This window comes from Nomascus leucogenys, chromosome 6, assembly GCF_006542625.1.
Source record: "Nomascus leucogenys isolate Asia chromosome 6, Asia_NLE_v1, whole genome shotgun sequence".
Lineage (NCBI taxonomy): Eukaryota > Metazoa > Chordata > Mammalia > Primates > Hylobatidae > Nomascus > Nomascus leucogenys.
The window spans coordinates 49,964,971-50,253,328 of NC_044386.1; the positions used below are offsets into that span (position 1 = coordinate 49,964,971).

The 288,358-nt window shown below is 43.8% G+C and overlaps 2 protein-coding genes across 8 annotated transcripts; one reads left to right on the plus strand and one right to left on the minus strand.

Moving 5' to 3' along the window:
• Window positions 1-24,595: 24,595 nt before the first annotated feature.
• GLDN (gliomedin) lies at window positions 24,596-88,411 on the minus strand. Its single transcript, XM_003266927.4, has 10 exons — window positions 87,983-88,411; window positions 52,701-52,752; window positions 46,728-46,745; window positions 46,287-46,394; window positions 35,020-35,166; window positions 32,403-32,531; window positions 29,778-29,861; window positions 29,554-29,679; window positions 28,308-28,458; window positions 24,596-25,767 (listed from the first exon to the last, which is right to left on the minus strand). Exons 1-10 carry the CDS (start codon window positions 88,343-88,345, stop codon window positions 25,236-25,238), a joined length of 1,710 nt encoding a protein of 569 aa, XP_003266975.1. The 5' UTR covers window positions 88,346-88,411; the 3' UTR covers window positions 24,596-25,235.
• A 3,019-nt stretch (window positions 88,412-91,430) lies between these two features.
• LOC100589061 (aromatase) lies at window positions 91,431-219,645 on the plus strand. Of its 7 annotated transcripts, XM_003266925.4 has the most exons (11): window positions 91,431-91,532; window positions 107,255-107,363; window positions 184,540-184,722; window positions 190,454-190,604; window positions 199,531-199,685; window positions 204,907-205,083; window positions 208,767-208,881; window positions 211,616-211,730; window positions 212,199-212,361; window positions 215,147-215,388; window positions 216,641-219,645. In XM_003266925.4, the coding sequence occupies exons 3-11, from the start codon at window positions 184,578-184,580 to the stop codon at window positions 216,887-216,889; spliced, it is 1,512 nt and encodes a 503-aa protein (XP_003266973.1). In that variant the 5' UTR covers window positions 91,431-91,532; window positions 107,255-107,363; window positions 184,540-184,577; the 3' UTR covers window positions 216,890-219,645. The 7 variants fall into 7 exon arrangements, with proteins under 7 accessions (XP_003266973.1, XP_030669953.1, XP_030669954.1 ...); XM_030814093.1 differs by lacking the exons at window positions 91,431-91,532; window positions 107,255-107,363 and adding an exon at window positions 112,675-112,737 and having other exon boundaries at window positions 216,641-218,227; XM_030814094.1 differs by lacking the exons at window positions 91,431-91,532; window positions 107,255-107,363 and adding an exon at window positions 144,870-144,970.
• The last annotated feature ends 68,713 nt before the right edge of the window (window positions 219,646-288,358 follow it).

The following is a 288,358-nucleotide window of genomic DNA, read 5'->3' on the forward strand; positions in this document are numbered from 1 at the left end:
GGGGTTTCACCACATCAACCAGGCTGGTCTCAAGCTCCTGACCTCCAGTGATCTGCCCACCTCAGCCTCCCAAAGTGCTGGGATTACAGGTGTGAGCCACTGCACCCAGCTGCATATATATTTTAAATTGTTATATCCTCTTGCTGAATTGACCCCTTTTTCATTTTGGGTTTTTTTTTGGATACAGTGTCTCACTCTGTCACCCAGGCTGGAGTGCAGTGGTATGATCACAGCTCACTATGGCCTCAACCTCCCAGGCTCAGGTGATTCTCCCATTTAGCCTCTCAAGTAGCTGGGACTACAGGTGTTTGTAGAGATAGGGTTTCACCATATGTCCCAGGCTGATCTCAAACTCCTGGACTCAAGTGATCCACCTCCCAAAGTGCTAGGATTACAGGAATGAGCCACTCCACCCAGCCAACCCCTTTATCATTATAGAATGAGCTTGTCTCTTTTTATAGTTTTTGTCTCAAAAACTATTTTGTCTAAGTGTAGCTACTCCTGCTCTTTTGTGGTTTCCATTGGCATGGAATGTCTTTTTCCATTCCTCAATTTTCAGCCTGTGTGTGTCCTTCTAGGTGAAGTGTTTTTCTTGTAGGCAACAGGTCATTGGGTCTTTTTTTTTAAAGAATCTATTCAGCCTACATCTTTTGATTGGAGAGTTTAGTCCATTTATATGCAATGTTATTATTGATAAGGATTTACTCCTGCCATTTTGTTATTTGGTTTCTGGTTATTTTCCTTCTTTCCTGTCATCCTTTTAGTGAAGGTGATTTTCTCTGATGGGATGTTTTAATTTCTTCCTTTTTGTCTATCTGTTGTATGTTTTTTGATTTGAGGTTATCATGAGGCTTGCAAATAATATTTTATATAACCCATTTTTTAAACTGGTAACAATCTAACCCTGATTGCATGATCAAACTCAATCAAAATCAAAAGAAGCAAAAAGAAAACTCTACACCTTAACTTTGTCCCCACTCTTTTTAACTTTTTTTTCTACTTATATCTTATTATACATCTACGTCTTGAAAAGTTGAAGTTATTTTTGATTGGTTCATCTTTTCATATTTCTATTCAGGATACAAATGCTTTATATACCATAATTATGGTATTGTAATAGCCTGCTTTTCTTGTACTTATTAACACTGAATTTTTTTTTACCTTTGGATGATTTCTTATTGCTCATTAACATCCTCTTCTAATTGAAGTACTCCCTTTAGCATTTCTTGCAGGACATACCTGGTTTTGAGGAAATCCTTTGGCTTTTGTCTGGGAAAGTCTATTTCTCTATGTTTGGAGGACAGTTTCACCAGATATACTAGAGTAAAAGATTTTCCTTTGGCACTTTAAATATGTCATGCCACTCTCTCCTTGGCCTGTAAGGTTTCCACTGAAAAGTCAGATGTAGTGGAGCTCCATTGTATGTTGTTTATTTTCTCTTGATGCTTTTGGGATCCTTTCTTTATCCTTGACCTTTGGGAGCTTGATTAAATGCCTTGAGGTAGTCTTCCTTGGGTTAAAACTTAATGTTCTATAATCTTCTATAAATCTGCTTGAATATTGATATATTTCTCTAGGTTTGAGAAGTCACTTATTATCCCTTTGAATAAGCTTTCTACCATAATCTCTCTACCTCCTCTTTAAGGCCAACAACTCAGATCTGGCCAGCTTGCAGCTGTTTTCTAGATTTTGTAGGCACGCTTCATTGTTTTTCACTCTTTGTCTCCTTTGTGTATTTTCAAATAGCTTGTCTTCAAGCTCACTAATTCTTCTGCTGGATCAATTCTGTTGAGAGACTCTGGGCCAGGCATGGTGGCTCACACCTGTAATCCCAGCACTTTGGGAGGCCAAGGCAGCTGGATCCCTTGAGCCCAAAAGTTTGAAGCCAGCCTCGGCAACACAGCAAAACCCTATCTCTACTGAAAACACAAAAACTAGCCTGGTGTGGTGGCTTATGCCTGTAACCCCAGCCAGGAGGCTGAGGCACGAGAATTACTTGAACCTGGGAGGCAGAGGTTGCAGTGAGCCGAGATCACGCCACTGCACTTCAGCCTGGGTGACAGAGTGAGATACAACGTCAAAAAACAAACAAACACTGATACATTCTTCAGTACGTCAATTACATTTTCAACTCCAGAATTTCTGCTTTTTAATTATTTCAATCTATTATATATGATAGAATTCTGAATTTCTTCTGTGTTATCTTAAATTCTGCCAAGTTTCCTCAACACAGCTATTCTGAATTATTCATTTGAAAGGTCACATATCGGTTTCTCCAGGATTGGTCTCTGGTGCCTTGGCTTATTTGGCGAGGTCATGTTTTCCTGGATAGTCTTGATGTTTGTGGATGTTTGTTGGTGTCTAGGCATTGAAGAGTTAGGTATTAATTTAGTTTGGCTGTTTCCCCACCCAAATGTCACTTTGAATTCTAGCTCCCATAATTCCCATGGGTCATGGGAGGGACCTGGTGGGAGGTAACTGCATCATGGAGCTTGGTCTTACCCATGCTGTTCTCATGATAGTGAATAAATCTGATGAGATCTTATGGTTTTATAAAGCGGAGTTCCCCTGCACATGCTCTCTTGCTTGCTGCCATGTAAGATGTGCATTTGGTCTGCCTCCACATTTCACCATGATTGTGAGGCCTCCCCAGCCATGCAGAACTTTGAGCCCATTCAGCCTTTTTTTCTTTATAAATTACCCAGTCTCAAATATGTCTACTAGCAGCATGAGAATGGACTAAGAGAGTAAGTTGGTACCAGTTTTGAACCCCAAAAATCAGATAGGTCTCAGTTAATTTAGAAAGTTTATTTTGCCCAAGTGGAGGACAGGCACCCATGACTACTTCCGGAGCTCTGGACGATACATGCCCAAGGTGGTCAGAGCACAGCTTGGCTTCATACGTTTTAGGAAGACATGAGACATCATGAGACATCAACCAACATTTGTAAGATAAACATTGGTTCAGTCCAGAAAGGCAGGACAACTTGAAGCAAAAGCAGGACCACTGGAAGCAAGGAGAGGGCTTCCAGGTCACAGGTAGATAAGAGACAAAGGGTTGCATTCTTTTGAGTTTCTGATTAGCCTCTCCAAAGGGGGCAAACAGATATGCATCTATCTCAGTGAGCAGAGAGGTGACTGAATAGAATGGAAGGCAAGTTTGCCCTAAGCAGTTCCAGCTTGACTTTTTTCTTTAAGCTTAGTGACTTGGGGGCCTGAAGATTTATTTTTCTTTCACATGATAGAGTGAGGTGCCGCTGTAAAGATACCTGGAAAGCTGGGCGAGGTGGCTCACGCCTGTAATCCCAGCACTTTGGGTGGCCGAGGCAGGCAGATCACAAGGTCGGGAGATTGAGACCATCCTGGCTAACATGGTGAAACCCCATCTCTACTAAAAAAAAATACAAAAAAATTAGCCGGGGGTGGTGGTGGGCACCTGTAATCCCAGCTACTCAGGAGGCTGAGGCAGGAGAATGGTGTGAGCCCAGGAAGCGGAGCTTGCAGTGAGCCAAGATCATGCCACTGCACTCCAGTCTGGGCGACAGAGCAAGACTCGTCTCAAAAAAAAAAAAAAAAAAAAAAAAAAAAAGACACCTGGAAATGTGGAAGTGACTTTGGAACTGGATAACAGGCAGAAGTTCTATTCAAAGTCACCCCTCTGCTCACTGAGATAAATGCTTATCTGATTGCTGCCTTTGGAGAGGCTAATCAGAAACTCAAAAGAATGTAACCATTTGTCTCTTGTCTACCTGTGACCCGGAAGCCCTCTCCTTGCTTCAAGTTATCCCGCTTTTGCTTTGAGTTGTCCTGCCTTTTTGGACCGAACCAATGTTCATTTTACATATACTGATTGATGTCTCATGTCTCCCTAAAATATATAAAACCAAGCTGTGCTCTGACCACCTTGGGCACATGTCATCAGGACCTCCTGAGGCTGTGTCATAGGGGTGCATCCTCGACGTTGGCAAAATAAACTTTCTAAATTGTCTAAGACCTGTCTCAGATTCTTGGGGTTTACATTTTGGTAACCACAGAGGGATTCTGAGTGAAGGTGTCTCTGACCTTTGACAAATCTATCGGTACCTGGTACCAGCATGAGCTAACTTTATGGCTCAAACCAATAGGATAATTTGCTGAGGTCTGGGAGCACCGCCTCCAGAGAATCCCTGATTTCCCCAAATCTGGTCGAGATCTAAGGTTTATTTTGCTGTACAACTCCTTTTTTTTTTTTTTTTAAACAAAAAAAGAATTTTACTTCCAACAAGGAAGGCAAGTTTTCCTGCTTCCATGATGATGGAAGGCAGGTAACTCCTTTATGGAGTTTGAGCTCAGTTCCAGCAGGGAAGATGAATTTTTTTTCCTGCTTCTAGGATGGTAGAGAGCAGTCTTCAGCCTGAGACCCATCCCTAGGCAAGTAGCTGAATTGGGGTTTTGTCTTGGCTAAAGTTCAATAGCTAAGGTTCTGTCTTTTTTCCAGCATGGTTGCTTGGATTTTGTTCCTAAATCAAACCCTTTTTGGTTTGATATTTGGTACTTCTGAAAGAGCAGCAATTTGTCCTAGCTGAAATATGGTAATGAGATTAAAAAGACTTTTTTTTTTTTTTAAAAGGATCTCAATGGTTAAAGTCAGCTTAATTAAAAGCTAACATATCCAGGATGTGTATATGTGTGAGTGTGTGTATTTAAAAGGCCTTCATGTTTTTTTATTCTCTCCTAGAGCCTTATCCTTGTTTTCAGCAAAAGTTTTTTTTCTTCTAGTTAACTGAATTCTGTTTTCTTCATATACTTCTGCTGTCTCTTCTTTCTCTTGCACCCTCTGCTGCATGAGGGAACTAAAATAATTTATAATAGCCTGGGGTTCCTTAAACAAAATGCAGAAGGTGCCAGACTCCCTTTGGGGGAGGAATCTGTTTTTCTTTATGGAACCCCAAGAGCGTAACAGACAAGTTCATCTCAGCTTTTAAGCTGCTTTGTGTTGTGTTACCTGATTAACTAAAGTAATTATTGCAACAGAGGCTATACTTGGGTTTTTAAATTAGAGTGTAATACAGACACTTAGAAATGTCTTTGTTTAAAAAATTTTAAGTGCATTGTAACATCATGTGATCTAGGCTTATAATGATTCTCACTTTTTAGAAACCCACGATTCGGTGTGGGTTCTGCCTAAAGTTTAGAGATATAGTTAAAAGATAGGTAGTCCCTGGCTGGGCGCGGTGGCTCATGCCTGTAATCCCAGCACTTTGGGAGGCCGAGGCGGGTGGATCACAAGAGGTCAGGAGAGCAAGACCATCCTGGCTAACATGGTGAAACCCTGTCTCTACTAAAAAATAGAAAAAATTAGCTGGGCATGGTGGCAGGCACCTGTAGTCCCAGCTACTCGGGAGGCTGAGGCAGGAGAATGGCATGAACCTGGGAGGCGGCACTTGCAGTGAGCCCAGATCATGCCACTGCACTCCATCCTGGGTGACTCAGCATGACTCCGTCTCAAAAGAAAAAAAAAAAAAAAAAGATAGGTAATCCCTGTCTAAATATAATTGGTCTCCTTTTACAATCATATGATAGATTTTTATAATTTTATGTTTGATTTGACATCTTTAATCGCCCTCTAGCACACCAGTTTTTCTCTCTGTACCTTATGATGTAAATTTTGCTATTTGATTTTCACCTTGTTTCCTTTAATATGTGAATTTAAGGCTATTTAGCTGACAACTGCCTAGGGTTGTGAAAGAAATTATGAAGAATCTGAAAGTCTAAGATAGAGGGAAAAGGGTTTTTATGAATCTATAAATTGTACTTTTATTGGCATTCCTAATACGTCTATGTATTTATGTGTTGTATACACAATGTTTCACTACTGAAAATATATAAAAGAGCTCTCATTGGCTTTAAAAAAATAAAAGTGCCTAAATCAAATACTTTATCATAAAAAAGAAAAAACTAGTCAAATCCTTTTTCAAGTTTACATGACTTAAGTAAAATCTTTAATAAGCTAGCTTTAAAATTATTGATCAATATTGGAAATGTCTTAAGAATTGCCAGCAGACATATTTGTTTACATTTATTAATCAAGCAATTTCATACTTATCCTTGCCAAATATTATAAGGTATCAACATTTGGCATAAGGGTTACAAAACTATAAACAGCCCCAAACAGAATGATCTTTGCTTGTGTAATTTTTAATAAGGCATTAATATTGGTTTAATGAAAATAGCTACACCTTGAATTTAGTAAAATTATCATAACTTCTAATCCTGTGGCCTTAGGCAGTTGAGTACACAGGCAGTAAAGACATTTGCCTTGGGAAAGGACTGTTATCTTTTTTGTATCAAGCTAAACTATAAACTAAGCCCTTTTCAAAGTTAGTTTGGCCTATGTCCAGGAATGAACAATGACAGCTTGGAGGTTAGAAGCAAGGCAGAGTCATTTAGGGCAGATCTTTTTCACTGTCTCAGTTGTAATTTTGCAATGACAGTCTCATAGCTTTATTTATAAAAACTGCATAGTCATTTAATCTAAGTAAATGATTGAAATAATTAGGTAAATGTAATGGGATAAATACTTGTAGATAAACTTGTTATAGTTTAGAATCTAAGGTTATATTAAATAATAGATATTTCATTATTTGAGTATTTTCCTATACAAATATATTGTAGAAAAACATTCTTACTAAAAAAAGTGTCCTTTCAAAAAGGCAAATAATTTTTGTCTAATTCAAAGCTGATTTAAAAGTTATATATGAAACAAGTTAAAAGGAACCAGGAAATATGAAAGATGTAAAGAAAATTACAAAAATAAAGAGTTTTGGTGGGTAAGAAAGCTTAAAGATCGATAATTTTATGTAAGAACAAAATATTGTATGGTAAATTTAGTCCTAGAATAAAATGACTGGTTAAGAAAGAAGATTGTTCAGGACAAACCAGAAAGTCTAAGCATGTCATGAATGGTCTATGTAAATCACAGTAAGAGGATTTATTTTAAAAAAAAAACAAAAACTCTTATAAGATCAAGTTGTTTTTCATTAAAAAGAAATTATAATGGTCATTCTAGAGATTGGGCTTGATGTAAAAAAAAGTTTAATTGAGGTTATTACATCCATGTATCTTTCTGTACATGCTTTTAAAGTCCTTGTTACAGTGAGTTACAGGGCTTTGACCCCTGGGTCTAAAAAGGACATCAAGTCCTGCCAAATCTTAAACACTGACAGCAATTAAATCCTTACCTTCAGGCCCCATAGAAGATGTCAATCAAAACAAACTGCATTCCTATGGTGATGTCAATCAAAACAAACAGCATTCCTAAGACACAGGGCCAGAAATTAAAGCTATTCAACACAAGGCCCAGGGGCTATCAAGGAAGAAGTGGGCACGGAAGATTGTAAGGGCCGATTTTGAAAGATAACTTCAGTTTCTCTATAAAGCAATCATTAATGTCAAAGGCACACTGATGCAAGACCAGCATATGGGCCCCTGTGTCAGATTAACAAGCTTTTCTTGAAGCATTAACCAACTACTTAATAAAAGATATAAAGGTTATAAAAGGCTTATGGAAGTTGTTTCTTACGGTCAAGATTAAAATTTTATAGGCAGTTTATAAAATTTTGAAAAACAAATTTAATTGGCTGCATGCTGTTTTTATTAGGGCTTATTGTTTGGAAAATTAAGTCTCCTCTGAAAAAATGAAAGTTTTTGCCTTTTAAAAAAAATCCTTGAGTTATTACTTTGGTTAAATGAATGATCCTATTTTGTGATAACAAGAGTTTTAAAACTTTGATAGTTGAAAACTTTCCAAGATCAAATTATAAATTATGTCTTTTTCTGGCCTAATTAATCCTTTAAGATATTTGGTTCCCTAAAGTCATAAAATGACATAGTTTGGCTTATTTGGTATAAAAATTATACAGGAAACATTGTCAAAAACGAAATGGTGTTTGGTTTTCTTTGAGCTGTATTTGTATAGTTATGTTATTGGTATGTGTTCCAAAATTATGGGAAACTCCTATAATTCTGATATAGTATACATTATCAGTAATAATTATGTTAAATTATTGTGTGCCATAGAGGTAACAAATTTTCTTGTCAATTGTATGTTTGACTATGGCTGCCCTAAAACTTTTTGTCATCCATGGACAACTGTCATCTTGTTTTAGTCCTCTTTGGGAGGTGGTTTTATAATCAGCTATAAAATTCTAACAGGTACTCTCAAATGCAGGTTTCTGATAACTGGAGATTGTGACATCAGAATAGAGACAAAAACTTTCAGGACTCATGGAGAGCTGAAATGTTCATGAATATCAAGCAGAACAGGAATTAACTTCATGAACTAAACTAATACCAGTCTAAAAGTAGTAATCTTTTTAACTTTTTGCTTTAAACATTGTTGATCCCTTGTTTTTCTGAGTCAAGAAAACTTTTCTTCTAAGCTATTTACAGCTTTTAATAATTAAAGTATACTCCTATAAACAAAATTTGGAGCATATTTGTCTCTCTCTACCTGATTTCTACAGAATTTGAAAACTATGTGTGAGTATTCTTAAGACAATACCATTATTCGCATAAGTGCAATAAGAATCGGTTTTCATTTGTAACAGGACACAGCTGGAGAAAGTGGTTATTTTACCAAGGCTATGACTGGAATGGTGTGCTTTCCTTTAAGGAATCAAACTTGACTTACAGGGCCAATGAAGGCCCCTTGGAAAAACTGGCCTCATACCTTTATCTACACAGTCCCTGTACAGGGTTCCTGACCCGTTGTAAGTAAAAAATGTCACTATTTGACAGGCCCAGGGGCTCCAAGTTTATCATGAAACTTCAAGAGGAGAGGAGTTCACCCAACTCATAAGTACTTCGTGGTACAAATCTATGGCTGCACTGGGCTTTAAAAAAAGGCTTATCTGAGATTCTTACCATGGAACAAGTTTCCATCAAAGCCAATTTAAAAGCCTATGTAAAAAATAATTATTCTTGCTGTACTGTATACAAATAATCAGGTCAAGTATAATAAAGCAAATAAATACTACCACCATTTGTCTTTAGTAAAACTGGGAAACTGAAGGGAGGAAAAATTATGTTTCAAAAACTATAGTACACCTGTTGTTAGAATCTGGTCTTGCCTAATTGTTTTTGATTTTTATTCTTTTCTACAGTTGGAACCAAATTCTATTTTTTGTGGGCTACAAGTCTTCAAAATAATATTTTCAATTATTTTTCCTTCTTTTTTCCCAATTTTTCCTAATTTAGAGTCACTGAAAATTAAGCTGTGCTTTCTTAAAGCCCTGTGAACTGAAGCCAGACAAACTTCAGAAGAAAATAACAGCAATCTATTTACATACATAAGCCACTTTCATATCTGCCTACTGATGTATGGACTTGAGAGTAATGTGGCCTATATTGATTTTTCAGGATTGTTCTTTTGTTGTTTTTCTCCCTTTCTCCCCCCATTTTCTCTTCACAGGACACGAGACTTCACAACCTGTTAAAAATGAGCTTTCCTAATAACTCGAGACTTACTCATCTAGGAATACACCATCCTAGCCATGAGAGATCAGATGAAATCTTAGACCAGAGAGAGACTCATTTTATTCTAAAATACTTTCTCCAAAAGATTTTAAAAAGAGGAAAAAAGAAGATGGCCAAACAGGAACAGCTCCGGTCTACAGCTCCCAGCATGAGTGACACAGAAGATGGGTGATTTCTGCATTTCTGCTTGAGGTACTGGGTGCATCTCACTAGGGAGTGCCAAACAGTGGGTGCAGGACAGTCGGTGTAGCGCACTGTGCGCGAGCTGAAGCAGGGCGAGGCATTGCCTCACTCCGGAAGAGCAAGGGGTCAGGGAGTTCCCTTTCCTAGTCAAAGAAAGGGGTAACAGACGGCACTGGAAAATCGGGTCAGTCCCACCCTAATACTGCGCTTTTCCAACGGGCCTGGAAAATGGCACACTAGGAGATTGTGTCCCGCACCTGGCTCGGAGGGTCCTATGCCCACGGAGTCTCGCTGATTGCTAGCACAGCAGTCTGAGATCAAGCTGCAAGGCGGCAGCGAGGCTGGGGGAGGGGCGCCCGCCATTGCCCAGGCTTGCTTAGGTAAACAAAGCGGCCAGGAAGCTCGAACTGGGGGGAGCCCACCACAGCTCAAGGAGGCCTGCCTGCCTCTGTAGGCTCCATCTCTGGGGGCAGGGCACAGACAAACAAAAATTCAGCAGGAACCTCTGTAGACTTAAATGTCCCTGTCTGACTGACAGCTTTGAGGAGAGTAGTAGTTCTCCCAGCACGCAGCTGGAGATCTGAGAACGGAGAGACTGCCTCCTAAAGTGGGTCCCTCACCCCTGAGCAGCCTAACTGGGAGGCACCCCCCAGTAGGGACAGACTGACACCTCACTGGGCCGGGTACTCCTCTGAGACAAAACTTCCAGAGAAACTATCAGACAGCTGAATTTGTGGTCTCACGAAAATCTGCTGTTCTGCAGCCACTGCTGCTGACACCCAGCCAAACAGGGTCTGGAGTGGACCTCTAGTAAACTCCAACAGACCTGCAGCTGAGGGTCCTGTCTGGTAGAAGGAAAACTAACAAACAGAAAGGACATCCACACTGAAAACCCATCTGTACATCACCATCATCAAAGACCAAAAGTAGATAAAACCACAAAGATGGGGAAAAAACAGAGCAGAGAAACTGGAAACTCTAAAAAGCAGAGCACCTCTCCTCCTCCAAAGGAACACAGTTCCTCACCAGCAACGGAACAAAGCTGGACGGAGGAGGACTTTGACGAGTTGAGAGAAGAAGGCTTCAGACTATCAAACTACTCTGAGCTATGGGAGGAAATTCAAAACAATAGCAAAGAAGTTAAAAACTTTGAACCACATAGTTGGAAGTAAAGCACTCCTCAGCAAATGTAAAAGAACAGAAGTTATAACAAACTGTCTCTCAGACCACAGTGCAATCAAACTAGAACTCAGGATTAAGAAACTCACTCAAAACCACTCAACTACATGGAAACTGAACAACCTGGTCCTGCATGACTACTGGGTACATAATGAAATGAAGGCAGAAATAAAGATGTTCTTTGAAACCAATGAGAACAAAGACACAACATACCAGAATCTCTGGGACACATTCAAAGCAGTGTGTAGAGGGAAATTTATAGCACTAAATGCCCACAAGAGAAAGCAGGAAAGATCCCAAATTGACACCCTAATATCACAATTAAAAGAACTAGAAAAGCAAGAGCAAACACATTCAAAAGCTAGCAGAAGGCTAGAAATAACTAACATCAGAGCAGAACTGAAGGAAATAGAGACACAAAAAACCCTTCAAAAAATTAATGAATCCAGGAGCTGGTTTTTGAAAAGATCAACAAAATTGATAGACCGCTAGCAAGACTAATAAAGAAGAAAAGAGAGAAGAATCAAATAGATGCAATAAAAAATGATACAGGGGATATCACCACCGATCCCACAGAAATACAATCTACCATCAGAGAATACTACAAACACCTCTACGCAAATAAACTAGAAAATCTAGAAGAAATAGATAAATTCCTCGACAAATACACCCTCCCAAGACTAAAGCAGGAAGAAGTTGAATCTCTGAATAGACCAATAACAGGCTCTGAAATTGTGGCAATAATCAATAGCTTACCAACCAAAAAGAGTCCAGGACCTGATGGATTCACAGCCGAATTCTACCAGAGGTACAAGGAGGAACTGGTACCATTCCTTCTGAAACTATTCCAATTGATAGAAAAAAAGGGAATCCTCCCTAACACATTTTATGAGGCCAGCATCATCCTGATACCAAAGCCTGGCAGAGACATAACCAAAAAAGAGAATTTCAGACCAATATCCTTGATGAACATTGATGCAAAAATCCTCAATAAAATACTGGAAAACCGAATCCAGCAGCACATCAAAAAGCTTATACACCATGATCAAGTGGGCTTCATCCCTGGGATGCAAGGCTGGTTCAACATACGCAAATCAATAAATGTAATCCAGCATATCAACAGAACCAAAGACAAAAACCACATGATTATCTCAATAGATGCAGAAAAGGCCTTTGACAAAATTCAACAACCCTTCATGCTAAAAGCTCTCAATAAACTAGGTATTGATGGGACGTATCTCAAAATAATAAGAGCTATCTATGACAAGCCCACAGCCAATATCATACTGAATGGGCAAAAACTGGAAGCACTGCCTTTGAAAACTGGCACAAGACAGGGATTCCCTCTCTCACCACTCCTATTCAACATAGTGTTGGAAGTTCTGGCCAGGGCAATTAGGCAGGAGAAGGAAATAAAGGGTATTCAAATAGGAAAAGAGGAAGTGAAATTGTCCCTGTTTGCAGATGACATGATTGTATATCTAGAAAACCCCATTGTCTCAGCCCAAAATCTCCTTAAGCTGATTAGCAACTTCAGCAAAGTCTCAGGATACAAAATCAATGTACAAAAATCACAAGCATTCTTGTACACCAATCACAGACAAACAGAGAGCCAAATCATGAGTGAACTCCCATTCACAATTGCTTCAAAGAGAAAAAAATGCCTAGGAATCCAACTTACAAGGGATGTGAAGGACCTCTTCAAGGAGAACTACAAACCACTGCTCAATGAAATAAAAGAGGATACAAACAAATGGAAGAACATTCCATGCTCATGGGTTGGAAGAATCAATATCGTGAAAATGGCCATACTGCCCAAGATAATTTATAGATTCAATGCCATCCCCATCAAGCTACCAATGACTTTCTTCACAGAATTGGAAATAACTACTTTAAAGTTAATATGGAACCAAAAAAGAGCCCGCATCGCCAAGTCAATCCTAAGCCAAAAGAACAAAGCTGGAGGCATCATGCTACCTGACTTCAAACTATACTACAAGGCTACAGTAACCAAAACAGCATGGTACTGGTACCACAACAGAGACACAGATCAATGGAACAGAACAGAGTCCTCAGAAATAATGCCTCATATCTACAACTATCTGATCTTTGACAAACCTGACAAAAACAAGCAATGGGGAAAGGATTCCCTATTTAATAAATGGTGCTGGGAAAACTGGCTAGCCATATGTAGAAAGCTGAAACTGGATCCCTTCCTTACAACTTATACAAAAATTAATTCAAGATGGATTAAAGACTTATATGTTAGACCTAAAACCATAAAAACCCTAGAAGAAAACCTAGGCAATACCATTCAGGACATAGGTGTGGGCAAGGACTTCATGTCTAAAACACCAAAAGCAATGGCAACAAAAGCCAAAATTGACAAATCGGATCTAATTAAACTAAAGAGCTTCTGCACAGCAAAAGAAACTACCATCAGAGTGAACAGGCAACCTACAGAATGGGAGAAAATTTTTGCAGCCTACTCATCTGACAAAGGGCTAATATCCAGAATCTACAATGAACTCAAACAAATTTACAAGAAAAAAACAAACAACCCCATCAAAAAGTGGGTGAAGGACATGAACAGACACTTCTCAAAAGAAGACATTTATGCAGCCAAAAAACACATGAAAAAATGCTCATCATCACTGGCCACCAGAGAAATGCAAAACAAAACCACAATGAGATACCATCTCACACCAGTTAGAATGGCCATCATTAAAAAGTCAGGAAACAACAGGTGCTGGAGAGGATGTGGAGAAATAGGAACACTTTTACACTGTTGGTGGGACTGTAAACTAGTTCAACCATTGTGGAAGTCAGTGTGGCGATTCCTCAGGGATCTAGAACTAGAAATACCATTTGACCCAGCCATCCCATTACTGGGTATATACCCAAAGGACTATAAATCATGCTGCTATAAAGACACATGCATGCATATGTTTATTGCGGCACTATTCACAATAGCAAAGACTTGGAACCAACCCAAATGTCCAACAACGATAGACTGGATTAAGAAAATGTGGCACATATACACCATGGAATACTATGCAGCCATAAAAAATGATGAGTTCATGTCCTTTGTAGGGACATGGATGAAGCTGGAAACCATCATTCTCAGTAAACTATCGCAAGGACAAAAAGCCAAACACCGCATGTTCTCACTGATAGGTGGGAATTGAACAATGAGAACTCATGGACACAGGAAGGGGAACATCACACTCTGGGGACTGTTGTGGGTTGGGGGTAGGGGGGGAGGGATAGCATCAGGAGATATACCTAATGCTAAATGACGAGTTAATGGGTGCAGCAAACCAACACGGCACATGGATACATATGTAACAAACCTGCACATTGTGCACACGTACCCTAAAACCTAAAGTATAATAATAAAATAAAATTAAATTAAATTAAAAAAAGAAATAAATTCTACTCAAAAAAAAAAAAAAAAAAAGAAAATGTGGCACATATACACCATGGAATACTATGCAGCCATAAAAAAGGATGAGTTCATGTCCTTTGTAGGGACATGGATGAAACTGGAAAACATCATTCTCAGTAAACTATCGCAAGGACAGAAAACCAAACACCGCATGTTCTCACTCATAGGTGGGAATTGAACAATGAGAACTCATGGACACAGGAAGGGGAACATCACACTCCAGGGACTGTTGTGGGGAGGGGGGAGGGACAGCATTAGGAGATATACCTAATGCTAAATGACGAGTTAATGGGTGCAGCAAACCAACATGGCACATGGATACATATGTAACAAACCTGCACATTGTGCACATGTACCCTAAAACCTAAAGTATAATAATAATAAAAAAAAAAAAAACTAGAAAACTAAAAAAAAAAAAAAATTTAAAAAAAGGGAGAAAATGTGAATAGAAAATACACTGGGCCCCCGAAATCACTAAGCTAAAAGGAAAAGTCAAGCTGGAACTGCTTAGGGCAAACCTGCCTTCCATTCTATTCAGTCACCCCTCTGCTCACTGAGACAGATGCATATCTGTTTGCCTCCTTTGGAGAGGCTAATCAGAAACAAAAGAATGCAACCTTTTGTCTTTTATCTACCTGTGACCTGGAAGCCCCCTCCTTGCTTGGAGTTGTCTTGCTTTTGCTTCGAGTTGTCCTTTCTGGACCAAACCAATGTTTATCTTACATATGTTGGTTGTGTCTCATGTCTTCCTAAAATGTGTAAAATCAAGCTATGCTCTGACCACCTTGGTCACATATCATCTGGAGCTCCTGAAACTGTCATGGGTGCATGTCCTCGACTTTGGCAAAATAAAATTTCTAAAATAACTGAGACCTATCTCAAATTTTGGGGGTTCACAAAAGCCACAGAGCTGGAGCTGCCTTAGGCCATGGGAGCACACCTCTTGCATCAGTGTGACCTGGATGTGAGACATGGAGTCAAAGGAGATCATTTTGGAGCTTTAAGATTTGACTGCCCTGCTGGATTTTAGACTTGCATGGGGCCTGTAGGCACTTTGCTTTGGCCAATTTCTCCCTTTTGGAATGGGTGTATTTACCCAATCCCTGTACCCCCATTGTATCTAGGAAGTAACTAACTTGCTTTTGATTTTATAGGCTCATAGGCAGAAGGGACTTGCCTTGTCTCAGATGAGACTTTGGACTGTGGACTTTTGAGTTAATGCTGAATTAAGACTTTGGGGGACTTGGAATGGTTTTGAAATGTAAGGACATGAGATTTGGGAGGGGCCAGGGGTGGAATGATATGGTTTGGCTGTGTCCTTACCCAAATCTCATCTTGAATTATAGCTCCCATGATTCCCACATGTCATGGGAGGACCTAGTAGGAGGTAATTGAATCATAGGGGTGGGTCTTTCCCATGCTGTTCTCATGACAGTGAATAAGTCTCATGAGATCTGATGGTTTTAAAGGGAGAGTTCCCCTGCACACCTCTTATGCTTGCCGCCATGTAAGATGTGCCTTTGCCATGTAAGATGTGCCATGTCTCCTTTGTCTTCTGCCATGATTGTGAGGCCTGTGCAGCCATGTGGAACTGTGAGTCCATTAAACCTCTTTCCTTTAAGAATTACCGAGTCTTTATTAGCAGTGTGAGAACAGACTAATACAGGTATTTATTATGGCTGTTGTTTCTTTGTACCTGTCCTTCTTGGGGAGGCTTTCCAGGTATTCAAAGGGACTTAGGTGTTGTGATTTATGTCTTTGGTCACTGCAGCTGTATCTGCATTAGGAGGTACTCCATGCCCAACAATACTGTGGCTTGTGCAGAATCAAAGATACTACCTTGGTGGACCTGGATGAGATCCAGAAGAATTATCTGTATTAGCAGGCAGAGAATCTTGTTCTCTTCCTTTACTTTCTTCCAAACAAATGGAGTCACTATCTCTATGCTGTGCTGCCTGGTGCTGGGGGAGGGAGTGACATAAGCACCCTTATGGCCACCACCACTGGGACTGCACTGGGTGAGCCCTGAAGCCAGCACAGCACTGAGTTTCATCCAAGGCCCACTGTAATGACTATGTGGTTACCACTTATGTTTGCTCAAAGCTCTACAATCAGCAGGTGGCAATGCCAGCCAGGCTTGTCTTCTTTGCTTTAGGGCAGTGAGTTCCCTCCATCCCTGGATGGGTCCAGAGGTGCTGTCTGGCAGCCAGGGCCTGAAGTCAGATACTTTAGGAATCTACCTGGTGCTCTATTCTACTGTGGCTGAGCTGGCACTCAAGCCAAAAGACAAGCCTTCTCACTCTTCTCTCCCTTTTCCACAAGAACAGTCTCTTCCCATGGCCACCACTGCCACAGGCCAATGGGGAGTACTGCCAGGCTACTGCCAACGTCCACTCAAGGCCCAAGGGCTCTTCAGTCAGCTTGTGGTAAATGCTGCCAGACCTGGGACTGAGCCTTCAGAGCAGTGGGCTCCCCTCTGGCCCAGGACAGGTCCAGAAATACCATCTGCAAGTGAAGGCCTGGAATCAGGGACCCCAAACCCACTTGGCACCCACTTGGTGCTCTACCCCACTATGACCCACCTGTTACCTAAGCTGCAAGATGAAGTCCTCTTTATTCTTCCCTCTGCTTTTTTTTAAACAAGAAGTCTTTCCCCACAGCCACCACAGCTGGGAATGTGCTGGGTCTCACCTGAAGCCAGTCTCAGAGTTTCACCCAAGGCCCACAACATGTACTACCTGGCGACCACTGCTGATTATTCAGGGCCCAAAGGCCCCTTTACTCAGCAAGTGATGAATTCTGCCAACACTGGGTCCTTCCCTTTAAGACAGTGGGTTCCTTTCTGACCCAGAGTATGTGCAGAAATGTTGCCTGGGAACTAGGCTCTAGACTGAGTGGCTTAGGACACTGCCCAGTGCCCTAGTCTACTGTGGCTGACCTGGTTTCCAATTTGCAAGATAAAGACCTCTCTACTCGTCCCTCTTCTCACCTCGACTGGAAGGAAAGTCTCTTTCTGAGCTGTGAGCTGTGTGGCCTGAGCCTGGGGGAGAGGTGGTCCAGGCACCCCCTTGGCTGCCCCGGCTGGTATCTCACCAGATTGTGTGCCCCCAAGTCCACAGGCTCCAAGTGCAGCACAGCACAGCACTAGAGCTCACCTAGGAGTTGTAGTCCTTGTGGCCTAGACTGCTTCTCAAGGTTAGTTGGAACCCAAGTCACCTTAGCCTGCAGCAGCGAGGCTCGCGGAGCTCAATTTCTGGCCACCGGAAGGCATGACTCCCCTCTGGCTAGGGCTCATCTAAATGTTCTCTCTATGGGGTCAGTTGATTTCTGCCTGGTGTTGCTTTCCACTGTGACAGGGCAGCACTGAGTTCAAATGCAAAGTCCCACAATTACTGTCCTCTCCCTCCCCCAAGGACAGATTCTCTCTGTGTCATGGGGTCACTGTGGCATTGGCAATGCAAGACTGTCTTTCAGACCTTCTCTAGTGCCTCTTTCAGTGGTAACTTAAAACCAGGTACTGTGATTGCTCACCTGATTTTTAGGCTTCCTAAGGTGCTTTTTTGTGTAGATAGTAGTTGGATTTGATGTTCCTGTGGGGAGGATGATTGCTGGAGGCTTCTTTCACCGTCTTGCTCCACCTCCTTCCAAAAAATTAGTTTTTAAAAAGGCTCTGAAAAAACATACACATTATAAACCCTAAAGTAAAACACAGAAATAACAATTACACAAATTATAACTAAAAAGCCAAGAAAGGAAATAAAGTGAAATTTTAGAACACATTCAGTCAATTCAAAAGTCACCAGAAAAAGAAAAAAGGGAACAAAGAACAGATAAAGCAATAACAAGGTGATAGATTTCTTAACGGAAAGTACAATTTGAGGTAGCATGATTATCCCAGGGGTTGGCAGATTATGACCTTCAGGTTAGATCTGGCCCACTACCTGTTTTTGTATGGTCTGCAAACTAAAAATAGTTTTTACTGTGTAAATCTTTTTTAAAAGTCAAAGATGCTTGTCAAAAGTTCGAGAACAAAAGAAAAAGTCAAATGAAAAGCATTTTGTGAGATGTAAAAATTATATAAAATTCAAATTTCAGTGTCCATAAAGTTTTAATAGAACCATGCTCATTTATTTACATGTTACAGTTTTCAACTACAATGGCAGAGGTGAGTAGTTCCAACAGTGACCGTGTGGCCCACAAAGCTTAAAACATTTGTTATCAGGTCTTCTACAGAAAAAGCTTGCCAACAAACTTGATTTAACCCGTCTTTGAATTTCCCTTTTACTTCCAAATGCCCACAAAGTCTACACGAACTGCAACTTGAAAGTCGCCAACACAGACATCTTATCCCATATGTCAGAGCCCCAGTCTGTCCCTGTTCATGTTCTAACCTTGGCATAGCAGGTCTTCTTTTGTTGGGAGTTTAACCTTCTTTGGAGGTTGGCAGCTCTGATCTTTAAGTCCAGGGTCTGATCCTAAGATTTTTCTCCCCTTCTGCAGTAGACAAGAGCCTCTTTGTAAGCTGGAGGTGTAAGGAGCGGGTTAGGAAGCCCTTAGCTTTCTCACTCAGCTTTCCGTTGGTGATTAGTCATGCTCAGCTTTTTATCTGTTTTCAGTGGGCCAATCAAGCTTAGCAGTATCCACCTGATTCTATCCTTTCAGTCCCTATTTCTCCCAAATCTCAAACATCTGACACATCACATCAGCTAATGCCTTCCTTTCTACCACTATACCATGCCAGTTGATCACCAATGAAAGTTTGAGCAATTAGACCAATTCCTTGTCCCAGTTGCTATTTGTGCTTTATCTATTACCAACCTGGGATCCTCACTGAAGGAAGGATGGTGAGTGATCCAGCACCAAAGCCCCATATCAGTGGCTTCTTTCTGGGATCCCACCTGGTTAGGATTGCCAGATTCAGTAAATATAAATGCAAGGCTCCCAGTTAAATTTGAATTTCAAATAAACAAATACATTTTTTAGTATATTTCATGCAATATCTGGGACATATTTTTACTGTAATTTTTCTTTCGATTTGAAATTAAAATGTAGCTTAGCATCCTGTATTTTATGTGGCAATTCTACAACAGGTTGGGTTCCCTGGGAAGCAAACTCTGAGATGGAGTTTAGTCAGCATGATGTTATTAAGAAGAGCCCTTAGGATCAACACCTGTGGAAAGTAGGTGCCGGAAGCAGGAAGGACAGAGAAAGTCAATCTGCAGTACAGGCACGGTGACAGACTTGGCTGAACCATGGGGTACTCTGGCACTAGAATTGCTCTTTAGAGTAATTCCAAGGTGGGCTGAGATATCTAGGCCTTTACACTCTCACACTGATCAGTCATTGGATGATGAGGCGCGTCCTTGGGCAAAGCGGCTCTCTGCAGCTCTGACCATTTCTGTAGGGGCTGACAGCTGAAGGCTATATGCTGACAGCACTTCCAGCACCAAAAGCAGAATGTCTTTTCTGAAGTAGAATCCAAGTTGTGAGTGCATTACAGTGTTCACTGCATTTGTAGAGAGGATTTAAACATCACGTAGAGGGAAGGGGTGATATCTAAGGACTTTTCCACTTGGGCATGATTGAGTGAAATCATGTGTGCAGATTGCCCAGAAGACACCATGGCATAGAGATGATGAGCACCACGTGGCAGCTACTTTGATGTTTCTAAAGCACTGGGCCAGGAAGGGCTGTCCAGTGGTGGTAATCTTGAGACTAACAAGTAGTGCTGGACTTGGGCGTGTGTATCTGCTCCAGAAGGTGAGGCTGGGCATTACCGAGTGATGGAACCTCTCTGCGAGATGAGGCTGGGTTTGGCATATTTCTCTAGACATAGCTTTTTAAAAAGGAGTGCCCTAAAAAGCATTCAAAGTTAATTTTTCCACTTTCCAGTTATAAGAACCAAATCCCATCTTTGGAAGCGGTGGGATGAGGTGGAAAGCATAAAGTCAGGAACAGTGTTTCCTCTTGACTCTGGCACTGAAGCTGCACGTGGGGTGAATTAGTCATGAATCTCTCTGGTCTCACTTTCCTGGACTTTAAAATGAGAGTGGGATTGAGTGTTCTGTAGGGGTCCCATCGGTGTTGACCTTTTATCATCCTGCAATTGTGGATGTGGCCTCTGAGCAAGCAGCTTGGGACATTGACAATGCCATGTTGCTAGACACAAGAATCTGATTTTAGAAGTAGTTTAAACCACTTCTTTATTAAAGCTTAACTCAGTTGTTGAGCTCCATCATAGCAGAGTGTTTGGAGGAAACAGCAGTGGGACTGAAAGACCAATTTCATCCTTATTTAAAATCTTTACAGTGAATAGATAGAAGATTAGAGATCTTAAAATCACATGCATGGTCTGAATGGTCCACTTAAAGGGGTGAGACTATCATTTTCTCCTTGGACTTTTCTTTTTCACTTTGTAACATTTCAATTACAAAAATCCAGTAACAGGCACTTCTAGGGAAGGTTAGAAAGAAGCTCTATAGGTCAAGGTAACAGGTACTTGAACCATTTTTTCATTATTTGGGGAGTTTTATGTAAATTTGTTGTATAACTAAGGGATCATATTTTGGCGTTGTGACAGTGTTACCTGATCTACCAGGTCCTTGGTCTCAGCCCATGGAAACTATTCACATGGTGTCCCTAACCATTTCTGCAGCCCTAGATAAGCCCATAAGAACAACAGGGTCTTCATAGCAGCCCCTGTTGTACTTATGGCCTTATCTAGGGCTGTAGAAATGGTTAGGGACACCATATGAATAAGCACACGTATGTTTATTGTGGCCACTATTCACAATAGCAAAGACTTGGAACCAACCTACATGTCCATCAGTGATAGACTGGATTAAGAAAATGTGGCACATATACACCATGGAATACTATGCAGCCATAAAAAAGGATGAGTTCATGTCCTTTGTAGGGACATGGATGAAGCTGGAAACCATCATTCTGAGCAAACTATCACAAGGACAGAAAATCAAATACTGCATGTTCTCACTCATAGGTGGGAATTGAACAATGAGAACACTTGGACACAGGGTGGGGAACACCACACACCAGGGCCTGTTGTGGAGTCGGGGTGAGGGGGAGGGATAGCATTAGGAGATATACCTAATGTAAATGACGAGTTGATGGGTGCAGCAAACCAACATGGCACATGGATACATATGTAACAAACCTGCACATTGTGCACATGTACCCTAGAACTTAAAGTATAAAAAAAGAAAAAAGAACAACAGGGTCACTCTGGTTCCCTACAGGGAGGAACAATAAAAGTAACAATTATAATTTGCCAAGAACTGTATAATTATCAGAGCATTTCACATAGAAAAACCAAGGGAAATAAATACTATTACTTTTTTTAGACATATTTTATAGATGAAAGAGGCTCTGAGGGATTAAGAGACTTGCCCAAATTCACATAAATCCAGTTTTAAATTTTTGTTCTTTCAATTTTTAGCCTCAAATATTATGTCCTCAATTGCCTTGCCCATGCTGATGAATTGGCAAATCTTGATTGCATTTATGTCTACGTATAACCCAGTTCTAGTACTAGATTTCCATTGCTCATGTTTTCTTATAGAGAAAAGACAGTCCATATCAACAATTTTTCAGTACTGTATTCAGAAGGAGCTAGCAAATTGAGTTTCCACAGACGAGCAACTAATATAATTCTACCACAATATTGTTTTGGATTTTTTCTTTTAAATGTTACATATAAATTAACAAGAGGTAAAAATAACGGCACACTTGTTTCAACATGTGATTGTGCTCAGCAATGATTATTTTATTTGACTTGTTAAATTACAACCAAAAAGACATTCATCATTATTCATTTGCTGTTCAGGATCTGTGCAGGTTGGAAATTATGGCTCTTAATGCTGTGAAACACAAGGCCACAGCATCTGGATGAAAACGAAAAGCCCTATCACTCATTTCTCCTTCACTTGCCATCAGATGATCATAGCCAAAATGTCCTCTGTGTGATTGGAAGATGACACCTCACTCATCAAGAATTGTACTGTTTCATTTGACTTTTCACCTTGTGACCGTTAAGATGCCTAAGATCAGAACTCCTCATCTTAAAACTTCCATCCCAGAACTTTTTCTGTCATAGCACCTGTGCCTAACGATACTTTGGGACCAGAACCACCTGCTTGGCTTCAGGAGGACACCTTATCAGCTGAAAGAAAATGCTTTGAAATAGAGTGTGGCCTAGCTTTGAGGTTGGGAGGGATGGCTTTGTTTACTTTCCAGTGGGCAGCTATCTACTTTAGATTAAAGAAGAATGAGAGAATTATCTGGTTTGATTCTGACATCAGAAGTGCAGATATTTGGAAAGTGCTTTAGAGCAACTTTGGCTATAAATGAGAGGGTAAACTCCTAAAACAGTATCTTGACTTAAAAACATTCGGTTGTACACTCTATTTTAGCAGTGAGCCCAAAACTTTTTAAAAAAAATCAAGTAATGTTTACAAGAAAGAATAAAATCTTAATGCTTTTCACTTTTAAAGACAATCAGATAAGATTACCCACTGCCATTAAACACTGATCAAACTCAGTTGTCCTCACATTAGCTTACTCTGTCATAGCAAAAAAAAAGAAAAAAGAAAAAAAGTCCCAGTGTAAGCTTCTCCAGTGGTGAGCATGATCCCTTACTCACAAGCAAGGGAGCCAAGAGAGCTCAGATATCAAGACTGAGGTTTCTAAAACATTTAAAGGAATATGTGCTAATTAACAACCTCTTTTGGTTGCTACCTTATATACAATTAGTATTGTATATACTATTATTATGAAACTATATTCCTACCCCGTCTCCTGTATTCAGCAACAGCAACATATATATTTAAATACTTCAAAAGGACACCAGCACTTATTAAGAGGTGTTGATCTTGAACATGAGACTCTTTGTTAGAGAACCTGAATCTGAAAAGAGTACTTTTAAAAGCTAAGGTGACATGGCACAACCAATCTAATGAAAAAGTAGATGAAGTTTCAAATAGCCATCATATTGAGAACACAACAAACAAGTCACTAACAGCTGCCTGGGGACTTTCAGGGGAGCAGGGAGATTTGAATATTTAAATCTGTACATCCCCTAAGTTTTATTTACTTATATTTTATTTTTTAGAGATGGGGTCTCTCTAGGCTGGTCCTGAGATCCTGGCCTCAAGTGATCCTCCCATCCCTGCCTCCAGAGTCGCTGGGATTACAGTTATGTGCCACCGTGCCCAGTTCATCCCCTAAGTTTTAAAATACTGCTGTTAATAATGTATTGAACTCAGAGCCACTGAGAATGAATTTAGTCCCAGAGAAAAAGTTTCAGAACACACACAAATTGGGACAAGTTGCTGAAAAATCTTTACATAAGATTTGCCCTGGTTCCCCTTCCTGGCTGCAGAGCCCCAGGAACTTTTCCAGCTTCCTCTCTATTCGCAGTGGCCCTTCCGGGGGCCGCAGAGCTGGGCTGAAAGATGTTTAAAGAAGTGAGTTGGCAGAAAATATGCATGTTTAAGAGCATTTAGGAGCAAGTTCAACTGGATTCTCTCCTGGCATCCAAGGGGACCAGATCACATCCTTTAAAACTATGTTAGAGAAAGAACAGTCCCCTAACCGGCCTTTGTGGAGGGCCACTTCATCTTACGCCGTTATCACCCTTCCCCTCTACTCAAAACGCAAGTCACATCCTATGCGGCTTCTAAGTTTAGAACAAAACAAAACAGGCTCTGGTTCTGATTTTTTCAAGAATCAGGCTCACTTTATATTCTTTTTCAGGAGTGAGCAACCTTTTTCCATAAAGGGGTAGCTAGTCAATATTTTAGGCCCTGTGGGGCCATACGCTCTTTGTTGCAATGACTCGACTCTGCTGTTGCAGAGCAAAAGCAGTCTCAGGCCGTACTGCATAAACAAATGAGTGTGGCTGTGCCCAGTAAAACCTTATTTAAAAAAACAGGCAATGGACTGGCTCTGGCCCAGTTCTACATAATAGCCACAAATGGCGCCTCTCTTCTGAACACTGCGAAGTGCTTCCCATGGTTCCAGCCAGGTTAATGTCTACTTACACAGCGTTTAGTACTTTGATAGTGGATCCACAGGAGAAGCGTAAGAAGCCAGAGTGATCTGAGGATTCAGTGTTCATGATCCACAGCTGCAAATCAACATGATCAGAAGTTGGGAGGAACCTGGAAGATCGTGATTCTGTTTTATTAAGAAACCTGGGCCAGGCACACATGCCTGTAATCCCAGCATTTTGGGAGGCCAAGGCAGGACCAGCCTGGGAAACATAGCAAGACTCTCTCTCTATTTAAAATAAGAAAAGAAAAAAAAAATAGCTTATTGAAAAAAAAAAAAAAGAAACCTGAACATGTAGCTGTCCCTGGCTTTTGCTAATCTCAGAACTGCCCATTCAGCAGCTGAGGGTAATGGTTACTCTGTGGTGGCAGGTGCAGATGCAAAGAAAAGCAATAAATTATGGCTAATGTGATACTTTAGATGTCTTAAAGAGTCAATGCATTTTTTCAAAGAACCAGATGTAAGTCAGCACTGAGGGATTCACTACTCAAGCCACTGGACTTATCAACTCAAAGGGAAATTTGGTCAGCATGTGGCTAAAAAAGCTAAACGACAGAAGCAGATACATAAAAGTTGTGAGAAGAGCAGCCGCCAAGAATCACCAAATTTCCTACTGGTAGAGAAAATCTCCCCAGTCATCTTAGCCAATTCAGATTACCAATGGGGAAACTAAGGCCCAAGGAGAAAGAGGTAACTTGCAGAGCCAGCTGTGGGGAGATCACCAAATCTCAGCCATTTCAACTTCCAATCTGTTGCTGTTTCACTAAGGGGAGCTCACTGACCATATAAACACTTATGAGGTTATTTTCTCAATATCTGGCTGCCGTTAAAAAAACAAGTTTCAACTGGTCCCAGAAAACCCCTGAAATTTGCTGAAGGGAGCAGAATGCAGCACATCCTGATTTAAGGTAGTTGACAAAAACCGCACAGGATAAAGCATTAAATGGCCATCTTCCCACGAATATAAATGCTGATCTCTCATGTTGTATGCTAACATGGCAAGAACAGACTGGGAAGTTCTTAAATCAAAGTTTGCATTGATCTGTTTCCCTCCTAACAAATCAAAGGCAAATGTGACCCTCATATCTTTGGTGTCTGTGACGTAGAGGATTCCTCGGGCAATGAAGGCGTTGCCGGCCTTGGATTTGGGGTACGTGGTATTGATGTGTTGCACCACTGAGAATGTCCTCTCATCCACTTGTGCTACAAGAATGCTTGAGCCGTCCACACTTGACGCATAGATAATCCAAAGGCCCTTTTCATCTACAGCTAGATTGAAGTAAGTTTTGGAATTTGCAAAAAGGTATTTTCGATCAAAATACAAGGCATTTTCAAGCTTCAGAGTTTGGGATGTTTCCTGGCCAAATTCAAATCTGAAATATGCAAACAAAGAAAAGTAGACATGAATCACCATTTCTGTGGACACAGGTGGTTTATTAGGCTCCTCTATTAAACTGAGTTAGTGGGTCTGGGGTGAGGGCTGGGATTTTGCATTTCTTACAAGCTCCCAGGTAACGCCTGCTCTGCTGGTCCTTGGGCAATGCTGTGAGCAGTGAGGATGTAAGAGAAAATGACTGGTTGTGCTAGCAGAGGCAACAGGGAGACAGTGGTGTGGTGTTAAAGAGAATAATCACTAAAGTCAGAATGAACTTGCATCTGAGTGACCACTTACTAGCCATGTGACCCCCACTTTACTAATGCCCAGATGTTTGTTGACCTCCTGAAATGCCCCCTCAAAGATTCTTAGAGCTGCAAGGGGGCTGTAAAAGAGGATCTAGTCCAATCTTCTAATTTTATAAGCAAAAAGTGAGAAGAAACTGGCCCATGAATACAAGTAAGAGGCAGAGCCAGAGGTCGAACTTAGGGTTTCTAACTCTAAGTGTGGGGGTTATTCCTTTACTCCCTGCTGAAATTAAAAAAAAAAGAGTTTCACAGCCTGCTAAGTTAAGAAGAAAGTCACCAGGTGAGAAGGGCTGTTGCAAAGTCATGACTGTGAAAACCATTTTCTTGTCAAGTAAGTGGCTGGATACATTAAACTATGGCATGGAATCTCATGCCCCTTAGCTCCTGGAGGCTGTATGATTTGACAGATTCCAACTCTAGGCTGTATCATAAAAGTGAATTATAATTCAAAAGGTATGTAACTCCAGGAATGAAAATTCAGGAACATTAGGCTAAAAGAAAACACCAGAGGGTGCCATTGAGCAGCAGAAGAAACATGAACTGTGTGCATCTGTGGATATGCATTTGAGCATAACAGACTTGAAGTCTATCAAGAAACTGTGAAGAAACTAGAGAAGAGTGAGGCTTGGGAAGGTCCCTGCACATCTCAGTACACAGGAGTTCTCCTTCCTCTGAATACCTGGGGTTTAGTGTGGCCATTTGGCTCTGTCTAGTCCTGGCACCTCACAGCTGCATTCCTTGGTGAGACCCATCTCTCCCAGCAATTACAGGGTCGAATTCAGCTCTGCTTCTCCGTCAGGTCCCAGCCCGTGGCCCGGCATAGAGCAGTACAGCCTCCTAACCACTGCATCCAAACTTAGCTTCCTTAGAAGATACACCTCCTTGAAGAGGCCAATTCTCACTGTGGGGGTTATCCACCGCAGAACTGCCCCCCACCCCACCTCCGTGTGGCAATAGCCCTATATAACACGGCAGCAGGGAACCACAAGATTCAGTGAGAAGCATCGGAGGGAGTGTGTCTTGACAGCGGGGACTGCTGAGCAGGTGGTAGGTCACTTGTCTTTTTCTACTAGCACAAGACTGCCCAAATGGGGCGGCCAGGGAGGTGTAGAGATGATGATGGGGGTGTCATGTAGACGGGAGTGAGAGGTAAAGGAGGGGATGCTTCCTGCCACGGCTGACGCCAGTGTCTGATGTGTCTGATCATATCGCATATTACATTAGGAAACTCGCCTCATTCTAACCTGAGCATTCAAATGCCAAAAGTTGTTAAAGCTGGACCTCACTAAGGGTAGGAGAAGGATGAGGGAGAGAGAAGGGACCCAGTCCTCCCTCAAAGTCACTGTCTCTTGTTTTGAATGAGTAGGACTGTGGCATTCATAATACTGGGTTTACTGTTTCAGATAGGGGAAGAGATAGAAGGACTCAGAGGTTGTAGTCCATCTTTTTGTTTTTAGTTGAGGACAGGGAGACACAGGAAGTGCTGTCTCTTGTCCAAGGCCATAGAGGAGGCAGAAGAGTTGGAGCCAGAAACCAGGTGTCCTGGCTTTCAATTCATTGCTCTCTTGATTTGCCCAAGACGACCTGCTTCTGCCTCCAAAGGCCAGAGCTTGATTTCCTCTTCTTGAACCCTAAAGACAGAACGTCAGCAACTCTTGTGGGGAAGGCTCAGCAGCTGCCTTGGGCAGTGTCCACCCAGGTGACCCTCCTCCCTTCCTCATGGGAGAGCAGAGGACAGCCTGGGAGGACTATCCATCAGGATGACAGATGGATCTGAAGGCAGAGACGTTTGACTAGGGGTTCATTCCCCAGTCTTCAATGATCTCAGCTGTGACATGAAATTCCCCACACCCAAAGTTTTCCAAAACAAAACTTTATCAGGGAGCAGCAGCACGTTCCACTAGGGGGAGCTATGAGTTCGGGCTGCTTCTCTCTCAGAGGATGGGGAAGCTATGGCCATCACCACTCCAGGTCTACTTCTCCCTGGCTCCGACCTTCCTCGGGCTGTCGAGACCAGCAACAAATGCAGACCCCAGGCAGGGGCTGGGCCATGGGGCTCACTAACATATCCTGTGATTCATTCAGTCGACAAACCCTGATTGACCTCAGTGTGTCAGCCCTAGGGACACAAAGATGATGAAAACACAGTCCTTACCCCTAATTGCTCACAAAAGCACCACAGCACAGGTGCTGCCTGAGAGGTGTGAGAAGGTGCCGTGGTGCGACTCACCTCACTATGGTGTTGGATCCCCCTTTGTGGTAGTAGAGAGAGTTGTTGTAAACAATGTGCCCACAGCCATGGAAATAATACGGAAGGTGGATGAACGTGTAACTGCCATTCAGAAGTGAGGGCTGGTCCTTGAATTCCTTCACCATGATGCCTGTAGGAGGGAAGCCAGGGAGAGGCTGTTACCTACCTCCAACAATCACAGCTTGGGAGGGAGTCCTTGGGAGGAATTTCAAAGGAGGGAAATTGAGAGCGAAATGTTCCCTAAGGTCCCTTGTCCAGTGTGAAGAGTCTAAGATTCCCAAGCTCAAAGTTCAATTCTCCATATGGATTTCTGAAATGTCTTTCAAATGTGGTAGGCATCGAACTGGCCTGGCTCCTCCTGGGAGAACTATGTATCACCCTCTCCCACCCCACTCTATACTGTTTATCAAACTCTCTATGAGACTGGCATAGGCCTTCACCAGGAATAGCAGATAGTTGGCGCTTGGGTGGTCACCTCTTGCCTCCTCCCACCTCTTCCTGCACTGTGCAGCAGCCACTACTAATGAACAATACTACTTTCTTTTTGAGTCCCCAAATCCTGGTAATCTGGGCAGTTACTAACAGCTTCCCAATTGAATAACTGGCCTTGATGACATAAAGAAGTGATTTCTTCTCAGCTATTGCTCCAACCAGTGAGTATGGCCAGACCCCTTCTTTAATGAGGCCACTGTTATTACCACCAGCAATTCCTGACCATGTCTCTTTGGGACAGTACAACTAGGGTCCTGCTCAGATACAGTGTAACTGCAAGGTGGAACTTCACCTTCTCCCCGGGTTCTCCGTCCAACAGGTGGCTGGGAAAGATGGCCAAAAGTACTCTTCTGGGAGGGGGACAACCTTAGAGAAAGATGGATGGTGTACAAGGATTTTGTCTCTGATATTTTTTTTCCCATTATGGTTTGGAGGTTTATGAGGCCTGCAGTCATAATGCTATTTGTTTACTTCTGGATACTTGTCCTAAAACAGGCGATATCTGGGTTACCCTCGTCATGCCCCTGTGACCTGAACTTCAAGGCTTTCTACCAGCATGTTCAAAGGAAGAAAGTTTTCTGCCCACTCATTGGTCTTTCTAAAATAAAGAGACATTTATTACGCCAGATACCGGGGATTTCAGACACACACAAGTGGAATACTCCCAAAGGTAGGCAACAGATGAAAAATACAGTTACCACACAGATATGGGTCATCGGCCGAATGCAAGTACCTGAAAAATGCTCCGTCACCCAAATCCGGTCATCACTCTTGTTAGCAGACTCTCTTATCCAAGTCCCAAATGTCTCTGTCACTTTCAGTATTTGCACTGGGTTTCCAATGGAAGTGATCATGGATTCTGCCAAAAGAAGAGAAAAAGAAAGTCACTTACCTGCCAATTATGCCTTGCAGGCATTCAATTTCTGAATTTCAAGACAGGATGCTTTGTTTTTATACCTGCTTGTGGGGAATGGTGTTCACTGGCTTTCTCATCAGCTTTTCCAACCAAGGTATCATCATTTGGTATGGCACAGGTCTCACCTAAAATGACAACAATAATCATCAGAGCAAATACAGTTGGCACAGTGAGATTTGTTGGACTTTATAGCTGCTGCTCTTCTCCACCTCATTCTAGACTATAGTCTCATTAGCATCCCTTGCACTAGATCACCAGATTCCTTGGTTGCCTGCTTTTAAGCAACTCCAAGCCATAGCCTTCCAAATTCTTCATCCTGCTTGTTGAGTTCCCAAGAAGCTTTTCAGGAGTACAGTTGCTAAGATAATACAATCCCAAAAGGATGTCAGTAAAATCGACAAAGTGGCCTGAACCAGCCTGTTCAAGGGCTCAGCAATTTGGGGAAAATGAGAGGCTTGCTGATGCCTTCCTGGCCTGTCTGGCAGGTGGCATCACTATCATGATTGCATTGTTCTGGAAGGATTTTCACTTTCAGGGAAGCTGCTGGAAGCTGTGAAGTGGCAGCCCCAGAGAATGGGGTGGTCCACTTTATGCAGCATCTTCCTGGAAGAAGTAATCTAGATTCCATCCAGCCCAGAGACATGGGAGTCCCCTCACGACCATTTCCCCATTGTCTCTGTCTAAGGGCCTAGAGAAACACAGGTCCTTGACAGGGGCCTGGTTCAAGTTGGCTTGAGGCTACAGCTGAGCTGTGATTCATCCTCCTCGGGTTATCAGTGTGCCCCTTAATGAATGGGCTGAATTTAGACCTTTGGTGAAGAGGTGCCTTAGGGCAGCAGAAGCAAACCTGAGGGAGAGGAGGGAGGAGGATGAATGTGGCCAGGGTGAAGAGGACAGGGCATGGACTGAAGCACAGGCCACTCAAATCCTGAGGGGTTCAAATCACCTTGTGGTTGCTCGATGGAAATCTTGAGGGTAATTTGAAGGGCTCCTTTATCAGTAAAATAAGGGGGCCCGAGCCTCCATGATCTCTAAGCTTCCTTCTAGCTGGATAAGCCTGTGTTTCCCTGAAATCCTTCTGTCACCTGATGAGAATGGTCTCGGGGATCTGTTACAACTTCCCATGGGCAGTCCTGCTGCCCCCGGAGTTTCAACTGGGGTTTTCACTTAGGGAACTACAGGGTATTAAAGATGTGGAGCTGGAGCAGGAGAGAGGGCCAAGTTCAGATGCAAATGCCTGGCAACCAAAGACTCATTTCTAGGAGGCAGAGTGGAAGATAATGCCTTTCATTTAAAGCCATTTTCCTTGCTCTGTATCCAGCCCCTGCCGATCCAGCCCCCTGGTAGATTAGGCTAAGCCCAGACAAGGGCTGTCACTGGCTGGCAGAGCCTGTGACAAATTAGAATTCTGCAAAAGCTCGGGTCAGAGCCCCCTTCTCTCAGGGGAGGTCTTGCTCAGTTCGTTCTTCAAGGGAAGCTGAGCAAAGGGCTGATGCTAATGGCTGGGGAGGCACTGCACGGCAGCCCAGCGGAGGAGCAGCTCTGCCATGGTCTCACATTGCAGAATTATAATCAGGCTCCACTGAGCTGGGGAGGGGGATGGTGCCATCTTCGAAAGCACAGATTCGCCCACTTTGACAGCTGACTGTGTGCCCCCAAACGTCTTCCAGAAAGAACAGTGCACCAAACAGAACTCAAGACTGTTTAGGAAAATGACAGCAATGGCCCAGCAAGGCTGAGAAATTCCAGTGAGGATCCTCCTTATGAGTGCCATTGAGGAGATGGCCGCAAGTGGCCCTCCTCATAGTTTCAGTTAGGTGACAGATCCTAGGTCACCCCTTTGGGAGAGAAGTCCTAGCATCACCCTAGAAGTATTTTCCATTAATATAATCCTTGATTTCCAGTTAGCTTTCAACCCTGTGGCTACTGTGCCACAAATTGGCTAAAGAACAAGTCCACCAGAGGTCAAGTATTCCTTGCTCTTGGTTGGCTTGACCTTGGGTCAGGTCTCAAAGTGTGAATTTCTATCTAAATGGAAGATGCCCTGAGAGCTGGGACTTTACAGTTAGGCAGAGCTGGGTTTGAATCCTAGCTCCGCCACTTACTCCTGGAGGGACCTTGGGCAAGTTCCTTAGCTCTTTGGGGTATCAGTTTTATTATTTGTAAGTTGGACACAATAATGATTTCAATATCATAGGATTGTTGTGAGAATTACATAAGCACATAGCCCTGTGCCTGGCTTAATGTAGCACTGTTGTTACTATTCGTGAGGACTTAACCAATCCAAACTTCCCCTTCATCTCCTGAGCATCGTTCAAGCTTCTCACTTCTCAAGAGTGCAAAAAGTTAGCAGCTTAGCTTTCCAGACTGTTTCAGAGGGGAGGGATGGTGGACAGAGCAAGGAGGAGGACTGGTCTGCTGGTAAATGAAGGAAGCAGGAGGAGGGAAGGGGAGTGGGAGGCCTAATTCTAAAACTGTCCCTGGTCCTCAGCCCTGGGGCAGACTACGAAGACCTCCTGTGAGAAGTTCGCAAGAAGGGAATTCTCATTTTGGACAAAACCCTCCTCCCTCTATTAAAACAAATCTGGTCACAGAGCCTGGGGTGCAGACCAAGAGTTTGGAATAATTGACAGAAGAGGCAGGCCCCGTAGGGCAGAGGTGGTGACCTGGGCACTGGCCGTTGAACATGTTTGGCTGCCGAGGGCCTTTGGCTCTTCTGCTTCCAGGGGGCCCTGGAGGACCTGGAGGGCCTGGGGGCCCAGGTGGACCTGGTGGGCCTTGGTCACCTTTGGCACCTGGAGAGAGAGAGAGAGAAAGGGAGAGAAGGAGGGAAGAGGGAGGAGGGGGAAGGGGAGAGAGGGACAGAGAAGGGGAGAGAAGAAGAGAGAAAGGAGAGAGGGAAGGAAAGGGGAGGGAGGAAGGGAGGGAGGGAGGAACAGAGAAAGGGAGGGAGGAAGAGAAGAAGGGAGGGTGGGAGGAAGGGAAAAGAGTGGTCAGCTAAGGTCTCTTTAGCTGCCTCCTCGCAGCCAGACCAAATAAGCCTTTTCAGTCTCTCTACCAGTGGACAAGTGGGGCCACAGGAGCTGGAGGCAGGTCTCTGTCCACCAGGAAGGGGCAGAGATCTGCAGGCGGGGCAGAGATCTGCAGGCAGAGCAGATGTGGCTCAACCTCCTATGTCCTCTCCACTCTCCTCCAGGGGACACCCTCTGCTCTGACCTGGTCTTTTCAATTGGGGTTCATAAGGGATGCTGCTTTTCTGAAGGGTTTGTCATCACCCCTCACTTGGTCAGCAGCATGGAGGAACATGGTACTCTGGATGTGTAGATTTCCTATGTAACGGAAGTGTAATATAATTTTATATTTTTCAAATACATTTATGTATATTACCCTGTCAAAACACGTCTTAAATTATACATGTTTTGCATAGCAACATCTGCTGTTCATGAAACAAAATGTACTAAACCCAGTTCGATCTTTCCTCGATGCTTTGGTCTAAGCACAGTGCCTGGTAAACAACAGGCACTCAATCAAGTCTGAATGGATGGATAGATGGTTGGATGGGCAACTGATTCAGGGTCATTATTCTGAACATTTAGCATCATCCTAGCTTCCTGAGGACAGACATGTCTTCCTCATTTCCAGGTACTAGCAAAGTCTCTGATTCAGAAATGGTGTTCTCCGGTATTTGATAAATCTTTACTGACTACATAGTTATATTTACATGTTATATTTTTATCATATAGGTGATCTCCAAAGTACTGTGCTTTTAAAATTCTTCTGCCTCCTGCTCCTCCATGACAGTCAGCTGTCACCTGCTCTTTCCTCTGTGCTATTGTCTTTGTGGATTTCTGCCCCTTACCCTCTTCTCCCACAAACACCAACTATCTGCTTTTCCCCTGGGCTGGAAAAGCAGCCACTGTATTTGTAGGGGAAATGCCCCTGATGGCAATCACTGAAGTGTATCCTTAGAATGATCCTGGATGGCAGATGCATCTGAATGTGTGCTCAGAGCTAGGGAATCTGGGAGTTGCCAACCCAGAGCATTGTTCCTTGTTTTGAGGAACAGGGGCCATGCAGGCAATTGGGGCCCTGAGTTTTGGGTTAAGTGAAGGTTGCCAGGTGGAGGTGGTTAAGGGGAGGGTGCTGATGTGGTGTGGATATCCCAAAATCTCATGTTGAATTGTAATCCCCAGTGTTGGAGGTGGGGTCTGTGGGAGGTGTTTGGATCATGGAGGCAGAGCCCTCATGAATGGCTTGGGTGATCTCCTTGGTAATAAGTGAGTTATTGCGAGATTTAGTCATTTAAAAGTGTGTGGCACTTCACACCCCGCTCTCGCTCTCTCTCTCTCAATCCTGCTCTCGCCATGTGATGTACCTGCTCCCCCTTCACCTTCTGCCATGATTACAAGTTTCCTGAGGCCTGTCCAGAAGCTGAGCAGATGCCAGCATCATGCCTCTTGTACAGCCTACAGAACTATCAGCCAATTAAACCTTTTTTTAAATATATAAATTACCCAGTCTCAGGGTAATGTGAGAACAGACTAGTACAGGTGTTAAGTGAAAATGCCAGGTAAATTGCATGCTGTTTGCAAGTGGCTGCTCAGTCCACTGCCCCTGGGCTGCAGGTAAGAGAGTTCGCTCATCCAGCCCAAGGCCCCTGGGCTGTTTTTGTCCTAAGGTGGTTCTCCTGTACAGCCTGCCACCACCGGACTCTCTGCTCTGTACGAAGCCCCCAGTAAAGCCCCATGTCACATTTGCTGGCCCTGGGTCTCTTCTTTGGCTTCTTGAATCTGTTGCCATCCCTGCTGAGGTTGGCCGGGGCTTGGCACAACAATATTTTGCCCCAATTCCATGTAAAAAGGCCGTTAGGATCAGGGTCTGAGGATGGCTCAACCTCATCAGTGAAGCAAATGCTTGTGCTTCCTGTCGGTTGTCCTCTGAGGTGTCGTAAGTTGCCTGCTTACTTGTCTTATTCTGGATTGTGCTGGATTTCAATATATCTTGGAAAAGAAAACTTCCTTCATTCCATTCAAGTCAACCATGGCTTTTAGACCCAATTACCTGAACCACTTACACTTAGATCCCAGATCTGGTCTTGCCACATGGAGTAACATGCTCACATTTCTCCTCTTTGAAAGCATAGAACTCCAAAACATGCTGCAAAACAGATGGCCACATAAGGCCATAAAGGAGAGAAGACACAGGAGCAGCCCTGGTGTTGGAAGCCAGGCAGTTCTCTGGGCGCACAAGCTCTCAAAGAGAGCCGCAGCACACCCTTCTTACCTGTCAGGAGCACATCGTTGGACACGTCTCCTTTGTCACCCTTTTCTCCCTTCTGCCCTGGTGGGCCCTCATTTCCCTGCAGGCCCAGTTCACCATGGTCTCCCTTTTCTCCCCTTTCCCCTGGATTTCCTGCAGCTCCAGGTATCCCTGACCAAAAAAACAAAAGACATATTAGCCTATGGTGCAAAAAGTTCTGGCATACCACTTTATATTATTGTACTTTCCAGGGAAACAGTTTTAAATACCAAACACACAGCTTTTCATAGCCATTTTAGAGCAGCAGTGTGACCATACATTCACTAAAGAACAGCATTTCCAGGTGGCTCTGCTGGATTATTTATTTATTTATTTATTTTTTGAGACGGACTCTGGCTCTGTCACCCAGGCTGGTGTGCAGTAGTGTGATCTTGGCTCACTGCAACCTCTGCCTCCCGAGTTCAAGCAATTCTCCTGCCTCAGCCTCCGGAGTAGCTGGGATTATAGGCGTGAGCCACCACACCCATCTAATTTTTGTATTTTAAATAGAGACAGGGTTTCACCATGTTGACCAGACTGGTCTTGAACTCCTGACCTCAGGTGATCCGCCTGCCTCGGCCTCCCAAAGTGCTGGGATTACAGGTGTCAGCCACTGCTCCTGGCCTGCTGGATTATTTTTAGAGAAATTTGGCTGAGCCAACAGGTTGGAGAGAGGAGTGAACCACAAGAGGGGGCGATGACAGCAACAGTGGAAAGAAGGCAAGGAAGGCCTAATGAGAAGTCTGCAGCCATGATGCTCAGAGGGGTGTGTCTGCTGCCATAATAGTGAGTGTTAAATACATTATTTAGTTTATTCCTCACAACATATTGGAGTGGTAGGCTGGGCAGTCATCCTTACTCTCATTTTACAGATATTGAAACTAAGGCCTACAGTGGTTATAACAGATGCTGCCAAGTCAGAGAGCAAAGCGCCTCTGATTCCATCTCCAATGCCCTTTTCTGTGACATTCCAATGCAAAATACTTTCAATCACAATAGCAAAACAGGTAAAGTTGCTTTAGGACAACCATTAATAGGGATGGTGAACAAAAGGTAGTGGGTGAAATTTCTGCCTCTGTTCACAGGGAGCTATGACTACAGAAATTTCTGTCCTCCGCACATTGCTAGAAACCAGTCAAGGTCTAAGTAACAGCTTGTGTCAGCCTTGGACCCTGAGCAGTGAAAGCACCCTTGGATTGTCCCAGTTCACTGCTGGGAGGTAGTTCCCAGTGGCACAGGAAGGAGGATCTCAAATAGCCTGTCAATCTCACTAAGTTGAGGGGCCAAAAATCAGAGTTTGGGGAGAAGGAGATGGCTAGAATTTGCAAGATAGGAGAGCAGAGAGGAGACAGCTGTGTGAAAGAGCCCTGCAGATCTGCAGAGGGCTCCCTTGAACCTGTGACTGAAGGATGACTTCTACACATGAGGGAATTCCAGAGGGCTGGGAAAGGAATTCACAGACTGTTCACTATAAAATTCTCAGGGCTCACACAGGAAAAAGTTCTCATTCCCATGGCCACCATGGGGAAATCTCATCAAATACTGAAATACTGGGTAGAGTCCTTGAAAAAGTCTAGTTTTAGTAGTGGGGCTAAATTAGCCCCAGGTTAAAGGCTGCAGTGGACCCATCATTACAAAGTTTCAACACAAGTTTCTAAAGGATGAAACCTATCTGCCAGTGATTTAACTGCCTGACTCTGTGCCTGCTGAGAGTCCAAAATTTGAATCATTCAGTTCATGTAACTCAGCATATTAGCAATTTAAGCAAGAAAAATTATACGATCATCTCAACGATATAGAAAAGGCATTTGATACAATTTAGTATCCATTCTTAATTTGTCAACAAACTAGTAATAGAAGAGAACTTAGTCTGGAAAAGGACATCTACAAAAAAACCCTACAGCTAACATCATCCTTAATGGTGAAAGACCAAATGTTTTCTCCCTAGTATCAGAAACAAGATAAGGGTATCTAATCCCATCACTTTTATTTAACATCCTACTGGAGGTCCTAGCCAGTGCAATAATGCAAGGAAAAATAACAAAAAGGCATACAGATTGGAAAGGATGAAGACAGTTTGCAGATGTCATGATTGTTTATGTAGAAAATCTCAAGGAATCTATAAAAAGGCTACTAGAACTCTTGAATATACAGTTATACAGGGTCCTTGAGAGGGGAAGTTATTATCTAATATTGTACAAAGCCATTGCCAGATATGGATCAATTAAAATGATACCCTATCTCAGAGAATATGTGCTCATTTTAACAACAGCCCCTTGGAGATATTGCTCAACAGAGGTATTGCCCAAGTGGCAGAGATTTCAGTGGTGGGGAAGATAGCATGTCACAATACCCCACAGTTCATACCCAAATGCCCTGCATTGCCATCAGATTAATTATTCCCTAAAACAGTGGTTCCCAACCTTTTTGGCACCAGGGACTAGTTTTACGGAGGACAATTTTTCCATAGACCGGGGTGTGGGGAGGGATGGTTTTGGGATGATTCAAATGCATTATATTTATTGTGAATTTTATTTCTATTATTACATTGTAATATATAACAAAATAATTATACAACTCACCATAATGTAGAATCACTGGGAGCCCTGAGCTTGTTTTCATGCAACTAGACAGTCCCATCTGGGGGTGATGGGAGATGGTGACAGATCATCAGGCATTAGATTCTCAATAGGGTTTGCACTCCTATTGAGAATCTAATGCTGCTGCTGATCTGAAGGGAGCTCAGGCGGTAATGTGAACACTGGAGAGTGGCTGTAAATACAGATGAAGATTTGCACAATCATTTGCTGCTCACCTCCTGCTGTACGGCCCAGTTCCTAACAGGTCATGGACCGATATGGGTCCGGGGGCTGGGGACCCCTACCCTAAAACATAAACCTGGAGCTCTTAGCACCTTTCATTTACCCCAGAGGAGTAATAAATATTCAAAATAGTTTCTGCTCTTCCATGTTCATATTCATATTCCATATTCAAGGAACTGTCTGCAGACTATTCTAAGGAAGACAGCAGTGCATGAAAAAGCCTCAAAGTGTTGATCACTGTTAGAAGAAAACTGTAGTGAACAAAAAAAATTTGCTAGATTTCAACCAACCAATAAAAAAAACCTTGGTGAAAACTATGAAATTCAGCTACAGTTGGGAGTCAGAAGCCCCAGGGTCCTCACCACTTCCAGTGGTAAGCTTGGGTGGCGGCTGCCCGTCCAGTGGAACTGGGGGAGCACAGTAGAAGAGGATGTGAAGAGGAGCAGGGTGCCCCTCCACTGTCAGCACTGGCTCTGCCATGGATTCAGTGATATAGGGGTCAAATCATGCCTCTTTGAGGGGTCATGGCTCGTAATATCTCCCTCACAATAGCACCAAAATCCCATTGCACTGACTCCTCCAGGCCCTCAGTCATCAGGCCATCTGGGTAGAAAGTGGTTCACTCACTTGAGAAGAGCCCTTCTGCCAGGCCCTCTTTGTGAGAAGACGTTCTTTTGTCAGTGTTTTAAATAGGCAACTTGGCACATTATCTGAAGGAGACAAAAGACGAGGGCATTGCCATAGAGTCCAGCCCTCACGGTGCACCAAGGGTAACTGACACCTTCGAAAGGTCTCACATGACCCAGATTTAGCAGTGCTCAGGGAAAGGGTATCTGCTGGTTACTGCAGGGATATCTTTTTCAGGCATTTATTGTAGTCGCAAACCGCCTTCTGCATCATCATCTTATTTCCCCTTCCTTTCTTTTCTTTCTTCCTCTTATGTCTTTTATTTTCTTTCTCGGAAAGGCCACATGTGAAATAGGAAAATGTTCCTGCTGCCGGGCAGCTGTTGTAATGCGGCCCCTACAGGGGCAGGTATTTAACACTATTCAAGGCCTTTGCTTGAGGCTGTATTTTTACTCTAGTTGGGAAATGCATGATTATTTTATAGCTTTCATTAAGAAAGGGTTGGGGGACATTTTGTCTGCATAGGGTCTGCCTTTGCCCTCTTGTCCACCATAGCGCTGACAAAGCATCCCCTCGTCTTTGTTGGTAAAATTGCCCTGGCTGTGCTTTCACCGTGATATGTCAGAAATTAAATACCACCTAATCGTGATTCATCATCAGGAACCTGTGTGTGGCATTTTCTACCCTGCCCTGTCCCAGGGAAGGTCAGGGATGCTAGCCGTGCACAGTGACACTATGCCATTATGTGATCTGGACCCCTGGCTGGCTTTGAGTCGGCGCATTCTGCCAGAGAAGAAAGGCCAGACTCTGCCTGTGTAACTTGTGCTAGGAGTGGCTCTCTACTGTTTTTCTCTGGTGTCACCCACTCAAAACAAACAGTTTCATCAGCATTTGAGTTTGGAGTTGTGTGATATCTCCGGGTTGAGGTCAACTCTCATCTTCACAACATGGGGTGAGGGAGGATGTTTTATTTTCAGCAGTATCATTTGTTGCTAAGGCGGGGGAAAGAGGCCAGAGAGTGTCACACAAAACCCAGTCCTGAGACACGAATATGGAGGAGGGCTTTCATTTCTGTTTTTATAAGAATTTGACTTTTAGAGAAGATACTGCAGCATTAACTCTTAAGTGAGAAAATGAGAGGCAGATGGAGGGAAAGAAACTGCTTGCTTTTGAGGCAATGGAACATCAGACTTCATAGAAGATGCTGGTTGCACAATTGACATTTAGGTCTCTTTCAGTTCTGACTCTTCTCTTCAGATCTAAGTTAGTGTTTCCAGATGAATACAGAACACTTCCACCTAGATTTCCTTCTGGTCTAAAATAAAGTTTCTCCTTCCCCACTTTTGAAAACAACCACAATACTAGCTAACCCCAGTATAGCACTTACAACGCGTCAGGCCCTCTTCTAAGCACTTTATATACTTTAATCCATTTAATCTTCCTAATAACATTATGAGGTTAATACTATTATTGTCCCTATTTTGCAAATAAGGAAATTGTGGCACGAAGTGATAACTTGCCCAGGAGCATACAGGTAGTAAGCGGAAGAGCCGGGACACAAACCATCTGGCTCCAGCTCTGGCTCTGAGCTATTGCACCATCATTCTTAGCTTTTCTAAGGTCAGAACCTGAGAAGCTTTGATGTGTCAGTCTCCTGGAAGCAACCGTTAGGCTACAGAGCTTAAACTCTGCTTCATCAGGGTAGTCTTATAATGACTCCTGGTTGCCTCCTGCATATGTGGAGCTGAACCCCCTGACCTTACTTTGAAGGCCATTACCCTCTAGTCCTACCCCAATCTAGCCAGGGTCCCCACTAGTACCCAGGGGTGGCCTCATAACCTGTGAGCCTAGGCCTTTCTGTTCTCTCCCTGCGGTTAATGCTGCTGCAGTTATCTTCTCTAAAAATCAAATTCTCATAAAAAACAGAAATGAAAGCCCTTCTTCTTATTCGTGTCTTGGGACTGGGCCCCGTTCCCCCGCCTTTCCCACAGCTCCTCTACTTATCTCCAAAGTGCTGATCACTCTTCTCTCTCTTGTGCTTTATGCTTAGTTCTACTGCACAATCCATCCTCTGCAAATAGGACCCTCTGCACAGGGTCCTATTTGCTCATCTTCTGCACAGGGAAGTTTGGCTTTTTCTTCTGGCAGTATTGCCTGCTATGAAGTATAAAGCAGTCTTCCAACCAGAATAGTTACTGAGTACCTGCTGTTGCACGATATATCTTCTCTTTCAACTGGATTGTAAGCCCTTATATACAGACACAATGTTCTAGTCTTCTCATTCATTCATTCATGCATGCATTCATTCATTCTTCGTTCATCAAGTATTTATTGGGCCTTAGCTGGGCCCTAGCTAAGAGATGTCATGAATAATAAAATCTGTAATACATAGTCCCTGCCTTCATTGACCAACACTATAGTGGAGTATTTAAAACCAGAAACCATATTAGAGTTGTCATAACTCAACCGCTTCTGGCTACAGATGAGGAGGTCAAGGCCTCATCTTGGAGTGACTTGCCCAGGGCTTCAGGGCCAGTAAGGGATAAGGGCAAGAGCTACTAGAACTCCTTCCACTGTTCCCCTCTGCCTTGAAGGCAGGGAACGAGAGGGACAAAATCAACTGTCTCTGACTGTCAGGTTATACTCATTGAACTGTATGTTCTCAACAATGTCCTTCAGGCCTCTCTGAAAGGCTGGAACCCTCCCAGCCCTCCCAGGAAGACTCAGCCTTGGAGCTCAGGTTGGAGGGTGTCTGAAGCCCTATATTCTCAATCGTTAACTGCACCAGTGCTCAGGGCCCACCCTTCTTTCCTGTTTGCTCTTGCTCTTCGGCACCTCCAATAACCCTGCTCTCACAACAGGGCCCAAGCCCCTTGAGCATGGAAATTGAGTGTCACTGTGGTTAAGGGCAGGGGTCCAGAAGTCAGAGAAACCTGAATCAAGTCCTGCCTCCTCCACTTACTAGCTTATGACATTAGACAAGTTATATCCAGTCATTCAACAATGAATTTATTGAGCTCCTTGGCTGTGTGTTCCAGGCACTGGAGGTAGGAACTAAGCAAGACAGACATGGCCAAGCTCTCACAGGCCTCACATTCTGCTTGGGGAGTCAGCCCATCAGCACAACAGCAAATAATCCCTATGGGGTGATTTCAGGGAGGGATGTTTCGATTGATTGTGCTTGGGGAGTCAGACCATTAGCACAACAGCGAATAATCAGCAGGGGGTGATTTCAGGGAGGGATCAATATTTTGATTGATTCCACTTGGTAGGTCACACCATCAGCACAATAGCAAATAATCACCATGGGTCGATTTCAGGGAAAGATCAATGTTTTGATTGATCCAACTTGGGAGGTCACACCATTAGCGCAATAGCAAATAATCACCATGGGTCGATTTCGGGGAAAGATCAGTATTTTGACTGATTCCACTTGGGGAGGCAGACCATCAGTACAACAACAAATAATCACCATGGGGTGATTTCAGCAAGGGGTCAATATTTCAAAAGAGCAGGGGATGTGACAGAGTAGGTGAGACAGGGGCTAGACACAGAGGCCAGGGATGATTTTGTATACGAGGTGACATCTGAGCTAAGACCTGCTCAGGAAGACAGGGGAAGTCAGGGAGAGGGCATTCTGGGCAGTGGGCACAGGCCACTATGCCCTAGTCCCACCCCAATCTACTCTGGGTCCCTAGCAGTACTCGTGCAAAGGTCCTGGGGCAAGGGTGAGCTTGGCCTGTTTGAGAAAGACAGAAGTATCTTCATCTGGAAAAAATATGGCTAACAAAAGTATTCATGCCCTTGGGTTGGTCTGAGGACTAGATGAGCTGAGTGTACGGATACCTTAGCGGAGTGTCCAGCAGTAAATGCTGGCTGTGTATTATGGTTCCAAAGGTTGTTGCTAGAGGGCACACCCCACCCTAACTGGGTCCCTAACTCTGTAGAACACAGGCTTTTTTTCCTTTTCTTGGAAACAACACTTGTTCCCTTTTTGTGGAATGCACTCCCACACCTCTCCTACCCCACCCCTGCCTGGCAAACCACGAATGATCCTTTAACTCTCAGTTTAAATGACAGGCCTTCCTTCTCCACAGTCACAGCAATGGCCTGGAAGGTTGCATACCCACGTGAGGACCTGCAGTATCATCCTGAGAGCTGGCTGCTCATCCAAAAGCTCTGGAAAGGCCTGGGGCCAGCCTCCAACCTCGCCTGGCTGTGTGACCCCACCCTCTGTGTGCGCCAGGCCCTCCCTTCACGTCTGGCCAAAGCTGTTACCTCCCTGCCCTCCCTCTCTATCACTGTACCTCGGAGCACCTCGTTCTTCCCTTCAAACACACATCTCATGTTGAGATGGTAGGTGGATATGACTGTTGACTGTGGATGTTGGCCTCTCCACCAAAGATGGAAAGTTCCAGAACAGTGTCTGTGTCTTTTGTGGTTCCCCAATGGCACTCGACGTCTGCTGAATAAGTATTTGTTGATGAATGTCCCCACCCTCTCCTGGTGCTTGTCTTGCTGCTCAGTCCCCTCCTCAGTCTCCTTTGCCGACTCGTCTCCTTCTACTTGGTCACTTGAGGTTGGAGCTTCTCAGGGCTGAAACCCAGCCCCTCCTCTCCTGCCAGGCTCTCTCCCTAAGTGACTTCACCCCTGCCCACATGCCCAGGTGCCTCGATGACTCCCTGATATATACCTCTCACTCCAGGCCTCTTTTGACTACAGACCTGTTTTCCAAGGCCACTGCCCCACCTCCTCCTGTATACTTCAGGGCATCTGAAACTCAGCACATCCCATGCGGAGTCCACGATTGTCCCTTTAGATCTGAGTTGAGTGCGGGGCTCCCCACCTCAGGCAGGAGCAGCTCACCCATCCATCCAGTCGAGCATGACAGCAACTTCAGGGTCAGTCCTGATGCCTCCCTGACCCCCTAACTCCCTGTATCCACTGTCCACTGGGAACTGCTGGCTTCGCCCCTAAATATCACTTATCCCTGTGGGTCTTTCCGCCCCTGCCCGCTGTCCCCTGCCTACGGAGGCTATCTCCCTGCCTCTACTCTGGCTCATTCACCTGCAGGTTCCAGTGCGCTCTCCACGCAGCAGCCACAGCGGCATTTAGAGAGGCAGATCTGATCCCATCACTCTCTCCCACTTGATGGCCCTCTGGGGCTTCTCATGGCCCTCAGAAGGAACCCTGTTCCCCTCGGTGGCCCTGCTGCCTCTGGTCCCTCCTCCCTATCCCTTTCCTGCAAGTGCTGGGTATGAAGGGAATCTGTCCCAGGGCTCAGGAGTGGGCGAGGAGGGAAAGTGCAGCCCCGGGGCCTCAGCAGGGTGAACAGGACAGTGTGACTCTTGCTCTGCAGCCTGAGCTGGCCCATGAAGTGAGCGATCCCATTGAGCTGGGCTCTTCAGATAGCCTTTGGTGGTTAGTCTCCCACTTCCCCTGGCCTGGGACAATGAACTCCTTGTGGGGGCCTCGGGGACTCAACTTCCACTCTCAGTATGAGTGGAGGCTTCGCGGTCTAATGCTGCCGACCTCCGCAAGCCTTACTCTCTGGGAGATTGCTGTAGAGAAGGGTGTCTTTGCTGCAGTTCCTATGAGATCTCCCAGAAACCAAGGATTGGGGTCACCCTCCAGTGACAAACAGAATCCAACACCTTCTCCCTTCTCTGCTGCTGTCCTCTGCTCCAGCCTCTTCCCTTCCCTCCTATAGCCTCTCAGAACAGCTGTAGGGCCATCCTCTCATCCATATGTCAGGCATAGCACTGTTACGCTTCACATCCTCCCCGTTTTGCTCTGAGTACAAATCACAGTTCTTAAAATGCCCAGGGCTGACCTGATTTGGCCTGGTTACCTCTCTGATCTCAACTAGACTAGGTTAGCCACTCATCCCTTCTGTCCAGCTGCCCTGGCTTCCTTTCTGATCCTTAAACTGTCCAGGTACCCTGGTGACTTACATGCTCTGCCCAGAGCCCTCTGCCCCAGAAACCCTGAGACCCTCTTTTACCTCTTCTTGGTATTTGCTCAACGGTCCCTTCTCAGGGAGGTCTTATGTGGCCTCCCAATCTACATGTACCACCTCTAACCCCACATAAATTTCCTGCCCCTTTCTATGATATTTTTTCTCCTTAGGATTTATCACCATGGAACAGACCATATATTCTATTTATTTATCTTATTTACTATCCGTCTCTCCCAACTAGAATGTAAACCTCGTGAAGGTGGAGGAGGGGGGCTTATTTCTGAAACTCCAGCATCTAGAACGGTACCTGCCACACAAATATGTGCTCCATAAATGAACGCACTTTTTCTTTTCTGCACTCCCTGGGTTGCAGGCTGCATGCGAAGCACATCCTCAAGGCCAGGGATCTGTCTCAAGCCTTTTTGAAAACCATCCCTTTCCTACGTGCCCCACACCCAGCTCTAGCAGGGTCCCCTCCTGCCCCTGAGCCTGCCCTCATCATGCCCATTGCTGAGGCCTCAGGACTGAATCACATTTTTGGAGTCTTCCCAGGATAAGCCAATAGGCATCATTATTCTACAGTGATGCTCATGTATAATTATAATTATTATCCTATATGAACGATCCATTGCTGCTCTGTAATTCCAATGGTAATTACTGGCCTTCTAAGGATTGAGCTGGCTTGGACGGTGTGTGCCCGTTTTCTCTGAAGCTGCCCTCTGGAACACAAGCAGGTAGGCACTGCCAAGTGTCAGAGGTGCTCGACAATTTTTCCCCCTCCACTGGCCCTTACTTCAATTGCTAATGAGAATAAGAGTGGAGGTGACCAAAGGAGTAATTGCTGTCTGGAAGAATTTTCTACCATTTCTTCTCATCCAGGGCCAGTCCAAGTGAGTTTGGGTAGCAGAGCCAAGAGGTTGAAAATAAGACAGTGCAGTGGAGTCTCTGGCTGAAAACAACCTCCCTCCACCCTCAGCAGTGGCTTTGATGGGTGGCTGAGAGCCAGGCCTTCGTAGGAGCCTCCTGAGTAGTTTCTTACCCTCTGTCTTTGAGCTCCCACCACAGCATGTGCCAGCTTTCTTCAGGTGGATCTGCCCTGGCCCCGGCTCCCCAGGACTGGTGCTCAGAGCCCTTCAGAATCTTCCCCTTTGTGCCCCAGCCTCCTGCCAGGCCCTGCACCAGCCCCTGCTTCTTACTGCTCCCTGGGCACATCTGATGCCTCGGTGCTTCTGGGCCCTTTCTCCAGTGGTGGAACGGCCTGCTCATAACAGGGCAAAGGAAGCTCCTCTGAGATGCCAGCCATATCTTCATAGTTATCCTGTAGCCCCTGAAGAGGAGACCCTTTGACCTGAGCGCCGGCCGCAGGGAGGGCAGGATGCTGCCTTTCCACTCAAGCAGTTTGAGCTATTCCTCTAGCCAAGAAACACCTTACCAGGGGCCAACATCAGTTCATTGATTTTCAACCAAACACAGATTCGCTGGACAGGAGGAGGCAATAGAGGGCAAGGCAGGAGCTGAGCCTCGAAAGAGCATGCGCCAGCACCAGCTGTCACACGGCCCACAGAGTACCCCTCCCAGGGCTGTGGGCTCCTGCTCCTTCCACTTCCCATCTGCAGCAGAAGGGTGGGAGTCAGTTCCCAGGAGGCGGCTTCTCCAGTTTGAAATAAACGTCTGTCAAGGTGAGACCAAAAGTACACCCTTGGTATCCCAGAACACAATGGCTTCTAGGTAAGAGTTAAACCGGCCTTAAACTGTGCAGAGATGAAACACCTTACCCCTGCTGCACACATGCAATCATGGAGATAAATAACAGGGAAATTAATTAGAAGAGTTGCCAAAAGTACCCATTTTTCCTCTTTTTCCATTTGCTCCTTTTTCTCCTTTTGGGCCCTGAGGACCAGGCTGTCCATCTGATCCATTGTGTCCTGGCATCCCGCCAGCTCCCGGAGGTCCTGCATCAAAACACAGAAACAGGGACATTAACCAAAAAAAAAAAAAAAAATTCTTCACTGAAGTTACTGTCATTTCCTTTACCAGTGAAACTGAGCAGGCATCAATTCCTTTTCCACATTCTTTCCCACTTCTTCCCTTCCTTCTCTGGCTGAAGCAGTGCCAAGTAGGGGGATGGTGATGGCAGAGCCTCAGGTGAGGGGCACAAAGAAGGAGACACACAGCCAGGACTGCCTCCAGGCTCTTGCCCTCCCCGCATCTGTCCCATCAGGGAGATCCTAGGGGTCTGGCCACCCACAGCCTCCCCTTGAACTAGAAAATCCATGGGCTCTTACCTGGTGGTCCAGGAGGTCCTACAACAGAAAAAAAATTTAGATGAGAAACCATGGGTGGAAGAAAGAGAAACCAGCACTGAACCCAGAAAACAAAGAGCACCCCCCCACCTTCGAATCTCCTAATTATCTACTGACCCTAAGCAATGGATTCGACACCTTGTATTTAGAACTCATTATATTTGGCCAAAAGACCCTTTAGAGCAATTCAACAAAGACCCATTTGCCAATCAAACCACTTTTGCTTGTTTCAATGAACCAAGATTAATTTCTGAGCTGTCCTCACTGTAGATTCATAAATTAGTCATCTCTCAAGCAGTCAACCTAATAAATGGAGGGCCAGTAACAATGCTGGTGGCCATGAGTGCAGCCCTAGCACAGGGGGTTAGCAAATGATGGTGCTGTCATTGTGGGGCTGAGATTTGGCTGTCCCAGGGGTTCTCCAAGTGCTCTAATCTAGCTAGCTTGTCTCATCTGAGCCACTGGGGGGAGTCGGGAGTTAAAGCTGGCTGGCTAGATTTCTCTTTTGTTACAGGAAATAGCCTGAGGAAAATTGAGAGCCCAGATCAGGTAACAAATACCTTCCTTAGCATGTAATTACCCAAGGATCTAAGGGGTTCAGATGAATTTTGCTCCCACAAATAGGGGTGTCCTATTGTCGACTATTCTATTGGAGTACTCAGATAAGCTAATGAGAGTATAACGTGAGCACTTGAGTTCCTTTTGTTTCTTTTCTTTTTTTTTTTTTGGAGACAGAGTCTCACTCTGTCGCCCAGGCTGGAGTGCAGTGGCACCATCTCGGCTCACTGCAAGCTCCGCCTCCTGGGTTCACGCCATTCTTCTGCCTCAGCCTCCCGAGTAGCTGGGACTACAGGCACCCACCACCATGCCCGGCTATTTTTTTTTTTTTTTTTGTATTTTTAGTAGAGACAGGGTTTCACTGTGTTAGCCAAGATGGCCTCGATCTCCTGACCTCATGATCTGCCTGCCTCTTTAGACCACATATAATGATTACCAATATTGGAATGGCGAGGTCTTTCCATAAATCTAAGCCTGTGACCATTCACAAAACAAGCACTGCTAAGCAGTTACTATGTGCATCAAACTCCACCAAGAAATCTTAGTCCCTGTATCTGTTGTGTTCACAGTCTACGTGGGAAAGATGGACTCTTTGAAACTGTAATGCAGTATGAGAGAGCTACAGTGACGTCTCCACTCCCATACCCCTGACAAGTGGTACTGGGGAAGTGTGGGCATGCAGTGCTCTGAGAAGGCATCTCAAGAAGATGATCCTGGAGCCACGACATTGAAGAAATGGGGCTTAAGATGGCAGCAGATGAGGTCTGGCATTCCATGAAGGGGCCACCAGGAGTAAAGGTACAGAGGTGGGGACTTGTAAGATTCAGGGTGGGAGGAAGTTAGAGGACTGGCCAAGTGTGTAGAGATGAGGCTGAAGAAGGACCTGAGTATGGTGGGTGGCAGAAGCACTTGAATGTCAAGCCAGGAGGTGTAGATGGTATCTGTGAGGCAGGAGGGAGCCATGGGAGGTTCTTAGGCAGGGGGATGATGCTGTGAAAGCAGTGTGGGTTTGATAGCCTCTTTGTAGTTGGAAGATGAATAGAACTAGGTGCAACAAGACGAGAGAGACAGTGACACAGAGACAGGAAGAGAGACATGGAGGATGGGCATTGCAGAAAAACAAACCCTAGGGGATCTTTGTAGCTGTCAACTCGGTGACAAGGTTGCGGATAAATGAGCTGACTGTAGAATTGTAGAGAAAGCTAGACATTCAAGAGGTATTTCAGCAGAATGAGCAAGAATCCACATCTGACTGGGTAGGAGGCAAAGGAGGAGGACTTTCAGATAACAGGGGGCCTGCAATACAGATGGATAGAGGCTATTTTGACAGGCGTGGGGACTTTTGGGAGAAAAAGGTGTTTGAGGATATGCTTTCGATACATAACAGTCCTACTCTGGGCAAAAATGGCTGGCTAAAATGGTACCACATTCTCTAGGGTCAGTACAGCCTGTGTCTCCATGACTTTACCACCAGATGGCGCACACGTACTGGGAAGGGGGTGATGTGGCCGGTTAACAGAGGTCAGAGGAAATCAATCAATCATCGTTGCCGACGACAGAGGGAGCCAAATTGGGATATAGAGACGGGAGGAAGGAGTAATTTGACTGTACGACACAAGACGTGCCTGTACACAGTAGGTTTCAAGAGTTCTCACGACAGTCTGATAACCATGTCCATGCATCAGTACTGTTGGTGAGAGCTCCCGGCTGAAACTGTATATTCAGGACACATTAACCGTGGCCAAGGCTCTCATTATGGTGATTAGATTGGGGTGTCCTGCAAGAGTTCCACAGACGCCCTATGGATAAAGTTCCTCTCATATGAATCCATAGACTCGCCTGCAATACCTAGTAAATGCAGATACCCAGGCCCCATCTGGGGTTCCTAATTCAGTTTGGATTTAGAGTGAGGCCCAAGAATCTGCATTTTTATCCAAGCATCATAGATGACTGGAATGCAGGTGGTCATGGGCCCTCTGATGTGGTGTGAAAATTTTCGGGGGAAAGAATCAGTCACCATCAGCAGATCCTTAGAGGGGTTCTTGACCCTAAAAAGGTCCAGAGCTGCTAGTCTTAAGACAAGAGTAAAAAGTCTAGGCTAGAATTGGGGATGGAAGAGTGGGAGGGCCACACCCCACCTGGGGAGAGGCAAGTGAGAGAAGAGGCACCAGGAAAGAGAGAGTTGGCAGAAGACACGTGGAGGAGGAAATCCAGCAGGTCTAACGCCCCGCAGCTAGATGAGGAGAGAATTTCAGAAGAGAAAGCCCCAGAGAGCTCAGCAGTCCGGGCAGACATAAAATGTGCTGAGGCATAGGGAGCTATGGTGATGGCGGGATGCCCTCCTGTCCTCTCAGAATGCCAGCCTGGCTCTCCAGGGGCCTGACATCTGGAAGAGCTCCCACATGTGTCAAATAATGTCAAATGTCATGATGTGTGCCAACTGGGTGTTTAGAAAACTGTTTCTCAGCTCCTGACCCTTCTCCCTTTCTTGAATAGCGCATCCTCAAGGAATATGTGCAGACATCCACGATCATGCTAATAGTGCATGCAGGGCTGGTGTCCTGGGCCTGCCACCCATGCAGGTGCATAGGGTTTCACCTCACAAGGGGGCTTCAGGTGTGGGCTTAATGCTCTGCGGTCGCCATCTAGAAATTCCCAGTGATCTTGTCTTTGAATTTGTGTTTTGTAAGTGAAGTCCAATGGGTCAATAAAGTATACACAGAGGGCTTGGTGGGGTCCCAACTCCCACCACCTTCCTAGGAACTGCCACCTGCTCCCTTGCCCCATGATGTGTCCTCTGTACTCCTTGCTCCCTCAGTAACTTCTGCCACCTTCCACTCTGGTAGGGGCTGGGGCACAAGTGCAGGAAAGGTGGGGCTGAGTGGTGCCCTGCATGCCCGAGTCACAGGGCAGGACCCCTGGTGCCTGTGAGGGTCTGTACTTGCCCCATAAGTATTCTATGCTTCACGGAGTATGACATTAGGTAGCAGATAAAAACTCACACCAAAACAGATCAAGACTGTGGAAGAAAGAAGAAAGCCTTTTTCCTGCTTCTTTTGGACAAGAAACCCTGCATTTTCAGTTTGCACTGGGCTCTGCAAATTATGTAGCTCATGCTAACTGTACCCATCCCACACTCCTAACCAGAATCGATTAAAATTGGGTGGATGCTTGAAAGAGCTGAGCCACTTAGATATTTTTTTTCCCTTGAAATCTAAAATTGGCTCACAATGCCCCTAGTTATGTAAACTTGAGGTCTGTGATGGCCATGAACACCAAAAACAAATCAGTCTGCAGAGAGAAGTGCCAGTTCCAGTCAATTAGTGCTGGCTTTCTGGAACAGCAGAAAAGAATGCTATGAGGCTGTGCTCAGCAGCATTGATCTGTGATTGATATTTGCCTAGGTATAGAATGAGAGACTAGTGACACGTATCATAACTGGGTTAGGGTCACTTGGCTGCAAGGAGAATGTGTAGTGCTTCTGCCCCAATACGCAGTTCAGTAACATGATGATTTAGATATTTTCTAACAGATACACATGAAGAGGATGCAGTGAGTGAAGAATAACCCAATAACATGGCTTCTTCGAGAACCTGCTCTCCCAGAAGATATGCTTCTGGGTTCCCAAGGAAATCTGGGCTCCAGAGTAAGATGCATTCAGAAAAGCATGTGTTGTTTGACAAACTCTGTACTAGCAAAATAACTAATTACTCTAGCTAGGGGATTACCCTCACAATCCACCTGAGATGTTAAAGGTTGCACAGAATCACATAGCATCTGTCCTGACTGCCATAGCAGCAACAGCTGGGCAAGGAAGAGGACTGGGAGCCGGGTTACCTGGTCACAGCTGGACTAGCCTCAAGTTATGAGTGCCTGCTTTTTCAAAGATGAATCCAGTGGAAAGCTAAATCTTGCTCCCAGTCCTCAAGCCCAGGTTCTGCTCTGGCACATCTTCCTGCCAGGCATCCTCTTAGGGCTCGAGACCACTGCTCTGTGTCCACCCTCTGAAGCTACCCAGTTCATTCCTGGGTCCTGTCGCTCACCCTCCTGCCCACTACCCTGCCCCCAATCCAGGCCTCGTGGTCTATCCCAAAGGATCCTCTCACTTTGCAACTTGTACTTTTCACATCTAATTTTAATTGAAGAACTTTCTGTGCAAAAGGAGGCCCAATTTCAAGCTGGCATGAAAGGAGAAGGTGCTGTCTTTTGAAAAGCACTTCGAAGTGCTAAAGAAAAACCTACTCAACCCACTTCCAGCGCGGACGTCATTCCCCACTCTCTGCCAATCTCTGCTAAGTGGTCTCAATAGCTCCGTCCCGTGCATTCACTGTACAGCCTGGCTCTCAGGTCTATCACTATTAAAAAAATCAAAAAGGAAGGGGCTTTTCCTGTGCCTCTCAACAGGCTTTTGTGCCTGTAATTCCATCCATCCATTTCTCTAGCACTCATTACTGTCGCATGTAACTCTGAAAAAGGACTTCAAGAGATGGAAGAAAGATGCTTAAGCTACAAGAGTTTCAGAATAAAGGACCAAGCTGTTCTGAAGATCTTTAATTTTCAGTGAGGGCCGGAATATGACTTGAGTTATTCAATTAGCATTTCCCAAGAAGCCACAGGATTATAGTTTTTCTCTCTGAGGCCAAAATAAGTGAAAGAGAGTCAGACTCGGATTTGGGATTCCTGAGGGGAGTTTCTTTCTTACCATCTCACCTCCATTCACATACTCATATACCCATAGGTTTATTCACTCAGCAAACTCACATTGCTCTCCTAATGCAAGGCAGGTAATGAGAGGGAGGTGGGGGAAATACCGTGGAAAAAGGCTAGGCTTCCTACAACCTGATGCAAACTGTGCAGGGTTTCTTAACCCTGAGAAGCTCCAGCCCGGCCTCCCCAGAGACTGGGACCATCAACTGAGAGATCCAGCAAAAGCTTCGGGTGGCTTCAAGGTCTCATGGTAATGTTTTAGAGTCAGAGCGGACTGCTCTAGCACTCCACAACATATAGTTTGGGCCACCACACCTGGCCAATCTGGCCAATAAGTACTTCTGATAAAAGAACTGTATCAATTAGCAAGGTCTTTGCCCTTCCTTTTTTTCCCCTTTTAAAAACTAATGGGAATAAGAAAAACATCTATGGCTCTGGTTCAAGGTACTACACATTTCTAATTACCCAAGCCCTAGTTATTTTCCATGGCTATATTTCTATGGCAATACTGAAAATATTATTTTTCATAATCATATTACAATGGGTTTTCAGCTCATTAAAAACATCTGGTAAAAGTAAACCAACATGTATTTTTATAACATAAAGTGTCCCTAGGTGTTCATTCCGCCACGGGCCTTCGGCGGCACAAGTCCTTGTCGTGTGAGCGGCTCTGCTCAGCGGCCGGCCTACCTGTGAGGCAGATGCCCTTGGTGCTGTTGCAGAGGTCCACCATCACTCGGATCTGCAGGGGAGAGAGGGTCATCAGAGCAGACAGTGGGCAGCAGGCCCTGGGCTCACCCTTTATTCAGACGAGCAGAAAGCAATTATAAAAAGTCACCAAGTAACTTTAGGAGAACTCGCAGAAGTTCAAGGAAAACGCAGTGACGTCCCACCTAGTGATGCCGCCGTCAACAACGAATCGCACACAATGGGGATTTCATGAGATTACAATGGAGCTGAAAACCTCATTTGTCCAGTCACGGGGTAATGTCTTGGTGCAATGCGTGACTTCGTGTTTGCGGTGATGCTGGTATAAACAAACCTATCGCACTGCAGATTGTAAAAAGCATAGCACGTACAATTATGTATGGTACATAATATTTGATCATAAATGACTATTACTGCTTTATGCATTTACTATGTTATACTTTTTAAAATCTTTTTAAAAAGTTTCCAGCTGACATCTTGACTTCACCATATTTTGTATTGTTATTATAGACTGTACTCCTTCTACTTAGAAGAAAAAAGTTAACTGTGAAACCGCCTTAGGCAGGTCTTCAGGAGGCATTCCAGAAGGAGGCACTGTTATCACAGCTCCATGCATGTTATTGGCCCTGGAAACCCTCCAGTAGGACAAGATGTGGAGATGGAACACAGTGATATTGATGATCCTGACCCTGTGTAGACCTAGGCTAATGTATGAGTTTGTGTCTTCATTTTTAACAAAAAAGCTTAAAAAGTAAACAAACAAACAAAAACCACCAAATTTTAAAAATAGAAAAAAGCTTACATAATAAGGATATAAAGTATTTTTGTAGATCTGTACGATGTGTTTGTGATGTAAGTGTTATTACGACTCAAAAAGTAAAAGAAATTAAAATTTTATCAAGTAAACATGTCACAGTAAGCTAAGGTTAATTTGTTGAAGAAAGAAAATATCTTAAAATAAATTTGGTGCAGCCTAAGTGTACAGTGTTTACAGAGTCTACAGGGGTGTACAGTCATGTCCTGGGCCTCCACATTCACTCACCACTCACTCACTGACTCACCCAAAGCTACCCCAGTTCTGTAGCTCCATTCATGGTAAGTGTCCTATACAGGTGAGCCATTTTAAATCTTTTATACTGTTGTTTTGTGGTACCTTTCCTATGTTTAGATACACAAATATTCACCACTGTGTTACTGAATGCCTACAGCATTCAGTACTGTAACGTGTTGTACAGGTTGGTAGCCTAGGAGCAATAGGCTTTTCCACATAGCTGAGGTGTGTTGTAGGCTGTGGCATCTAGTTTCGTGCGAGTACACACCATGATGTTTACACAACGAAATTGCCTAATGACATATTTCTTAGAATGTATCCCTGTGGTTACATGACATATGACTGTAGTTAACACAACACTTGAAAGAAACCCTTAAAAGATCTAAGAATATTTGCTATCAGCAGCTTATCTATCAACATCATCAACAGACTATCCTTGAATTTCTATAGAATTCTGACAGAGGATGACGAGGGAATTGCCAAATCCAACTTTCACCACCATAATGAGCCCGCCCCCACAGCATCTGAAGGGCTCAATTTTTGGGTCTGAATAAAAGAGATGGTGAGCCTAGTGGTTGGGAGGAAGCACCTACTAACTGGGTGAACACAGATGAAGTACTTAACCTCTTGGAACTCTGATCTCCTCCTCTGAATAATATAAGCACCTGGCCTTGAGGATTGCACCTGCTCGGCACCTGGCACGTGGAAACTGCCCCTGGGTGGCAGTGATTCTCATGCCATGTGGACACTCCCCACTGGATGACCACCTGTGGCAGGTGGTCACTGCAGCATGGCATTAGCCTGATGTTTTCAAAACCAATGGGAATAAGGAAAACATCTGACTGCCTCACACCCACTGTATACCCCTTCCCATTCTCCACACTGCTCCAACGAGCTTCAGAAAAAACAAATCTGACTGTGCTAAATTCATAGGCTGATACTGAAAGATCTCTAAGATAAATGAAAAAATGCAAATATAGAGCAGCACATATAACATACTTTTGTTCATGTAAAACAGTGCCGCACACAGAAATTCTTCTATATGTTTGTCTCTTGCTGCTTTTAAGATAATCTCTTTATCTTTCCAGAATATTTGTGTAGATTTAGAAAACCTCAAGTGAGGGGAAAATGGAGGGCCAGGGTGGAAGGGAGCTGTACTAAACATGATACAATCTTTGTCTTTTTCAAAAATTTCACTGATTACTCTTTCCATTAAACTACTTTTCAAAATGCCATGTTTTGATGTGTGGGGAAAATAATTTTTGTATTGTATCTAGATTTATTCTGTTTGTTAGGAGATCCAGAGGAAAACTTATATTGTATTTACTTTTTGTCAAGTATGTCAACAGCTATTTATTGCCTGCTTTAGAAACTTATTACGAAACATTCATACACATCACACATGTAGAAAATGTGGGCTTGGTGTGGTGGGTCATGTCTGTAATCCCGGTGCTTTTGTAGGCCGAGGTGGGAAGATTGATTTGAACCCAATCAGCCTGGGTAACATAGTAAGACCCTTTCTCCATAAGAATTTAAAAATTAGCTGGATGTACTGGCATGCACCTATAATCCCAGCTACTTAGGAGGCTGAGGTGAGAGGATTGTTTGAACCCTGGAGGCTGAGGCTGCAGTGAGCAATGATCCCACCACTGCACTCCAGCCTGGGAGACAAAGCAAGACGCTGTCTCAAAAAAAAAAAAGGAAAAGAAAGAAAGAAAAAAAATGTGTACAGAGAATTTAACGATGAATAATATGACAAACACATATATATGAAATGAAAGTTTACCAATGCCTTGGAAGACTTCTGGATGTCCCCTCACCCCCAATAGCTCTCTGAGTTGGAGTGCACTTATCCATCTTATTCAGATAAGAAAATAGAGGCTTAGAGAGATGCCATCATTTACTCAAAATCACACAGCTTGCTGGTAGAAGAATGGGACTCAACTCCAGGTTTCCTGATTCCAGATCCACTCTACTTTCTATTATGGCTCTGGTGATTATCTTAACATCACCAGACAGAAAAAAAAATTGATTCACTGCCTTTAGTCATTTTCATAAATGAATGTAATCAGCTGCACTAGGAACAAAATTTATTGTCTTAAAAAATGTGTAATTGCCCATTGGGAGGGCCAGAAAAGACTTCACAGTGGCTTCATCTGTTGCCTGGGGGATCACAGCAGAAGGGGTGGGTGGAAACAACAGCAGCATCAATAGGGAAAATTAGCCTTTCTGTTTGGTACTAATCACTGATCTGGGGAAGGTGCAGCTTCTGTAAAAACTATGAAGCAGTTTTCATTTCCTGACCTTTTGGTTTCATTTGTATACTAAATGTCAATTTAGATATTTACCAGTAAATTATGTTAATCTTTACTCAAGAATAGTCTTTTAACGAAATTGGGCTGTGTATATAAGATTGTATTGAGATGAAACATATGATATGAAAAGGTGTGGCCATAAAGTTAGAAACTTTTTTCTGGTCATAATGATTAAAAATTGGAATCAAAATAAGAAAACTCCCAATTAGAAGTCACAAAATCTAGATGGTCAAATTAAGGAGTCATATTTGGCATAAAGGTCCTCTTAAGTCTTGAGGTAGGTCTTGAGAAGGTTGAAGCTGGAAGAGTCCTTAGAGGTCATTGTCCTGGGGGTACTGGGCATGACCCATCCATGTTGTGGCCCTGCCCCCGCACCTTGTAGGGCATCTCCCAGTGCTCTCCCCTCCCTGCCCATCACTGTCACTCTGCTCCAGTCATACTGGCCTCGTCGCTGGTCTTGGCAGTGCCTAGTGTGCTGTGCCGCACATCTTTACATGGTGAGCTTCACTGATGCCTCAAGTCAGGCTTTCCTGGCTCTCAACTGAAGGGAGCCCAGACAGCCACTCCCCATCACCTCATCTGGCCTTTTGTCTTTGTAGCACTTATCATTATTCAGTATAGTTGACCTTGAATGATATAGGTTTGCACTGTGTGGGTCCACTTGTACACGAACTTTTATCGGTAAATATAGCCAGTTCTCCATATACACAGGTTCTGCATCCACAACCAAACATGGATCAAAAATACAGTATTTGAGGGATGCGAAACTCTCAGAAATGGGTGGCTGACGTTTCACATATGTGGGTTCCACAAGACCAGCGTCAGGAACTTGAGCGTGTGCGGATTTTGGTATTCACGGGTGTCCTGGACCCAATCCCCCACAGATACCGAGGAATGACTGTATTATCTTGCTTACATATTTATTACCTACTCCTGCTCCCCAGAGAAAGGAAGCATTTTGAGAGCAGAAACACTTCTTTGTTTTGTCTGCATCTCCTGTACTATGATTTGAATATGTCCTCCCAAATGCACGTGTTGGAAACATAATCCCCAACATAACAGTGTTGGGAGGTGGGGCCTAAAGGAAGACATTTAGGTCTGCAGAACTCCACCCTCATGAATGAATTAACGCTGATTATAAGAGGGCTTGAGTTCACTCTCTTACCCTTTTGCCTTCTGCTGTGGAATGATGCAGGAAGAAGGCCCTCACTAGATTCTGGTCCCTCAATCTTGGACTTCCAAGCCTCCAGAATTATGAGAAATAAATTTCTGTTCATTATAAATTACCCAATCTGTGGTTTTCCATTACAGCAGCACAAAAGAGACTAAGGTACCCTGTGTCTAGAATAGTGCCCGGTCCCAGGCCTGGAACTTCTCTGCTGAGAAGTGGTTCAAGTGGGAAAGCACATCAACCGTCTCTAAGGGAGAGTTTCCCTGAGAGAAGATGACAATAAATTGCTAATCAGTTCATGATATGAGGATCTGGTGGTGCTGGGGAGAGGGTGGGTGAGGCACAGGAAAAAGTCCAACCCAGCCACGCTAGCATGGAGGACAGACTTAGTGGGAACGATGGGCTGTCAACCTGAGTGCAAGACAATAAACAGTAGCCCCAAGAGCTCAGGATGAATGCACTGTTGGCTGTAAGCATCACTGAGGGGTGAGAATTTTCTCCCAGAAGAAACACTGGGGCCCATCAGGTTCATCTCCCGGGTGGGAAGATCAATGCAGCAACAGACAGGGACACATTACATTGCATGGGGACTTGTTTTCAGCATTGAATGTTTGGTAGCTGCTATGGTTTGAGTGTCCCTTCTAAAACTCATGTTGAAACAATCCTTACTGTGGCAGTATTGAGAAATGGGGCCTTTTAAGAGGTTATTGGATCATGAGGGCTCTGCCCTCAAGAATGGATTAATCCATTCGTGGATTAATGGGCTATCATGGTAGTGGAACTGGTGGCTTCATGTGAAGAGGAAGAGAGTCCTGAGTGAGCACACTTCAATCCCTTGCTATGTGATGCTCTGTCTCACTTGGGACTCTTCAGCGAATCCTCACCAACAAGAAGGCTGTCACCAGATGCAGCCCATCAACCCTAGACTTCTCAGTCTCTGTCACTGTAAAAGATAAATTCCTGGCCAGGTGCAGCGGCTCATGCCTGTAGTCCCAGCACTTTGGGAGGCCAGGGTGGGTGGATCACCGAGGTCAGGAGTTCGAGACCAGCCTGGCCAATATGGTGAAACCTTGTCTCTACTAAAAATACAAAAAAATTAGCTGGGTATGGTGCCACGCTCCTGTAATCCCAGCTACTTGGGAGGCTGAGGCAGGAGAATTGCTTGAACCCATGAGGCAGAGGTTGCAGTGAGCTGAGAGGTTGCAGTGAGCTGAGATCAAGCCACTGCACTCCAGCCTGGGCAACAGAGTGAGACTCCATCTTGAAAAAAACATCCTTTTCTTATAAATTATCCAGTTTCAGGTATTCTGTTATAATAAACAGAAAGTGGACTAATACAATAGCGTTAGGGGAAAAGATAGCACAAATGGGCCCTACTGGTAGCCTGACCAGCTTTTCCAGTTTTTTCTCTGAAAAGGGAACTATTCTCACTGGATTAGTGGAACTCTTGGAGATCTTGGCCAAGGAAGAGGCCCCAGGAGAAAAAGAACAGACTTCTTGCTAACCTGGCATCAGATGGCTTGAGCTTGTTTTAATTCAAACTAAATAGAGATGGGACATAATTTGGCAGTATCTGTTAAAAAGAAAATGCTATAAATTAGGAATCCCACTGGGAAGAGTATACAAGGATATCTGGACAAAAATGCTCAATGCAACATTGTGTGGCAGAACATGCAAAGGTTTGTCAATAAGGGTCTTGTTGAACAAATTTTAAAGGATGACGTAGATCTATATGTACTATTGGAAAGACAACCTTGGCATGGTGTTAAGTGACAAAAGCAAAGTGCAGCCCAAGCCACACAATGCAACACAACTTTTTGGTTGAAAAAGAATTCCTAGATGTTTCTGTATAAGTACACAAAAAAACCTGGGAGGCTCATGAACCCAACCAACTAATATTCTTCCCCCTAGAGACAGAGACTAGGGAATAAGAAAGGGATACTTTTTTTTTTAAATTTTTTATTTTTTGAGATGGAGTCTCACTCTGTTGCCCATGCTGGAATGCAGTGGCACCAACTTGATTCACTGCAACCTCCGTCTGCCAGGTTCAAGCAGTTCTCCTGCCTCAGCCTCCCAAGTAGCTAGGACTATAGGTGCACACCACCACACCCAGCTAATTTTTGTATTTTTAGTAGAGACGGGATTTCACCATGTTGGCCAGGCTGGTCTGGAACTCCTGACCTCAGGTGATCTGCCCACCTCAACCTCCCAAAGTGCTGGGATTACAGGCCTGAGCCACTGTACCTGGCAGATTTTTTTTCCCCACTCTTTAATTTAGATGGTTGTAAAGGTATGTTGGAATAATAAGTGATTTTTTTTACTTTGCTGTGTTTTTAGTAATCCAGAGAGAATGGAAAGCATGTTAGTGTTGTGTGAACCCAAACATCATATTCTCACAATTACACCCATCACTTGAAATTACTTGAATAGATCTCTGTTGTTTCTAGGCAAATGAACAGAATGAACTAGAACTCTTGTAAAGTCCAGTGATTTTCAAATTGTTCATCAGCCATGAGACTTTTCTTTTTCTTATACAAGTACCAAATCCCAAAATATAAAGCAAATAAAAATGGAGCTTCCCTGGGTAAACAGGTGGGGTTGACCTTAGTTACTTGTCTGTAAAATGAGAGGGTTGGACAGGACAGATGATTTTCAGACTCTGATCCCGTCAGAGGATGCTGGGTAGGAGGTGGTGAGAAACACTCAGAGGATGTGGGGAGGAGGGATGAGAAAGCTGATGCCCAGAGAAGCCAGGGAGTAGCTGGTTTAGGCTCACCTAGCTGGCTTCCAGAGCTGAAACTATTTCCCCTTCATCTACTTTTTCTTTTTTATTCTTTTTTGGAGACAGTGGCTCGCTCTGTCACTGAGGCTGGAGTGCAGTGACGTGAACGTGGCTCACTACAGCTTTAACCTCCCAGGATCAGGAGATCCTCCTGCTTCAGCCTCCCAAGTAGCTGGGACTACAGACATGTGGCACCATACCTGGCTAATTTATTTACTTTTTGTAGTGATAGAATCTTTCTATGTTATCTAGGCTGGTCTTGAACTCCTTGGTTCAAGTAATCCTCCTGTGTCGGCCTCCCAAAATGCTGGGATTATAGACATGAGCTACTGCTACTTTTTTGTACTGCTCAGCCTTTGCAAAAGGAATTGTCTGAATTCAACTTGAAACACAGACTTTTGCTTTAGTGTACTTTTCATATAAACAAGATATTAAATTTTTACTAATAGATGTGTAATTTAAAATGTGCCAATTTCTGTGTGTAGGTGAAAGGCTTAAATAAAAAGCATGTCTTTCTCATCAGAATGAATAGAGCTAAATGTGGTAAGCTGCTACTGCTGATTGGAACTGGAAACCTCAGTGTTTGGCTGGCTGCTCTCTTGAACTCCCTTTCTCTCACCTTTTACTCTCAGGATGAATTCACGCAAAAGTAAGAGAGCAAACCTGCTCATTATCATCAGCTACTCTGGTTTGTGTGTTACTAAAACAATGAGGCCCGTCATGGTTTCTCTGAAGTTCTCCAAGCACAGGTTACAGTTTGCTGGCTGGAACACTGTTTAAATGCTAAGTCATCTTCCAGGTCTGATCTATTTTGTAACTTAAATTCCATATCTCTTAGAAAACTGAATCCTTTGTATGATCTCCTTAATTATGCAAACTGCTGTTATTATATGCATGCAAATGATCGTGTTAGAAAGAGATCCAGGAGCTGATAATTCACCTTACCATTGGCTGAGATTACTTGGACTGGAGAGATGGGGCTATGAATGTGGTGGCCCACCTGCTTGTCACTGGAGGGTTAGATCACAGATGTTGGAAGAATCCTTCATGGGATCTGAAGCTGGGGTCAGACTCCCTGGACTCATTTCTGGGAAAGGCAGGAATTCACACAGGGGCCAAGACTTGGTGAGGGCACTCTGCAAACACCAACGGGAATGTGGGTCTTGCCTTTGTTAAATGTAAATAAATAAAACTGGAGGCCACAGTTTAGTACCCAAGGCCAATTACTCATAGCCACATAACCAAAACTTAGCTCTTACTTATTCCCTGACCCCAAAACATAAACCTTCAACATAAACAAAACACTCAGTAAGCTTTTCATCTTATCAGCATGACTCAATGAAATTAAACCAATCGGCTATAGGCAAATCAGCTTACATAGTCATATGCCTTAAGAAAGAATATATGACATCCAATCCTGAAACAGGCCAAAACACTTTCTCCTTTATGCTCTTGAAACTGAGCTGTAACTGCTGTAAATTTGAGACTTTCTGCCACTTTCCAGTTTGAGGTCTCTTAGTTCATGAACATTTCTTTGTAGGCACAATAAACTCTTAAAATCCTAACTTGACCTAATTTTGATATCTTGTATGCAGCTGCTTGGAAACACAACGGTGAAATTCTGGGGTGTGACTCCTAGGCCCCAGCTCGTGTTGGGCCACAGCCATTAAACAGCTCAAGTGAGCCTGTCCAGCCATATTCTGCCATCCCACATCAGCAGCCTGGGGGGCAAGTGTTCATCAGTTCATCCTGCCAGGGATCTGCAGAGTCCAGCGGAATCTTTCTCAGCCTTCCAAAGAGCCCAGTCCCTACTGACTGCCCACTTCTGAGCCCAGCAGCCGCTCACTTTTTCGCTGTTATGCTGACTTCTCAACTAGGCTCTGAATAGTAGAGGCTATTTTGTCCCTTTTCTGTTTGCCACATTCACTTATCCATTCCCTTTCTCAGCACCAGAATGGCATCAAGCACATAGTAGGTACTCAGAAAAGACTTCAGTATTGATTACTTGCTCAACTGGGAAGGGAATGTGCTCCTCAAGCAATGATAATATTCCTTTCAGACAGGCAGTCACTTTGTTTACAGAAACTGAAAATCTCTCATGGGATACCTGCTTCTCTTTGTGCCTGCTTGTTTAGGATAATTTTATTTTTGCAGCTACTCCAATAATCCCTAGAAAACAGGACCTTGGAGATGCTAGAGTTATCTAGTTAGGGTTCCTGAGACATGACTATTCCCTTCCTGTCTCTATCAACACCACAGCAAAACCAGAGACCATTGATGTGGCCTGGTCTGTAGGGCAATAATACACAAGCCTTTCACACTATCTTGAGTCAGGGCACTTGCGTGACTGCACCCAGGGCTGGTCCGGGCTGGGTCAGCCAGGCTGACACTGGGGTGCTGACGTGTAAAGGAGGCTAAGACATCACTGAAAATGCAATGCAATGGGGAAACCATAGTATTCACTAGATCTTCCTGCTTTGCTAAGTGGATTAGGATGGGGATGGAGGCCAGCCTACCTTTCAAGGGGTAGGGTTTATTCTCGAGTCATTTGTTTTGCTGAGTCGAGTCTGCAAAGCTGCGCTGAATTGGTGGAGACTGGGTGGAACCTCTAGCAGCGCTCCTTCCCACTCTGCCTCCATCATTGCCCTGATTCTCTAATAAAATCTTTTTTTTTCTCTCTAATAAAATCTTAAACAAATAATTACCAAGTGTTGGTTTGAAGTCCACCCACAAGCCCTGGCCAGCCCTCTTGCACGCAGGGCTATGGCAGTCACAGGAGCTGGGGCTCTGCTCAGGATTCCTCAGCAATCTCATTTGGAAGGGGCAGTTCCAGCAAATGCCTGCACGCCAATGTCTCTGGCAAAATTACTTTCAGTTGAAATCAGGGCTTTGGAGAAAAACTCCATGTGACAATGATTAACATTGGGAACATCTGAAAATGCATGGCTGAAGTCCCCGAAGGAGGATTTCCCCCACCAGGTGTTCTTCTTCAGGATCCAACCCCAGGTCAAGGGGAAGGCTGCATAAGCCAGCAGAGGCAGCAGATGGCCTGGGAGGTTCTTCTTACTAACCACAGCAAGATCCTGGACAGATTCCCAGCCTCTCTGATGAAATAGGAAATGCAATAGGAAAGGTGACAGTATTTACCCAGGGAGTGGCTATGAGGATTAAATTAAGAAGTCCTTATAAAAACAATCTTTGCATGTTTGTACTGTTATAGAAACACATTTGGTCATGATTTAAATGTCAATCAATTAATTCTGCTTTCTGAAAAATCCTCAATTCATACTTTTTTTTTCAGACAGGGTCTTACTCTGTTCTCCAGGCTGGAGTGCAGTGGCAGCCTCAACCTCCCAGGCTCAAGCAATCCTCCTGAGTGGCTGAGACCACAGTCACGTGCCACCATGCCTGGCTAGTTTTCAAATTTAATGTAGAGATAGGGTCTGCTTATGATGCCCAGACTGATCTCAAACACCTGGGCTCAAATAATCCTGCGTCAGCCTCCCACAGTCCTGGGATTACAGGTGTGAGCCACCTCGCTTATTTGAATTCAAGCTATTTTAATAAAGATATTCATGAAAGTCTAATCACCAGCTCAGTTTAACAACTGAATTCAAAATGTAATCTGAATAAATCTTACTGAGTAAGACTTATAGAAACCGCCAGGTGTAAACGGATAAGTGCCTTAATGCACTAACTGTAAGTTGTCATTGGTCATTATAACCACCTTCCTAAACCTTTCCCTTCTCCCACCTGGAGCCCTACAGGCTCCATCAAGCCCCAGGTTTTCAGCCTTGCCCAGTCTTCAGTTCAAGCAACCGCCACTCAGTAATGACAAGTCCTTGTGCTTTTCCCTCGGTTGCCTGGTTAGATGGCAGCTGCCAGCAGCAAGGCCTCCTTCTTGCATGAATTGGCTGACCCAGTTCCAGAACCAGAAATCCTGGGCCACTCCCAAAGGTGGCCTCCGACCGTGTTCTCCCAATATGGCTGTGTTTGGATTGTTCTTCCTCCTGGTCAGAAACAGGCACACACACAGTGACAACTTGACATTCTATCTGCTTAACTACTGCAGCTGACCCTGAGATAGTTCTTCCCGAGTCATAAAAAAGGAAGCATCTGTAAATCCATTTACTAATCTCACATCCTTGCCCTTACTTTATTTTTAAGAAGTCGTTTGGTAGTGAATTGCCTATTTGTAAGTCCTGCAACTTATTCTGGACAATTGTTTCTTAAAGGGGACAGGCTCTTTTTATCTCTGTTTTAAACACATACAAATGTAACAGGATAGCTTTCAACTGAAATTGTATGTATTTATGAGAAAATGCAGGTGAACATTTACCTGATCTTGAGATCTTGAGGTAGGAAAGAACATTCTATACATAAAAACAGAAGAAGAACCCACGAATAAAAGATTTTACAGATTTGACTACATGAAAATGAAAAATATCCAATCCTGTCCCAAAATGCCCATAAACAAAATGTAGATAACACCTTAGGCCAAAGGTGTAGTGTAAATATCATGGACTTTGGAGTCAGACATACTCTGAATTCCAGCTCCTTCACTCACTGGCTGTGTGACCTTGCACAGGATGTTCAACCTCTCCAAACCTCAATGACCTGTCTGTAAAATGGGAATAATGATGATGATAATAATAATAATAATAATAATGACTGCCTCACAGAGTTATCATCAGGATAAGATAAAGATCTTTTTGAAACACATACCTAATGCTGTTACCATAACACCTGGCATGTTGTACGTTCTCAATAAACATTATAATTGTTATTACAGGAAAAATATGGAAACGTGTATTATACACAAAAAACTAATAACTTTCCTATATAAAGAGCACTTGCAAATTAGTAAAAAAAGATTAAAAGCTCCAATTAAAAATAAATAAAATTAATGAAAAAATCTCATACAATGAAAAAAATTCAAATAACCAATGAATATATTTTTTAAAAATTACTGTCACCATAATGAAACACCTGCAGCCCCTTCTTGGTGTCAGTGATCCAATCCATCAGGAGTTGGGCTCTCCTCTTTGAAAAAAAAACTTTGAACTACCAAGACTCTAATACTTTTCCCAGCTAGTCTGGCTTAATTCCAGGCTGCTGATTCTCCAATTTTAGGGCCATTTGTTGAAGTACCAGCTTCACACTTGTATTTATCTTCTGTTGTTTTTGTGCTTTTATTTCTTATTTGACTGTTAAATAAGCAGTGGGACATTTTTGGCATGAGACTAGAATGTGTAGTTTCTGGGATGGTCAGCCATGTGGAACTTACTCTAGGCTATTTCTTCCCCTTGGTAATTAAAGGGGAATAATGAGGGAGAAAAATCAATTAATTGAAACCCACTCAGAAATAATACAAAAAAAATTAGTAGACAAAGACAATAAAATGGTTATTTTAATTAACCATTTTCCTATGTTCAAGAAGCTAGAGGAAAGATTGAACATGCTAGACAGAAATATAAATGATACAAAAACCACCCAACTCAAACTCTAAAAATGAAAACTACAATGTCTGATATGAAAAGTAAACTAGACCAGGTGCAGTGACTCACACCTGTAATCCCAGCACTTTGGGAGGCCAAAGCAGAAGGATCACTTGAGCCCAGGAGTTCAAGGCTGCAGTGAGCTATGTTGCACCATTACATTCCAGTCTGGGTGACAGAGCGAGATCCTGTCTCTAAAGAAAAAATAAGTACAGGACTTACTTTGGACAGGACTAAGGGCAAATTAGACATTGCAGATGAAAGGTTAGTGAACTGGAAGACATAGCAGTAGAAACTATCCAAAATGAAACACATGGAGAAGAAATGCTTTTTAAAAGTGAGCAGAGTATTAGTGAGCTATGGGACAACTTCGAGTAGCCCAATACCTGTGTAATTAGAGTCCAGTGCTGGCAGGGAGGACAGAAACATTTCTGAAGTACCAATGGCAAAAAAAATTCCAAAATTCAAGAAAAACTATAAACCCGTAGATTCAACAAGCTCAAGAAGCTCCAAAGATAAGAAACATGAAGAAACTGACATCAAGGCATATCATAATACAACTGTTTAAAACACATGATGAAGAGAAAATCTTAAAGGCAGCCAAAGGAAAAATGGCACATTCCACAGAGAGAAACACAGCTAAGGATAACAGCAGCCTTTTTCAATGGAAACAATGCAAGTGAGAAGATAGTAGAGTAACATTTTTAAGTGCTGAAAGAAAAACATTTTCTGTCTAGAATTCTATAGTCCAGATAATTTTCAAAAGCAAAGATAAAATAAAGAATCTTTGGACATTTTTGCATCTACCTGTATCGTGCTCAAGCTAAAAGGAACCACCTGCTCTTCAAGGGCATTCCCCTCTCTCATCCTTCAAGATTTGACTGGTATGCTGCCTCCTTCTCGAAACCCTTCCTGATCGCCCACTGGGCTTTATTCATATCCCTCTTGGGGTCCTATTATCTATTGCTTGTGTCGTAAGTGTTTGAGGATTTTTCTTTTCCCTCCCACTCGCCTGTGAATTCCTTGAGGGTTCCTTTCTTGTTCTTCCTCAGCACCCACAGTGTGCACCCACACGCCCATAACAGGCGCTGAGTGTTTGTTATATTGATTTACATTTTACTTGGTTGTGAAAGGCTTCTTTTAAGCTTCTTTCCAAGATATTTTTGACTGATTTAGAAGTACCGATGTTTTCATCAGCAAACACATGATAAGCCGGGCCCTATGCTTTTAAAAATAAGGCAAAATCTGTGGGCACAAAAGGCTCACAATACAGTTGATTGATTGAATTTTGTTGTTTATAAAGGACTTGAAAAAATAACAGTCTGGGTTTCATAAGGAATAGACAGACTCTTGATGAAGCCTCCCTAAGTCCAAGTAATGAATAATATCATGCTTAGCATCTCCATGATTTCCTGACTATGCCTCCAGCTGGGACCCCCTCCCAGACCCAAGAATGCAGCTACTTCTTGATGACATCTTCCCTTGGACATCTAATGAACATCTCAATGTAACAACATTCAAAACTGAACTCTTGATCTTCCCCCTAAACCTGTTCTATCTGCAATTTTGCCATCTCAGTTGATGGCAAATCTTTCCTTCCCATTGCTCAGCCACTAACCTTGAAGTCCTTCAATTCCTCTATTTTTTTTCCTCTCACATCACATTTAAACTGTCAGAAAATTTTATCAGCTCAACTATCAGACATATCTATACACCATCCACTTCTTATCATCTCCACTGCTTTCACTTGGTCTAAGCCACTATCATCTTTCACCCGGATTATTGCAATGGCTATATAAATAGCCCCCCTACTTCCACTACCTAACTTGCCCACCCACAAAGTCTGTTCTCATCATTGAGAAGCCAGATTCTCATCACTGAGAAGTCAGAGTGATTCAGTGAGAATTCAGGTGAGATCATGTCACTCTTCTGCTCCAAACCCTCCGAAGATTCCCCATAAAAGCCAATGTCCTTACAATAGCCTTCAAGGCTCTACATGAACTGGTCTCTTGTTCCTCCTTCCCCCACCCCACCCAATTATCTTTCTGACATCCTTTCTTTCTTTTTTTCTTTTTTTTTTTTTTGAGACAGAGTCTCGCTCTGTCACCCAGGCTGAAGTGCAGTGGTACAATCTCAGCTCACTGCAACGTCTGCCTCCCTGGTTCAAGCGATTCTCCTGCCTCAGCCTCCCAAGTAGCTGGGATTACAGGCATGCGCCACCATGCCCAGCTAATTTGTGTATTTTTGGTAGAGATGGATTTTCTCCAAGTTGGTCAGTCTGGTCTCGAACTCCTGACCTCAGGTGATCCGCCCGCCTTCTACTCCCAAAGTTCTGGGATTACAGGCATGAGCCACCATGCCCGGCCCTAACCTCCTTTGTTATTACTCTTCTTCCCACTCACTTTGCTCCAGTCTCCTTCCCTGAGCTCTCTCACCTCGGGGCCTTTGCACTTGCTATTCCCTCTGCCCAAATGGCCCTTTCCCTTCATATCCACCTGGCTCATTCCCTGATCTCCTTCAAGTCTCTGCTCAAATGTTGCTCCTCAGTCAGGCTTCCCCAGCCACACTACTTATAATTACAGCTTCCTATTACCCCTCCCTAATCCTCCTCTCTGCTTTATTGTTCTTTTTGTTTTTTAGATGGAGTCTTGCTCTGTTGCCCAGGCTGGAGTGCAGTGGCATGATCTTGGCTCACTGCAACCTCTGCCTCCTGGGGTTCAAGCGATTCTCCTATCTCAGCCTCCTGAGTAGCTGGAATTATAGGCATGTGCAACCATGCCCAACCACTGTATTGTTTTTCATAGCACTTATCAACCTTCTACCACTATAGATAAATTACTTATTTGCTTTGGTTTTTGTCTCCTTCCCCCCAGAACATAAACCTCAAGAGAACAGGGATATATATGTTTTGTTCACACTGTTTCTTGAGTACCTACAATAGTGCCTTGGATATAATAGGTGCTCAGTGACTACATACTGAGTGAATGAATGTTTGATCGGTAGAGCAGTTCTCTAAGTCAGCCTTACCGATACCTGATGTCGTCTCCTATTTGGTGAGTAGCACGAATTCCTAAGATGGGTTTTTTTTATGTTCTAGGACCCACCTCTAAAACTCTTAGTATGGCAAGAAACCAGGTTCAGAAACTGGCAGATACCCAAATTTATATATGCACTATTCAAGTCGTGGATCAGTCTATAGTCAAGAGGTATTCATCAAATACTTCAGTAGAGGCATAGCAAAAAACCGTGAGACATATCTAAAGAGATAAGGTGACTAAAGGTGACAAATTAGAGGCCAAAATTGTAGAAAACCAAAGTTTGAGTTGTATGACACAAGTAAGTGCAGAAGAAGTTAGGGTAGGAAGGGATGAGTGTTTTGAAGTGAGCTGAGAATCACTTGTCTTCCCCAGGCCTCTAATGGAGTTTCTAAGCAGGAGTACTGCTGGAATCATATTTCAGTAACCGCCAACAGCAATATTTTGTACTCACATTGTTCCCTTCAAAAACAACTTCAGATACTTTCTGATTTTTATCTAAGCATTCTTACATTCATCCGATAGTCAGAAATCATAGTTAACCAACTCGTCTGATGTTGGGAGGAATGGACAAAAGAATTAAGACCATTATCTCCAAATGCTGCCCTGTGGCATCCTTTGTACAGAGCAAAAACATCTGTAAGAGTGTTTTCTCAACCTACTTCGTGCTCAGCCCCCTCCTCCCTCCACACAGGGGATATCTACTTATGTCATGAACAATAAGTATATAATGGCCCCTGCTTTAGCTAGTATGTCCCTCCCTAGTAAAGGAGTAGGGCTCTCAGGCATGATAAGGAAGGCATGTGAGAAAAATAAGGTTCCCCAGTCACAACTTAGGGGGTGTGAGAAATACCTAGTATTGGCTGTCCTAGGACCCCTTTGATGGTGACAGACCTGGAGGATAGTTATCCAGGACAGAAGAGTAAAACTGAGAAGGCCGTGCTAGTGTCCAGGAGGAAGTTAGTTTCCTGGCCTTCAATGGTTAAGCTTACCTGGGGCTCTCTGTGATGGTGATGGCGTGGGTTGGTGCCTGCCCTGGGCACCCTCAGTCCTGTTGTGGTACCATCTGGTTAGTGGCCTCTGGCCCAGTGAACGTTTGCCCTCAGGGGCAGTGTGCCTTCCAGTGATCCCCCTGGCACAAGGGACATGGACGAGGGGCAGCTTATTGTTTGGGCAGTCCTTTCTGAAGGGCTCCTGTAAGCCACACTCACGAGCTCTGTCAGGCGGGTTGCCCGCCCAGCCTTTCTTTCTTTCAGAGCCACCGAAGTTTGAAGTTCGTCTGTCTGAGGGCCATGACTAAGGTGGAGGCCTTTTTCTTGTCTCATCTGTCTCGTTCAGGCTGCTCCTCCTGATCTCTATTATAAAACACTGAAGTTGCCAAATTCAGTAGAGTTTCCAAATTTTGCTCAGGGCCCAGGGCAGACTTTTGAAGTTTTTTCTAATGTCTGCAGCTGACTGAGTGATAAACTTATCCTTTAAAATTAGTTAGCCTTCAATAGAGTCAGGTGACAAAGAGATAAGCTTTCTTCTTTTTTTTTTTTTTTTTTTTTTTTTTTGAGACAGAATCTCACAATGTCGCCCAGGCTGGAGTGCAGTGGTGCAATCTAGGCTCACTGCAAGCTCTGCCTCCCGGGTTCACACCATTCTCCTGCCTCAGCCTCCCAAGCAGCTGGGACTACAGGTGCCTGCCACCATGCCTGGCTAATTTTTTTTTGCATTTTTAGTAGAGATAGGGTTTCACTAAACCAGGATGGTCTCGATCTCCTGACCTCATGATCCACCCGCCTCGGCCTCCCAAAGTGCTGGGATTACAGGCATGAGCCACTGAGCCTGGCTGAGGTATGCATTCTTAACGCCTCCCTTAGCCTCTCTAAAAATGCCATAGGGGTTTCTTCCTTTCCCTGCGTTATGGCGGACATCACTGAGTACTTCATTGGCTTTTTTCTGGTCTTTCTTAATCCCTCTAGTATACAAGTCAGTAAATGCCTGTGACTCCAGTCTCCAACCTCCAAATCGAGGTCCCAATGGGGATCCATGCTGGGAACCGCCTGTGGGGAATTGTTCCCTTTCTTCTGATGTCATTTTATCATTAACCTGGCTTAGGTAACAGAGATCCCCAAACTCCCAGGGATCCTGCAGCCTTAGCTGCGGCCTCTTTTTCGTTGGGAGTTAATGTTTGACCTAACGACAACATAATATCTCTCCATGCTAAATCAAAAGATTGTCCTAATCCCTGTAAGACGTCTACATATCCATCAGGATTATCTGAGAATTTTCCTAGGTCCAGTTTGATCTGTTTTAAGTCTGAGAGGGAAAAGGGGACATGCACTTGTGCTGGGCCAAAGTCTCCTCCTCCTCCCACGGCTTGGAGGGGGCACAATCGAGGGCCATTGGTGCCTTTTGGTTCCTTGACTATCTTTTTATCTGGTTCCTTTTGGGCCATTAGGGCCAAAGGAGAGTCCTTACTAGTGGGAGGGGGAGCTGTGGGGAGACCTGAGTATGGGGGTAGGCTTTGAGGACCCCTGGTAGGATGTAAATTACATTTTTTACATAATTGTGGGTTATCCCCTAGTGAGAAAAAAACCTGTATATATGGCACTTCATTCCATTTGCCCTCTTGTTTACAAAAGACATCTAGGTGTAGGATGGTATTATAGTTACTTCCCTCAGGTGGCCATGTCTCTCCTCCGGGAAGAGGCTATTGTGGCCAGGTGGTGCTGCAGAAAAATATAAGTCACTTCTTCTTCAGCGTTTGAGGGTCAAATTGGTCCCAGTTATCCAGAATACACCTCAGGGGTGGTTTGCTTTTGAGGGACGTCTCCCATCTGAAAGGAGAACATAGGAGTGCCCACACCCCTAGTCATCCCCTAGTGAGCACTAGCCCTAGGGCGTCCCCTATGGTTCTAGTGTCCTTTTCTTTCCAGGGTATGCAATCACCCATGGAACCCTGCTTAATGAATTTAATTGCGCTTACCAACGTAGCAGTTTTGCCCGCACTTGTTTCCTGTCTTTTTTTAGCTCCCCAAAAAAGGGGACCGGGGCTGCTGGATTTTAGTGGCTCCTTGCCAGCATGCCCACAATTACCTTTGCATCTGCGAGTGAGTCTTAGGTTCGGAGTGTATTTTGAGTTCAGAGACCAGGTACCAGTTAGCATATTTCTGGGCTTGGAGCTGTCCCAGCAAGATAAATTCCTTTAAAATGGCACTGAAGCACAACAGTTTTAGGGTAGGCAGTGGCAAATTGGAGGACCAAGGTTAGAACAGTGCTTTTCGTACCTGAATTTTCTGTCACCTATTTGCCCTCCTAAAAATATTCATTGACCTTTGGACTTGAATTGGGGGACCTATTATCTATTATATTGTTTTTGGCCCATACGTCTCACTGCTTTGAGTGGAGAAGTTCTACAGTTCTAATCGCTGATCCCAGATGGGAAAGGTGGTAATTAAAGTAGCCTCTATAATCTGGAGTAAGTTTAGGGCAACAAAAGGAAAAATGTCCTAGGCCTTCTATCAGCCACCGACATGCCTTTTGATGCCCCGGATAGTGCCTAGGGTACAGGGTATGAGGGACAGGTTCCCTATAAGTATATTGATACCCATTTGAATAAGGATAAGCCTGGGGGCACCATGGGCAAGGGTCTTTGGATTTTCACCTCCCTCAACTTAGGCTCCTAGCCCAAAGATTCTTAGATTCAGGGGTAGGAAAGATCGTAGATGATAGGGCCTCAAGAAAGTCTTCTCTGAGGACATTAGGACCAGGAGGCATGGAATGCATGCATGGGTGGCTGCAGAGTAGAGGCTTCTGGCTGTGCCATGATCTCAACCGGGTCAGTGCTGGGAGTTCGGGATGACAGTTTTCCGCCTCTAGTCAGCCCTTGTCTTTTCTCAGGAAAGGTAGAAAAAGGTGGAACTGGTTCCAGGCAAAACAATGCTCCCAGCCCAGAGGGCCGGGGGTTGTTAGAGAGCCCTTTCCCAGAAAGCCTCACACCTGTGTCTTAAGTCAGATGGCTGCACTTGTTGCTTTTAAATGGCCGACAGGTGCCTGGTGTTTTCCTCCAATTTCTAGCAAGAAGATAGAACAGAATAGCAAGTGAAAGGGGTCCAAGGTTACTCATCGCTTTGGAGAAATCCCAGACAGGCCCCCAGAAATGAGACGAGAAGTCTTCTCCTGATCAAAGGTTTTTCTTGATTGAAGGATTCATGGTCTCACAGGCTTCAAGGAATGAAGCCGTGGACCACAGCGGCAAGTGTTACAGCTCGATTAGAGAAATGCGTGGACCCAAAGAGTGTGCAGTGGCAAGATTTATTAAAGTGAAAGTGAAAGGAAAGTGAAAGCGAAAGTAAAGCTTCCATGTGGTGGAAGGGGACCTGGAAGGGTTGCCTGAGTACAGTCAAATATTTTCCTATTATGCTTAGTATAATTAATCTCCCTAAATCCAATATCCAAAATACATTTTTCCTTTTTAGTCCCCATTAACTATCAAAACACCTATCTGGAAAACAGTATTTTTTCCAGAGGTCTGTGTGTTGTCCCAGTCACCCAAGATTCCAAACTTTAGGGTCATTCTAGAATCTGCTGTTTCTCTGGCAAGTTCTTTTGCTTTATCTCCAAATTCTTTTTATTACAAGGCTTCCAAATTCCCTGAAGCACAGAATGGCAGCATTTGAAAAATGCTAAAATAATATTGATGAGTGAACACATATTGAGTTCTAGGCACTGTGTTAAGGATTTTACATAGATTATTGAACTGAGTTCTTATGATAACTTGTAGGTTAGATACTGCTATCACCACCTTTTTAAAGCTGGGGGAACTGAGATGCAGGGGGTTGAGTGACCTGCCGAAGGTCACACAGCTGATGAGGAGCCACAAGTGAACTCACAGTATGATTCCAATGCCCACGCTCTTTACCATTATAAAGGCTTAGATCATTTTGCGGTCCGCCTTTTACTTTTTAATTTGGAAAGTCCTCTTACATGGAGAAGGCAGAGTTCTCCTTGGAAGCAGGATGTTCTCCTTTCCCTGAATATTCTTTCTTATCTCAGTTTTCCTTCTCTCTTTTAATGTCATATTCAGTCCCAAAACAAACTCAGCATCCTCACTTCTAAAGTAGCCTGCTTCCATGTTTCCTCACTTCTGTCCGTAGCACCACCATCCTTGATGTTCAATGGATCTGGACCAAGTGGCTCCTTTTGTCAGAGGTATTCTAACCAGAGCGACTCCATCTTGAATAGGGACTGGGTAAAATAAGGCCGAGACACCTGCTGGGCTGCCTTCCCAGGAGGTTAGATATTCTTTTTTTTTTTTTTTTTTTGAGACGGAGTCTCGCTCTGTTCCCCGGCTATAGTGCAGTGGTGCAATTTCGGCTCACTGCAACCTCCACCTCCCGGGTTCAAGAGATTCCCCTGCCTCAGCCTCTGGAGTAGCTGGGACCACAGGCGTGCACCACCACACCCGGCTAATCTTTTGCATTTTTAGTAGAGATGGGGTTTCACCGTGTTAGCCAGGATGGTCTCGATCTTCTGACCTTGTGATCCACCTGCCTTGGCCTCCCAAAGTGTTGGGATTACAGGTGTGAGCCACCGCGCCTGGCTGTGGTTAGGTATTCTAAGTCACAGGATGAGACGGGAGGTCAGCACAAGATACAGGTGACAAAGACCTTGCTGATAAAACAGCATGCAGTAGGGCTGGGTGCGGTGGCTCACGCCTGTAATCCCAGCACTTTGGGAGGCCAAGGCAGGCGGATCACAAGGTCAGGAGATCAAGACCATCCTGGCTAACATGGTGAAACCCCGTCTCTACTAAAAATACAAAAGATTAGCCAGGTGTGCTGGTGCATGCCTGTGGTCCCAGCTACTTGGGAGGCTGAGGCAGGAGAATCACTTGATCCCAGGAGGCAGAGGTTGCAGTGAGCCGAGATCATGCCACTGGACTCCAGCCTGGGCAACAGAGTGAGACTCCATCTCAAAAAAAAAAAGAAAAAGAAAAAGAAAAAAGCATGCAGTAAAGAAGCCAGCCAAAACCAAGATGGCAATCAAAATGACATCTGGTCATCTTCACTGCTCATTATATGCCAATTACTAATGCATTCGTGTGCTAAAAGACACTCCCAGCAGCACCATGACAGTTTACAAATGCCATGGCAATGGCTGGAAGTTATTCTATATAGGCTAAAAGGAAGAGGAACCCTCAGTTCTGGGAAATCCCTGCCCCCTTTCCCAGAAAACTCTTGAATAATCTACCCCATATTTAACCTATAATAAAGAAATAATCATAAAAATAGCCAACCAGCAGCCCCAAGGGCTGGAGTAGTCATTCTTTTGTTTCTTTGCTTTTCTAATAAGCTTGCTTTCACTTTATTCTGTGGACTCACCCTGAATTCTTTCTTGTGCATGATCCAAGGACCCTCTCTTTGGGTCTGGATAAGGACCTCTTTCCAGTAACACTTTTCCTTATATCCAATTAGTTAGCAAAATTAATTCATGCTTCTCTTTTGATATTTCTAGGATATAACCCTTCTTCATTTCCAATGCCATTATCTTAGCCAGACATGAATTGTTTCTTGCCTGGATTAATGTAATAACTTTCTAACTTTCTTCTTGCCTCAGTCTTTCCCCATTTCCAGTCTTTCCTGCATTGCACCAACAGATCTGTCCTCCTATAAAACCACAGTCTTTATGACTCCTCCCTGGCAAAGGTTCTACAATGGATCCCAATTCCTCATTAGGTTCATTCTCAACTTCTCAAAAGTAGAAATTCAAGCCTCTCTCTAACCCAGCCAACCTTAGTTCCCTTCTCCCTACCCCAAACTGTCCAGTACAGGAAGGCCTGTCTGGCTTCTTGTTCTTCCTGACTTGCACCATTTTCATTTCAGTCCCTAGACCTTGGCTCAACTTATTGCCTGTCTCAACAACTCTCCATTGCCCATTTTGAGTTCAATTTCCTTAGTGAGGACTTATTTTCTCTCTTCTTCACTGCCCCCATGCTTTCCACACAGTCACTGTGAAGGATTTTCCTCTAAAGGTCTTCCTGTTTAGAGACTCATTCCAAGGTCCTCAAATGTGGCTTAGGTGGGGGTAGGCATTTTCCACCTTCCAGTAAAAAGGATACCAGACTCCAACACTCACCCACTGAGTAACAAAAAAACCGGGGAATTATTTTGCCATCACCACCTCAACATTTTAGTGTACACTTATTCATAACTCATTATAAAGTACTTCACAGTTTTTATATAGAGCCTAAGCAGGACCTCCAAATTTCCCAGCACTTTGGCAAGCAAAAACTTTTTCTGAGTGGCAGATGAAGGGGTTGCTCTATAGGATTCAGAACAAACTCCACAAATTGCATTTTGAATGATCTTTAGTTGGCCTTGTTGTTTTAAGGCTACCTTTCAGAAAGAAATGCGTGTCTTCAACTTTAGATAAACTAGAAGCAGATTATATCTATTTAAAGTATAGAGCTGTTAAAGATCTACATAAAAGCAACTGATGGGCTGCAAAATGCTCCCTTTGTAGCTTAATTACAACCTAAAAGCTTCAGCTTGTTTTAAACAACATGACCTTTAGTCTGTAGATAAAATGCATGTAAATTAATCTTGAATGTCAAGTAGATTTGGCCAAGAATTTCTTTTTTATGTGTGGTGGTGGTGGTGGTGGTGGTGAGTTTGAGGAATGTAGAGGGAATAAAAGAGTGTCTTTTTTTTTTTAATTGTGTTTTTTTGTTTTGTTTTTTTAAATCAAATCTGAGGACTGTTCTGATAGTTCCCACGTCGGCAACAATATCCTGGAGAACACAAGACCCCTAAGAAGTAAAATTGTTCTTTCTCGATCTGTTTTTGCTCTACCTTCCACTCACATTTTCTCAATTTTCCAAATGCCAGCATACAAATTTTTTTCAGGAATGCCACCAACAGGAATCAACAGAAGTTAACAATAGCTGAGCCAGTCAGAGAGTGGTAAAGATGACTGCCTTTCAGTGAGTGCCAAACCTCATCATCAGTGGGCACACAGAGGCATAACTACCCAACAGGTTCATCTTGCCTGCTGTGCAGATAGAGTCGATTTATCAAGACAGGGGAATTGCAACAAAGAGTTTCATACACATAGAGCTGGCTAAACAAGAGACCAGAGTTTTATTATTACTTGAATCAGCCTCCCCAAAAGTTCAGAGGCTAGGGTTTTAAAAAGATAGCAGGCAGCGGGGGCTAGGGAATGGGAAATGCTGATTGGTTGGGTCAGGGATGAAATCACAGGGAGTCGAAGCTCTCCTCTTATGCCAAGTCTGCTCCTAGATGGGGGCCACAAGACAGATGAACCAGTTTATTGGTCTTGGTGGTGCCAGCTGATCCATCAGAATGCAGAGTCTAAAAAATACCTTGAATACCAATGTTAGGTTTTACAATAGTCATGTTATCTATAGGAGCAATTGGGGAGGTTAGGAATCTTGTGGCCTCTGGCTGCATGACTCTTGAGCTGTAACTTCTAATCTTGTGGCTAATTTTTTTATTTTACAAAGGTGCTCTGCTTCCCAAGCCAGGAGAGAGTTCATTTTGGGGAGGGGCTGATATCATTGTTGTTAAAAAGTTAAACTATAAACTAAGTTCCTTCCAAAGTTAGTTCAGCCTACTTTGAGGAATGAATGAGGGCAGCTTGGAGGTTAAAAGCAAGATGGAGCCAGTTATGTCAGATTTCTTTCACTGTCATAATTTTCACACTATTATAATCTTTGCTAAGGCAGTTTCAGAGGGGTGGGAGCTGGGAAATCCTGAATCTCTGAAGAAGCCCTGTTGCCATATCAAGGGGAACTCTGTTTTGTTGTCAATGCCAAGATGATTTAGGTTGGTATGATTCCAATCCAGGCTTTAAGAGGCCAAATATTATCCCAAAGCAGCAGCTGATAAAAGCACAGATGAACAGACAAGTTGGCACCCTGAAGGAAATAGAAATAAAGAGTAAACCCAGAAACAAGACACTAGGAGCATAGGGCAAAAAGAGCTAATGGCAAAGCAATATTGAGTGCCATGGTCTGAATATTTATGTACCCCCAAATTCCTACGTTGAAACCTAATCATCAATGCGATGGTATTAGGAGGTGGGGCCATTGGAAGGTGACTAGGTCATGAAGGGAAAGCCTACATAAATAGGATTAATGACCTTATAAAAATGATTTTATAAAATCATAAAAATGATTAATAACCTTATAAAAATGAGGCCCCAGAGAGCTGCCTTACCCTTCCACCATGGTGGAAGGTGAGAAGGTGAGAAGGTGCCATGCATGAACCAGAAAACAGACCCTCACCAGACACCCAATCTTTCGGCACCTAGATGTTAGACTCCCCCAGCTGCCAGAACCGTAAGAAATAAATTTCAGTCGTTTATAAGCCACCTAGCCTATAGCAGTTATAGCAGCATGAATCAACTAAGAATATGATAAATCTTAATAAGAGCAACAATGAACAGTTACTGAGAACCTGACTATACCAGGCAGTGTACTTCACCTATATGATCTCCCTTAAACATCCCAACAACCTAATGAAGTAGATACTAATTTCTCAGTCATACAGATGAGGAAACTGAGGCTTGGTGAAGTTAAAACATTTGCCCAAGATCACCCAGCTACCAAGATGTGGGTCCAGAATACGAATCCATCTGACTTCCAAGTCCACACTGCTTATCACCACCACATACTTCAAAGAATTAGGGAGAGAGAATGGGGCTGGGAACTTAACAATGAAGAAAGATCCCAGGTTGCTTGAGCTAAGGACAGGTACATGAGGGCTGAAGGTGGCAGCAGTACCATGGGCAGGTGAGCCTGCGACTGCCATAGGGAGATCCTGGCATGAGAGCTTGGGAAGGATGAACCAGCCCTTGGCTTTGAAGGGCTTGTGATCTGAGAAATTATTCTGGAACTCACACAGGGAGGGACCTTTGCCAAAGGATCTCTCAGCCTGTGGTCTAGTGGGCAGTGCTACTAAATAATTGGCTGATCACAGGGTACTGCTCTCTCCCTAGAGTGGAGAGACAGTTTTCAGGTACTTTTAACGTGACTCTGAGTTCCAAGACAAAAATCAATTTTATCCCCGGCCTAGTGGCAGGGAAGATTGAGGGAAAGGCAGGGAAATAGTGTGGATAAAGACAAGAGCAGCTGGGCATGGTGACTCATGCCTGTAATCCCAGTACTTTGGGAGGCTGAGGCAGGAGGAACACTTGAGCCCAGGAGTTCCAGAACACCGTGGGCAACATAGTGAGACCCTGTCTCTAAACAGATCTAAGAGAAGGCTGGCCATCAAGAGATGCAAGCATTTTGAACTGGGAGGAGATAAGAAGAGAAAGGGCCAAGATATCTCGTTTTAAGTGTCATCTTTTGTTTTATTACGAAGACAATAAAATCTTGAGTTTATGTTCACTTAAAAAAAAAAAAAAAGACAAGAGCTGACAACTCACCAAGCCCCAGAAGGTTCTACCCTGCTCAGTCTGTAAAGCCTTGGGAGGCTCATTCCTACTGCCCTCACCTCTGCTGCTTTGCATAGAAAGAGACTGGAGACTTTTAATAATTCCGGGACATGGGATTAGGTCCTGATGGTTTCATGCCATTCATTTGGTCAACACAACTGCTCTATTCTCATGAGTCCAGATGATCAGCCTTGACCCACCTGTTTCTTCTATATGTCCCTAGAGAATCATGCCAATAATTTCTTACAAGGAATGCTTTATCTGTGTGTGTGCAATGGATCTCAGGGGCCAGCTCCCTCCTGTCTTCCTTGTGCACCATCATTGCCTGAGACATGAGTTAGGCTTATAGGTGTGTTCCCATCACCAACACCACTAGACACAATCTAAGCAGAGATATGGCCGCAAGCTCTCTCCCAAACCTTCCAAACCTTAATTGATACCTAGCGATGGCTTCTGACATGGGAACAAACATACCGTGTCAGGTGTGCTCAGAGGACACAGCCCTGACGTCCTAAGTGCACGTGTGCACATGCTGCAGTGAGAAGGGCCACAGAAACCCACTTCCCAGGCTCTGCATGGGGTTTATGACTTTGGCCACCCTGTCTTTTTTAATCCTCCTGTATCAGGCCTCTAATCTCTCATCAGCTCCCCAAACCCCTCACCCTGCAGGACCTAGTGTGGTATGCATCTCTCTCCTTCAATCAAGGAGAACAGATAGAGTTTGAAACAAGGCCTAGATTTGGGAATAATGAATGGCTAAAAGCTCCCCTAACATTGTTTGCTCTCAGTTTGGGAAGCCAGCAAGCAGCCTGGCTCAGCGCTACAGCTTCACTGTAGACGGAACAGCACTCTTAGGGTGCCTCTGTCTTGCATTCTGTCTCCTTGGGAGAGGTGTTAGACCCCAGAGTTAACCAAGGCTGGAGCATCCCTGATTTAGTAGCCCGAGCTACTAAGAATCAACCCTAGGCTGGGTGCGGTGGCTCACGCCTGTAATCCCAGCACTTGGGGAGGCCGAGGCGGGTGGATCACGAGGTCAGGAGATCAGGACCATCCTGGCTAACATGGTGAAACCCCGTCTGTACTAAAAATACACACACAAAAAATTAGCTGGGCGTGGTGGCAAGCGCCTGTAATCCCAGCTACTTGGGAGGCTGAGGCAGGAGAATCGCTTGAACTCAGGAGGCAGAGATTGCAGTGAGCCAAAATCATGCCACTGCACTCCAGCCTGGGTGACACAGAGAGACTCTGTCTAAAAAAAAAAAAAAAAAAAAAAAAAAGAGGATCAACCCTAGTGCTGTTTCAGGGAATTATGATGTAAGTGGAGGTCTAGCAAAGTTTTTCTAAGAAGAACAAGACAAAAACTATTTTAGGCTTTGTGGGTCACATGGTCTCTGCTGCAACTATTCATCCCAGCTGCTGTAGTGCCAAAGCAGCAATAGACAGTTTGTAAAGAAATGGGCATGATTGTATCCCAATAAGACTTTATTTATGGTTACTGAAATCTGAATATCATATCATGTTCACATGTCACGCAATATTATTATTCTTTTGTTTTTTCCCCACCCATTTATAAATGTAAAAACCATTCTTCATAGCCTGTACAAAAACAAGTAGAATAGCAGGCTGGACTTGGCCTACAGGCCATAGTTTGCTGACCCCAGTCTAAATCCTCAGCTTTTACAACATTTGGAAATAACTCAGTCCAAGGAAGTGGGAAAGGGAGATAAACTCGGGCACAGCCAGTTTAAGGAAATATAGCACCACAAGCAGGAGCTGTGACTGTAGGTAATGTGATTTTTTTCTCTATAAACAATAGAATTTCTAGATTCATATCAGTGTAGCTTACAGCAGTCATAATGCAAAGCTACCTGTTTGCTATGATAATGTGTTACTGCTTAATCCAGCTGGAATCTCCGGCTTGGGAACTACCCTAACAATCGGGAGCACATGCTTTTGAAAAGCCGTAGTGACAGGAAATCTCCATCCACTGAAGATGGAATTGATTTTTAGAAACAGCAAAAACAACAAAAAACTGAAACCAAACCCAATGCAAAAAACCACATCGACCTCAATCAGTAACAGCAACAATCACAATGACACAGTAACTACTACACTTTCAGAATCAGGCTGGTAAATAAGGGCATTGTGGTCAAGCTAAATAAAGCCCTTTGGGTCTAAAGCCACTCATGATTCTGAGATGAGACTCCTGCAAATGCATGATGGGAAGTCCTAACATGGCCCCTAACAATGTGAGTGTTGTTTGGCCAACATTCTGTCAGCCAACTAAAAAAAAAAAAAAGATCTTTTTTGAATTGCTGTCAATATTTAAAAGCCAGGAGATTTCACATAAGAAAAAAACCAGATTTTGTACTTCTCTTAAAAAAAAAAATCAGGCTAGACACAGTGGTTCATGCCTATAATTCCAGCACTTTGGGAGGCTGAGGCAGGAGGATTTCTAGAGCCCAGGAGCTCAAGACCAGCCTGGGCAACACAGTGAGATCTCTACTAAAGAAAAAAAATTTTTTTTAATTAGCCAGGTGTGGTGGCACACACTTGTCCCAGATACTGAGGAGACTGAGGCAGGAGGGTCATTTGAACCCAATTAGTCAAGGCTGCAGTGAGCTATGATCACTCCACTGCACTCCAGCTTGGGCAACACTGTGAGACCTTGTCTCTAAAATAAAACATAAAATAAAATAAAAAAATAAAAAAGAAAAGAACAGAAAAGAAAAGAAAAAAAAAATCAGGCACAAGAAGCAGGAGGCTCTGGTTCTTGTACAGTCACCATCAGCGGGAGCCTCCCCTTTAGACAAAGCAGATGAACCTCAGGTTGGTGCAGTCCCTACCATGCTCTATTGCTCCCCGGCCCAGGAGCAGCTGCCAAATGACCTTGGGTGCAAGGCCCCTTTTACTCCCATAAAGAAGAGAGCAACACAGTCACATGGTTCAAAAGTCAAAATGATACAGAAAGCTATACAGTGAGGGGTTCATTCCTCCCTTATACCCTCCAAAAGTAAGCACTTTTGTTAATTTCTTCGATTAGTTCTCCCTTTCTTGCTTACACAAGGTAATACAGTATATGTTTTTCTCTGCCTTGCTTTGTTCACTTAGAATATATCCTGGGGATTGTTCTAACTCTTATTATATCGAGAATTTCCTCATTCTTGTTCTACAGCTACTTAGTATTCCAGTGGGTGTATAGATTCATTTAACTAGTACTGGATTGGTAGATATGGGTTATTTATAGTCTTTTGCTTTTACAAATATTCTGCAATGAATATATACATATGTCATTCATAGGAGATAAAATCTATGGTGAGATTGCTGAGTCAAAGAGTATTTGTAATTTTTTCCAGATTTTGCCAAAGTGCCTTCTGTATGGGTTCCGTCATTCTACACTTCAAACAGCAATGCAAGAGCATGTCTGCTTCTCTTCAGCTTACCTAATATAGTGTGTTGTCAAACTTTTGTAGTTTTGTCTTTCTGTTAGGTTAGGGGTGTCCAATCTTTTGGCTTCCCTGGGCCACAGTGGAAGAAGAATTGTCTTGGGCCACACATAAAATACACTAATACTAGCAATAACTGATGAGATAAAAGGAAAAAAAAAATCGCAAAAAAATCTTACAACGTTTTAAGAAAGTTTATGAATTTGAGTTGGGCCACATTCAAAGCCATCCTGGGCCACAGATTGCACAAGCTTTTGTTAGGTGAAAATTATATTTTGGGGTAGTTGAAATCTACATTTTTAAATGAAGAGCTCTTTTCCCATGTGCTTATGAGACATTTGTATTTCTTTGCCTGAGAACTGTCTGTGTCATTTTCCTGTTGGATTCTCATCTCTGTTGCTGATTTTCCTATTAAATTTTTTTATCAACTGTTAGGAATGCTAAGTGTATTAGAAAGATTATGTGTCTATGATATGATATGAGTTTTCCAGTTTGTTTTGCTTGTTTTGTTTTTTTTGAGATGGAGTCCTGCTCTGCCGCCCAGCTGGAGTGCAGTGGTGCCATCTCGGCTCACTGCAACCTCCATCTCCTGGGTTCAAGCGGTTCTCCTGCCTCAGCCTCACCATCATGCCTCACCATCATACCTGGCTAATTTTTGTATTTTTAGTAGAGACAGGGTTTCACCATGTTGGCCAGGCTGGTCTTGAACTCCTGATCTAAGGTTATCCACCTGCCTTGGCCTTCCAAAGTGCTGGGATTACAGGCGTGAGCCACCACACCCGGCCTTCTAGTTTGTTATTTATCTTTTGCTTTTGTCTGTGGTGTTTTTATTTTTGTTGTTGTTTGCTATGCTGAAGTTTTGTTGCTGTTTCATGTGCTTTTAAAATATAGTCAAATTTATTTATTTATTATTTGCATCTGGCTTTTGAGTTATAACTTGAAAGAAAAGGCTTCCCAATTCCAAAATTAAAAATGATATCCTCATATTTTCTTTTAGTTTCATATTTTAAAAATGTAAATCTTTGAGCCATTTAGAGCTTGTTAAAGTACACATTGTGAGAATGAAACTATTCTTTCCACTCTCTCTTTTCCCAGAGGGCTTGCCCCTTGTCTCAAAATCATTTATTAAATTCATTCTTCCTCACTGGCGTGAGATACTGTCTTTATTATGCACTAAATTGCCATACGTATTTAAGATTATTTCTGGACCTTCCACTCTGTCCCGTTGGTTTATCTATTCATATCCCACTCTGTTTTAATTACTCAGGCTTTAATTATATTTTAATATCTTGTAGAACCTACTGTTCCTCCTTGTTCTTTTTCAGTGGTTTCCTTGCCAGGAATGCTTATTTTTCCATGTGAACTTTTGAATCAGTTTGTCTAATCCCAGAAAAAAAACCTATTGATAGTTTTATGTTGAGATGGCATCAGGTTTCTAAGTTAACTTTCAGTTAACTTATTATGATGCTAAGTTTTCTATCCAAAAACATGCTATTGTTGCCATTTGGTTTAAATATTTTCTGTTCTACAAGAGCGGTCCCCCAGCCCTTTCTTAACACAAAAGATAAGTATATAGATACACACACAGGTTTTGCACATCTTTTCTTCCATTATATCTTTCAACAGATGATTGTTTGGGTATAAGAAGTCTATTGATTTCTTAGTAATATTTTAATACCTTGTTTCCCACTGAATTCTGTTATTGTTAGTAGTAGGTTATCAACAGATTTTCCAGGTATATAATCGTATGATCTGAATATAGCCAGACTCTCACTTCTTAACATATTTAGACCATTTTCCCTTGCCTTGTTGCTCTGGCTGATCCTCCTAGGACAATTCGAGATACTATTGGTGATAGTGGGCAGCCCTGTCTTAATACTGATTTTAGTAGGACCATCTCCAGGATTTGACAGTTCAGTGGAAAGCTATAGTTTTGGGGGTGAGACACAATTACATTTTATAATGTTAAGAAAGGATCCAATGATTCCCATTTTATTGCATATTTTAAAAATCAAGCATTGATGTTAAATTTTATCAAATGAGTTTTCATCATTTGACAATTATGGAATCATATTTGCCTTCCTTAAAAAAATCATTTGAATTGTAACTCCTGCTTTAAAACAGCCAGGCTGATTTTCTTTTTAGAGAGGTGCCAAGGACATTTTGAACAATGTCCTGGTCATAGAAACGCATACGGTCCCTCAAGGACAACAATTATCATGGATACATAATCACCAGTCTCAGTGTCTTACATCTTCTCTATGTTTGTTTAATTTATGAAAATATTTATGAAACTCCCTCTGGGTGCTTGACCCTAGATTTTGGACAAGTAAAGACAGGATGATAAAGCTACCAGAACATCAGCAAATGTGAGATAGGAAGAGAGGAATGAGAGAGGGTAGCTGATGGGAAGAGAACAAAAAGAATATGAGAGGAGGTCAGAGAAAAAGAGAGTGAACAGAAGTAGCATCTCCCGCAGGAGTTAGTAGCAGATGGGTCAAATTTTCTCTCTCCCCGCTCACCAGATCCTATTCCCATTATTGGCCTAATTCTGTGGTTTCCAAGCCCCATCCAGGGCCCTTTTCATTACTTTCTCCCAAAAGTATGCACATGGTTTTAAAGATTTAATGTGCTTCTTGGCTGTGTCAAATTAACTGTACTTAATAATTATCTTGCCTTTTTAACAAAGTCATTTACAGCTGCCAACCAGGTTCTGGTAAGAGTGTGCTCAGCTAAACAGAATTCTCATGTTGAGTGGATGTATTTTCAGCCAACAGTACAGAAACTCAAAGTATCAGTTAAATTGAGGCTCATCTTGGATAAATGAACCATTCTGGAAGGCTTTTTGAAATGTTGACATTAGTCTGCAGAGAGTTTGTTTCTTTATTCCTAGACCTCTAAGGACAGAAGACCTCAGGGTGAGGACCTTGGATCTCACTCTCATTCAAGATCTGGTGGTGTATAAAAGGGCCAGGGAAGGTGTAGCCTTCACCTATAAGAGGTGTGTACACTTGCCTCCACAATATATACTAGACCATTCTCTTAACTTCTCTCCAAGAGCTACCAAATGATGTTTTCTTTAAAAATGGTTTTCTCATATGAATAATTGTTCTGAGAAAAGCAGAGAGTAAAGATGAGGGAAACTGTGAAGCTGAATGGAAAGAATATTGCTGTCATTAATTTAAAAGCTTTTCAGTAATAAAATTGGCTCCTCGGCCTGAAGCAAAGGCCTTGATGGGGATCTGGTGGGAGAGTGATGCCTAACACAGCTACTATCGATAGGAAATTATGCCAAGGTCCTTCCTGCTGGAGAGTAAGCACTCCACCCCCAGGCTGCGGCCTAATAAATTAATTCAGAATCTCTGGGGATGGGATTCAGGCATCAGTAAGTTTGAAAGCTCCCCAAATAGTTCCAGCAGGCAACCTTACTACTCAAAATGTGGTCTTCAGGCCAGTAGCATTGGTAGCAGTGGGAGCTTGGTAGAAATGCAGAATCTTAGGCCCCAGCTTAGACCATCTGAATCAGAATCTGCATCTTAACAAGATCCCCAAGATATTCCTGTGCACGATAGAGACTCAGTGTTAGAGACTGAGTAGTGTTTCTTAAAGTGTGGTGCCTGGACCATCTGCATCAAACTCACCAATGGCATAGGAGGTGGGGGGATGAGGGGACTTCTAATAAAGCAGATTCTGGAGAGGATTCTATAGGTCTGAGGGAGAGGCCCTGGAAGCTGCACTATAATATGCTTCCAGCTGATTCCTAAGCCTACTGTTTGAGAACTGCTCCCAAGAGGAAAGTCAGTAGTAAGATGACTGCCTTCTCCTAGCCTTAGGGATAGGCCCTCATGACTCTAAAAGGTCAAAACATACCCATTGCAGGTGGGGGATGAGTTGATGATAATCTACTAATAATTTCCAGTCTGACAAATGTGATAGTTCTGCTCTCTGACCTGTAACAGAGTTAGTGGTAGCACTGCTAGGTCACCTAGAGTTAATTTGACATAGAGATGAGTGTCTCCATTCAATTCGTTAGTGACAGAATAGGTTGCAATTTGGATACAAAAGCTCCTACCTTAAAAGCAGGATTAAAAATGTAAAATAATAATGCTCAGATGTATCCCTTTTTGAGGGTTTTTAAAAAGCCTTAAAATGTAGGGTAGAGAGCTGAGAGGGTGAGAATGAATTCCCCTAAGGAGGTTTTTTTCATCTTATAGCAGTCCTTTTTTGAAACTTCTGCTTAGGTCCAGATTTTTAAATGATAACATGAAGTTAAAAAACAAATGAAGTGAGGAATGGAAAACTTGATCTCTCTCAAAAGATGTATTTGAAGTATGTAGTACTTTTACGTAGTTTTAAAAGCATTTCAGCTCATGTAAGATATTTAAAAGCTTCTGTGAGAACGGAAGCTTTAAGTCAATTTATTTTCAAATGCCTAGGATTCTGAAGTATGGCTCACACTTGACTGGAGGTAATAGCCGAAATCTTTCTAATTATAAAGTGAAACGAGACTGTTGCAATTGTAGTAGATAATGAAATGGGATGGGGAACTGCAATGTGATCTAATAGTATTTGTTCAATACTTATTGAATTAAAAGCGGCAAAAGCAAAGAAACTTAACACTGGAAAACGAATCTTTGAGGCTTTGAAGACTTTCTTCAGAGCAGTGTTTCTTAAACCTTTTGGGGGAGGCATGCAATGGGGGACCCCTTGAAGATCTAGTGAAAAGCTGCAGACCCTCATCCACACGGGCAGGAGGGCACAGGCACACACACTTGGCCATTTCTGCAGTTCCATGTACTCCCTGGAGCCCAATGGGGAGACCAATCCGCAGGCCCCATGTTAAGAACCTCAGCTTTGACATTGCATTTTAAGAAAAAAAAAAATTGCACCATATTGACGTCCCTCATTTGGAATTGCTTGAGATCCAGGGGCAACTTTCCCAGCATCTAGGTCCCAGGTGGGCAGTAAAACTAGGGCTGTTTTCACTTAAACGGAAACAATTAGGCCGGCCGTCTAGCAGGAATGAGGCGATGCCAGGTGAAAAGCCAGACCACTAGTTGATGCCAGGGAAAGAATCCCTTTATTGAAAAAGCCTACGTTCTTTCAGAAACGCGCCTCCATCCTCTCAGAGGGCCCCACCCACAGGTCAGTGGCACAGGCGGAGCCCCAAGGCTGCTGTGGCTCCGTTCACATCAGGAGACGAAAACTTGTCTAAGCTGAGAAGAAAAATAGGCTCTTAGAAACACTGCCGTCGCCCTTCATTTACATGCGGACTCAAAGAATGTCAGAGGTAGAAGAGACTCCTTCCTTCACCCTGTCCCCAACCTCACAGATGAGAAAACAGACTCCAGTGGGTTGAGGTGCTTGCCGAGGTGACATCCCAACTACTCATGCCCACAGCCCTCTCCGCAGCACCTCGCAGCCTGGCCAGGGGAGAAGAGGGCGTCGGCGTCCTCGCCCCACACCCCCAGCCGCCCACCTGGCCGGGGCGCCACGGGGAACCGAGCCCCCGCCTACCGGCACCATGGAGTAGGTCATCATCAGCAGCATGTCCTGGCTCTCGGCGCGGATATGCGGCGCGGGCTCGCCGCTGTGGCTGCGCTTGTTGCGAGCTGAGCTGGCCGGGTCTTGGGGTGGTGCGGGCGCCCCGCGCGGCGCGCGGCTCAGCTCGGCCAGGAAGGAGCGCAGGGCACTGTCCTCGCGCTGCTCCCGGCCCCGCTGCGCCTCCAACGCCCGCAGCGCCACGCTCAGCCCTCGCCACTGGCACAGCGCGAACACCGTGCCCGCAGCGTTGAGCGCCGAGAGCAGCGCCACGGCCGCCAGGGCGCCACGCAGGCCCCAACCCGCATCTCCACGGCCTCGCTCAGCGCCTCGGGCCATGCTCTGTGCGCCTCGGGCCGGGCAGGGCTTGGCAGCTTTCAGCCCTGGCAGCCTTTATACGCCTCGGGCAAGCCGTGGGCTGGTGGCAGCGCCGTGAGTCAAGTCACCCTTTGGCCCAGCTGGCGGGGCGGGATGGGGACAGTAGTGGTGGCGCCCGAGCAGCCCAGAGGGACAGGCGGGCAGAAGCAGGAGAGGAGCCAGTGGAGACAGCCTGCGGAGGAGGGGCTGGCAGGGCTTGTGCTCCCAGAGTCCCGACAGCTGAGCAAACCCTTTCCTCCTCTTCCCACTGCTCTGCCTGTGGGCATTGCTGTGGCCCAGACAGGCAAAGCAAGGGTCAGACTGAGGGGGAGAGCAGGAATTCTTATGGGGAGAAGTCTCCGGATTCCACCCCCTTCTACCTCTACACTGCCCTCTTTGGAGAAAAAGATCAGCATGCCCAGATGCTAAGGCACGTGCCCACTGTCCATGCGAGGTCTGGTCCTGGCCCCAGCACCAGGCTGCCCATCACTCCCCACCATGGCCATGAGGCTCCACGAGGCCACTGAAGACCCCAGATGACCTATCCCAGGAAGGGGATGGATAGGGGCAGGGAGACACTTGGCACTGGAAGGCAAAAAAGGCCACCCATCAGAACCAAAAAAGCCCAGGACTGCCTGGCCAACAGGACTGGTCCTTGAAAGGAGAGTTCCAGGATTTAACAAGCCGGGAACTCTGCGATGAGATCCATATCCGGAAAATGGCAGGATGATGAGGAAAAAAACCCCAGGAATCAGGAGACCTGGTCCTAAAGCCACTCCGTTGCTACTCAGCTGGGAGGCTTTGAGCATGTCCCGAGACCATGAGGAGGTGCTTTCTGGCCTAAGGGTTGGAGAGCTGGGCCAGGGTTGGGTTGTTACCTAGCCCTAGGAAAACATGTTGTCCAATGCCTCTCATTTACTCCTTGCAACTTTTATGTTGCCCAATACCTGCTCTGCCTCGAGGGCCACTGTCAACCAAATGCAGAGTCACTTTTGAGTCTCCTCAGAGAACCTCTTCACTAAAGATCTTTCTCAGCTTCTCCTAGAATGGCTCTGCTTCCCTGGGGCCCCAGGACCTATGGGAAACTAACGTAGATAGCAATCTTCAAGCCTCATGTTAAGAACCTCGGGTTTGACATTGTTTAAGAAAAAAAAAATCACTCTGTATGGATGTCTCCCATTTGGGAGACCCAACCAGAAGGCAGGATTGCTGTTTCCATAGCCCAATAACTCAAGGAAGAGGTGGCTCCCCGCCAATGAGCCAGTTGGAGCAGTTATAGAAAAAGGACTTCCTCTAGCAGAGACCACACTGTTTCAGCACCTGAGAGAGACCAGTAAAATGATTGGAGAGCAAGCACTTTTGACTTAATGGTAGGAGCTCTGTAACCATCTACTCCCCCAACGATTCACATTCTGATGTGGTTTGGATCTGTGTCCCCACCCAAATCTCATGTTGAATTGCGATTCCCAGTGTTGGTGGTGGGGCCCAATGGGAGGTGATTGGATCATGGGAGTGGTCCTTCATGAATGGTTTAGTACCATCCCCTCAGTGCTGTTCTCATGATAGTCAGTTATCATGAGATCTGGTTGTTTAAAAGTGTGTAGCATCTTTCCTGGTCCCTCTTCCTCCCGCTCCCACCATGTGAGATGTTCCTGCTCCTGCTTTGCCTTCCTCCATGAGTAAAAGCTCCCCGAGGTCTCCCCAGATGCAGGTGCTGCCATGCTTCCTGTTCAGCCTGTGGAACCATGAGCCAATTAAACTTCTTTTCTTGTAAGTTACCCAGTCTCAGGCTTTTCTTTATAGCAAGGCAAGAATGGACAAATACACATTCTAATTCTTGCAGGTAGGATTTTTTGGCACAGGAGAGAAAGCTGAGTAGTATCAGACTTCTTGCCCCCTACTCTCCAGGGTGAGCCAGGGTAGAGCCTCTGAGAATGCACAAGGAAACTGAAGTGACATCTCAATCAGAAATTCTGGGTAAAAGTTTAGATTCCTGAGTTTTAATAGGAACGTTGACCAACTTCAGTATTCTTAGAAGAGCATACAGGATAAGGAGAAATTAGGAAAGCATGAAGGTCCAAGTGTTTCATAAAGTAATCCCACTGTGGGGATATGATGACTGGGAGAGGATGGCAGTGATGTAAAAAGCTTTGTCCATTTCCTCCCAACTCAAACGTTCTGTGACCTACTTGAAGAATTGTCATGTGTCCTTATCTCTTTTCATCCAGGTATCAGGTTTAGGGCCAATGGGAAGGAGCCACTGAGAGGGAGGGTTGACACTCAGCATCATTCAGATCTTCATTTAATTCAGTAAACACTTAACTGAGCACTTCCTGTGCCAGGTATGATAATGGGCATTGGAGATACAGGAGTAAACAAGACAAGCAGATTACCCTGTGAGCAGCTGGAACACCGTAGAGCCTTCTGGGCTTCTCTTTATCCTAACATTCATTACAGTTACTGTTGACTGATCATCTCTCAGCAATACCCACCATTAACCATGGAATAGAAGGCTCCTGAGGCTAGGGGCCATGTCACCCCCAACACATAGCACAGTTTCTGGTTTGGAATTCAATATTACCCATTGAATAAGTGAGTGAATGAACGAATGAATAATTGAAAAGCTGTATAGTGAAGGCACTTCTATGTAGAATAATGTGGTGTGTGGTGGGGGGGGTGATCTTATGATTACATGCATATAGATTTTTGTCCATGGTTCTGGTCCATAACTCCCACGACGCTTGTTACAGTCTTTTGCTATAATATAGAGGTGCTTTAGGCCTCAGGAAACAATATTTCTCTGGCCTTCTTTGCCCTCCTTTCATCCACCCAAGGCAGGACTCTATAATCTGATTGTGGGTCATAAGACCCTCATTCCAGAGGAGGTCATGCCCCATACCCTGGAGGAAGGAATGCTACACAAAGAGAGGAAGAAGAATCTGGACAGACAGACCTTGCCGAGATTAGATCATACCCTTTTTGTCCAATCACATTTTGTTCAATCACATGCTTCAGTCATGGACAACAAATGAAATCTCCATAAAAGGCCCAAAGCACAGGGTTCAGGGAGTTTCTGGAGGGCTGAACACCTGGAGGCAAACAGGAAGGTGAAGAAGAACTTACCCTATCAGGACAGAAGATCCTGCGCTCGGGATCTTCCAGACCTTGCGTATGTATCTCTTCATCTGACTGAGCCCTCAACCTGTGGGATCAGACACTCTTTCCAGGTAGACAGTGTTGGAACTGAGTTGGAGGACACCCAGCTGGTGCCCGCTGCTTGGTGTGTGGGGGAAAATCCCCACACATCTGGTCGTGGAAGTCTTCTGTGTTGATGACTGTTGTCGTGGTGTGAGAGCAGAGGGAAAACACGGCTTGAGTGTTTTTCTGAAATAGGAAGGCCTAAGAACTATACTGTTCTATGCCACAGAACTAGTCCCCCACTTTCCTTGAAAGACTGGCTATCCAATGGTGAGGAGAGGAAGTGGTAGCCTAAACCAGCCTCCCCATTTCACCACCTCCCACCCCAGTTCAGAGCCCAGATCCAGTAGACAGGGCGGAGATGAGGCTGGCTTAGAGCCAGGCAGGCTCTATTAGACAACTTCAAGCCAAGGAGCTGCCCCTCTTGGGATGCAGGACTCAAAAGGCTTGTAGCATGGCCACCCTGTGGGCTGGGTGGGTGGAAAGCCTGGGATATTGCTCTGGGGCAAGAGGGGCAGAAGGAAGGGCAAAGGAAAAGCCAGACTCCTTTCCTACCAGACTCCACTGTCAGATCCTCTCCAACTCTTCCTGTGTGGGATGATGGCATTTTTCACATAAGAAGGGGGATATGTTGATATGGCCTACAAGGTAGACATCTTCACTCATCCCTCACCCTGAAGTGGCTGTGCCCAAGCAGCTGCCATGCTCTGCCCTCTTTCCTCTTCTCCTCTATCTTCTCTCTCCAACCCTCTTTCCACCGCATTGCCACACAGTGACCTATCTCCATCACTGGCCTGTCAGTGTTGCCCACTTTAAGGCCTAGCTCAGAGCCCCCTTCCTCAGCCAGTCTTGCCTTCCTAGGCCAACCCCAAGCACTGTGAGCTCTACAAGCTGCAGGGGCTCTGTGGTTATGCACCTGGGCTTTGGAATCAGATCTGACCTTGAAACTGTTTTTTAACTGCATGATTTTAGATATGCTACTCATGTTCTTTAAAGAGACTGTAATTGTATCTATTTCATAGGGTTGTGAAGCTTTAATAAGAAAATACATGTAAAGCACTTGTTGTATAATGAATGTTCAACACGGGTTGGTATTGTTAGATATGGGCCATATGAACCGGCTGAGACTTACACTGCGTGTGCCTTGTGCTGTTAGTTGACATCTTAGTTCTTCTGTGCCTTGGGCTGTTAATTGACATCTTAGTTCTTCCACATCCTATTTCTTCAGTTGGGTTACAGTATTCTTAAGGCAGGGACCTATCTTAACTGTGTCCTCTCACAGCAGGGACTTGTGCCAAGTAGGAATATTTGATTAATCGATTGATTAGCTAATCACACTTTGTAGATGCTTTTTGAGGAACAGAACTTTTGAATGCATGATAAACTTGGGTTCTTGTCTGAATACCGTGGCTTTGAGGTTGGTTATATGGAGCCTTTCAGTGTGGATCCCTAAGCCTCCTGAGATTTCTTGAGAGGCAGATATGCCTGTATAGGCTGCCCTGCCTGATACTTCACAGAATGGCCTGCTACTTTTTACTTATTATAAAAAAAAAAAAAAAGTCAGCTATCAATCTGGCCTGTTTTGTTGACACAGGAGGCTCAAGATATAATGGGGACACAGGGAGATATCTCAATTCCCTTTTTTTGGAGACCAAAGCAGCCAAGAACATTGTGTGCTATCTTTACAATGAGAAGTAGTTTTTCCATTAAAAGGCAGATGCTTCATTTCCAAAAGTTAAATAGAATGGTCCTTAAAAATGATTCCAGCTGGTTAACTTTAGGGGTCTGGAGAATAAAATCAAATTCAAGAATATATCCCAACTTCAGTTCCACAGCATTTCTTCCTGATTGTGAAGTGAATAATTTTCCTGGCCTAGCACTTGGGTATTCTTGTCTTCAGTGATGAGATTGACAGCTACGCTGTGACTTTTGATGGCTTTGCTGCCCCACCACCCGTCCACCCCACTGGTGATTAGGGAAAGAGCCACCCTAAAAGTTGTCACCACATGCACTTTCCACTCAGCCTCTTCTGGTTTTAACTCCCCATTCCTACTGTTAAACCCCAAGAAACCTCGCACCACCCAACCAAAGTCAGCAATTCTCCCTTTTTCCTTTCTTTTGTTCTTTCATTCTTTCATGTATTCATTTACTCAGCAAATGGTAATTGGGTGCCTACTATCTGCCAGGAACTGTGCTGGGAGCCAGGAATAGCATGGAGAGCAAAGCCAGGCACCATTCCTGAAGCCTAGAGTGGGGAGACAGATTTACCAAGCAGTATTAGACATGAGGGTGCAATTCTAAATGCGGCCACAAGATAAATGCTCTGGAGGAAAGGAACGCAGTTCCTTGAGATCATGTCACTGAAGAGCCTGTCCTGGAGTTGGATATGTGGTTCAGGGAAGGCTTCCCTGAGAAAAGGATGCTTGTGTTGGCACCTGAACCTGAGTTGTAAACTAGGCGAAGATGGGGGTGAGGAGAATTGCAGAGAGGAGGAACAACATGTTCAAGGCCCTATGGCGGGGGATGGCATGGCTTATTTGAGGAACCATAAGAAGGCAATGCGGTGCCGCATAGAGTGTCAGGAGCAAGAAGGAGGGAGTGAAATGAGGCTGTAACCAAGGCAGGGGCCAGACTCTGTGGGTGGGACCTTCCTTGTAGGGTTGAGGCCTTTACTGTAAAAGCAATGGGAAACAAATGAGGAGTTTTACGTGTGTGTGGGATGGGGAGGAGTGGGTAGATGGATAACAGATTTTCATTTTAAAAGATTACCTTTTATTGCCAAGACTTGCAGTGGCTTCTGTCACTATGGAAACCATGTATGATCTCTGACCTCCACCAGGGCCAACTTCAGCCTTTAAACCCACCTGGAAATAAGGAAGTGCTGAGTTCTAGAAAATGTCACTTTCTCTTTCGTCTGTATGTAAAAAGGTAGTTGAAAAACAGAACTGTGACTAATATTTAGATCATTTAGCCAATCTTGATACTAGTAGGGGTTTTTGTATAATACACAGTGTGTTGTTAGCATTTTCTTGGAAGTTAGCCTGTGGTGCTTCCAGGTAAGAGCACCAAATCTGCTTATCTCTAGGGTTGGGAATAAGAATAGATGCTATTGCTTCCGTTGTGAGATTTTGGTCCAAGTCGGGCTGGTAACAACAGATTTCCACCTATCCTGGTAGCAGTGTCTTAGACCTTTGAGTTGCCCACTCATTGTTCGACGTGGAGCTGTCCGTGGTTGTGAAGGTGATGCCATTTCAAATCCCCGCTTCCCATTGTTTTCTCTCCTTCTTTGCAACAAACATGCCCTCCCACCCCACCCCACTCCACCTTTCTAGTGTAGTGTACCTGACTGTCACAGGTTAGATTCTCTGGAAACAAGTGCTGAGATGGAATTTGGAGTACAAGATGGTTATTAGGGATCAGCACCTATGAATGAAAGAAGGAGAAGCGGGATTGGGCAGAGGGAGAAATCCAGCACAGTCGAACCCTGCAAAACCTCAGCCCACCCACTGGGAAGCTCTGGATTGTGTATTGCTCATCACAGTGTCCCGTGTCAGGCCAGAGTGACTGGGCTTTTACCTACCTCACTCAGTCACAGGACAGATGTGGGCTGCCCTGGGAAGGTATGACCTGGGGCCAGGTGGCTCTCTGCAGCTGAAGCATGCTTTAATCTTAATCTCCGCAGCCAGGCAGTCAGTCCTTTCTTGAAGGGGGACCTGAGGCACATCTCCACATCTACCACATCAACCACCTGAATCTGCCATTCCAACATTAGTAGGCTTTAAATTGTAACCGTGTCAGGTTGTAGAAAGAAATCTTTTCCTTTTTCACCTGGAGTGATGACCTTTCAATAAATGAAAAAGTGATTGTTTTCAGAAACAATGAAAACGTAAAGGGAAGCTCTGAGAGTGGATTCTGTGAAATCATGAGAATGGCTCATGAATTTGAAACTGCTAAATCCACAGAAGTAAGTTAATACTGCAAAGCTCCACTTATGGAACTCAAGCCACTGTTTTTGAAAGGATAAAACAAAGCCTTACATGTGTAGAGCACTTCAGTTTTCAAAGTACTTCCTCATGTCATTTGAGTTCCATAATAAGCCTGTGAACGGGGCAGGGCAGGTTTTATAAGCATTTCACAGATGAGGAAGTCAGGGCTCAGGACGTTTAAGTGATCTGCCCAAGGTCACATCGTTGAAACCTCATCAGCGTTCACCCATGCACTGTTTATCAAAAGTAGGAAATTTTTGGCCCCCATCTTGGGCCACTGAGGAATGCTCAAAATGATGGACAGGAAGAGAAACAATAGAGCAGGGAAATGATTCAAAGTGATGGAGTGGAAAAGGGCTCAGACTGGCACTTGGCTCCAAGGTTTAAAAACAAACCTGGAGCAGACACTGAATGCTAGAATGTCTAAGCTAGTCAAGAGAGAAAGCCAAGCCTGGTCTAGCAGATTAAGGAGGGTTTTAAGAGAGCAATGATGTAAGAACATGATTTTCTAAAAACCATGTAGGGGAACTGTCATCTCTGCAGTGAATAGGTGCATATAGGCCCTTTAAAAAAAAGCAAATTTGGGGCCTGATAGCCTAAGACCTTTCCTTCCTGGGTTGAAAAGGCAGAGTAACAAGCTAGAATAGATATGCCTTACTTCTCCAGAAAGACTGGTTGGGAGTGACCAAAAGGGATTCCTGCCAATATCAAGCCTGGAGAAGATGACACCCCATCTGCTGAGCCTGGAGACTCAAGCCAGGGACCAAAGAAGTGGCTCCGGCTAAGGGAAGCTTACCTTTTATTGCCAAGACTTGCATTGGCTTCTGTCACTATGGAAACCACGTATGATCTCTGACCTCCACCAGGGCCAACTTCAGCCTTTAAACCCACCTGGAAATAAGGAAGTGCTGAGTTCTAGAAAATGTCACTTTCTCTTTCGTCTGTATGTAAAAAGGTAGTTGAAAAACAGAACTGTGACTAATATTTAGATCATTTAGCCAATCTTGATACTAGTAGGGGTTTTTGTATAATACACAGTGTGTTGTTAGCATTTTCTTGGAAGTTAGCCTGTGGTGCTTCCAGGTAAGAGCACCAAATCTGCTTATCTCTAGGGTTGGGAATAAGAATAGATGCTATTGCTTCCGTTGTGAGATTTTGGTCCAAGTCGGGCTGGTAACAACAGATTTCCACCTATCCTGGTAGCAGTGTCTTAGACCTTTGAGTTGCCCACTCATTGTTCGACGTGGAGCTGTCCGTGGTTGTGAAGGTGATGCCATTTCAAATCCCCGCTTCCCATTGTTTTCTCTCCTTCTTTGCAACAAACATGCCCTCCCACCCCACCCCACTCCACCTTTCTAGTGTAGTGTACCTGACTGTCACAGGTTAGATTCTCTGGAAACAAGTGCTGAGATGGAATTTGGAGTACAAGATGGTTATTAGGGATCAGCACCTATGAATGAAAGAAGGAGAAGCGGGATTGGGCAGAGGGAGAAATCCAGCACAGTCGAACCCTGCAAAACCTCAGCCAACCCACTGGGAAGCTCTGGATTGTGTATTGCTCATCACAGTGTCCCGTGTCAGGCCAGAGTGACTGGGCTTTTACCTACCTCACTCAGTCACAGGACAGATGTGGGCTGCCCTGGGAAGGTATGACCTGGGGCCAGGTGGCTCTCTGCAGCTGAAGCATGCTTTAATCTTAATCTCCGCAGCCAGGCAGTCAGTCCTTTCTTGAAGGGGGACCTGAGGCACATCTCCACATCTACCACATCAACCACCTGAATCTGCCATTCCAACATTAGTAGGCTTTAAATTGTAACCGTGTCAGGTTGTAGAAAGAAATCTTTTCCTTTTTCACCTGGAGTGATGACCTTTCAATAAATGAAAAAGTGATTGTTTTCAGAAACAATGAAAACGTAAAGGGAAGCTCTGAGAGTGGATTCTGTGAAATCATGAGAATGGCTCATGAATTTGAAACTGCTAAATCCACAGAAGTAAGTTAATACTGCAAAGCTCCACTTATGGAACTCAAGCCACTGTTTTTGAAAGGATAAAACAAAGCCTTACATGTGTAGAGCACTTCAGTTTTCAAAGTACTTCCTCATGTCATTTGAGTTCCATAATAAGCCTGTGAACGGGGCAGGGCAGGTTTTATAAGCATTTCACAGATGAGGAAGTCAGGGCTCAGGACGTTTAAGTGATCTGCCCAAGGTCACATCGTTGAAACCTCATCAGCGTTCACCCATGCACTGTTTATCAAAAGTAGGAAATTTTTGGCCCCCATCTTGGGCCACTGAGGAATGCTCAAAATGATGGACAGGAAGAGAAACAATAGAGCAGGGAAATGATTCAAAGTGATGGAGTGGAAAAGGGCTCAGACTGGCACTTGGCTCCAAGGTTTAAAAACAAACCTGGAGCAGACACTGAATGCTAGAATGTCTAAGCTAGTCAAGAGAGAAAGCCAAGCCTGGTCTAGCAGATTAAGGAGGGTTTTAAGAGAGCAATGATGTAAGAACATGATTTCCTAAAAACCATGTAGGGGAACTGTCATCTCTGCAGTGAATAGGTGCATATAGGCCCTTTAAAAAAAAGCAAATTTGGGGCCTGATAGCCTAAGACCTTTCCTTCCTGGGTTGAAAAGGCAGAGTAACAAGCTAGAATAGATATGCCTTACTTCTCCAGAAAGACTGGTTGGGAGTGACCAAAAGGGATTCCTGCCAATATCAAGCCTGGAGAAGATGACACCCCATCTGCTGAGCCTGGAGACTCAAGCCAGGGACCAAAGAAGTGGCTCCGGCTAAGGGAAGCTTACCTTTTATTGCCAAGACTTGCATTGGCTTCTGTCACTATGGAAACCACGTATGATCTCTGACCTCCACCAGGGCCAACTTCAGCCTTTAAAAGCACCTTTCCAAATGAAATAAGGAAGTGCTGAGTTCTAGAAAATGTCACTTTTTAGGTCAAATTGTGGACCCTAAACATGTGCTACTTTCTTAAAGCTGTGTGAGTAAACACATGGTCTCCAAACCACCCCCGATTCTGTAATCAAGAGGGCACCAGTATCTGGGCATCAGTGAGTATCCTGGCAGATGGACCTGGCTGGATGAGAAAAGGGAGTTGTACAGGTATGCTGAGTCTATCTCTACTCCTGAGCCTGGGAGGTGTGGGAAAACAGGAAAATGAGAGTCTCCCCGCAGTGACTTGATAGGGGATTGATAACCACCATTTGTGGATCTCTCCCTTCTTTTTTTTTTGAAACAGAGTCTCTCTCTGTCGCCCAGGCTGGAGTGCAGTGGCGCAATCTTGGCTCACTGCAAGCTCCGCCTCGCCGGTTCACGCCATTCTCCTGCCTCAGCCTCTCCGAGTAGCTGGGACTACAGGCGCCCGCCACCATGCCCGGCTAATTTTTTTGTATTTTTAGTAGAGACAGGGTTTCACCGTGGTCTCGATCTCCTGACCTCGTGATCCACCCGCCTTGGCCTCCCAAAGTGCTGGGATTACAAGCGTGAGCCACCGTGCCCGGCCTGGATCTCTCCCTTCTGAGAAGGCACCTCAGCTGCTGGCCCTGAGCCCAGAGAGCAGACAAAAGAAAACATTACCCTCATACTTAAGGGGCACAGCAATGTTCTTAGAAGAGGCTTACACAAAACCAAGCCACTAGGGAACAGTAATACATTTAAAAATATTAACATTAGGACATAAACATTCCAGTAGAGTACAAAAAGACTTTCCAGAACTAAATGACAAGATCTGCAGACAAATTCAGTAGCTGAAGGAAAGAAAGGTAGTAGTTAATAGGAAGTAAATTTCCCAAGTTAAGAAAGGGCCTGAGTCTGCCTATTGGAAGGTTTTGGCAAGTTATGGGCTGGACAACTGATTCATAGGTTGAGAAATTCCAGAAGACTAAGGATGAAAAGAAAATCTTACAGTCTTCCAGAAAGAAAGTACAAGTGACTTATAGGGGAAGAAGGATCATGGGGGCATCAACTTTCTCTTCTATGACACCTGAAGTAGGGATGATTGAGGCCAATCATGCGAAGATTACTGAGAGAAAAACACTGCACACCAAGAATCCTGTAGCAAGACCCCACTCCTCTGTCAGGGTCAAGGAAACGTAGTTGAGAATATGCAAGGAAAAGACCTGTCACCCATATCTTCCATCAGATAAAAAGGTGTTAAGATCTAACCAAACAATAGATGAATCAGCTTAAAGGCTACAGGATGGAAGGAGGAGGAAAAGGGAGAAAAAAATTAGTGGTGAGCAAGGAGCCTTACAACACATCGTCAGTTAAATTCAGACAGATAATAATACACAGTTCAGGAATGTGTAATATAATTGCTGAAAATAGAAGAGACATATTTCAAGGGAAATGTTAACAATAGCCTGGAACAAAAAGTTCTAAAGGAGAAAGAGGGGAAGTGAAGTTTCCACAGGTCTCACATTGGTGTGTGAGAGTGGGAAGTGAAAGCATCCTAAAGGCCTCATGCTGGGGGAGGAGGAACAGCAGGAGAGGAGAGAATCTGGGGAAATAGTTGGACTTTTATGTTGGTATAATGGAATAAAAGAATGAGTTTGACTACCAATGACAAAAAGGAGAAGGAGCTGGTGGAATGAAAAACTAGACTAGAGCTCCCAAATTAAGAAGAGAAAGAAAATAATTGAACAGCAACTTGATAACTAATTAATATAAAGAACATCAAGGGGGCTTAAATGAGTAATAAATATTAAGTAAAATAGAAGAAACAAAATTCAATGTATTATTAAATGTGAATAGAATTATTCTTAATAGAGACTATTAGATTTGGTAAAATAAAAAGCAGATAGTTGTATGCTTTCTTGTATATATATATGTATGTGTGTGTGTGTATGTGTATATATATGTATGTGTGTGTGTGTATGTGTATATATATGTATGTGTGTGTGTATGTGTATGTGTGTATATATATATATATATATACACACATACAAGAAATAAACACATTTAACAAATGTGATAAAGGTTGAGAATAAAAAGTCAAGAAAAAATACCAGGCAAATGCAAATAACAAAGCAGGAAAGAATTACCCTGTTAATACCCAACAAAATGAAATGTAAAGAGCACTGAATAAGATAGAGTTGCTATGTAATGATAGTAATTTGCAAAAAGTAACTAACCAGTATGTGTTAAAAATCAAATGTGAAAAATAGTAAAGCCATGTGTGATTCCAGTACCTTTTTTCTTTACAGACAGTAAGAAGTCACGCCCCCCTGAACTCGCCCTCATTCTATCCAGTCCTACCCCATAAATAACCATTCTGGGTCATACAAATACATATGCTCTTGCAAAGATGCAAACAAAAGATGCTAACTATACTTATCTCCTTCTGGGTCAGTATTTACAGGTTTGCCCCCATTCCTTATTTCCATCAGGAGAGATTTCCCTAAAATGCCCCTTGTCCTCTTTCCCCTTCACTCCCTTTTCTTCTCCCCAGAGAGGAGGAATGTCTTGGCTGACTCATCTTCTTCACCTCTCCTCTTTCCTTTTTGTAGCTGGCCTTATCAGCAAGCTCTCATTCTAGTCTACTCTCACGTGGTTCCAGCTCTCCAGGGGCAGCCTCTCTGCAGGAAGGCCTCGGGTGTTCAGTGCTGCCTGTGATTAGTGGGTCTGTCTTTCTCATTTGGAAAAATTGTTGCTGAACATTTAATGTCACCATTTCCAATGTCAGCTTTATCCCTAATAAAGTTGACGTTTTGATCTCCATCTGCCTTGCTCTCATCCTACCACCCGATTGGTTTAGAATTGTGGTGGAGAAAACAGGAACTCAATTCTGGGGGTCTCCTTACAACTCCAAAACCACCTTATTCTTCCCAAAGTCAACCAGCCATCTTTAATGTGGCTATACTCCTCATCTGCCCTTCCTCACCCCTCATTCATTCCCCGAGTCACGGCCATGTAGCTTCTTCTCCCACCAAACATTGAACCCATCCTGCCAAGGTCGCTGATGACTTATTTGCAAAATACAATGAAAACTTTTCAGTCTAAAGGCCAATCTTACTTGAAGTCTCTGCAACTTTCAAAGCTCTGCATCACTTCCTCCTCCTTGACATTCCTTCCTCTCTGAGCTTCCATGACATTACTTTCTCTTGGTTTTCCTCCTACTTCTCCGACTGTTCCTTCTCAGCCTCCTTGAACTGTTCTCCAACTTCTGTGCACCTCAACTGCTAGTGTTCTCCAGGGTTGTGCCCTACATCCTCACTCTGTTGACTCTTCCTTGGTGATTTTATCCACTGCCGAGGGTTCTGACCACCACAAACCCAAACCCTGCCTGCTGCCCAGAGCTCTCTTTGGAGCTCTAGACTCAAAGGGCCAAGTACCAGTGGTGTGACTCCATGTATGACGGAAGGTACCATATCATTTTATTTTTTATTGCTTTATTAATGATAGCAAGATTTTTTCATATTTTACTGATCAGTTGTGCATGTTTATAGGTGCATGTGTATAAATCCTTTCCTCACTTGACATTTCTTATGCCCCTTCCCTCCTCCTCTTCTTTTTTGTCTTGCACCTTAGTTTGGGTCCACAACACACCTCAACGATGTCGCTGTGCCACTTCTCCAAGTGCAACTTCTACTCCCAGTCTGCTAGTTTGTGAGCCCAGACTCGATTCTTCGGTCCATGTGATATGTTCATACACAGGGCCCTCCACAACCCCACCCCTGCCTACTCTGTCTCTGCCCTATTTCTCACCATTCCGCCCTTGTGCCTTATGTTCCTTCTTCCAGCTTCCAGCCAGTCAGGCAGCAGCAATTCTCTTACTTGTGGGATGGTAACTTTTTGCTCTACTCAGGCCTTCCACTGATTTTTTGAGGCCCAATTGCATTGGTGAGGGCAATCTGCTTTACTCCAACTCATTCCATTTAGATATGAATCACATCCAGAAACACCCTCCCCAACACACCCAGAAAAATGTTTGACCAAATATCTGGGCACCCTATGACCCAGTCAAGTTGACACATAAAATTAACCATCACAGGGAGCAATAGGGTGATCAGGTGACTCTCAACTCCAGCTGTTGGAAGGCACACTTAATGTACACACACACACACACACACACACACACACACCCCTGCCCTGTAACTCAGGATTCCCATTGAGGGTGGTTCCACCCATTAAGATGTATCTTTGGAAATTTGTAGAGGCATTTGTTACTATCACAGTTTGTTACGACAATGAATGTGGGATGCCGTTGACATTTAGTGGATGGGTGGGGGGGATGTCAGATGCTTTGCAGTGGTCAGGACCATCCGCATCACAAGTGACTGTCCCTCATGACTTTCAAATATCCCACTCCATGTTTATGTCCATGAAAACCTGTTTATACTTAGGTGGATCTAGCATCCAACCCCATTTTATATATAAACACACAGGATTTTTTTTTTGCAGTTTTAAAATACACTGAATTTTTCAGGAATGCAGCATAGAGTGAAGATGGTACATATTTTTTCAGGACTTTATGAAGATTGTTCACCATTTTGAAAATCATGTTACAAATGGCAATGGTAATCCCAGTGTTTGAGCCATACTAAAAACACATGTGAATCTGTGTGCATTTACATCTATTGCATTCTTGGTGACTCTACACATAGGTGCAGACATCTAACTACTTAGTAGGTTTCCCAGTGTAGTCATGTACAAGATTTTTTAGATACTGAAATACTTATTTTTCTATAAAATTGCTTTTCTTTCTTTCTTGATTATAACCCAGTGAGTGCATTACATTTTTTTATATTACGAATTCAGGGAGGAAATTTTGTGTGTAGGTAGATATATTATCTACGGGTTTCATTTGAGCATAACAAAAGGAGAGTTACAAGTTATGTGTTGTTGCTTTGTTTTCATTTGTTTGTTTTTTCTGAGACGGAGTCTTGGGTTATAAGAAGGGACACTGAGTCTGATGTGGCGGAGAGCCACTATTTCAACTGAACTAGTGCCTGTGAAGAACACGCATCTCTCTGTTGGGCTGAGCCTGGCCCCAAGGGGCCTGTGGATACTGGATCCTGAAGACACTGGATCCTTGAGAATCACTTGAACCCCGGAGGCAGAGGCTGCAGTGAGCTGAGATCATGCCACTGTATGACAGAGCAAGATTCTGTCTCAAAGAAAAAAAAAAAAGAAGAATGTCAAATGAATTAGTGGATGGATAAGTGAATGCATGCATGCATGATTTGGGGGGTGGGAACATTAGATGGCTCTACTCATTTAATCCCAGTGTCTGTGGGAATCAAACACAGGAGACTGCTTTGTGCTTTCTACCAGCCAGCTCACCAACTGAGCCCCTAATGGTGCCTTGGGCTTTACTCAGGAGTTTAATTAGCCCTGGCGCTTGATTCTGAAAGAAATGGAGGGCAGTGATGAACACAAACAGGAGAGATCTGGGCAGTAACCAGCCTGGCATATGGCACCGTGGATCACCCATTGGCCTTAGAGCTGGACTAAGTCCTAGGTAACTTTACTTCTAAATGTTACTCATGTTTATTCTTTCAAGATGCTAGATGATTAAGACCTGACTACCCGAAACCAAAAATACGAGCTGCTTTTGGATGATTAGTGGTGCATGCAGAGTCACTGGAGATGTAGTGGGAGTAGGGAAAACAGTTCTGGGTTTGGATTCAAAAGACTGAGCTTGACCCCAGACTTTCCCCACAGCTAGCTGTATGGCCATGGGCAAGCTAGTTCATATTTCCAGGTTTAAAAGCCTATGGTTCAACGAAATGCAGTAAACAACGATTCAACGGAATCACACAGCGATGTGTTTACAGTAGATACACCATGAAGTTAAAAACACTTGAACTTTCAGGCCTCTCATTGCCCTGGCCCCTTCCAAAGCCCTGTGTCTCATTTTGTTAGATGGTATCATTATCCAAAACCTGGGTCTCATATTAAGGTTTCTTCCAGGTTCAAAATTCTATGTTACTGGCCAATGAATTTAAAAAAGAACATTTTCTGTTATACAACTCCATTCTATTCCATAATTTGTAATTTTTTAGTTTCAAGGACACCACTATGTCATATACACATTGTTCTTTTCTTTAGGTACTTAGCAAGATTTTGGACAAATCTGATAAAGAAAACTGAAAGTCTAGATCCTTGGGATTTACTACTATAATGCTTAGAGTTGAGCCACATTCTCAACTTTATCGTAGCTGAAAATTCTACAGCAAGAAATCTTTAACTGTAAGATCTATGTTGGGTTACTATGAGTTTCATTTCAGTCTCATTTTCATTGTTCAGGAGTTCTGGACATCTGATGCAGCCCATGCAGTTTTCCTCCTTTCTTTCTCTAGAAGAGCTTTGCCTCTGGCCACTTGGAAGCTGGGCCTTGTGAGGTCCAGGAGTCAACTGTGCATTAAGCTGACAGTGCTCAGTAAGACAAATCTTTACTGTGTGGCAATCTGGTTTGGACACCTACCCTAATCAAACTGGGAACATTTGGGGGGGACTCAGGAATTATCTTAATTATAGACACCTCTGACTTATAATGATTCAACTTACGATTTTTCAGTTTTATAATGGTGCGAAGTTCACTTTCAGTAGAAACTGTACTTCAAGTACCCATACAACCATTCTGTTTCTCACTTTCAGTACAATATTCAATAAATTACAAGAGCTATTCAACACTTTATTATAAAATGGGCTTTGATTTTGCCTAATTGTACGCTAATGTAAGTGTTCTGAGCACATTTAAGGTAGGCTGGGCTAAGCTATGATGTTTGATAGGTTAGGTGGACTCAATGCCCTTTTTTCCTTTTTTTTTTTTTGAGACGGAGTCTCACTCTGTCACCAGGCTGGAGTGCAGTGGCGCCATCTTGGCTCACTGCAACCTCTGACTCCTGGGTTCAAGCGATTCTCCTGCCTCAGTCTCCCAAGTAGCTGGGATTACAGGCATGTGCCACCACGCCCAGCTAATTTTTGTATTTTTAGTAAAGACGGGGTTTCACCCTGTTGGCCAGGATGGTCTTGATCTCTGACCTAGTGATCTGCCCACCTCGGCCTCCCAAAGTGCTGGGATTACAGGCACGAGCCACGGCGCCCGGCCTGCACTTTCAACTTTTCAGCATTTCCAACGTACAATGGGCATACAGGGATGTAGCACCACGGTAAGTTGAGGAGCATCTGTACTTGTTGGATAAGTATGAGGCTCAATCCCCACGGTTAGTTTCATACTCTGCTAGCCCAAGAGGCTAGAGCAGAGAAAGTGGATGGCAGGGGAGGCGAATATCTATGGGCTGCAAGTCCTTACAATGGGATCTTTCTTCCCAGACTTCTTAGTCCTCACCACCCCTACACCCTGCCAGCGAAGAACACCCACAGGACATGTCTTCAGCTTGCCATTCAGATCCACTATAAGGGCTTCACCCTGTAGCAACTTGGCCTGGACACTGACCCTAGGCAAACAGGGAATGTTTTTTGAGATAGGGTCTCTTGCTTGTTGCCCAAGCTGGCCTCAGCCTCCTGGGCTCAAGCAATCTTCTGGCCTCCCAAGCAGCTGGGACTACAGGCAGATAACCGTGTGCCCTAAACTTGGAAATTTTATCTGGTTCAGGAAATCTCTTAATTATTTTGTTTTTCTTGTAACTGGTATTTTGTTCCCTTTGTGAGGAGGGGAAAGGAAGTATTTTCTTTATTTATCCTGATTTCTCATTTTCACCAAAAATGAGGTTACAGATCTACTTCTGACTTTAATTTGTAACAAACCCCCAGAATTTTGTTATTGTTTTGCCTCTGACTTTTGTTTTCCCAACATAAAATCACTTCCACCTCAGAATTATAACCCCTAGGGTCCCTAGAACTGATAGTAAAAATTCTAGATCAGTGGACAGCTTAAAGGATTTCCCATTAACATTCACTCTACCTGTCTGAAATTTGCATCTTCCATTGCTTTTTCTCAATTTTAATTTCTATGTGTTTGTTTGTTAGTTGGATTTAAGTAGACATTTTGTTTTCAACCAGTTTTAAAGTTGCCTTTTATTTTTGGCTAATAATTATGTTTTAGTTTGTATTATTTTATTGCCATTTCATTCTCAACCAGCCAGGAGCTGGCCCGGATTAGAAGAACTGGGTTCTAATCTACCCCTCATTAGTCTGTTACGTTGTCACACAGGGTACATTACTTAATTCATCAGAGTGGGGCTCAGTCAGTGTGATGGCCCCTCTCTTTACAATGTTTTAGTAGCCTATAAATTGGCTTTGTTTTATTCATTCCTATTTCTATGTTAGCATCTTTGGAAAAATTCCAAACTTATTTGGGAACAAATTGTTATTATATGAAGCTAATGGTAACTAGAAATAACCAGAATAATTCCCAAGAAGTTATGGCTTTATAAAATATTCATCTTTGGCAATGACCAGAAATGTCTACCTTTATATAAGTGTGTCCACTCTTTTGGGGGCTGGTGGGGTGTCTTCTGACTGGCCTTCGTGTGTGGGAATAGCCCCATTCCAAGGGCTGCTTGACTGTAAAATTGGACCAAGCCTGTCATCACGCTGCCCAGTCTTTGGGTGGGGGAAGCTGAGAGATTCTGTGAATATTGTCAGAAGGGACACGTTTTTGGATGGGGGGGGGAAAAGCAAGATCCCCAGGTCCCCTGATTTTAACCATGACGTAGAAAAGCTCCACACAGACCCTCCTCCCTTCCGCCCTGGCACAGAGTCCCGTTGTCCTTTCATAGGCGGTGTCAGAAACCCTGTGGTGAAATTCAGCCTGTGGATTCCAGAAATTTGGAGTGTTCTTGGGGGGAAAAATCCGCACACACAAAGCAACATTTGGAAATCCCTGTGGTGAGTTGGGAGGTGGGGAGGGGCTGCAGTGTGGGAAGGTTGGAAGGGAAAGCGCCGGTGTACATCCCTCCCTCTTCTCTCCAGGGCTCTGAGTGTCAGGGCTGAGATGAAGATGACACCCTGGCAGAGGAAGAGGCAGGGTGCTGGGGGCGGGGCATGGACATTGAGGTCTGTGCTGAGCTTTACAGTTTGCAAGCACTTTCATGTTATCTTGTGGGGGTAGATCAGTGACTCCATAGCCATTTTATAGGCATAGACACTGAATTTCACAGTGGTTAAATAAATTTCCCAAGACCACATGGTTGAAAAAAAAAAAAAAGTAGAGACACACCCAAATCCAAAAATTTTGTGCTGGAAGGTTTTCATGCCATAAAACATTTCCATCTCCGTTTATCATTGATCCCACAAGTTCTTCTATTTACTTTACTTTCTTTGGAAGCCTAATTGATTTTTTCCTTCTATAGGACATCTGCACTTAAATTCTTTAGGAAGTATTATGCCTGAGTGTGGCTACTCCCTACCTGAGAGCAGCTTCCTGTAAGAAGGAGCTTCTCAGCGGGCAAGGAGAGAGAGGGCTGGAGAAAGGCCAGGCATGGCGAGCAATTGTGGGCCACCCGAGGGCCTGGACTCTCAGGGTGGTGATAACATAGTGGTAGGGGTTTGGAGAGAGGCCCAGAGACAGTGGCCCTGGAGTCCACTGCAAGGGAAAACAGGAAGAAGGCAGTAGGTCAAGTTCCTTCTTCAAACCAAGCCAACTAAGGCTTGTCCAGGGCCCTTCCTTTAGCTCCAGCATTCATTTGGTGCAGAAGAAAACACTGAATTCCTTGGAGCCATTACTGAGGCTTGAAAGTTTGGAAGCTCTGTGTTAGCAGCATTTTAGGGACAGTTCAGCCAGAAGTGGATGTGTTCCCTACAGACATAAAATTTTAGCAACTGCATTGTTTCCTAATGGGATCACAGGTTATGGACTCATGGAGCTGAAAAAGTCTCCACAGTGGGAGAGAAACTGAGAGGTGCTGAATCCAGCTGGTGAGACCCAGCACAGTAGAGGCTGGCCCAACGCCACCCAGTGAGTTAGTGTCCCTCAAGATTGTTACAGTCAAATGCACTTGCAAAATCCTAGTGCGGAAGTGGGGGGTGGGGGTGATGCAAGGATGGAGAACATTTTGTCAAGCATCAGATTATGACAAGGGCTCTTCCTAAAAGTTAAGAATGTGATGACTGAAAGGGGCCTAGGATATATTTTATATATTTGGCGGTGGTACTGGCATTTGAGTATTTCTAGTTTGCTTTTATTATCTCGATGATGAACAGTAACAACAGCAGAAGCAGCAACAAACTCTTACATAAAATTTATCTCTAAATGCCAAAGCAGTTTGTTTCTCTAAATATAGCATACAAAAAGAGAGAGGTATTTACATAAAGTGACTCGCTATTAATTTATTAATTGTCACTTGCACTTCCCAGTCAGGTAAGGATTGCACAGTTCAGGCGAAAGCCTCCACTGGCTGCTTGTTCTCTGCTCAGCTCTTGGGTACAGACACCTGCCCTGCCTTGTGATGAGGAAGCCTTCCTCTGACAAGGGCAGAGATCTCCATACTCACCGACAGCTCCTTTCCATGCACAGGGAGGCAGCCAGGGGCTCGCAGGTTTCCACTCAGCTTATTTCAAGCCCAGCCTAAGCAGCCCCTTTGTCTGTGGAGCCAGGTCCGACCCGTGGCCCTTGGCGGGAAGGCCACACCAGATGCAGATGTGGGACGGGAGCTGTAGCTCCATCTTCTCACTCTCTTGCAGAAGGGGATAAGTTTGGTGCTCCCTGACTTAGCAGCTGCTCTCAGGAATTTTATTTATCATGTTTTGTTTTTTTTTTCCTAAACAGCATTTCTCTCCATTTAGTTAACAGGATGTTGATGGGTTTCTCTTCCTTTTGGGGTCCTTCCCTCTTGATGAGGGCCCAGGCCTTCCCCCTTCCCAGCATAGTCCAGCCTGCCTGGATACTCTTTCATGGCCTCTGGGGCCAGAGGACCAGTCCCTAGTGCTGTCCATCTGCTCTGTGCATGTCTGTTCAATTCAGTAGATGTTCACTGAAGAGCCACTCTGGGAGGATCCAGATTAGGCCTGGAGAATGTAGCAATGGAAATGTTTGATATCTGACTTCATGGAGCCTGTAGATGAGTGAGGGACACAAGTGGGACCTTAAAAAATCATCTACAAGACAGAGAGAGATATGATCAAGTTAGAAGGTCTTTTCTTAAAGAGCCCAGAGATAATCTACCCCTAGATGTGCAGATGAAATTAGGGCCAGAGGGGGTGGATGAACTGGTTGGAGGACTCCAAGGATGGCGCAAGTGATTTCGAATTGAAAGATGGGGAAGGAGCTCCTGGAGAAGGTAGCCACTGGGCAGGGCATCATGAGGGAAATTGGATTGTGGCAGAGGGAGCAGGGTGAGCACAGGCTGGGAAGGAAAATGTGGTGGGCCCCCCGCCCTACAGTAGGCAGTCATGGGGGATCTAGGGGCATGGTGGGTGGATGGGGAGAGGTGCTCACAGGGTCCATCAGTGATGATTGTGAAGGGCCTGAATTATGTGTGCAATGGAGAGGTACTGGTGGGTCACAGATTACTTCTATGGGGGGTTTAGCCAGCAGTGTGCAGGGTGGTTGGGAAGTTCAAAGGCTGTAGCTTGGGTGTGGGCAAGAGACAGCAAGGCCCTGGATGAAGTAAGCGGGCTGGAGTGGGGAGACAGGAATGGGTTGGAGGCACAGGGTGGAGAGAACCCACCCATTGGTTTCCAGCTGCACTGTCCAGTACAGGCCATGAGCCACAGGTGGCTGTGGAGCACTGGAGTGTGGCTGGTCTGAATTGAGATGTGCTCTAAGGATAAAACACACACCAGATTTTGAAGGCTTGATGTGAAGAATGTACAATTCTCAATCATTTTTAAAATATTGATTACATGATGAAATAATTTTATTTAGAATATACTGGGTTGAATTAAATATATTATTAAGATTAATTTCACCTGTTTCTCTTTTTAATATGTGTGTTACAAAATTTAAGATTACTTAATGGCTCACATTCTATCTTCATTGGACAGCACTGGGTTAGAGGGGAAGAGGATAAGGCAGAGCTTTGGGCTGAGAGGAGGACCTGAGAAGTGGGGTTAAGGAAAGAGGAGAGATGATACAGATTTGGTGTCTTCGCAGATTGAGGCAGCTTTTGGGCCTCTTGGGGCCACAAGGAGCTTCAGAAATTACCAGTGTCTTTACATGGAGCACCTGAAATGTCCATCTCGCCTCCTTACTCACCTGGAACCTAACCATGTGCTGTTTTGTACTTGACTGTTGCTTACCTGTGTCTCTAAGTCCTTGCCTTAGCCAGATGAAAAGCCTTCTCAGGGCAATGCCATTGTATCCTGTCTGTTCTCTCCAGTGCTTACTTCACCCAGGGCTGGGGGTAGCAGGTGCTCCCTGGAACTTGGCAAACATCCTTATATTGGGAGGAGCTTGGCTGGTTTTCCTTGATCTCCGTCTTCCCAGCGTGTGGCTCTTGACAACTGATTGGACCCCAGACTTAAGGTAAGACTATACGATGTGATGCTTACAGTATGCACATGATGCAGCTGTGAGCAGGGATGGGAGCCGAGGATGGTGCCTGAGCACAGAGGGGAAGAGCATTGGATGGGGAGATTTGAGTCGGAAGGTCAGATCCTCAAGGGTCTCCTCACTGGAGTCTCCACATCTGTGAAAGGAGGGGATGATATCTATCTCCTAGTGTTGTAGAAACTAAGAGTTAATATACGTGAACAAATGATGGCTGGCATTCAAATGTCTCTCTGTGACCCTCAAAAGGTGTTCACATCCATGAGCTCATCTGAACTTCACAGTAGGGCAGGCATTATTATAATTTCCATTGGCAGACAAGAAACCTGAGGTTCAGAGAATACAAATGATCTGATTGAGATCACCTGACTATTAAGGCAGAGCTGGGTCTGGAGCCCAGCCTGACTTCTGCCACTGTCTTTTGCTGTCCTCTTAAAAGAGCAGCTTGCACACGTACAGGGCTACATAGGGTTCAAAGGCCTTTCATGCCCATTAACTGCTTATTCTTCCTAGAAGGATGCATAAGCCCAAAGGTTTGCTATATATGAAGACATGATTTTCATGAGATTCCTGCAGCCAATGAAGAAGCAAGCCTACAGTAATCATGTGGATCCGTGGTTTAATTGTCCCTTATGGGTGACAGGTGATGGCTTATGAGGATTAGATAAGAGCTGTTTGTAAGAATGTCTACATGGTGCAGTGACAGGCTCTGGTCAGATATTTTGATCATGCTACAGTGAACATGAAAGTGTTCGTAAGAATTGTATGTGCATCTGTATCTAACAGGATCTGCTTATATCTTCAGAAAACTTTGTCATGAGTTTAACTTACTTAAAGTGTCTGATCTTCAGACACTTTAAGTAGTGCATTTGAGAATGGGAGTGTTGATTACAGTGTGTATAGGGAAATAGATGAATATTCCATTAATAACTATTAAAATCTGCTAAAGCTTAGGCTAAGCTGAGTATATTTAGTTATAATAAAATTGGGTGAACACATTCCAACTTCAGCCTGATTAAGGGAAAGGGTGTAGGGGTGAGACACTTAGGCGGAGCTTGAAAAGGAATGGTGAGAATTTGGCCAATGGGAAGGGAGGCTGTGCCAGACAGGAATAGTGTGGGCTGATGACAACTGAGGGCAAAGTGCTTGTCCCCTCATAGTTGCGCAATGAATGCAGAGGGGCTGAGGTTCGTCTGTCGCCTTCAGCTCTGCAGGCTACATCTCAGGGTGTCTCCTGTGAAAGTTCCAGAAGAAAGCTGTATGGTCAGCTTGGGGAAATATGTGGTTCATGCTGGAATGCTGGACATACCACATTATTGGAAAGATTCACATTGAATGACCGACAAAATGAAACTCAACTTTCCAAATGCTGGTAATGAGAGAAGATTCTGTTCTAATGACCAGTTGTTTCCTGAAAGAATGTCAGCTTGATTCATAATGAATGCATTCTAACCATGACAGCCACAGTCAGGACACAAAAAACAAAGTGTCCTTGATCCCAGGAAACAGCCCTCTGGAATCTGTGAACTCTAGAAACTAGATTGGGAAAACTCTGACACCCCTGCCCCATGACCAACCAAGACTAAGAGTCCCAGGAAGATTGAGGTCACAGAAGGCAGGGGCCTGCCCCCTCTCCAGGAGATCCCTGACCCATGTGGGGTCATGGGTGGGGCATGAGTGATGTGATGGGAAACTGGCTCCTGGCTCCAGGTAGAACGTGACCAACTGGAGCCTGACAGGAGGTCCCTGGCACTGGTCAGCCTATCAAACCAGGTAAGTCCTTGGAGTCTGAGTAGGGACAGGAGACTGTTCTATGCTTTGGCAGGGATCAGGAAGATGTTAGAATGTGGTTGTTGGAACTTGTCTTTGGAGCTGAACAAACATGGCTTTGCATCTCCACTTTGCTATCAACTGAGTGGCTTCGAGGAAGTGGCTTCATTTCTTAGATCCTCAGTTTCTTCATCTTCACCTGTAAATTTTTTTTTTTAATTTTTAGACTGTTGAGGGCAGTAAATTAGATCATGTACATAAAGCACCCAGCACTGTGCTACACACATTGGTACTTATTACACAGTGGGATAGCACCCTGGCTATGACAGCCTTGTGAGGGGAGCTACATGGGAGGCCCAGGGAGGGTGCTCTGAGTTAAGGATAGGTCCAGATCCTACACTTCTAGCAACACCCAAAGCCCCCTCTTGAACACGTTGGGGTGTGATGGGGGTGGGGAGATACAGTCCTGTTCCCTGGCTGTGTCAAAGTGTGAAATCTTTATACTCCATCTGCCCCAGATTCTCTCAAAGAGCACAGAATTGAAGGATAGCACTGGACCAAGTGTCAGGAGAATTGAGATGGGCTCTGCCACTCCCCGGCTGGGTGACCTTGGACAAGTCCTTCAACCTATGAGGTCTGGGCCTCTTCATTTGTACATTGGAACAAGATTATCTGCTCTGTCACAGGATGTACTCCAGCCTCATTAGCCTGGCATTCAAGAACCTTCCATCATATTCCCTCACCACATCTCCCATGAGTCCTCTTCATGCCCACATGGTTCTGCCATATCAAACTCTTCTGGGCACTTCTTTCACCCCTAGACAGAATGTTATTGCATTCTGTGTGGGGGTGAATGTTCTTGCCCAGGTCTCTGTGTATCTAAAGCCCATATACCTTTGCATCCCCTGCAGCATCTAGCACAGGGGCTTGCATAAAGCGGATCATTATTTTCTCAGTTAGGATTAGGTTTGGGGCAGGAAAACAAAAATAATAGTTATTTAGCAAATTAGAAGTGATTTTTCTCTTGCTGGGCACGGTGGCTCATGCTTGTAATCCCAGCACTTTGGGAGGCCAAGGCAGGCGGATCACGAGGTCAGGAGATCAAGACCATCCTGGCTAACATGGTGAAACCCTGTCTCTACTAAAAATACAAAAAAAAAAAAAAATTACCCGGGCGTGGTGGTGGAGGCCTGTAGTCCCAGCTACTCGGGAGGCTGAGACAGGAGAATGGCGTGAACCCAGAAAGCAGAGCTTGCAGTGAGCCGAGATCGCGCCATCGCACTCCTGCCTGGGTGATAGAGCGAGATTCTGTCAAAAAAAAAAAAAAAAACCAGAAGTGATTTTTCTCTTACGCCAAAAGAATCCTAAAAGGAGGGAAGCCCAGGACTGGGAAGGTGGCTCCTTGTGTTGGGGAGCCATGCTCCCTCGGTCTCACCACACCAGCACTCTTGGCACCTTACCTCATAGTCCCATATGGCTGCCTGGGTTTCAGACATCTTATTCTCATTCAGCCAGCAAAGGATGAAGAGGGCAAAGCATGCATTCTCTTCCTTGAGGGAGGCTTCCTAAATGCTGCACATGACACTTCTGCTTATAGCTTTTTGGCTAGAACTTAGTCACATGGTCATATCTAGCTGCAAGAGAGGCTGGGGAATATTGTTTTTAACTGTGCATATTGCCATTCCTTCTTTCTTTCTTTTCTTTTCTTTTTTTTTTTTTTAAGAGACAGAGGTCTCCCCATGTTGCCGAGGCTGCTCTCCAACTCCTGGGCTCAAGCAATGCACCCACTTTGGCCTTCCAAAGAGTTGGGATTACAGGGGTGAGCCACCATGCCTGGCCATATTGCCATTTCTAATAAAATTGGTAGGGGAGGCTGGGAGAACAGATATTGGCAACCCATACAGTGCCTCTGCCACAGCTACTGAAATAACCAAAAATATAAAAACTCACTGAGAAGTTTAAAGCCCTATCTAATATATGAGATTATTATTACAAAACACTTAACTCATTTTAGATAAGTTAATTGTCCTGACTTTTAGGTTGAAAACAGCCCAATTTTTCTTCACCTCTAGTGGAAATATGGTGACATGTTTTTTCTTTTTTATTTTTTGTAGAGACAGGGTCTTGCTATGTTGCCCAGGCTGGTCTTGAACTCCTGGCTCAAGCAATCCTCCTGTCTCAGACTCCCAAAGTGCTAGGATTACAGACATGAGCCACCATGCCCAGCCAACATATTTTTTTCATAGAATAATAACTCAGAATTGTAAGTGAAGTTAAAGTATTGGTCCTTCCCCTTACCGTACCACATTTTACTACTGAGGAAACTGAACTCCAGTGAGGCTGAGTGATGTGCCCATGATGGCACAGCTGAATGGTGAAGGAACCAGAACTGGGACTTGAGTTCCTGGACTCCATCAGGGCTTTTTCCTCGATGAGCAGCCTGTTCCGGTTCTGCTAACTGTCACCGTGCATCTCCTAACCCTGCGTGAGAGCCCTGCTCTGCCAGCACCCCGGAGGCAGATCCAGGTCACTGTGTTGTCAGCCACATTCCTGCCAGCACATAGTTAAAAAACTTTCCGTCTGAAGAGAGGGAAACATGAAGAAATAGAGGAGCATGCTATTAAAATAACGAGGCCTTTTTGCTAAGAGCAAACAATCACTTCCTTTCCTTGGCACCCAGAATCTGCAGGGCCCTGAATTAGGCACTGAAGGGAGATCCAGCGAAGCATGAGGAATGGTCACTGCCCTCCAGGGCCTGGATGTATAGGTTCATTCTACTTTTCATTCATTTATTCAAGAATTATTTCTTGAGCCTCTACTAGCAGCAGACACTGAGCCTGGCACTGGGTTTAGAGCAAGAACCATATAACTGGGTATACAACAGTAAACTGTGCAGATATGGTTCTTGCTCTAAAATTGCTTGTAGTCTAGTGAAGGACAGAGGCAAGTGAACAAGCAACTATAAAATGGAATGACGATTGCAGTGATGGGGAGGGGATGGGGGTACTCTGGGTGTAGACTGGGGTGGGGTGGGCAAGGCTGAGTGGGTGAGATACCATCACAGTGGAAACCCGAAGACTGAGTATGTGTGAGCTAAGCATGCACCATGAGGGGTGTGGCAGTTGGGACGGAAGAGCACTCCCCATGGAGAGGATGTGCAGGAGCACGCATAACCTTCTGACCAGACTGCGGCAGGCCTGGGTGACGGTGGTGGTGAAGGTGGGGAGTGTTGAGAAACACAACCAGCAAGGTAGGCAGGGGCCCGTAAGTGAAGGACTTTGAAAGGCCTGTTGGAGAGTTTCTGTGTTATCTCAAGGCCAGTGAGATAAAGGGCTTGAAGCGGCAGATTTGTATGTTAGAGTCCTCTGGCCTCAGGGTAGAGAGTGGATGAAAGCAAGCAGGATCAGATTCAGAGAGGTCAATTAGGAGCTGTTGCCAGAGATGGTGGCTTGAACCACGAAACAGCCCAGAGAGGTGCAGAGAGGTTGAGGAATTTGAGACATCTTTAAGAGGTACAACCAACAGGTTTGGTGACTGGGTCGGAAGTAGGAAATGAGGAAGATGGAGGAAACCAACATTTATGAAGAAACAAAGACAGAGGCTGACAAACAAAAGCAATAGCCATTCTCCAGGAAGCAAATGGTGGCATGACCATGTGTTTTGAGCAAGGAAAAATTGCAGTGGGCTAGAGAGATTTTGAAGGACTTTCTAGAAGAGTTAGAATTGGAGCTGGGTCTCCGATATGGGTAGGGTTTGGTGGGTAGAGAGGACGTTCCAGGCTAAACAATGACGCAGGTTAGAGTTTTAAGGCAGAGCAGCGTGTGATTTGTTTAGCATGATTTGGTCATGGTTTTCTTGGGAGAGTCCCAAAGAACTGACTCTCCAGGGGGTGTTACTAAAACTCTTATTGAAAGGAGGGACTACAGAGATGAATCTCATCACTCTCCCAGAATGGCACAGAGCTCTTCATGGACCCCCGGGCCACCTGTGTAGGAACCTCAGGGGGTCTGTGGACCACTAAACAGCCCAACATGCCTGAGACCCCACAGATACTGGCTTCCACCATGACAAAGGCAAAAAGTCCCTCTTTCCCAAAATCAATACTTTTATTCTCATAGGCCTCCTGCTGTGGTCCAGTCCCCATGTTGAGAGCTGCTGTCCCAGGGTGCTGCTTCACTACTTCTAGGCTCCTGCAGAGTCCTGCCTCATAGGCCACACTGGTGAGTGAGGCCAGCAAACCCATCAGGGAGACTACATGAATCCAAGGCCGTGGAAGACTTAGGTTTGGATAGTCCCTCTGCTCCTTCCTGGCTGTGTGACCCTAGAATAATTACTCACCCTCTCAAAACTGACACTCAGAGATGTTGGGTAATTATTCTAGGGTCACACAGTGAGGAAGGAGCAGAGGGAGTATCCAAACCTAAGTCTGTCTGACAGCAAAGCCTGTTCTCTCCAACTCTCCAGGTTCCTAAGCCAGGTGAGGGTTGAACCTCCTTTCTTGAATCAAGGTTCCAATTCCTAGGTAGGAAAGCACAGTGAGTCAGGGAAATATTTACACTGAGACCACGCACCCCAGCCCTTTCCCAACCTGCTCTTGTGTGATCTTTTTGAGGTTTTTTGTTTGTTGGTTTTGAGATAGAGTCTCACTCTGTTGCCCAGGCTGGACTGCAGTGGTATGATCTCAGCTCACTGCAACCTCCGCCTCCCGGGTTCAAGTGATTCTCCTGCCTCGGCCTCCTGAGTAGCTAGGATTATAGGTGCCCGCCACCATGCCCAGCTAATTTTTGTATTTTTAGCAGAGATGGGATCTCACCATGTTGGCCAGGCTGGTCTTGAACTCCTGACCTCAAGTGATCCCCCCGCCTCAGCCTCTCAAAGTGCTGGGATTACAGGCATGAGCCTGGCCTTGAGTTTTTTATAGATGAGAAAACCGAGGTCCAAACATGAGCAAGGGCTCCACATGCTACCTCTCTATTTTCTCAGACCCTTCTGCAGGCTCCATGCCATAAGAACATGGCTCCTAAGGTTCAGGCCTATAGTCCCAGTTTAGGTGGTGCCTCCACTCTGCTCCCTACCACCCCAGCCTCCTATCTGAAGGCCAAGACTACTCAGCTTTGATTCAGGTTGAATGAGTCATCAAGGGTAAAACAAAGAAGAGAAGGCCTATTCCCTTGCAGATTAAATCAATCCACCCACCTTTTGACATCTTTTTGTTCTAGAATGATGACAGCATGCAATGACTCAGAATCGTCACACTCACAGAGACTACTTTGTATTTTTTCTTGAAAGTGAAGAGGCAATATGCCAACAAAATGAGCTGAAAATGGCTCACGAAGGGAGGGAAGAATGAGCTCCAGCACACCAGGGCAGAGTGGGGGCCACATAAGGTGCAAGAGTGGGAGGGAACTACAACGCCTTGGCAGAGAGGAGAGCAAGTGGGGGCCAAGCCACAAAGCTCTTCAAGGCCAGTCAATGGTGAAACCTGAAGGAGTCCCATCCATCCCCAAGTCTGCTTGAGTTAAAGCCCTGCACCCTCACAAGCAGATGGAGGGAGGGGAGGAAAGATACTTTCAAAAGAGCCATCGTATATGGGGTGTGGGAAAGAAAAACTTGCTGTGTCTAACGCCAGAGAGCCTCTCCAAGCCCAGCCATCTGCCTCAGGGCAAAGGAGGGAATGGAAGCGGGAGAGAAGGGTCTTGGAGCCAGCTCTCAGCAACATGTTTCTATCTGGCGAAATGAGCTGAGAAGATCTGAATCTTCTCCAGCCTGTTCTACAAATGTGGGATAATCGGCCCCTGGCCCAAAGGCTGGCACTCACAATGTGGCTCTGGTTCTTGGTGATGGGAAAGAGGACAAATTTGGAAGCCAGAGAAGCTAGGGCTGGATGGTCTGGAGGAAAACCTCCACTTCTCTCAGACTGTTTCTTCTGAGGAAACAGATGATTGCAACCTCAGAGGTTGGGAGGATGAAATGATGTAATGCATGTGGAGCTGCTCTGTAAACTGTAAAATGCTATGCAAACGGTGCTTGTTAACGTGTTTACACATACGGGTGAGCTAACATAGTCTGACAGACTGGACGCCAAACTCAGAGTCCAAGGCAATGGGGCATTATATTCTGTGCCTTAGCATCTGGAAAACATGATGAAATTGGAAATGCATTTATTGAAAATGAAAAGTTTTCTACAGAGCTTCCTGTCCTTTCCAATGAATTCCAGGCTTCCCATGGTGCTTGCAGGGCTCCGCCGGAAGCTGCTGGGAAAGCTGACTTCCATTCTCGTTGCTATGAACTCCATTTTTGGTTCTGTTCTGTGACCATCTTCATTTCAGTCACTTGTACCATTATAAGGATTGAAAAGACTCTTGGCAGAAAAGCAGTTTTTTGTTTCGTAGCACTAGGGTTTGATATATAGTATTATTTTTGAACAGAAAAAGTTCACATAAGAGTTCATAAAGGGTGGTATTTTAGAGCTGAAGGGACTTAGAAGACTGTCTAGTTCAACCCTGAGATTTTTTTCAGGTGAGGAACTGAGGCCCAGGCAGAAAGACTGGTTTTGTTCAGCTCTCACAAATGTCAGTGAGCCAGGGTTAAAATCCCCAGAGGTCTGACTCCTATTCATGTGCTCCTTCCCTTACCCCAGGGTCAAAAGCTCAGATGCTTTCAGAGTCCAGATAAGTGAGGAGGAGGGCATTGGCGGGTAGGAAGGTAGGGAGTTGTGGGACATTCAGTTCTGTTTACATTTATCCTGTTAGAGGTTTAACGAGCTACTTGAATCTTAAATTTATGTCAGTCATCAAATCTGGGAAGTTTTCAGCCATTGTTTTTTCAAATATTTTTTTCTATAACAATCTCTTTCTCCTTGCCTTTAAGGATTCCAACGACATGAACATTAGACCATTTGGTATTGTCCCACAGATCCCCGAGGCTTTATTCATTATTTTCCAAACACCTTTTCTATCTTTCAGATTGGATAATTTCTGTTGATCTACCTTCTATTCTACTGACATTACCTCTGTCATTTGCATTCTGCTATTGGGCCCATCCAGTGAATTTATTTCAGATATTGTGTTTCTCAGTTCTAATATTGCCATTTGGTTTTTCTTTTATATAGTTTCTATTGCTTGACTGAGAATTTCTATTTTTCCATTCATTGTAAGAGCATTCACCTTTATGTCACACAGGATGATTACTGCGCCAGCCTCTAAGACTTTGGGGTCTGAATATGTACCTCTTCATACCACTAGAGCCCCAGCAGTCTTCTGAGTGACGTGTGAGCCATACTGGGGAGGAGTTTAGGGAAAGGAGACCTTACCACTGACAGCAGAGTCTGGGGGCTCACAAGAGAGGAAGATGCCCACTGGGAAGCCAGATCCCAGGTTCTTCAGACCTATACCTTCCTGGGGTATAATTCGATCAAGTGCTTATTCCCCTCTTTAAAAAAACTAAAATGATGCAGAAACTAATTATGAAACAAAGGAAGAAAAAACAAAGGAAGGCAAGGATTATTTCCCAGGACATTTTCCTCTGACCAGGAGGGTAAGTTGGGGACAGAGGACTGACTTGGTGGGGATCAGAGGTAGCCCAAGGGAGAAGAATCATTCCTTCTACTCTCCCACCTGTCCTCATTGCTGGCTCTGACCCAGAGAGAGCTGGGGGCATTGACATGGGAGGCTTCTCTCCTTCCTGAGTGGTCAGTAAGGGGCAGCTTCTCCTCCTACTCCAGGAGGGTTGGGGGAACCTGCATGTTGCATCCCAGAGCAGCCAGGGCTTCTTCTTGCCAGTATCCTACCTTCCCTTTCTGGCTCCTTTACTCCCACCTCCTCATGCCCTCTTTCTCATTTAATAGCAGGGAGAAAGGAAATGAAACTTGATGGAGCCTGACTGTGCCAGGCACTGTGCCAAGAACTTTGTGTTCATTTGTTTCTAGAAGAGGGCTTGGTATACTGTAGATGCTCAATAAATGTTAACTCTTACCTTTAGTGTCTCCAGTCCTTCATTTCATGATCTCCAGGCACAGTTGATGGCTCAGTTTCACAACTGCTGCAGGGAGGAGGCAAGAACAATGTCAAATGGTTGGGTGGGGGAAAATGAGACTGGCATTAGGGCTAATCACATACATTTCTCAGGGTGCTCCTCTTTTGAGGCCCTATTTCCATGAGAAGGAAATTGAGGCAAACCCAGAAGTTGACAACTTAGCCGGGAACCAAAGGTGATGGTATATGGCAGCCCATGGAATCTCACAGCTCGAGCAGCACTTTTGGCACCAACCTGCACCCGAAGAGCATCTTTAAAAGTTGTCTCATACTTGCTCCGGGCAGCTCTTTCACACCACTACCATGCTCTGTGCCAGACATGACTAATTTTTTAAATCTCTGACATTCTCAATTAGTCAGGAGCTAATTCTGTAAGAATGTTAGAGTAAGCACACTAAAATTATATTCTTCTGCAAAGAGAAGGAAGATTGCCTGAGACCACTTGTTCCCCCTCAAAGAAGCAAGGTCTCAGCCAAAACCTTTGAAGCCTTATGACTTCAATAGATTTTCTAGGGTGGCATCATGTCCTTTTGATTTTTCTGTATATTGTAGTTTGAATGCCACCTTCTCCTCTCCTTTCCACTGCCACTGCCCTGGCTAGGTCCTCATCAGTGCCATAAACTCTCACCAGGCTCCCTGCCACCAATCCAAACAAAACCAAACACTACTAAACATGGATCTTCATGGCACATTTGCTTTTGTTGGCTCCAAAAGCCTCCAGTGGCTTTCCATTGCACATTGGAAAGGTCTAGACTCAGTGATCAAAACTTCCACCATTGATTGCTTTTCCAAACATCTCCCCTACTTCCTGTTGTGAATACCACCTGGCTTACTTATTATCTCTGGTTTACTATTATCTGGTTTACTTATTATTGGTACATCAATATGTCTAGACCCTTCTGATCTTCCCAACTTTACCCATGCCTTTTCAGTTCTCTTCTTCTCATTCCTCACCACTGATGACAGTCATCCTTCCTTCCAAGAAGGGCTTAAGTCTGGTTGCCTGGACTCTAGATAATTTCCCTCCTCCTTAGCAATTCCACCTTTGATTGTCTGGACTCCTTGTGCCACGTACAATTATCCTGTACTGTTAATTGTCTTTCTATGTCTGTAACTTGCTTCTGTGTTACAGACATCATTGTGGCACAGTGCCATGCTTTTTCACAGAATAGGTACTTAATATTCTATTATTCAATTTACTAGAACTTTGCAATTTCATAAAGGTAACTTTGTCATTAAAAATGCTTCCAGTGGGGATTTAGGGCCCTTGAGATGGTGCAAGAAAAGGAGATAAAGGGTTTTTTTAAAGCTATTTGTTCTTCCTGTGCAAATTATATAACTTCCAATTATTTCCAACATTAAAGAAATAGTCCCTCTGAATCCTTTATGATTTAAACATTAAAATGATTCACCAGTTTTTCGAAAAAAAAAAAAAAAAAAAAAAAAAAAAACTGCTGTGACCCTTCCAAAAATGTTAAAAAGAAGAAAGAAAATCCAAATATTGGCTCTTTTGGAGGAAAAATAAACGGGCTGTGCTTTTATTTCTCCAATATTCTGAAAGAACTGGGAATGCACCACAAAATGGCAGTGCTTGTGTGTACCCAAGTGTGTACACCTCACCTCTGTCTTGATTCCACTCTCCCTACCAAGCTTTTCTTGGGTAGAAGTCACGGAGCCATAGCCGGCACCACTCACCTGAGCACTCCTCTTGTAAAGGAGACTTTGGGTTAAATCCCTGCCAGGGGGATTCAAGTACTGCTCTCCTAAGGAGGAGAGCAGGTTTTCTTTGCTTGACTGTATTTCAACACCTCTGGCAGAATGACTCCAGCCAGCCAGGGTGCTTTTTTGCTTCCCAGCTTCTCATAGTGCCCTAGATGTAGCATCCTTTCAGTCCTCAACATTTACTTCCCTCTTGACTCACTGTATTAGTTTTCTGTTGCTATGTAATTACCAAAGCTTATTAATTTAAAGCAATATAAGGTGGCACGCAGTGGCTCATGCTTGTAACCCCAGCACTTTGGGAGACCAAGGTGGGCGGACCACCTGAGGTCAGGAGTTCAAGACCAGCCTGGCCAACATAGTGAAACCCCGTCTCTACTAAAAATACAAAAATTAGCCCAGCGTCGTGATGCATGCCTGTAGTTCCAGCTACTCAGGAGGCTGAGGCAGGAGAATTGCTTGAACCCAGGAGGCAGAGGTTGCAGTAAGCCGAGATTGTACCATTGCACTCCATCCTGGACAACAGAATGAGACTCCGTCTCAAAACAAATAAACAAAAACACACACACAAATTTATTATCTCATGGTACCAGCTGGCTCCTCTGCTCAGGGTCTCACTAGGCCCAAAGCCCTTTTCATCCTGTGTCCCTGTCTATCACCACCATCATCCCACATCCCTGTCTCTGTGGCACCTTGTGCTCAAGGTCATATTATCTGCATTTGGTTTTGAGATAATCGTAACGTTATGACCACGTTCTCCATTCTTCTCTGCTAGCTGAGTTTCTCCAAGGCTTAAGACATAGGCCACACCCTCACAATTCTATACGCAGGCACTTTTCGAAATCAAACATTCCTTAATGCAGTGAAGAATTGATGCTCATGAGTGACATCCCACATTGAAAGAAAGAGACATGGCCGGGCGCGATGGAGCACGCCTGTGATCCCAGCACTTTGGGAGGCCGAGGTGGGCGGATCACTTGAGGTCAGGAGTTTGAGACTAGCCTGGCCAATATGGTGAAACCTTGTCTCTACTAAAAATACAAAAATTAGCTGGGCGTGGTGGCAGGCGCCTGTAATCCCAGCTGCTCGGGAGGCTGAGGCAGGAGAATCGCTTGAACCTGAAAGGCGGAGGTTCCAGTGAGCTGATTGTGCCACTGCACTCCAGCCTGGGTGACAAGAGTGAAACCCTGTCTCAAAAAAAAAAAAAAAGGGAAGAGACCCAATTACTCGGGGGATGGATGGCAAATGTTCTATTTGGAAACGCATTTTTAAAGCTCACCTTGTAGGGTTTCTTGTCATGCATCTTTTAAAAAAATAAATTAAAAACCTTGAATATTAGGCTGAGGATTTTCTCTTGAAAGAGACACAGAGACATGGTCAAGTCACTGGGAATTTCATGGCTTAGGAGGATTCTCTCAGAAGACTTTCTAAGAATAACTTCAATAATCTCCAATAATCTGCAACCTACGTTTCTTTCATTAAAACAGACAAAGTTAGCTATGGAATTAATATTTGGAAAATGAAGAAAGCTTAAAGGAAATAAACATTTCCCATAATCTTACCATCCACTTAAAACCATGGTTAACTTGACATGGGAGTGGGCTTGGGTTGGAAAAAAATAGGGAGAGAGTTTTATCTCTGGAAAGCATTGCTGGCTCCCTTCCAAACTTTACAGCCATATTAGCTTAGCGACACTGTAGGGAGAAGCATAAGCCATGTAAAGAGGACTTAATTTGTCAAGATTTACTGACTAGCTAGGGGCTAAAAAGAGATGAGTGGGGTGGAAGCAATGGTTTCCACAACACCCCCAAGATAAGGGGCATCACTTGTGCAAATTTAGCACCAGGGAGTGGGGCCAGCCCAGAACTTCAACTCAACATTTGTCAAGCCCTCAGTATACCCTCCAACCCAGAAAAACAATAAAAATGTTAATTTTTTAAATCACTAGCAAAATACTAAATACAATGTCAATATTTAAGTCAAATTGCCCTGAGAGCACAGTTGTTTCTAATGACTTCCTCCTCCCCGATCCTCTATTTTTCTCCCTGGTCTTACCTTTCTGAACTTTTTTGCTGCAATTGGTGAGCGTGGAAAGGCTGAAACCACTATTATCACCACTATTACCACCCTCCTCTCTGCATTTGAACACCCCGCTGCATCCTGCACCTTGCCTCTTCCTTTATACTTGCTGCTTTGGATGAGGTCCCATGTATCATCCTCAGCCTGGGATTTTCAGGCTCCTAGAAGACATTTCCTCTTACTGATGCGTGGACACATGCAATTGCAGCCAAAGGTGAGTTGGTCGTCAGGTGTCCCTTCAGGTTGGCTCCTCTCTGCCCTCTCACTGCCTCCTGCCATCTAATCAGCTCTACTTATCTGCCCCTTAGAGGGACCATCTCTTCAGTTATTAGCCATTCTTGTGTACACACAACCTGCTGGTTTTCACTTCCTTGTATTTGCTCAGACAGTTTTTTCCACCAAGAAGGCAGATGCCTCAAAACCCAGATGGACACTGCATTTCAGAAGCTCTGCCAAAAAAAAAACCCACCTACATCTCCTACTTGGCATCTCCAAGCACTTGTGTGTTTAGCCTGGGCTATGTGTATTTTCACATGTTTATGTTGTTTTCATTCTTGACTTTATAGTGATGACAATACTAATTACTACTTATTTAAGGACTAGCATGTGCCAGGACATAGATATATTTTTTTAAAGAGCATAGGCAGAGGGATAGGAAAAGCAGTTCAGAGTACTAAGGGGCTATGATTGGCAGGGTGTCAACAACTAGCTCTCTCACCCTCAAAAGGCCTCCCTGGCCCAGCCTGTCCTGCCTAAATTCTCTAATCAGAGTGCAGGTCACTGGGGAGTGAAGATTCTCACCCTCACCTCTTTAACCCCTCCACACCTGCCCACCCCATCTCCACTATTCAGTGCAAAGGCTCCTGGGAACAGCGACATTCTAAACTGTTAACAGCTGAAGCCTTCCAAAGGATTCTATCCCCCAGTGACAGTTAGCTGAAGACTGTGAGAGAGAGAGAGAGGTCCTTCAGGGTTGGGAGACCGAGAGGGAAGGGAAATTACCAGCCTTGGGAAGAAGCAGACTCCCAGCATGAGCTCCTCACAGCCTACTCCTCCCCAAGCCATGCCTGCAAGCCTCCTTGGGGGTTTACGGGGCATAGCCCTACAAGGGACCCAGAGATGAATCAGCCATGGATCCTGCCCTTGAGGAGCTTACTGTCTACTGGCAAAAAGTGCTGAGTACAATTTCAACCCAGGGAAATTTCATGGGTTGTGGGACTTCAGAAGAGAGAAAGATGTGGGCTGGACATCAAAGAAGGCCTGCCAGAGGAGGTCGCATTTGACCTGGACCTCGAAAGATGGCAGGGGACTTTCCACAGGCAGAGATTGGAGATGGTGCTAGTTATGGAGCCAGACACCTTCAGTCTGAGGCTGTGATCTGTGAGGGCGGTGGGGAGGGGGGAAAGCCAGAGAAGGGTAAAAGGCCGAGGAAACCCTGGCCACCTTCTCTAGTAAGAGGACACCAAGGATCACGCTTTGCCTGCTTTAACATCTTGCCTACCATTGCCCTGATGAAAATAGGCCGCTGTTTTGAATTAGCTAAAAGTTGGGAACTCAGACTTGGATTTGACAAGGGCCCTCTGAGGGCAGTTAAACCAACTCTCAGCCCCATGATTCTGTGAGTCTGTGATTCACAAGTGGAGCCAATGACACACCTTTGGGACTAGGCAAGGCTTCTTCGTCAGCGAATTCCCTCAGGGGAATAATGCTCCTTCACAGGAGAATGGCAGATGGAAACACCCCAAAAAGCGAATATGCCCAGGACTGCTCAATTGAATTTACAATAGTTCCAGATTATTGACTAGCTCATGCCTGTCAGCAGAGCCAGAATGGACACATAATTTGAAGAGTATGAGGGCAGGTAGAGGTGAAAAAAAAGACTGAAGGTAACATTAGATGGCAAGAACATGACAGTGAGGTACTTGATGAGAACCCCCCAGAAATGATCAAGAAGGGGTAACTGGGTGATAAAGGGGGAGATTAAGAAGCCTGCACTTTATTGCACCCAGTTTTTTTTTTCCCCACTGTTGCTATTTTAGAATTGCAGTTCTACATTTTGTGGAGGTTACAGAAGGAATCTTGTGAATATTTTTTCTCTGACAGGGAAATAATTACCAAAATCTTAACTTTTATAATATTTGTGCAAATTTCAAGAATAAGTTTTGTTTTATCTTTGGTGGCACGACATGCTTTGGACTTTTGTTTTTAAATCCCAGCATAACCAGTATTTTCCCAGGATTCTAATCATTCCCTATGGGCTGAAGTTAGCCAGCAGTAATCCTAGCCTTGCAAAGACAAAGCAACCAGTGATATTTGATAAAATAGAAGCTGACAGACAAATCAGGTCTAGTCAATCAAAGGATGAAGAGCAGAAGACTCAGGCCAGAGAGAGCACTAGCATGTCTTGGATGGCCAGAAAAAGTAGGGAAGGAAGGCATGCGGGGGGTCAGCACAAATAGGGGTTGGTATGCAGGGCTCTGGCCTCCAATCCTAAGACCCCTTGGGAAGGGAAGAGCATTCATTTTCTACTTCACTTTTTATGTACCTGCCTTGGCAGAAGGAGCCTTGGTCTTGGAGGTGTAGCCCCTGCATCCAAAATGAGATGAAGCCTGCCTCTGGTCAAGTTAGGACCAGAAAGGCTAAGTTGATCTAACTTGGAAAGGAAGCTTCGTGCTATCTCAGTTTTATGCTCAATGTCTGCCTTTGAAGGGCAAGAACAGCCATAGAGGAGAACAAAGAATCTCAGGGTATCAGAGAGAGGAGGCAATATAGCCAAGTCCAGTATGAGAAACCTGCCTTCTGGGGATTTCTTCATATAGCTGTTCTTTCAGCTGGTCTCTCCCGCTTCTGTCGGCCCCCAGTAGGTTGCCTCAAAAGCCCAGTTTTCCTATGATCATTCCAAGCCCCAGCAAAATACCTGTTTAATGCTCAATGTGGCAGTCACTTTTGGATCTGACTTCCCTTCTGATAGTTCACCACCCTGTGAACTGGTTCCATGGTCTTCCCTGGAAAGGTAGTTCCCTTTCTTAGCCTCCTATTCACTTCTGTTCACCTCTTTTTCCTTCCTGCTGTTTCTCCAAAAACACTTTGCTGGCCTTCAATAATATTGGTGTCCAAATTCAGTTTGGGGCCTACCACTGTTTTATGTCTCTGTGGGTTACAGTTTTCTTTGAGGAATGTCCTCATTACCATATATTTTTAAACTAAATAGCTTGCATGAATAGGGATCCCCAAGCATTTGATACAATAAGAAAGGCATAGAATGGGGGTGTAATTTGGGGGCAAGCGTGTTCGCTGTAGGAAGGAAAGGCAGCAGGAGCTGCTGGTTCCCAATATAGGGTTGGAGGAGGAGCTGCTGCTGGTACTGCTCACATGCTGCATTCAGGCTGCTGGCACAGGGTGTTCTGGAGCTCCAGGCCTGGCAGGCATGGTGGGCGGAGCAGGCCCTTTGTGGTCTTCTTTTTGAAACTCTCTGCCTTGACAACTGATTGGGGAACAAGGGGTCAGTTTCACTCAATTCTCCTATAGGTGACTCAAACCTCTATCACACCCAACCATCTGCCCCAGAGATGATCTCTCCTATGAAAGCAGCTGAAATGCACCAAAGTGATTTCTTGAGAGTCTTATCCCACAATGAGAAGCTAATAGGCTGCGTGCGGCCCTCTTGTTAGTTGTAGCTTAGGTCATGAGCATAGAACCCAGTAAATTGTGTAGAAAAATGTTGAAAGACTCCACAGAGCCTAGACAAGAAGTTGAGATCATGGATTTGCCTTCTCTTTTAAAGGCTCCTTAGGAGTCACTTCCTCCTCAAAACCCTTTTAATGGATTTCTATGAAGAAAATCACCTAAATAAGAGTTTTCCTCAAACTGGGGTCAGTTTGAGTACTGACCGCAGTACTTCCTGGTGGCTCAGGACTCCGAGGGGAGCTGACAGACACACTGTGAAAGCACACTGACAATGGTTTGGTCCTGCCTACCGGTTGCCGTTTCACTCTTCCTGTGGCTCAGATTGGCTGTGCATTCTCTTGCTTTCAAACAAATGTAACTGCATGAATGAAAGTGCTCCCATCCCCATTTCTGCCCAGTGAAATCCTACCTCTCCTCTTGGCTTAGCTCAAATGTCGCTTCCTCTGTAGAAACTTCAATGAGTGTCCAGTGGGAGGTCAATGTTCCCTCCTCTGGACTCAACAATCATTTGGTTGGGTGCTCCCCTACACTCTAAAAATGAGGGTGTTTAGCAAAGGTCTTATCTCCCCTGCTGGGCTGTGAACAAGTGAATAGAAGATTGCTGAGCATCGAAACTAGGATAAGCCAGAAAGGTGGCACTTATTTTTTCAGCTGCCATTAAATTCCTGTAAAGGAACTTCTCATTGAGGGTGCTCATTCTGTGTGTGGGGAACTGCATGAAAACACTCCTGATGGCCTTTTCTTTGCAAATGCACAGTTAAGTCTGCAAACACAGAATTTGAGCAGCTGTGGCAAAGCAGCCCTGATCACATGGCCCATCTTTTCCATTCTCCAGCTGTCCTGACCAAAGGCCACGTTGGGAACAGCTCTAAGAGCCACTAAGAGCTGTGGAGGCAGCAGTAGAGGAGGAAAGACAAATGACAAAATTCTTCGATGATCCTGGGTAGCAACTGGCCAATGGGGGATGAGAATGGGGGACAGAGCCTTTCACCTTTGGGGTCAGCAGCATGACTGGCTTCAGGGCCAGAAGGCCAAAACATCTGTCAGCTGAGCAGCAGCTCCTGTGAATGAATTGCCTTTGTCTTGTTGGAGGTGGGGATGAGTGTGAGTTTATTTGCTCAACAGAAAGCCATGTAAACCAGGGATCAGATGGAAGCTCTGGTGGTGGGAAGAAGCCCAGTAGCCCTTTAGATAGAAGATGCCCATCAACAATGGAAGGGAGTACACAGGACCTCAGAAGGAAGGGTCCTCTGTCTTGGCGGAAGGCCGCTCACCTCTTTATGAAGCCCTCTGGGGGCAGAAAAAGGCCTTGCCGGTTCCAGCAAAACTTCATGGAGCATGGGGGTGGCAGATGGGGTGCCTGGTCCCAGCCACTCCTCTCCCAACTTCCCACTAGCCATGTGGGCAAGCTCACATTAGCAATGAGCTCAGGCCTGCTTTGCTCATTTAAGGAAAAGCAGTGATCCTATTATCCCAGGGATGATTCTTTGCCCCAGACGCAGCTCCTTTTTTCTAACTTCCTTCAGCCTTGCTGGCTTCTCCTCAGCAGTAGCTAATGTGGGATGATGATCAGCAGCAGTTGAGCTATTTTTAAGTCAACAAACTACCAATGCTAAGAGTTCCCTCAGAAAGCCAGGGAATTCGGAGCCTCAGAAGCAAATGCTAAACATGATTGGTGGGCATGGAAGGGAATGTTTTGGACTGCTGTTCACAAAAGGAATCCCTTGAATTTAATCCTAAAAATGGCCAAGCTAGAAGAGTCCTTAGAAACCATCTAGTCTGCTGTTTCCCTCCCTAGAAAATGTCTACAGATGAGAAAATAAAGTGGATGATGGTTTAGGGCTGAGGCACTTAGCTGATGTTGAGCTGGAAGCCAACTCTTCCTGATTCCTATGTGAATGCTGTTTCCACAGAGACCAGTAGAATGTTTCTGGACTTCTTTGTTTCAATGAGCTTCGATTATCACACTTTATTTTTTGTAGCATGGGCTCCATAAAACTAAATTATTGTACAAAATCTAAATACGTTAATTAAACAAGCACCAGACACAGAGTAACTTAAATGACATCAGGGTACCAAATCTCAGTTTATAGTCAGTGGACAGATAACTCTGAAATATCAGCTGGTGGCATATCCAAATCAGTAAGGAAGGACCATTTGGTTTTTATACCACCTGAACAGTGGCGGCATTCCAGCTGGTGAGTCTTCCTGGCCTCTTGATGCAGTACTCCCCTTCAGCTGCTGCTTTGCTCTCTGGGGTTAATTCAATATCCGGGGCAGGGAGCCAGACTTGGAAGGTCCTCTCCCCACATCTAACTCCTGCTTCAACACCCAGCTCCAATGTCTTCTCTGTGAAGCCTTCCTGCATCTTCCCCCATTCCTCAGAGTAGCCTAAATCCTCTCCTAATGCCTCTCTTTATAATACCCCTGCAGTCACATTGTAAGGTTACTGTGTTAGGCCCCCACCAGGCCTAGGGTTTTTTTTGTTTTGTTTTGTTTTTTTGTCATTCCTACAGTGAATCTCTCCAGAAACACCAATGAACAGGTTTGACTACAAGGAGACTACAATGAGAATTTTATTGCCAACATAGGAAATTTGGGATCCACACCAGGTAGAGTTTACTAGAAACAAGATACCCCTACTGCGGTAGGCATTGAACAGGGAGGGGAGACAGGGGAGGGAGCAGAGCAGTGGGGGTGTCTGCAGGAAAGCCTTATTGAAATCATGGAAGCTGAGGTAGCTTATGGGAGCCTGGGTCTTAGAACTGACCCCTGGGACATTGAAAGAGAAGCCCCTCTTGGAGGGGAATGAGAGGCTGCAGCAAGCAGCTCTGAGTCACACAATCAGGAAGGCATTGGACGCTTGAGGCAAATAGCCATTATGACAAAGGAGAAAACGCGCTTTACTCCACAGGACTCTGTCTCCCCCAGTGGACCTAGCATGCTGGGCAAAGACAGCTGTCGTTTGGCTTGAGGCTTATCTGTTGAAGAGGAGGCTGGTGTAAACCTAAGCACGGGGGCATGTGGAGATGAGGGAGACGGCTGGCCGGGCTGTTTGGAGTCTGGGCCTGTCTCAGCTCTGACACTAGTTGGTTGCATGGCTTTGAGTAAATCTGATCCATCAGAATTATGTGGGCAAGATAAATTCTCAAGTTCTTCCAGGTCTAAAGGTCTGGGATCCTAGGACTGCACGAACCTGTTCCCACCTCAAACCTGTTCATTGGTGTCTCTGGAGAGAGATGGACACAAAAGTCATCACTTGGCCCTTTTGGAAACAGTTGAGTCAAAAAGTCTTGGCCTCCTGCTCATTTTTAACCAGGGCCTCAAGAAAACAGTTCGCAATCCAACTGGTACACTGGCACGAGGTTGTAAATCCTACCTGGGGGAGCAAACCAGAAACTTCTCCCCTTGGGTGTTCAAAAATACTTCATTTTTAAAAAAATTGTCTTTTTAAAACTGTAAAGGTGTGTAAACATTAGTTTTAGAACAATTGCTCCCCAATAATTTATTTTACAAACAGGAATATGAAAAATAAATTGTGGTGAGAGGAAGGACCCACTAAGAACACCATTTTTAAATTTTGCTAAGTAAGGACATTGAGGGAAAAAACTCAAACTCTGATCTACCATCATTGTTTAATGTTCAGCAAACATGAAGCATTTTAACACCAAAAAAAGTGAGGAGAATATAATCTCAGCATAAAGGAACAACCTTTTAAACTGAATTTAGCACTATGAAAAATGTACCTCACTGTCTGTAATTTGAGCAAGTTTTGCGCGGACGTACACTGGCCCCATGGATTGGCGCTGGGAATCACCAGTTTAGAGGTGCCAGTGCCTTTTGACAAAGGCCCATGGATCCACATGACTGCCTGTCTGTTCTTTTTAAAGACCGGCCCACACTGCAGAGAAGTGATTGTGAAGGTCTCCAACCCTGTCATGCCCCCACGTGCCACCTTGACTTGGGAGAGGGACACTCACAAAAGCATGTCAAATCGACATCCATTTCTTTCTCTTTCCCTCAGGTCTCAGGGGAAGAACACACTTTTCCTCTGCTCCTCGGATTCTTTCTCTCAAGGCCTCTTCTACGAAAACCCCTGCCCAGAGGGTTACTGCTAAAATAAAGCTCCTGTGTCTGTTCCCTTCCCTGGCCCCCAACTGACTTGCCTGCCTCTCCTTGCTGCTGTCCCCGCCTATTCCCCTTCATGCTGGCTCTAGAAAGATGCGATCTTTTTCCCAGGCCCCAGCCTCTCTGGTCTCCCTGCCATCCAGCTTCTAGCCTCCCCTCTCTGGAATCTATGGAAGAATCATCAAGCAGCTTCTGGAAATCCAGGAGTCTGTCCAGGAGTCTGTCCTTGGTCATGGTCGTCCTCAACCTGTCTGTGTTCTTAAGAACGCTCATGTGCTCCCAGAAACATTCTTTTGCCTGCCTTTCCTGGTCTGGCCACATTTGACTGTGTCACTTCTCTCTTTTCTCACTCTTCTCTGCCCTCCACAGACCTCTGTGCTGCCAGGACTTCCTAACAGAAGGGTTTGGCTAGCTCCCCGAAGCCATCCAGAACTGGACCCGAGGGACCCAGCTCAATTTGAATGTCCTTTTATCTGCCCAGGAGATGGGAAGATGCCGAGACCATGCTTCAGTGCTGTCCTGCATCTGTCTTTCTGAGTTTAGACTTGGTTTTTCCATTATATTCCATTCAATAGAATTTTCCATTATATTCCACAGTGTCTTACCTAACTCTAGCTTTCTACACTCAACAGCAATGCCTCCTGAGAGCCTCCTGGGTGTCAAGTACTCTGTTGTGTGCTTTTGAGGACTAGGGTGTTAGCAAGGCACAGTCTCTGACTTTGCAGGGTTCACAGATTCATGGGGAAAATAGATGTTCCAGTTACAGCGAGGCAAGGCAATCTGGCAGTAACTGCATAGAGAGGAATGATAGGCTGGGCCTAGGAATGGAGGGGAGCGGGTAATAGAGGATCCTAAGGAAACTGAGAGAAGAGGGGCTGGAGTGGGGCTCATCCGCGCTCCTGTGCATTGCCTTGGCTAACATTTTACTTGTCCTTCTGAATCACCCTGGCATTGTCAACAAAGAATAATATATGATCCTTCTTGGAGTAAAAAGCCTTCAGCAGTGCTTCACAAAAAATTCTATTGTAAATTTTGTGTCCTACCTCAAATTAATTAAAAAAAAAAACAAACACGTTGTTAATTCGCTCCAAGCCCACTCAGCTGCTGAAGAATTTTGAGTATTCAGCTAGAGATCTTTGTAATGAACAAGTAGCTCAATTATTCTGGTTTCATTATACAATGTATCAGGCATTCTTTGGCGTCAAGGAATTAAAGCACATTTTCTCTGGCAAATGGCAACAATATTTGATTTGAAGGCATACCCTGCACAAGTGGTTCTTGACTAAATGTAGTTCCATTTAAAAATAAGAGTTTTCACATGATTTAACCTCTTGTAGTCTGGTCTCAGCTGGCTCATTCCAGGGAGTGAGCTTTTTTTCATAGTGCTAAATTCAGTTTAAATTTGTTTATAATTGTGCAAATTCTACAGTTGGCAATATTGTTCACCAGGCATTGAACTCTTTTACTTATTAATATTTTAATAGGTTTTTGGGGAACAGGTGGTGTTTGGTTACATGAACAAGTTCTTTAGTGGTGATTTCTATTTTGGTGCACCTATCACCCAATCAGTGTGCACCGTACCCAATGTGTTTTATTTTGTCCCTCACCCCCTCCCACCCTTTCCCCAAATCCCCGAAGTCCATTATAAGGCACTGAACTCTTAAGCCTTGTTCCTTGTTCCCACAGCTCGGCCAATTGTGTTGGTCCTTTCCCCTGCTTTATTTAGTCACTTCCTCTGGAGGGTGGCCTTTTCTACCTAAGACACCATGGGCAGTGGAGCACTCAATCCATATTCTCCCAGACATGCCCCTCAATGCCAAGCAGAGAATCAGAGCACCTGGTCTTTGGGGACCAGGCCTGTGTCAACTAAATGTCCCCAGTCAAAGGAAATGGCATCTCTTGAAACAAAAAAAAAAGCTACTTTCTGCCCATGAAGAAGGACCCTGACCTTCCCCCAGTGTAAATGTATAGGCAGGACCCCCACTACCCTGTGCTCCTTTGTGCAGTTGAGGAAAAGGTGGCCCATCTGGATGGACACAAAGCTTGGCAGGAGAGCAGGGGCAGGATTTCAGCTCCCTTGGCCCCCGTGCAAGTGAAGGAAGCTTTCCCCTGAGGTTTATTTGACATTTTTCTCCCCAGACAGCTGCCTTCCCAATTCAAAGGCTCAAGACCGTTGAAAAGCATATGCCAAGGGACAGACTAAAACTGTGACAGAGATGATTGCCAGTTTGCGAAAATGCTGAAAGCTTTCCATAAATTTGGGATCCACAAGGCACCTTGTCGTCACATGCAGTGGGGAGTGGAGGGCTGGACTGGATGACGTCCAGGAGCCTAGCACTGTGTTGAAATAAATTATTCTGCAGGCTGGTGGTGGTTATAAACTCACTACCAGCAAGGAGTTGGGGCTGAAAGAAGAAACATTATAAAACGGTTGCCACTAAAGTGTAGTCTGTTCAGGGCCAATAATTAACCCTAGTTGGAGATGGTTTCTCTCTTTGACCATCACCAGGGTTGAGAGCCGAGTGACTCCGCCTGTCCAATTTGATTGCTAGGCTGGTCCAAAGGAGAGTTCCTTCACCTTCATCCACCTTTATCGGGTCTCTCCTCTTTCTTTTACTGCCAAATTTCTTGAAAGAAGAGTCCACACTTGCTGTCTCAATAGCTTCTCTGCCTTGCATCTGATGGACTGAGTGACTGACTGACGAGAGGTCCCAGTGTGTTGGACTGCTAAAGTAGCCAGCCTTTTCTTGTTTTCCCACCCTATTTGTCAGCGTAAAGTGTTCTAAGCTGATGGCTTCTCTTTCCTTTTTTTGTGCTTTCTTCCTTGGACTCCAGTTAAATGACCCTTTCCAAGTTACCTCTACCCTTGTGGCTGCTTTTCTGCTTCTTCATTAGTGCCTAAGCCGAGTGTATTGCTCATGGTTCTAGCCCGAGATTTTTCCCTGATTATCTTCTGTGTTGGAGATTTGACCCACTCGTGGAGTTTCCATGATAACGACTCTGCAACAGACTCCCAGAGTCATCTCAGCCAGTCTCATCTATGTCCAGTCCTCAATGCCCACATTTCAACATGTTCAAGGCTGTCGTCTTCCCTCTCTATGTTGGTCCCGCTGCGGCTTCTTTACAGAAATTATCAAGACTTCGGAGTCATACACCTAGGTTGGAATCCTAGTTGTACACTTTTCTGTGTGGCCTTTGAAATGAAGTCCTTTTTTCTCATGTTCTGTGAATGCTACCAATGCTGATTATACAATAAGCACTTGTCAAATGCTGGTCTCCTTCCTCATTTTTTATTAGCATGAACATTTCCCCTCTCTAGTGGGCTTGGAATCATCTAGTTTTTCATTGTAATAATGTACTTTCTCCTCCTCTACACCTCCGCAAGCCCATTTCTCTGGAAACACCTCTCACGTTGGTCCTCTCCTTTCGATATTAAGGGGCATCATCTGGGCCCACGCAACCAGTGTCTCTGCCTTTAGGCTCTGCCCACCCAATCCTCTCTGCCCACCGCTACTGCCTGAAGCATGTTTCAGATCATATTCCCACCCAAAAACTGCCAGTGCCCCCACTCTCAGTTCCACACCTTTACTTTCAAGGTTTTTAATGATCTGCCTCAAACCTAGTTTTCTGCCAAACTTAGGATGGCTCAATCACATGGCATGCTGGGACCTCAGTGACAGAATCCAAGGGGGTGGGGTAACCAGGGTAGCCAGTGTCTATCCCAAAGCCTCCAGTCTGGAGGTTGGGGCAATGCTTTAGGGCTATAATGATGCTCAATGTGAAATGGGGCTTCACCTGTACTTGGGCATTGGGCTCTGGTCTTCGTGGCAAAGATCCTAGGCAAGAGGATCAATGACTGGGCCCCAGCCAAGCTGCTTAAAAGCCAGGGCAGCACTAGAGGACCAGTTGGAAGTCCAGAGTCTTGGGAAAAGGAGGCAAAATCTCAACCCCCATGTACAGAGCAACATGACGCTCGGAGGGAAGGAAAAAGGCAATGCAGTTGTCCTGGGCTTCTAGGTTAATTCTGAGGGTGGCCCACAACTGTTCATCTTTCTCTTCCCTGGCTTTAGGCATGTATGTTGCAAATAGTGCTTGCTTAATTGGTTTGACACACCTCCCTACACTTACCCCTTTCCATACAAAGTGCCAGGTCCTCTGAAAGCTCCCTATATCACCTGGCCAATTGGAATTTTCACAGCCAAGGCAGAAAACAGGTGAGGTTTGGGTTGTCAATCTCCATCTTAGGCATTGAACAGGATGTGTAACCAATTCATGGAAGACATTTTTCATGCTTCTGAAGACTTAGGAATAAAAAAGGGCTCTTACTGTTATCATGTGGTCAGAAGGCATTCTTTTTCCACTTTAAAGAACCAAAACTTCCTCCAGTTCAGAAACAGTAAATGAATGGTCCACCATGTGCTGCGAACTTTGCTGTTCACCACCATGGCTGCTCCTAGCAGCATCTATGCAAGCACCCCATGGATGCTATCCAGGGTTTCTTCTTTTTATTATTAATAGCTAACATTTACTGAGTGCTTACTATATGCCAGGCACTGTGCAAAGGGAAACACAATGCCTCAGTCCTAGATAGTTCCTGGGAAACTGAACAGAACCTTAAATAGAAACTCTGAGGAGTTAGGGAAGTGAGGGCTCAATGGGCCTGTGACCCCAGGGGAGACCACACTCAAAAGATGGTTTTGCAACTCAACCTCAGTTTCAGGCCTGCTATATCACTTCCACTCACTCAGTAGTAGGCTTGGCATTTAGTGGGGGACAGAGGCATGGTGGAAAGTTGGGGATGCTCTTCAGGCTTGGCCCTCACCAGCCTCTGCTGGGACTGGTAGCATGAATGTTGTGTAGGATGTTGCGGAGCTGGAATAAGACTCTTCCATAGCCCCTCCCTCTCTATCCCATTCCCCTCTCATCTCCCCACCCTTCAAGGTTAAATATTAAAAATTCCCTTCATGGGGTGAGCTTTCAGTCCTTGATTCACTCCAAACAGGCTTTAAATGCAAATAGCTCTAGAGAAGGTTAACAAGGTTGCCTCAAATTATTTGGCAAGGGGTGGGGAGAGGATGCCCAGGAACCTGGCTGGCTGGAGAGTGGGGAGAAAAGGGGGCACAGTGGGAAGCTGTAGGCAAACACCTGCCATTGTAGCATTGCAGAAGGCCCCAAAAGACCCAGCCAATGTGAGACAGGTTGGTTTAAAAGCCTCCCATGGAAAGAAACCCAGAATGATGACAAGCAGAGCCAAGTTCACCTCCCTGTGGATGAGAGTGTGGCTCTGGGAATGTGAAGCCTGGAGCAGGAGTCAGGGGCAGGGGCTCTAGGAGAGCTGCTCCATGCCCAGAATTGTGCTGGGAATGGCAAAAGCAGTGGCCCGGTCAACTTGCTTATCCCAGGCCCCCTTTTCCCAAATTTATGATTTGAAAATGAATTATTTTAAAATGTCTCTGGAATCTTGAGTACAGTCTAACAAGGCATTTGAAATGCAAAGATTTGTGTATTTAGGAAAGCATGAGGTAAATTACCTTCATTGAAATATATGCATAGAGAGAGTACCACAGGGAGTAGGATTGTCTCAAACAATTCAGCATGTCTGCTTGTCAGGGACCTGTACCCACCACCCTGTCCTTCCACAAAGAATGTAACTAACCAAAAACCCTAGTTCTGTAGCAATGACCGCATTTGAGAATGACCCCACACCCCGCACTTAGTTCACCATCATTTCTCTTGGCACTGCAAGAAGGAGGTCAGAATGCAGTTATGTTGTGGGGAGGTCACTGCCACATTGCAGATCTTTTGCTCATAATGAAGCTTGGCAAGTTAGGCTGGGAGACAGCAGAGCTCTCTCATTGGTGTTGGTTTAGCCGCTATGGGTGGGGCTGGCTGGGAGGGCAAAGGACACAGCCGTCCCCCATGCAATTCTGTAATGGACAGTAGGATATGGGGGAAGGGTGTCTCACCAGAGGAGCAAGGCAGAGCCCAGATCACAGCTGTCATGCCTGAGAACAGTCTGCGTTTAACAAGGGGCAGGCTTGTGGGGCCAGAAGGTCAGATCTGGGCTCTGATTTTCAGGAAAAAGCAAGAATGGGAGAGTGAGTGGGGACAAGAACAAAGGAGAAGGCTAAGAGGACAGTTTCTCTGTACTGGGCCACAGGAGCACGCCAAAGGGTGAGAGGATGGAGCACTTACCAGACTGCTTATCTGAAACGAGGAAGCTCCCTTAGATAAAGGAGGAACGCAGTGGTGAACCCTGAGGTGCAAGACTCCAGGTTTCAGCAACCCCCAAAGGGTGTGGGATGGTGGAGAAGCTGTGACTCAAATAGCAGCTGTGGAACACTAGTGGCCAACCCAGGGGTGGACTATGGGGGTTGGGCGGTGAGTTGCTTTGGACAGTGGGCAGAGCGGTGGCAGCTTGAACAAGAATTCCTGTCTCCAGATTGGGCTGGGAGTATGGCAGGATTGAGCACACAGATAACTCAGCTGTCAGGACCTGAGGACGGTCAGGGATGGTAGGGGCTGGGGACAGGAGGCAAAGGGTAAGTGGTTTCGTTCATTCAAAAATCACTGCACAACTGCTGAGTGCTACCAACACCAGCAGGCTAGGGATAGGAAGATGAGTAAGACATGGTCCTTACTCTTGAGAGGTTTGTGATTGCTGTAGGAGATCTAGACTGGGGAAAATAGAGACTCCAGTGCCTTAAGAAACTTAGTCAAACTCATGGTGCTTTGAAAGTATTAGACAAAAGCAGCTCTCTATTCTCATATTTTACTCCAGTAATACTCTTTAGCTTATGCATGTCAAATTTATTTACCCATTGATTTTTCCACTGAAGCATTGAGCTTTTGAACATTCCACCTTCAACTCAGCTGTAAGATGCACATAGACTTTAGTTGCCAATAAAATTGGCTGGCAACCTGGGACTGCTTCAGGTCAGACACAAAAGAGGTGGTACTTCTGTTTCATTTTATAGTGTTAGCCCCAGACCATTGAAGAAAACCAGGACTAAGTTGAATAATTACTTTGGGGGTCTTAACTGAACACCTGGTTGGAGGGCATGAGGGAAGGTGAGGGCATTTGAGGGTAGGATGGAGACCTGGCCAGGGCAGAGTGAGGGGGAAAGGTGTTTGGGCCCAGGAGACAAAGCCTGCATGGGGGAGGCTGCCTTCTGCACAGCAGCGATACCAGTGTCTGAGCTGTGGCTGCCCAGGAGTGCCGACAAGGCCCACACAGCTTCGGAAGTGGCACTCGTAGCATGTGAGACAGCCTGGTGTGAAGAAGCCCCAAATTCAAGTGGGCTCTGTTTCCAGGCCAATTCCAAACAGACCTGCCTGATATGCCAGAGAACACAGGTATCAAGGTTCACATTGCGTTAGCAACGCCTGTGGGAGACAATAGGGTGAACCCCGCAGCGATGTTTAGCTTTCTTCTCCCTTGACTGAGGAGTCTCAGTTGTTTTTTCTTAAAGGATATATTTTCCACTATTTTGACTGGGTTTGACCAGGGGTGCTGGGAAGAACAAGATAGGCAAGAAGAGAAGGACTAATACATTTTCTTGCTCATTCCTAAAGTCCTATTTTTAGATTAGATTTTTAGATCTTGAGCTCATCGCTATGTGCACTAGTTGTCATTGGATAAGTCATGTCCAGGTAGGACACCTGGTGGCGGCTCCACTCTTGCCAACCCTGCCACCTTTGATGCCACCCACCTCACAGATGAATGTGCTGGGTAGGTTCAGTCAAAAGCTCTTTCTTATAGAATCAGCCTCAGCAAGACTAGAGTGACCTCCTGTCCCCTCTAGAGGCCATCTAGAGGTATATTCTGAATCTGCTGTGGCTCACTTCTCTCAAGATCTCCTGGGTCAGGGGTCAACTTCTCACTTGTACTTCAGCAAATGTATCCTCCTATGCTTGGGTCCCTGCCTTTTATTTCCTTCTGGGTGATTTTCATCTGATTGCCTTGCTGCACAGGTACAAAGCAACAGGTCTGCAGAATGAAAACCGCTGGGGAACCCTGAGTGGGGTGAGAGTAGAATGGAAGAGGTGGTGGTATCTTCTTAAGGGGGTACTCATGGTGGGAGGGTCTTCGTTTTTCTTGGGGAGGATTCCCTTTTTGCTGTCCAAGGAGACTTCCTCACGCCATGGGCTTTGGACATGCTTGGTAGTCAGGGCACACTTGGCTTTGAAATGCAACATGCTAAGTGGAATAAGCACTTTGTACCATACTGGCTGATGGTACCATACTGTGGGTCAGATAGGAATCAACCTTCCAGGGGAAAAGAACAAACAAACAAAACAGACAAACAAGTGCCTGAAGACAAAAATTTAATTGAGTGCTTCCTGGCCTTTATTTTAGCCCCCCTCATCTAAAGATGTGCATCTGTCCCAGATTTGAGCTATGATGTGTGGAGAGGTAGAAGAAAGAATATTTATATGCAAATAAGAGGTGTTGACCAGAACTCTGGGGATTTGGGTGAGGAAGGAAGCCAGGTTTTCTGTGGCAGGGGTAAAAAGGGAGAGCAAGGTAGAGAAGTGGCGATCCAGCAGGAGACAGGAGTAGAGTTGTTATAGATGACTTCTCCTGGAGAGTTGGATCAGGCCCATTGCGGGTGAGAGGGCAAATCTTTCCAAAGAACCCAAGTGATAGAATGGGTCTGGCCTTCCCTTTAGGTGGTTATTGGAGAACTGGTGGGTATGCATGTGGAGACGTGGATGCCTGACAAAGCTGGTGCCACCTGGATGGGGGGCAAGTAAGGTGGTTAAGAGTGAGACTGTGGTGACTGGTCCCAAAAAAAGAATGTTGGGGTGATCAGACCCAACACCAGGCCTTGGGGGCAACGAAGTCTGGCAGAGTCAAAGGAATGAGAAAAGACAGTTTGAGACAGAAAATGGTTCAGTGGGCTAACGCAAGTATGGAGGCTGTGAAGGCCCTGAGCTCTGGAAGCCCAGACTATTTATTGGTGATCAAAGAAACAGGTGGTGAGAATGTGGGGGTCAAAAGGGCAAGCACATGATCTACCGCTGTGACAGTTTAGCATTTCCTTTGCAGCATATGGAACATATTCTCCTACTTGAGATAATGGGGAGCATGTTCTTCCAGTTTAAGCTAGAAGCAAGGAGCCAGCAAGTCTAGACTCATTCCAGAGGCCACAAGGGGTTTTATGCACTGAGCCCTGGACATTATGTCGGACATGCAAGGCCTGCCTCAGCTTTTTTCCCAACACTCAGCTTTTTCCCAACATGTCCCCCTTCTCTTTTTTGTAAAACTGCCACAGCTATCATTATTACTAGCATAAGAGGTGGCTTCTTTTTGTTTTTAAATTAATTGAGCAAGGCAATTGCAGGCTGTGCAGCCCTTAATTGCCAGTTGGTGATCCAACTTCACTTTTCTTAGCCCTTATTCAAAATGGAGTCACTCTGTTTGAATGCTTCCCACGTATCTCCCCTTTCCCTTTTACAAGAGGACCCTTAATCCTAGGGGTTTCAGGATGAAGGTCCGTCTTCTGTAACTTCTTCATGCTGAATGGGGGCAATGATACTCCTGCCTAACTATTAGGGTCTCTTGTATTCAGGGTAGAGAGGCAGTCAGTCAGAAAGCATTGGTCCGTTAAGCATCTATAGGTAAAACCCTGGCGCTCCAGCAGTTTCTCAGCTTCCTGTGCGGTTTTCTTGATCTGTCCCCATGTTATGGGGATTGCACCCACACGGTTCATTCATCTCCATGAGGTAAAACTTTCCACTGATAATGAGAAACAGGCCCCTTCTAATAGAAGGCACAGAGAAAGCAAATGGAGGCTTCTCAAACCTTCAATTTGCACTGTACAGGTGGGTCCACTAGGTGCTGTGGCTCATGATAGATCTTCAGATGTTTGGTGGGCACCCACACAGGCACCTGATTGTCACCTGGAGAGACACAAGCAAATCTTCTTCCCCATATAATTATCTTTCCTTTTTCCCAGCTCTTTGTATGTGCATTCCTCCACCATATATCTTGTCCAGCCTTTTTATTTTCCTTTTGTCCTGTCAGGTGTCGTTCCACTGCAGTTATGGGTTGATCTTTTTGTAAATTTAAAAATTTTAATGTTAATAAAGCTAAATGCAATTGCATATGCAGTGTCTTATATTCCTGGTCCTTCTCCCAGGCGATATCCCATATTTCTCATCATTTGTCTACTATTATTACTATATTGATCCATAGGAATAGATATTTCAGCATCCCATTGTTGCAATAAGTCTCTACCCCATAAATTGACAGGAATAGGTGTAATGATAGACTGAATTGTCCCTTCCTGGCCATCCAGCCCTTGACATGGTAAAATCAAGGAACTTTGAAAAACCTCTGAGGCGGTTCCTACGCCAATGATACCCATGGAAGCCTTTTGTTTGGGCCAGTGTTGGGGTCAATGATTTAGAGCAATAATAGAGACATCAGCTCCAGTATCTACTAGTCCTTCAAAATCCTTTCCCTGAATAGTCACTGTGCAAATAGGTCTTTTGTCAGACACTTGATTAACCCAATATACAGCCTTTCCTGCAGGATTAGTACTACCAAAGCCTCCTGTTCTTTCACTGTGCTGCTTCCTAGTTTTGTTTAGGGTAGCAGCAGCAACTGAGCAATTCTTTCTCCTGGGGAGGCAGACCACAGAGTTGAGGAACTAATAACTAATTGAATTTCTCTGGTATAATCAGAGTCAATTATTCCTGTATGCACAGCAACACCTTTCAAATTTAGACTAGACCTTCCAAGTAATAGACCAACTGTTCCTGAGGGTAAGCGTCCTCTAACTCCCATAGGGACCTTTTTTGGCAGCTGTCCAGGAAATAGGGAGATGGGAATTGTGCTGCAAAGGTCTATGGCAACACTGCCTGCTGTGGCAGGGGACAATTGTTGTACGCTTGTAAGGTCACTGGCTGTGCTGGGTATGCCTCGGTTTGTTGAGGGGCCTGAGGTGGGCCACTCTTCCCATTTCCTGAAAGAGGTTGTCCATCTTTAGAATGACACTGATTTGCCCAGTGATTGCCTTTTTTACAACGGGGACATACACAAGGGCTTTTCTGTTGATTGACAGTAGTAGTTCTTGCCTTTTGATTTCCTTTTCTACATTCCTTTTTTGTGTCCAAATTGCCCACAATTGAAACAAGAGCCTGAGAAATGGGACATACTCTTTCCCACTCTTAATCTAGCCATAGCCTGAGCTGAAAGAGTAGCCTTATGTAAGTTACCTCCAATGCCACTGCAGGCCTTAACATATTCAGAGTAATGGCTTGCTTGAATTCCTTTCCTCCTTGCTGGATTATAGTAACGGGAAATTGCCATGCTTCAAGGTCTCCCTTGGCTCTAGCTTTTTGAATAGAATTTTGTATAGCAACACGAATTGCTCCAGGTTTTAATGTTGCAACTACAGGAGCAGTGTTTTTCAGCTAATTCATTTTCTCGCCCATTAATGGGAGAGAGAAGAGGTGGCCATTCACTTAATTCAACAGGTGGAGCCGACGGGCTAGTAAAACATACTTTTTTTAGTTTCCCTTTCTTTTCTTTTCATTTCCTCCGGTTTCTGTTCCTCACATTCAGAATCTGAAATTAGTTCTTTACACTCGTCCTCCTCTTCCTCATCTGAATCTGCCTCATCATCTGTTTGAAATGGCTCAAGAGCTGCCTTTATTACCACCCACATTGACCAAACAAAAACTGGAATTTTTGCTCCATCTTTATACGCCTTTTTAAAATCTCTGCCAATTCTCTCCCATTCATCCAACTCCATAGTCCCTTGTTCCAGGAACCATGGCCAAAACTCCTTTACTGTACTAAACAGTGATAACAAATTCTGAGTACTAATTTCACTCCCCCTCTTCATAATAAATGCCTTAAGAAATTTAAATAAGCAGAATGTTTGCTTTCACTTTGTCCTGTTGTTACCCTTGTTCTTCCAAGCTCTCAGCTTTCCCACCAAGCTTCCTTTAGTCATCCTTGGGTGTCCTTTGATGATGCATCCTCTGCTTTCACATGCTCTAGGATTCCTTCACCAAGGCCTTTGTTGCCCCATGTTGGGCAGCCAGGAATGTTGGGGTGATCAGATCCAACACCAGGCCTTGGGGACGACAAAGTCTGGCAGAGTCAAAGGAAAGAGAAAAGACAGTTAGAGAGAGAAAGTGGGTCCAGGGGGCCAACGCAAGTATGGAGGCTGTGAAAGCCCTGAGCTCTGGAAGCCCAGACTATTTATTGGTGATCAAACAAAGAAACAGGTGGCAAGAATGTGTGAGTCGAAAGGGCAAGCACATGATCTACAGCTGTGATGGTTTAGCATTTCCTTTGAAGCATATGGAACATATTCTGCTACTTGAGATAATGGGGAGCATGTTCTTCCAGTTTAAGCTAGAAGCAAGGAGCCAGCAAGTCTAGACTCATTCCAGAGGCCATGAGGGGTTTTATGCACTGAGCCCTGGACATTATGTCAGATATGCAAGGCCTGCCTCAGCTTTTTTCCCAACACTCAGCTTTTTCCCAACAAGAAGATGAAGTGTTGTGTCTTAGGGGCTCCATCTACAAGGATGAAGTGAGACCGGAGAAAGGGGTGAAATCAGCAAGGGTAGCTATCGTCATGTGTCTTGAGGTCTGCTGCTCCTTTACTCCAGCCTCTCTGTCTCAGTTCTTCTCATTCCAGAGGTCCCTGTGGACTGTGACAAAGATTTTTCTGAATTCAGAGAGGCAACCAACACAGGGGCAAGCTTGGCTTATTTCTCTTTATTTGGTTTATTCTCATTATTATTTCTCTTGCCTTTTCCACCTCTAATTCCTTCTTAGCCCTTCCTTTTCTGCTTCCATTTCTATCCCAAAATATAAGCCACAAAGAGAAATTTGGGGAATTAGAAGGAAGAGACTTAAGGGAAAATGTATATGTCATTGGTGTATGTGTCAGTTTTCAGTCATAACTTGGGTTGGGGGAAGTCAGTGTATCCTTTCCTCTTGCTGAGGAAATTTCTTCTGAGCCTTAGCCACATCCCACTTGCACAGGGCATCATTCTTTTCTTTTTTTTTCTGGCATATATCTCTACTTCAAATTCAAACTTGGCCAGTACCTCTGGCCAGCCAAGCAGCTGTCCCCTGGGAGGGAGGCCAACTCTCCTGCCCCTCACTGCCTGCCTCCCAAGGCTGCCCTAGGGCTCAGCTGAAGGAGGCGGTTGCGCTTTGCTGCCCCCTGTTGCTCAAGTCCTGCTTTTCCATAGGAGCTGCTGGGCTGTATGTCTGGATGTGACTTCTCCAGGCAGGTCCTCCTCTCCTGCACGCAGTGCTCTGGCTCCTCAGCGTAGGTTTCTGTCCAGCACATGGCCCCTGAAAGGGCTTGGAAAAAGCCCCCTTGCGTAATACTGGCTGAGCTTCTACTTGCTGCCCTAGGAACCTCCAGAGTGTGCCCCAAACATCTGGTATAGCCTCTATTCTTACCTAGTCAGTCATGTTTCTCTTCAGGCCTCTTCTAAGAACAATTTCCTCGAGAAATAGAATAGAGTTGTGGTCACTACACTGGAGTCTTCCTGGGATAGGAGTGGAACCTTTCTAAAGTAGAAGGGGCTGTGTAGCAAGGGGGCTGTGTGAGCATTTCTAGGAATGTTGTCTGCTGAATTTTCCACTGGGAAAGAGCAAGTCCTGGCGGAGTTAGCGGCAGCTGGGCAATAGGCAATAGATGGCACCAGGGTCTCTGGATGCTTAGTGGGGGTGGCATCAGGGAACACTGGTTTCCCCAGTAAGAGGCATCTGGGCCTGCAGCGGCAGTCAATTCCACAGAGGATGCCCCGGAGCTTGGCATCTCTCACTGTGCTGTCTTCTGGGTGTGGAGGCAGGCGCCCACTGTTCTGTCTTCCCATTCCTGAGACTGGAAGATGGAGCTCATGTGGGCTGGGCAGCTTCCCAGCAGTGGTGGGTCAGGATGTGAGAGTGCTGTGGTCCAGGTACCTGTGGACAAGTGACCTGCCACACTGCAAGACCCAAAATGACACTGGACTACATTCCTTGACACAGTTACAGCTGTACCAAAATTTTTTTTCTAAGGTTCAAGTTGGAACATTTGTAAGCCAAGCCCTCGTGGGTCCAAGCCTATTTTCTTCACCACGCCACACTGAGTGAGGGCAGTGGCTCATTACAGACCACAGCATCTCCCCACCTCCACCCATGTAGATGAGAACCTGGAGACTGCCAAGGACTAGTGTCCAGAATGGTGCCCAAGTCACCTCCTGATAGGTAGGAAGTGGCCAAAACAAGTTGTAGGACCTCGTGTCCTAGAGGTCAAAGCTAAGAGTCCAAGGCAAATGGCCACAAGGCAGAAAGAGCCAAACCAGAGCTCCCCTAAAATGGGGAGACCAGGATGGATAGATAAGAAGAAGGGCAGGCTTTGGCTGGGCGCAGTGGCTCACGCCTGTAATCCCAGCACTTTGGGAGGCCGAGGCGGGTGGATCACGAGGTCAGGAGATTGAGACCATCCTGGCTAAGACTGTGAAACCCCGTCTCTACTAAAAAATACAAAAAAAATTAGCCAAGCGTGGTGGCGGGCGCCTGTAGTCCCAGCTACTCTGGAGGCTGAGGCAGGAGAATGGTGTGAACCCGGGAGGCAGAGGTTGCAGTGAGCCGAGATCGTGCCACCGCACTCCAGCCTGGGCGACAGAGCGAGACTCCGTCTCAAAAAAAAAAAAAAAAAAAGAAGAAGAAGAAGGGCAGCCTTTTAGTTTTAGATCTAAGTCCAAAGTACAAATGTGAGCAGAGCGGGTTCTTATGGAGGGAGCCAGTCACATGGGGTCTAGGACAGAGTAACAGTTCAACCCCCTTAGACCCATCCCTTCTCTCTCTGTTTCTCCTTTGACTGCGAAGTTAACAAAAGAATTTAATCGCATTCTAAATGCAAAAGCCCTGTGAAAACACTTGGAATTAGGAAAAGAGGAGAATACGACAGTTTCTGCCCTCAAGGAACATAAAGTCGAGTTCACAGTCTCTTTCTCTTTCAGCCTCCTCTTCTCTCTCTCATTCCTTCACCTAGCAGGTGCTAAGCAGCAACTGTATACCCAGACATTATTATTTCTCTTGCCTTTTCCACCTTTAATTCCTTCTTAGCCCTTTCTGCTTCCATTTCTATCCCAAAATATAAGCCACAAAGAGAAATTTGGGGAATTAGAAGGAAGAGACTTTAAGGGAAAATGTATATGTCATTGGTGCATGTGTCAGTTTTCACTCATAGCTTGGTTTGGGGGAAGTCAGTGTTTTTTTCCTCTTGCTGAGGAAATTTCTTCTGAGCCTTAGCCACATCCCACTTGCCCAGGTCTTCATTCTTTTCTTTTTTTCTGGCATATATCTCTACTTCAAATTCAAGTTGGTTGTGGGTCTTCCACCTACTTTGTAGATGGAGGTGTGGGGGTTGATGCCAATCTGACAGTGATCAGCACTACAGAGTGGAATGGGAACCTTCTCATCCTCCCGCTAGGCTTCCATCCCAGCCCCCAGGCCTCACCTTACCCTCTCCTGCGCAGTGGGGTTCATTCCAGGATGCCCTCCCAATAAAGCTGAGGGCATGAGGGCTTCTAGAATGGCAAGCACTTTGGAGGCTAGGAAGGGAACAAATCTTTAAATCACTAGGTACTCTTTTTACTTCTCATCTTGCTTTTAATCCAAGTCTTTGGTCTCTTACTTGCTTGCTTTCTTCTCACCCAGGACAGAGTCACAGAGACCTTGAAGAATGGGGGAGGTAGAAAAAGGAGAAATGCAGGAAGGAGGTGTGTTATGGAGTTATCCAGTGGAGGCTCGCATCCAGCTTTATTTTGCCTCCAAATATCTTGCATCCTACCTGTTAAGAAGTTTGGAATGCCACTATTCCATAAATCTTAAAGGAACTTGAGTCTTTCATTTAAAAATGTGTCCCTAAAATGTAAATGTCCCTATGTGGAACAGTACTTAGCCAACAGTAAATTTGAGAGGAGGGTCTCAAGGGGCAGTGTCACCAGGAAAAGACAGAAAGGCTCCTCTTCCCAAGTCAAACCTTACCTTACTTAACCAATTGTATTTCCTCCCTCAGATGATGCCATATCTCAGTACAGGAGAGAAAATAAAAGGTAGAGAGACTTTTATCCAAGCATCCCCTGACCCCCAGGTGTACACAACTGAACCTGATGCAATGACAATCATGTTCACACATAAAACATCTGGCTAAAGGCTAAGATCACTTCAGATTTCCGACATACATTTTCCTAAGCAGAGCATTTTTCTTTAATTTTCCTTAGAAAAAGACTGTAAAGTAGCTCCACAATTCCCACATCTTCATACTCCACCCTGCACTCAAGTTTTCCTGGGACAGGTATCTCTGTGTGTGCATAAATCTATTTTTATAGCATATGTCTAGGAACCCCCACGAGGAGCCAAAGTTTCAGAGAGCCCAGCGACTATGTAACTCCATGGAAGGGAGGCATGATATTACTCTCTGTTCACGGGAGTGTACGCACAGATCTTTTCTCCTCCTCATGGTCAGTTTTCTATTTGTGATTAGTAATTAGCTTCTCTTGGTACGCTACGATCTATTACAAAAGCCAAACATTCAGGGGGCGAGCTGAAATGACAAAATTTGGCTATAATTTATGTTGGCCCCTGACATATATATTTTTTTAATGGTTTGGTCTCTAAGCAACTGATCTCTTAGCAACAAGAAGCACCTTTATAAAAGATGGCACACGAAGAGTGATTGCCACAAAAGCCACCCGGTTCTTAAACAGCCGCGTATCATTAGCAAAACTCACCATCTTCAAGAGTCCAAAAACTAGAAGTGACCAGCAGACCCAGGTAACCTTGATATTTGCACATTTTCCTGGAAAAAAAAAAACTCATGCAACTATTGAAGAGAACAAAATTCTTTGAAATATGTTCATTTTTGAGGTCTTATTAGTTGGTCTTGACTAACTTTTAATAATAGTATGTATTCTTTTAAATAACTGCTTTTTGATTTTTTTAAAAAAACAAACGTGATATTTGTGATCAGAAAACAGTTCACTTGAAATATTTCATTGGCATGAGAATGGAAGGAGGGGAACAATCTATCCGTTTCAGAGTTTGTTTCTGTAGGTTTTCATTTGATGGGAAAAAATCCACATCATGGCAAAAATAGGAGTATACAGAATGTCACCCAAGTGGTGTGCACTATTAGGGAAATACGTGTATTTATTTTCTAATTTATTTTCAAACTGCTTAAATATTTAAAGAGTAGCAAAATAATTAACTTTCAAACTTTAGCTTTTTAATCCAATGTCGATTCCAGTAGAAAGTGATAGTCTTTTGTTGCAAGTGTTCAAGGACTGGTTTTTTCATTTGCTTTCATTGCTGTAAGAAAAGATTCATTCCAAAACTAAAAATAGGAAAAATTACAGGCATCTGTACCTTGTTTGCTTTTTTCAGGTACCCAGGGATTGAAGACTTAAATGTCTTTCCAGAAAATTGGAATTAGAAATGAGAAACAATTGTTACTTCATCTGTACTCCTTCAATAAAGATTGTGTAATTATAAACCCACTTGGGGTACTCAAAGGGCATAAAAAAGGAGATACTTTATGGGGATGAAATAAAAATCCTCCTAACTGAGCTTGGAAATAGTGTTACACAGAGATACTGCAGATCTAAGAAAACAGACTAGAAAACTGCAGTTTCAATAAAGACAAGTTGAGATAGTGACACATCGTTTTATTTTTTATAAGAACTGCTTGTACCACTTTCTCTCTTTTTCTTTCTTTCTTTTTTCTTTCTCTTTCTCTCTCTCTCTCTCTTTTTCTTTGTGCCCTTTCGGAGGTGCAAATACCTCTTTAAATTGAACTGTATGCTGACATTCTCTTGGAACCAGAAAATGGGATGCTTTGTCTGAATACAAAGCTTGGTAATGGCTCAGGGCATTCAAAACCAACACAATCCCACAAATTTTGGGACTTACAGTTGCTCCTCTAAGCAAAGGCACCTCAATAGCACATTATGATTACATTTTACTTTAAAAGCTGCATATGCCTTGTATTTCTGTTACTGCTACCGACTTCAGGCAGGAAGAATTCATTTTTGTGGTGGCTTTGCTTGGAAGTTAGAAAGTTGGGTGTTTTAGATTGAATTGCAGAAATTTTTTAAAGCAATGTGCTATGAAATCACAGAGAAGCATATAGGTTTGTCCTTCAGAACTAAAATTACATGTACTTGCAGTGTGGTAATTATTGTAGAAATGGTTTGTGGCTTTAAAGTTAAGGAACTTGCATAAGTAATTATAAGATGTAACTTGTGTTGGCTATGTCTGGATATGTTTTCAGTTTTAACTTTACTGTAGTTTCCTAAAATACGAAGGGTAGTTAACATGAAAACAAAGGTATGGTAACATTTATATTGCAAGTGGCCGCTAAGTTTTTGCAGTGGTTCTTCGGGACTTTGCAAATCTAGTCACTGTGTCTTTTGAGTTCATGTGTTCTGAGTTTTATCTATACATGAGGAAACAAGGGGGTCAATGGGACTGTAGAGCTTGTCATTTTGGCTGGCATAATGAGCCGTCTGACGAAGATGGACAAACTGCTGCAAGACGTGAGATAGACTATGAAATACTCTGATTAGACTGGCTGCTGTAGACTAAGCCAAATCATTCTGCTGTGTTAGGATTAGTTATTTCTGAGACACACACATACATTCACACACATGCGTGCATATGAATGGTCTCAATATAAATCTGGAAATCAAAACAAGCCTCTCTATCAGTGAGAGCTTCCCAGGAAAAAGGATAGTTTTAATTTTGTGAAGGATAGTTTCCATCATAATCTTTATTTAGTGTCTAAAAGTCCTAGACAAACTTGATGGCTCTTTTCCTTCAAACCTCAGGCTGGAATCTGGTGTGGGGCGGGCCGGGGGGACACAGCAGCTGGCAGGCACACTGTCAAGTAGTCCTGCTGTAGGGACGATCTATGTTACGAATGAATCCATTTACTTTGGACACTTTACTACCTGAATGGGAACAATCAGGCAGGAACTTGTTCAATAACTACATGGTTGGCCTTTCAACAGAATTTTTAAACTCTTATAAATAAACTATACTTGGGATAATTTAGTCTTTCTCTGGTGAGAAGGAAACAAGAAAAAAAAATGTGAGCAGCCACTCTTGAGTTAGGTGCTTGAAGGGGACTGGGCAATTTACAATGTGCAGTTTTGCTCAACCTTTACAGCAACTGTGCAGAAGTCTCAGTGTCCCCATTTCACACATGCCTAAGCCAGACCCAGCAGTTTACCAGATGTTACCTAAACAGTAAATGGCAAAGCTGGGATTTCAACCCAGGACAGTCTGACGTCCAAGCCTGCGCATTTTCCTTGTGTCAGAATGGCACAAGTAGCAATTTAAAACTGACACTAAATAGTCCCTCTGGTCTTAGTAAAGCAAAAGCTCTGAGTAGGGCTGGAGGTGAAGATTCAGGCATCTTTTCACAGAAGAGACTCCTTAACCACTGGTTCTACTGGTTGGAGTGACTCAGGTCCTGTGTTTTCAAGGCTGCCATTGGCTATGAGCCAGAGGTGAGTGCTCAGTTAGGCTGTGGCTGTGGTGGCCACAGGCCATGGCACCATTTCTTGCCATGATGCACACCCCAAGTGAAGTGGGGTAGGACTCTTTGAGGTTCCCTTTCTGTGTGAACAGTTCTGAGAACAGGGCTTCCTGGATGTCCCCTCCCACCCTGACCCGGGCCACAACAGTTAGGGACTGCACAAGCAGAGCGGAAGCCAAACCACAAGCGGAGCAGAAGCCAAATCCAGAATGGGCCAAGTGACATGTCACCAAGTTAAGGTGAAGGAGGGAGAGCCCAGGTGTGGCTGGGGCAGGCCTGAGAGTGGGGGTGAGATGACGATAGAGAAGGCACAGCTTTCTCCCCAGCGTTGCAGGATTTCGGTGTGTCCCCTCTGGCTTATGGTGTTGCCCCTTCTTTCTTCTTCAAATACCCCTGACAAAGGGAGCAATCTTAGAGAGTTTATTAAAAAAAAAATCTTCTCTGAAATAGTATTTGGGCAGGAGATGATGTATACAGGAGCGAGGGCCAGGGAGGCTGTAGCCAGCCCTGGAATAAACACTCTGTGCATCTCTATTTCTTGTGATCCTTCCATCACTCAGACACCTGGAGCATCGTGCCTAAAGCCAGACAGTTCATGTAGGTGGGATTTGAACTCAAGTCTTTTGGCTAGAAACGCGTGGCTCTTTCCTACAACTGGGAAATATGATGGTATTTGTAGGCAGATGCAGATTCTGAGGTGGTCTGCCTTGAACTTGGCATGACCATCAAGTGAATAAGGAGAGAGCTCTTCACCTGTTACACTTCAGTCCATCCCCAGAGGAGGGAATAACGCTCCCAAGAGGCATTAGAGGCAACTTCCCATTTCTTTTTCCATTCCCTCCCCACTCAGGGATATCTATGGGTAATTCCTCTAGTCATGAGTCAAAGGGCTGATGGGCAGCTCAGGAAGTCTGAAAAGAATGCCCAGTAATAGTTTCAATTTTTGTACAAAAATCAGTAATAATCTTTGTGCAAGTAATCTTCATGCCTCTACTTCCCTAGGGTCCTTGTCTCCAAACAGACATGTTCACCCTGCTTGAGTTCCTGCCTGGTGTGTGGTGCTATTGATGCATATGGCTGGTACATTGACACCACACACCTGCCGTGGACAGCACGTCACGTGCCCAGTCCCACTCTCTACCTGGTGCAAAGGAAGTCTCCTTTTATCTGGCAACTCTGGGTAGAAGAAGAGGGCCACTTATGTCTTTTGTGTGTGTGTGTGTGTGACAAAGTTTCACTCTGTGGCCCAGGCTGGAGTGCAATGGCACGATCTTGGCTTACTGCAACCTCCGTCTCTCGGGTTCAAGCAATTCTCCTGCCTCAGCCTCCCAAGTAGCAGGGATTACAGGCGCCTGCCACCATGCCCAGCTAATTTTTTGTATTTTTAATAGAGATGGGGTTTCGCTATGTTGGCCAGGCTACTCTCAAATTCCTGACCTCAGGTGATCCACCCACCTTGGCCTCCCAAAGTGCTGGGATTACAGGCATGAGCCATTGCGGCCAGCTGTCATTTTTTAAAAAGCATAGCATTCTTACTCTGGGAACTGACTTAGAGGTTGCTTAGTTTGGACTTCTCGGAGGTGAGGGGCCTGAGTTGAAGTGATTTTCCCAAGGGCTGTGCAACTAGGCAAAGGTGGGATAGAGCTCAGTTCTCTTGACTCCCATTCCAGTGCTCTTTCCTCTGTACCATAATAGTTGCTATTCCTAAGAAGAGGGTGACAGTAGACTATTACCCTTATTTTACAGATAGAAAAACTAAGGGCATAGTTAGATTAGGGATAACTGCCACTCCAAAACTATGAAAGTTATTAAATCTATGAGAGTGATTTAACTAATTGCTTCCCTGGATTAAAAATTTTAATTCTGCCTGCTGAATATAAATATGTAAGGTTCAGCATTAAAATGAACACATCAGAGTGTCCAAACACTATTCTGTCTGTTGATCATATAGTTTCTCTCCTGTATAAAAAGTGAGGAAGGGGGTCGGGTGTGGTGGCTCATGCTTGTAATCCCAGAATTTTGGGAGGCCAAGGTGGGTGGATCATGAGGTCCGGAGTTCGAGACCAGCCTGGCCAACATGGTGAAACCCTGTCTCTACAAAAATTAGCTGGGTGTGGTGACGTTCACCTGTAGTCCCAGCTACTCAGGAGGCTGAGGCGGGAGAACTGCTTGAAACCAGAAGGGCGGAGGTTGCAGTGAGCCGAGATCACGCCACTGCACTCTAGCCTGGGCGAAAGTTTTTTGAAACTCCATCTCAAAAAAAAAAAGTGAGGAAGGGAATGGAAAAATGGTCCCTCCCATTATGAAGCCTGAGGTCCTAGCCGAGTATGCATTTATGGAATCCCTGAAAAAGACAAATCATTGTATATCTGCATATCTGTCTATCTCAACTGTCACAGCCAAACTCCACACCAAAAATCATAACCAGGGGCATTGTAAGCAGTTGGCCTTGTGGATTTTTCTCCTGTTGGACCAGTTTTTTCCCCTATAATAATTACAAACTTCATACATGAGTTTGGTACTACTCTAGAGGAGGCTCTAGCAAAACTACCCTGCTGTAGAGGAGTAATTACAGGAACTCTGCAATTCTGATGACAGTTCTAAAATCATAATGTGAATGTATGAACTCATAAATATACAGTTCTCTGTGCCAGGTTCTGTGCTAAGACCTTCACATAACTTTTCTTATTTAGTGTTCACTACCTATGATGTCGATATTCTGAGCACCATTTTCCAGATGAGGAAGCTCAAACTCTTCTGCCAATGAGGCCAACACCATAGAGTGGTGTTTGTTTATAAAATGTATATTTTATTGCACTCAAATGATGTACCTGGCACTGGTCTAGATGCTGGTGCTAAAAAGTTAAATAAGACATGATCCTTGTCTTGAAGAAGCTCATAGCCTAATGAAGCTCATTTCCAGTCACATTTGGGAACTTCTGCTCTTTGGGGCTAGTCTAATAGCACATAAGAGATTTACTCAGGAACACATATCTTGAAGGTTGGGAAGGGTTGGAGAAGAAATACTAGGATAGGAAAAGATACAGCTGAGGTTAAAACTGAAGGGAAAAATTGAAGATGGACAGAAAGTTGGCATTCACAGTGTGTAGAATACAATGGGCACAAGCATGGATGAGAGAGTGCCGGGTTGTGCGAAAGGGTCAGCCAGCCTGGTGTTTCTCTCTTGGCTGAAGGAGTTCCACATTGAAGCACAATATAAACAATGAACTTGGTGATATAGGACAATGGTAGAAAATCCTAAAGACCAAGCAAAGGAGTTTGGATGTAGTGAACAAATAATGAAGAGCTGGTACAAAATCTTCTGCTGATGCAAACACTGCTGGCTTTTTAATATCACCAGATTGTGAACACCTATTATGTAAAAAGTACCAGAGGAAAAGATTTTTGTCAAAGTAACATTGACCCTGATGGGGGGATAATATGAACTAGAAGATCAGCCTTTGGAAATACTTGGACTAATCAATCAAAGAGTGGCAGTAGCCACAGAGGATACAGCTTAACCCAAGACTAATTCAGAGAAAACAATGGGCTTGGCTCAGTGAGTAGATATGGGAGAAGAGAAGAAGGAAAGAAAACCAAAAGGATGGTGGGATCCCTAGAACTAAAGAGAAGTCTAAGGCTTAGCTACCTGGTTGGGTAGAACTGTGGTTGAGCTAGTTTGTCAACAAGGTTTAGATCTTGTAAGTTGTCCACCCAAGTGAGAACATTCCTTAGAGATGTTAAATATGTCACCCAAACTATAAATCAAGACACATTGGGTCTCAGAAAAGATGTACTCTTCTGAGAGTACAGGAAGACAGGGGAATGATCTGGAAAACATCATTTAGATGATAAACTATTAGAAATTTCAAGGTATTATAATTTTTTATGGATATGTTAGGGTTAACTGGGTAGTCAGAACTTTAGGCGACTCGCAGGCCTGGTTAGAGGGGTCTTGCTCCTACAGGTGCTTGAAAGAGCATCTCTAAGAATGACAGAGGTACAGAACAGAAGATGTGGAGACCACAGACTGCATGACCTGGGTGATTAAGAAGAGGGTGATAAAAAAGAATCAGGACAGAGTATGAATAAGAAGTGACCAGAGACTTGAGAAGAGAACCAGAAACAAACTGAGCCACATGGTTCCAAGGAGACGTTCTCTGCGAAGGCAGCAGAGAAGTGAAAAAAAAAAAATGCTTAGACTTGCACATAGTTCATCAGACAGGGTGAGAGGGAGGCCACTGATACCCTCAGAAAGCAATTTGGGAGGAACAGGAACCTAGGAAACCAGACTGGGTGGCCGGTGTTGTGGGGGTGGAATCCCAGAGCCTAGTCAGGCCTCCAGACCCACAGGGCCACGTGCTGAATGAACACAAGACAGTCAGTCTAAAGACTTGGGCCTCAGCAGAGACCCATTTTGGAATCTGTCTGCCTGTGTAGCCTGGGGATAGTCAGCTTGCAGTGGGAGGAAAGAGCATGAACTCTAGAGTCAGACGGATGGATTTTAGTCTTTCCTCAGAAAGAAACCAACTGTTGAGACCCTGTCAGGGAGATTTAATCTCTACTTCTTCATCTTTAAAATGGAGCTACTTCTACTTATCTCACACAATGGTTTCCTTTTTTAATTTTAAAGACTCAAATGAGATAAGATGCCTATACAATATGGGGGAGGTGTTCAGTAAATACCAATTTCCCTAGAACAGTGGCTGGTTATACTGTGTTACTTGGAGTATGAGATTTCTTCAGCAACTTCTAGAAGCTGTTTTTAAGGTGAAGGGGTTCCAGGTAGGGATAGGGATACTGATTGGAGGAGCTCCAGCTACCCACACCCCAGTCTTACCAGAGAACTGGGATCCCCCAAAAGCTTTTGCTTAAGGTGGTGGGGGAGGAAGCAGAGACCAAACTACTGGGACTAGTAATGAATTCAGCAAGGTTTCAGTTCAGGATACAAGGTTAGCATCCAAATTCCAATTGTATTCTTATATACTATCAGCAATCAATTGGAACATAAAAAATTTAAAACAATTTCAATACAGTAGTACCAAAAAAAAAAAAAAAACAAACCAAAGAATACTTAGGAATAAAGCTCACAAAAGATGCCTAAGACCTCTACACCAGAAATTACAAAACATTACTGAGAGAAATTGAAAAGGACCTAAATATATGGTGAGATATATCACGTTCGTGGATAATTGGCTGTATTGATCTATAGAGCCAGTAAACTGCCACTTAAAATTTCAGCAGGCTTTTTGGGGTAGAATTTCAGAAGCTGATTTCTAAAATGTATAGGGAAATGCAAAAGACCTAGAATAACCAGCCGGGCTCGGTGGCTCACGCTTGTAATCCCAGCACTTTGGGAGGCCAAGGCGGGTGGATCACGAGGTCAGGAGATCGAGACCACGGTGAAACCCCATCTCTACTAAAAATACAAAAATTAGCCAGGCGTGGTGGCGGGCGCCTGTAGTCCCAGCTACTCGGAGAGGCTGAGGCAGGAGAATGGCAGCAACCCGGGAGGCGGAGCTTGCAGTGAGCCGAGATTGCGCCCCTGCACTCCACCTGGGCGACAGAGCGAGACTCCGTCTCAAAAAAAAAAAAAAAAGAAAAAAAAAAAGAGACCTAGAATAACCAATGTGTGTGTTTGTTAGGAACCTTTAAGAAGCAGGTGGCAAGACTGCATTAAACATACAAGAGGTTTACAGGGGCAAATGATTGGGAAAGATAAAAAGGGAGGGAGCAGGAGTAAGCCAAAAAGCTTTCAGTCCCCAGTGTAGTCTGAAATCTGTGAAAGAAGAGAGGGAAGGGTGAGTTGTGTGGAAACGGCTTCAGACCACAGTATAGCTCTGAGACAGTTTCAGCCAGCAGTAGGGAACCCCCAAGCAAAGGTTGCCTGTTGGAAGAGTCCTGCCTTGGCTGGAATGGGCTACCACTAGTACCCTTACCATGCTTGTCATTGTTTAGGAGCTACCCAGAGAAATATGGCCTTTCTGTGAACATGGTGGTGAATCCATAGGGTGGAACTGTCAACTATGCTCCAAATAGTAGTAGTAGTGGTAGTTGTTGTTGTTTTAAAGAGATTTGAGCAGTGCACCTCCATGGCAACCCCATAAAGTAATTAAAAAAAAAAAAAACCAAGTTGGAGAGCTCATCCTCCAATTTACTAATCTTGCTTTTATATTTCAAGACTTACTATAGCTATAGTAATCAAAACAGGTTTGTGTTGGCAAAAAATAAACATATAGATTAATGGAACAGAACAGAAGATCCAGAAATAGACCCATGCATATATTACCAATTTTTAGTAAAAGTACTAAGACAATTCAATTTGAGGGGAAAAAAGGGCCTTTTCAGCAAATGGTGCTGGATATATCCATAAGAAAGAAAAAATAATAACCCTATTAACCCTTACCTCATACCATATACAAAATTTAACTCAAAATGGATCATAGCCTTACATATAAAACCTAAAACTATTACACTTATAGAAGAAAACAGGAGGTGACCTTGGAGTAGACAAAGGTCTCTCAGAACACAAAAAAAGTAGGAGCCATAAAGACACTTGACAAACTTGATCAAAAATTTAAAACCTGATCCTCAATAGACACAAAGAAAATAAAGCAGAGCACAGACTAGGATAAAGTATTCAAAATACACGTATCAGACAACTCGAATCCAGAATATACACATAAAAAAAAGTCAATAAGACAGCCCCATTTTTTTAATGGGAAAAAAGATTTGGCCAGATGCTTCATAGAATATATATGAATGGCCAGTAAGTTCATTGGAAAAAGCTCAAAATTATTAATAATCAGGAAAATGAAAATTAAGATCACAATCAGATACCTCTAGAATGGCTAAAATTCAAAGACTGAGAATGTGAAGCAACTGGAACTCTCATATACTGCTGGTGGGAATGCATTGGAACCTCAGAAGATAATTTGGCAGTTTCTTAAAAAGTTAAACATACACCTGCTATACAGCCACTGTTAGATTTTTACTCAAGAGAAGTGAAATGCATGTCCACACAAAGACTTGCACACTGACATCCATCATAGCCTTGCTTGAAACAGCCAAAAAAAGGGGGGGGAAAGAAACAATGGAAATGTTCCTTAAGAAGTGAATGGGTAAACTGTGGCATAGCTATGCAATTGAGTACTGCTCAGCAATATTAAGGAACAAACTATTGATATGAACAATAAGAATGAAACTCAAAATCAAAATGCTAAGTAAAAGAAGCCAGACGAAAAAGAGTACAGACTGTTTGATTATAATGACAATAGAATTCCAGAAAGCACGAACTGATCAATAATGACAGGGAGCAAATCAGTGGTTATCAGGGGATGGGTGTGGAGGAAGGATGGGTGACAAGTGGGTGATGGAAATTAAATGCCACCTTGATTTTGGTAATGGTTTCACAAGTGCGTGTGTATATGTTAGAGCTCATAAAATAGTACACTTTAAACATTTGAGGTTTATTGCATGTTACTTATGCTTTGGCGAAGACCTTTAAATGGGATGGGGGAGGGTGGGTCTGACGGAAGGAAAGTAACCCTACCTCTACAGTAAAAAGATTTGACACGTGCTCTGGAGGAAACCTAGGGGAAAGCGATATGGTACTTTGCTTTCATATTTATCTACTTAGTATCTGCTTCTTCCCCAGGGTGGGGAGGGGCGAAGGCGGGAGCAATGCCTAGTGCCAACCAGTTGTTGCGTTCAGGCTCCTTCCAGTGCTCTCGCCTGCTAAGCTGGGGTGGGCACAGGGAAGACCCTTCCCCGGGGCATGGGGAGCAGGCAGGGCTGGTTTCATTGGCAATCCGCCATAGGGTCCCGCGTTCAGAAGGGGTCCCGCTTGGAGTTTAATGCTCTGCAGTCACCATATGAAATTCTTAATCACTTTTTCTTCGAATTCGTGTATTTTAAGTGAAGTGCAATGACACAGTGGATGCTTGAGAGCTTGGACTCTTGTCTCACCCCGGTCGCGTCTCCTGCGTCTTCCTGGGACAGGTTCTGGGCCCCCACCCGGCGAACACCGCTGCCCTCCGCCCTGGGCAGTGGCCGGCCACGGACGTGGGGGCGGCGCAGGCCTGGGCGCACAGCCAAGGGACCTCGCCGCCACGCTGGGTCGCCTGTGAGGTTCGGCCTTTGGCCCGCCAGCGTCCCTGTGCTCAAGCCAGCGCAACATTAACTAGCAAATAAACCCTGCCGAGACAGGTGGACAGAAAGACCACGGGAGAAAGGGAAAGGCTTTTTCCTGCTTTTTGAACACGGGGCCCCGCGTTTTTATTTTGCATTGGGCCGCGCAGATTCTGTGGGCGGCACCGACTGCAGGCAGCCGGCTGGAGACCGCTCGCCGCACCCCCTGCCTCACCCCCTGCCTCGCCTAGTGCCCGAGCTGCTCCAGCTGTGAATGGGACACAATCCGAGGAGCTGGTTTTGCTCCTGAAAGCGTCCAACAAAAATCTGGCTCCATTCGCCCTGCTTGGGAGTGACAAAGACCCAAGCTTTGTCATGAAAAGCCGGAAACGGGAGGGCAGCTTTGCTCTCCAGAACAGGGAATGTGTCTGGGTAGAAGCAGGGAAAGTTCCTGCCCGCCTCAGATTTTCTTCTGGATGCAGACTGCCCTGTTCTTTGACTTCCTCTCCAGTGTGGAATAAGGCTGAGGGTCTCAATTTGGTGAAAAAAGTAACCATGACAACAGTCACATCGTGGAGAGCATAGTAAAATGTGTAAAGCTCACTGGCAATGCCTTCCCTTCCAGATTGCAAGCTCCTAGTCAGACAACGACTCAACGGCACCAAAAGAGCGGAAGGGAACACCAGACCAGGGAAAGCTTCCCGTGCCCTGCCCTGGGGCCTTCCGCAGATTAGGGGACCTCCGTGATTTGTCAGCTCTTTGCCTCCAGCTTTCTCACACGGTCCGGGGCTGCTTTCGAGACCTTATACTAAAAGGGCAAGAGCAGAGATGAGCTGTTTTTAGGAAACATGTGCTACAAATGAAGTAAACACATGGAATTCCAAAATAAAAATAAACTTAGAAAGTTCTACTAAAAGGCTTAGGGCCTGATAGAAATTGTGCAGGAATCCTTGACTCCAAGGTTTGAAGAAGGACTGTCAGAAGCTTGTCCACCTTCGTCTAGATGAGGAGGGAGGTGCTTCTCTTCCGGCCACAGGGGAGGCTTCCCACTCAGTCCTCCTTCCATAGGCAGGACGAAGCAATTGCATCTTTAGGGGGCACTGGTTGGAATGAGAGACAGGTGGCCTGGGCTCCAAACTCTGTCACTAATTAGCTATGAGACCTTGGGTACATAGTTTAACCTCTTAGGATGCTCCAGTGCTTGCCCTGCTCTGTCCGTGGAGATGCAAGTGCCTTGCAGGGAGAGGAATGTGTCATGTACATAATGTGATTTGTAGGCACACATCCTCATGTGTTCATTTCTCTTTGCTCTTCTCCCAGCCTGGCAGAGAAGGGTTGATTGGATCTGGAAGCTTTTTGTGAGGTGAGAGCAAAATCTTTCCTCAGCTGGCTCTGGGCTGCACAGCTGGGGAGACTTAGGCAGAGAACAGAAGCTTCTTTTACCTTTGCGCAAAGGAAGCCAGCCATTTCCCTCAAGGTTGGCGGAAGCTAGATTTGCTATGTTTCTGGAGCTATCACTAGATTTATCCAGACCAGGCATATGCTCTAGCCTGTAGCCTGACTGGCTCAGCGGGCATCCAGGGATCCGAATGAAGCTCAAAGAGCTAAAAAGGGCAGGCAGATAACGACCAGAGTATAATAAACTGTGGGGGAATGGTTGGCACTGAGGAGAGCAGAGAGTCCTTGCCCTGTGGAAAGAGGGCAGTCCTTGCTTGGGGACAGCTGGTTGTTGCTACAAGGTAATGTGATTCCTCTGGAGCCAGATCTGATTTTTTTCTTAAAAGAGACCTGTAATCTGGACTTTAAAATTTAAGATATCCAAAATTTTAAATAAAGACAACGAAAGCAAATGTAAAACTCAGTGTAAGCCAAAAGAAGACAGGTGAGCAGGTCGAGTGGGTGAATGATAGGAACTGCAGTCACGACTGGGAAATCTGAGAGCAATGCACTTTTGCCTGGGTTCCCACAGAGAGCCCTGACAGGAGCACCCTGCTTCCCTCAGCCTCTCTTCCTCCCTCTGGGCTGAGGAGACTTTCTATCTGTCCCCATCCCTTTTGTTCAAGCCAATATTATGGCCAATCCTTGCCTAACTTTTATAGGATCTGGATTTTGAAACTCAAAATATTTATTTTTTCCATCTGCTTTCTGCTTCCCTTAGGCAATGAAAAATGCTCAGCTGACTTAATGTGGGGAGGGAATAAAGGGCAAACAGGTCAACATCTCAGAGGGAAGGGAGGATATGGAACACTGTCCGACCTGCCCGCAGCCCAGGGGAGGTGGGATCCAGGATGGGAGGCTATACTGGGTGGAGGAATGCCACACACATAGCCTTGGAGGCCCAAATGGGGCAGTGTGCTTGGGAAGTTAGGCCCAGTTTGATAGAGCTGGGCGGAGCGCAGGGCAAGTGGCAGGGGATGAGACTGGAAAGGTAGATGCAATAGGATTTACATAACATAAGAAAGTGTAATTGGCTCAAATGTCTGATTACTTATGTGTTATTTTTGTAAAGCTGGTGACCCAACCCTACATTGGTTTTGTATAATTTAACATCTGCGCACTTTGAAGTGACATACATTGAAGAACCTTCAGAGTCTCCGAAACCATGACCTGGAAACCACATCTATCCTAATTTGGGGGTGGTCTTGATCTCTATGAAGTATCCAAACTGATACTGATTGGACTCATTTGAGGATATCAAGTAACATCAGACTTCACTGAGAGGTGTGCCACAGCTGTAACCAAGGGACTGTTACTACTTTCTGCCTGCACCCCACCCCAGTTCCTGTTCCCCGTTTCCCCAGCTCCATCCAACTCTTCTTGTTCCCCGGAGATCCTTCCAACTCTGTCTCTTCATTATATTGGGGCTGGCCCCTGAAGACTCCATTTTTTTCCTGCTGCCCTGCGTTTTCAATAATAAATTCTATAATTTCAGTGCTGGGAGCTGGTGTTAGTGTCTTCCAGGCAACTCACTGCTGTCCCTTGACTGTTACTCTTTCTTTCTAAAAGACTGAAATCTCCTGTAAGGTTCACATTACCCACCAATTCACCCTGTCTCCCCTACTAACCCAAGGCTTTGGTATCTTTCTCGGGGTCTTACCCTGCCCCCCAACTCCTGCCATCATTCTAAGTAACTGAATGTCCTTGTGGCTGATCCAACCAATGCCCTGACTGCCCAGTTCCGTGATGACTGCACCTTCAGTGATATTATTTGCCCTTTCACCTCAGCACACTCACATGGCCACAGTGGCAACCCTGTCATCATCAGAAACTGTGCCTCCTGTGAAATCTCATTCTCTTGCCACCACCCTCCAGCTCCCTTGCTCAAGTCCCTTCTCTACAGCAGTTCTCCAGCCTCAATGAGATTTCCAAGCCAATGGTCCCTCCACTTTGCCTATGTCCATAAATCTTCTCCTGTCTTCATTTTCTTTTGTATCTAGCTCAGAGGCCATGGTTCTTCCTACAGTGTCCTAAAAATACCACTAAATCCTTTGTTGACCTCTCAGTTGTTCCCAAATTTACTCATGCCTGTTGCCTGAACAGATCAGAATTACTGGAGAATGTGACACAACTGGGCATTTTGGCATAGCTCCAACTTCATGCTCTCCAAACTCAGCTGGGACCTCCACACTGCCTAGCAGGTTTACTGTGCTTTTCTAGAAGCTCCCTCCATGTTCACAATCACAACTTCATTTCTTCCTCTAAGAGCTGGAATGCTTGCAACCCCTTTATTCCCAGAGAAGCAGCCTGGGAGGATTGGATGGGTCCATTGGATTTGCTCCTGTCCTCTCCTTTCATCACCGCCTCCAGCAAAGTACAGTCCCTCCACAGGTGCCTGGATCCCATGCCTTCCTCCCTGGTCAGGGTTCTTGTTCCATCAGCTATACCCTCTCTTTTCCAAATCTTTAACCTCTTCCTCACTACTAGATATGCGAGAATCCACCCTCACAAACAAAGCCAAGCAAGTGAAAACTTCCCTAACTCCACACCTCCATCAAGCTATCACCCATTCTGTCTATTCTCCTTTTACAGCCACGCTTTTTGACCATTATGCATAGGCACTGCCTCTACTTTATCTCCTCCTCTCCTTTCCATTCTGGCTTCCTGCTTCACCACATTGCAGAAACTGCTCTTGTTGTGGTCACCAGTTTATCCAATGTCAATGTTCTGCCTGCATCTGACTTAACGACCCAGCAGCACTTTATACAGTTAACCATATCTTCCTTCTTGAAACACTCTCTCTTCAGCTTCAGTGATAAAATAGGGGTTTTTTTGTTTGTTTTATTTACACCTTATGACAGTTCTTTCTGAGGATTTTTTTTTTTTGTCTGTTCCTTTTCCTACCAAATTCTAAATTCTTGAGTTCTTTGGGAGTTCACATCACAACATATTCTCCCTTGCAATTTCAGCTTCTCTCAAGACCTTAAATACCATCTCTACAGTGGCCAAAGTTAGGTCCCTGGTTTAATCTTTCTTGAAATCTTAACTTTTCCATCACAGAACTGAAATTAAGTACTTATTTGGGTGATTATCTGTATTTTGCTTGTCTCCCCTCCTAGACTATAAGCTCCAGGAGTGCAAGCAATGTCTTTTTTTTATTCACCACTTCCATAATCCATTGAGTCAGCTTCAATGTCAACTTCTACCCAATGGGTTCATGCTCTGTCTGCCAAAGGCCAAAGCAAGTATCATGAAATTTTCTAAGAGCTAGGACATGTCACTGCAGCCTTTTCTCCAAATTTAAGTGTGCAACTATATTTTCTTTATTGCAGAACAGGAAGTCAAGTAGTTTCTTTTGCCAGAAATGGGGAAATCTTATATTAATAACCCTAGCACTGGGGGAGTGAGGAGTCTTCAAGTCTGTGAGTCCAGGCATGACATGGCAAACTCTATAGATTTTGGAAGACTAACTGTCAGCAGTAAGGAAGAAAAATTGGTAGGAGGAGAGAATAGGGGCAGGGTTATTTGTTGTGATTCTGTTTTAGGAGAGGGCTGATGAAAGCCTTTGCTCATGGGTGGCCTTGAGAATAGATAGGTGCTGAGATCACCTCAGTTGGGGAGACCCTAACCCAGTGCGCTAGAGGAATTAAAGACACATACACAGAAATATAGCATGTGGAGTGGGAAATCAGGGGTCTTACAGCCTTGAAAGCTGAGAGCGCTGAACAGAGATTTACCCACATATTTATTGACAGCAAGCCAGTGATAAGTATTGTTTCTATAGAATACAGATTTACTAAAAGTATTCCTTAGAGAAACAAAGGGATGGGCTCTGGCTAGTTATCTGCAGCAGGAACATGTCCTTAAGGCACAGATCACTCATGCTATTGTTTGTGGCTTAGGAACGCCTTTAAGTGGTTTTCTGCCCTGGATGGGCCAGGTGTTCCTTGCCCTCATTCCAGTAAACCCACAACCTTCAGCATGGGCATTATGGCCATGACCAACATGACACAATGCTGCAGAGATTTTGTTTATGGCCAGTTTTGGGGCCAGTTTATGGCCAGATTTGGGGGCCTGTTCCCAACAGAGAGGAAAGGGGAAATGAGAGACTTTCAGAGATGAAATAACAATTGATTGGGGGAGAGATGGTGGGCCGTGAGAGGTGGCCCAGAACCTGAAGACTCTACTGCTTCACCCATCGTCCTCTCCAATGGGCCCTCACTTGCATGCTGTTCTTACTCCCTGGGAGGACCTGCTCCACACTTCTCTCCTTGGAATTCTATTCCTCCACCATGACCTCTATGAAACTCTCCTTGGCTACCCTGGGAAAGTAACTCTTTCTCTCCTCTTTACCCCCACGGCACTTGTCAAATGGTCAATTTTATTTGCAGTTGTATGCAACACGAGTGCTCGTGCAGTTAGCTACATCAAGGCATTGTGCCATCTGTAATGAAATGGCTAAAAAACCCATACATTTGAAGAAACACACTTGCTTTCTTTATTTCCTTGACTTGCAATTAGTATTAACTGACCAAAAGCATTATCTTCCTCTTTTTGCTTTTTTATGAAGTTTTGGTAGGTCGTGTTAATAATACCCATTACTCATTTCTCTGATAAGATTATAGAACTCCAAGGTCTTGGATGACATTGGCCTGCTCCTTCTGTTACGGGTGGGTCTTTGTTCTTAGAGCTCCCAAGATGGTGGTGGGCCGCTCCCAAGATGGCAGCAAGCCTTTTGTTCTCTGACCTGGAGTTCTTGGCCTCACGGATTCCAAGGAATGGAACCTTGGGCCATGTGGTGAGTGTTATAGCTCTATTAGAACCTGTGGGTCATAGAAGAGAACCGTGGAACCCAGCAACTAGTGTTCAGCTCGATTAGGATGAACCTGAGCACTTAGCCATGCAGGAACAATGGCGAGCCTCTAGCCCAATCAGGAGTGGCGATGGGTGCCTTGCTGGATCAGAAGGACAGTGGACACCCTGCTGGATCCGGAGGGGTGGGAGTCAATGGCGGGTCTGTGATGGTGGCATTCAGCAGTGGTGGACTGCGAATGAAAGCTCAGTTCGAGCTGGAACAAACACGGACCAGAAGAGTGTGCAGTTGCAAGATTTAATAGAGTGAAAACAGGGCTCCCATACAAGGAGAGAGGACCCAAACGGGGTTGCCCACACCTGGCTCGAATGCCTGGGGTTTATAGCCTGATCATTGTCCCTCCCTCTGTGCTCTCAGGCAATATATGATTTGACTATTTCTTTACCTTCTGCTTTTAGCCCAATTTGTATTTTAGCGAGCCCTCTTTACTACCTGATTGGCCGTGTGTGAGCTGAGTTACAAGCCCTGTGTTTAAAGGTAGGTGCAGTCACCTTCCCCAGCTAGGCTTAGGAATTCTTAGTCGATCTAGGAAATCCATCTAGTCCTGTCTCTCACTTCCTTTGATTTTGAAGTAAACAATCTCTTAACTTTGGGATAGCCTGAGACACCACCTCTGACTTCTAAATGACTCAATATCCCGAAAACCCGTGGTAATCTCACTCCATCTCAGCTGGTTCCAATTAACCTCTTTCCAAGCTATCTGTGTGGGCCTGCTTTAGCCTTTTAAAAGGAACCAGACGTTTTTAGTCACAATGGATGCATATGATAGCATGGTTTACCTCAGATATGCTGTGGGTTAGCTTCTATAGGCTTCCTTATATTTAATGCTATCCCTGACTTTATATTTAATGCTTTTCCAAAAATTTCCCAACATCACTAAGGCTTTAGCAGCCCTTTAGGACCAGTATTTCTGGGAAAACACTCAAAATACATCTGAATCTGTGTCATGTATCATCACCTAGAGCATGCCACCATCTAGTTTCAGCAAAATCCTAGTGATTCCACCAGACAAGAAAGATTGCCTCACTGGGAGACAGTTGCTGATTCCTGTTGCCCTTCACTGTTCTACTTTGATAATTTGCATATGCCTTTCCTGTGGCGTTTTATCACATAAAGCTTTGCTGTTTTTATCTGTGTTCGTGTCTTTCTCTCTAGATGTATCATTAAAGGCAAAAACAATATTCATTTAGTGTTCTTCTTACCTGTCCTTCTCTCCCCAATACTGGAATCCTAACACTATGCATTGCACTTTTTTGGTGTTCAGGGTTCTAGGAAAGCTGGTAAATGGATGAATCATAAATGTAATTTGGGGCAATTTTTTCACAAAATGTGTCACCCATCTTTATCTTTTCTCTGCCCACTCGTACTGGCTTTCTGTGGCTTCTCCCCATCTGTCTAGCATTTCTCTCTACCTCTGAAGAATATCAGTCTGGTGCAGCCCTAGCACCTTCTTTGGACTCATTGTTAAAGATGTTGAGGAAGGCCGGGCGCAGTGGCTCACGCTTGTAATCCCAGCACTTTGGGAGGCCGAGGCGGGCAGATCATGAGGTCAGGAGATCGAGACCACGGTGAAACCCCGTCTCTACTAAAAATACAAAAAAATTAGCCGGTCGTGGTGGCGGGTGCCTGTAGTCCCAGCTACTCGGAGAGGCTGAGGCAGGAGAATGGCGTGAACCCGGGAGGCGGAGCTTGCAGTGAGCCGAGATTGCGCCACTGCACTCCAGCCTGGGCGACAGAGCAAGACTCCGTCTCAAAAAAAAAAAAAAAAAAAAAAAAAAAGGATGTTGAGGAAGGCTAGTTCCAAGGTTTACTGTTTGCATTTGGAGAACTGTCTTACCATGCCTGGTTTCTTCAGCCCTGTTAAGACTATGCCATCTTCACCATTCCTTCCCCTGACCCTTCCTTAGCCACCTCATCCAACCTATGGCAACTCAACAAGAAAAGCTTACAAAGTCTTCCTTGGCAAAAGAGCTGGTTGACTTGGAGCCAAAGGAAGCTAGGTGCAGTGTCCGATTCACTTCCCCAAATCCCCCTTGAAACTGGAGAATTGAAAACAATGTGGTCTTTCTCTGGGTTCTTTCATTATACCATGTTTTCTTGCACATAGACAGAATAATGTGGTTGTTACAATTATTTATAAATGTAGTGTATGCCAGGAACTGATCACTGTGTGTAACAGATACACCATTATTTTTCAAGGAAAAAAATATTTTGGGCTTTGGTGATTACTAGACAGATGTCCTTGGTGATAATAATCACAGTAAGTCCCAACTCTACCCAGTACTTCACAATTCTCTCAGTGCTTTCACTACTTGTTTTCTCCTGTAATGACGTATCATATCGTGAATGGCGGGAGGGCAAGGATCATTAGTCTCATTTTACAGATGCACAATCTGGGATTGGGAGAGAGATTTCCTGATTTGCCTAAACTGCCACAGTTTGTCAATGATTGTGGAGGGATGGGGCAACACTGAACCTCCAGCTTCCTAAGACTTCTCCCACTTTCTCAAGCTTTTGTCGAATATGTCATGAGTGGCATTCACTTTGGTCAACTTTGGTTCCTTGGATATTTAGTCATCCACTTATGCTGGCTCCCCATTTTTTTGGATTTAAACTCTTCTAATTAAATAAATCAGATTTACATTTTAAAAAGAAAAGTCTTCTCTAAAAGACTTCTTCGTTTTTGTAAATCGTTGTAATAATTTCAACAGACCTTACCTTAGAATTTCAGGCAATAGGTACATATTGTACACCTCTGTTAGTTCTTCCAGAGACTGGCGCAGGGGTTGGAGATGGGAGGGAATAGATAGGGGAAGGAATGTGGAGCAGGGGGCCTGGACTCCAGTCCAAGCTCTGCTGAAGGAGGGCCTTTTCCAAAGTGGATCCCCCTGAAGGCAGAGGCTCTTCTAGAACACATAAATGTGAAGCATTGGCTAGTAGGAGTCCTGCTGGAATGAGGCTGAGGCACATACAGGATAGTTTATAAGAGAGTCAAGTCACATGCATTAAAATTAAACAAGCACTTGGGCTTTGTTGGAATAAAGATATGCTAGAAATGTCACCAAGGGTATATACCAAATGCCGAATGTAGTCATATACAATGAAGGAGAGCAATGGTAGGAGAGGTGTCGGCAGGCTGGAGAGAACGACAAGCGCTGTGGGCTAGGAACTGTGATTTCGAAGTGTGCAACCCAGACTAAAAGGAAAGAAAATGGTTCCAGCCTCTGGCAGCATCCCAGAGTCCTACCTACTGCCTCCGGTCCTTTGCAAGTAGGTAGGATATAAATATAATGTTATCTACCCAGCACAAAGGAGAGGGGAGAAAAGAAAGCAAGAGGCAGTCAAAGGGACAGAGCCTAGTTCTGAGTCCTGTATTACCACTCAATCCCTGGATGACCTTGAGCAGGTTGCTTCTATTCTGGATTTCATTGGTGACAGCTACCTCACAGAGTCAATATGAGGATTAAATAAGACTATTGGCTAAAAGGTGCTTAGAATAGTACCTAGCAAAGAGTAAGCGCTTAATAAGTGTTAGCTATTATTGTGAGAATACATGCATAGAAATATATGCTTGCGTATACTTTACCAGTATGTACACATTTGCACACACAAAATGCCCGTTGTGATCTGCAAGTAGTACTAGGATCCAAAAATTGAAAGTTATTATATTCCACAGGCCACCTTGAAAAGTCAGGGGAAAAAAAACTTGACCTTCATGTGTTGTTGCTGTTTTTAAGTGGCTCAGCACTTTGAAATAACATTTGGAGGAAAGCATTGCAATAGAAGTAGTGCTGTATGGGATTGATCCTGGAGACCTGGGCTCAGGCGCTGGAGCACAATGTCCAGGAAGCCAAGGCCTGTTTGGATTCCTTACGCCATGACATGGAGGCAAAGCTCCCCTTGGCTGCCAACCCAAGAGCCCACAGTCCTGTGAGCTTCACCCTTCCTAGGGCTGTTTGTGGTCTGGGCCCTCGAGGCTGTGGGAGACCAGTTTGATTGCTAAGGGAAAATCCCAGAATGGTTCTTCTTGTCCTTACTGAATCACTACCCTTCACCTTCCTGTGTCCTGCCCCGGTCTGGAGGGCCTACCTAGGCCTGCTATTACTTCCAGCCCAGAAGCGTAGCGAATTGGGGCCATGACCACAAGGTTTACACTTGGTTACTTGGTGAAATATAAACTCTTGGGCAAGTTACTTAATATTGCCAAGCCACATCTGTAAAGTGGATATGAGAACAGAATCTAGTTTATGGGTCTGATTGTGAGGTTTAGATGTAATAAGGTAAAGTTTGTCATTCAATAAAAGGTAGCTGTGCTCATTCTTACTGGCAGCAACGAGGGCAGTATTGATGCTGCAGGCAGAGAGAAAGGGGGTGGCTGCTGCCTAAAGCACCCTTGCCACTCACATGTAATTAGGTGACTATACAATTTATTATACAAAAGGAAACACTTAAGATTGGAGGGGATGCAATTAATAATGGTGCCAGGACAACAGGCATAAATTGGGACAGTCTTAGGCAGACTTGCCCATGATTCCTTACCCACTGCCCACCCATCATCTGATTACACCTCTTTCTTCAAAGCATAGATCTCAGTGGGATATTTTTCTTCTTCCTGATCACTTTGTTTTTTGAAGGGTATGATTCTGCCATTAATGTTAGCTATCACTTACTGAAGAGCAAACATGTGTTTGCCATTGTGTTAGGTGTTTTATGGAAATGAGCTCTAAAATCCTTGCAGCAACCTTGGGAGGCAGGTGCTACCTCCATTACCCGGTTATAGAATGTGAGGCTCAGGGAGGTTAAGTCACTTGCCCAGCCAAGGTTACAGGTCTATTAAATGGTATATTTGGTATTTACCACTTGCCATTTTAACAGCATTTTATTGGCCTTTGTGGATCAGAATGTTTAGCGGTGACCCCAGAATGACTTATGCAGGACCCCTGCTCCCACCTCTCCCCTGCTGCACTCATGGGGTAGATGTCAGGGTGTATATCTTCCTGTCATACATCCACCAATTCCCCAATTCTCAGGTCATAGCAGTGGGCTGAATAACCATTGGCTGCCCTCGGATTTCTGAAGAAATGGAAGCTTCTTAAATATAGGCTGTTAAACCTGGTTTGAGTTTCTTTGTAAAAGGAATCTTGTATAGTTTCCATAAGACCTAAAGATTGTATAGCTAAGCCTGCTGAAGAATTTATCCTTATTTTTTCCATTTCAGATATTCCCAAGGTTAGGTAGAGGGGGTTGTGTTAAAGAGCAGGATCTCTAGAGCCAATGCTGTTTATTAATAAGCTGTACAGACACGCTTCTTCCAGGAATGTGCACTTCTGATTCTGCTGTGGTGATAAAGATACACTGCCTTGCCCATTAAGCATTTGTTGGTGGAAAACATTACCTCTTAAATAAATGTCTGGTTCTATGTGAGCAAAGCTAGGGCTCCCATAAAATTGGGCAATGATACTCTGAATTCAGCTGAACTGTTTGGGCAACTTTGTCACTTCTGGGGCCATCATTTTCAGGATAGTTCCCACAGTGTGAGAAAATGACTACTTCCTATAGTACTGTCACGAGTGTGAAAAGAGAAGCTCTTTAGCAAACACGTTATTTATCCATCCTTAAAAAGCTTGTCACCTCCAGGGTGCTTGTTCAGAAGTAATCTCATTACTTAAATCATATCCTAGCATGTGGAAAAGCTCCCTGAGTTTCCCACCTGCCCCACCTACTGATTTCTCAGGACCACTGATAACAGCTTTCATGTGGAACTTGGGATTAATATCAAGCAAGCCGTGGATTTTGTCTCCACTGAACTTGGGCATCATGGACAGTTTCCATTCCAGGGGTTAAGGGCTTCCTGACTTTCAACAGTGGTGCTGATCCCAGTTCTGAAGAACGGAGCATCAGAGAGCCTCCCCTCCTCAGCCACTTGTAAGCATAACAAACTGAAAATGTAATCTGCTTTCAAATATTCTGTTGAGTAAAGATTCCTTTGAATTACTTTAACTGGGTTTTTGTAGAGACAAGGGACGTTCTTTGTTTCCCGTGTCATAAATGACTTTAATGAGAAATGGTGAAAACATCAATTAGGGCAAGCCCACCTGCACTGGGGCTACCCTCCCTTCAACTCCCCATACCCTGCTGGGTAGAGATCAGGTGGGAATTTACTGCTCAGCTGTTCCAGAGACCCTTAGAACAAATAGCGTTTGCCCCCAATTACTGAATAATGCCTACATAATTTGGAAAGAGGGAGATTTCCTACTTTGGGTAAGAACATTGCCTCCCTCACCATCAGGGCCTTTGAACACACTGTTCTCTCTCCCTGGAATAAGTCACCCCTTGGCCATTTCTTCTCCTGGCAAACACTCACTCACCCTTAAGACTCAGCTTAAAGGAGACCATGACCCTGTTTGGGGTTCTGGAGGGTTTTCTGTTACATCCTCCCAAAGGACCCCACAGCTCCCTTCGATCCATCTCATCTCATTTTTCCCATTAGCCAACTGACTAACAGGAAATTTCAGCCACAAATGAGCACATATTAAGTAATCACTGTGCATTTGAGGAATGCCAACACCTTGAAAGGAAGCCGCAAGTTGTAAACAGAGTTTATACCTGAGGAGACTTACTGACCATTCAAAACATTCAATATATTCAAGTATATATTGAATTGTTAGCATCAGAGACACAAACAGATATTGCATCCATAAAAACATAAACAGATAGTGGACATTAATATTTTGGTCTTTGAAATAAAAATGTGAATGGACGACCTGAAGGGACAAACAGATGACAAACTGGATTGAGAGAGTCAATCAAGGAATTACCCCAGAATGTAGCACAAAGAGAAAAGAGATGAAAAATATGAGAAACCAGGCAAGAAACATGAAGGATGGATCCATGAGACTGAATGTTTGTCTAATTGGTATTCTAAGAAGCAAAAATGGGAAAAATGGAGGGGGGTGGGGCCACAGTCAAATATTAAGGAAGAAATGAAGATTGCTTGAAGTCTCAGAAGTAAAAAGTCACATACAGATATCTCACTGGGGCCAATCCTTCAATCAATCACTGAAGATAGACTTAATTTGGAAAGCAGTCAAAGGTCATTTGCAACCAAGTGTGGTAGAAAAGATGGATAATCAAACCTAGTTATTGTCGACTATGAGATGTAAGTTAAATTAAATGAAAAATTTTAAAATTATTTGCAAGGCTCATAATAGACTTCTGAAGATGCCTGCCTCTGCTATCAGCACCCACAGGCAGTTTAGCTAGTCGAGTTTGCTCTGTTTTTCTCAAAACCTCCTCTAGTTTCCTTGTATCACTGAATGGGGGGTAATGAACAAATTAGAAACCAGGGGTCAACTAAGACAGCACTGCCTCTCCTGTATTCTCCCTCATCAACTGCCTTTCTACTTATAGTTCCACAATAGAGATTATTGCTTCCTAACACAAATCTAGCCTCTTCATTTTTGTTATCCCCCAACTGTTTCATGCACTCCTACCTCCAGCATTGCAAATACCTCTCCTCTACTTGCCATCAAAATCTCAATCACATTTCAAGGCCCAGAACAAGTCCCATCATTCACGTGAAGCCTCCTTTGGTCTGTATGCTAATAATCTCTTTGTACTTGTCAACAGTACCAAGCTTCTTAGTTTTTCTTTCCCAGTAGACTGCAGGCTTCCCTAGAGCTGAGAGTGTGCCAAACATTTTCTTAATGATAATTAGGAACTGCTCCAGGTACATGTTAACATGAAAATATCCCAGGAGGGAGAACAAGTTGAAGGATTAGCCCCTGGATATTAATTATTTTGATGAGGTAATATCCTCTGACTGGGCAGAGGATAGTAGGTGGATAGAAAATGTGGGGAAATGACACAGAAAAGGAAGTGTGGGTGGGAAGGGGCACTGGAGGCAAATGTCGAGAATCCCACAAGTGTGTTCAGTGACCTCGTGGCTCTCACATAATCCCCTAATATAGCTGTGATAAGAGGGATGTATTGGGAGCTACACGACTACCCCACTCCCCAACCTGCTCCATGTTCTCAAGACAGATATAGTAAGCTTTTCAAAGGCCTACAGCTCTTTAGGGACCCCTGAGGGCACAACTCCAGTCCAAACTGTTCCTTCCAGCTATGCCAGGGACTGTCCATTATTACTTCTGCTTTTGCTGGAGACTGAATCATAATAAGTTTATCGAGGTTTTGCCATATGCTAGACACCTGATAAGGCCCTAACAGGCTTTATCTCATTTCTTCCTCCCAGTAACCACATCAAGAAATACCACTATTTCCCCCATTTTTTTCTAATGAAGAAACTAAGGTAGAGATCTAGCAGTGGACATAGTGATAGAGGGTCCCCTTGGACACAGGAAAGTGAATGGTGTGGGGAGGAATGCAGAAGCAGCTTTGAGTTTCCCCTATTCATTCTCTCTACCTGCAATGCCCTTCCTCAGCTTGGTATCTTGCAGAGTAATTCTTTTCCTTCAAGACCTGCTCATAAAGCCATACGTGACCTTCCTAGGGTAGTCACTTTCTCCTCTCTTTTCATAGCTGTTTATGCCTCTGGTTGAACACTTGTGCAATCTGACTTATATTATGACGATATGGGTGGCTCTGTCTTCCCCAGATTAACTCCGAAAGAGCAACAACCTCATTTCCCCATATTCCTACAGCCTAGAGCCTAAAACAGTGGCTAGGATATTGTAGATTTACTCAGTGTTGGAGGTGAAGACAATGGCCTCCACAGGCGCACACTCCGTGTGCCCTCCATGCACTGGAACCCTCCTTGGCAGAACCCTGGAGATCCCATGAGCCTTGATGCCCTCTTCAGGGCCACAGTGTGGCCATGGACAGTGTCAGTCTGAGGGCCCACAGATAGGATATCAGGGTACCACTTGTGCCCCTCACTTTCCCCTTAAACCTTTCTCACTGATTCTGTAGACTGAAGAATGTAACACCCCATTATCAACTGTAATTTGGGGTCTAGTTAAAATGAAAAATCTTCAAGAGAAACTGTATTCACTTATAACCTGGAAACAACTTTCTATCAGTCAGTGAAGGTGATTTTAATCAGGGAAGAGACTCTGGGACATTGGACACCTGAGGCAGAAGGTTGAGAAAGGAACTGGGCCCAGGAGCTGTTCATTTGAGGTCTTTGGATTGGGCTTTAGGGGGTCCGGGATCCCAGAATTGTACTGAAAGCTTTGCATGTTGATTCCCGAGTGTGTTTCTCCAGAGCAAGATTCCACCACGTTCACTGGATCCTCAGAATGGGTCTGGGACTCTAAAAGAAATGAGAAGAGCTAGAGAAGTTGGCCAAAGTGGGCCACGTGCACCCCAGCCTCCCTGACGTCTCAGTGTATCTCTGCGTACCTGGGCCTACAGGCACCACTGGCTGGCCTAAGACAACGTGGAAGAAAAGAACCAAGGAAGGTGGCAGGGCAAAGGCACAGGGAAGGGCTGGGGAGGGGCAGCTAAGACAAAGGGTAAGAGTGCTGGGCAGCAGACACAGAGATACAGAGATAAGAGGGGCCCTGTGGCTCAACCCTCTCATTTTATAGATAAGGAAACGGACGTCCAGAGAGGCTAGGTGGCCCCAGCACTCTGGGGTCAGCTAGGGGCTTCCTTGCCAGAGAGTGTCCCTGCTCTAGGACATCTCTATGGCCTCACAGTCTGTTCATTAAACAACAGATAAGCTCTCAAGGAAAGGCCAGCAGTGCTGCTGCTATCTGACTGTTTGGGTGGTAGCTGTGGGCCACTGAGTTGCTGGGAGTTGGCATTTGGAATCACTGCTAAGATGTGCAGAAGGCAAACATCCCTCTGAGGATATGTGAATGTATCATTCTTTGACGACCCCAGGCCTAAAAGGCTTAAGATGCTAACCACTAGTTCACTTCATTTCACAAACATTTACTGAGCACTTACTGGGTGTGAGGCACTTTTGGTAGCCCCCGGGAGCTAGATAGAAAAGCGAGGTGTAAGTCCTTGCTCTGGAGGAACTTATGTTGTGGGAATATTGATAGACATTCCCTGTTTCTGCTGTTACAAGAACTTAGCAGATCCAGGTAGATGCGTGGAAGGAAGCAAGGCCACTTGGGACCGCAGTGCGATAAATCTTGGATGCCAAGACTCAGGCATGGCTCTGGATCTCACCACAGAAAGAGGTTCAGGGGGCCTCTCTGGCTGGCGGCACCTGGGCTGCCCTAAGGATTGTGTATCCACTTGGGGACCTTCCGTCTTTGCTACCAGAGACAAGGAATCCCACAACTCCACGTGCCACAGAGACCTTAAAGCCGGAGGAATGACAAACACCACCACTGGCACTTGGCTCTGGAGGCTTCCCTTTCGCCCTCACCTCAGTGTCCTGAGGCAGTTTCAGTGCACCCCCTCAGCCCGGGCGTGGCAGGCCTGGGAAGTGAACAGTTCTCTGAGACTCGTACTCAGCTCATGTGGCCCCAAAGCCTGTTCTTGTGATGTGGTCTCTGGGTCTTGTACTCAGCTCATCTGACCCTAAAGCCTGCCCTTGTGCTGTTGTCACTTCTGCCTTTTCCCTCCTCAGGTTAAAAGCCCAGTTTTGGCTGGAAAATTCCACTACCTTATCTACTCTGGGGCCAGGTAACCTGTTAGGTCTTACAAAATTGAATTGAAAAGTGAAGTCATGGGAAACCTCTTAGAAAAATGACTGCTGTTGCTGGAACAATCCCCAACTGGCCCTTTCTGCCTTCTCCATAAGGCGAGGTCAGACTCCTCGTGAGAAAAACTATGGTTTGGGTGTCAGGCAACCCCAATGCAATAGGATCTGGGGGATCAACCCCAATTCAATAGGCTCCCCAAATACTGCCCGCACTTTGTCTCGTGGCCTGAAATGCCTTAGATAATCAAGAAGTCTTAAATTTTAAGACAGTCATTTCTCCCTGTGTTTCAAAAAAACTTCTCTGGGAGACTCTATCAGATGCAGCCCACTGGGAAGACAATAGATTAGGTATCTGAGGAACCAGAAGCACCATCAGACAGGCAAATAGGCTAGCTGAGATAAGGGCACTTTTGGACTACTCTTGTTTTTGACTGCCAATGTTCCCAAGTCCCAGGCTTGCTGGTAGTCAGTCAATAAGTCGTTGTGAAGAAAAGAGTGATTCCACGAACCCACATGGACCACCTTCTTGGGAGGTGTTGTGCTAGAAGTCACGGAACCTCAGAGGTGAGTGAGAAAGCCACGGTCCTGCCTGATGGATGCCCAAGAGCCTTGGGTCTGCACACACATGTGAAATGTGGGTTTTAGCAGGTACCTTTCATACACCATCAATAGTCTTCCCTATGTGGGTAAAACCCTAGGGGCTGAGGTCTCCCATTGGTGCCTTCAGGGCTTTTTGCTCATTCCACACAAATGGTCAGTCAGAGACCACAGCAGGGATGGGAACTATAGGGTGGACAAGGCATTTGCCCTGAAGGTAGTCCACACCATGTGTATCTATCTGCATTTTTCCTGTTGGTTCCTATTGTCTTGCTCCTGCTCCAAAACAAGAATTTCCCAGGGAATCACTGGAAGCTTGCTAGGAAGAACAACTGGAACCTCAAGTGTCATGACCCCAGTGCCAGGGGATGGAAATCATATCACTGAATGTGCATATGGGTGAAACTTCCCTGCTTTTAAGTAACTGTTGACAAGTGACCTTCCCTGGATCTCATGTAAGTGGTTCATTTTTAAAGGGAGAGAACTGTACTATTAGCAGATCACAGCATTTCTTTCCAGTCCTGATACCCTGTGTCTCCTTGATGTAGAAGTTCATGGGCAGCTCTACATGTCTTTCTAGAGAACTGTGATTCTCATAAGATGTCCTAGCTAGTGGCACCTTCAGTTTGCTTGTCTTACTGCCTCCCGTGTCTAGAAAGAAAACTGAATGTCTGAATGCAGTACCCTGCTCAGACAAGGTTCCTAATAAATGTTTATTTAATGAAACCCTCCAAGGCTCTGATTTATATAGTGCCTTGGCAGTCAAAAGCAGTAGTAGTCCAAGACCCATGTCAGAGAGAAAAAGAGGAGGAGTATTTATACTAGGTAAGAGATGGCTCAGGCAAGGAGAAAAAGAAGAAGACTTGTCTTGGGAAACCAGTGGGGCAGAACTGGATGAGCAGGGAAACATGGAGGAGGAAGAACTCAGCAGGTAAGATGGTGTGGTAAAGCAGGAGTCAGACTTTGGGTGGAGAGAACCAAGAAATAAGGCTGGGTCAAGATGAATTTGGGGTCGGACATGGTGGCTCACACCTGTAATCCCAGCTCTTTGGGAGGCCAAGGCAGGTGAATCACCTGAGGTCGGGAGTTCGAGACCAGCTTGGCCAACATGATGATAACCCTGTCTCTACTAAAAATACAAAAATTAGCCGGGCGTGGTAGCGGGTGCCTGTAATCCCAGCTACTCGGGAGGCTGAGGCAGGAGAATCACTTGAACCCGAGAGGCGGAGGTTGCAGTGAGTCAAGATCACATCACTGCACTCCAGCCTGGGTGACAGAGCAAGTCTCTGTCTAAAAAAAAAAAAAAAAAAAAAAAGATTAATTTGAAAGCCTTGCAGACAACTGGAAGCAAAGAAGGGTTTGTAGCAGAGGATTGACGTGATGTAAGCTGAGTCAAAAAGCAAATCTGGCAGCAATGTGCAGAACAGAGTGAAAGAGAAGGTCCGAGAGTCTTGGAGAGTTTACAATGGGGAATAAAAGCTGGACAAAGCTGGAGACAGTGCAAACTCAGGCAACAGGTTTGTAACAAGCACGTATGAAGGCCTGGACACTGTTCTAGAAGTGGAATACAGTTCTGAAAGAGAGAGACACAGATCCCTGTCCTTTGGGAATTCACCTTCTAGAAGGAGAGGAAACAGATGGAAGAATTTGACTTTTCGTGAATTAATGCCTCATTTTACTCTGTAAGAGGTGTGAGGAAATTTACAAACATACATCCACTCAGAATAATAAAAATAAATGATTTTACCTATTGCCTTTGACAACATCCTTTCATTAGATAAAATGGTGAGTTCCCTATGGCTGACCTTACAAAGTCACTCAGAGGTAGCTTATGGCCTGGCACCAAAGCATGGCTAGACAAAGGTAGTTGCAAAAAGAACACAAGTGACTAGTTCCCAGTGTGTAGCTCCGTGAAGGTTGTGACAGTTGATTCAGATACTGAGTAATGGCGGCAAATGGGCTGGAGTCTCCACTGGGCTCATGGAGAGATGGTTTGTTTGGCATCATGCCTGGTCCTTTGAGAGGAGGGCTGTGCTCTAGAATGTGCTGCAGTCCATCCCCCACCCTCCACATTCATGTCACCTGTGTTGCCCTTGAAGACACTAGAGTTTGGGTCTGCCAAGAGAGGATTGAGGGTCCACCAGGAATTCTCAGTAGATTTTTCACAACAGAGGCTTTTGAGAGCAATTAATCTTAGAGAGTTTGAGGTGGGGTAATTTTTGGCAAACAAGGAAGCCAGGAATTTGCCTTCAACTGACCACTGAGATATGCTTTGATCATGAATAGAGCAGAGGGTAGGGTTAAGGCCCATTATAAAAATTAACATATAAGCCAGAAGATTAAAAAAATACAGGGACGTATCTTGAGATACAGGGACACGACATTATTAGGGACTATGCCTAGAACTTTGTGACTGGATATAGTTAGGCTGGGATGGGAAGGGATATGGTAGGAAAGTAAAGGGAAAAGGGAAGTACAAAACACCAAGATTTTGAAGCTGGATGATGGGGTAATGATGTATAAGAAGGTTAGGGCTCAGATCACTTGCGGTCAGGAGTTCCAGACTAGCCTGACCAACATGGTGAAACCCCATCTTCCCTACTAAAACTACAAAAATTAACTGGGCATGGTGGTGCGTACCTATAATCCTAGTTACTTGGGAACTGAGGCAAGAGAATCGCTGGAACCTGGCAGGAAGAAGTTGCAGTGAGCTGAGATTGTGTCACCACTGCACTCCAGCCTGGGCAACAGAGCAAGCAAGACTGTCATAAATAAATAAATAAATAAATAAATATAAAAATAAAAAAGGACAGGGGGAGAAGGTCAGGAGGAGGTTGACAGATCGGGTTTTAGACGTAACTATTGAGTAATGGTGAAATATCTGCATAGTGGAGTTCACTAGGCAGTCAGTGCTTCAGACACGGAGAGGACAGAGGCAAGAAGGGAATAGGTGGAGGTGCCTTCACAGAGGTAAGAGCTTAAGAGAGGAAAATAATGAGTTCTCAAAAGGAGAATAAAGCAGAGAGGGCAGATGCTTTAGGCTGGAGAGATGCTCATGATTTGGGGGCTGACGGAGGAATAAGAACAGCTGTAGAGGAATACAAACAATGAGAGAAGCCTGCCACAACCATCATTGGAGAACAGATACAAGAAGGAGGAATGGCCAAATGGCTCCAACGCCACAGAATGAGATCAAGAACAAACACAGACAGGGAAGAGGTACAGATCAGGCAGTAGTAAGGTCATGTGTCAGCTCTCAGAGACAGGTTTTGGTGCGATCAGGCAGAAGTCGGGAGATAAGGAAAGGGGGAAAAAATGCATTTCTCCAGGAGCTGGGGTGTGAAAGAGGGATGGGCCAGGTTTGCTGGAGAGAATAAGAGGGAGTGCAAGCTTGGCACCCAGCCCTCAGATCCAGGGTGGCTGGGTCTGTTTCCCTGCTGGGCCAGTAGCCCGCATGCTAAAAGGTAGGGTTTAGCAGGATCTGGACATGCTAGTGAGAACTTCTGCAAGGCCAGGGCCTGCCTCCCCTCCCTGTGGCAGCCTAGGGTTAGGGCTATAGCTGTACTAGGGGATCTGGGAGTCCTTCGTGACACTGTGGAACCCTGAATGTGTTCAGACCCCCAGGTTGCCAGGACACCTGGGCTCTGCTGTGTCCCCAGAGGTTTTTGCCCTGACTCAGGCTGAGGACTTTGGGTGTGGGACTCGCGTTTTCTTATGCAGAGGTTGGTGGGGCGTTGAATGAAGTTGTTAGTAGGCTCCATGTAGCACAGGCACATAGGCCTAGTGCAACAAATGGCCAGAGCCCCTGCTTGGTGCCAGGCCAGCGTGGGATGCTGAGCAGGCAGAGATCGCTCTGCAAATAACAATGGCGCGACCCAAGAAAATGACCCTCAGAGGGCAGTGGAGACCCAGGCATTTGAGACGGCCTGACAAATGCATAGACCCTGAGGGCCATGTGCATGTATGTGTATGTTTGGGGGTGAGGGGAGGGTATTACTGGCCGAGGGGACATGTAAACAACCTCTGTGCAAGTTCTAGGACCTTCCTATATTCCTCTACCACTATTTGAAGGCTTCTGTTCAACCTACCCACGTGGCCCATTAGAATGTTCCACTGAACAGGAAAACCAATGTGCATTCAGGAGAGAATCTCAAAGGACCTTTCCAGTTGTGGCATTCAGAGGTCCATAAAGCTTAATCCTTTAAAAGGAATCATTCTAAATAGCCCAGGAGTGAACATAAATGAATGAAAAGTCCATGAATGTGGGGACGAAATCCCGTAATAGGTAGCAAAATGGCATGATAAAGAACATGGGCTCTGGAGACAGACCACCTAGGCCCCGATTCCAGCTCTCTCACATATGAGCTGGGTGCCCTAGGGCAGGCTGCTTAACCGCCCCAGGCCTCAGTTTCTCCATCTGTAAAATGGGGATAATTAGACTTAGCTCTCAGGCTTGTCGTGAAGATGAATGGCTTAATATTTGTAAAGTGCTTAGAACAATATCTGACACATAGCACATGTTTTCTAGGTGTTAAAAAATATTCTTACCCTGCTGGGTTTTTAAGTGATGCTCTTGTCGGGGATCTTTATGACATACTTTTGAGGAAGATGAGAAACCAGGCTTCTTAACTCTGTTAAACATTTTAGACACACAAACAGTCCTCACTTTGCGTGGCAGTATGGGACTGTAAAAATGACCATGCAAGCTAAAAGTGTGCAAAACAATCCTAAAAATCAAGAGAAAAATTACAACTGTTCCATGTCCTTTAAAATTTGTTGTCAAAGCATTAGAAACTCTTACCATAGGTTATAAGTGTGTAGAGAAACAAACAAACAAAAATAGTAAAACAAATATTTTAGGACACAGTAATTTGAAACATTAGAAACAATGCAACATTTTAAGAGTTTTCTTTCTTTGTGAAAATAAACTTACTAAGAGGTTTTTAAAAAGTGCTTGCCTTCTTCTCTTTGCATAACTTACGATACTGACGGAACATCTTTTCTATGCCAGTGAATTGCCATAGTCCTTTATAAATTTGCAGCAGCTTGCAACGTCTTATCTCTTTGCTTTCAGTGTTGTGAAATACCTCTGAAAGTTCCTATAATGTGAAGTTTTTTGCTGGGATCACTTCCTGTGGGACATCTTCATCCTTTTTGTCACAACCACTTTCCTCATTTATGCTTTGAACAATGGTTTCAGGTTTCATCAATATAAATCGAAACTTCAAGGGTCGCGACTGTCAGAAAGTCACATAGAGCTTACTCAGAATGATGTCAAATTCCACTCTAGAAATTTAAAACCTCAGCCTGTTAAAAATAGCTTGTCATCAACAAAGGAACCAGCTGATAACAGACACAAGGCTGACTTTTTAGTTTCAACTTATGTATATTAAAAAAACAACCACAAAACTGCTCAACGTAAGCAGACTGTGCTTTCAGGAGAGAATCTCAAAGGACCTTTCCAATGCATTTTCAGTGCCCTGCACCCAAGCATTAATGATTCTTTAAATGGTAGAATAACATAAAATGATGAAGCAACTAGATAAATTCAACTATGTTGTAAAAATTTTGTGGTTGACGGAAATCAGTCTTTGGACTTTAAGATCTCATATAGATCAGAGGAGAAATATAATGACATACTCCTTAAGAATCTGATGAAAGTCATGGCCTTTCTCCACTAGAATGTGCACATGAGCCGATACAATATTTTATGCAGTGTTTCAGTGAATACACAGAGCCCTCGATATCCAATTAGAAGCCCTGGCTATGAATCTAGAATTTTATTACAGGTGAAACCCAGCCCAAGTCTGATTGAGAGCCATTGCAAGTCTCAGAAACTATAGGCCCTATCTAGGTAAAGGCAAATCTTGGAGTATGTCATCTGCCACTGAAAATGCATTTAATGATGACTCACTCTTTCCTCACTATACAACTTTCTTCAACCTACACCTCTTCAGCTACAGACTACCTACCATCCCTGAAACTCTGTTCTGAGAGTAAAGGGATTACAAAACCTGGCTGAAAAGACAGATTCAATGGCATGTTGAAAAACACAGCAGAACCAGCACATCAGACTGTAAATGGATTGTGTTGCACAGGATGTTAGCTGCTCTTCGAAAGAGGTTCCTGAGTGGCACCTGAGCCTATTGCTGGTGGCATCCTATTCTGCCTGTTCTCTCTTTCTTCCTCCTTCCCCATTCCTTTCTTTCTCTTCTCCCTTATTCTTCCTCTGCAATTCTTTTTTTCCACACTACCACTGGCCGGTCCCTAGGGACACTGTTTAATCTGGCCCATGGTACAAGAGATTTTAAATCTTCATTGAAGTCGCTAGAGATGGCCTGAGTGAGTCACTTTGAATTCAGTAGACAAACTGATGGAAGGCTCTGAGAAGACCTCAACGATGCCCAAGAAATGTGTTCTTACTGTAGAAACTTACTATTTTGATCAAAAAAGTCATTTTGGTCAAGAAGGAGAGTTAGGGGATTGCTTTTTTTGTTTTTAAATTGATTTGGCTTCAAGGGAAGAAGATTGCCTAAACAAAACCTGCTGATGAAGTCACAAAATGACTCCACCTCTGGAATGAGCTTTATTTTCCTATAATTTGGCAAGAAATTTGGCTTTCAATTGGGAATGCACGTCACTCTACCCACTCAAGGGCAAGATGATAAGGTTCTATCAGACCAAGTGTCTAAAGGAAACTGAGACTCTACCAAGGTCAGAAATGCTGCAATTCAAGCCAAAAGATCTTTCTTGGGCTTCCTTGTTTTGACTTGTAACCATAAATTAGTCTTGCCTAAATGTCTGATCACCTTATAAAACAGTAAGTGAATCTGTACTGTACAGCACCCTCTGAAGCAACAGGAGCTATAGATGAACCTTTTAGGGGATTCTGTAATTTTTCTGTCCCTTTGATTTCCACAGCACTCTAAATTGCCCCCTCTGAGGTCAAGGAACACAAGATGGTTTTGGAAATGCTAAACCCGATGCATTATAACATCACCAGCATCGTGCCTGAAGCCATGCCTGCTGCCACCATGCCAATCCTGCTCCTCACTGGCCTTTTTCTCTTGGTGTGGAATTATGAGGGCACATCCTCAATACCAGGTAAGTCAGTCATTTATTTCTGTATCTAAGGAGATTATTTACTTGGGATTTTGGTCCATGATGGTAAAGAAAATTTTGCAAAAGGACAAAAAGCAAACCTGGAAAGATCTCTGAAGACTATGGCTGTGTTAGCAAATGAGGACTTGGGAGAAAATTTTCAGACCAATTATCTGCACATTTTAAATGAAAGCACTTAAAAAATATCTTAGATAAACCCTTGCACTCTGCACTGTGCTTTTGTAAAGTAGACTTGGCACAAGTACCCTTTAAAACAAGCTCAAGATGGGGTGGAGTAAAGTAAAATTCCAGGGTTTTCTGGTTAACTTTTAAAAAATAGATTGCAATTTTGCTCTGAAGGTGAAAATGTCTCTGGAACACCTTCTTCACTGCTTTTCTTCTCCCTTTCACTTTGCTTCCTCCATGCCCCCTCTTTGTCTTGTGTTTATTCCTTCTCTTTATTCCACTCATTATTTTCTCTTTTTCTTGGGAATGTGGTGATAGTGGTCCCCGTTTTTCTCCCACTGTCTGGATCCTATTCGACCCTTATGGGGGCCTGGTAGTCGGAGAAAAATGGGGACCACTCCAGTGCTCTCGGAACATCACACCCCAAGAGAATCTTCAACAAGATCTGTGGGTCAATCAAAAGTGGAGAATAATATAATTATCCAGATAATCCCAATAGAAAACCCCACCCTTCCACCCTTAAAGCTGCAATGATCAGATATCAGATTAATTCAGAATGACCTGAAATTTCAGACTACTTCTTTAGTTTTCAGTGAAAATGCTTCATTGCAGACACATCTGTTCCCAATTCCATAGGATATCCAATGAGACTTTAAGAGCATAGTTACACACTGGTAAGTGTGGTGGGCCTTGTCTCAGTGAGATCAGAAGTGGGAGCATGGGGCTGGCACAAAATGCTCTGTGTCTGGATTCTTTTTAACATTCCAGATAATTGCCTATCTCTCTGCCTGATTCAGCCTGATATTTTAGATTACTTTAATGCCCAGTTTAAAGGAACATTTAGTTAATTTTGTTCTCTGCTCCCTGACAGGGTCAACTCTAGAGAAGGGAGGCTCAGAGCTAAGGGACAACTGTTTCATGGTCTTTAACTTGAACTCTCTTCCCCAGTGTGGCCCTTCCTCACTGGATTTCTCCTCTCCCAAGGGGGCTTCTATGTCAGGGTCAGTGAATGGTTGGGGTGGGGTGAGTAAATGTTGGGGGTGGAAAGCCTTTTTTTCCTCTTCTTCCCTTCATAAGCCCAGGTGCTAAATTCCAATTTGTCTGTATTAGCAGACAATCAGGCCAGGAGAGTCCAGCACTGCCCAAGCTTTTAAGTCTATGTAAGAACACCCAGCAAGTAGGAGCTTGTTAACATTTCTGTTCCTGGACCCTGCTCCTGACTTTTTGACTCAGACTCTTCAGGCCTAGAAACATGCATTTTTAAAAAGTCCCCCCAGATGCTTATGTTAATCAGCACTGGTGGAATTTCCTTGGACCCTTGACCAAGGAGGTCAGCCTGTTAGGACAAGCCTGAGAACCAGCAGCCCTGAAGCTCTGGATCAGTGAGAGAGTAGGCAGCACCTCACTCTGTCCACCATTTCTGGGCCAGGGCCATCATGCTGCATCCACTGACAGTCAGATCGAGTAGCACAGTGATTCTCAGCACTGTCTGAGGTAGGAGCTCAGCTACTTTGGGGTTGCTATTTTTAAAAAAATCTCCCTTCCTGATTTTTTATGATCAGCCAAGGTTGAGAGCCACAAATGTGAGCCTAACTCCTTCATTTGACAGAAGGGGAAACTGAGACCCAGGGAGTTGATCTGCCTTGCCCAGGCAAAACGCTATGACAAGCATGAGAAACCAAGGAGTTCAAACTCGTCACTTTACAAGTGAAGGGTTAAAGCCCAGAGAAGGGAAATGGCTTGTCAGCTCCCCAGCTGGACAGAAAGTGGGAATGTAGGGGGACCACCAGGAAGTCCTAAAGCCCAGGTTGATGATCATTTTGCTAGACAGGTAGTTTCTAGTTTCACACTTTCCCTTTGAAAGCAGAAGGTCTAGTTAGAATCCACTAGTAGCACAGACTGTGAGATCCTATGGTTTCTGGCTGGGGGAGGGAAGATAAGAAAATTGGCCTTGTTTGGGGTGGTTTTTGCTGATCAATACTCCTGAGCTCCTGCCAGCTCCCTTTAATCAGTGGCTCTCTAGGTTCTTGGTTTTAGAGGTTTAGGGGAAGCACAGAGTCGGGAAAGCTCAGGACCAGTGAAAGCTGGAGGGACTTATAATGATTTAAAGCCCTTAAGTGAGTTATAATTTACAAAGCAGTTTCATGCCCATTTTCTCTGGTGAAGTTGGTGTGTTTGTGTCTGTTTTGTAGATGGCAAAACTGAGACTCAAAGAGTCACACAACTAGTAAGTGATGAAACTGGGGCTCATATCTAAGCTTCTAGCCGTATTTACTGCTAAATAAACAGGCTGCCCTGTTTTCCTGCTTAGGGGCAGGAGGATGTGTGAAAAGATTAAAGAGATGTGGTTTCTGCCCCGAGGGGATTATATAAAAGTAGTAAAGACAGTCAGGGGCACACACATAGGTGGTTGACTTAGTGCCAGGTAGGGGCTATGAAAGTCCTGAGGAAAGGGTCATTCCTGCGGAGGAGGGGGAGTGGCCGGGGGGAGGCAGGGGTGGGGTTGGAAGCTTCAGTTCTGAAAAATTGCTCCCAGACCACTGATCTGGGTCAGGACTCACAGTCACCTGGCACTGGCTGCTCTCCCTTCCCCCAGGACATATAACCATCCCCAGCTCTAAACAAGGGTCCTCTCCCTCCAGATGCCATGCTCTGCCCTGGGTACCACATCCCAGAGCAGAGAACTAGGGGGAAAAAAAAGCATGGCAACTGACATTCCTCTTTTTCTTGTTAAGATACTATTTCACAGAAAACTGCACAGTGCAGTGATAAATTTGCCATCACAATGCAGCCTGACAAAGCAGATGTTACCCTTGTTCCAGAAGCTCCTCGTGTGCCTTTGCAATCACTCTCTCTCCCTCACTCCGGAGCAAAACACTGTCTTTGATTTTGTGACAGTCACTCCCTTGCTTTTTTTTTTTTTTTTATCATTTTACCACATAATTTCACATCCCAGAGAATACAGGTTAATTTTGCCTTGTTTTGAACATTTTAGCAGTCAATTCATACATTATGTATTCTTCTATCTTGCTTCTTTTACTCAATAGCATGTTTCTAAGATCCATCCACATCGTGGCATGCAGGTGTAGTTCATTTTCATTGCCATAGGGTATTGAGTTATATAAATACCTCATAGTTTAATTGCCAGTTCCACTGTTTAGGGACACTTGAGGTGTCTTTAGTTTGGGGCTATTGTGAACAGGGCTGTTCTGAATGTATATGTGCACACAGGTTTCTCTATGGTGTACATCTGTAAGGCGTGGAAAGCAACAGCTTGTTGATTAGGACAGCTGGGGAGAGGTCCCAGCTGTGGGCTCCAAGGAGGCTGTCCCTGTACAAAAATACAGCAAAGTATTCACTGCTCCTTTTAGGGTGTGAAAGAGGCTCCCACAATCACTGCATGCCTAGATAAGCATTCCCAAATCTGAGAAGCAACGATCAGCTTAATGTGGATACAACCAGAATATTTCCCTAATATTTTGCCAAAGTTTCTACCTTCCTCCAGCATTCTTCTCTCCAGCTGGAGGGTGGGTGGAAGGCCTAAGATATACACGTAAATGAGAAGGTCACACTGTGTTAACATTCTTTTATTTTGTAATTATTTTTCACATACTCTCCTCTCTTGCCCCTAGACTCTGATGGGGACCATTATACTTATAACATCTCCAGTCCCTAATTTGGAGCTAGTGTCTATACCAGTAGTATCTATACCAGTAATTGTTTGTTGGATGAATTAAGCTGATATACAATTGATCGCTAAGGACTCAAAACTCTGGTTCTCTTCTGGTTAGAACACTCAGGTTCTTAATCTAAGCACAAGGTTCAATCTCCCTTTTTCAGTAGATACGTCTCTCCTACATTTGAATGGCAGGTCCCAAATATTAAGATTTTTACATGGCGGGCTGGGTGTGGTGGCACAAACCTGTAATCCCAGCTTCTCGGTAGGCTGAGGCAGAAGAATCGCTTGAACCTGGGAGGCGGAGGCTGCAGTGAGCCGAGATCATGCCCCTGCACTCCAGCCTGGGCAACAGAGCAAGACTCTGTCTCAAAAAAAAGGATGGCATTTAAAACTTCATCCTTTATATTAGATACACATGCCTAATTAATTTTTAAAATTTATTCAGGAAACATTTGTTGAGCATCTACAATGTGCCAAGCTATAAATATCCAGTGAGGTATTATATTATGCATATATTAGTTGATCAAAGGTTAATATATCTAATGACAGTTTAAGGAAATACATATTCAATCAAATCTGCTGTGGAAATCTTTTAAAGAGCTTAATGAAATTATTTTAATACAAAGTCAGTCATCTACTGTATAATATAGTGTTACTAAAATAATCACAAGATTAATAACCTTAGACCATATTTTGGTTCTATAGGTATTAGCAAAGTTCTTTTATTTAAAGGGAAAAAAGAGCTGACAGTATTGCTCATATTAACTCAGCTATTGCAAAGTAAAAGACTAAACACTGTTTGCTGTGTTTGGGACTAAACATCCAATTCAGATGATTCAAGCAAAAGCTTACACTATGTATATTATTACACAACTTTTGCCCATAAGGTGAGAATGCTGTCTCACGAAGTTAGGCATGTTTTGGCTTCAGAATGATTTCACTGACAGAATGGAATTAAAGGAGAAAGATTTAGAAAAACTGCTACTTGTCAACTCCTGAAAACATTCTAAAACTTTTTAATCTAACTTTTTACTACCACCAGTAAAATCAAGCTACCAAGGTTGTTCTCTGATATAAGCGGCATCAAATTCCCCAGTTGTTCCCTGGATGCATGCTCTTTACAATTCTGCCATCCTCTGCATAAGCAAGGTTGTAAGCAGCCACTACTCTCAGCTAAAACCAGATCATGGGACTCAAACTCCAGTCTAGAGGCTCAAAGACCCATTGCTGGACTCCTCAACTCTTAGCTTTATTTTGCCTAATGAGATTTAGCTTAAGAGCCTTTTCTTAAACGGAGTCTTTTTTGAGGGGAATAAAAGAAATAAATGTTCTTGGACTGGACATTCTCCTTGTAGATCTTATTTCTTTCAGTTGATCTGAAAGAAAGATTTCCTACAAAACTACAGACCAGTTTTAACCCACCCATTCTGTCAACTGGGGCACTCAAACCAAAAGTTTCCAGAAAAAACTAGGCGCCAAACAGATTTGCCGGCTTGTCACTCATCAGCATTCCCATGTTTGCTACCAAATGCACCAATTGACTTGTATTAGAAACTCACTGATACCAGTTAACCTGGGAAGAAATTAGCACACACACCCCAGTTCATTCAGACTGAAATGATTGAGACCAAATAAAACTAGTGTGGCATGGATACCGAACTCCTTTTTACTCATGGAGGGATGAAGAGCCTCATGTTAGGCGTGAGGCTTTTGTTTTGTTTTGTTTCAAATCACTTTATTTGTGATTCACAGATATACATCACATGTAAAGCACACTTAGCTATAAAAGAACACAAACAAGAGTAACACAAAGCAGTTGCAATTTTTGGTGTGGCTAAGATGTTGCTTATGCTCTGACGCCTGTCCTAGGTCCTGGCTACTGCATGGGAATTGGACCCCTCATCTCCCACGGCAGATTCCTGTGGATGGGGATCGGCAGTGCCTGCAACTACTACAACCGGGCATATGGAGAATTCATGCGAGTCTGGATCTCTGGAGAGGAAACACTCATTATCAGCAAGTGAGTCTGTTCATAATCGAAGACATACTTTTTAAATCGAGGCTGGAGTTTTTTCCACTTAAGACAACTTTATTTTGAATCTTGACATCTTTGTTTCTAACGCTATATTTTTCACTGAAATGAAGTGAGCAATCCCCAGAAATCTAACATTGCAAACAGAATAATTGGGTTTTGCTTGAATTAATCCAGCAGTACATAAATAAATAACTCTGGAAAGTTGGGAAATTATTTATAATCTCTGTGAGCAGTGAATGTGGAAACTTAGAAGCCAGATAATTTGATTTTGACAAAACATACTTTTAGGGAGAGGTGTTCTTTTCTGCTTTCCCAAGTTTTTTGGTCTTAACCACAAATAAACATTAAAAAGAACCAACCCAAACAAACAAAGGAAAAACCCATGAAAAACAAAAATAAAACCCGAGACACCACTGCACTATAGTCTGGGTGACAGAGCAAGACCCTGTCTTTTAAAAAATAAAACAAACCTGAGGCAGAGGTATCTGATTAGCAATTTGCTAATTTATTCTCCTGCCAAGCAACTGAGCACCTCTAAAAGAGCAGATGGTAAGCCGACCTTGGCTGAATCCGATTAAAGTAAAGAAAAAAGAAAATAAAAGAACAAGACAGTAGAAAAAGAAGTAATTCACATGCTGCTCTCCCATTTATGACTTTATGCCAGTATCCCGGTGGAGTGATCTTACATAAATCAGGAACAATATTACCCATTTAAAAAAATAGTATCCTCCTTCTCTGCATTATTATATTTTGTGGATAACTAGCAGATTGAATTAGCTGTATGGTTAACTAAATAGGAATTGACTATAAAGAACTAGTTTGGTGAAATACTTGTTTTCTTGTTTAGTGATCTTAGAAAATGGAGAATTTCAAAGACAGTGTATTTCCCTAGACTTTCAGCCAGCTTTAGTAGACTTTTAGCAAAGCTATCTGCAAACATTGTCTCATTAACGCATTTTTATATTCGTAATCCCTGATAGAGCTTTACCCACAAACTAAAGCTGACCAGGGTGTTTTACCAATTTGTTAGAATTATTCACTCAGATACAAAGACTATAGCTCAAAAGTAAGTGAAGCTTTTCTAGAAACTACATAATTTTTTCAGGTCAAGATTACATACATCATCTCATAAAATACCACGGTATCCTCAAAGCCCAAATATTTGAAGCAGATATTGAAAGAAGGCAGCAGGGGAGAAATCGGTGTTATTTTAATACTTCCAAATATTTCAAACTATCCAAAAAGAATTTTTCTGGCCTGGGATTTTTGTTTGTTTGTTCCATTCAGTTTTGTGTTGTATAGCACTTTTAAGAGTAGCTGAGGCAGACCTCACACAACTAAACAGAAATGGCTTCAGGTGGAAACATCATTTCACTGGGTTCATTGTGAAGTACTCTAATGCAGTAGTTTTCAAAGTGTGGTCCTTCAACCAGCAGCATCAACAAGCCTGGGAACTTGTTAGCAATGCACGTTCTTGGGCCCCACCCTGATCTACTAAATGAGACAGTCTGGGGTAGGACCTGCAATCCGTGTTTTTAACAAAGTCTGCAGGTAATTCTGCTGCACACTTGAGTTTGAGAACCACTGCTCTAAGAACTAGATCAGAATTACTTTTTTATTTTTATTCTACTGGCCTATTAGGCTCTAGTCAGCCAAATTTAAGTGACTATGATACATTCTTGATGTGTTTTCATTTTAAAAATCAGTACTTGGGTCACTTTTACAACTGGCTATGGTCTCACAAATATCTTGGAAGCACTGGTGTTTGGGTTTGGGGGTAGGGACATTTGCTGCTGCTCTTTCATTTCCCCGCACAGCCACCTGCCTTCCAGCTCTCCCCAGCCCAGGGTCTGCCTTCCCCATCACCTCTTGCCCTCAGCAGACAAGTGAAGTGACCCCCAGGATATTTATCTAGAAGGATATCTACCTGCTGCCCAGGATCTAGCACAGTACCGTGCCTCTCACTCTAGCTGTACCTTAGAGTCACCCAGGGAGATTTTCAAAGCCCATCACTGCCCAGGCCACACCCCTACTTTTAGATCAGAACCTCTGGGGGTAGGACCCAGGCATCAGTGGTGTTTAATACTCCCCTGGGATTTTGAGAACATTCCATCTAGAGAGGGGGTGGAGGAGGAAGCTCCTAGGGCAGGAGGGCCTCTCCCCGGGGTTACCGGAAACAGAGATGCAGGATTGGTTTTGTCTTATGCTAAGGTGGTGGAGGTATAAGACTAGAACTGGAGTAAAGAATGATAGACTTGAGAAAGGACCACAGTACCAGGACAGAAATCATTCTGAGATACTAGATATTTCGATGCTAGATTCTTAAATCTCCAGAAAAACTCCGTGAATTCCCAAAGACAATTCCTGAAGTGCTTGCTCGTTACAGTGGGCGTGGCATCTGACCACTCTGCTAGTCATTATTAGGAAACTGACTCCAACAACCCCGACCGACTCAGGCGCTAGTGCACGCTGAGACGAAGCCACAACCCACCCACACTACCCCCAGCTCTCCCAGTTCTTTCCTTTTCCTGTCCTCTCAGGCTTTTCACTTGTTGGAGTCTTCGTGTTCTCTTTAATTGCCTCAGAGCAGCTCAATTTTGTTGTTAAAGGCTGAGCTCCCCGCGGGAATAGGACATGTTTGTCCCCATCTCCTTTCCTTGCCTGCTCTTCAAGTCCCTTCCAGCACTCCCCGTACCTCTTGAAAAGACCCCACTGGACCTCAGAAAGATTTTTATTTTTATTTGAATAGTTTGCCAGATTTTTTTTTTCTTTTGAAAAGTTTGAGGTCTGTAGTCATTACAACTGTGTAGAAATTATGGTCCAACTTTTCCAACCAACTTCGTCCCAAAGTAGTGGGGGCTGCAGAACTTCAGGGGAGAAGTCAGGCATATGCGCTGCTGAGATGCCGCCTGTGCCACTGGGGGCGTGGAGGCGCGGTCCATATGGTGAGCTGTAGATGATGTGTGCACCGTTCCCCCAGGCAGCTACCCAGGCAGCTGTACTCTAAATTAATGAGGGTCTGTAGGTGCTGCGTATGACACTATATGTCCGCTATATGTCCCTAGATTAGTTTTTGTCATGAATACAAAAAAAAAATTTATGTAGCACTCATAAAGGGAAATTGGCAATTAGCATGCTAATTTGGGTTATATTTGCATATCTGTTAGCAATTAACATACTAATTAGGGTTATATTTTTACATCTGTCTTGATGTGCAAATTTACACATCATTTACAGGGGCTTCCTTCATTTGTTCTGTGAATATACATTTACTGAGAATTTATTATATATTAAACATTGTATGATTCTAAGTTGTAATAGTCATTATTGGCTCTTCATCCATTAAGTATTTATTGAAAACTTACTATGTATAGCAGCAGGTATTGTTCTAAACTCTGGGAATACAGCAGTGGACAAACCAGCCAAAATTCCTTTACCTCATGAAGCAATATGTCGTCACTAGGTCAACAATAAACAAGTAAAATATATAGTGTATCAGTAGAGTGACTAGTTGTTTCAGTTTGCCTGGGACCAGGGCCATTCCCAGGATGTGGGACTTTCAGTGCTGAAACTGGCATAGTCCTGAGCAAACCAGGATAGTTGGTCACACTATTATCAGGCAGATAGGTGTTACATACAAAAAGAATAGGGAAGGAGGGTGGGGGAGGACCAGTTGTAGAGACACAGGTGTGATTGTAAACAGGTGGTTCAGGCAGCTCTCACTGAGAAGACAGCATTTAAATAAAGACCTAAAGGAAATGAGCAAGTAGCCCATGCAGAGACCTGGTGGAAAAGCATTCTAGACAGAAGGAACAGCAAGTGCCAATATTCTAAGGCGAGTGCCTGAGTGGAAGAATACAGGAGATGAGAGAGGCAATAGGGTACCAAACCACGTCAGGCCTTGCAGGCCATTGTAACAATTCTGGCTTTTACCCCCTGCAGGAAAGGAAGCCACTGAAGAATTTGAGCAGAGGACTGACACATATGACTCATTTATGTTTCAGCAGAATCATTCTGGCTGCTCTGTTGAGAATAGGTGCAAGAGGACAAGGGATAGGGACAGAGAGACCAGTTAGGCAAGAGGTGACGGTGGCTGGTCCAGGTGGTAGCAGTAGAGGTGATAAGAGATGAGGGAAAATTCTGGACATATTTTGAAGGCAAAGCCAACAGACTTGCTGACAGATTGGATGTAGGGTGTGAGAGAAAAAAAAAGAGTCAAAGTGCTGTCCAGTTTTGCATTGAATGGGGACATCGTGTCCTGAGATAGGTGGAGCAAGTCTGGGAAGGGGAGAGATTAGGGTTCCATTCCAGACATGTTAGATTTGACATGCCCAGTTGACATCTGAGTGGGATGATTGAGTAGAGAGGACTGAACCTTGAGACCCTCTAGTGTAAATAGGTCAGAAACTAGCAACAGAGACTGAGAAGGAGCAGCTAGACTGAGAAGAGAAAACCAGGAAAGTGTAATGTCTGAAAACCAGGTGAAGAATCCATATCAGGGAGTAGGAAATTGTGAACCATGTCAAATACCACTGATGGGGCAAGGGAATGCATGGAGATTTCAGTACTGCATTTAGCAACAGGGAGGTCACAGGTGACCTTGACAAGAGCAGTTTCAATGGACTAGTGGGGGCAAAAGTCTGATCAGAGAAGAGAATCGGGGGAGAAGAATCAGAGGCAGCAAGTGTAGACAAGTCTTCCAAGGAGTTTGCCATAAAGAAGGCAGGAAATGGGACAGTAGATGAGTGAGATGTGCAGGCAAAGGAATTTTGATTTTTAAAATAGGAGAAATTACAGCATGTGAGTTGTAGGGGGACTGGTCAGTTATGGAGGAAAATCAAATGATTGTTGATGGAAGAGAAAGAAAGAGTGTGCTAGGTGAGATGTGAAGAGGTCCCTGGGGACAAGTGGATGGGTTGGCCTTGAATAGGGACATGGAATTTCCATAGTAATAGGAGGGAATGTGGAATATATGGGCACAGGTCCGGGTCGTTGGGGCTTGTGGAGATTCTCTTGTAGTTTCTTCCACTTTCTTGGGAAAAGTGGAAATAAAGTCTTCAGCTGGGGATGAGTAGGGAGAATATAATAGTCATCTAGAAGAGTGACAGAGTGAATGGGCTGGGGACATGCAGTAGCATTGCCAGCGACACTAAGGGCCCACTTGAATTTAACCGAGACCTGACAGCAGGCACGTGTGTGCTAACACACACACATGCACACACGTGTGCACATATGTGGTTTTTCTTTTTTTCCCAGCCCACTTCAACTGCCAGGTGCAAGCACAGAATAAGCTAAGAGTTGGATTTAGCTAGAATGTGGTCTTACCAGACAACCATGACAAAGTAAGAAGAGGATCAAGGGAGTTGAGGATTCAGGGAAGGGTATTTTAATTTTAATGATTGACAGTAATTTTTTCCCAACTTTCTATTAAGAAAATTATCAAATGAGTAGGAAAATTGAAAGAGCCATCCCCCCATCACAATTTTCCCCCATGACATTGACCTTTTGAAGAGACCAGGTCAGCTATAAGATATCCCACATTCTGAATTTCTCTCACTATTTCATCAGGGTGCCATTTACTATATTCATCTATTCTCTGTATTTCTTATAAACTGAAAATTGGGTCTAAAGGCTCAGTTAGATTAAGGTTGCACATTTTTGCAATAACACTTCAGTAGTACTAGGAACTTCATATCACATCGCATCAGAAGATGAGTAACAAGTTGTCCCACTAGCACTGATGTTAAATTTGATCACTTGGTTAGGTGGTTACAGTAAGATACCTCTGTTATAAAGGTTGTTTATCTCTTGTAGTCACCTAGAATTTAAGCTGGGTAAGTGAGGATATTAGAGAAGTGAAGGACAGTGAAAAGGTTATAGGATTGATGGAACAGATCTACATGAGGCAAGTGTTTTTAAATGTTTGTCACCAGCCGGGTGCAGTGGCTCACACCTGTAATGCCAGCACTTTGGGAGGTGAAGGTGGGTGTATTACTTGAAGTCAGGAGTTTGAGACCAGCCTGGCCAACATGGTGAAACCCTGTCTTTACTAAAAATGCACAAAAAATTAGCCGGGTGTGGTGGCAGGTGCCTGTAATCCCAGCTACTCAGGGGGCTGTGGCACGAGAATTGCTTGAACCTGGGAGGTGGAGTTTGCAATTAGCTGAGATTGCACCGCTGCACTCCAGCCTGGGCGATAGAGTGAGACTCTGTCTCAAAAAAAAAAAAAAAAAAAAAAAAGGGCACCAATTATTCCATTAATTGCCTCCTCATCACTGTTGAATCTGCCCACAAGTGTGTGAATTGTTTAATCCCAGAACTCAGGTGGCTTTCTTCTCATCACCTAAGAGCTTACTCCCTGACTACTTTTCATTTTGAACAGACAATAGGTTTGCCATCTTTGGAGATGTCTGTTATCTTCAGTCATGCTTAATGAGGGGTAATAACCCTAGTGACCAGACACCCAACACTGTGCACTGTCCCTGCTGAGGTTGGGGACTCAGCTGGACTCTCCTCAGTGCTAAGAAATCCTCACTCTCCCAAATAATCAGTATAACACTTGCCTCTGGCAGTATTGCAGGCTGGCCCACAAGCCAGAGCCAGGCCTGTCTTGACTGCCAGGAGGAGCTCTGGGCTGGGATCCTTAGTTCATCACTGACTTTCTCTTCACTTTTCTGATTTACTCTGGTTAGATAAATCCAGCCTACTTTTAGTAAGTGACCTTGTTTTAAATTGCTCATCTGTGGCCAGTCACACATCCCTTGCTTTATCACATCTGCCTGATTAGCTTTGTCCCTGACAAGCCTGAGCTTTGGATTCAAAATAGCTGAGATGTTGGTGCCCCCTAAAGGACACAAGAATTTTAAAGGTTAGCTCTTTATTACAAATAACTAGCAAATATTTCGTTGGGTTTGTTTTATGTTTGGAGTTTCTTACTCTCTTTTTAAAACTGATTAGCAAGCTCTTAAATGAAATGTACAGGCCAATATGATTAATGCAGTATGCAAAAGCCCCAGGGTCAGAGCAGAAAAGTAGTGTTTGTCCTTTTAAGTGCTTAAAATTTTTAAATATGAGTTTGTGAATAAAGAATAGATAAATTACTTAATTTCTGCTTTAATTATAGGATGATGGAGGGGAAGGTAAGTAAAGCTAGACTTTTCAAATATTTTAATTAGTAAGACTTTCATTCCTTCCTATAGCATAATTTTTCTATATATGACAAAATTGGAAACGTCAGACAAAGTAATTCCCCAGAATACAAACAGAAGCATCTGGATTTTTATTTATTTATTTATTTATTTTTGCTAGGGAGAGGCAAACATGTCCAAAACTTAGGATTATTTGATGAATATTTAATAGTGTTTTTATTTGAAAATAGGTGGTTTTTCCTGAAATAAATATCAAGTAAATAAGTTATTTATATAATAACTCTGCTTTTTTTTTTTTTTTTTTGAGATAGGATCTTGCTCTGTCACCCAGGTTGGAGTGCAGTGGCATGATCATGGCTCACTGCAGCCTCAACCTCCAGGGCTGGAGCCATCCTACTGCCTCAGCCCCCCAAGTAGTTGGGACTACAGGCACACACTACCACGCCTTATATATTATATATGATTATATAATAATAATCCTGTTCTAATTTCTTGACACTACCATTATCTCAGGGGCTTACTTTTAAAGCTTAAATAGGACTATGGAACACATCGCAGACATGAGAGCTGGATTAATACTTAGCCCACAACCTAATACATTGAACCAGAGCAGCACTTTTTTGGTCTAGAGTCCTCTGGGAATGTATTTCAACAGGCATTAACTGAACAACCTCACTAAGGCACAGGTATCCTTTTAGGAGCCAAGTGTCAACTAGGAGATGGAGGAGCAAGAGTCTCTCCAACCCATCTGAGAACCAGTTGCACATATTATAGTAACCACTTCCAATCTTTGAGGGTTATGTGTTCTGAAAACTTCCATAGTAGGAGAATTTGCAGTTGTGAAACAAAATTTTGGGAGACCAGAGGAGAGAGAGGACCAAAGTTGCAATTAATACATGAAATTTTGTACAAATATTAAGTTCACCAAGAAAGTAACAACATCTAAAATCAAGATAATACCAATGACATCTAATGCATCTTGAATTTGCATAATTGAGCATCATGCAAATTGCCCTATCTCATGACTCATCACATCCTGTGTCGTGGGAGAACTCTGTGACCCTGGAGACTTTGATGAGTCATGATGGAATGCAGAGCCCCAAAATAGCTTCCTTTACTACCACAGTGAACTTTGCATGCCAGCCCAGCCAGGGGCTGGCCAAGCTCAGGGCTAGAAGAAGTGCCCAAGGAGATGTTTTTCAAGCCCTGACTGATACTCCACTGGAGGCAGCAGGCCTGATTACAGACTGGAGTTGGGTGGTACTAGGCAAAACTGCTGGTTCCAAAATAGGAAAACAAGACTTTAGTAATTCCACAAACTTCCGATTCTGTGGCTCACTCTTGTAGTGGATGGCACTTTGTGGAGTGAGGCTGGATGATACCTGGGAGGCTGGAGGTTCTTCTGGCTCTGGTGGTATGGAGGGTTCAGCTTCTTAACAGCCTTGCAGCTCTGACTCCAGTAGTGGGTACTATTTTGGTGAGGTTAGAGAAGAAAGAGAAATAAGGAATGGTATGTGGGTATGTGTGTGTGTTTTCTATCTTTGGTGATGTTGAAACAGGGAGTCCGTAGGTAGAAATGATTCAACTGGAGAAGGATGTCCTCATGCTAACAGAAGTGCTTACTCAACCTGAATACTAGAAATCATGCACATTGCATTTGGAGCAACATGCATTTGCTAACAGAGCTACCTCCTAGTCAAAATGTACCACCAGGAGTTCTCCTGACCCTTAAAAATTGACACCAAGGTTTCCTTTCTTTTCAGGTCCTCAAGTATGTTCCACATAATGAAGCACAATCATTACAGCTCTCGATTCGGCAGCAAACTTGGGCTGCAGTGCATCGGTATGCATGAGAAAGGCATCATATTTAACAACAATCCGGATCTCTGGAAAACAACTCGACCCTTCTTTATGAAAGGTAAGCAAGTACTTAGTTACAATCTTCTTTTTTGTCTATGAGTGTGCCTTTTTTGAAATCATATTTTTAAAATTTTTTTTACTTATTTATTTATTTATTTATTGAGACAGGGTCTGACTCTATCACCCAGGCGGGAGTGAAGTGGCACGAATTTGGCTCAATGTAACCTCCGCCTCCCAGACTGAGGTGATTCTCCCACCTCAGCCTCGCGAGTAGCTGGGACTACAGGTGTGCACCACCATGCCTGGCTAATTTTTGTATTTTTTGTAGCGATGGGGGTTTCACCACATTTGAGACCAGGCTGGGCTCAAACTCATGGAGTCAAATGATTGATCCGCCTCGGCCTCCCAAAGTGCTGAGATTACAGGCATGAGCTATCATGCCCAGTCTGAAACCATATTTTGAATTCTACTGCAATAAAGGAGGAAGAGCTAACATTCATTATACCTTTACTCTGTAGTAGCCATTGTTCTAAACACCCGAATGGCAGCCCCATGTGGTAAATGTTATCACCTACAATTCACAGAAAATGAGGTTAAGTAACTTGCCCAAGGTCCAAACATTAGTAAATGAGAGCCCGGAATATAGCCCTGAAGCCTATATTTCTTAATCACCACAAATTATTTTCTTCTTATTGATGTGCAAAGCAATTTTATAGGCAAAAGAAGAGATGAAGCTATATATTTAGAGTCATTTCAGTTAAGAATTTAGTGTGTCACCCATATGTTTGATTTAAACATGGCCAAACAATGTGTTTGCTGAGTGCTTGACTGACAGCCCAGATGATTTAGCAGGAAGCAATTTGTGAATGAAATTAGGTAATTTTAGAACTGAGAGGGACCATATCTGTCATCTAGCCTCTGATTTTAACAGTTGAGGAAATAAAGTTCCAAAGAAGTTATGATTTCCACCCAGGCAAAATAGGGAGTAATGAATGAGCTGAGACCCAGTTGCAAGCCTCCTTATCCAGTGATTTTCCCCCTTAACCTCATAATGCTGGAAATGAAACTGTCGGGGAATACACACGACTAACCCTTGACATTACTATCAAGCATCAAGAAAGATAATCATACCCTGGAAACCTTGTCAGTGGTGGAATCTGGGGCCAGATGATTTTAGGTCTGGCCCTGTCTATTCACAGCCTTCCCTCCAGCAGCCCGTGCTGTGAACCTAGGTAGCTGCCTTCCGTGTGCCTGCTAAGATGGGGGGAGCTATGCCAGTATCTGTGCCCACTGGGTGTTGAGCCCAGCCTTCAGAGCTGCCCTCCCTCACCAGGACTCAGCACAACTCTTGCTGTAGACCCCAGTGTATCAGTTTCCTATTGCTGCTGTAACAAATTGCTACAAACTAAGTGGCTTAAAAGAACACATTTATCTCACAGTTCTGTAGGTCAGAAGTCTGACGTGGACCTCAATGAGCTGAAAATCAAGGCATAGGCAAGGCTATGTGCCTTTCTGGGGGCTCTAGGAGAGACTCTCTTTCTTTGTCTTTTCCAGCTCTAGAGGCCAGCCACAGTCCTTGGCTTGTGGCCCTTTCTTCCAGCTTCAAAGCCATCAACAGTGGGTTGAGTCCTTTGCACATTACATCTCTCTGACCCACCTTCTGTCATCCCATCTCTCTCTAGCTTTGACCTCGGCTTGGAAAGTTTCTTTGCTTTTTTTTTCTTTTTTTTTCTGAGACATTGTCTTGCTCTGTCACCCAGGCTAGAGTGCAGTGGACCCATCTTGGCTCACTGCAAGCTCCACCTCCCGGGTTCACACCATTCTTCTGTCTCAGCCTCCTGAGTAGCTGGGACTATAGGCGCCCACCACCACGCCCGGCTAATTTTTTGTATTTTTAGTAGAGACGGGGTTTCACTGTGTTAGCCAGGATGGTCTCGATCTCCTGACTTCATGATTTGCCCACCTCAGCCTCCCAAAGTGCTGGGATCACAGGCATGAGCCTATAATCTTTGCCTTTAAGAACTCATGATTAGGTTTGGCCCACCCCATCTCAAGGTCCTTAACCTTAGTCATATCTGCTAAGTCCCCCTTTTCATGTAAAGTAACATGTTAGTAGGTTCTGGGGATTATGACCCAGATGAATTTAGGGTGCTATTATTCTGCCTATCACTCATGTTGGGGGAGATAAATCTCCTTATACCTTATAAAACTATGGAATGAATTAATGGAAAAAGTATAGGACTTAGTATTACAGGTTGTGGGTTTGAGTCCCAGCACTGCCACTTGCTACCTATCTGACCTTAGGCAAGTCACTTCACCTTTCTGAGCTTCAGTTCCAGTATCCACAAAAGGTGAAATATGTTATAAAACTTACACTCTAGGGCTATTGTGAAGAACAAATGAAATAATGCTATAAGATCCCATAGAAATGTACATTCGACTTTTTCATTTGGCTCAGGTGTATTAGGAATATGTGAACTAGTATTTAGTAGTAGTTAACTTTCACATACCAATATCCTCTACCCTGACATGCAAGAGCTAATTAAAAGAATCTCTAAGTTCATCCATTGGTTTAACACCCCGCCGTTCTCATCATTGAACTAGGTACCAAGATACAATGACAAACAAGATGTGGTTCCTGCCTTTCAGGAACTTATAATGGGGGAGGGAGGTTTGAATTAGGAAGGGGCAGCCCAGCACATCACCAAATACTACCCTAGGTGATGGTAATGCTGGCAGTTTGCACAGAGTGATGCCAAGTACAGATGAACAGGCCACCTAAAGCACACTGAGGGGCAGGGGAGACTTTTCATAGGAATGGATGCTTATAATGAGTTTTAAATGAAGGTAGAAGCTAATAAAGAAAACAAAAGACAAACATTCTAGGAGTAAAAAACAGGATAACCAAAGGCACAGATGAATAGATAGACATGAGGCATCCAGGGCCCTGTCGGTAAGTCCTTGTGCCTGGTGCAGATACATTCAGGGACGTGACCAAGGGGAGGGCAGGGCCAGATCACCAAAGACCTCTCAGTTAAGGAAAGGAATTGAGCTTATCTCAAAAACTATGGAGAATCACTAAAGATTTTAAGCAGAATAACATGAACATATTTGTATTTTATAAAAATCCCTCTGGTAGCAGAGAGAATGACTAATTGGAAGGAAGCAGGACTGTGAGCAGTGAGAACATTTAGGAGCTACTGCAGTGATGCAGGAAGGGTGGAGGGGAGGCTGTTCTCAAGAGATATCAAAAGGGTAGACCCTACAGTAGTAGACCCTATAGTACTTGGAAATTAAGCAAAACATCTTTGTGATTTTTTTTTTAGATAGCCTTCTATAAGGAAGATCAAGGTTTCTATAGAAAGTGCTACATAACTGGACCCAAATTCATAATCTCAAGAAATAGGTGGATAATTGCTTATTGGAAAGTTCACTGTGGTGTCTGACATTTCTATAATCAATGCGGTTCCTAAGCATTTTTCAATGAATCTCCTTTTAGAGTTAGACGCCCTGTTGGTTTTCCTGATACAGTAGAAAGTTTGGCACAAGTTTTAGTATCTAAATCAGTAACATTAATGAAAGTATTGACTTACTGGGTGAGTCTGTAGAGAAATAGTTAAGTGCAACTTAGGCAATGACCCATCTTGGGAGGTAGGGAAGGGTGGGGGCGAGGGGTGAAGAAATAGCATGTGTTTCCCAAAATTTCCAAGAATTGTGTCCATATGGGTGGTATTTGCTGATTGCTTGCCCAATTTTCTTTTGACTAGATAGATTCAATACTTTTTAGCACATTTTAAAAATTAAATCATATCTACATCATACCACTGCCTATAAGCAATGTTATCACATTTTTGCCCATAAGTTTGGCATGTGGCTTCAAGCTCTTTAAACACAGAGACAAATCATGCATCGGCCTGGGAGAAAACCACAAGTGACATTCTAAGCCAACCCTTTCACAAAAAGGGTTTAGTCATTTGTCCTGCTTGCTGAAGTGGCAGTCACCCAGAGAACAACATCCTGGCCTTTCACATCTGCCAAGTCCTTCCTATGGTCAGAAAGCCTGCTCCTTCCTCAACCTTCCTTCCAAGATGTATGGAAATCTCAAAAGTCTAGGACCAGTCCTCAGGCCTCCTTTCTTATTTGCAAAGTATACCTTTAGGCAGGGGGATTCCGCAGCTTAACCGTGTGTGTGTGTGTGTGTGTGTGTGTGTGTGTGTGTGTGTGTGTGTAAGAGAGAGAGCAAGAGAGAGAGGATAGTCTTCTTCTGGAGTTACGTCTACAAAGTTTCCCAATATTTTTCATCTCATTTCAAAGACTCTGATGTTAACAGCAAACCTGAATAATAAAAGACTTAAAAAGAGATTACTCCTAAAAGAAGCTTAAAGAAATGTAACACAAAGAGAGAAAGGGGCACTTTAAGGGTTAAACCCTCCTGTGCAGGCCACCTACCATCAGGACCCACCAGCCACTGCTCAGATAGTCAGGAACAGGGCAAGAGTGAGATCAGAGCCAGTTTACTCTATTTTCATTGATTCATTCATTCCTCTATTGAAAAAATATGTATGAAGGCCCCCATGGACCATCAGCTTGAAGTGCAATGCTAATGAGCGGCTGTCACTGTCCTTAAAGAGCTCTCAGTTCAGTGAGGGAAGACTGGTGAGCAAGCAAGGAATTGCTTAGCTGTCATGCCATTGGTTGAGTAAAATAAACCTGGAAGTAGTCTGAAGAGAAACCAAATTTAAGAGAAGGGCACTTTGGGGGATTTTTACAACTAGCTTTTTACACTTAAATAGGAAGCACCTTAGATCAAATAGTTAGGATCCAATTTGACCAGTTTTCCAGTAATATCCTGCCACCTGTTGAAATGCAAAATAAATATGACCCAGGCAAATCCAAATCATCTTTGGAGGGAAATGTATACAATAAATATGAAAAAATCACTGATTTGTGATTTATCACCGCAAGTACTAAATGTTTCATTTGCAATCTCATAAATGGCTGGCTAGAGCATGAAAAAAAGGTTTATTTTTAATTGTTTGTTTAAAATAATATTTGTCCCTATCTCCTTCCATTCATTCATTCTTAACCATAGGATAGTACATGCTTATGGAAAATTAGGAGACCACAGAAAAGCATAAGAGAAGATTATGAAAACTTCCACCCAATTATTAAATTAAAAATTGTGGACAATTAAGCTCCAACATAAAAAGCCAAAATGGCCTGATTGTGTGTGTGCCCTGGAGTTCGTGACGGCTGATTCTCTGATGTGTACCCTGCAGCTCTGTCGGGCCCCGGCCTTGTTCGCATGGTCACAGTCTGTGCTGAATCCCTCAAAACACATCTGGACAGGTTGGAGGAGGTGACCAATGAATCAGGCTACGTGGACGTGTTGACCCTTCTGCGTCGTGTCATGCTGGACACCGCTAACAGGCTCTTCTTGAGGATCCCTTTGGACGGTACTGAAATTTTCACTCTCTCATCTTGACCATCTGTCCTTTATTGAACAAGGAGCTAGGAGGGATAGCAGACCAAAGGAATCACATGCCGTTTTCTACATTGCTCTTGTTTAAACATTTCTAAGTACTCCTCGTTTTTTTCTCTAGTGTTTCTGCTTTGTTCACTTATAAAATATAAATTTCCATAAAGTAGGGGCCGGCATCTACTAGCCTTTTGTATCTTTCCTCATTACTCTAGGAAATAGAATTCTACCCACAGTTGAAACTTAACAAATGTGATTAGTTCATTTGGTTATTAACATATCCTACCACCAATCAACTTCGTATATTTAACCATTTCCAATTGTTCTTTTGGGCATGATATATACATACATATATACATATATACACACACTCCTCCCTCAAAGCTACTAAATATGAAAACATTGTGCCTATATGATAAAAATGTCAATATTGCTGGTGATACTGATGCTGATGGAAATGACGATATTAGCTGCCATTAATGTAGTATCTAATGTGTGCCAAACAGTATTAAAAATTGCTGTATATACATGTTTGCCATTTATTATTTATAACCTTAACAAGATGTCTCACTCATAAGGCTACTTTCCTCACTATGATACAGAAATGAATATTAAAACATGTGCATGCTCACGCCAAACTCATAGAACTTGATTTTATTTTGGCAGGATTAAACCAATTTGCAACTTGAGTACAACTGCCAATATTTCAGCTAGTTCTTGAAAAGTTGTGCCATTGTGCAAAAGTCCTTGAATTCTTTGATAACTTTTTAACCTAATGATCAAACACCTGACAGGAATGGAATTCACTGGACTTGTACCTAACTGTTTTACACTGTTTTCTATGGGTTACATTTTTTTATTGCCACTGTGACCTTTATCCACACACTAACCTAGAAAGTATAGGAATTAAAGAATTGGCATTCTTTCTGATACAACTTTTTTGTTTTCTTCTTAAAGTCATTTATATTATGCATTACTCTTAAAGAATGTTTTAGTCTCCATTTTAGCAGTCTGTGCATAAGGTACTAATACATGTACACAAAGAAAAATTCACGAGCCCATTCAGATGTCTTTTAGAACATTATTTACCACTAAATATTTATACAGTTGACATAATGCTTATTATGCCCTTGAATAATAGAATTTGTTTTGTTTTTACTTCTTATCCATAAGCATTGGCCTTATATTGCCTCAAGAGGAACAGAATTTATTATTAAACAAGATTCTTTAAATCCATAACTTGTATTGTGACTTCATACATTTTGTAACCCTAGTAGTGAGTATACCCTAAAAACCTATAAATCCCCCCAAATCACTCTACTGATTAAAAAAAAAAAACATGTGCATGCAACTCTACCACCACCAAAAAACAAACATTAATCATTTGAGTAGTTTGGTGGTTACCAGAGGATGGGAAGGGTAGTGGGGACAGAAGAGATGAAGAGAAGTTGATTAATGGGTAGAAAAATACAGGTAGATAGAAGAAACAAGACCTAGTGTTCGATAAATCAGTGTAGTGAAGAAAATAAATAATAATCTATGTACAACCAAGTAGCTAGTAGAGAAAATTTGAATGTACTCAGCATAAAGAAAAGATAAATGTTTAAGGTGATGAATATCCTCATTACCCTGATTTGGTTATTACACATTATACAAGTCTATCAAAATATTACAGGTACCCCTAAATATGTATATCTATTATGTATCAATAGAAAATTAATCATTTGGATTAATTCCATTCTACTGTTGGCATTAAGTATGTACAACTCGATGTGACTTTTCCTGAATTAACTTACACCAGTGTTCATTGATGCATACATTCATTCATCAAACATTTATTGATTGCCTATTTTATGCCAGGCACTGTTCTAGGTTCTGGGGACATAACAGTGAGCAAGACAGATAAAATTCTTGCCTTCAAGGGGCTTATATTCCAGTGAGTGATATGGACAGGAAAAGAAATAAATATCTAATAAAATATTAGGCAATAATAAGTGCCTTGAAGGAAAAATGAAGCAGGGCAAGAGGACAGGAAGTGAAGGAGGGCAACAGTGGGTGTGGGCACAGATGTCATGGAGAGGGTGGTTAGAAAAGGCCTCTGCAGAGAAGACATTTGACCATAGCTCGAATTTAGTGAGGCCACAAGCCACGGGCAGATATGAGGGAAGAACACTCCAGGTGGAGGAACAATGCGTACTTTTAACACTTGCCCCAACCAGCTGAACTGGAACACATGCTACCTGGTATACCACACTTGGGCACATAGACAAGCTATAAGCCCTCCATATTGCTGCATCTCCCCTACTCCAACTGCTCCGTACAAGAGCTGGAGACACTTCATCTGATGGCCATTTGGATGGGAGCCTGCAATAACTTGAAGAAATTTTAGTCACACTTTCTTACCTGATCTCTTTTCAGGCAGGGATGCCACTCCCAGGGTGCTGTTCTACAGACATCACTTCTAAAGTGAAACAGGCATGTATTTTAAAAGCCTAGGCTTCCAGGTCCCCCTCTAGCCTTGCCTCATCAGGAAGGATCATATAAAAGGAATTGTAAATCTCTCCATTCATTTTTGGATGCAGACTGTGATGCTGGCAAATTTGTGCAACCCACAGAGTTACATAATCCCTTTTCACAGGAGTCCTTGTTAAACTCTCAATTTGCCTAAGGGACCCAGTGCAAGAAAGAGAAAAGGACATGGTCCTGAGGTCAGACAGAAGCAGCTCCAGCCTCAGGGCCTGCCTGTCAGCCACACTGGCTGTATGGTTTTGGGCAAGCTTCTGAATTTCTATGAATTGCAATTTCTTCAACTGCAAAAGGATGACACCGCAACGCCCATGGCAAGAATATGAAGATGAAATTAAAAATCTCTTTCACAAAGCGCCTAGCATGGTGACTGGTATTTAGCAGTTGGAAATAAATGTCTGTTCTCTTCCCTTTTGTATATTATCTGGTATAATTTGAAAAAGTAAGGGTTTATTTCCTCTAGTATTCAATTTAATTAAAGAGCATTTATTAAGAGCCGATTGTATGTGAGGCTTAGGGCAAGGCATTAAAGAACACAAGATGAATTCTACACTCTGGACTGAATATAAATAACTATGAAAGCTACTTGATGAGTGTTATGGGGGGAAAATGAATAAAGCACCATGAGAACATGATTAGAAGCTATTAAGTGTATAATCCAGATAAACTGTCTACTTCATGGCTCTGCTTACCCAACACCAAATGAAGTTAAAATGTGGTTGTTAGCCACCTAACAGGCTCTGCTTTTCACACTCCCAGGTACCAGAGTGAAGGCCATAACAGCCATAATTACTAGTTCCATTTGTCCAGAGAAACAGGAGTGAGTTGGAAGCTCAGCCCAAAGAGAATATGTGAAATTCTAGGCTGAAAACTTGAAAACGCAAACTTGAAAACTGGCAACTCACTGGTTAAGTAGGCCAATATGGATGGCAAGGAGAACAAATCAGTGCTTGATTTGTCTAGTGGTATTCACGTGGCTAAAACTCCTACTGAAGATGAAATCTTGCTTAGCTTAGAACCCCAGACTGTTAGGAGAATCTGTAGGGAATGTTTTCTGCACAGAGCAACCTTCTTAGGCTCACATTTTGCTCAACTGCTCTTTCTTGTGTGTATGTGTGTGTTTTTTTCCTACAGAAAGTGCTATCGTGGTTAAAATCCAAGGTTATTTTGATGCATGGCAAGCTCTCCTCATCAAACCGGACATCTTCTTTAAGATTTCTTGGCTATACAAAAAGTATGAGAAGTCTGTGTAAGTAATACAACTTTGGAAGATTTATGAGTACAATTGGATTGGGTTTTTTCCCTTGTGTCTTTGCTGTTTTTGTTGGCCTCTCAGGTAACTTTTCTGCTCTCTAGAGCCCACGAGGGAGCTGTTGATTAAGTTGCTGATAAACACTTTTTACAGCAATTTGGCTGCATTTGGCCAGACCAGAGAGTAAATGAAGCCTCTGGCTGGGCAGCTTCTCGGCGAGGGGGCTGAGTGTGTGGTCTGGGAGCTTCAATTTGGGAACTAGGACACTAGTGTATTTTGAGTTGAAGAGAAGGGTTGACTGATCCTGTCAGTAATATCTGTCAAAATTATCTTTGCACAACTACAAAACTGGAACCATAGAATCAATTTATAGTTGTGTTGTTTTTGAATGAATTTAACATAATTCAACTTGTAAGAACTGACAATAGTCTCAATAGAATTTTTTCTTAATGAGTACAATTAACTTCAATAAAATGTTTGTGGGTTTTTGAAATTATGTATCTTGTGTTTTGGGGGTCCTGAAATTGTCATTAAATGGCTTTGTTTTGGTCTTAGAATCATCCAGCAGAAAACTGGACAAATACCCAGTGGCCTACAGGCTAATCAATGGGTTTGTAGAGTACAGGTAGCCAGTCACTAAACACTGCTACCTCTAACCACCAGTGGAAAGCCTGTGGAATCTAGAAGCAGGAACTCCTGTTTTGTGTCCTGTTTCTAATGGCCTTGGGAAGTTATTTAAAATAAGATATAACCTATCTTCTAGAGTAGAGGCATAGGTTAATGAGATCATGTAAGTAAGGCCATTAGCATACAGCATGGCACATAGAGGGTACTAAATATGTTAGTTTCTCCCTTTCCTGTGTTCATATCTTCCTCAGATGTTCGTAACCATCTCAAGTTCTCCATCTCTAAATGTCTCCAAGCTTGTCTGAAGACCTGACTTTATTCTACTTGTGGATTTTGAAATTCAATAATATTAGTTTCTAGAGAAGAAGCCAACTTGATGTTGTTTTGTTTATTCTCTCATGGTTGAAAAGTACTAGGTGAATGTTTTAGAATGTTTTAGACACTTGGTTCTTTATACATTTCATTTCCACCAGAGCTTATTGTGACTTGAAAACAAATAGATAAAAGATTCATCTTTTCCCTGTGATCAGAGTTGGTGGCAGTGGTAGTGGTCTGAAGAGTTCATTACATAGTTCTCAGTCATTAGTTTAGTCTTGGTCTTGGCCATTGGACCCATAGAAATTTATTGTGCGAGTCTGTATAAGGGTTTCTCTCAGGTTTCTGCAGTTCCCTCAAGGAGCTCTCTATGAATTTAGAGGCTAGGGGCATTCCAACACCTCCCAGACCATTCAGGGCCAGTACTCAGATGGGAATGCTATGAGCATTCTCAGCCTACTAGGAAGAGGGCACCACAGCCCAGCTGAGTGAATATCTGTTCTTTGTATATAGGAGATGCTCAGCAAACATTTGATGAATGCATGGATCAGTAGGGTATTTAAGTGTATAGGTGAACATGTCAATTAGAATTTGGAAGATGGATTTATTGTACATTTAATGTAATACAGAACATTGTTCTCTGGGATAAGGGAACAATACACTTACAAAGAACACATACACTTAAGGACACAGATAAGAAAAATTGAATTTAGATTCAAGGTGACTTTATTTTTCATCCAGTCTGATCCCTTCACTTTAAAAGGATGTAGGGCCCAGAAACTTAAAGTATCTTACATAGAAAGAGAACAACCTGAACTAGGACCTGACCCCACCCCGTCCAAGTGTTCTTTCAACCACTCTGCCAAAATGCCTATACGTATTTATGCAGCTGGTTATTCATTCAACACATATTAGTGTTTACAATGTGGCAGAAACTAACAAGGCATGAGAATAAATATCAAGAATGATACCTAGTCACTGGAGTTTACTGTTTAGAACAGGAATCTCAAACTCAACAGTCTTCAGGACTAGGCAAATAAAAGCAGGCTATGGGGGCCGGGTGCAGTGGCTCATGCCTGCAATCCCAGCACTTTGGGAGGCCGAGGCGGGCGGATCACCTGAGGTCAGGAGTTTGAGACCAACCTGACCAACATGGTGAAACCCTGTCTTTACTAAAAATACAAAAAATTAGCTGGGCGTAGTGGCAGGTGCCTGTAATCCCAACTACTGGGGAGGCTGAGGCAGGAGAATGGCTTGAACCCAGGAGGCGGAGGCTGCAGTGGGCTGAGATCATGCCACTGCACTCCAGCCTGGGTGACAGATTGAGACTTTGTCTCAATTAAAAGAAAAAAAAAAAAAGCAGGCTATGGGAATGTAAGACAAGGGAATGGAGGTGCCTGTGGCAAACTGAAGAGCACCTGACAGCACTCACAGGTTTTTTTGTTTTTGTTTTTTTAATTTAAACATTGTGCCTGCCAAATCAGAAATTGGAAAACATTGCTAGATTTAGCCTTTTGATATCAATTTTTAACCCTTAATTAGAAGTCACAGGCTTGATTTTGCTACCAGTATCCAGAAATCTTAGCTAACTCCGGCAGCTTAACATGAAGTATAGGGTCTATGTAATTTAAGGGTATTTATGAAGAAATAAAATAGTAATTCACTTACTCATAAGCACCAGTGGTTTCAATTAAAGCAGATCATTTGACCTAAATACATGGCAAATAAATCTGTTTCGCTAGATGTCTAAACTGAGTACAAACAGACAATATTTTGACTTTTTTTCCAGCAAGGATTTGAAAGATGCCATAGAAGTTCTGACAGCAGAAAAAAGACGCAGGATTTCCACAGAAGAGAAACTGGAAGAATGTATGGACTTTGCCACTGAGTTGATTTTAGCGGAGGTACTGACCTGAACTAACCATAATTCCCATGCCACATATGTTATGACTGTGTAGAGGTGTGTAAAGATCCCCTTTTGCAACTGTTGCATATTTCTACTTTTAAATACTTTCTCTAGCAGTTCTGTAATCCCAATCCAAATAGCCCACACATTAGATATTTCAGTAAGGCCTTTAAGGTTGGAACATTCTAGTAAGACTGACTGCTAAGATTGTGACTCTTCGGTGTAACAATATAAAATATGAAAACAAGTTGGGGGAGGCCAAAGACACTACATACATAGACAGTCGGCCTAATCATTCATCTTTCAGCTAAAGATTGTCATGTAAAATGTCCACAGTCAATCACAGATACATGTGGTTTCTATGATTTCATTTTGTTGAGGTTGTTGATCCTTGAGTGTCACCTCCCCTCATTTTTTGAAACTTTGATTCACTTTTCCAAATTTTTCCCATCTTCCAATTGTTCAGAAACGTGGTGACCTGACAAGAGAGAATGTGAACCAGTGCATATTGGAAATGCTGATCGCAGCTCCTGACACCATGTCTGTCTCTTTGTTCTTCATGCTGTTACTCATTGCAAAGCACCCTAATGTTGAAGAGGCAATAATGAAGGAAATCCAGACTGTTATTGGTAAGAATTTATCAAATAAATAATACATCTTAAAAACAATTTCTTCTGAATGTCCATTTCTTATGTCCTAAGAATCTGATATCAAACATAAAATTTTTTATAATTCGCTCCAAACAATAAAGCAAGACATTCTGTCACATTTGATTATACCAGATAGACTGAAAAGATAGCTTTTTCTGTGTTCTTAATCATAAAAATGATGCGTGCTCATTGGGAGGAATTTAAATCACAGAATGATGTGTAAAGCAGTAAGTGACATCCCCCAATCCTTTCTGCCCTCCTCTCCAGCCTCATCCCCACTTTCCCGTGGCAACCATTGTTAATAGTTTGCTGTGTATTTGCTAAAATCTTTTTCTAGCCGGGCACGGTGGCTCACGCTTGTAATCCCAGCACTTTGGGAGGCCGAGGCGGGTGGATCACGAGGTCAGAAGATCGAGACCAGGGTGAAACCCCGTCTCTACTAAAAATACAAAAAAAATTAGCCGGGTGTGGTGGCGGGCGCCTGTAGTCCCAGCTACTGGGAGAGGCTGAGGCAGGAGAATGGCGTGAACCCGGGAGGCGGGGCTTGCAGTGAGCTGAGATTGCGCCACTGCACTCCAGCCTGGGCGACAGAGTGAGACTCCGTCTCAAAAAAAAAAAAAAAAAAAAAATCTTTTTCTATTTGCCCACAAACACATATTTATGGTTGGATTTGTCCATTTTACAAAAACATGGGATCATATACGATGTTCTGCCTACCTTGTCAGTTACAAAAGACTTTTGTGGAATCTCCCAGGGAGATTATCGTCCCAGGGAAATGATCGTCTATCATTTATAGCACTGTTTCTGGGCTTCAAGCAGCCTCTTCACAAATGAACTTCCAGTTTGTGGCAGAAGGAAGAGGAGAGGATGACAGCAAAGACAGGGGAGTGATACATTTCCCTCTCCACTCCAATCCAGTGATGCTAGCCCCTTCCTCTCCCCTGCCCTCTGCAGGGGAGCTTCCAGGTCCACACTCAGGTCTTCTCCAACTCTACCGCCTTACTGCTCTGTCTCTGCTTCAGTTTCATCCTGCTCCACTCTTCTACAGAAACAAGGCCACCTTTGAAAGAAATCAAACTTGCTTTCTGGGAGAAAGCAGAATTCCTCATTTGACACTTCCTTCACATGAGTAATCTTTTAGGAACACATTTCTTACAGATGTGAAGAGATATCACAGAATGTGGACTTCTCTCTCTTACAGACCCTGCAAAACAAGTTATTTGGTTGTAGAAGGGCATTGTCTTTTTCAAACCATTGGAGTGCTGCTTGAAATAGTTAAACATAAGGGAAAATTTCATCGAAGGGTTAAATATGGGAGAGAAGGGATATGCAGATGCCTCACACAGGTGGGAAGTTTCCCGGCAAGGTAGATAGCAAGGATAAAGAATAACACCTGGACTCCAAATTCCAGGATGTTTTCTTGAATGCCTCCTATCAGGTTCTGTGCCAGGTGCAGGGCTACAGCCTTGAACAAGCCAACACCACCCCTGCACTCACGGGGCTCATGGTCTGGTGGGAAAAAGAAAACAAGCTCAATACAGTAAAGAGAGACCGAAGGAGGGTGTTCAGGGAAACCATAAGCCTTTAATACATATTGAATACAATTTATTTGAGAAGTGAAATGTACATGTACATGTTAATGTTCCCCTGACACTTCAAAAGGCCTCTGCAAAGATGGAAAAGCAGCAGAGCCATTTGCAAGCATCCATGCTCCCTCCTGTGTGCCACACACAGACTCGGTAACTAGTGAGCACCTTTGGTCACCTTCTCCATCATCTTCTTTTCTACCTCCCAACCCCAGCTATACAGGCCCCATTAGACCCTTGAGTGTGCCAAGGGCAGTATGTAAGAGGAAGGGCCATGAGAAGACTGACCAAACTAGACCTTTCCTCAGTGGCTTCGTTGTATATGAGACAGGGCTGCATCAGAACCCTGGGCCATTTTTTATCCTGCAAAAGTGGCATCTCTGAAGCTTTACCATGTCTGGGAATAATCTAAGCCTCTTTGACCAGTGTCAGGTTAATCTGAGACAGTGAGGGTGTCCATCTATCCCCAGCTCACCCGGGGCTGATCTGAGGCACCTATTTTGTCGTGGTGGGGAGAACGTCCTTGTCACTCTACTGCAGGTCTTTCTTGACGAGATGCAGAGACACTATCAGTGACATGCATGGGCAGATGACTGCACAGGTAACCAGAAGAGAAAATTTCATTGAAATAGATCAAATCTGCCCTCTCACTTTGACTCTGCAGCAGCCTGTGCATCGTCTCTGGGATGGTTGTGGTGCCTGTTTGCTCATAAGTGAAGAGAGGAAATGAATGTCCCCTACAATTTAGAGTAGGGAACAAAAACTCAAAGATTTCAGAAAGCAGGCAGATAAGACGAATGTTTGAAGCAGATTGGGTGTGGTCTAGATGGAACTGTACAACGTATGCCCCCTCTAAACAGGTAATTGGCCACTCAGCGTCAGCCCATTATTGCTATGTGGGAATGTAAGTTCAGTGTCACCAAGTTTTCTGGATATTCAGGCATTTCTATAAACTCCTCCAGTTTTTAAGGTAATTGGCTTCATACCTGAATTTTTATAAAACACTCTGTGGACCAAGCATAACATATTTGACCCTGGTTGCTGGTGTGCATTAGAATTAGAGCCACAATTTTTTTCAACCAAGAGCAAACTGTTTTGTGGAAAAAATAGAAGCTTTAATACCAATCACAGATGGAAACTAACATTACCTTCTTTGTCCCTTTTATCTGTTTCCACAGGTGAGAGAGACATAAAGATTGATGATATACAAAAATTAAAAGTGATGGAAAACTTCATTTATGAGAGCATGCGGTACCAGCCTGTCGTGGACTTGGTCATGCGCAAAGCCTTAGAAGACGATGTAATCGATGGCTACCCAGTGAAAAAGGGGACGAACATTATCCTGAATATTGGAAGGATGCACAGACTCGAGTTTTTCCCCAAACCCAATGAATTTACTCTTGAAAATTTTGCAAAGAATGTAAGAGCCCTTCCTTAAAACTGAGTGTGCCACTCTTGAAAATGTCAACTGTTAAATCCTCTCTGGTTCTTCGTGTTTGCACCATAAATGTTTCATTTTTCTTACTCATTCCCTCTGCCACCTCACCAGGAGCACACATGTCTCCTAGCTTGGAGCAGGGCTACCGTATTTATCCTCAAGCCTTCAAGGATGCTGGGTCTCCAGCTCTAAGAAATATCTACATGGTGGCCACAAAATAGGTCAAAATGTGAAAAAGCTGGGCCCTTCATTTGGCTAAAATGAAGTGATTTTTGTTTAACTCAACCAACCTATTTTTCCATTTAAACTTTGTCATCATGTCATCACATTCAGCTATAGCACCATCTGAGCAAAGGAAAGTCCACTACCGCTTCAGATGAAAATCAAATGAGACCAAAAGATTTGGTTTTTGCAAAGTGACTTTGGCTCATCAAATGGCCCAATGAGCAGTAGGTCCCATTCTAAATAGGACTTAATAATTAGAAGAGAGACAGTTTTTCTTTTTTTATAATTGACGTGTACACTTCATTATGTCAAATTTTAGGCAATATGTTTTTCAATCTGAATTACGTACACAGTTCCCTAAGTGCCCTTTTTTCAATTTGCTTATGGTGTAGAAACTTGATGCTAAATAGTTCAGTACTCTAATTCATTTTGTTTCTATGCGGGCAATCCAGATAATGCTATGTAAATCAGTCAATTGATCAACAAAAATTTATTGAACATCTACTATATGCCAGGCACTAAGTCCAGATGTGGACAAGACAGATGTGGTCCTCATTAATTTTCTGCATAACTAAAAATAGTTAGATGCTTGGCACTGAATAGGCCAGGAATCTACATCTTTGCTTGCCTTTGTCTCTTATATGGTGTCACACAAAAATAATCTTTGCCTTAGTGACTTATAAAACAATAGTAAATCTGTGGCTATTCCACAGAGCTACCTGATTATACTAACACTTGCTGTAATAAGATTTGGTTTGCATTGCTTTACCCCAGCACATGAAAGGCAAAACTGGGGACTCTCTGAGGTTGGGTCAGATCACAAGGGTTGAATGAAACAGGACAGAGAAAGGGCTTGAGTTCCAGTTGTTCATCTGAGGGGGTGGAGGGCATTGTGGCTGATAACCCCAAAACAGTGTTCTGACTGACCCATGTTTTCAGAATGAATCAAACAGATACTGAGGGACTCTAGCCTTTAATATTCTGGCTAACTGTCTGATCATTTTCATAGGTTCCTTATAGGTACTTTCAGCCATTTGGCTTTGGGCCCCGTGGCTGTGCAGGAAAGTACATCGCCATGGTGATGATGAAAGCCATCCTCGTTACGCTTCTGAGACGATTCCACGTGAAGACATTGCAAGGACAGTGTGTTGAGAGCATACAGAAGATACACAACTTGTCCTTGCACCCAGATGAGACTAAAAACATGCTGGAAATGATCTTTACCCCAAGAAACTCAGACAGGTGTCTGGAACACTAGAGAAGGCTGGTCAGTACCCACTCTGGAGCATTTCTCATCACTAGTTCACATACAAATCATCCATCCTTGCCAATAGTGTCATCCTCACAGTGAACACTCAGTGGCCCATGGCATTTTATAGGCATACCTCCTGTGGGTTGTCACCAAGCTAGGTGCTATTGGTCATCTGCTCCTGTTCACACCAGAGAACCAGGCTACAAGAGAAAAAGCAGAGGCCAAGAGTTTGAGGGAGAAATAGTCGGTGAAGAAACTGTATCCATGAAGGCCTGATTCCACCAAATGTGCTTTGAGAAGGATACGCCTTCATTAACAAAATGTATGTCTGGTTCCCCAGTAGAGCTCTACTGCCTCAACCCAAGGGGATTTTTATGTCTGGGGCAGAAACACTCAAGTTGATTAGAAAGACCAGGCCAGTGTCAGGGTACCTGGGGCCAAACCCACCTGCTAGTGTGAATTAAGGTACTTTAATTGTGTTTTCTGTGGAGGTGGAACAGCAACATTCATAGTCTTTGGAGAAATGCTTAGAAATTCAGCATTTGACCCTTCCTGTGAATTAAGCCCAATTAATTCCTGTTTGTCCACATATGATCTGTCTGTGGCAAAAGTTAAATCAGAGGAAATTCTTTCCCAGTCTGTCGATTTGTGCCTCAGCCACTTGCCTGTGCTACAATTCATTGTATTACCTGTAGATTCAGGTAATACAAACTATATGTAATCATCAGGCAATACAAACTAATTTAGTAATAGCCTGGGTTAAGTATTATTAGGGCCTTGTGTCTGCTGTAGAAAAAAAAAAATTCACGTGATGCACTTCAAATTCAAATAAAAATCCTTTTGGCATGTTCCCATTTTTGCTTAGCTCAATTAGTGTAGCTAACCAAGAGATAACTGTAAATGTGACATTGATTTGCTCTTACTACAGCTTCAGTGATTGGGGGAGGAAAAGTCCCAACCCAATGGGCTTAAACTTCTAAGGGGTACTCCTCTCATCCCCTTATCCTTCTCCCTCGACATTTTCTCCCTCTTTCTTCCCATGACCCCAAAGCCAAGGGCAACAGATCAGTAAAGAACATGGTCAGAGTAGAACCCCTGAAGTATTTTTTAATCCTACCTCAAAATTTAACAGTTACCTGAGAGATTTAACATTATCTAGTTCATTAAATCATTGTATGTGGTCATGGATAAAATGCACACCTTGGAATTCGCTTTCTAAAGGAAATCAAATGAATGGAGGAACTTTCCAAACACCACTTTACTTGTGTTATACAGCCAATATAACTATCTCTATTGAATGTCAGTGAAAAACTAAAAAATTAAACTTATTTACAAATAGGTAAATATTTGTCATTGAATCCATTGCCATCCCATTTGACTATTCTTTTCATCCTACTGTCTAGTAATAAGCTGAGTATAAGATGACAGTGTAATCTCCCTGAAAGCAGGAGCTATTTTCTTTCTTTTGTGATCTATCTCCATCCCCATTTCCCCATCCTGCTTCCCTGTATTCACTCCCAAGCTCAGTTCTGAATAGACATTCCTGCTCAGAGATACTCCCAACTGATGCAGAAACCAAATAAAGAGGTAGGTATTCCAAGAATTCAAGAATGGACATTAGTAAATAATAAAACATTTATTTGAGCTTGGAATTATTTGGATCATCTATATGGCCTAAAAATATACTGACTAGGCCTGTGTACCTGAATACGTATGTAGTCAGGTCAAGACAATCATCCAAATAATTTGGACCCCTGAAAGCAAGGCCAGGATTTGCGATTTAATGTGTCCCAATTAATTCACTTGAAAATTAGTAACACTCTGTTTACGTCGCCTCTGGCTGGAGCTGCATGGTGGAAGAAGCCCAATTTTGGATCCATGTACTTCACCCATCCAATACTCTTGGGACATTTCTGTGTATTTTATCTGTATATACGAAGCCAAGGTCTATGTCTACACAGTCAAAGTGAAATGAATGTTTGATATAGCTGTACATGGATAACTATTTTGCAGGTACAAAAATATCCTGGGGGAAAACTGGGAGTGGAGGGGTGGGGGGTGGGTGTGAGGGACATGGGGGAGGGACAGGAAGAGGGGAAGTATTGGTTTGAATGATCCAAGCAAACTCTCCCAGAATCAAATTACCTGGATAGTTGTTCAACTTTTCACTCTGCTTAGCCCGTATAGACAAACCCCATATGTTTGTAGAGGCTTGGCCTTGGAATTCTGGAGTACCATTGGCTTTTCAGTAGGCTGATGAACACATATTTGAAAATTCTATTATCTCTTCAGAATTTTACCTCATTGTTAAGTGCTTAACTGTCACTCTTGAATGTGCAATGTACTGTGGATTCCATTTTCATCAGTTCTGAAAGAACTGGAATGTGTAAATTATCAGTGAAATGCATGCATATAAGGGCTCTATCATTATCAAATTGTAAGGACAATTGTAACCTTCTATGTCCTTGGGCATACTAGACACCCCCATGCCTTCATTGAGATCCCATTTTCCCCCTCTCAAGTGGAAAATAATCACATCCAGCAAGCTCTCTCATTATTGAGAAATACCACTTGGAAATTGCCATTTTTTTTCCTAAGCAGCACCTTTCACTGTTCATGGTGCTAATATTCCACAAAAGCATGTGCCATTGGCCCACTGAAGGATAGAGGGACCCTTTTCAATCTGTATCAGCTGGGCTCTGGGACTGAATCTCTCACCTATTCTTGCAGAAAGACATACTAATTAAACCTTGTCAAAGTAATAAGTCAAATGGAGCGTATGATGCTTTCACGTGCTCTTAGCTCAAAGAACAAAGTCAAGGGATTAACCCTTCAGGGCTCGATCCTGTCAGGGCTTACCTGTTTCAACTTCCTCATTTCCTTTCTGCAGCTTTTAGCAGGTATTGGCCTATTCTAGGAAGTCAATGGCCATAACCCTGTTTCTACCAGGTCAACAAGACAATGGAATGTATTTAGACAGGGCAACCCCCATTCATCAAGTCCAGCCCATTAAGTATACCCCGCTCTCTCCCACCAAGAAAACATTTCAAAGTGCAAAACAAATGAGAGTCATAAGAAAACGATAATAATCATAAGAATAACCTCGAATCCACTGTGATTTATAACCAAAAGCAAATGTTTCACAAACCTCAGTATTTTAATTTGTTAGCAAAACATTTCTTGCAAAGAAGGTCTTAATTACAAGGCATGGCAGCTGAGTGCCTGTGGTCCAGGTAATTTTTAAAGTTTGTTTCAGCTCTGCAACTCCATGAATAGGGAGGCAGTGGAGCCCTGAATCTGGGCTCTGGCTTTTCGTAAGAATATGCTTTGGACAAGCTGTTTTAGCTCTCCATATCACAGTTTTCTCATCAATCCAATGGGGATAATAATTATCTCATAAGCATTACTGTGAAGATTGCAAGAAATAATTTCTGTGAAGCCCTTTAGCACAGTGCTGGTACACAGGAGCCTCTCACTGAGCATAGGGCATGATAATGCCGAGTTCAGTAATTAGGCTGAATCATGATCTCCTCAAACCTCTCCTTGTGCAGTAGAGGGCGGCAGGAGATGATGTGCCAGATGCTTCTATTATCTCATATTAGGTTTCATGACAACTTTCCCATCAGTATGAATGCCTCAGTAATCCCTGCAGCCTATTGATAAGACAGAGTCCCAGGAAGTTTGGGGACTTGCACCCACTCAGCTAGTAAAGGAGCAACCTGGATTTGAGTCCACCTCTCATTCCAAAGCCCTTGTCCCCTCTCTCGTGCCATCTTTTTGCAGCAGGACTAACCTTCTGAGAGACTGGGGAGTCTCATTCCACTTCCCCAGCTCTCTTGCCATGTGATGCTGGGTAAACTCCTTTTAAGGGCTGCTCATTCCCCATCTCATTGCCCAAGGAATTTGAAGCAACGAGTATCTCAGTTTCTTCATCTATGAAATATGGATGATTTTACCTGCCTTCCCTACTTCCCAAATGTGTTTCAAGGTGCTTTCTCAAAAGAGATAGGGGAAAGTGCTGTAAACGTTTAGTTAGTATGAAGTGGTAGTAGTACTAATGAGTGTATTCCAACAGCTGCCTCAATAGGAAATTATCAGATTCCATTTGGCCGTTACCTGACCATCAGGAACATTTCTAGCTTCGCACAATTTCAGTTCATTTCAGATTTGTCACTGCATTAAAAAATAAGGAGTGGATTTAAAAAATAGTCATTTTCTATAAACACACAGTGTGCAAGGCAGACTGCATCATGGCCATAAAATTGCCTACATTTTGGCCAAATTGGCAAATGCTAATAAGTCTATTATGATTGACAGCTATTATGCAATTTCTTCTTCTGGCAAGGTTTCCATAAATTAATGAAATACTCAGTCCCTCACATAGTTATCTCCAATAGGGATAAGCTAGGGGTTTGGTGTGGAGGAGGCAAAGCCAGACACATGGGCACAAAGTCTTCCTCTTCTAGCATAGTTAAGCCTGGATAGATGAAGAACTAAGGGTTGTGAAAGTGCATTCATTCTTTCAGGCCAGGAAAACAGTAACTGTAGGCACTTTCTTACTACGTTAAGCCCTTTTAACAATCATATCATTTACTTCTCTCAACAATACTGTGAGGTGGTTATTACTCCCCCCAATCCATCCATTTTTGTTCTTTTTTTATTTTACCTGCTTGGTAGAGTTTCCCTCCCCTACCCACACACACCCTAACACATATGGCCAGTGTCTCAGGTTCTATGACCAAAAACTACTCCCAAAACATTTTTTAAAAACTCCTTGAGAGGCTGAGGTGGGAGGATTGGTTGAGCTCAGAAGTTCGAGATCAAAGTGAGCTATGATAATACCACTGCACTCCAGCCTGGGTGACAAAGCGAGACGTTATCCCCAAAAAATAAATAAATAAATAAATAAATAAATAAATAAATAAATAAATGTGTCTACCTAAGTTATAAAGCATAGCTAAGTTTCAAAATGTCATCCTCCCTTACAGTAGAAGTTTTTGGTTTTCTAGGGAATTGCACAAAAGCTTGATAGGCATCTGCAAGCTGGGCTTATTGGAGGAGAGGAGGAGGGAAAGGAGATGGTACTTTCCAGATAGCCCTAAAATGATACCACCTACTTCACCCAGACATGAAGCTGGTCCACTATAATGTGGTGTTTAGGTTGCAAGGGTTCCCAAATCAGAATGCCTATAGGAGCCAGGCAGGCAACATAAACTGGACAATCAGACCAGCTATAAGTAGAGCCTGTGGGAAACAAGGAAAATGCCTCACTTAAAGTCATTCAGGTTCCGTGTTCCTGAATGCCAGTCCCAGCCAAACCAAACACAGTGCCAGCCAAACCAAACTCATCTGTGAGCTGGATTGGGCCCATGGTTTAAGGTCTTTAACATCATTCCTGTTCATATCCAACATTTCGTTTGCACCCTGTCTTCACCTAGTGGGAAAGGCAGAGAAGTCCCATTTCACTGATGTGAAAACTAAAGCCCAGAGAGCCTGAGTGGTTTGTCCAAAGCCACCCACTAAGCCCCAGATCCAGGACTCCTCTGGGGATCCCAGCTCCAAGTCCAGGGCTGTTTGATTTCATCTGGCTGACTTCCCTTCATAGCTGTGCATATTCTTATGATGATTTCAATGCCCTTTCACCAATCTGAATATCAGTAGCCACCTCTGTAAATACGGATTACACCAGAGGAGCTCTACAGTCGTTTCCAATGCCTTCATTATGTTAAGTTACTATTTTGCTTCATAAGTTTCTGATGCCTTCATTATGTTAAGTTACTATTTTGCTTCATAAACATAATAGCATCTTTTCCCCTTTGTATCTAAGCCCTAATAGCAAATTGAGTGTATACGGCACTCTCAGGTCAAGCATACAATTTGGTCATTGAAAGGATGATTTGGGCATCCAGTGTGCACCAACTGGCTGACTTGCAAGCCCCCGAACACTAGTATGTCTGCATGTATCCCTAACTTGCTGCTGCAGGGGGGTGGAGATGTTGATAGAACACATTTCATTCACAAATAATTACTTTATTCCTGTTGTAACTTTTGAGCAAGCCAACAGGTTTGCTGAAGCAAATAATTTTTTTCTAAGTGGTGTTGGTTTTATACTCAAACCAACTGAAGCACTCAGATCTCAATAATACCTCCCTTCCCTGCTGAAATGACCACTTTCTCTGGGCACCAATGCCTCTGGCATGCTTACACCTTCTCATAATGCAGCAGCTGCTTTTACTACTCATGTGGCTCTAAAAACAACCAAAAAACAGGCAAGGAGAAATGAACTCTCGCTTCAGAGAAATACCTGCCCATGATGATGCAGGAATGGTTGACACATCTTTGCGTGTGATCCTGGGGCAAGTGTGAAGGGGAAAGAATTATTACAAATCAGTCAGACCATAGACCAGGTTATCTTATTTAAACCGCACAACAGTTATGCAAAGTATAGATTATTTCCCATTTTGCAGCTGATAAAACTGATTCCCAGAGTAACTTGCCTACATTCACTCAGCTAGGAATTTTAACTTCTTGGCTTATTCCAAAGTCTATGATGATTTTTCCTGTATGCCTCACTAAAAGTGTGCTTTGGTCCTTTTGGAAATCAAATATAGTATAACAATAAATGTGTGTAGGGTTTAATTGGTCAACAATTTAGGTATTAATATTGGAGGAATAGAGGTATTGAGGAAACTAGGGAATTCTGGCTCCTATCATAACTCACACCAGCCACTCCACCATGGGAATAAGTCCAAGAACAGTGACTTGAGACTTTGCCCTGTCTCTCCAACAAACAGCTAGGGGTGAGTCAAACCAATTCTATTGATTCAGCTATATTAAGCAACCAAAGTAAAGTGATCCATATGTGTTCTCTAGTCATCCACGTTTCACTCATCTCCATGTCTGGCACACAGCATGCTCTCAGTACATTTCTGTTAAATGAATGAGAGAGTGAATCTTTAAACCAGTAAAAGAAGTTAGTACTATTAAATTCCTAAGAATAGGCGCCACATGTACACATTCTAAAATGCGGCCTTTGCAGTCTACTAAGTGCCACTGAAAGACAGTGAATGATCAATCTACACACTTAAGCAAGAAAAACATGGCCAGGTGGGGGAAGCCAGATACATCTTGGTCAGGGATACTAGCAGTTGGGGGTAGATATTCCTGCTCATTGGGAAATTGGAGGAGATGAACTTTAGGACTCCTGCAAGTGAAGATTCCACAAGTCCATGGGTTTGTGCCCCTCTCTACAACCAACTGGTGAGGATTTACACATTTTCTAAGTTAAGCCAAAAAGCTGGCTTTGGGGAACACACAGCCTCAAAGGGGCCATCTTTCAGAAGAATCTCTCTTAGCTTAATAATCAGCCGATACTCATAAGGATCACAAATATATGGTATTTTGTGTTTAATAATCACATTTGATGCCCATTGGTTGCCAGGATAGGTAACACTATGCCTATTTACAAGACTAACTCATTTCCAAGTGAATCAAAAAAGCACATTTCATCCTATTGTAATGCAATTGATCCTGGTTCTCCTTCTTGGGTCTCATTCTAACCTCTCTCAACAGCCTGTATTTCTACTTCTCACAGGTCTTTTGTGGCTCCTTGCATAATGAATCCTCTCGGTAGTTCTTTCCTTCTGCAGTTCCCCTCGGCCTGTCTCAGGACCAGCTCTGAGGACTGTGCTCTGGAGAAACCCCAGCCTGTCTCCCAACCCCAGGCTTGCCATCTTGCCCCTATTGTTGAATGCCACCCCAGCAAACCTGGGATGTTTGCTTTTCATCCTTCTCTTTCTTCTACCTCTGCAGATCCATCTTCCATAGTTCCCTCATTCCCTCCTGAGCCTCCTGTTATCTACTTCCCCTTTCTCTTACCATCTGCACTCACCATCCTGAATTGCTCTGGCTGAGGTCACCCTTTTATTCTGAGCTGGTGAAGCGGAGGCAGCCACTCCCCTTTCATCACGACAAACTCTTGTGTAGATGAAATATAGCCCTTCCTCCTTATATTTGTTTCCTAAAACTGCTGCAACAAATTACCACAAACTAGGTGGCTTCAAAGAGCAGAAATGTATTCTCTTATAATTCTGAAAGCCAGAAGCCTGAAATCAAGGTGTTGGCAGGGCCGCGCTCCCTTGGAGAGGAATTCTGCGGGATAATCCTTCCTTGCCTCTTTGAGCTTCTGGTGGCTGTAGGCCATCCCTGGCTTCCTTGGCTTGTGGCTGCATCACTCTAATCTCTGCCTCTGTGGTCACATTGCCTCTTCCTCTTCTGTCTGTATCTTTCCCTCTTTTGTCTCAAATTTCCCTCCACCTTCTCCCCTAAGGACACAGTATTTGATATAGGGCCCACCCAAGTATTCCAAGATGATTTTATCTCAAGGCTTTTAATCTACATCTGCAAAGATCCTTTTGTCCAAATCAGGTCAGATTCACGGGTTCAAGGACTTGGATGTGAACTTATCTTTTGGGGGCCCCCATTCGACCCACTGCACCCCCAGAATAGACTGGCACTTCTCAATTTTTAGAGCAGTAATGCCTAAGCTTTAATGTGTGAATCACCTAGTGATTTTGATATAATTCAAGTTCTGACTCAGTGGGTGTGACTAGGGCCTGAGGTTCTGCATTTCTAACAAGCTCCCAGGTCACACTGATGCTGAGGTAGGTGGCCCACATTTTGAGTAGCAAGGTGAGCCAAAATGTGTAGCTGTGTGATCCCCAGAGCAGTCGCAGCAGCACCACCTGGGAGTTTGTTTTAATAGGAATGCCCAGGCCCCACCTGGACCTGCTGAGTCCAAATCTGCACTGCAACAAGATCCTCACATGCTCTGGTTGCATGTTAAAGGCTGAGAAGCACTGATCTAGTCTAGAAGGTTTTTTTTATCCTCATGCTTTATACCCAAGATCCCTCTTGATCACACTCTGCACCCTATCTTCATGGAGTCTTCAGCCTCACTGGGGCGGGTCTTCTGCAGCTCTGCACAGGTTATAACTCCTCTGTGCCCCTAAGTGGAAGCCCTTGGGAGGCAATTAGCATCTTCCCTTGCACACTCTTCTATTGCATAAATGTCCCCAACCTACACCCCAACCCAGGTAGCCATGTGTCTCAAGACTGTTAAGTCCATGAAGCCACAATAGCTGTGACACATATGGAAGCTACCAAACAGGATTTTATCCTGCTCAAATAAATCACTAGAAAATTATCCCTGTAATCCTGTTTTTTTTGTTTTTGTTGTTGTTGTTGTTGTTGTTACAGTGATCAACTAAAAGTGCTTTTTCCAGCCAGGCATGGTGGCTCACGCCTATAATCTCAGCACTTTGGGAGGCCGAAGCAGGCAGATCACCTGAGGTCAGGAGTTCAAGACCAGCCTGGCCAACACGGTGAAACCCCATCTCTACTAAAAATACAAAAATCAGCCAGCTGTGGTGGCAGGTGCCTATAATCCCAGCTACTTGGGAGGCTGAGGCAGGAGAATTGCTTGAACCTGGGAGGCGGAGGTTGCAGTGAGCTGCGATCGCACCACTGCACTGCAGCCTGGGTGAGAATCCGTCTCAAAAAAAAAAAAAAAAAAAAAAGTGCTTTTTCCACTCTTCTGAAGTTCCCATCAAACTCTTTACTCATAAGGATTCAAACTATGAAAATGTGTCTCTTCTTTCATCCCAGTGAATTAAGAATAGATGTTCCCATAATTCAAATCTTCTGTTAGGTATCTGCCATCATTACTTATGTGGTTTCTTTGTTCATAGAATTTCTTCTGGAGGAGACCCTCCTGCCACCCTATCTCCTATTATGTAGGAGATACATAATCAGGAAAAGTTTGAACTTGGTCAGCTTAGAATTAAATTCTACTATTTACCAGCTGTGTGTCCTGGGGCAAGTTGCTTAACCTCCTACAGCCTAGTTTTACTCATCTGTGAAACACATGCCCCACAGGATTCTTCCATTAGGTAGATCTTGAGTATTAGAACCCAGCATATAAGGGGCAGCAACGATGTTCAGAGAATGTCTGTTTCCTTTCTTTACTCTTCCTTTGGTCCCCTTCTCTTCACATGGCTCTTAGGAAAATGAATACGCCAATTACATATTTTTGTTTTCTTCCTCCTCCTCCTTCCCCCTGGCCTAGAGGTCTTTCAAATCATTCATTTTGAAGAGAAGACCGTCCCTGATCTTGTCTTTAAAAGTGCATGTATACTTTTCTCCACCTCAAAAGAAAACTATGTCAACTGAAAAAAAAAAAACTTTGAAACCAGTTTTATAAATTGTCAGAATGAATTTGGGAATTTTCTACTGCTTAAATAACTCCATCTTGTAACAGAAATAATTTATTTTTGATCTATTAATCATTTATTTCTTCAACAAACATTTATTGCCACATACTATGTGCTGGACCTTGTTCTTAGTGCCTATAGCTTTGCACCCTGTATGTCAAAACAGAACTAACAAATAAAGTAACAAATAATGAAGCAGATCATTTCAGATAGCGACAAGCGCTATGAAGCAAATAAACTGGGTAATGAGATAGTAATGGGGGAGGGGGCTCTATTTTGGAATTAGATGCTCAGGTAAGGCCTCCCTGACATACTGAAGTTAAGATCAAATTGACAAAGAGTAACCAGTCAAGATCTAGAGAAGAAAGTTCCAGGTGGAGGGAACAGCAAGTGAGAAGGCTCTCATGTGAGATCAAGCTTGGAATATTTGAGGGTGTACATTTGAGATGGAATATTTGACACAGGCAGAGTGGCTGCAGTGTCATGATCAGAGGGAACACGAAACGAGGTGAAGCTGGCAAGATGGACAAACCACACTAGGTCGTGAGAGGCCCCGGAAAGAAGCTGGATTTTAAATAGAAAGAGTCGCTGGATCCGGCTCATTCTAGCTCATGAGAGCCACTTGTTAAGTTTTCAGGGTTTTAAGAGCTGATTAATGTCAAACTGATAGCTTGAAATTGGCCATAGTGGGAGTATTTACACCATGATAATTGGCAAATACAACAAACTCAGGTTCTTCTCCCAGATCTCTCCTCCAAGAGAGCCAGTTGTTAAACACCTACCAGAACACCACTGGTGTATGTGCCATTTAAGTGCAGTTGGAACTCACTAGAGGGTTTAAGCCAAAGGATGTTATGACCTAATATGTTTTAAAATAATCCCTCTGGCTGCTGTGTGGAGAATGGCTCCTGGGGGATGAGAGGACAGCTGGGGTGGGTGTGGGAGGGGCAGTAAGAGAGACTTGAACCCAGCTTTTCTGACTTGAAGTCCTGTGTTCATTTTACTATCACACAAGACAGACATAACTGATGCCTGCACTTAGTATTCTTTTCCTCTTTAAACTTTTGCTCTATAACCAGCTTTCTTCCTCACTTAAAATTACCATCAGACCAGACTTCACATATGAATGTCTCAAATGAGTCAGAGCCTCAAAGACCTTCATATAGATTCTGGAAATAAAAATGACTAAGGTTCATTAGGATAAAACAATGGCACCTTTTCTTGTTAGAAATTAATCATATCTCAGGGTTTCAGGGAAATTCTTTATATGATTTTACTACATTCATAGCTTAATGGAACTTTCTGGCTAGAGTGGGCACAATCCACCATCTACAAACCCTGAGGTATTAGAAGTGAAGAACGTTTTGCATATGGCCACACGGCTATTTGGGGCAATATGAGGACTGGAAGCTCGGCCTCCCTATTCTCAGTCCAGGCTGTGCTCAATAAAGTCTAGCTTTCCCTGCCAGGAAGCTCAGGCTACTGGCTGCCAGCTGTAGGGCTGTTTGCTGCCTCTGCAGTGGTGCCACCACCCCAGGGATGGGGTTTAAATCTCAGTTCAGCCCCGGAGGCCGCCTCCCAGCAGAGGGCCCTGCCAGCCTGGTTCTGGCCCTCTCTCCTGAACCGTAAAGCAAGACCGCATCTCAGCCTGCCTGTGCAAGGCAAGGCAGAAATGGCAAAAGATGCCTTGCCCATTGATGAATGAAGCTGATTTTTTCAGCACTTCCCTCCTCCGAGGTCTGGACGTGGGCCAGCCTTGGTCTAGTTGGCCTATATTCAAGTTACTTTTCTTTTCCTGATGAACTATGGTTCTATTCATTACGGGGGAAATTGGAGGAAATGAATTGGTACATAAGTTTTCAAGTCATCCTTGTGTTTCTAAGGGACTGGCATCAAGCTCTCAGTAATAACACAGTCGTGAGATGCACAGATGGGAAGATGTAACCCTTTTTTTCCCTTTCTAAAAATTTTTAATTGTGATAAAATATACATAACATAAAATGTACCATCTTAACCATTTTTAATACAGCTCAGTGGTACTTGTACATTCACCTTGTTGTATACCACTCACAGCAGAACTATTTCATCTTGCAAAACTAAAATTCTGTACCCACCAAACATTTCCATTTCTCCTTCCTCCCAAACCCCTGACAACCACCATTCTATTTTCTGTCTCTATGAATTTCATGACTCTAGATACCTCACGTAAGTATAATCACATAGGATTTGTCCTTATTGGCTTATTTCACTTAGCACAATGTCCTCAAGTTTCATCCATGTTGTGACATGTGTCCAAATAGCCTTTCTTTTTAAGGCTGAATAATGTTTCATTGTATACATATACTACATTTTATTATCCATTGATCTGTCTATAGGCACTTGGGCTATTGCGAATAATGCTGCTAAAAACATTCATGTACAAACATCTGTTCAAGTCCCTGCTTTCAATTATTTTAGATATATAGCCAGAAGTGGAATTGCTAGATCATACGCTAATTCTCTTTTTCGTTTTTTTGAGGAACTACCATACTCTTTTCCATAATGGCTATACCAATTTATATTCCCACCAACAGTGCAATTTTCTGTTTGTTTTTGTTTTCTTAAATAGTAGCCAGCCTGATGGGTGTGAGGTGGTTGAAAATTGACTTTTTTCTTTTTTGAAGAGACGAGGTCTCGCTCTGACACCCAGTCTGGACTGCAGTGGTGCAGTCGTAGTTCACTGCAGCCACAAACTCCTGGGCTCAAGCTATTCCCCCACCTCAGCCTCCCAAGTAGCTAGAAATACAGGTACGAGTCACCATGTCCAGCTAATTTAAAAAAAAAATTGTATAGACAGTGTCTCCTGTTGCCCAGGCTGATCTAGATAGAGGTAGCTATGCCCAACAGCCAGACTAGGCAGGAAGCTGGTGAGATGTCCCTGTTATAGCCAAACCCTTGCCTTCCTTAGCTGGACTCCTCAGACCTGGCTACACAGCCCGGCTTCTGTCTCTCTTGTCCAAACAACTGATCCTGTAGCCTCAACTTGGGCTTGAAAAGCTACTTCCCACAGCCACTGTCAGGACTCCATCTTTTACCCCACATCCTTTAAATGCTGGGGATTAACCACAGCTCTAAATAATTTGTATTTATGTCCCAGAAGCCAAGTTCATTTACATTTATTTTGAGTAAGAAATTCTTTATGAGTGATGTACATATATTGTGTGGTTTCTTGGAAAATGAAATATGTCTGCAAAGTAATTTTGTTATCATCTGGCTAAAAACCTTTATTTGTTAACCCATGGTCTTAAATAACCTGTTTCAGTTCATATTACTGAGGTACCATTTATAGAGACAAAGTGGAGCCAACAGTTGAGGGTGTTTTGCTGTGATTGAGGGATGGTTTAGGAAAGATGCCCTGAACCTGGCCACAAATGCAGGTGCAGGTGCAAATGCATAGACCCTGGGAAGCACAGGGAAGATTATAAAGTGAGAGGAAGCCCTATTCCAAGTGCCCAGCTCACACTCTTGCCCATTCCTGTCTCTGGCCCCTCTGCCACTGGCTCTCCCCTCTCTACCCCCAGTTCCCAGATCTGTGATCTGTGCCTCCATCATCCCTTACCTCTCCTCCAGATTTGTCTCTTCCCATGATTTAGACAGGGCAGCAGATGTGGAATGACCATGGTGGGGAAAATGCCTGGATGAAGCTGGAGGATATGGGCTGAAGAACCTGGAGGGCATGTCACATAGGGAAAGCAGGCGGGAGGAAGAAAGTGGGTTACATAATGGGACAGAGGAGGGACAAGAAACTAAAGTAGATTCACACCAGGACCCTCTGAAGCATGTGTGCCAGAGACTTGGCATGTTGGCTGGAACTTCTAGACCACTGGATCGTCTGCACGACACAGACAAACCCATGGAAGCCAGATCCTACACCACAGGGCTGTCCCAACATCAAGAGGTAAAATGGCATTATTTAGGAGCCCAGTTATCCTTGGAGGTCTCAGCTGGATTTTGAAACATATATAAAGTTTTCCAATTATTTGCTTCACATAATTTTTCACTGGCTGTCTTACCTACACCTGAATTCACATAAGATAATCCTAAAATTATGTTGTTAGTTTACACATATCTAAAAGATTCCATTACAATTCTTTCCATAAGTCTCAAATGATTAAATGTAATCATTTAATGTAATCATTTAATGTAATATAATCATTACATATCACTGTAATGATAAAGTTTATTAAGGTATATCAAAGGTTCCCGCCAGCTACCAGGCCTCACATTCTTTCAGGAGGGTTGATTATTGTCTTCCCAGGGTGCTGGACATGGTACCCGGATTATATCTCTGTTGTAGTTAATCCTCTAACGCTTGGCTGGTATCTATAATTTTGGTGCTTTACAATAAAGAAACGTCTGTCCCTATTCACTATGCTGAGGAAGGCTCCTATCTAAGGCTGTGCCTCCAGCTACCTGGGACTAGTGCTGCTCAGTTCCTATGCTGCAGCTACTGGTACTGCAAATCCCTCGCCGTGGTGCAATCACACTTGATCCACGTTACCCATGTGTGAAAGGAATTTTATTACATAGGAGTTCAGAGTTGAGCTAAGTGCGAGGTGTGATGTGGTGTAGCGTTTAGGGGTTGTGACTCCTAAGAGGAAGGGGCAGGAACACAAGGCAGCTATGCCAAGGACACCCAGGAGACATGCAGCAACTTCGTCTTTGATTTAAAAAAAAAAAAAAAAAAAAGCGAGCCTGATCAGGACAGCAAGGACTCTTTTCAAATTGTGACACAGGTGACTAAATGAATAGAGCCACAACTATGTGTGCCTTTAGAAACCCTCTGAGACAACCTCATCATGTAGTTGTAACTACACTGTGACTACACTTTAATTTCATCATAACTTTCACTGTCTTGAGCCGTGTTTGGGGTCCTTGATTACTTTAATAAAGGCATTAGTAACATAAAGTGCTCTGTGAACACAGGAAGTTAGGAAATCATTGGCTCACATGGAGACTTTCAGGCCAGTGATCTCTGCCATGCACAGCCCAACACTATTTCTTATTCATCTCTCTTCAAAATTGTCCACTGAAAGCAATTCCAAAAAAAAAAAAAAGCCATTCCAAAATTGTTCCAAGCAGTGGCAGCATCATTAGAATAACAGTATGATCCCTAAATTTAATGTAGAAGTTCTGGTATGTCTACTGAAAACCAATATTATTCCATTAAAATCACACTTCATTCAGGGGGTTAGGACTGTCTTTTCCTTCATATTTTCAGGGTGTTTCCAAACAAGAGGATCATTTTGAAGCCAGATTGCTAATGTACCTAAAACATTAAATATAATGTGAAATCCTTATTTTCTAATTTAAAAAATGTAACTCACTTTGTATCTGAAATCAAAACAGAAACGGATGAAATGCAGTTATTAAAATTCAAAGCTGAAAATAAGTGGAAAATAGGAAAGATATGTGATGAGTTGACTACTGTCCCATAAGAGCCAGCCCCTGTTTGTGGCCATTTCTGGACATGTTTTTCTCAATAAAGTAACATGGATCTGGGCTTTTAGGGTGAGTAAAGTAGAGTTTTATAAAAATTTTGTAATGTGCTATTGTTCCTGTACTTTTTACTGTCTGGTATCCTAAGCATGTTCAAGTTTAAAGTAGGAAAACAATAGTCCTAGTGATGCCGAGAAACTCAATTATTCCTCAGAGTGCCATGGTCATCTGCACACAAAATGTATCTTTAATGTGACTGTGTAATTTGTAAAGTTGACAAATAAAGTGCTATGAATACTCCTCTCCTCTTTGTGGAAACTATTTGTTAAAAATTATTATCTCCACTGATGTCCTTCATCTACAGAGAATACAGAAGTCAGAGTGGCTTAGACCAGGTCTTCTCAAAGTGTACCCATAGGCTGGGGCTAGTCTGCAAACTGTTTGAGGGTTCCTGGTGAGATAAACATAGATACGGAGTCAGTGTCTAGAAAATTTACAGCAATTTGACAACAGCCACATCATTAAGCACATCACCAGAGGACTTGTCTCATGAAAAAGAGTAGAGGCTGGGCATGGTGGCTCACACCTCTAATCCCAGCACTTTGGGAGGCCAAGCCAGGGGTGGATCACTTGAGGTCAGGAGTTTGAGACCATCCTAGCCAACATGGTGAAGCCCCATCCCTACAAAAAGTACAAAAATTAGCTGGGCTTGTGGCGTATGCCTGTAATCCCAGCTACTTGGGAGGCTGAGGCAGGAGAATCGCTTGCACCTGGGAGGTGAAGGTCGTAGTGAGCTGAGATCACACCACTGCACTCTAGCCGGGGTGACAGAACAAGACTCTGTTGAAAAGAAAGAAAAAAGAAAAGAAAAGAGAGAGAGAGAAAGAAAGAAAGAGAGAGAGAGACAGAAAGAAAGAAAGAGAGAGAAAGAAAGAAAGAGAAAGAGAGAAAGAAGAAAGAAAGAAAGAAGAAGGAAAGAAGAAAGAAAGGAAGAAAGAAAGAAAGAAAGAAAGAAAGAAAGAAAGAAAGAAAGAAAGAAAGAAAAGAAAGAAAGAAAGAAAGAAAGAAAGAAAGGAAAGAAAAGAAGGAAGGAAGGAAGGGAGAGAAGGGAAGGGAAGGGAAGGAAGAGTAGAGACTAGTTTCGGTGGTCTTCATTTCATTTTCTAATAATTTATTTTTATTGCATTTTTTAAAGTGTCAGTCCCTATGGGTTGAAAACTAAGAAAAATAATTTTCCCTATGGGTTGAAAACTAAGAAAAATAATTTTCCTTCACCCCAGGAACCCTGCCTTAGGCTCTGCTGAGGCTGAATATATGTGTATATATGGGTGCTCCAAAATAAATACAAAAATTCTCTGGAAAGTCTTGTTTGTTTAGAAAACACCAGGGTTGAACATGAGGTCACATTAATAGCAATAGCCACGTACGGCTGGCTCTACCTCCCACCCCTGCTGGCACAGGAACTCCGACCCCCACAACATTTCCCTTGGGAATTTCTGGGCTCCTCAGGCATCCACTCCTGGACCACAACAACTTTATGTGCCTCCCCAGAGTTTCTCCGCTCCAGCTTTTCTGGGAACTTCAGCCATTTGCTCAATGGAAAGTGCTGGCAGCTCCCTTCCCCTCCTTTCTTGATAGCTCTCGCTGTTTCCGCTGTCCTGGGTTTGGACTTGTCAGGAAGTGAGAGGCAAGCTGGCTTCAAGACCAAGAAGCACAGCCTAGTTTCTTTCTGAACCATAAGATTCCCATTCTCAGTGAACAGGGCCTGGGGACCTCATTCAAAGGGGGCTCAGGTTGGGGGTCAGGGTGGGCAGCTGGAGTTAGCAAGTCGTCTGGCCACAGGGGGATGCAGGTGAGCAGGGCTGGAGATGTGGTATGGGGACTGGGGAAGATCTTTGGGGAGAGAATGTGAGATCCAGCGAGGAGACCTGCTTAGAGGAATCTTTAAAGAGCTTACAGGTAGAGATTTCAGATCGAAGGACCATTAGACGTCACATAGTCTAATGCCTCCTTTTACAAATTAGGACACAGGTTCAGACAGGATACCTGCCGCTGGAGTAGGTGACCCTTGGACAAGAACCCAGAGCCCCCTGAATGGTGTTCCAATGCTTTTAAAGATGATCTTTAATTCTCCACCGTCCTCCCCCAAGCCCCACTGTTTCCACCCCACATCCAGTGACTACATAAACTAGCTTTGCCAGGGTAGCAACCAATTTTAACCAGCTCATCCTAAGACATTCCTATATGTCAGAGCCCAGGTCCCAGTTTGGGGTTATGGCAATTCGCCACTCCCCTACAATTACGGAAGCCCAAGCAGCAGCCAGGGCTTCACTCAGCCTCACTCTCTTCTCCAGGGTGCTCTTGCAAGGAGTCGGGAGAGAGCCCTGCTATGCTCACATCCGCCAGCAGGGGGCAGACAGGGAAAAGGTTTACCGGCTTTGAAGCCGGGCAGCTCCTGGTAGAGGGGAGCGTGCCTGCCTTGGTTTCTAGCAGGGCTGCTCACTGAACTGGGCTGCCTGCCAGGGGCCAGAAGTAAAAAGCCAGTCAGGTTGGTATTACTGTCTGGTAAAATGAAAATACCCCCAAATGCTCATTTGCTCCATCATTTCAGATTCCCTAGTGGCTGGCTCCAATCAGGGCACTTGAGTATACATCATAACCTGGTCGCTGAAGAGCTGTGACCTTGGGGAAGTTACTCTGTGGTTTCCACATTTGAAAAAGGGGAGAACCATAGTGCCCAACTACTGGGGCTGTTGGGTGAAACAAATTAGAAATTTCCTGCTATGTAGTAAGTACTCAATACATATTAGCCAGCAATAATACATGATTTTACTTTATTAACTCATCCTTTAAGTATTTATTGAGCATCTACTATGCTTAAGGCCCTGACCCAAACAAGTGTTTAGGAGACAGAAAAATTAAGATGCTCCTTCAAAAACGTTGCAATTATTTTCTATCATTTATCTATTATCAACACTGTAATCTCTTATTTCTTTGATTGCCCTTGTTATGAAGAAGCTCAGCATCAAAGCTGAAGGCCTATCTTTACTGCTGTTTTGATCCTCAGGACCAGCGGCTCTGCATGCTTCTTTTCTGTTGGTTCTCGTATTCCATTCTATTTATTAAGTCACTGCATACATCTCTTGCCTGACCTGCTCCATGCCAGGGTCTGGGCTTGCTGCCTTACTGATGGGAAGTCAGAGCAGAGCACTTTGGGGAAAGGAAGGCCACTAACCCCCCTCCCCCACCTCCCCACCACCACCCGCAAAAAAAAAAAAAAAAAAAAAAAATTTACAGGTAAGGAAGTGACTAATGAGACCTGAGGGGACGAGAGATGGAGGAGAAACATCAGTAATGAAAACACCTCTGAGAAAGACAGGATCAGAGACTCTGGGGAAAGAAAGAAAACACAGTGAAAGTAAAGACCTTGCCAAGGGCCAGCCCATCATGCAGGCAGAGAAGAAAAGAAAGGGACAAAAGAAAGGGACGATGTGGAAGTGTGAGCTGAAAAGCACAGGTTCAGAAATAAGTTGCTTTTAGTATCCATTTCAGGAGCAGAGCAAGGGACAGCAAGGCCAACTAGCGATAGGTTTCCCATCAAGAGACAGAGAAGGGCAGGGGGCAAAAATCACTGTTTCCGGAGTGGAAAAACACAACTGAGTGTCTGAAGGGAGAAAGTCACAACATCAGCTGGCTGGACAGCTGAGAGTCCAGGTTCACCGGCCAGCTCGGGCAGCTGATGCTTTCGTCCCCTCACCCATGAGCCAGTCTGGAGCCAGGATGTAAATAAGTCACCTGCATATGTTAAAAATATAACCGGACAGCCACTGGCCTTGCTCAGCAATGTTGAAGAGTCCTGCAGATGGAATGGTGCACTTCAAGGAAGAGAAAGTACAAAAGAAAAATTGCTGATTATGGCAAAGGAGAAAACAGGCTGATTCATCTGTTAAGCCTGGGTCAAGAAAACGTCTTGGCCAAACAACTCGCCACTTTTCTTTTAAAGACTAAGCAGATCCCACAAAAATGTGCACCTCTGTGGGCCAAAAGGTATGTGCTGGAACCACACATTGGAAAGTGCCCCCAGTGTCTGCCAATTGCAGAATGGGTGAATACATTGTATTTTGAGACAGCGATGAGAATGAACAAACTTCAACTACATAGGAAAATGTGGCTGAATCTCACAGCAGAACGTTTTGGTTTCTGTGCCCCCTCCCAATAATAAAGCAAGTTTCAAGTATATACCTAAAGTTGTTTCAACATTTCTTTACGCCATATAAACCTGCAGTTGTTTTGACTTCTTTGAATCAGTTGTAACATCTTACCAGTTCCCTCATTCAACTAGGGAGTTAAATAAAATCTTTGATATGCGTTCATTGCACATTTCCATGAGAACCATGATTTTACTTATTTAAAAAGACTATCCTCTATCACACGGGAAGACGTCAGGTTCAGATGCGTGGCCCCTGGGTTTCCTGAGGAAGGCCCCCTCTTTGCTGTACCATGATCTGCAGGCAGGAGGCCCAGTGGACCTCATAGGGCAGGCGTGAGGCCAGGGCCCAGGTTGGCCTTGTCCTCCGCTTCCTGGCCAGGGTTGGCATGGACAGCGGAAGGCAGAGTGGATTTTGGAAGGAACTCTGCCTGGCCCAAAGGCAATAAACAGCGAGCAGGGAAGGATTGTGGCAAGGCCAGAGCTGCGGGCCCCATCATGGGCTGCCTAGGGGCTGAGGGACCAAACTGGATCACTGGAATTTGGTGGTGCAAAAAAAGAAAATAATGTGGCTAACTGGGGAGGCATAAACACAGGATCCTGAAGGACTGAGGTTTAGGTTCTTCTTTCCCTGTCCCACCACGCCTACACAGGAATTTCTTTTAAGAGAAGAAGTAGCTAGTGATGGCAGTCGTAATGGCTGGCATTTATTAAGCATTTGTTCTCTTCCAGGCAGGATGCCCAGGGAGCAGCATGTCCTGTCGTTTCATTCCTCATTTATCACATGCTAAAGGCAACCTCATGAGGGGGTGCATGTTACTGCCTCTTTCTAGTTGGGAAGTCACAAGGAGCTGGGATTTAAACCCAGGCTAAGCCAATCAGCCCCACTGTATGTGGAGGAGGCTGAGAGGCCTGATCCTAGATGCTAGGGTGTGAGCGTGGATCTGACATGCTGGCAGGACCTCCAGGCAGCACTGTCCAGCCAGAAGTTGAAATGTAGGACTGATGCTAAGGAGAGGTCAGATATGTTATTCATTTAGCATATACTAATGGAAGTTCTCCTAGGAAAGGGAACTAGGTCCCTTTCCTAGTTCTGTGGTCTGGGCAAATTAACAAACTCCCCAAGTTTCATTTCTTCCTCTTTAAAATGTCAATGATACCACAGTACCTATTTCCTGGGTTGGGGAAGGGCAGTGTGAAAATTAAGTAAGGTGATATACGTGAGGCTCTTGGTATGATAAATGGCAGCTATTTTCATTGTTATTGTCCACGAGAGACTGCAGCTTCTGGTGGAGGATGCATTGAGCAAGTGCTTGTGGCTCTTGGGTTTTTTGATCTACAGAGCACTATTCATCATTATTATTTTCCCATGACCTAAAAAAAACATTGTAACCCTCCCAAGGTGAAGTATAGAACGAATCTAAAAAGAAGTCAAGTTATCATTAATTTATCAAAGCAAAAAGTAAGTACAATTCTTAACCACAGGAACAAAGATGCATAAGGAATTTCTTTCTTTCTTTCTTTCTTTTTTTTTGAGACAGGGTCTCTCTCTGTCACCCAGGCTGGAATACAGTGGCATGATCTTGGCTCACTGCAACCTCCACCTCCTGGGCTCAAGCAATTCTCCCACCTCAGCCTTCTCAGTAGCTGGAACCAACAGGCCCAGCTAATTTTTGTATTTTTTGTAGAGGCAGGGTTTCTCTATGTTGACCAGGCTGGTCGTGAACTCCTGGGCTAAAGTAATCCGCCCACCTTGGCCTCCCAAAGTGCTGAGATTACAGGTGTGAGCCACCATGCCTGCACAGGAATTTCTTTTAAGAGAAGAAGTAGCTAGTGATGGCAGTCGTAATGGCTGGCATTTATTAAGCATTTGTTCTCTGCCAGGCAGGATGCCCAGGGAGCAGCATGTCCTGTCGTTTCATTCCTCATTTATCACATGCTAAAGGCAACCTCATGAGGGGGTGCATGTTACTGCCTCTTTCTAGTTGGGAAGTGACAAGGAGCTGGGATTTAAACCCAGGCTAAGCCAATCAGCCCCACTGTGTGTGGAGGAGGCTGAGAGGCCTGATCCTAGATGTTAGGGTGTGAGGGTGGATCTGATGTGCTGGCAGGACCTCCAGGCAGCACTGTCTAGCCAGAAGTTGAAATGTAGGACTGATGCTAAGGAGAGGTCAGATACATTATTTATTTAGCATATATTAATGGAGGGCCTATTATGTGTCACGCACTGTTCTAGGCTGAATAAGACAGGCAAAAATCCCTGCTTCCATAGGGCTATAATTCCAGTGGAGCATTTAGATACTAAACATAATAAATAAGTAAAACATATAGTATGTTAGCTAGGGATAAGATCTGTAGAGAAAATTAAAGAAAGAAAGGATACAGAGAGCCAGGGGTGTGGGTGGAGCGTGAAAGTGTACTTAGGGTGGTCAGGGAAGGCCTCATTTAGGGGCATTTGTGTAAAACCTGAAGGAGGTGAGGGAATAAGCCATGCAGCTCTTTGGGAGAAGAACATTCTGGACGGCAGGAACAGCAGTGCAAAGGCCCTAAGGTGAGAGGACACTTGGCATGTTTGAGGAGCAACAGGAAGCCATTGTGGCTGGACCAAAGTGGACGAGGGCACTCATGTCAGAGACGTGTCGGAGAGAGGCAGGAGGTGCAGACCCAGAGGGGCCTTCTATGCTGAGTGACTCGATGGTGGTCCTGAGCAGACCAAATACATGGGCTGGCTTAGGTAAAAGAACTATTCTGGCCACTTCATGGACAACGAAGTCTAGTGGGGCCAGGGTGATGCAGAAAAGCACTCAGCAGCCACTTACAGTAGCTCAGACAGGAGACGGTGGTAGCTGGAACAGCATGGCAAGTGGCTTCAGGGAGAAGTAATGAGATTCTGGGATTTGGGAGTCTTCAGAAACCTTTGAAACTGTCCTTTGAGGGGTATTCCAACATGTGGCCTGATCCCAATAACTTTTCTTGGAAAGCCCTCTCCTGGTGTCTCCAGGATAATGGAACACATCACCCATGAAAAAGAAGGCTTTCTGGTCCCTGCCAAGTGTCCGGGCACCGGGCCAGCTTTTTCTCTATCCCCCACTGATTCTGGGCCCCTCTCTAAGACATGAACAGTGGCAGGTAATGAACATCGAAAGCCCCTTAACTTCCCCTCAGATTTTCCTCAGAAACAAAGCAAATGCCACCGGGAGCAATGTTCCAGTTTCTATTGTTGTGTTAAAAACACCCTAAAACTTTAAGACATAAAGCACTATGTTCTTAAGCTCTCAGATTCTGTGGGTCAGTAACTCTGAGAGGGTACCATGGGCGTGGCTTGTCTCTGCCCCATTATGTCTGGACCCTCCAGTGGGAAAGCTCAATGGCTGGGGGTGATGGATGACAGGGGCTGGCATCACCTGGAGGTGTCCTCGCTCACGTTCTGGCTGTCGGCTGGGATCTCAGCTGGCTACTGGGCAGAACATCTACACTTGACCTCTCCCTATGGTCTCCTTGTGTAGGGTGGCGTGGGCTTCCTCCACACCACAGTGGCTGGGTCTGGAAGGCCTGTGTTATGTGCATGAGACCTGACCTTGCAGCAGCCACCTGGCAAGCAATGGAGATACCAGAAAACAAAGTTGCCACGCTGCAGATAGCAAGATGAGGAGGTGGAAAGTACTGGGGGCCCTGAATTAACCTGGGGCACTCTGCCTCAAATTTCCTGTTTGGTGAAATCAAATACATTTTCTGTATTGCTTAAACCAGTTCAAGTTGGGGTTTTCTGTTATTGCCACTAAAGGCAGCATAACTGATACAGCGCTCTTGATCTGCCACGTCTCTGGTGGGCTGCATACTCCGGGGAAGGAAGTAGGGTTGGAGCATCACCACCCACGACAACTGATGTCCTCTTGCCAGCAGACAGCTGCGGCCTCCTGGGGCAGCTGGGACCAGGGGTCCCTATGGTGGTTCATGCATGAGCTGTCAAGGCGTGATTCTCAGCATCTTCCCCCATAAAGGCAAGGAATCGATTCTTTGCAGTTCTCAAGAATTCACACCCAGGGGATGGAGGTGGGGGTGTGTGGGGAGTAGTTCTGATGCGTGGTAACTTAATGGTGGTGAAACAAAAAAAATGGAAAATACTAGGAGGAGAAAACCCTTCAGATATGGCCCCATCACTCTAACTCCCAGGGAGTTGCTCGCCTGAAGCCGTGCGTATGGTGAAAAAAGAGGCTGTTAGTGTCCCAGACACATCCCTCAGACCCTTCAGTGGACTTTAGCCAACTGCAAACTGTGTGTCTCTAAGCCTGTGCCTGTGACTTTTTCCAAAACTGTGGAAAACCCCTCAACTCACATGCAAGGAAAGCCAGAAGTGGGGGAGAATTAACACCGCTAGGGAGCAGACTTCTACCAATGCACCTGGAAGCTGCTGTATAAACACCCCCGTCCTCTCCCTTGGGTGGTAATATTCTGAGGCGTGTGTTTGATACTGGTTTCCAGAGCTTCCCCACAGGACTAAGCTCCATCTGCCTGCTATGAGAGCTGGTGGAACCGCATCCTTTGTTGGCTGCCTTCCTTCCTGAATCACTTCCCCATTTCCCCCTCCCCTACTGACATTCTCTGCCCCTCCCAGATAAATTGCCTATGCTCAAATCTGTCTCAGCATCTACTTCTAGGGGGGCCCAAGCTAAGGCAGTGATCAAAAGGAGGTGGTTGGTTGAAGAACATGGGAAAAGAAATTGACAGGAAAATCTCTGCAGGATGAAGTGACAATCGAGCCACAGGTTTCTTTTACTAGGAAGCTCCAGAAGTCATGAAACAAGGGCTTTTCTGACTTCCTAACTGGGAGATGAGCCTCCTAATTTTTCAAGGCCCACTGGTAGCTCACGGGTACCCAGTTGTTGAGCCTTCTGTATGTACAGGGGCCAGGGCACCATTAATGCCATTCTGATTGGATCCAATAGCAACAGCACCCATGAGCAGCATTTCACACTGATGATCTGCTCATCCGCTCATCTCCTATCTCCCTGCAGCTGAGAAACCTCTCAGCAGTGATCAGCATCGAGAATGGATCTTCTTTTGTTCTTGTCCATTCAGTGTGTTTATTTTCAAGATTGCATTTGTGGAAAGCATTTAAACAGCACCGTTTATAAGAAAACAAAAGTCACCAGATGGAAAAATAGAATAAGAAACACACACACACACACAAACTCCCCAAGCAATATAGCCAGGGCAGCAGGAGTTATTGTTGTCTTGCTGTTGTGGATAATGCAGCTGTGTTGGAAAAGCTGTCTGCTTTTGACAGCCTAGAATTTTCAAGAGGGAACTGAACACAGGTCAACAGAATTCTGTGCTGCAATTCACTTCTTCCTCCTAGGACAGAACAACAGCTACTAGAATTACCATATATATTGAATTATAAAGCACAAGCAAGTTTCTCTTGCAATAACGCCTTACAGTTGGCCCATATCTTATTTGGACAGATAACGTTCTTTCTTAGGTTCTCAAGAGTCTTAGCAACACCCTTAGCCACTGGCTGGCTGCAAAGCCAGGCTGATATGAAAACAAGAAAGATAGCGGCTGTTTCTGAGGCTGAGACAAACGTCACCTCCTGCCCTTGAGGAAATCAAGAAAACCAAACTGCTTTCCCCTCTCCCCGACTCCACCATCAAACACACCATGATTTTGCCTATACCAGGGGTTGAAAACCTTCAGCAATATGCCAACTTTCAGTCACAAGTAACTCCTGGCCACGACTTCCTCCCTGCCATTCCTTCTCCTAATAGCCAACATGGGAGAAAAAAAGATGGCAGTGTGAAAAGATGCTCAAGTCAGGACTGGTGTTCTGGGTCCTGTGAGGAGGAATCTTAATATCAATTTTTCCTGGACTGATCTTAGCTGGACCCCCACCCTCCACCCACAGCCATTCTGGGTGTGGCGTGCTCAGAAGACGGCAACAGGTCACAGCTGCAGCAGGGGGACATTACGCAGCATGGCTGCCCTGGCAGCGGTCAGGGAGTATTGAGCCCCACACTCAGACAGACACTTAACTGTGTGACACTCAGGAGTATACTTAACCTCCCTGAACTTCAGTCTCTCCAACTGTAAATAGTAGCTCCTACTTCACAGGGTTATCTTGAAGTTTAAAAGCATATAAAATGCTAGTGCCGGACACATCATCAGCTCTCTATAAATGGCAGCTCTTGTTACCACTGTGGGCATTCGGCTGTGGTTTATAACACTATAAGCAAGTATGGACTAATAACAGCTGTTCCCACAGTTGTAAGTTTTAGGAGCTGTTAACATGATTCCAACTGTGGGTCTGAGAACCCAGGATGACTGTTAGAGAACTCAGCTGAGATTTCACATTAGAGAACTAATGATATTCAGGGAAAGAGTCGTGTGCAGGCCATGGAGTGAATGGTGAGGACAGCCAGAGAGCATGGGGAAAGTTACCAGAAGGCCCGGCTGCCATCAGGAGGACTTCCCAGGGGAGTAGCCCACTCAGCATGACACGGATGCAGGAGCCAGAGGAAAAACTCTGTGAGCCTTGGAGCAGAGCTGGCACATGCAGGTTTATTGACCGCAAAGTCATGAGAAAGAGATTTTACATAGGTCAAGGCTATCTGAGGAGAAAGGAGGTTAAGACCACAGCAAAGCCATCTCTGTTTCCTACCGAGTGTCCTCACCGGGCTGGGCCTTCCCAACTTAGGTAGGAGGAGGTGCAGGAGCTGGGCAGTGAGGTGTGCACACACCTGGATGTGCCAACGTCGGGGCCGAAACTCATAGGCTAAGGAAGCTTCTGAAAGAGCAATGTAAGTGCCCCTGGGGACGGGTCCTAGAGCGTCCTCTGTTGGAATTCATGTTTCTAAACATCAATCTGAATGTTATTCAATAATACCATGGCCTTTCCCCTCCACACTTTTCAGACAACAGGATGACCATGCACAGCTGGGAAGCAACACTTTGTAAGCAAACTCCAGAGTGGGTGGCTTCTTTGAGGAAAGAGTGAAAATAGACAAAGATGTTGCGGGGGAAGAGTATGGAAGAGCTCCCCTCCAAGGATATGCTGATGTACACCTCCCTGGAGCTGAGAAGCACCCAGAGAGGAGCCTGGACCACCAGTGAGCACCCAGGGGGTGGAAGAGATGCCACCATGAGCTCCTTGAGGCCAGGAACCATTTCCAATCCACATATCAACTAATTTATGTTGGTTAAATTAAAAAAACCCATTAATTTTCATGTATTTATTCCAGAAATACAACTTCTCTTCTTTTGCTCTGTCCTCCATGCACACAACACACAGAGCAAACCCCACATCTTGATGGATGACTGACTGATAAATAATATAGTACTGCCTTCTGCCTTGAAGCCCCAACAACAACAAGGCTACCTCTGGAATCCACTCGCCACACTGATCATGACTGTGCCATCAGGGTTTGATCTCGGTCTATCACGTGAATCTACCTTGTTCTATGGGCCTGCGACACAATCAGAGCAAACCAATGGATTTCCCTTAAAGAAGGAGCAAGGGAAATCTGTGCAACAGCCTAGTATAAATATATTACATCCTGGAAAAATAGACTATCGTAAAAGTCTACTTAACTGATGTAGTCCACTCTGAATAAGCAAACCACACCCTTTATCAACAGCTTGTTATGGTCCTTTTATTACTGCCATTACCCCACCTGAAATAGCCCTCCCAGTCCATGGGAAGTACTGTCGTGGAAACAGCACTTATTCTGGAGCCAGACAGGACCGAGTTCAAGCCCTGGTTCACACTTACTAGTTGTGGATCTCTTTCCTAATTTGGAGAATGAGGATAATACTACCTACATTATGGAGATGTCATGAGGATTAAATGATGTAACTTCTAACCCCCAGGTTTTACAGCTTAGAAGCCGAACCATAGATGATTCTAGAAGACAACCTCTTTGCCAGGTCACAACCAAACCATAGCCAGCTGAATGAATGTAAGGAGCTGAGTGAGCATTTTTGGGCTCCAAGTCTGTAGCAGGGACCCTAAGGGTGGGAGGGATGTCAGCAGGAGGGGACTCATGATGTCTTAAGACCTAGATAAGGGACGGGAGCAGAATGGGAGCCTTCCCCAAATCCATTTTCCCTTTCTTCCTCATCAACAAAAGCCTGATACTCAGGGTTTCAATGTGCCCAGAAGAAAAACTATATTCTGCAGCCTACCCTGTAGGTAAGGATGGCCACAGAACTAAATTCTGGCCAACAATATATAGGCGTAAGCTATTGAATGAGGCATTTGGGAAAGCTCCTTAAAGAAACAGCAGATTCATCTGGGAAGCCCCTTTGCATTTCCTCCTTCCTTTGCTAATTGGAACTCAGACATGAGGACAGGAGCTGCCGAGGCCATCTTGGAAGCATGAGGCAACCCTAAGGATAAGGGCACAGAGAGATAAAAGGTGCCTGTGGTGGCGATCTCCACCTCCAGACTTATTTTATGTAGGAGAAAAATAAAGCCCTATCACTTGTTTCAGGCCTGTTATTACGGGAGTTTGGTAGCCAGCCTCCAGGGTGGCTCCCAGTGGTCCTCACTGGGACCACTGGGAGGATTTGTGCTCTTGTATAGCCCTTCCACACGTTGAATAGAACTGACCTGTGTAACCAATAGGATATTAAGAAAATTACAATTTGTGATTTCTAGGTCATAAAAGACATGGTGGGTTCTGCCTTGCTTTCTCCTGGATCACTCACTCTAGGGGAAGCCAACTGCCAGGTCATGAGGACATCAAGCAGCCCTACAGAAAAGTCCACATGGCCAAGAATCAAGGCCTTCTGCCAGTAGCCAGCATCAACTTGCCAGCCCTGTGAATGAACACTTGGAAGCAGATCCCCTGGCTCATGAAGCTCTCAGACAACTGAAACCCCAGTAACATCTTGACCGCAATCCCACTGGAGACCTCGAGTCAGAACCACCAAGTAAGCTGCTCCCAAACTTTTGATTCATAATACCTGTGTGAGATAATAAATGTTTATTGTTGTTTTAAGGCACTAAATTTATTATACAGCCATAAATAACTAATACATAGACATACTCAATTCACAACTGATAAGGAACCTAAAGAGGCAACTTGGAATGACCACACATGACACCCAGAAGACCTGCACTCTCCAACCTGCTGAAATCCCATCCAGAGAGGCACAGCTTCCCTCCTCGTCTCACTGCCTCCCTCTGGACATGTGGGAGACACGCAGCACCCTTTCTGTAGACTGCAGACACTGGTGCTAGCTGTAATCAAAGAAGTCAGTCCATCCCATTCCACTTGAGGAGCGATCTCAGCCGGCTCTTTCTCCTCCCAACTTGCCCAGGTGCAGGAGTTCTCAGCCCCACACCACCTCACTCCTCACCACCCCAGCCCCACCATCTGTTATATAGTGGGCCTCCAGAGTTCTGGGCCATTGAAAGTGGGTTGTCCATGGGCGTCAGCTGGATGCTGAGCCAAGTTTGGGGGAACGGAGCCAACTGCCTCTTGGCGGCAGTCTTCATTGGCCTCCTCAGCAGACAACTAGACATGTTCATTGAAACTGGTTCCCTGTGATTTCTGGAACTAGAGAATTGAGCTGGAAACTCAAGTTATTTTCCCCAAAATCATGAAAATTATTTCCAATCTGAGGGGCTGGGAAATGTGCTCATGTAATCCTTGAAAACTCTTCTCCTTCTCCTGTGTAAGAGAACTTTGAAGGTGAAACCAGAAATATGCTGCTACTTGTTTTCTGATTCTTTCCCCTCAAAGAAGATGCTAACTCTTCCCTAATTGCCATTAGAAAAGAGAAGAATTGTTCTCATTCTCTCCCTTCCATTGGCAGAGAGGAATGTTCACAAGATAGAAGGAAAAAAAAAAGAGCACATAGTAGAGGTAGAGAAGAACATCAATTAAGAATACAAGTTGTATTAGTTGCAGTTCTCCAAAGAAACAGAACCAATAGGAGGGAGGATAGATAGATAGATTCTCAAATGAGATTTTTTATAAGGAATTGGTTCACATGATGATAAAGACTAAGAAGTTCCATGGTCTGCCATCTGCAAGCTTTCCTCCTTACCCAGGAAAGCCAAGGGTGTAAACTTTAGTCAAAGACCTGAGAACCAGCCATTCTGATGGTGTAAGTCCCAGCCTAAGTGTAGGAGAAGACCAATGTGTCAGCTCAGCAGTTAGGCAATGAGAAAGAATGCGACCTTCCTCTGCCATTCTGTTCTACTTAGGCCCTCAAGGAGTTGGAGGAGGCCCACCCACCTTGGGAAGTATGATCTGCTTTATTCAGCCCACCAATTCAGATGTTACTCTCATCTGAAAACACTCTCACAACACACCCAGAAATAATGTTTAACTGGCTATCTGGGCATTCCAGGCCCTGTCAAGTTGACACCTAAAATTAACCATAAATAAAAGCTTATTTATGGAGCATATGCCACTCCTTGATCACATCTGATGCTCTGGGGACAAGGACCTCTGTACACATCCACACATCCAAAGATGTTTTCTCTTCCATCCTTTCTTCAATGCTTTTCTGCCCAGAATGGCCTTTTCTCAGTTTCATATGTGGCTAAGTCCTACTCCTACATTAAGACTCAGTTGGAGCCAACTCTCAGGATGTGTCAGGAGCCAGTGCTGCAGGCTCCCATGATCCCCATGCTCTCACCCACACCACGTTGTTCTCATAACCCTCTATGCACTGACCACCATGCTTACATCACTGACCTCTTAGGCCTCTACCCACCACATTACTCTGGGGATTTCTGGAGAACAGGAGTTTCACTTCTGTCTTCCCAAAACCATCGTTTAGATTCTAGAACAGTGCCTAGCAAATAGTAGATGCTCAATAAATGTGTGATGGGTGAGTAAATTGATTGGATAAATGAATAAATATGTAATACGCACTGCACAGTGGAACACCATCCCATCCACTCCATTTTATTTTCTTAAGCTTTAAACATTGCCCTTGAGAGATATTTAGGGGCTGCTTCCTGGCCCTGTAATTTCCCACTCTTAAAACTGGTCCTTAAACCACCACACCCAGGAGCAAGAATTCCAGACTACTTCATTTTTCTAACTCAAAATAATCCAGCTTTGACGACTCTCCGGAGTGGTGAGAAATTCAATCTCAGTCACATTTGGGGGTGTCAAAGTATAATTTCAAAATGCTAAAAATGTAACTTTCATATAAATATATAAGGAGCATGTGTCAAAAGATTTACATAATTCATTAATGAGAGAAGGCAGGATGAAAAAAACTGGCTCAAAGGATGACACAAGGAAATGATATATAGAGAGAGTCAGTGATAAAAAGAGAACAGGAGACTGAGATTGCTAAATTAGATACGAAACTAGTTAATGCCCTACATAGCAATAAAACCATCACTCTTGGGGTTCCCTCCTCTACCAAACAGAAACATTTTCACTTCAACCAGGCAAAAATCACTCACCTCCCTTCCATTTTTCTGCAAGCTAGCATCTAATGCTATGAATTTTGAACCTTAATGACTATACATAGGAAGCTCAAAAAAGTTACCTTCCCCTAGAGAAGACAAGTGAACCCTATACTGGAAACAATTCTACCAATAAAGAGGTTAAATGAGAAAGAGTTAAGTTGGGGATTTCGGCATTTAAGACAGATGTGAAAACGAGACTAAATGAGATTTAGTCACAATGTGTATATGCAGCAGGGGAGCACATGCAGGGCAGTGTGACCTAGTGAAGAAAGGACAATAAAGAGAGATTATAACAGTGACGCTAGAGCCAACGGGTACATAAACAAGAGAAGGCGCAAGAAAGCTGGTGTTTTCAGGCAGTGATCTGATGAAAAGACCAACAACTTATATTGGGCAAATATCCAACATGTGCCTTGATAAACTATTAACTCAAAGGTCTGTTGAGAGTTTAGGATGGATGCCCAGATTCTCCCCTCTGGAGTTTGCCGCTAAGAGAGCTGTTTGCACAGAGAAAATGCTAAATGTGAAATAAAATGGTTTTCTACTTCCCCATCACATGGCTCCCCTAAACCTGAAAGGCAGGTCTGCACAACAGAGCCACAGTCCCTGGCTCATCTGCTTGCTAGCAGAGGAGCCTCTGGGGTGCTCAGTGGCCACCAGCCCCTTGAAGATAGCCTTGCCTTGGGGCACTCTCTACACAGAAGTGGGAAATGTGAGAGCTCTGAAGATGGAAAATTTGGTGACAAAACTTGAGCTGAACTGATGGAAAATGTTCATACCTTTCATTTATTCCACTTAGTGTAAATATCCTGTATTTTAAGGCAGAACTATTAATGAGTTTGATAACAGGGCACTTCTAGCCCCAGTGGTCTATGTTAACCTTTCTGAACTCCAAAAGATTCTGGATTCTAACACCATCTGACCAAAAAGTCTTTTATTTTTATGTATTTATTTTTTTTGATGGAGTCTCGTTCTGTCGCCCAGGCTCCAGGCTGGAGTGCAGTGGCGCGATCTCGGCTCACTGCAAGCTCTGCCTCCTGGGTTCAGGCCATTCTCCTGCCTCAGCCTCCCGAATAGTTGGGACTGCAGGCACCCGCCACCGTGCCCGGCTAATTTTTTTGTATTTTTGGTAGAGACGGGGTTTCACCATGTTAACCAGGATGCCCAAAAAGTCTTAAGTTAGAGGTTGTGGTCCTGCACCACATGCAAAGATGACCAACATTCACATTTTGGTATCTGATGTGATTTTTCATTTCCCTATTGTTGGATATTTCCAAAGTGGTTTTCAATTTTTTCTATTTAGAAAAATTCTGCAAGGATGATTTCCTTATGATAAATTCCTAAAAGTAAAACCAGAGTAAAGGGATATGTATGTTTTAAGGCTTTTGAAACATGTTGCCAAATTACTTTCTAGCATTGTTTGCCAATATTTAAGAAAGGCTATCTCAGCCCAACTCAGTCATACTGAATGTTACTGTTACAGCGTTACTTTTTATTTATAGAAAACCAGCACTCTGGCATGATAAAGAATTCAAGTAGTACAAAAATATATACACCCTGCTGCCAACTTTCAATTCCTTTCCCCAAAGGGAGGGAGGGAGAGAGGAACTCAACCACATTCCACGTATTTTCCTTAACTCTCTCTTAGCCTTTGCCAGTGCCTCCACTAACACTCTCTGATCTTGTGTCTTCAGAGGCCAGGTGAGGAGAATAGCTCACTGTATTCCACTTCCCCAAACTTGGCCTTCTCTCAGCTGTTTAATTTCTGGACTTGATTAAATTTTACTATTCTAATGGCAGCTAAAATTTCCCTTTCTACTCTCCACGTTCTTATTCTAGCAGGATTTGACATCCTGTAGGTATTAGTAGTCCCTTAGCCCTGGCTGAGGTAAGATCAAAATGTGCAAACACCATTATCTCTCTGACTACTGATGTGACCTGCTAGATCTTACCCAAACCAATAGCACAGGGGCATATTTGAGAAGATCCTGCTGCACATAGTCTCCTCTGGCTCTAAGAAAGTCTTTCCCTTTAAAGTCCTGGCCCCAGGAAAGATTCTCTATCTCAGTTCTAGACCAGATCTCTTGGGGCTGGGGAACAGCAGGGAGATAGGCTCTATGTGGTACCCCACGAGTACTGCATGGTTGGGGCAAGGGTGAGCAAATCCCCAGTGGAAGCCATGGGTGGGGTGGGGGTGCTCTGAATAGGCCAGGATGACAGTGGTCCACCATGACAGCCACTGGCTCTGCCCACCTGGGTCCTCAACCCCTGGCAAATGCCTCCTTCTGATGCTCTGAGGCTTGTCTCAGACAGGAAAGGAGAGCAAACTGCCCTGTGTGTATTGATTGTAATCCCGCTAGGTAGGTCACCGCTATTCATTTTGAATAGCATGTTTCCCAACACCCACGCTGGGGTCACAGAGACGACACTGCCCAGGAGAGAACAAACCCTCTTACAGGGTTCCTTTTAAAGCTCTTTCCCTTTTAATCATAGTCACCAGTGTACTAAGTCCCATTCTGTGACAAGCAACAGGCTCAACATCATGGAGCTGTTTCTGTCTGTACTAAGTCTGTAAGCTGGAAACCTTGTAGGGAGAACCCACCAGGCTGTACAAATTTACCTGTGATGTTTAAACAACTGGCTCCAGAGGAGGAAGGAAAGGAGGAGCGGGAGAGAGGTGAGACAGGCCTCCCTGTCCCAGCTCCTGCTTCCTGGCTTCCTTCTCTAGCCCCCAAGCTCCAGAGCTCCCATGCTGTGTTAGGGTCCCCACACTGCTATTTGTACCCGGGCCTGTCTGCCCAGAATGCTGACTTCCACAATAGCTCTGCTCCCTCTCTCTCCCTATCGAAGCCCCAGGCCTGAGGCTGCCCTACCCTGTCCCTCCAGACTTCTTAGGTCCAAACCTCATCCCGGCCATTATTTCTATCTGGTCTCTAAGACCAGTAACTCCCACTGCCTGAGACGCCCTTTTGCATCTACTAACGAAGGTGTTAGTATCACTGTTGGCTTCACTACACTACTCAGACTTCCAACACATGAAAGACAAGCATCAACTCACACTTCCATTTCCCAACTTCCTATAGACTTTATGTGTCTAGGAAAATGCTTTCAAATATTATGTTTTTCAGAGTTATATTTGTCACATAACTGAGATTTTACTGTACAAAGTAAGATTTCATTTCTAACATAATAATTTATAAGTGTTTTCATTTTTATTCTCAGTTTGTAGCCAAATTCTCTTATGTACCTTAGCATAACTGCTCTTATACTTCATGCCTATAAGTACAGACTAATTTACATCATCAAATCATACTGTATTTTAATGATATCCATGCAGCTATCCTTAGATTTATATTTTACAAAAGTCTATACTGACAAATGATATAGTCACATCTCTTTGCAATACTTTCTAGAGTTTTTCCTCACAAATTATTTTATATCTCTGTGCTATAATTCCAGTCAAAGTTGTTCCATGGTCTGAGAAACATCTATACTGGACAAGTATATTATTAGACATACCAATATCAATTTCCTTTGGGCAAATAATTTGCAAATTGTAGCTGGAGGGTGTTCCCTGAGCTGTCCCTTTTAATTGGAAACAAGGAGTGAAAAAGCTGAATTAAGAGTGTTACTACCAGGATGTGGACCCAGGTGAAGGGCCTAGAACTATGGACTGAAATTGCCTTGAAATGAACTGAAATTATCTGACCAGAGAACCAGGTAGGAGATGGTCAATACGTTGTTAATGCTGCATCCAGAAGCAGAGGATCAATTCAGCCCATTGGGACATTGCAACCCAGACCTTAGCCATGCTGACAGAGATTCCTGAGACCTGGGAATAAAAGAGGACCTCCTCCAGCCCCCGGTCCTGCAATTGTTTCTCCAAGGAGAGTCAAGGAGGCCCAGTTCTCATTGCTGATCTCCTCTGATGCTCTGTAGAAGAGTCCCTCTCCATGAAAAGCCAACAGAGACATCTGCCCCTTCCTGAAAGTTCTGGGTCCTCCACTCCTCCGTGTAACCAAATGTAGACCTTCCCTATCCCTGGCTGGGTCTGGCCCCCTGGGCTGTTTCATGGTGCTACTTAAAGGAAGCCAACAAACAAGCTGCTTTCATAAGGTCAAAGAACACACTGGGCTCATGAGGAGACCCAGACAACTCCTAATAAAATCAGCATGGACCCAGGCCTGTTCATTTTAATTCCTGATCTGCTACCAACTGTGAGACCTTAGGCAAAAATTGCTTCACCTCTCTGAGACTCCCATTTCTCCATCTGTAAAATGCAGATAATACCAAATAGGGATGTGGTGGGCATAATAAATGAATGCACAAAAGAAAAGTATGAAAACACCAAGTACAATTAGTCTGGCAATATGTTGATGCTAGCCTTGAACAGTTTGTATTACTTTCTAAAAATAAAAAAGGCTGCTAAGAAAATTTTATGAAAATTCATCTTTCTACTTGTATAATTTTCATAGAAACTCTGGAAGTGTTAGCATGTAAACAATGCCAGATATTCATTTTCTTTATAAATATCTATAATTGAAATCAGCTTTACAAAACAGAACAAACCCAAGTAAATTATAGGCACGTGATTAATTACAAAATTTTTGTCTTATTAACAAAAACTTATGTAAATCTGAATTAAGAATGTAAAGAACATTCTTGAACTTTTTGATCCATTTCTTCAAGCTTCATTCTAAAAATCTTAAGAACCATACCACTACTCCCACTCCCTGAACTAAATCCAACTGAAGAGAGAGAACAGAGTAGAACCAAACCCACGCCTTGGAGATGCCCATGCTTAAAAAACTTCACTTGCACCAATGCTCAAAGTCACCGGTCATCAAAGAAATAAAAATTAAATCTACTAGAATGGCTAAAAATAAAAGGACTGAAAACACCAAATGTTGGTGAGGATGTGAAACAGCCAGAATGTTCATCCATTGCTGGTGGGAGTGCAAAATGGTAAAACAATTTTGGAAAGATTTGTTTCTTCTATAGTTAAACATGGACCTACCCAATGACTCAGCATTTATAGTTCTAAGTTTTTACCCAAGAGAAATGAGAATGTATATCCACAAAAAGACTTGTACAGGAATATTTATAGCAGCTTTATTTATAACAGTCAAACTGGAAACAACTCAAATCCAGGGAAAAGGATAAACTGTGGTACATTTATAACACGGAATACTATTTAGCAACAAACAGGAAAAATCTACTTCTATGTAATAGGTGAGTCTCATAGACATTATGCTGAGCAAAAGAAGCCAATTATGAAAAAGCGCATATTGTATGAATCTATTTATATGAAGTTCTACACAAGACAAAACTGTCTATAGTGAAACAAAACCAGAAAAGTGGTTGGCTCTGGGGGGATAGACTGAGAAAGAAACTTTCTGGATGGTAGAAATGTTTTATGCCTTAACAGGAGTGAGCATGTGTTCCTTATAAGTTCTAGTGTTCTATGCCACTGTAGGATGACTCTAACAATAACATATTATTAGTTTCAAAGAGCTAGAAGGAGGATGTTGAATGGTCCCAACACAAAGAAATGTAAATGTTTGAGATGATGGATACACTGATACCCTGATTTAGTCACTATACATTATATGTATCAAAACTTTCCTATGTACCCTAGAAATAAATACAATTATTATTTGTCGACTTAAAAATTTTTTAAGATATCAGATTATACATTTAAGATTTGTGTATTTTACTATATATAAATTTTGTACTCTACTAGTAGGCTTGCTTTTCTCAGCAGTGTGGGTTAGCAATTCTGAAATTAATTTCTGTGTACCTTATGCTTAAGCAAATGAATAAATATATTGAGGAAAATAGAAGCCATGTTTCTTACTGTCAGAAAAAAGAGTTACAAATATGGAAAAAGGGGAAAATTAGAGTGTTCTCGAGGCTATGGATTGGAATTAGAGATACCAGTATGAACTTATATTTTTTGATACATAGATGAATAGATAAATATATTTCCTAGCTCTGTCCACCAAAAGTGTCTGGGAGCAATGACACACCTGCAGCAGTGAGAACATCTAGCACTTAGATCTTGGTTTCTAAATACCATTCTCCACTAAAACGAATGAAGAGTCCTTGAAGAAAAGTCTTGGATTCCAGGACTGGGGTGTAGAAACACAAGATGAGTTTAGGATATCTTATTTCACAAGAAACTAAGAAGATGCTCAGTGAGAAATGGGTAACATTCAATAGGACCCAGGATTAGCTTGAAGGAACTTCCATGGGCCACTGAAGGGACTCTTCTATATCTGGGACAATTTGAGCATCAATTATAATAATGTATTCTATTTCACTGAATAAAATAAGAATCCCTGAGAGCACACTGATAGAAAAATGCCAACTAGGCAGGGTGCCATGGCTCACACCTGTAATCCCAGCAGTTTGGGAGGCTGAGGCACACGGATCCCTTGAGGTCAAGATTTCAAGACCACCCTGGCCAACATAGTGAAAACCTGTCTCCATTAAAAATACAAAAAAATTAGCCATGCATGGTGGTGCATGTCTGTAATCCCAGCTAACTGGGTAGCTGAGGCAGGAGAGTCGCTTGAATCTGGGATGCAGAGGTTGCAGTGAGTTGAGATTGCACCACTGCACTCCAGCCTGGGCGACAGTGAGAATGAGACTCTGTCTAAAAAAAAAAAAAAAAAAAAAAAACACACACAAACAAAAAAAGCCAACTAATAAATATAGAAGGGATGATAGAATTAGAAAATCATCAGTGGTTGCCAAGACTAGTTTGATAAGGGTGAAAGGTTGATGAGAAACAGAATATTTACAGTCTCAATGCATCTCCCCTCAAATTACTTATTACTTACAAAAGAGAAAATGGTAACATGGTGGAGAAATTTGGCAGACACTCCCTGTTCCATTTACTTTGTCTACATAACAAATTACCCCCAAACTCAGCACCATTAAACAGCCATTTATTATGCTTGTGGATTCTGGAGATCAGGAATTTGTATAGAGAACATCAGGGATGGCTTGTCTCTGCTCCATGATGTCAGGGGCCTTAGTTGAAAAACTCAAAGGCTAAACACTGGAATCATCTGAAGGATCCTTTACCCACATGACAGCACTGAGTGTTGTGTGTGGCCGAGAACCCCAGTCCTTCCCCAGGTGGCTGGTTTGGGCTTCCTGACAGGATGGTGGCTACCTGGATTCACCACTGTACAGTTAGTATTTTTCACTTTGTAATTGATAAATAGCTTGTAGGGAGATGGTTTGAGATTAGACGAATATCCTATCTCTTGATCATGCTTTTGGCCACTACTTTCAGCACTGATGCAAACTCTTTTTTAAAAGGCCAATTTATTTCATAGACATGTACATTTTTTCAAAAAGTCCAAACTCTAAACAGTGTAATTCTTGAAAGCACAGAATTGTTTAGTTTGGCTCACAATCTTGATCTTTGAAAAAGCCCTCTGTTTTTCCAGCTTGCTGGTCTTTGCTAATCAGATAGGTTTTTTAAAAAAAGATATTTCATTATACTTTTAAGGGTCTATTATTATAGACTGAGCTTGAGCATCTTTTCATGTTTGAATCATTTGTATTTCATTTTCTGATAACAGTTCTTATCATTTGCCTATTTCATACTTACAGAAGTTTTTAAAATATATTAAAGAAAGTAATTATAGAATAGAGAAATATATTCAGGGAAATAGCCCTTTATCAGTTATACAAGTTGCAAACATCCTTGTCAATTTTGTGTTTGCCTTTTATCTTTTCATTTTGATTTAGTGTTACTTTTAACACAAAATTTTTTGTTTCTGTTTTGTCGAATTTACCAATTTGTGTGTGGGTGTGCTTTCTTAGAAGAGCCTTTCCCATTCTGATATTATTAGTTAAATCTCCCATTTTTATAACTACTTGTATGATTTCATTTTCATGTTTATATATTTAATCTACCTAAAATTTGTTTTGGTGTAAGATGTGAGATCCAGCTTTTTTTTAATAAGATGATCCACTTGTCTCAATATCATTAAATGAATAGTCCGCATTTTCCCTAAGGGTATAGTTTATATCATATACTAAATTCCCATATGTATTTGGTTTGACTTTCTAGTCTGTATTATTGATTTAATCATGCATTTGTACCACATTGTTCTAATTACTATAGATTTATAATACGTTTCAATATCCGGTAGGATGTTTCCTTCCTCATTACTCTTTTTTTTCCCCCACAATTTTTCTGTCCAAGAATATGCTTGTTTGTTTGTCCATGTGAACTTTAGATTCAGTTGACATGCCTAAAAACTTCTGGACCAATTTAAGGAGACTTGACATCTTCATGATATTGAATCTTCCCAAGTATGAATAGACCTTTCCATTGCTTAAGGCTTCTTTTGTGTCTCCTTTCTTTGCGTAGCTTAAAAGAGCATTTTAATATGTTTTTCACAAGAGCTGACCACTGTGTCGTCTTGCTCTGTCCTGTAAGAGCCAGCCCCCATTTGTTGCCATTTGTAGACATTTTTTTTTTTTACAATAAAGCAACATGGATGTGGAGTTTTAGGATGAGCATACTAAAGTTTCATTAAAATATAGTAATGTGGGCTGGGTACAGTGGCTCATGCCTGTAATCCCAGCACTTTGGGAGGCTGAGGCAGGTGGATCACCTGAGGTCAGAAGTTCGCGACCAGCCTGGCCAACATGGTGAAACTCCATCTATACTAAAAATACAAAAAATCAGCCAGGTGTGGTGTCAGGCGCCTGTAATTCCAGCTACTTGGGAGGCTGAGGCAGGAGAATCGCTTTAACTCAGGAGGCGGAGGTTGCAGTGAGCCGAGATTGCACCACTGCACTCCAACCCGAGCAACAAGAGCAAAACTTCGTCTCAAAAAAAAAAAAAAAAAAAAAAAGTAGCAATGTGCTATTGCACCTACACTTTCAAATTTCAAGTAGAAAACAATACTTCTGGTGATGCTGAGAAACTCAATACCATTACTCAGAGAGCCATGGCCATCAGCAGACAAATTTATTTGGGGGGTATTTTATCTGTTTCATCACTATTACAAATGGATTCTTTTCTCCAATCTTGTCTTCTGCCTGATTGCTATTTATATAGAGTGAAATGGGTTTATAGGTTCTCTAAGCATATTACTTAATGGGAGGAAGAGAATTTAGTTTCTTTCTTATATCAATCACCAACTCATAATGGTAGAAAATGAATCTCAAGCTACATACCAAAAAGAACTTCAGGCAGTTCTCTTTTTTCTTTTCTTGATAGAATGAAATATTAATAGAACATTCAGCAAATTGGCTTTTAGACTGTACATATAACTATTCAATAAGTAAATCTTAAAAAAAAACCGCTTCTACTTGTATTAACTGTATCAGCCCCAGTTAATACTAGTGATGAGACAGAGGGGTGAGATATGGAAGAAGATTTTGCAGTACTTGTCAAAAGTTATAACCATACATCCACTTGGGGTGTGGCCTTTGTAATCATTGCACTGCCTTAAAAAAACCCTTTTTTGACCAGGCACAGTGCCTCACACCTGTAATCTCAGCACTTTGGACCGCCATGCTGTGTGGCAGACCCTAGCAGCCCACAGCAGTGAAAAGTGCTCTCCATGCTAAGGTAGTGCCCAGCACAAGCCATGTAGACTCCAGCCTCAGCCAGCTCTGGACTCTAGGCTGACTATCACCACCCCAGTTTAATGGGACAATTAATAGCCTGCTTTCCACCAGAGACAGAAGTGGAAAATCAACTACAGAGTTTTAACATTCTTTAATTATGGACATGACCAGCTTCAGGAAACCACTGATTTCATGATGGCCTCCTCCCAGTGAAGCAGCTGTTGGGCACATAATCCTGGGCACAAGGCACTCAGGGCACCGCGTTGGCTTCTTCACAGAATGGCCGCTGGGGGTGCTTCCTGACTCCATAGGAGGGGCTAGAGCATGCCCCTCCACACTCAGTAAGCAAAGATGGATCCTCCTCAAATGTCGCATTTGCCACAAGAACCCTCCAAAGCTAGCACGCTTTTAAAAATTAATCAACTTTTTCTTCAAGAGCGGCACCTTTTAAAAAGAGATCTATTGATGTACAACATTTGTAAAGTGATTTGCAATTTTCGGTCTCCCTTGCCCTTTCCTTATCCAGTCTTAAAATAACTTCAAGAGGGAGGTGTTATGCTAATCTTAGTTTACAGGTGAGAAAGCTGAGATCAGGGAGGTTCAAAGGCTTGCCTGAGGTTCCACAGCTGGGAGCCAGAAATGTCTACGGCCCCAGGGGGCCACTCAAGTTACAATTGGCTGTGGCTCCTGGGGGTGGCCACCTACAGGGTGGCTGCTGCTATCTGGGTAGCACAGGGGAAAAAACAAAGTAAAATTGTCTGCTTCTGTTCACGCAGCTTAAAAAACCTCTGTCTATCTTCCAATGGTTGATAAAGCAACCTGCAGAGCAAGGCTTTGCTTCTGTTTTTTGTGGAAATCTAGGTAGGAGGAAAGAGACAAATGGTGCAGTGTCCTTCAAACCTCAGGAAAAGGCAGAAATAAACTCCACGAAACCACAGGAGAGAAGCTGAGACAGATTGACAGAACTCCGAAAGAGAAACTACCAGAACCCAATGAGTCATGAGTTCTTAAAGGGAAAATCAGGCTGCATAGTTCCTGCTTAGACAAAAGAGATAATTAGATCTTTTGTTTGTATATTTATCCTAAATGGCTTCTCCACTCTTTGGCGATATCTTTGCTAAGATTTCCACTGTTTTATATAATGACGTTTTATGGATTTTTTTTTTTTTCAAAGAGGAATCTATTTTTATAGAGCTGGAATATTGTGAGGCTGATTTTGTATTTCGAAAAAGCAGGCTCTCTGCAGGGGAGGCAAGTGAGTCTCTGTCGCCACCTAGTGGACATTGCTAAATGGGAGCCAGCAGAGAAGGCTCCCCATAGACACTTGGAGCCCCCAGTCACATTGCACCAAGGACAGACATGTGACAGCCACTGAGGGACCACAGCAGTCTTAGCAGGCCAACCCACAATTGCGTGTCATTTCTGATTAGAAGCACATCTCATTTAAAAGATCTTCAAACATTGCTTTTAGCATTTGTACCTGGAGTGAAACATCACAAATTAAGCGTGTGGTCTCACCTGGTCCATGTGTCCTGATCCCTGTCTGTTCTCCAACATTATTTTCATATATTCCCCTTAACCACAGTCCTGCTTTGTTGACTTCAACATTCAATCCAGTATATGGGCCATTCGAGCTGACCATATTCTAGGTCCCAACCTGAAACTGGTTCTTTCTTCTGGCTTTCCAACCCTGCCTTCACCTATGACATGCCACCATGCTACTTCTCCAGCTACTAAGGCCTGTTATCTAGGCCTGTCTAGAAAGCCAAAAAAATATTTTTCACCCCTTTTCCTCCTGGGGCCACACCCTGACCTTTATGGCCTGAATTCTGGATTCGTTCATTTATTCGACACATTTTGACTGGACATCGACTGCTGTTATTTGCAGCTGCAGCATCGTAGAGAGAAGAGGCCAGTATGGCCAGCGGAATCAGGAGAGGACATCTTTACAGATGGCTTTAAATAGGCAGCCCAGGTGGAGAAGAAGAAATAGTTTCTTTGCTGGGCTTGAGCAGCATGATCTCTTTCCAGTTCAATCCACCATGCTTCTTCGGCGTGACTTCTCTCCTTTATTCCTTGACTCAAAAGCCTTCAAAGTTCCCTCCTGCATCCATGCAGCTCATCCACGGAGTCTGCATTATCCTGTGCTCAGAGATACAAACAGGGGTGGGATTCAGTTCCTGACCTTAAATTGCTCAGCATGAGGAAGACAGACCAGCAGACCCACGGTGTGGAAAGAGCTGCCTGAGGCTGGGCTAATGAGTGCCTGGGGAGCCAGAGAGGGTGAGACCAATTCTACTGGGCAGCAGGGAGAGGCTGGCCGGGGGAGGTTCCCAAGAGAAGGTGACATTCATACTGGATGCTGAAAGATGGATAGAAGTTTATCAGCAAGACGAGGGGGAAGGAAAGGTGAAGCAGAGAGCATTCTGGGCAGAGGGAATGGCAAGTGAAAAAGCACAGAGGAATGGAAGAGTTAGGGGTCAGGGACATTGGTCCTTCTGCACACCCAGGAAAGGAGGTGCACGGCTAGGGCAACAATGACCCAGATTCCAACTACAACACTTGATGTGATGGCCATATGTTCATCCCCACCACGTGGATTTAACATTCCTGAGGTTTCCTGAGGCAACAAGAACTAATAATGAGGTTTCAAATGAATACAATCCCATGCAGTCACTTTGAGTCTCATTTCCCCTGCTGCTGCACTGATCTGGCTGGGGTTGTCTGGTCCCAGCCATTGTCATCATCTCAGACTCTGGAAGCAATGCTCATATCTACAAGTCACTGTGTGGACCGAAGAGTGTGAGTTGTGGGACTGAGGCATTGATTTCCCAGCTGTGGCACTGGCAGCTGATGGCTCAGATGAGTTTTCATCTTGCTCTCTTTCAACTTGCTCTCAGTTACAGAGAGCTGCCTCACTGAAAGATATGTCCCCTTCCAATAGATAACCCCTTCCCATAGACAATCCACATCTAATAGATGGGTAGATGTAGGGGGCAAGGCCCGGACCCCTGGTTTTCATACAGCAAAAATTTGAGGGAACATCCTAGCTCCAGACCCCCAGTGGGATTGGCTGAGACCTTTGTCACATTTGCATCATGGCTCAACTTCTCTCTCTTCCCAATGTTGATCCCAAGGGCATGCCCCAGTCAAACTTCCACACACAAATCTGTCTCAGAGTCTGCTTTTCAGGGAATGGTTCGCAACAGATAGCTTAAGAAGCCTGGTTCCCATTCAAACAAGATCCTACAGGATGGACATAGCTTGAAAAGAACTGTGCCTATCAGAAGGAAGTTGGCCAGCCATGAAAGTCCCAGAGATGCTGTCTAGTAGTGCTCACCCAGGCGCTGTCCTGGGGGAAGAAGCATGGTCAGGACCTCACAAGCTTCATTCCACCTGGCAGGACTCTTCTCTCTGGAGGAGATGGCTGTGTAGGGCTGTTGGATCTGGTGCCATTAAATGCAACCCACATTCTGTAACTAACTCCCCCTATTCTTCCTCATGTTCATCAACAGATATTTTTATTCTCATTTGCCTTCCTGCATACCCCATCTGCAGAAAGAGAATACTGTGCATACACAGTCCATCCTATGGTTACAATTCCTTATGTTCAGTCAGCATAGTGACATTGGGGCCTGGAGTTGGTCTCTCATAGACTGTCAGCCTGAGTGGACTGTGTGGGAGACGGTGAGAGGATGTATGACCAAGCCCACAAGGCAGAGTCCCCTCCTTAGGTGATGGTGAGTCCACCATTGCAGCACCTTCTGGGGGTGTCCTGGTGGACAGATAGTGCATTCCTCCTTATGATACCTCAACTTCGATGTTCAAACACACAGAGGCCTCACTCAGGGGAAATTGAAAAACAATTCTGCTTCCCCCAGTTTAGCTCTCACTCAGTTAAAATCTACTAGGAAATAGATTTATTTTCCCCTGAAGTTCAGGGAAGATGGCTGTTTGGGAGATTAAAATTGCTTTTTCACAAGCAAGACAACTAAGGGAATTGAGAGCTCCCCCGGGGGTGAGCCAAGATGAAGTCCCTCCTGTGAGGAGATATTGCCAATATACTTAAGAGCAAGAATTTCTATAAATAGCCCCTCGGAATAAAGGAGATGGTATTGCCAGTAACTGCTCTATGACTTCACTTGAAAGCCTCAACAGCAAAGTGATACATGTTATAGACAAAAGAGCCAGTCAAACTAGTGTCCACCCAGCCAGCTCAGTGCCATGGGAGGGCATCCGCTCAGCTGCCAGTCCCCAAGGGCAGGGGCCAGGAACCCAGCTGGTTCCTTTGGGCTCCACTGTAAATGTGGAGTTCTAGATAGACTTTTAGTGTCTCTCACAGTCTAGGTGTTTCTCTGGGTGGGGAGTGCTCCTCAAGTCTCTGCTTTTGCAAATTGACTTCAAATGGAATTTAGAAACTTGCTCCCATCCCTACACCACTTTTATCTCCTCCCTAATCCATCTTCTCAGCGCCCACACCATATCCCTGCTCCCCCTCTGAAGGGTGGGTCCTCAGGTCCTCAGAGGTCTATCAGGGAAAACACAGGTGCCCTGTGGTCCACTTGATCAGCTGAGACATCTTACCCAGGGCTTACGTGTCAGCTGAGATGAACCTGGCGATGTCACTTCAGAGGCACCAGCAAGGTGTGTCTGAGAGCGAGCACTGGGGGAGAGCTCCAACCATCTCACCAAGCACCTCTTTTACTCCGCGGGAAAAGGAGATCCAGGGAAGTGAGGTGATCAGAGCCCAGATTGGATTCCTAGGCCAGTGCCCTTGGCACCGGACACTCTGTCGAGCTGCTTTCATCGCGTATTATTATTTGATCACATATTTAGTCAATCACCTTAGTGAATAAATGTTCACTAAGCCCCTAGCATGGACAAGCACAGAGGTAGGTTCACCACAAAGAATTGGGAAAGTCTTGATGGTGCATGGTGTGGCGCCAGAGGCAGGCACACCTAGGAGGATATGGTGGCACACTCTGGAGAAGCACCCAGTGTCTGCGGGAGGCCTTAGCGCCAAGAAATGATGGGCGAAGACTCAGAAAGGCCAGATGAAGGGCCAAAGACAAGTGTCTGTACCTTACAACTTGGCCAGGGGCAGCCCTGGCATTCACTCAGCCTCCAGTGTCTAAGAGCAGAGAGTGGGCACTGCTTCCCAGGACCTGCTACACAATTTGCAGGGTCTGGTGCAAAATTAAAATGTGAGGCCCTTTGCTCAAAAATTATTATGCATTTCAAGGTGGTGGCAGCAAAGCATTAGACCAAGCACAGGGCCCTTCTAAGTATGAGTCCCTGTGTGACTGCCCTGGTCACATGCCCAGAAAGTCAGCCCTGCTGCTACTCAACTTCACCATTTCATTCACGAAGCCAAGGAATGCCAGGCCTCCCATCATCCAATCCAGACACATCCTGAACAAAGGAGGAAGCTGAGACCTACAGAGGTAAAATGACATGTCTATGGTCCCTCAGCTGGTCAGTGGCTGCCTAGTGTCCTTAGAATTTAGCTTCGTCCTGCTTTGGCTAATCAGAACCATACCATATCTATTTGTCTAATTGTTGTGTGCTTGTTTACTTTCTACTAGGAAGCCGGCTATATACAGGATAAAAAGAAGACAATATGTCCCCTTTATCAAAGAACAAGGTGAAAACACCTGAAGGCAGACCCCTTTACCAGCCCCAGACTCTCCAGCTACCCCTGCTGATTCCTCTTTCTAGGGAAGCAGCCTAGGCCCATCCAAGAAGACCCTCCAGTATCGCCCTCCCTCCCAGGCTCAGGCACAGCACGTGGCACTCCAGGGTGTGAAGGGCACCTGCCTACGGTATAGGCTCACCCATCTGGAGATGGCACCATTCTTGGCAAGGATGGGGGGTGCAGAGCCACAAATCAGGCCTCATAGTCCCAAGGAGGAATGGGTCAAGCAAGCTGCTTTGTCCTTGCACCTTCCATAGGCCTTGGATGTTGTGTTGTCACTGCTGGAAGGACCTTGGAGATGAGCAGAGCAACTCTCCCATTTGACAAATGACAGACCTGAGGCCCAGAGGGATGTGTAGAGTTGCAACAAGAACTAAGGTCTCCTGGTAAACAACCCAGCTCCCCTGATGCCAATCTCAGCCTATAAATCATGTGACCATATTCCTGGCAGTACTTCCTTCTTTACAGCATGGGAAGGTGGGGGGAAAAGAGGGACAAGAGGGCGTGATAGAAGGGACTTCCAAACCAGGAAGCCAGTGCCCCTGGCCAGGTCTGCTGCCTTCCAGTTGTGCAAACTTTGCCTTAGTTTCCTTATCTACAAAATGAGGCTACTAACGTCTACCTCAAGAGTTGGACTACATCAGGCAAGATGCCTAAGATGCCCAGAAGAGACTTGCCATTATGGCAGGTGCCACACCCTTCTTTGTCCCTTTCTTACTCCATGTCAGTGGTCCCAGTGGGGACAACACTCAGATCTATACACTTCTCATGCATGGTGTTAGGTGACACATCCAAACATTGTTGTATTGCCTGTTATACACGGAGCTTAAGAACTTTAGGAGAAAACATTTTAATCATACATTTAATTAGGATTCCAACTCCTAGGGGCAAACTTGGAGTCGGTGGGAGGTGGGGAGAGATCCTTATTTTGAAGCAACAGAGGCCTAGGACCACATCAGACACTACTAAAATGTCCAGAAATCCATGGGGGAAGCAGGAACTCTAAAAGGATTGCTAAGACTATGCTCAGGCAGGAGGAGGCTAACAAGGTAGTAAGATCCAGGAGTTCCCATTAATGGGTTTCATGGATCCCTCAGGCCACTGAGGCTGCAGTCGCCCCATACACTCTGCCATGAGGAAGCCCAAAGAGGTCCGTAAGAGTGGGGGCTCAAAGACATTCTGGTCAAACGACAGGCAGTCAGCCATCACGGTCATGAAGCCCTTTCTCTGCTGGCTTCTGGCCTTGGAGGCTCTCCTGAGTGTGGACTGACACCTCCTTTCCTGCCCCCTCTCACCTGATCATAGTGCCTTTCAAAATGAGGTGCACCTGTCTATGGTTCCCAATGCCCAGGCACCTCCCTTCCGAGTCAGCTAGGAGCCCTCACAGAGTTGATTTCCCCAGAGGGCCCACCCTGCCACCCCTCCCCCAGCCAGCCCTAGCCCTGCCTCAGCCTCCCATTTTGTCCTGGATACACAGGTCACATTTTCCTGCAATGATGACAAAGGGTGCTGTGATTTAAGGGAACATACTTCGTGCAGATCCCTAGTGGTAGACATTTGTGATTTTGTTGAGACTGGGGAATGTTCCTTCCTCAAGGAGAGCTAGAATCTTGGGAGGTCTGAATTCAGCACAGATTAGAATGTCAGAGTAGTTAGAGCAGGCTGTGGAGCCAGACCTGCCTTCCAATCCTGGTTTGGCCACTTATCCATCTGATCCCTCACACAGTTTACTACACCTCTCTAAGCCTCCATTTCCTCATCTGTAAAATGGCCAGAACAGCAATCCCTTCTATGGAGGAGTGAATAAGAAGGCTCGAGTAAAGAACTCTGCACTGTGCCTGGCACGCAAGGGGCCCTTGGTAAACATGCAAAGCAGTGGCTGCTCTGGATAATCCCCAACATTCTCCCTATCTAGTCCCTCATGCAACCCACTTGCAAGATTACAACAGCTTCTTCACTTGACTCCCCCCAAACACAACTGGGTGGCTTAAGCAACAGAAATTTATTTTCTCACAGTTCTTGGAAATCCAAGATCAGGGTGTCAGCATGGTCAAGTCCTGGTGAGGACTCTCTTCCTGGCTTGCAGACAGCTGCCTTCTCACTGTGGCCTCATGTGGTGGGGAGAGAGACCAAGCTCTGCTGTTTTTTCTTATTAAGCCACTGACCCCATCATGCAGGCTCCATCCTTGAGAACTTATCTAAACCTACCTACCTCCCAAAGGCTCCATCTCCAAATACCGTCACATGGGGAGTTAGGGCTTCAACATATGAATTTGGGGGGAACAATTGATTGAATCACATCACTTCAGAAATACCCACGGGTAACATCCACACTTCTTGGCATGATAGCCAAGCCCCAAGTGTGCAATGAGGCCTCACACCCCTTCCAGTTCATCCCTCCCTGCCCTCTCCTCCAGGTGTATTTCATCCCCTCCTGCCCTCGCTCCTACTGACTCTCAGCTTCAAAGCTCCTTTGTACCCAGAGACATCCTCCCCTCTCACGGTCCCTCTCCTTTAGGAAGTTCTTCCCATTCCACCCATGGGAGCCTATCACACTTTTGTGGTCCCTCCATGCTAGCCTGGACCTCTCTCCCACAGAAGGCCTCTTGCTGGGGTTTGTGACACAGGCCTGTCTCCCCAAAGGAGAGGAGGGAAGAACATCATCCTGGTCATTTCTGTGCACTCCCCAGTGCCTGATACAGCATTGGATGAGTGTTGTTGGATCAATGAATGGAATCATTAGGTAATTATCAAATTATTCCAGACAAGTACGAGTCTCTACCCTCTACATTTCAGACCCAGCATTGTAGACAAGCAGAAAAGGAGGCAGAGAGACCCAGGTGCACGCATTCCTGTGCTAAGAGCAGCATTTTAAGGGTAACAAGCAGCCAGCCATGCCCCTGCACCCCCTGTGCCCCCGACAGCCACCAGCACAGGCACACTACAGAGTCTTCACTGGCTTCCCTGAGAAATCCGTCCATCACACCAGGCACTTCACTTTCTTTGCAGTTTTTCTGATGGTTCATGGGGTCACCAGGAGGGACCACACCACAGGGCTCATGCATTTCCTTGGGAATGTCCGTCCTTGCAGAGCCATCACCCGCAGCTGTTCTGCAGCCCTCATGACCTGTCTGCTTCCTCCTTGTTTCCCCAGGCACTTGATGTCTCCAACAGCTGCCTGGTCCTGAGCAACCCCTCCTTCCCAGAAGCTCCTTCTTATGCCTGTGTGCCCAAACCATCACTCCTGCAGCACAAAGGACTGTCTGGTTATGGAAACACCCACCAGAAATGCCAGTGGAGGATGCAGCAAACATTTAAAAACATGTCCTGCAAGGCTGAGCGCAGAGTTCTGGAGAGCAGCCACCTCTGAGAGAGAGGAAGGGAGTGGCAGGGTCTTGACTTGTCCATCTGTTTGATTTCTTTAAAGTGGAAGGCAGGCAAGGGGTTCTAAAGCCAAGTGACAAATGAGAGAGGTACAGGCTTGGCTGTAAGGCATGTGTATTGGGGGCAGTGTATACTTCATAATTTTTTTAAATTGTTTTTAAACAAAAGCACCTGGGGACAGAAATACAACATCCTTCAGGCCAGCCAACCCGGCAGGGGGCCCTCCACCCTGCTCCTTCCGGCCCTACCCTAGGCCCCACACTCCCGCTCCACTCCCAGCCTCAGCTCTTTCACTCCTTGCTTCTTGGGGCCCAAACCTCTCTCCCTCCAAAACCAGCCTGGCCCAACCGGCCCCCACTTCCTTCCCCAATCCGCATACCCTTGCCTTCTTTGTGGGAGCCCTCAGGCTTCTCAGCGCTGCCAGACCACAGAGACAACAGCAAAAATAACTAACAAAGCAGATGCCTAGAGCAGCCACGAATATTCTTTCAAATCTCATAGGAAGAATTACCCCTGAGGCTCCCTGGAAATCCAACGTGGGCCAACTCCACTCTGCCACAGCAATTTCACTTGAGCTTCTGGTGTCTGGACTCTGACTCACTGACCTTTAAATCCCTGGCTGGTGCACCTGGATCTCAACCCTCCTTGAGAAAGTGGGACTGGAGGAATGAGGAGGAAGGCGAGGAGGAAACATGGTGGGCACCAGTTCCACGAAAAACAGTCACACTTCCGTTTCACGGGGACCCCCAGACCTTGCTGTCTGCCAAAGTCATGAGGGAAGCCCCTCCTAAGAGCAAGTCCCAAACCAGGCGGGCCCCTCAGCTGTCTCCTCTGTGCCCTGCTCTTCACCATCCCCTACTTTCTCCCAGTCCATTTTCCTCTCCCTTTTATGACTTGAGAGGATAATCCTTTCCCATTTTGCTGTCACCAAAAGGAGCTGTGGCCACATATAGTGAGAAGGGCTTATTTTTTATAATAATAACATTCTTTAAAACTTTTTAATGAAGAATAACTGACATCGAGAAAAGTATATATATCACATGTGTTCAGCTCAATGAACTTTCACAAAGTGAACACCCTTGTGAAACAAGCTCCCAGGTCAAGAAATAGAGTATGAGTAGCTTCCAGAAGTCCACCATGGTCTCTTCCCAGCACTATCTTCCCACCCACGGGGAGTGCTATCCTGACTTCTAACAGCACCAATTCGTTAGCCTGTTTTATGCTATACTTAAGAGGACTCATACAGTGAGAATTCGTTTGTGTTTGGCTTGCACTCAACATTACGCTTGTGAATTTCACCCATCCTGTTTCTTGCAGTTGTAGTTCTTCACCCTCATTGCTATATAGTATTCCATTGCTAAACTAGGGTACTGATATGGCTTGACTCTATGTCCATGCCAAATCTCATGAATTGTAATCCCCAATGTTGGAGGCGGGGCCGGGTGGGAGGTGTTTGGGTCACATAGGTGGATCCCTCATGGCTTGGTGCTGTCCTCCCCTTAGTGAGTGAGTTCTCACAAGATCTGGTTGTCGTAAAGTATGGTACCTCCTTCTCCACTCTCTCTTGCTCCTGTTTTTGCCACATGACCTCCCTGCTCCTGTTTCACCTTCTATCATGAATAAAAGCTCCCTGAGGTCTCCCCAGAAGTAGAGCAAATGCCCACACCATGTTTCCTGTATAGCCTGCAGAACCATGAGCCAGTGAAATCTTTTTTCTTTATAAATTACTCAGTCTTGAGTAGTTCTTTACCACGATGCAAGAACAGCCTCATACAGGTACCTCTTATTTATCCACCCTCCCACTGATGGACATGTGAGTTGTTTCAGTTTGGGCTGTTAAAACTAATGCCATTATGCAGGGAAGACTTTCTAAGGGCTCTGTCTGTGTCCTCACAAAGCTGTCTTCCTCCCTGCAGGTTAGAAGGACAATGAAAGTTGGGACCATGGGGTCTTCTGAAAGATTCTGGGAAGAGCTGACCCATTTGGTATCATTTGTGGGGTGGCATTAGATCATCCTGCCACAATCCATCTCTCTTCTAATAGAGAGCCCCAATTTCCTGGAATGCTAACCTTCCTCTTTTGAGTTCATCGTCTTGCCCAAGGTCACAGCTAATATTTGGTTAAAGCAGGAGGTAGACTGTGATCTATCTGAGCACTGAACTCATATGCTCTTACCACTATCTCTCTTGTGTTAAGAAACCCTCTCCCCAAGGTCATTATTAAAATGAGCCTATGATGACTAGGAACAGGTAGCACCGATTAACACCCAAGCATAAAATTTTTTAGAAAGGGAACTCCAGGAGGTCCAGGCTGCAGTGAGCCATGTCTACACCATTGCACTCCAGCCTGGGCAACAGAGTGAGACTCCATCTCAAAACCAAAAAAAAAAAAAGAAGAAGAGGAGGAAAGGAAAGGAAAGGAAAGGAAAGGAAAGGAAAGGAAAGGAAAGGAAACAAAGAAAGAAAGAAAAAGAAAGAAAGAAAGAAAGAAAAGAAAGAAAAAAAAAAAAGGTGGGGAGCTCCAAGAGTAGGTCAGTATAGATATGACTGGTAGCGTGGGTGTGGAAGCCAGGAGAGAATGAGGCCTCCAGGGAGCAAAGAGAAGGCAGTGGAGGTCTCTAGGTAAGGGGGGCAGTAAGGGGGACTAGAGCTGTTGGGAGGCCGAGTAGACTTGTATTTAGGTTTCCCAAGCCCCAGCTCGAGGAGGATCGCCAGCATGACTTTTGTTACATTCAAGTGCAATCTGCACCACTACAGACTGTTTTTCTAAAACTAAATATATTTTAAAAGGAAACTTTATATATCCATTCTAAATCCCTACCAGAATCATTTGCCAAAAATAGAATATAACTGTGGAAAATAAATACAATGAGAACAATAGCATGTTGTTACATTCTAACTAAGCAGTTATCTGCCAAAAAATGTGAGCCTGAGGCCTATTTTCTGTCTGTTAAAAAGAGACTCTAGCTTGAGTTAGGGAGGTGTGGAGAACATTACCACCATGATAAATACTCCTTGATACAATCAGAAAGATTAGGAAACAAATCAGAAAGGGTATGACTTTCTCACCCTGCAGTTCAAAGTTATTATATATTGGGTTGATGAACCACTTAAAATGACCTCCACACCACCAGTGTAACATGTCCTTCAGTAAAGAAATTCTCTGGTAGAGAATCAGGGCTTGTCTTGTTTTTGCAAAAAGAGCCCAAACCTCCACCCCAGAGGAGCCCTGAGAAATGGGGATTGTGGCTGAGAAGCAAATCTGGAGCATTTCTAGGGAGGTTACAACAAAGAGAGCCCCCCAGGGCAGCAGGGAATGGAGTCTAATCAAGTGCAACTTCTCCCATCCTTCCCATTAGCTTTCCTGAGATCTGCCAGGAAAGCAAAAGCCATTCAAAGGTTAGCGCCAGAAAAGAGAGCTCTAGCAAGTTCTGCTGAGAGTCTTCGGCTTGGGTTCCCTCTTCCTTCTTCTTCCTTCTTCCTCTCTCCCCTCCCCCACCCCATTTCATTTCTCCCATCTCTGGCTGTAGCCCATCTCTTAATGTGCATGAAGTAGAAAAATAGGAGGTACTGGTGCAGCTATAGCCAAGGAAGATGGTTAACCTTGGGAAAAACAGAAGCCAGAAGCCAGAAACAAACTTAACTTTTGACTCCTTAAAATGACAAGGTTTTTTTCTTTATAGCAAAATGCACAATTAAACAACACTTGAAAACAAAAGCAGTTGGAAAATGTTTACAATATAGAAGTTAGTGTCCCTACCATACGAAAAGAGCTTCTACAAATCTATATGAAAATAAACAAACAGCTCAACAGAAAAATGCACAAAAGATATGGACAAGAAACTTTCAGAGGAAGAAGTGCAAATAGCTAATACACGTGTGAAAAGATGATATCAGAGTCTAGTTATCAGAGAAATTTAAATTAAAACACGATACTATGTTAGACTCCTCATATTGGGAATATGAAAGGCCTGATAATATCCAATGGTGGAAGCATTGAAAGAAAAGGGCACTTTTTTATACTTTTTCAACTTTTATTTTAGATGCAGGAGGTACATGTGCAGATTTGTTACATGGGTATATTGCATGATGCTGAAGTTTGGGGTATGAATGAGCCCATCATCCAGGTACCAAGCATAGTACCCAATAGTTAGTTTTTCAACCCTATCCCCCTCCTTCCTCACTCTAGTAGTTCTTAGTGTCTATTGTTGCCATCTTTATGTCCATGAGTACCTGATGTTTAGCTCTCACTTATAAGTGAGAACACATGGTATCTGCTTTTCTGTTCTTGTGTCAGTTCACTTAGGATAATGGTCTCCAGCTGTATCCATGTTGTTGCAAAGGATATGATTTCACTCTTTTTTATGGCTGCATAGCACTCCATGGTGTATATGTACCACATTTTCTTTATCTAATCCACCATTAATGGGCACCTAGGTTGAATCCATGACTTTGTTATTGTGAATACTGCTGCAATGAACATATCTGTTCAAGTGTCCTTTTGGTGAAGTGATTCATTTTCTTTTGGGCCGAATGGTAGCTCTATCTTAAGTTCTGTGAGAGATTTTCACCTGCTTTCCACAGTGGCTGAACTAATTTACATTATCACCAAAAGTGTATAAGCATTTCCTTTTTCTCTGCAGCCTTACCAAGATCTGTTGCTTTTTGACTTTTTAATAATAGCCATTCTAACTGGTGTGAGATGGTTTCTCACTGTGGGTTTAATTTGCACTTCTCTGATGATTAGTGATGATAAATGCGTTTTTAATATGTTTGTTGGCCACTTGTATGTCTTCTTTTGAGAAGTATCTGTTCATGTCTTTCACCCATTTTTAATGGAGTTATTTATTTTTTTGTTTGTTCAATTTTTTAAGTTCCTTATAGATTCTGGACATTAGATCTTTGTCAGATACATAGTTTGCAAATATTTTCTTGCATTCTGTAGGTTGTCTGTGTACTCTTGATAGTTTATTTTGTTGTGCAGAAGCTCTATAGCTTAATTCAGTCCCACTTGTCAATTTTTGTTTTTGTTGCAATTGCTTTTGAGGACTTAGTCATAAATTCTTTCCCAAGGTCCATGTCCAGAGTGGTGTTTCCTAGGTTTTCTTCTAGGATTCTTGTACTTTGAGGTCTTACATTTAAATCTTTAATCCACCTTGAGTTAATTTTTATATATGGTGAAAGGAACGGGCCCAGTTTCATTCTTCTGCATATGGCTAGCCAGCTATCCCAGCACCATTTATTGAATAGGGAGTCCTTTCCCCATTACTTATTTTTGTCAGCTTTGTTGAAGATTAGATGGCTGTAGGTGTACAGCTTTATTTCTGGGCTCTCTATTCTGTTCCATTGGTCTATGTGTTTGTTTTTGTACCAGTACCACGCTGTTTTGGTTACTGTAGCCTTCTAGTATAATTTAAAGTCAGGCAATGTGATGCCTCCAGCTTGGTTCTTTTTGCTTAAAATCGCTTTGACTTTTCTAGCTGAAAAGAACATTATCATATGTTGTGCTTTGTCTGAATGTCTTCAGAATACAATCTGATCAAGTCTATTAACATTTCATCTACACTTTGACCCAGAAACTCACTTTTAGGAATCTACCCTTTGGGAATACACACACATTCAAGGATATTTGTACATAGATATTTCTTGCAGCATTATTGATAATAGTGCACAGTTAGAGGCATCTTTAATGTCTACCAATAGAGGAATGGTTATATACAGTACAGAATATTCATATTATGAGATACTATGCTTTCTATCAATAAATGAGATAGGACTGTTTCGAATATGGATATTCTTGAGTGAAAACAGCACGTTGCAGAACGTTATGTATAAATTCATATATGCCAAAATGAGATCAAAGCATTTAGGGAGTGGTGAATTAAATACATTTTATTTAATAATTGGTAATTACATTGTTAATATTCTTCAATGTATTTACCTTTGCATGTTCATATTATTCTAGCACTTGTAGTGCCTGCTGAAACATTATTTGAACATCTCTTTTAAAATTGCCTTTCAATAATGGCCTGTTTTGTCAGACTTGATGTCAGATCCTCTCCTTTCATGGTTTATTTCAATCTGGATAATAGCCAGAAGTCCCATAGTAACAAAATGGTCATAAACACACTTCATTATATTTTTATCTCCCCAAATTGCCAAGGAGTAAGCTTGTACTAAGTTGTATTCAGCTCAAAAGGCAAACTTTCCAAAGAACATTAACAGTGTAGGCCAACACCAATGAAGCTCACAGTGCCCTGGAGTGTGATAACCATGAAGACTCTGAATGCTCAGCACAGAAGTTTCTCAAAACTAGTCTGGCCTCCAGATACCCTCCATCCAGACATATCTGTTGGTGGTGGCCCTGTTGGACAATCTATTCTAGCTGACCTCATACACATAGGAGAAGATGGAAAAGGCACACTGAAATGCCATCAAGGGTTTCACTTGGGGATTAGGAGTGGAAGAAGGGGGGCTTGATAGGGACTTTATTTCATGTATAAACCTTTATATTGTTTGCATTTTTCGATGACTATGTACCAACTCAATTAAAAATATTTTCACAAATTGAACAACCATCACCAAAAGGAATGACTCAACAAACATTGTGGTAACCATGTTTTGCCTCATGGGAGATCTGCATTCTGCTTGGACTCAATATGGAAGTTACTCTTTTAACCAAAGAAATCAAGGATGAAGGCCCCACCACTGCCACGTTAGAGTTATAATATTGAGTGTTCAAATTAAAGAGCTATAGAAGCAAAACTGCAGTGTCACAAATAAAGAAAGAGAAGCCATTGGGGAGTAATAAGTAGTTAGCAGCAAGCAGTTAGCAAAAAACATATTGAAAGATGCAATATCTTTTAAATACCAATGATGGAGGCTGCTTTTAAAAAGAACTTCCAGCAAGTAAAAGCAGGTCATTTTGAAATGCTTTTGAAAGTAGTTTCCACCATTATTTTTCTACATTCACTCCTGGTTTGCTTTCATATGGTATTTATCACAATTTGAAGTTATTCTAATTATTGTCCACTTATTTTTTGTCGCACCCATAAAACGTAAGTCCATAGGAATAGGGACCCTATCTGTCAATTACACTCTCTGGCAAATAACAGATGCTCAATTGATTTGTTGGATGACTGTGTGGATTAGTGAAAATAATAATAAAGACCCTGATATAAGGAAATAACAACCTCAGAACAATCTACTGTGGGACAAAAATAGAATAGAAACTCATTAGAGATAAAAAATAAAAAGAGTCCTGCAGGTCATAAGAAGAGATTTGCACCAGAGATTAGAGAGACTATACTAATGGTTTTTACTAGTTCCTTAGTGAAGAAAAATTACAAATTAATACCTTGGTTTTACTTCCTAAGTCAATACCTAAAACTTATAAATGGTTGCATACACATACATGTTATCAAGTTAATTGTTATATAAAGCATACAGATTCTTCCATCCATAATGTGAGCTGGGTGTTTGGAAAGAGCATGGGTTTGGGGCAAGACCAGTCTGGGTATGAATTACAGCCCCAACTCCAGAAAAGAGCATGTGTGGTCCTGATTCAAACAAACTGTGGGGAAACATTGATGAGACAATTGGGGAGATTTGAACACTGGTAGAAAGATGACTTTAGGGAATTTTTCATTTGGACACTGGTGATAACAGCATTGTGGTTACATTTAAAAACAGGCCTCATCTATGTAGGCACATGTGTTGTAGATGAAGTGGTATAATGTCTGGGATTTGCTTTAGAATAATTGGGATGAGGGCTGGTTAGCAGAATGGATAAAACAAGATCAACCATGAGTTGATGCTTGTTGAAGCTGGGTTGTTAGCTGCACAAAACTTCACCTTTTTTCTTTTCTTTCTATTTTTGTATAAATTTGAAAAATTTTCATAATCAAAAGTTAAAAAACAAATCACTATGTGTAAAGGTTAGAATAACACCATGTGAGTGACTCTGGGTAAGTTTCCAACCTTCTCTGAGCTTCAGTTTCCTTGTCTGTAAAATTGGGATAATAGTAACAACTACCTTGTAGATTGCTATGAGGTTTCAATAATGAAATACAGATATAAAACTTGGAACAGTGTCTGGCACATAGCAAGAGCTCATAAATAGCAATTGTTGATATTAATTTTTTCAGAGAGAGAAAGAGCATAAAGTATGGACACATCAGTATTAAAATGCTAACAATCTTGGGAGAGAGATTATAAGTGATTTTAATGTTATTTATTTTGTTTGACCATATTTTCTGATATTTTAAAAAATGAATATGTATTATGTTTATATTAAAAATTAAGTAAGAAGCCAGGTGCAGTGGCTCACGTCTGTAATCCCAACACTTTGGGAGGCCAAGGTGAGAGAATTGCTTGAGCCCAGGAGTTTGAGACTAGCCAGGGCAACATGGGGGGACCCATATCTATAAAAAGTTTTAAAATTGGCTGGGCATGGTAGTGCATACCTGTGGTCCCAGCTACTCAGGAGGCTAAGGCAGGAGGATCGCTTGAGCCCCGGAGGCCAAGGCTGCAGAGAGCTTTGATAGCACCACTGCACTCCAGCCTGGGAGACTGAGTGAGACCTTGTCTCAAAAAAAAATTAAAATAAAAATCAAAACACAATATTGCTTCAAATCCTTTTATGAATGAAGTTAAATTACTTAACCAATCAAAGTTTAATGAGCATGATATTAAATTATTTATTAACAGAAGGCTAGCAAGGATCCAGGGAAGATCAAGACACAAGAAGGGAGGTGTGGCCAGGCGTAGGGGAGAGGATAAAGTTGGGAAGTGTTGGGGAGCCCTTCAGAGAGGAAAGAGGCCTCAGAAAGCCCTCTGCGGACAGCTTGCCCCACGTGGCAGTCCTTTCTGCTTACTTTTCTTCCTTTGAGAAGGTTCAATCCTCTTTGCTCTCAATATATGTTCTCTTAGAAGAAAGTACCCTCTCTAACAGCCTCAATGGTCATGCTTCATAGACAGCTCCCAAGCCCACATTTCCAATACCCACTTCTGCTCAGGCTGTCTCCCCACTGCCTGTACAGCAATTTCAACTTAGCCTGCCCATTTTCACCTTAAATTTCATTGCATCTACAATGGCATGAATCCTCTCACCAGCCCCACAAGTGACGCTTATTAACTGCCTTTCTGACTCCACTAGACATCCAACCCCCAGAGTAAAACCCTCCCTTTCCTTCTGCCCTCAAAAATGATTCTATTTGACAACATCTATATAGTAGCATAGTATGTGCCAAGAACTGGGGTTAAATAGATGACAATACGGTAGCTTTGCACTCAGGAGTCAACTGCTCATGCCTGTCTTCTTGTTTGGAATGCCCTTTGATGATTTTTCCCTCAATAAACTGCTATTCACCCTTCAATGCCCAGTCAAATGTGACTTATTTTGTGACACTTTTTCCAGCTTCTTCCTTTGAGGCCTCAGCTTAACAACTGTTGCCTTGTATTGTGTTTATTTGCTGTGGAAGAGGCTCCTAATTGTCCCCCAATATTTATTATATTTTTTCTCCCATAACAGTAGACTCCCTAAATTTTAGCCCTACAAGGGATCTCCCAGAATAAAGACTACATTTCTGCCAGGCATAGTGGCTCACGCCTGTAATCCCAGCACCTTGGGAGGCTGAGGTGGGTGGATCACGAGGTCAGAAGATCGAGACCATCCTGGCTAACATAGTGAAATCCCGTCTCTACTAAAAATACAAAAAATTAGCTGGGTGTGGTGGTGGGCACCTGTAGTCCCAGCTACTTGGGAGGCTGAGGCAGGAGAATGGCGTGAACCCGGGAGGCGGAGCTTGCAGTGAGCAGAGATCACGCCACTGCACTCCAGCCTGGGAGACAGAGACTCCGTCTCAAAAAAAAAAAAAAAAAAAACCTACATTTCCCCAGCCTGGGCAAAATAGTGAGACCCCATCTCTACAAAATTTTTTTTAAATGAGCTAGGTATGGTGGCCTGTGCCTGTAGACCCAGCTCCTCTGGAGGCTGAGGTGAGAAAATCACTTGAGCCCAAAAGTTCAAGGCTGTGATGAGCTGTGATTACACCACTGTACTCCAGCCTGGGCAACAGAGTGAGGCCATCTCTAAAAAAAAAGAAAGATTCAGTTTTCCAGTCTCCCTTCTAGTTCATTGTGGCCATGTGATCAACTTTCACTCAATGGGATGTGAATAGAAAGAAGGTGAGGTATACAACTTCTAGGGAGAAACTTTGAAGGGGAAGCTTATTATCTTTCCACTCTCTCCATCCTTGTGAGGAGACCAGAGAGGTGGTGGTGAGCCATGTTGGTTCAAGCAGCTGAGGGCAACATCCAATGGAGAAGAGCTTCCATACTATTCCCTGGAAGCCTACCTGCAGTCGTTAAGTAAAAGAGAAAGAAACCACTTTATTTAAGCCACTGCTCTTCTGCAACTCTGTAACATGCAGCTAAACCTATTTCTTAAATAATATACTTGCCTACCTCTGATCCCCACCTGGAGGTTGTATAATTCTTGAAGGTATAAGATGCATGTAATTGAAATCTCCAAATAACAGAATGAAGAGTGTGAGGCAGAAGGAATAATTAAAAACAAAATCACTGAGAATTTTTCAAAACTGACCAAAAAAATTCTCAAGCCATAGATTCAAGAAGCTGTAGGAACTAAAGCAGGATAAATACAAAGAAAACCATAATACACACATCATAATAAAACTGCTGAAAACCAAGACAAAGAGAAAAATCTTGAAAGCGGTCAGAAAAAAATAAAAAAAGACAAATTTATATGGCCAGTGCTTGGCATAGAACAGGTCCTTGAGAAATATTTTTTGAGTAAATAAATGATGGTTTGGATGAGCATTTGATAGACTAAGATTGCATTGTTGTGAAGCATGCTATGGTAGACAGCACTGGAATGGGCATCAGGAGACCTAAGTGCTAATTCCAGCTATGCCTTAATTAGCAGGCTAAAATTAGATGGGCCTCTTCTCCCCTCCAGACCTTTGTTTCCTTGCTATAAAATGAGGAAGCCAGATTTCTGCCCTTGATAATGGAAGAGCAGTTGGGCACGGTGGCTCACTCCTGTAATCCCAGCACTTTGGGAGGCCGAGTTGGGCAGATCATTTGAGGTCAGGCGTTCAAGACTAGCTTGGCCAACATGATGAGACCCTGTCTCTACTAAAAAAACAAAAATTATCCAGGCCTGGTGGCATGCACCTGTAATCCCAGCTACTCGGGAGGCTGAGGTAGGAGAATCGCTTGAATCCAGGAGGCGGAGGTTGCAGTGAGCCGAAATCGTGACACTGCACTCCAGCCTGGGAGACAGAGTGAGACTCTGTCTCAAAAAACAAAACATACAACATAAAAAAATAACAGCAGAGCAGCTTGTTGAAGACCAACCCTCCCACTGAGAATGTCTTAAAAAACTAGACGATACAAAAGGCCACGCATACACACACAAAAGTATTGGAGAGATGCCTTGTCAGCCAGGACTTGAGGAGATAGGACCTTGGGGGAAGGGAACCAGACTGACGTGAGTTCAATAATCTGCCAGCACTTTCCCTAACAAAGTACTTCCTGGCTAAGCAGTTCGCTGTAAGTGGATGGATGGTATTTTAGAGTTTAGGAAGCTCACCTTAGCTATCAGCAGCTGCACAGAATTGAGGAGACAAAAATTGGAGTGTGTGCTAAATACTTTCTTTGCCCTAGAAACAATAAAAGTACTAACTTATAGTGAAATCATGAATGTATGTTGTAATTTCTGAGGTAATCACTAAAAGAATAGTAAAATAATGTATGACTAACAAGTGGTTAGAGGAGGAAATGGAATTATTAAAATACTTGATTTGTCCATAATCCAAAAAGACAAAATGCAGATTTGTGGTTACTGGGGGCAAGGGAAAGGGAAAATTGTGGAGCAACTGCTTAATGGATATGGGATTTCCTTTTGGAATAACGAAAATGTCTTGAAACTAGATAGATGCGTTGGTTGTACAACATTGTGAAGTGCCATGGGTTGCTCACTTTAAAATGGTTAATTTTATGTTAGATGAATTTCACTTCAACAAAAATAAAAAATATAATAATGTTAAAAATACTTGATTTCTCCAAAAGAAGGCAACAAAAAAAGAGGAAAAGAAATACACAACAGATGGGACCAAAAAAAAAAAAAAAATAGTAAAAGCAAGATGGTAGAATTAAATCCAGTGTATCAATAATTTACATTAAATGTAAATGGTCCTAATATATCAAACAAAAGACAGAAATTTTCATAAAACCCAATTGTATGCTGCTTATAAAAGACACATTTAAATGTCACAATGCAGGAAGGTCAAGTAAAGAAAGGAAAAAGATGTATTATATAAACACAAATCTAAGGAAAACTCTAGAACTGAACTAATATCAGACAAAGTAGACTTAGAGGAAGAAGAATTACTAGAGATAAAGAGGAACAATTCATAATGATAAAATCCAATCCACCAGGAAGCCATGATAATTTTAAATTTGATTGCAACTAATAACAATTTCAAACATATGAAGCAAAACTTGACAAAATTAGAGAGAAACAAACAATCTATAGTCATATTGGAAGATTTAACATGCTTCTCTCAATAATTGATAGAAAAAAAGAAAAAAATCACAAAAATATCTAAGATTTAAACACTACAATATATAAACTTGACCAATTAACTTATAAAGAATTTGCATTCAACAACTATATGATATACACTTTTTCCTGTTTTTCCAAACTTTTATATTTACTAAAATTGATTGTACATGGGGGCCATAAAGCAAGTCTCAACACAATTCAAAGGACTGAAATCATATAGCTATACATGCTCTGACCACAGTAGGATTAAGCTAGAATCAGAAACAGAAAGATAACAAGATAAGTTTAAGAGATCCATTGGACAACAGAGTGACTATAGTTAATATTGTAATTTTTTTTTTTTTTTGAGACAAAGTTTCACTCGGTTGCCCAGGCTGGTGTGCAGTGGTGTGAACATGGCTCACTGCAGCCTCGATCTTCCAGCCTTAAGCAATCCTCCTGCCTCAGCCTCACCTGTATTCTTGAAAATTGCTGAGAGTAAGATTGTAAGTATTCTCATCACAAAAAAAGTATGTGAAGTAATGCATATGTTAATTAGCTCAATTTAGCCATTCCACAATGTATACATATTTCAAAACATTACATTGCATGTGATAAATATATACAATTTGTATTTGCCAATTTAAAAATTAAACTTCAAAAACGGGCAAAAGGTCTTGAACAGATGTCTCTTCAAAGAAGGTATACAAAAGGCCAATAAGCACATGAAAAGATGCTGAATACCAGCCACTGCAAAAACACACTGAAGTACACAGACCAATGACACTATGAAGAAACTGCATCAACTAGTCTGCAAAATAACCAGCTGGCATCATGATGACAGGACCAAACTCACTAGTAACAATATTAACCTTAAATGTAAATGGGCTAAATGCCCCAATTAAAAGACACGGACTGGCAAACTGGATAAAGAATCAAGACCTATAGGTGTGCTATATTCAGGAGACACATCTCATGTGCAAAGACATACACATAGGCTCAAAATAAAGGGATGGAGGAAAATTTACCAAGCAAATGGAAAGCAGAAAAAAGCAGCAGTTGCAATCGTAGTTTCTGACAAAACAGACTTTAAACCAACAAAGATAAAAAAGGACAAAGAAGAACATTACATAATGGTAAAGGGATTAATTCGACAAGAAGAGTTAATAATCCTAAATATATATGCACCCAATACAGGAGCACCCAGACTAATAACACAAGTTCTTGGAGACCTACAAAAAGACTTAGACTCCCATGCAATAGTAGTGGAAGACTTTAACACTTCATTTTCAATATTAGACAGATCATCGAGACAGAAAATTAACAAAGATATTCAGGACTTGAACTCAGCTCTGAATCAAGTGGACCTGATAGATATCTGCAGAACTCTCCACCCCAAAACAACAGAATATACAATCTTTTCAGTGCCACATGGCACTTACTCTAAAATCTATCACACAATTGGAAGTAAAACACTCCTCAGCAAATGTAAAAGAACTGAAATCATAACAGTCTCTCACACCACAGTGCAATCAAATTAGAACTAAGATTAAGAAACTCACTCAAAACCAAACAACTACACTACACAGAAATTGAACAACCTGCTCCTAAATGACTCCTGGGTAAATAATAAAATTAAGGCAGAAATCAAGAAGTTCTTTGAAACCAATGAGAACAAAGAGACAATGTACCAAAATCTCTGGGACGAAGCTTAAGCAGGGTTACAAGGAAAATTTATAGCACTAAATGCCCACATCATAAAGCTAGAAAGATCTCAAATCGACACCCTAACATCACACCTAAAAGAACTAGAGAAGCAAGAATAAACAAATCCAAAAGCTAGCAGAAGACAAGAAATAACTAAGATCAAAGTGGAACCAAAGGAGACACAAAAAATCCTTCAAAAAATCAATGAATCCAGGAGCTTGTTTTAGGAAAAAATTAATAAAATAGATATACCACTAGCTAGACTAATGAAGAAAAGAGAGAAGAATCAGAGAATCAAATAGACACAATAAAAAATGATAAAGGGGATATCACCACTAACCCCACAGAAATACAAACAACCACCAGAGAATACTATCAACACCTCTACACAAATAAACCAGAAAGTCTAGAAGAAATGGATAAATTCCTGAACACATACCCCCCCAGACTAGGCCAGGAAGAAGTTGAATCCCTGAATTGCCCAATAACAAGTTCTGAAATTGAGGCAGTAATAAATAGCCTGCAGTAATAAATAGCCTATTAACCAAAAAAAGCCCAGGACCAGATGGATTTACAGCTGAATTCTACCAGAGGTACAAATAACCAGCTGGCATTCCTTCTGAAGGAGCTGGTACCATTCCTTCTGAAACTATTCCAAACACTATCATCACTCTAATGATAGTTTCTTTTACTGTGCAGAAGCTCTTTAGTTTAATTAGGTCCCATTTGTCAATTTTTGCTTTTGTTGCGATTGCTTTTGGTGTTTTTGTCATGAAATCTTTGCCCATGCCTATGTCCTGAATGGTATTGCCTAGATTTTCTTCTAGGGTTTTTATAGTTTTGGGTTTTACATATAAGTCTTTAATCCGTCTTGAGTTAATTTTTGTATAAGGTGTAAGGAAGGGGTCCAGTTTCAATTTTCTGCATACGGCTAGCCAATTTTCCCAGCACCATTTATTAAACAGGGAATTCTTTCCTCATTGCTTGTCTTTGTCAGGTTTGTTGAAGAGCAGATGGACATAGATGTGTGGTCTCATTTCTGAGATCTCTATTCTGTTCCATTGGTCTATCTGTTGGTACAATGCTGTTTTGGTTACTGTAGCTTTGTAACATAGTTTGAAGTCTGGTAGGGTGATGCTTCCAGCTTTGTTCTTTTTGCTTAGGATTGCTTTGACTTTGTCTTGGCTATACGGGCTCTTTTTTGGTTCCATATGAAGTTTAAAGTAGTTTTTTCTAACTCTGTGAAGAATGTCAATGGTAATTTAATGGGAATATCATTGAATCTATAAATTACTTTGAGCAGTATGGCCATTTTCACAATATTGATTCTTCCTATCCACAAGCATGGAACTTTTTTCCATTTGTTTGTGTCCATTGTTTGCAGCCAACAAACATATGAAAAAAAGTTCCACATCACTGATCATTACAGAATTGCAAATCAAAACCACAATGAGATAGCATCTCATGCCAGTCAGAATGGCAATTATTAAAAAGTCAAGAAACAACAGATGCTGGTGAGGCTGTGGAGAAATAGGAATGCTTTTACACTGTTGGTGGAAATGTAAATTAGTTCAACCATTGTGGAAGACAGTGTGGCAATTCCTCAAGGAGCTAGAACCAGAAATACCATTTGACACAGCAATCTCATTACTGGGTATATACCCAGAGGAATATAACTCATTCTATTATAAAGATACATGCACATGTATGTTCATTGCAGCCCTATTCACCATAGCAAAGACATGGAATCAACCCAAATGCCCAACAATGATAGACTGGATAAAGAAAATGTGGTACATATACACCACGGAATACTGTGCAGCCATAGAAAAGAACGAGATCATGTCCTTTGCAAGCACATGGATGGAGCTGGAAGCCATTATCCTCAGCAAACTAACACAGGAATGGAAAACCAAACACTGTATGTTCTCACTTATAAGTGAGAGCTGAACAATGAGAACACATGGACGCAGGGAGGGGAACAACACACACTAGGGCCCGTCAGGGGATTGGAAGGAAGGAGAGCATCAGGATAAATAGCTAATGCATGCAGGGCTTAAATACCTAGGTGATGGGTTAATAGGTGCAACAAACCACCATAGTACATGTTTACCTATGTAACAAACATGCATGTCCTGCACATGTATCCTGGAACTTAAAATAAAATTTAAAAAATAAAATAAATAAAAACATTAAATTCAGTGAAAAAAAAAGAAAAGATGTTCAACATCATTCATCATTAGGAAAATGAAGACCAAAACCACAATGAAATACCATTTTCCACCTACTAAGATGACCATAGCCAAAAATATGGTCATTTTCCATGTTTCCAACAAGTGTTGTCGAGGGTGTGGAAAATTGAAATTCTTGTGCATTACTGTGGGAATGTAAAATGGTGCAGCTGCTGTGGAAAACTGTTTGATAGTTCCTCAAAAAACTAAACAGAATTAGCACTTGATCTGCAATTTTACTCCTAGGTATATATGTACTCAAAGGAATTGAAAGCAGGGACTCAAATAGATACTCGTATGAGAATGTTCATTGCAGCATTATTCACAATAGGCAAAAGATGGAACAACTCAGGTGTTCATCAGCAGGTGAGTGGATAAACAAAATCTGGCATATATATAGAATGGGATATTATTCAGCCATAAAAAGGAATGAAGTTCTGATTCATGTTACAAAATGGATGAACTTTGAAACAATATGCTAAGTGAAAGAAGGTAGACACAAAAGGACAAATGATTGTATGATTCCACTTATACGAGATTCTTAAAATAAAAAATTTCATAGAGACAGAAAGTAGAATAGATGTTACCAGGAGTTGGAGAGAAGGGGATGTGGGGTATTATTGTTTAATGGTTAAAGAGTTTCTGCTTCGGATCATGAAAAGGTTTTGGAAATAGTGGTAATTGCTGTACAACAATGTGAATATAACGAATGCTACTGAATTGTACACTTAAAATAGTTAAAATGGAAAATTTTGCTATACATATTCTACCACAGTTTTAAAAAATTAATGTAATGCATCAAAACCATTGAATTGTACATTTTAGATGAGTAAATGATATGCTATGTGAATTATATCTTAATAAATGGTTTTTTAAAAAAAAGATAAGAAAATCCCCATCTGTTTGGAATTTGAGCAACACACATCTGAAATGAGGAGGCCAGTACAGACGCTCTCTAGGGTCCCTTCAAGGTCTGATGGTCTCCGTGTCTGACAGCCTCATCTGCCAAATTCCCACTTCCGCTGAGCAGTGTGGTCTTTACGGCAATCTTTTCCCTGCAGCTTCGGAAGCTAATGGGATTGTCGGCCTTTGCCTCATTCTTTCTAAGACAGAAAGAAAGAAATTCCTTGGGCAGAGTGAAACAAGCTCCTACTTGCTCTCCTTCCTCTGTTTGCCACCCAAGATTCTGCAGGGGACATTCATGTTCCCCAATAACCATTTTCCCATCTTGGAGGTTGAGTCACATCACCAGGGAAACATCCACAGACCTTCCAGCTTCCTGGGAGGCCCTGTGAGCCCAGTGACAGCAGCCATTCCACTTCTGAGGCTGCTTACAGGAGGGGAAGCAGCAGCGACCTGGAAAGTGATGCCTAGACTATGTACAGACTCCTGAAAAGATCCCAGAGTGACCGAGAGACTGGCAGGGTGGGGACCTCCTTCTCCCCTGAACTCCTGAGCTGCGCCACTTATGGCTGTCTTGTATGGGCTCCTGACACTAGCTAAAAGCTAAGTCATGTGCAGCTGGCATCCCTGATTGGAGGGGTAAGTAGAGTCTGCCACAGACCAACTCCCAAACTGACAGGGGCTCTCTTCGGTCACCCCGTCCAGCCTTGCCACCTGCATATTTTCTGGAATAAATTGAATACTCCTTTACATTATGGTAAACATGACTGAAACATTTAACAGTCATCCAAACCATTTGTTCCACATACACTTATTAAGCTCCTACTACATGCCAAATACTCTGCTCGACACTGGTTACCAAGAGGGATCATAAGGATTCAAAGCTAAGAGAAATAGCTTTAAGGTGTTAAGGAACATGTTTTCAGGGGTATCCACTGGGGCTATCCTACAGATGGGTCTGAAGCTCAGTATCTTCTTGAAATTAGAGCCTGGGCTATGGCCAATCCTGGAGTCTAGAGGGGCTCAAATCTTACAGTTCCACAGCGAAAACCAAGGAGTGGCCTTCCCCCAACACTGCCCCCACACACAGGTTCCCTGCATCCTAAAATATAGGATGCAAACATTTTTGGAGACCTCATCAAAGCAGATATGTGGGTATGAAGGAATATGCATTTGGCAACAACAGGCAAAGACACTATTACCCACACACTCATGTTATTGGCATGTGACAGAGCCCCCTGGTCCTAGGGCTGTGCTGAAGCCTGGAGAGGGCTCACGTGTCACTCTCAGGTGACACTGTACTTTCATTTTCATAAATGAGCAAAGTGAGCAGGAGATGTGGGTCCTGTGGGAGAATGAAGAAGGCTGGTCCTTAGAGGAATGGTTATAGGGACAGTGTGAGAAGAGGGTACAGGTGAGTCCAGGTGGCCTGGTTGGGATAAGCAGGAGGGACTTCTAGCCTCTGGAGGGCCTGCTGGGTGAGCCCCAGGCTTCCCTAAAGCAGCTTCAACGTCTGATGGCACTCGGGCTACCAACCCCATGCAGCAGCCTTTCATGGTTCTCCACCTGAGCCTCTACTCCTCTAAGCCTCAGTGCACCTGTGCTCTGACCTCTGAGAAGGGGGCCTGCACAGATGAGAGTAAGGCTGATCTCCTCAGCTCTGAAGCCAGGCTGCCTTTCTGACCACACCAAGCTGACATGCAGCCCCACTGCCTAGGTGAGTTGGCTGGCAGCCAGCTGAGAGCAAGCCTCAAGGCATCACAGAATACAAGCAGGAGAGGTCACTCAGGCTGGGCACAGTGGCTCATGACAGTAATCCCAGCACTTTGGGAGGCCGAGGCAGGAGGATCATTTGAATCCAGGAGTTCAGAGGGGAAGGGAACAGGCTCCAGGCCCCAACCCCAGCTTCAGCACAGACGAGCCAGTTGGCCATGGACAGTTATTTAACCATCTGACTCCAGTCCTTCATCCGTGAAATTGGGAACTAACGCCTGCCCACAGGCTCTGTGTGAAAATTAAATGAAAGTGAAGGTGGAGACACGAACACTGCCTGGGTTCAACAATATAAATTCCCTTTCTTGCCTCAGCTCTCCACAGCTCAACACTCTTTTTAGGAAGCAAAGATCACCTTTCCACTCTCATGCTGGATTTCTTAATACAATTCTCAAAGATTCCCTTGCGCGTCCAGTCAAGTAAAGTCCTCAGTAACTTTTCCTTGACTCAAACACCCTCAGGTCCCAAATCCCCCAGCTTAGCCCCTTCCAATTTCAGGAAATCTGTGCTCATTAATGCAAGAGCCATGAACCCCTTGAAAGAGAACCTCAGAACCTCAGGACAATGGGAGAAAGTGCTGACAGGCAAGCTTGACGCAGCGGGTAGAAGATGGAACACATCATTGACGGCTACACAGCCCATGCCTTGGAGACAGCACACGGATATCTGCTGAGTCTCCCTCAAGGAGACCATCATTACCCTCTTACATGAAGCTGGTATGATGTCATACCAAAGGGAGTGTAGGTGTGTGCCTCTCAGGCCCACCACAGACGTTGCATCACGGCTTGGAACACCTATAGGATCATCACCCTTTGTGTTAGGCTGAAGCAGTCCTTGAGGCAAGGATTCAGGTGCAAGTACTTTATTTGGGAGATGATCTCAGACAACATAGACAGGGGCATGGGGAAATAGGGAGGAGAAAGGGACAGGGAGGGGAAAGAAGTCAATAAGGGGCTTGTTATCAAGCAAGTTATAGTGAACAACTGAAGCTCAGAGTTATGCTAACCTAGGGGGTTAATTGGTTAACCTAGGGGTTAATTGGTTAGTTGGTTGGGGGGCCGCCTCTAAGGGCAATAACTCTAAGGTGCTTCCAGATTGTTCCTTGTGTGGGCAGAAGGTGTTCCCATGGCCAGAAAGAAGCTCTGGGGCAGAGTCGCAGGTATTTGCAGTAGGCAGCCCTCAGGCATGTACAGTGAGCGTGGGGTGTGGGCAAGACGCCCACACTGTGGTCACCTTGCTGCATGTGCTCCCAGCTCAGTGTGCAGCCTTGGATTGGTGATCCAGCATCCCAAGATATGTGATGAGAAAAGCAAAAGCCTGGATGGAATGCAGTCACAAGGTCTCTGATGCCTGGACAGTGTTTCACTTCCTGTGAATTGACTAATTCACATGATAGTTTAGCTTGTGAGTTGAATGATTAGATGATGTTATCCAGAGCCCAGTGAATAATGACTATTTATTGGCTGCTTAGCTATTTGAGGCTTTCAACCCATATTGTGGTAAATCATCAGAACGCCTGAAAGGAAGATTTTGTTATTTCTAATTTAGAGATAGAAAAATTGAGAGTTAGAAATTAAATGAACTGGCCAAGCTCCCATAGCTACTAAGAATACTACTCAGAATTCAAGTGTATGTGAAACAGGGATCTTTGTGAGATGCATACACTGCACTCTAACACCTCCTTGACTCCTGAGTACTCTGATGAATCAAACCTCTGAACGTGTAAAGATGGGGTGAGACTCTGGGCCCACAGTGACCCCAACCAGGTTGCAGATATCCTGTGAGGGACAGCCATCAGTCAGCCCCAATTGCTCACACCTGTTTTCTGCTCATTCTCATCCTACTAAAAACAAAATTCCCATCAGGTCCTCAGTAACTCCCCCAAACTCGCCTGGGTCCTCAGTCTCAACAAGACCCTCTTCTCTGTGTTAAAGAAAATCGTATTCTAACACTTGCTAAAACAATAAGGAAGACTTTATTCAGGACTATTGCGATGGGATATTGCAATAGGGGTGAGAGATCAGGTTCAACTTCAAATTCAAGGACAAGGGGGTTTGTCAGCCAAGAGCAGAGTGAGAGGGTTAGTGGATATGGAAAGTTGCTAAGAGAAGACATCAAGGATAGGAGATTCTTGTGAAATCAACTTAACAGCATTCTTGCTAAACACAGACTAATGTGATCAGATATCAAGCATGGGGGATTCTCCCTAA

What these genes read in the sequence shown, in the direction of transcription:
- GLDN (XM_003266927.4), bottom strand. Translation starts at nt 88,345, where the DNA reads ATGGCCCGAGGCGCTGAGCGAGGCCGTGGAGATGCGGGTTGGGGCCTG. An exon ending in TGACCTACTCCATGGTGCCG is followed by an intron (nt 52,753 to 87,982) that starts GTAGGCGGGGGC and finishes TCTCCCCTGCAG; the next exon opens with ATCCGAGTGATGGTGGACCT. An exon ending in GGATCCAACACCATAGTGAG is followed by an intron (nt 25,768 to 28,307) that starts GTGAGTCGCACC and finishes TGCATATTTCAG; the next exon opens with ATTTGAATTTGGCCAGGAAA.
- LOC100589061 (XM_003266925.4), top strand. Translation starts at nt 184,578, where the DNA reads ATGGTTTTGGAAATGCTAAACCCGATGCATTATAACATCACCAGCATC. An exon ending in AAAAAGTATGAGAAGTCTGT is followed by an intron (nt 208,882 to 211,615) that starts GTAAGTAATACA and finishes CTTTTTTTCCAG; the next exon opens with CAAGGATTTGAAAGATGCCA. An exon ending in CTGAGTTGATTTTAGCGGAG is followed by an intron (nt 211,731 to 212,198) that starts GTACTGACCTGA and finishes CCAATTGTTCAG; the next exon opens with AAACGTGGTGACCTGACAAG.